At 39.6% G+C, this 288358-nt stretch overlaps 3 protein-coding genes and 1 long non-coding RNA gene across 14 annotated transcripts; 2 read left to right on the forward strand and 2 right to left on the reverse strand.

Annotated features, from left to right (window-relative positions):
• Window positions 1–6484: 6484 nt before the first annotated feature.
• RELL1 (RELT like 1) lies at window positions 6485–28692 on the reverse strand. Of its 3 annotated transcripts, none has more exons than XR_007631858.1 (8): window positions 28548–28692; window positions 19154–19393; window positions 17389–17460; window positions 16074–16131; window positions 13208–13447; window positions 12325–12512; window positions 11752–11841; window positions 6485–8953 (listed from the first exon to the last, which is right to left on the reverse strand). XR_007631858.1 is itself a non-coding variant. In XM_050338547.1 (7 exons), exons 1-6 carry the CDS (start codon window positions 28633–28635, stop codon window positions 12332–12334), a joined length of 879 nt encoding a protein of 292 aa, XP_050194504.1. In that variant the 5' UTR covers window positions 28636–28692; the 3' UTR covers window positions 6485–8953; window positions 12325–12331. The 3 variants fall into 3 exon arrangements, 1 of the variants encoding a protein (XP_050194504.1); XR_007631857.1 differs by having other exon boundaries at window positions 11752–11872; XM_050338547.1 differs by lacking the exon at window positions 11752–11841.
• Window positions 28693–55201: 26509 nt separating this feature from the next.
• Window positions 55202–73342, forward strand: PGM2 (phosphoglucomutase 2). Its single transcript, XM_050338478.1, has 14 exons — window positions 55202–55353; window positions 59881–60048; window positions 60934–61040; window positions 61388–61472; window positions 62467–62550; window positions 63362–63555; window positions 63961–64150; window positions 64840–64937; window positions 67415–67595; window positions 67714–67807; window positions 68595–68724; window positions 71262–71451; window positions 72074–72207; window positions 72941–73342. Exons 1-14 carry the CDS (start codon window positions 55282–55284, stop codon window positions 73041–73043), a joined length of 1830 nt encoding a protein of 609 aa, XP_050194435.1. The 5' UTR covers window positions 55202–55281; the 3' UTR covers window positions 73044–73342.
• A 6848-nt stretch (window positions 73343–80190) lies between these two features.
• Window positions 80191–179325, forward strand: TBC1D1 (TBC1 domain family member 1). 8 transcript variants are annotated; one of them, XM_050338236.1, is made up of 23 exons: window positions 80223–80245; window positions 80969–81131; window positions 88054–88569; window positions 126865–127398; window positions 130125–130214; window positions 132761–132865; window positions 133490–133622; window positions 135025–135116; window positions 136716–136826; window positions 139367–139495; window positions 141490–141576; window positions 143270–143559; window positions 145257–145385; window positions 147684–147803; window positions 148967–149106; window positions 159698–159883; window positions 163227–163388; window positions 164588–164746; window positions 168952–169196; window positions 169638–169797; window positions 174327–174496; window positions 177272–177442; window positions 178698–179325. In XM_050338236.1, the coding sequence occupies exons 3-23, from the start codon at window positions 88153–88155 to the stop codon at window positions 178896–178898; spliced, it is 3831 nt and encodes a 1276-aa protein (XP_050194193.1). In that variant the 5' UTR covers window positions 80223–80245; window positions 80969–81131; window positions 88054–88152; the 3' UTR covers window positions 178899–179325. The 8 variants fall into 8 exon arrangements, with proteins under 8 accessions (XP_050194194.1, XP_050194193.1, XP_050194195.1 ...); XM_050338238.1 differs by having other exon boundaries at window positions 143270–143520; XM_050338237.1 differs by lacking the exon at window positions 80969–81131 and having other exon boundaries at window positions 80191–80245.
• LOC126651862 (uncharacterized) lies at window positions 88532–110001 on the reverse strand. 2 transcript variants are annotated; one of them, XR_007631802.1, is made up of 6 exons: window positions 109884–110001; window positions 107338–107472; window positions 104983–105218; window positions 99890–100348; window positions 97574–97798; window positions 88532–91653 (listed from the first exon to the last, which is right to left on the reverse strand). It is a non-coding gene; the product is annotated as an uncharacterized LOC126651862 (long non-coding RNA). The 2 variants fall into 2 exon arrangements; XR_007631803.1 differs by lacking the exon at window positions 107338–107472 and having other exon boundaries at window positions 109884–109996.
• Window positions 179326–288358: the final 109033 nt, after the last annotated feature.

Raw genomic sequence — 288358 nt, forward strand, 5'->3', positions numbered from 1 at the left:
TCCCATTAAAAATTAAAATCCAGAAATAGAAAGTCTATTATTTTCTAAAAGATACTTCAGATTTTATTAAGTAAAACACCATTTTCTTAATCATCATTTGAAGGGTAAAACAAGAAACACTGACTTAGAAATAAAAAAAGTTAATCATGACCTTATACTGTATTTGTAGTTTCAATTTCCCAAATGTGATTTAATTTTCCAAAAGATTAATTCTTGCCAATGTATCTCATTTTTCTAAATGAGAACAGAATATCTCAAGATTTATTAAGGTCTGTGTATATGGTGTTTCACATATTTATTCAAATGCCTATATTGTACATTTTAATTACACTGAAATAATTAATCTTAGATTATTTTTCTTGAATTGCAGTATCTCTCCTTGCATGTAGATGGAAATGGAATCCATCTAAACTGCACAAGCCCATCACTTCAAAATTAAATGTATTAAAACTTCTTTAATATGCTAAATACACAAGGAAGTAAATTTACCAAACTCATTCTACATGAAAAACTAATTTATTTTTAAACAATTCTGTTGATAAAACTTCCTTTCAGACATTATGTCTATCGAGGTTTTCAAACACAGGTATCACAAAATGTTTAAGAGTAATTATTAGAAAGAGATTAATATTTTTTAAGATGAGATGCTCTTGGCAGAGACTGTTTTTTTTTTTAACTTACCATCATGAAATCAAAACAGAATCTCCTCAGCTTGTTTCCTAGCCAGGTTTTTAAGTTTCATCCATTACACACACACTGCTAGAGACATTAGTCTTAGGATCCCTTCTCCATTAACAGTTTTACTTTGCATCTCAGGGAGGTTTGTTTTTTAAGTTTTCCTTCATTTTGAACCTTTACAATTATTTGCTAAATTTCAGATCAGACAGTCCTTGAACTGAATTAGTTGAGTTCAGAATAGAAAACAGGAAATACTACCTGCACCTAGAAATGATACCACTACTGACCACTCCTGCAAACTGTGTCCCTCCTGCTTTGGCTTTTTCCATTTCAAACAATGAGCTGTTGAAATTCTGGAAGAAACTAAAAGTGCCTCTTGGATTCTGTAATAAAAGTTGAAATAGATTATAGCAATTTTATGCCTTAACATAAGCAGTGATGCCTTTTTAAGTGTTTTATTGTTAAATCCAATTTCACATTACAACTTTATTACATGCAGTTACTCCCCTACTCCCTATCTCTTCCTCCTTTAGTCAGAGAAAAGAAGTATTTCCTTGTACAACTCGATTTAGAGAACAGGATTCACTCTATGAACCAGGAAAAACATTGCTTGTCTTGATTTTGTTTTTAATCCAATTGCTGAAGTACAGATCCCAAGCATTCATCTCACAATCACTGTGATCAAAAATATGGAGGTCACATCATTCCCAGCTCTGAATCTTGACTGAAATTACTATAGATTAAACAGGATTTGTTTTTGCTTTAATTTATAATTCAACTACTGTACATTAACAACTGAAAAATCTTTTTTTAATTCTTCAGCAAAACAAATAAACATCAAGTCTTTCAGGAAATACAGCATCCCAGTATTTTGTCAGGTTGCAGACAACTTAAGTACTCAACCAACCCCACAAATAAAATTATGTCATATGAAAACAGCCAATCTAATTCATTTGCTCATTCCTTCTGTTTATTCTGAGCTAGAGATTAGTTTGATTATTATGAGGGTGCAGCAGCAGAAAGGAACAAGGCAACACCCTCAGCCATACACCTTAACTGCAAGCATGGCCAGATTTTCAACAATCTGTGATCACACGTCCTATTCCCCCTCTGTTCTTAACACTTGGAACTGTACCAAGTAATTTACCTAGACTTAAACTAAATGAAAGGAAAGTAAGTGACAAAGGCAAGATGACTACACAGTAAAATGAATGTTATGAATGAGATTAAAATTCTGTTTAAGTATTTAAGGACAAACTGTAGGGATCCGGCCAAAATGAATAACCTAGGTTGTTTCCATCTCACATTCTGAAGGTTGGTACCTAAATAAAGCTTTACTTTTCTTTGGTTCTTACTTGAGATCCTCCTCCAGAAGCAACAGATTAAATAATCTGGGAACATTCCTCAGATTAGTTTTTCCATAAAATCTTCAGAAAAAATCTATGCAAATTTCTTTTTTTCAATACAAGATGCGCTACATAAAGAGATTTTGCTGTGGCCAGAACTCATACGAGTTTCTCCAGAATCAATTCCAGCACAGATGGAATATGACAGATTTTTAATTCCACAAATTTCAGTTTGGTAGGTAAAAGTGACACAGGGGTTACTCTAAAAAGTATGCAGCATACTTTGCCAGAATAATGCCAGTCTCATTTTGGTTACCTTTTACTCATTAATCTGCTGTTTATGCACACTTGCATAAAAAACTCATCCAATTAGTATCTGCAAAAAACCAACCATATTAAAGATTCAGCATTAATCAAAATCAAGATAAATTATCAAAAGCCTTACAAAAGAATATGCATACTCCACCCTGACTGGGAATTACTTTTCCAGATTCATGCCTGAGTGTTAATTACCAGGCGATACACGCTGCTATTGTTTTGACATACGACACACAGATCCTGTTCTTCCTCATTACTTTGATTAAAAATTTGGCTCAGGGAGAAGTTTACATTGTTCCTTTTAATAACTGCAGCAGCTACTTCCAGGCCAATGCAGGGCAGGAGAGGAACCAAGCTGTTGGGTCCTGGCTAGCCACAGCTCTGCCCCTGCGCCATGAGGCACCTCAAATCTCCCAAAAATTAAGGCTTTTTCAAGTTTTTGGTTATTTTTTTTTTTTACACTGACACACTCCAACTTTTTTGAATTATCAATAAAAGCTTCATAGCTCCCTCTGCTGCCAGCAAATATATAATTCAGTTGCTCTACACAAAATCTGCTTGCATCTGACAGAAAACAATGCACTCCTGTCGCACTTTCTATGCATATATGTGTATGTGTATACACACACAGGTATGTAGCATCCTTGGAAAATAAGATTTGGGAAATATTATGGGTATTTTAATTTAAGCTTCCCCTAAGATTGCTGCTTTTATACAATAATTATTTTGACTGTAAATCAAAATATTGAAGACCAGCAATTAAATACTATTTTCATATGATAATTCAAAATAGTATCTTATTCAGCATGAAAATCAAACCACATTGCCTGGGTATTTAGCTGTGTATCTAGTGACACCCATGGAGCAATGGTTAAATTTTTCAGAACAGGTCAGAGACAAGAGTTTTTCTCAAACTGCTTCTGCCCTTACTATCACTACTATTTTTCAGTCCATCATCCCAAGTCTTTCATACTCCTGGTTGCTGCCTCCTCTCCGAAGCTGCCCCTCTGTCATCAGTGCCAGTGGGTATCAGCTAGGTTTGTTAGTTGTTTTGCTGTTGCTGTTCTGCTGCATGCTGACAGCTATGAAGAGTTTACTGAAGCCAACGCTCTCTGTTCCCCATGACCACCATTTCAAGACCACTGACACAACTGTGCCACACCAGCCCGAGTGCCTCCTGTCCGCCACTGCTGCACACCTAACAACTGCAGCCCAGAAGAAACAGGACTGGGACAACTGACTGAAAACTGGCAAGTTTAAAAACAGCTGACAAGGGACAGGGCCATCAGAGGATTTACACATATAAAACTGAGGGGTTACATCAGCAGAAAAATGCATTTGCCAATATATCCTCCCTTGTACAAGGCAGCTATGCTGCAGCTACACTTGATGCCATCGCATCTCTACAGCACTAGAGGCTGCACAGATATAATTTAAGAGGTGTTTCATTTGTGATACAACAAGGCCTACTCTGCTAAGACTTACACAGAGTCAAAGCCTGACTGCACATCCAGGAAAAGACGGTCAAGCACTACCCAAATAACTCAATCTGGACTAAGGTCTGCCCATGTCACAGGGGACTTGGTATCCTCTTACCTAACCTTACTAGCAAGTATACGTATACCACCAACTCACTCTTTTTCCCCAGTCACAAATTATTTGGAGGTTGCTTACTGTAACAGCAGAGAGTTCTCAGACCTTGCCACTATTCAGAAGCTTTTGCCATCTTCTCGCTTCCAGCACTATGGGCCTGGCATCTCTCCTACCTCCTTTTCTCTGAAAGTTAGCAGAACAGATTCCTACTTTCCTCACCAGATTGCATTAACCTGCCAGGAAGGCAGCTCTGAGGGTTACAGGGTGCCTTGCAGCTCTGTGCAGTGGTAGCTCCAGAATCAGCCAGCCCTGCCTCCGGTGGTGCAGACCGGGGAGATGAAGTATCCAGAACAAGAGGTACAATCAAATTATGGCTCAAATGAATGAATTAGCAGCACTTCAGTGCATGTCCCCTACCACTGGAGAGGAAAAATAACATTTCAAAACTTAAAATTTAAAAAAAAAAAAAAATTTCAACAAGGATACAGAAAATAAAAGAAGTGGAAATGATATCCAGCATTTGCCAGTACTTCAAGTCTAACTGCAAACTTCCCTCAAACAAAATTTCAAAATACAGGAGTTCACAAAACACTGAGAAAAAAATTAACTCTACATCCATCTTTATCTAAGCCTTACATATTGTTCATTAAAATTAGATAGCCAACGCTTAACCACTCTGTTTTCTTGTTTATTCATTAGCAGCAGTATTACACACTTAGCAGACACCCTACAGATACACACAGATACCCTAAATTAATAGACACAAACTGATTCACACCTCAGGCTACATTTGGGGCACAGGAGGGAGTACTCAACAACCACTAAACATCCAGGAAACTTAATTCCTCAGAAAAGACAGTCTCAGATTCCAACCCTGTAGGCACTTTCAGCGTTACCAAACCATATGTTCTCCTCTCATCCAGAAAGGAATAATCTCATAAAAAGGCACTTTTTAACATACATGATTTTGTACAAGCTCAATTCATTTGTAGGGGAAAAAACCCAAATAAGCAGAAAAGAAATTTATCTGACTCTCTTTTCTCCTGTTGTTTCTTAACATGCTTTTAATGCCCGTTTCCCTCTTCTGTGCCTTTCAGTTTGATTCTGCTGCACAGGCCTACAAGCAGCCTCATCTCTGTGGCAGGCTCAAAATGCTCCCCACTCTGAGTTGTACACACATACTCTTCAGGAACACTGGAGCCTGAGTTCACTTCTGCAGACACTGCATAGCTGCAAAAACTATCTGCAGACTTGAAGTACACAGAAAAACACCTGTGCTTTAGCATTCCCCCAAAACAACACCAGTTGGCTGAAGTAACGCTATCTTTCACCAAGCCACACACAACACACTTGTGAGTACAGGGACCATATATGGTACCGATTTTGTCCAAAAAACCAAACTGGGAAATAGTTCAGAAATAAAATGGCAAGGAGAAACCAGGTGCACACTCTGCTTTTCAACTGAAGTTGTTTTATAAAGAGATTCAGAAGCAAGAGAAATGATTTAATCCTTACCAAAGTCCAAAAGCACATTGCACATGGGCTCTTCAAAGTAAAATCAGATTTTATTAAACACAGAAGTAGCTCCCCGGACTGTTTTCCTACAGCAGAACAAGGGAGGATCCTGAATTTTGGAATAATGTTTTACTAAAACTATAAATCGTCTGTACTGGGGGAAAAGTAACAGAAGTATTAATCCATGTAAAAAAAACCAAAATCTAGAAAAAATTCTCTGTTTCTTTTGAGGACTTCTCTGTTTCAGTCCAGTTATAACAGAATTTCTCAAACTTTAATACAGCAATCCTTTTGTATTTCAGGATATGTATGTGTCTAATAAAAAATGTGTACTACACAGAATTGTTATCTAGGAAAAAAAGGAACGGGAAAAAAAAAATCCCTGAAAATAAAAATCAAAGCGTGTTGAATTTCCAGAGCTCAAAACAGACCCTATGTGATACAGCTAGGAACACTGAAAAGATTAAAAAACCCCAAACCTACAAACAGGATGGTACACTGATAATTACATCTCAGCTAGCCATAACAACTTGCTTCAAGCCTCCTTCACTGTTCATACAGCAAAACCCATTTTTAATGCCATTTACAGATCAGTCATCTATGAGAACATCATGTAACAAATTAAGCACAGAAAGACACAGGCTGAGAGGAAACAACCGCAAGAGCTTGCTGTCATTTGTGATTTTTCATTCCCTACCTTACAAAAAGAATTGAGAATAATGCTGCATATTTTTAAAAAACTTAATGTCAAATAAAATAAAAAGTTAATGTGTTGATACTTTTAATCTGATCAGGTACAGCTTGGATTAAAGTAGAGATTTCCTTCTTTTCCATATAAAATACAGAACTAAAGTAATACTTGTAACTGTCCTTTCTGAAGAAAATAAAACTGCTCTGAAGTACATCACACAAACACCTAACCTTCTTACTATCTCCATTAACAAAAACTTGAGATGCAAAGAGATTGCTTTGTACATTAAGACTGTGTTAAATTCCATGCAATGGATGCAGGTTTAAGGAAGTCACAAGCAAGCTTAAGAATCAATATTTTTTATTTACTGCTCGGTAGTATAAAAGTTGTATATAAACTGTTTTGTTAAAATACATTTGATATGCAAATTTAAGAAAGGCAGACTACTATGGCAATATCCATACCCCTGTAAAAAAGCAGTGTAGTGTTAAAGGCAGTGAAACAGGTACAGTCTCTAAATTCTCTCTTACTCAAGAAGCAAAGCATAAATTCAGTTCTTGAACATATCAGGTCTGATAATACCTTATTTAACTATTTTATACAGGTAAACATTTTACATATCCAACATCTTTCCATTCCCTTTATTCTACATATTTTCAATGGAATCAAAATAGAAACTACTTTTATAAGTAAAAAAATACATATTTCTGTTTAAACTTTCTTCCATCCTTTTGACAAATTTATTTGCAGTACTAACCCATCATGTATCAAAATATGGTATCAAAATAAATTGCTCTTTTTTTAAAAAAGTTTTTGGAACAGTCTGTAATTGTGTAATTCCTTTCTGAAAATTATTTGAAACTGCTTAGTTTTTCCCAATATTCCCTTTTCCCAGTAACATTTTATACTCATAGCTATCAATCTCTTGGAAACTGAAAGCTAACTACTATAATCAATACTAATTACATCTTCTAAAAAGATTAGTTCTTCACACAAATAATCAAGTGAAGCTTAACATATATGCCTGTAAGGTGAGTTTGGTGTTTATGTTGCACTTAAATACTGAAGAGATTTCATAAGCCAAGTTTAAATTAAGGGGAGCAGGGATGCTGAACACTCAGGTTCTGGTCCTAGCCAAACAGTTATTTTGGGTTCTCAAGGACAGACAATTATCTCTAAAAACATCATTAAAAAAAAAAAACAAAAAACACCACACTTATTATTTTCAGCTTTGGTGGGCAGTGATGTGGTTTTTTGGCAAATATATCATCGCTAAATAGGCCCAGTCAATATCTTGGGGATACAAGTAGAAGGAAGACCATCAGCAGCACATGCTTTCACCAAGAGTGAAAAACTTAATGTTTCCTGACAAGACACAGGAGTATCTAATACACAAGTAAGATTAATTTTGTACACTCTGACTGTTAACACTGCATAAATTGATAAAGAAACGTAATTCTGATATGAAGGAGAAACAGTTTAGAGCATTTGGAGTAAAGAGATTGAAGGTACTAATTTAAAATAAATCAATTTCAAAAACATACACTGATTTTCATTGAGTTCATAAAGCAGATTAAGTTACAGTTCTCAGAATATAGTGCAATCTCTACTAAAATGCATTACATTAGAGCTTACATTCTTAGGCACTCAGAACAAATCTTATTTTTCAGTTTCTACTATACAGAAAAGTTTGTTAAGTATTACAGAGACTTCCCTCCTCGAAACAAGTAATAGGACAAAGTAGAGATCATGGTTAGACACAAAGAATTAACATCACAATACCATGGTATTTTTAGCAGTAAGTCACACTTAAAATATGAAGGCAGTGACACTGCCTTAAGTTTTTGGTGCCAATGAAAACAGCTACCCTCAGTCCAATAAAGCCACTCTGAAGCACTTTAGTATATACTCCATAAATTTTTTAATGTCAAATAATCCATATCCTTATCTAAGGGTTGAAATATGCTGCCTTAACTTAATAAGGAACCTGTGTGTAAAAACAAAAAAAGAAAAGCAAAACTATTAGGTATTCTTCAAATACGAGTGAGTAGTTACAGTAAGATGGGAGAACAAAAGGCCTTGAGGAAAGTAACCTTCCCAAGAGCTCATCCAACTGCGTAGGAAAATATGATCTTCAGCCTATAAGTAGTAGTAAGGGGAAGGTAAGGGGTGGGGGGAAACAACAATTTAATTTAACATATGAACATATAGCTGAAGAACTCTGGTGTAAAGTACCCTTCACAGAGCTTGAGGGCTTATGTACTACAGGCACAGATGCAGAGGCTGATGTAATTATTTCCTTGTATGTTTTACTTGGCTCCTAGTAGTTAGATTAAAAGAATATTTTCATCCTTCAAAGGTTGGCTTTTATCCTCAGAAAACACTTGTCAATTCTGGGGTGGGCAGAACAGAAAAAGAAAAATCCAGATGGATCACTGGGGTGAAGCAGTTTATCCACAGGGTCATTGTATTCCTTAATATTGAGCTCACTAGAAATGCTTGTCTAAGTACAAAAAAAATTAAAGACTTCATAAGGCTTTTACCTTTCCTGTCCAAAAACTTGTGTGTATGTTTTCTTTCAAAGATGAAGCCACTTGATATGATGTTCAGACAGCTCAATAGTATTTAAGTGTCTAAATCTTACTGATTTTACTGGTCAAAACCCACTAAGTGTTCAACCTTGCATGAATGCCATCACAGAACCTGTAATGCTCCAGTGCCATAAATACATTTCCTTAAATAGTATGCATCTCTTGGGAGTTTTCAGTTTTCTCCAAAGTGCTCACAGACAAGCTTCTTCTGAAAGTTCCACCTGTAAGAGAAGAAAACAATTCTAAAAATAACCCTAAATAGCAAAATTAGTTTTAGGATGAATACACCAATTAAAAACCTAATAGATGCTCTGAAACAGAAAAAAAAAAGCCATAATCACATGAAGTGGTTGCAGTGCATTCCACGTTTAGCATGTGAAATCCTAAAGATGAGCTAAAAATTCAGCTGGTGCTCTTGAAAAGAACAGACAAACACATGGACAAACTGACAAATCACACCACAGTGCAAAGCACTAGGAATGGAAAATGTTACATAGCTTCAGTGTACCTGTACGCTGGTTTGTTTACCCAGTACTTAAAATGGATGTGCAAGAGGTCAACTCAAAAGTTTTGACTTCAGCTATCAGCTGTGTATCTACTACATCTTTTATGTGCCACTACACATATTTTAAATAAACTTTACTGATGAAATGGAGCCTGCTGAGAACATGGACCTTGGAGACACGGAGAAGACATGCTACAACTTCAAATGATGCAGCCAGCAACGCACTGGATAAGCTGAAACACTACAAAGGTCACTTCAGAACATGTCAGTTTAGGGGAAAAAAACCCTGAACTTGAGAGTAGCAGTGAACACAAGCAACCAACAATACTACATCACTCAGGGACTGCCCAACTCAGGAATTCCATCTCATACAGGAACTCTCAGTGACAGCAGTTAAAGTCAGCCACAAAGCACAAATCTACTGCCTCCATATGAGAGAACAAACCTTCTCTGGCAGCAGTTAAACACACATCGGTGTTTGTCTTCTTCCTCTGCATCGGAAGATCTGAGCCAAATTTCCCAGAACTGTAAGCTTTTAATTAGACATTTAATGACTGGAGGCACAAAAGTCTTAAATGCTGCTTATCTGTTCATCATCATCATCATGGCTAGGCTTCGCGAATGAAGATTTGAAAGGGCTCTACCCACTCTTGCTACAAGCGCGCTGATTATCTGTTCAGTTTCAGTAAATTAAGCTACAATAATTTATTAGAAATCTGAAATAAGTAAATGAAGTAAAGGTCTAACTAGTGCCTGTTTACATATGAATAGCTTTTCATGACAGTGGACAAAAACTAATCTAGAACTATGCTAGTAAACAGTATCAAAGCCTTTCAAGAAAGATGTTTATTTTTTGTAGTACACATCAAAAAGGTCTGGCTAATTTCCCAGATGATTTACAAAATAGCTCTGTTGGACTGGAGAGACCAACCATTAAAAGATTCTGTAGAGCCATTTCTCTGCTATTAGAACATTTATTTTCAGAAGGAGCAAAACTTTAATCCTAAGGGAGATTCTACAATAAAAAGCTGCCATAGATGGAGAATTTTTTTATAGCTTTACTATCATATCTCTCTAGAGAACAGCTTATTTTTAGATTAAAATAGTAATGGTTTCAATTTCTAAAACTTTTAGGCAATTACAGGAAAAAGCTTTCTTATTTAGGAGAGGAAAGAACAAATTAGAAAGAAAACAGGACTACAAAACATTTTAGAGTGACGAAAAAATGTGGGGTTTTTTTTTCCAATCAAAGTGCACTGAAATTTATTTTCACATATGCTTTCTTTTTCTCATGTTTAAAGAGAAGATAACCAGCCTGCCTTCAATTAAAAACATCATATTATGAACAATCTGATGTTACCATTAGACATCTAGAAAAGAAATAAAACTAGTCATAGGAGTAACAAAACAACTAGCTGGGCACAGAAATCCCAATGCCGTCAGTGAAGGAAGAGGTTACCTCTTACTGCATTTAGCTAATATTGATTTTTAAAAAGGGAAGAAGTAAAAAAGAAACCACACCAATATTAAAAAAAAACCCTGAGCACAAGGACATAATTCTGAATCAGAAAGTAAGAGCAAAGTTTGCCTTTCACTCACATCTGTAGATTCTTCACAGATTATACAGCAACAATGAAACAGCAGCCACTAGGCAGCTATGACTTGCCAAAATTTGTTACAGAACAAAAATCAAAACACTGGTATTGAAAAGCATTTGTCCAGTCTCGTCTTACAAATGTCCATCAATAAAGATGCAACAGCTTATTTCAACTTCTTACATTTTGAAACTTGAACTCCACCTCCTTGCAATTTGGCCTATTATTAACTTCTTAGCCAATGAGCAAACAAAACAATTTATTTCATTACCGTCCACAACTTTTAAATATTGTGAAGCATACCACATCTCCTCCTCTTTCAAAAAAACCTGGGTAGAATTTAGTGACATGACACAGCGGCCAGACAAATACACTGATTAGTTTAACAGTCAGACCTGTGCTGCCAGCAAACGTTGGAAGGAAGTATCCCCATTGCTATCAGCTCTCTACTTTAATCTCAAGATACTCAAAGGGGTTTGAGTCTTGTTGCATCTGTAAACATCCCCAATTTCCTCTTGTGCATTTCCCCCTCCTATTTGAAGTTACCAAGAGTTTGAAATGGGACTGAGCTGACACAACATACCTTTATCATTTCTCTCATCATACAGAAACTGTGTAATTTGTTCACTTTCTTTAAGTCCAATACTTTATTATGCCACCCCAAAACCTTGTTTCCTTAAGGGTCAAGTCTGAATTTTGAAGGACATTTGTGTAAAATCATCTTTCCCCTTCATATTATCAATCAGTGTGTCCTCAATTAGAAGCAAACCATATTAACTTACAGGGTTTTTTTCCCTCAACGTTCTTAACAGGTAAAAAAGCCAACATAGTCAGTGCTGCATTCCAAAACCATGCCAGACATGTTTTTGACATGCTTAATAGAGTACCTCAAGCAATTGACTGAAGTTTAATGACTCACAAGAAAACCCCAACCGCCTGGCTTAGTTAGATCCCTGTGATACAGGCAGTGTCATGTGTCTCCACTGTTATTAGTCAAAGCTCCACTGATCTATCAGAGAAGTATCCGGTAAGCAATCATCCTGAATAAGCACACAGTACGAAGCAGCAAGCATAAAGAAGCAGGCACTGTAGTTATTCCAGTGATACAACTGTCAGTAGCACTTGTTTGATTAATAAGCACATTGCTACTAAATCTGAGCCATTGTTTTTTGCCAAACATTAATATGCAAATGTTTTATTTTGCGCACTAGCGATGTCACCTCCACAAAGAAGTTTTTATTTCAACATCTACTCTAATTAAAAAATCTGAAAAAAAAAAACAAACAATGAGGTAAGAACTTGGTGGGTAAATAAGCTTTTACCAAGTTATCATTAACTGAGTTACCAAATATAAATTTTGCAGACTTTAGTGTAGAGAGTTTTGAAATTGAAAGATGAGTTCTCACATGCAACTGATACATTTTCAACTTTACTGATTACTTCACATGTTTCGTAACAGAATACTTTCAATACAGTTCCAAATGTTTGATACCTGCAGTTTACTCTGAGCTTCTCCTCTCCTGCGTTTCCTGTTTCGCAGGCGTGGCAGGTGCTTCGCTCACTTCTTGTTTCGCAGGCGTGGCAGGCATGTCACCATTGACACTCTCCACGCCAGTAACAGACATCAAGCTCTTCCGTTCTTTGGAATTTGATTTGTGCTCCACTTTTGTGACTCGGAATCTTAAGGAAACAAAAGAAAGATTGAGTTTTATTTCCCCAGGGATTAGTTAGATCATCCTCAAGACCAGGTGTATGGGAAGGAACAAATTTCCAGGTCTGAAGAACTAGACATCAGAGCAGACACCCACCTAGACCCTGCTTCACTTTAGAGCAATTTCTAGTACTCACTACTGCTGAATCACATTTTCTCAGGAAATTTTGGGTTAAATCAGAATCCACAGACTGTATACTACTTCTTAGAACAGTAATTTTCAAAGAGAACTACAACATAAGTTAGAAATCAAAAATAACAAGGAGAATGAAGTGGCTTCTATAGTTCACACTTACTTGAGAAATACCAAATTCAGAAACAGAGGAATTTTTATTATGTGTGCATTATTTATTATGTGTGCATTATTTATTATGTGTTTCTTTTTAGTCTGTATCAATTGAGCGCTAGCACTGGATTTATACCCACAGTAAATCTCCATCTTTTTACAAAGTTCTTAACAAAAAAATAACTTTTTTTTAATTAATTATTCCAGAAATATTTTAATTAATTATTCCAGAAATAATTTCAGTCTAATACTAACATGGGTATGGAAAAAAAAAATCACTGATGCTTTAAACAGAGTTGAATCAATGGATATCTGATTCAACACCGGCCACTGCAGCATTCCTAAGAAAAGTATACAACAAAATGACCTAAGGCTTACCTTCCCACAGAAAGGACTGTAACTTCTCCAATACGACTTCTTCTGTTCTCTTTAGATTTGTGAGCTGGCTTTATAAGGTGCCATCGTTTGTGACTACAACGAGTACAAACATCCTTTTCCACCACTCCTCCGACAGTATGGAAGTGATGGGCTTTGCAATTGTGCTTGAATGGAACAGCACCAGGTGACAAAGGAGTTCCTGGACTCACTGGACTCTCAGGAGAGGTAGGAGATAAAGGGCTGTAAGAAAATGTATAAAGGAAATATAATGTTATAATGTTTAGTATAAAATCCTGTTTCTTAAAAATGAAAAAAAAAAATAACCTTCAGTCATGTTTAGTGAATAGCTAGTTTTTTCAGGGATCATTTATTTGTGAGAATGTCTGGTTTAAGATTCCCCTTGGTACCATACTTTTGCAGTCAAAATCACTTCCAGAAATGAATTCATCTGCAGTCATGTAATTAAGGTAACTAACACACAAAGCAAGGAAATGAAGAGGGGAAAAAATCAGGCTAAAATAGAAGAGAACAAGTTACATGAACTTATAGTGATGAAGACATCCAATAAGCTCATTACATTCACTCCTGGAGAACTACAGAAAGTATTTCAGAACTGTACCTCAAAGAACTCCCAGAAGAAGAGGACAGTCCCATGATACTGAAAACAGGCAAAACTAAAATGTCTATGACAAAAAGAAATGAATCATTTAGTTTCAGGGGAAAAAAATAAAATTTGAGTACCTAGAAAGAAAAAAAAAACAGTACAACCACCAAAAGGCATTTGAGAATATCTAATCAAATCAATATAATTTTCTTCTAAAACTGAAAAACAGCAGAGATTGAAAACAGATGCACTTTTTTGAACTTCAGCATCAATTTTGATGCTGCCTTGCAACACATTCTCCTAAAGCAAACCAGAGCTCACGAAAGGTGAACTAACTGTAGAGTAAGGCAGCCCACCTTGTAAAAAAAACAAAACAAAAACAAAACAAAACAAACAAACAAAAAAAACCACAACAAAAAACCCCAAACACAAACAAACTCAAAAGACATACAGTAAGGTATATATCAGTAGTTACTATGAAACTGCAAAGACATACAGAGTGGGGTTATTCTGGTCCTGATGATATTCAGTGTTTTAAATAGTTCACTGGGTAATAGAATAGAAGAACAGCTAAAGTACCCACAGACTTTGGATCACCCATAGTAACTGTAGAGGACAAGACAGGAAATTAGGATGGTCAGAGGAGAGCGTGAAAGACACATGTACACAAATCTTACTAAAAATACTGGATGTACTGCAGTAAGGACAACACAATTTTCAGTGTTTTAGCAGAAAACCTTTACACAAACCCAGATTAAAAAGCATTAAAAAGCATCTCTTCATTAAAAGATAATCATGAGTTGAACATGAATCATGAAAATGTTCTTAAGAAGGACAAACTTCACAACGGAAATAATAGGAGTATAACCTGTGAACCTAAAGTTATATTACTCAGCATTAATCATGACACAGCTGATCCTACCATGCAGGTTTAGAAATGTTATTTCAAGAAAAATACTAACAAACTGAAGAGACTCCAAAGGAGAAGAGAAAGAACAAATTAAAGAAGCAAAACATGCTGCAGAAGACTGGAGTTACTTGGATGCTTATTTTCCAAATAAAAATGTTGTCAGCAGACATTTAATGGTCTTCAAATAAATAAGAAAATGCTATTAAGAAAAATAAAATCTGTTCAGTATCTGAAGCAAAGACAGGAACTAATTGCTTCAAGTGGTAGAAGTGCAGATTTTACTCAGTCATTATTATTCTATAATTAGGAAGTATTTTATAGTGCACTCAACTTAGATACACAGTGGATTTGCACTTGATTACAAAAGCTTTAGGAGTATCTGTCAAATTCTCTAAGAGCAAACAATTTTTCCCTCCCCCTTACTTTTCATATTTTAATTCACCACTGAAACTATAGTCTAAAACTCCCAAAATAACATCAAACATGCCTATGCAAAAAATTCAAACAAATATTTCTACAGCACAGTAGAAGATTAAAAATAATTCCTATACTTGAGAAGAAATCCTTTTATAAGTTCAATTTTTTTCTTCAGTAACCAAGATTCTCACCATTAGAACAGGTGATTAATGGCTGCATACTCAACTTTGCTTCTGCTAAAACTATATACTCCCACTTCTTTTATAGGTGACACAATACTACTTGAACTTCCATCTTCTCTGCCTTGAATATGAACACAGGATTACAAACGAAGAGCATTTAAAGTAGCAGTACACGTAGTTAAAGGTACTCATGTACAGATACAAGTACTTTTACACATATGATGCACGTACAAATACTTTTACACATATGATGCATCTGTAAGGCTGAACTACTTTCTCTACATACTTATCTAAATAGGAGTCAGTGAAAAAATGTAAGAGATAGGTCAGCCAATGTATATTCCCACAATTACAAAGGAAAAAGTAAACCAGAAGGAGACACAGAATAAGATGCCTATTTTAAGTTAACATCCATACAAATTAAATAAGTGCTGCCTCTGTTCTTTCAAGTCAGAATAGCTTTGGACTAAACCACTTTCTAAGTAACCACCTTGAACCAAACCAGTAATCTTTAGCTCAAAAAGTAAAACCGTATCACACACCTAGAACAGATACCCAGAAGAGCCAGTCACCAATCCAGGGCATATACTAACATTCAGGGAGTCAGACACCACAGAAAATCTAAGTACTATCCCCTTAGCTGGTAGCTCAAGCAAGCGATGTAGTCTTAAAAGTGTTTGTGAAACAAAATCCTTTGAAAGGGTATGTTTTTAGTTGCCTCCGGAAACATGCATTAAAATGACAAATAATTACCTTTCAGGTTCAAAGACACTGCTATCTGCTACCATGGCCTTTAACACATCAGCATTTGCTGCAATGAGAATAAACAGAACTCTTCAAAAGTGAACAGCTCTAACTTTAGAAAAAACATAAAGCAAGATTAAAGTTCCCCAAAGAAATTTCATCTGAGAGAAAGATGACTGCATTATGTACATCTCCAAAAAGGTGTAAGAGACAATTAGAGAAAAAAATGTTAATTCTATGGGAATTTCTTAACATAAGATACTAAAATTACAGTTCAAAGCTCCACCCCAACATAAGCCATACAACGTAGCCATCTGCACAGAATTCTCAAACAAGATCTATGAATCACCTCACATGTTTACAGCAACTTCAGATTAAGAACACCAGTTTAAGTGAGCCCTACAAAATGCAAATTAATTATCAACCAAGCAGTGTCAATTGCTCACATATTCTCAAACACACACAAATTACCTAAACCCAACCTCAAGGAAAAATACACAAGCTCAAAGCCCTAACAGTTAAAAAAAATTAAAAAATTTAAAAAAATTAAAAAACAAACAAACAAAAACACCACAAACAACAAAACCCCAAAACCCCAGACACAAACCCAAAAATACCACTATTCCAGAGGACTAGTCTTCATTCAGAACTAACTCAAAGCCAGTTCAATGCTCAGAACTCTGATTTATACAAAACTAAAAGGCTAAAGGTTCTTGTACTATAAGAACATCCAGTCTTCTAAAAGTTTCTTCTACTGGGCAAATACATTCTGAACTAATCAAGTATTCCATGGGGTGCTTAACTGTGATTTTATTTTTTCAGTCGTATCTTCCTCTTTATCCTTTACTTTGCACACACAGCACATGAAGATACCATGTCCAAAGTTCATCATCAGTGCTGGTATACCCTACTGTCTCAGTTATGCACAAACATTTCATTAGACAAGAGCTGCAGAAATCACTTCAAGACAAAAAGTTTAATGTAGTCAAAACACAGAAGTTTCCACAGGCTTTAAACACTGCCACTAAGAAAGCAACCTTGAGCTTTTACTTCACAAAGCAAAAGGCTGAAGAAAAAAAAAAATCAATCCCTCAATAAAGTATGAGGGAATGCATGAGTTTATCTTCCATAAAATGTAATTTTCAGGTAAGCGAAAAACTTCCCTATTCTGCTTGAAACTTGGCCTTGTGAAGGCAATTTCAAAGAGCTAAGCATGAACAAATCCGTTATTAGATGAAAACACATACTTCAAATTATCTGAAAAACACATGTGTTACAGAACACTATCACAAAGGCTGATAACTGCAATGTCACAATACTATACCTTCATTTTTCATGATGTAGTTAACTATTTGTCCCACAGTGTCACTATTCTCATGTATAGTTTCATTCATTTCTGTGCAAAGAAATAAATATGTTGTCAGTATCTTGACCTTCTGAATCAGAAACTGAATTATTTTAAAACAAAATATTAAAGAAGCCACAACAAAACCAAACACACCAGAAGAAACTACATTAAAAACAAAAAGACAAGATCTATTGTCACTATGGAGGAAAAGCTGAATAAGACATTTCAATCCTTATTCAGGAAAAAATATGAACACAAGTTTATGATCTGTACATCAGCTCTAACAAACTCATCTAAGAATTAAATAAACACAGTATTTTCACAAGCATGTGTCAAAATTCCTTCTCTAGCTATGAAGTAGAAGACAAACAAGAGAGCAGTATTTTTAATTGTAACATTAGGGAGAAAAAAACAAAACAAAACAGATTATTTAACTGTCTCAAGTCACTATTCTAAAATAGGTATTAATGGCTTCTACTATAACAAGGATTCAATTTAAGCTTTTCACCACATCTAAGAGGGCATAATTGATTACTTTAATGAAAAAAATCTGAAAACTTTTGGAATAGAAAGTACCCATTAACAGTACTGAAAGCTTCCCCAGAATAACTTCCAAAGGCTGAGAAAGGTCAATGTGACAACTAGAACAGTCAAGAGGCACAACTCTGCCCTTCCCTAATAATTGTTATAAGGTTTTATTTAAAAAATAAATAGGATTAAGGCAAGTTTGACAGACAAGACCCTAAATTTTTTGCTGCATAGTAAATGAGTAAATCTCTGTACCCATGCTTCATCTTAACACCTGCAACTCTGCAACGTAACTTAGAAACAGCTACTTCCCGAAACTGAGATGTAGATGATGTTCCCCTTTCACTACCCTACCGATCCCCTTGCTGTTTAACACTCAGGTGAACTGACAGACCAGACAGTTCCACTCACTCCTCACATGCCCCAGGCAGTAAATGCTTAAGAACACACCAACATATCATTACTGCACCACATGGCTCTACCCTTACCACAGAGCCATTTACATTCATTATGAGCCTACTGAAAGAAATTAATTGAGAGAAAGGAAGAGGCCCCGAGTATTTACAAGTGACTTGGCTCTTGTTTGTACTTAGCCAAATGCTATACTGGGTTACTATATGCCTTCCCAAGTGATAATGCCCTTTATTTTCCCCAAATAAGAACAGATGGGAATAAGGAACCATAAAAATGAGGGCACAAACAGACATTAGGACAAAAATAAAGGTATCTTTAAGAACAACGAAAAGAAGCAGACATTCCATAAAACAGAATGCAGATATTCAGTCCAAAGGCTTGGCTTTATAAGGAGAAGGGGAGATGACCATGATGGCACAACAGATGCAAATTAAGATTGCTAAACATAAAACTAAGATTTTTAGGCTTTAAATGGCAGCCTTTTGCTACTCCTCACATAGAACTATGTAAACTAATACTTTGTTGTAAACAGATGTAGAATGCAAAAAAAGTTATCTGATGACTCCAACTGCACTGTGGAGTTGCAAACAAATATACTGACAATTTGAGAGGACTTGCATGGGAAACTGGAACACTGCTAGTTTTGATTGGCCAAAAACCCAACTGACATGCAGTAATATTTTTCTTAATATTGCTTTGATGTCAAAATAGACAGAGAAATGACAGAAGTCTCACAATAAATTATTTCATAGCAGTTGCAATGTACAGAAATAGGAACTTGTTTATTAGACTTGATTACCTATTTTTTCATCAAGTTTTTCTTCTTCTACTTCTTCAGCCTCCGTTGTACAGCGATAACCTTTTTTCTTAAGGACATGGCAGATAAGGATCCCCAAAAGACCCATGATGAAGAAAACAGGAACCAAAGCAAAGGCAATATACTCTAGGTGTTCAGTCTTGCCATCATTGCCATCAGTTTTAGTTGTCAAAGTAGTTGTCTGTAAGTCATGGATTGACAAAACATGGGGAGCCTCTCCATCTATGTGAACAAATACACAAAGTTATCGCTATAGACTGTAAACCACTTGAAAGCATTTAGAAAAAAAATTACAAGCACATCCAAATCCCCACAGTGTCAATGCGATGTATGTTCTGTGATGATGCGGACAACACACTCTACTGGCTGAGAACTTAAACCTGCAGCAGCAGATAGTCCCTCTTCAAACAATTGCAAATGCCTAACATCCAAAAAACCCACATGATATTTCTTCAATGTAACAGTGAAGAACCAACAATATTCTAGCCTGACAGGCTTGTCATCTCAAATAGAGGGCTTGCATATCTCACAGAAGAATAACACCACCATTGTTCCTTGCTCACATCATCAAGGAAAATGTCATACCATTCCTCCAGTTCTAAGTTTATAACAAATAAGCGACAAAATATGGATCCTTCCCTAATATGTGAGTAAATACAGGATTTAGTATTGACCTTTGCAAAGAAAAAGAATCAGGTGTGAGAGAAATAACCCTAATTTTTTTCTTGACAATGGGATTTCCTAAGTCAGGGAACATTTACCCTCTACTCAACAGCATAAGGTGAGCTAATTCTTTGCTTTTCTGAGATTTGGAAACCATTTTATATTTAAACTTGAAACAGGATGTGAAAGTGAATTAATTTTGTGTGCAAAGAACTTAAGTTACAGCATAGTCACACACTAACTGTATATTCACAATTAAGCATTTTTGTATCAATTAATTCAAATTAATAGAAATCTGAATTTCACAGATATATATTCCACATTATAAAATGGGATTTTTTGAAGTACTAAAAGTATAGAATATTTACATTAGAAGGGACCTCTGCAGTTCACCAGTCCAAATGCTGCTAAAAGCAGCACTAATTAGATCAGGTTGCTCAGGTAAGCTCCATCTGAATGACGAACAGTCCATATTTCGGGGCAACCTGTACCAGCATTTGCCCACTTTTATGGTCATTTTACACAAATAAATTTAAAAAATCATGGCAGGAGGGGTTGGGACTAGATGATCTTTAAGGTCCCTTCCAACCTTTAGCGTTCTAGGATTCTATTAAAAAATACTAAAGTATAATGTTCTACATAATTATTTTTATATCATCAACCTGAAACCCTATCAGCTTACACAGCCACTGAAAACACCCATACAAATTAACACCATCACCACCCTCTGGAAGAGCAAACCATCAGAAACCACTCAGTTAGAGATTTCCAGCCTATCTAATATATAACACATGTAAATGTTTGCATGTTAAGAACTATGGTTTGAGTTTCTTTGTTTTCTACTTCTTTTTCTTCTTACATAATCTGTTTTATGATTTAGTACTACTGCTTGTAGACACAGGAAACACCAATAAGAAAACCACATCAGCTACAATCTCATCTGCAGTTAACAGGTGATGACAATCTAGACAAATCCTCAAAGAACAGGTGCATGATATGCAAGTTAAAAGGAGAACTGTGCCTATACTGGTACTTTTTTTCCTGACCAAAGAATGTTGGAAAACTCATAATTTATCAACCGAATACTCTGTAGCACAGATTAGACAGATAACTGGGTTAAGATTTACAGAGTTTTTGAACTAGGCAGGAAAATATTCTTATTTTTTTTTCATTTAAACACACATTAAATTAACACGGATACTTCAACATACCAGTTTACATACATAAGCCTATATGCCTTTTCTTTGGTTGCCTTTAGATACCTTAAAATCCAACTGTCCCATTAAAAATCAATAAGAAACAAACAACTTTGCAAGGTATTTTGCTTGTTACTAGTAAAGCATTAAATCAATAACAGTTCCATAAAAATGCAACATTTACACAAAGTCCATAAACTGCCTGATGCCATTCATTTTTTGTTTAGAGATGTAAAAATTCACCAAAGGCAAACCAAAATATCCTAGAAGAAATCAACCAGCTGGATCAAATATTTGGTACACCAAGTAATATAATGGCCAGTCTTCGCGAGCGAAGATCCGGGGAAGGTCTTTCCACCTTCCAGCCTGCGCATTGGATTTTTTAGGTGAGACACAGTGTGCGCGGAACTGAGCCCACCCTTTAATCCTAAGGTTCATCTGCCGGGGCCAAGCGAGCTTGGACGGTGGCAGCGAGGTCCTTAGGACGTAGGTGGGTTGCCTTTAAGGGCTAACGAGCCCCACCTGCCCGGGAGTGTCCCTGACCGGGAATCGAACCCGGGTCTCCGCGGCGATAGCGCGGCGCCTTTACCATTAGACCACCAGGGGCTCCACGGTACACCAAGTATATGGTGCTTATAAGGAGAGCAAGGCTTTCATTATCAAACACCACACACAGCCTGCCCTAAAAAACCTCAGCAGTTATGACATAATGCAAAGCCAAGCCTTGCCTACCTAAATGAGCAATATATTTTATGTCCCAACTCATAGCTACATCATTCATTTTATGATCCCTATTCTCCTTCCCCAGAGGCACATTATGCTTATTATCAGACTACCTCATACTCACAATTCACTGTTGCTCCTCAATGGTTTTAGTGACAAGTTAAAGCCATAGCAATCTTCCTTGACTCAAGTCAATTCATAAAGGAATTAATTTACTTCAGTGTTTTGCTCTCCTCCGGCATTTTTATACACCAGTCATTGTATACCAGTCTACATATCAAAATTACTTGAAGATGTAATCTAAATGAAAATATTTAGGAGCAATATTCAGCACATTTAAAGTGGTGTTTAAAAATGTAAATCATGAATTGCACTTATGCTACTAATTCAGATGCCACGTGTTCTTGTGGCTTAAAAATTAATATATGTTAGGTACTGAAGTTGGATATTGCCTGTCCTTACTTTATATTTTACTTCTGAGGTAAAGAATAAGACAGTCAACCTCAGACAAGACTTTTACGCTGGTTCTAGTCAGTTTTACTCTGACACAAAGGTAGCATTCTTCTACTTTAGCAACTGCTCAAGAAAATTTTACAGCACCTTTAGGAAACAGAACCTAGGAGGAGAAAGCATATTAATGAAAAGATATTTCATCCTTCATTAAATTGTAATTTTTACATGGCCTAGACATATTATTAACATCCTAGTTAAATAACATATTCCCTCCATAATAGTAAAATATTGTTTGACCACAAAAATATGCCAAGACTACAATGTCTTCAAGGCTGGGAGAAGAATGAAGCTAGAGCAGACCAGTAATACTATGAAAAAAAACCTTCCCCCTCAAGGTTTTATGAGCTCACAGAAAGAGAGCTGGAAGCACCTTAGAGAGGTCATTCCACTTCATCTTGCTGTCAAAAAGTGGGATTAACCTGCCAAGCATGGCTAAAGATCCTGTAAAGGTAACAGCTCACCCTCCACATCTATTGTCTTTTTTCAATGCAAATGGAGGATCAGAACAACTCCTCCTTTAGTATCTACTACCACAATCTCAGATTCTGCTTGCACTGAGTTGCAGAATCATTCTTCCCTTGGTTTTAACTGCATGTACTTAAAAGGACTTCACTTGGCATGATCACTTGGACCTCTCCAATATGAGCCAGTTATCTCAAAGCTTTGTGTATTTATTAATATAGATAATTCTCAAATTTTTCAAAAAGCACGAGAGATTTCTAGAAATATTTAATCTTAATCTTATCTTGCTTTAAGACCTACTCAGATTCTTGAAAAATAAATCCTTTTAATAACAAAGATCAAAACTGTTTAGATCTTATATAAGCAATATACAACACATCATTAAAATAATGCACTGTATTTTTCTTTCTCTCCTATACTAAACCTCAGCATAATCTACATCCAGCTGATTACTTCCAGCACATCCCACTTGCTTTCGTATTGTTTAATTTACAGAAAGTGGCCCATAAACAATGATGTAATCTTCTCTCTGCTCCACTGATAAAGGATCCTACTTGGTTACTCTGGATTTTGCTCATTATGTCCACGCCACTTACTTCTTATGGTACGCCTTTTAAAGAGCTTTATTTACATTTTAAGAATTTGATTTTTCTAGCAATCTACCTGCTAAAAATAAGTACGTGTTTATTAGCTATTTTCCTCTCCATAAAGTTCAAGGAGTTACAGGATCATATTCCCTGATCTCAGGCATGAAAATGAAACACAGCTATCAATCTCACAGTGTACAGAAACAAACTATTGTTGGTCTTAATTTATATTTAAAGAAATTAAATATGATAATGTACAACCTATTAAAGTACAAGACAAATGAAATGTTCAGGTATGGCACAGGATCTGCTCAAACATCTCAGGTAAGCATAGCTGAAAAACATGCCCCGTTAGCAACATCAGTTTATGCATTTCTCTCCCTCCTCACTATTAACATGCCAGTCCTCACATCTGCAGGAAAAGATGGTCCAAAATAAGGTCCAAAATAATTAGGCAGGAAATGGCTTCCATGGGTGAGTTTTGATTCTTTTTTGCCATTTTCTGATGATTTTTTTTTTTCTTTCTTACACACTTGGATCACCTCTGGTTCAAGTCACCACACAGACCTACACACTGTGAAAAGGGCATCATCACAGCACTGATGAAGCTGGCAATGCCATAGGAAGGAACAGGCAGGCAGCCTGTGATTCCAGTTCCCCTGTAAGGAAAAGGCTCCTGATAATCATACCTTGTGCTTCATCCTCTCTTGGCTCTAAAGGAAATATATTCTAAACTCCATTAAACTCTAGAATCATAGAATTAACTGGGTTGGAAGAGACCTCCAAAATCATCAAGTCCAACCCTTGATCCAACCCCACTGTGATTACTAGATCATGGCACTCAGTGCCACATCCAGCCTCATCTTAAAAACCTCCAGGGACGGTGAATCCACCACCTCTCTGGGCAGGCCATTCCAATGCCTGATCACCCTCTCTGTAAAGAACTTCTTTCTAATAGCCAACCTAAACCTCCCCTGACAGAGCTGAAGCCTGTGCCCTAGTGAGACTTCCTACTCCCAGGCCAGATATCTAAGGTGGATGGATCATAGAATGATTTGGATTGGAAAGGACCTTAAGGACTATGTAGTCCCAGCTCCCCTGCCATTAGCTGGGACAGCTTCACTAGACCAGGATGCTCAATCTGGATGTGTTCTTTGATTTACAGCATTCATTTTAAGCATCATTTAAAATAAAACTTTTTTTCATTTTAAGTTACACGCTTTTAAGTTCAGGCATAAGAATAAAAATCCTATGTTTATTTGCTCAATTTCCTAAATATACACTAAACATCTCACTCTCAGGAATTTAAGAAAACTATTTTTTAAAAACTTGAGTTTTAGTGAAATTAGTTAAATACCAGTTTATATCTCTTAGCATTTTAAGAGGGATGGATACTTTCTTAAAATAAGAAAGTTCTAAATGAGATAAAGCCTTTCATTCAGTACATTCAACTTATTCAGAAATACAATAAACCAACCTACTAGAGCTGCAATAGAAGTTTCTACTATCAAATTTCATTTTTTAGATTCTTAATTCAAGTTCTTAGCAGTGAAATCATCTAGCCAATTCATTTACCCTGATGGTAATCATGTACTTCTTTAGTAGAGGTTTTTAGTTATTTTACCATTAGTAAATTGAATAAGAACAGTTTGATGCAACTTCAAATTAATACACTTTTTACAAGTTATCTGATTTAAATAGTATTTATCTGTTGTGAATACTACAGTCAAATTGCTTTTGCAAAACCAAGCAGATGAAATAACAAATTTCAGTCACAAGTCAAAACATATCACTGTCCAAAACACACACACATAAAAATATTTAGTAAACGTTTGGGATTCTCTGCCTTACTAGTAAGGTGGTAGCTACAGAAGAGAGCAGACAAATTAGAAAAGTCAGTAAAGAACAGGTTAAAAATCACTTATTTTCTAGAAAAAAAAACTCTTAAGTGAAGAAAATCTATTGCCTACCACTTGCTTTGTCTATTGTTCAAGAAAATTGTACTTCAGGGAATATGCACAAACTGAGTAACAAAGGAAAACCACCTATCATCGGAGAAGAACATTCAACAACTTTGTGAATTCCGCTCAACTTCTAGCTTCCTTGTAGTAATCAGAACCTACAACCGTAAGTGAAATAAGCAGGAAACATGGTGACAAAAAGGAAGCCACATGATGAAAGAACATACTGACAACTAGTAACAGCACTGCCAACTGCCTTAGAGGTTAAGCAAGGTTGATTACGAATTGCTGTTAAGAACAGACTTCAAAACCTCCATTAGATATGTCAAAAGCAGTATCTCAAGAAAACGAGCAGAAGGATCATTTCCTTAGAGCACATACCAACTGCACCTACTTTGTGAACACTGATAGGCATATTCAGCAAGCCTCAGGGAGAACACACCTTCCTACCCAGCACTGTGCTCACAATCGCAAGCCAGCAAATTTTTCATAGCACCTCAGGCTGGAGCTTGCTACAAGTCCTTACATTAGAGACAAAGTCTTCGGCTCTCTGAAGTCATTGCATTAATTTTGACTGAGGGCAAATCTTGCAGTGGGTCTGGAAAGAGAGCTTTCTACTCTGAAAGGTAAGTCTCCCCCTTGGCAAGTTCTTTACTAATCCCAATTTTTTTCTGAATTACACACCCATCAACACTTCCAGTAAGTTGTCAGCAAAAAGTCTGAGGCTGTCTTCTCTGAAACCCTGGAGGTGGGGGTTCAGAGAGGAGACACCTGCTATGAAAGGACAGTTCCTATTCACAGCAAACAAACTAAAGCTAAAAGCATTACTGTATAATGCACATAACTGTCAACTATTTTAAAGCATTGCAATTTCCACACTGCCACATAGAGCTTGTTAGGAACCAAAAGGGAAGACCAAACCTAATAAATCATCTTATCGGTCACCCGGCCAATCCAAACAGTCACACCATGAAGGCATCTGGTATCATTCAGAATTCAATGAGAAAAAAAAATAAAGAGTACCTAGAGAAGTTCTGTCCTGTCCAGAAAGGGAAAAACTGAAATATTAAGGGAAGTAACAGAGATTCAGTCCATTCTTTGTGAGGCACAATATGAGGTTGATAATGGTGCAGAAACATATACAGAGGCAAAAAGCTCACGTTTGCTATTTACCAGTGCTAAAATTGCAGTGCAAATGGTGTAATTGCTTTGGTCACTATTGAGCAGCACATAGCTCCTGCTGCAAAAACACAGAGAATTGATGCTTTGCATTTCCATTTCTGCTGGAAAAATTTCAGTTTTCAAATAAAACACACTGCAAACAGCTACCATGTATATTTAACAAAACACACTTCACCAGTTTGGCTGTTAAAAAAATGAAATACAATCCTTCCTGGACACATCAGATACCTAAAACTGTTGCTAGTTTTAGATAACTAACCTAACAACCCTCACTTGTTTACAGGAGTCAAAAATCAATTTTAACCAAAACCAATATATCTCTTATGTGAAGAGATATACTACGATACAGCAGACACATTGACAGTAAGCCACTTGTCAAGCTCAGAGGAAGAACAAAATTCTTTCACAGCTTTCACATTTCTTGCTATACTTGCCAACTTTTGGCCTGCAAAAGTTCAAGCCTATTCATCTAGATATACCAGACTAAATTGCTGCTATCATTATTAAATCCTACAAAGGCACATCGCACACTAACACTCCTCCAGCATAACTGCCTTCAAGCTCAATACAGCAATCCTGAATATAAACACTTGTAGGAAGTCAGTATAAGCCTATGAATACACATCCTTCGGTTTACTAAAACAGCTGTTTACACTCTCTTCAAAATTCCAGTAGTAGGCAAACTGTATAATCCCAACATGTAGAAACATGCAGTAATATGCTTAAGTAACAACCATCAAAGGACAAAGTATTTTTTTATCTGCTTTAAAAAGAAAAAAAAAATGATAGTAATGATCAAGAAGAGAAGAAAAATCCACAACTCCTCTCCGGCTCTTACCCCTGCACACAAAACCTGAAAACCAAAAAAGAATTAGGGCATCAGGTAGCACTAACTACCAGTCAACATATTTGAAATTCAAGATGCCTAGTGGTACTTATTTCTTCCCACTCTCCAAAGAGAAGGATGGACTGGATGACAAGCCTTCCATTCCTCTTGCTTTCAGAAAACAAACAGGAGATGGCAGATACCTCAAACCTTTCTGTCCAACCAGGCCTGCACCAAGTAATATACAGATGCACAAAAAGCACAGAAAAAAGTAGGAACTAGAAACAGTTATTATCTAATTTTTTGCTAATAGGTATGGCCGTCTTAACTATTTCCACTAAGCTTAACGTTTACTCTCAAACAAGCTGGTACACTCTTACACACCGCGTAAAAATAAGCATCAAATTTTAACAGAAGTGTTTGAGAAGCACAGACAATGCACGAAACAGCACTTCAGACTACACAAGCAACAGATTCGGTTTCACTTTGACATTATTAGTACAGTTATTAGTAACAGTTGGGGTTAGACATAAACAAAAAAATGTAAATGTAATTTTAAGCTAATTTCTGGTGATCATATGTGTGCAAGGGCTCTTCAGAGTTCTCAAGGGTGACAGCCAACTTAACTTCCAAAATCCAAACACTAAGTCAAGTTTAACCTCACGAGAGGGGCTGAAGTAGAAACAATTCCTTAATGCACTTCTGCCTTAAGAGCCACCCAATTCTAGATTAAATTAAATCAACTATGGAGGAGTCGCCAGCCTCGAGTCTGTATAGCTCATTACAGTTTTTTCTATTTTTTCCCGCAACTCGTGGCTACAATTACTCAATTCCCAGGCCGGGGCTGTCACGACACTAAGCGCCTTGTGATCGCGGAGGGCACTCGCAGCCCGCCCGAGTGGGACCCGGGAGCGCCCGCCCTGAGAGCCCCGCGGACAGGCGGGAGAAACCTGAGCCGCTGCCGCCGCGGGGGCTCAGCCGCCTCCCTGCCCGCCTGCCCCGGGGCCGGGGCGGAGGGCAACGCACCCCCCGTGCCGCTCTGCCGGGGATCCCCGCCTAAGCCGCTCCGGCCCCGGCCGTGGGAGCGGGCAGGCTCCCGGCAGAAGCAGTGGGGCCAGCCGAGGCACCCGAGCGGCAGCAGAGGCTGCGCTGCCCAGCGCGGTCACAGCCCGCGGAGAGGCTCAGGGGCTGCCGGCGGGGAGAGAGGGGGTCCCGGGTTGAAGCTTCCCCCCGCGGAGAAGGACCGAGGCCGCAGCGACCCACCGAGAGCGGAGCTGCCGCCCAGCCAGGCAGCCGTGGGGCCCAGCGATGGCGCAGTCGGCGACACGCCGGCGGTCACTGCCGGAGCCATTCCCGGCGCCTCGCCCGGGTTGCTCCGCGCTGGCAGCGGCGTCCCCGCCGCCACCCGCCCCGCCCGGCCCAGCGCCGCCGGCACGCCCTGCCCGCCCTGCGCCTGCGCGGGGCAGCCGGGCCGGGCCGGGCGGGGCTGCTCCCCGGCTCTCGCCCTGCGGGAGGGGCTGGGGGGAGCGGGCTGGCCTGGGGCGGTGGTGTGTGCGGGTTAGCCTCGAACCGGCCTCGGGGAACGGCTCAGGCCTCGTTTATGTACACCAGCGGGGACTACGCCGAGATCGCCCCCCGCCCTCAGGAACAGTTTAGTATTGCAGCTCCCAGACGTGATTTCCTGAGCCCGGCCCGTGCTCAGCCCCCTCCGCCCGGCAATATCAACGCTGGGGCGCGGAGCATCGTGTCCTAAAGGAGGCAACTCCTTAACCCCCTGCTTTGCGTTTGTCATTTGCTGCAAAGCACCCGGGGTGCAGTGCCACCCTCAGGGGGGTGCCCGTGGGGAGCCTCTCACCCAGGCAGGTTTGGGGGTGTCTCCCTTGACGATAGTGGGTTTCAGCTGTGGCCGGGCAAGGCTCCTCTGTCACTGCCACCCTTGTGGCCCTGCTCACCCTGCCGGGACCTTCCTTGCTGCCAGGGCGTAGCAGGGCTCAAGGCTGAGGAGACACGGCAAAGGACAATCGCTCTGTACCAGAGCATCCCGACACCCGCGCGGGGCCGTTTTGTTATCAGAGCTGCATTGGAGCTACTTACTGTAAGGGCAGGGCAGTGCACCTGCCATGAGGGGCCACAGGCCCTGTGGAAGTTGCTGCCACCACGGCAACATTCACACCGGGACACACGAGTGTTCAGAAACACTTCTGGTGACGCAAAATGTGACCCTGCATTCACAGTCCCTTAGCGCATGGGGACATTGCGCCCACTCATCATGTTACCTCTTCCCATGCACTATGCCTCAAATTCATGCTTTGTTCCTTAAATCTTCACAGCTGAACTCCAGCTTAAATTTATACTCTGGTAAACTAGCTCCCATGCTTAGATCTTGGCCCACTTCGTATTTCAGCAACTGCAGCTGGACTTTACTGACATATCAGGAAACAAAAGTCATATCCTTGTATCAAGGCAGAGGCAATTATAGCTTAGAGTTTAAATGCTATAAGTTATTTTAATCTAAATAATTCATTTATTTGCTTTTACTCATATTAAATACGCAAGGAAAAAAAATGCCACTCATTTAAGAAACAATATTGCAATGATTATAAATGCAGGTACATTACTGAATGTTTTTTCACCTGGCACCAACGTTGTGTGCGAAAATACCCTTATCGTCCCCTGACTAGATTCCCACCTTCTTGTGGGACTAGACTGCCACCTTCTTGTTTGGGACAATCACCCCATCTGGCATATTATCCCCCCACTATCCCCCAGTCTTCTAGTAAAGAAAATATACAGAAAATTAGGTTCTCAAAAATAGTATGTCAGTACCATTTGTGCGCCTGACAAAGTGCTCTGGAAATAACCTTCTCCTCTCTCTTGATTGTCAGCTCTATTTGTGGCACAAACTGTAGCCACTATCTTTTATACAATAATTTTTTCAGACATACACATATTAAAGTATTATGATGATTCAGTATCTGAGATAAACATGTGCACAAGCAAAATGTAAAAATGCTTTTGGGCATTTGGTCTTTTATGGTTTTGGGCACAAGGGAAAAAGGCTTTTCCAGAGAAGAAGCATTTTCTGAGTTTAGTGAGAGAGCACTATTAATTGTTTAAATACTTGTTTACATTTCCATTTGTAGGATCTATTAATACTATGATCTTACAGTTGTTTTCACAATTCAAAGGTGAGTCCTGATGGGAGCAAATTCTGCAACACTTTAGTTGAGTGCTATTGGCTGATCAGCAGTGTCCAAGTAGAACAGCCAGTATAGCAGTCCTGAGAATAGATGATGTAAGCCATTAGAAACAGTTATGAATAAGTAATGAAATGTTAAAGCCCAATTTAAAAAACAAAACAAAACAGAACACATTAAACAACCTGAAGCTACTGAATAGAGTACATAAGCAGAACAAGTAGGGATCGCTGATTTTCTTTTTTTTTTTTTTCAGTTTTAATCTGTGTATCAAATCAAACTCTCAGCCTAAAGGAGTTCAGGAATTTAATGAATATAATGAATATGTTTATAATTGGAAATACCTCTTCTCAGTCAAGTAGATAACCAAGAACACATAATCTCAGATGTCTTCTTATGTGAAGACTTGGTGGTTTTGTTTATTAACAAAACTAACGAGGAATGAAACTAACTGTCCTTTCAACAGAAGAGGAAGTCAAGCAGCAGGACACAGGGTTCTTTGTGCTTATAAAAATAATTCTTGCTTCCTCTTGGTGTTCTACGGAAAGCACTGCTGCTGCTCACCTGAGCTGTCTCTGCTCTGTCTCTTAAATTTTGATTTATTCTTTTTTTGAGGATGCAGTTCTGTCAACTGCCAGCAGTGTCACAAAGGAGACAGACTCAGGGAGACAGAGAGTCCCCCTTTTCTCTTGGGTTAAGTGTATCACTGCAGTTTCCAACTCACAGGTAATGGCAAAATGCAGCAGGATTACTGAACCATATCTGCCTCCATGAAACAAACTTTCCACAGGTAGGTTGTATCTCAGAGTCTCTCTCTGACTTCAGAAAGAAAGGTTGTACTTTCTTTTTTTATTATTATTTTAGGATTAGAGAACTAATCTGGGTTTACAGCAGAGCTCACAAGCAGTGAACTGGCACAATTTCTGAGGCAGTAACTTTCTGCCGTTCTTCATCCAATGGAACAAACACCCCCGAGCATGTGGGAACTATTAAATCAGCCTTGCCACTAGAAGATCTGTGAAACCACCTGCCAGCTTTTACGGAAAATAATAAATCTCATTCAAAACACTACAACATTTCCTTAACAGTCTCAAAACTAAGTTGCAATAAGGTTTAATTGGCCCACTCTATGTCAGTTATTTCCTCAAGATGTCTATGTTCCTATTACTAGAGAATGCAATGAGTTAGGAAACATGTAAGCAGTCTTTCTATTGCAAACCAGTCCAGAAATTTTCTTGAAGTAGTCTTTGACTTTACCCACTACTAATTCTTGATTTTTCATCTCCGAAGCAAATTTCACTTTTGTCTTTCTTTATTGGAAGACTTATTCTGGATTTTCATTTTTATTGGTAAGAATGCCTGAACAGACCAGGCAACTATCTATCCCCATTTGTAAAAGTTACAGAAAGAATAAACATTGGGAGCATTAGTAGAAGACAGGAACCCATTGCTTTCACATCTTAAGTAACATAGTCTTAAATATAAAAACAAAAAAGTGACATTGGAAATCTCAAATCATCAAGCCCTTTTATATGACTTAGTGAGATACTTTATACTGAATTAGCAGAGCACTAATTCCACAATTAATTATATATGTATATATAATTATGTATGCAAAAATATCTCAGTGTAAAACTGATCAAACTTGAATACATGAAATTCATTTTGAAAATCAAATGGTACATATTCCCATATAATTTAATTGCTCAGTTTTATCACTAGAATCACGGTTAAGACATAGACCTCTTTGTTTTCTAAGGATTCTTTCTACAAGCATTCTTTGTATGTATTATCTATACTTCAAGAATTGAGATGATGAGGAAGAAGCAAAATAATTTGATGAGATAGTCTTAGGTAGTTATAAAACTCAAGTTTAATTATTGTTTGGCTTAAAGACTATTTTTTCATAAGCTCAATTGCTCATTAATAAAAAAGCTATTACAAATCTCTGTAGGACTGAAACCTTCCTAGTATTTGTATGTACAATCTGAAGACTAGAAAATCTTATGTGTTTGTTTATGGAAACTAATATATTAAAAAATAAAATAAAATTCATAGGCCCAGACAGTATAACCTATCTTGGTGTACCACTTTTGCTCTGTGGTGCTTAGCTGCCTGATAGAGTTAAACCACAACACTTGGACAGGTACCTCTAACTCAAAGCAGCTATATTCATCAAACCATTAGTCAAGAAAAAGGGGTAAGGAACATTCCCAGCAAACTATATAAAAGGTAAACTGCTAATTAATACTCTTCCCTTTGCCCAGCGTCCAAAGTAAATGCATTGCTGAAAATATTACTAATGGACAACATGACGAAAATAAATGCATTGCTAAAAGTATTGCCAGTGGACAGCCTGGTCTAGTGGAAGGTGTCCCTGCCCATGGTAGGAGGTTTGAAACTATAAGATCTTTAAAGTCCCTTCCAACCCAAACCATTCTATGATTCTTACACAGAGAAATATATCTCTAAAGCCTAACAAAGCTGTAAAGAAGACACACAGGTCTGCATTAAAGTTCTGAACTTTACACCCAAAAAGTTGCCCATTGCTACAATGTTTCAGCCCATCAGGTTGAGAAAATATCAGTAGAGCTATAAGGGTAGTATATTTCTAGAAGCAATCTCTCTCTGCTGCTTTCTCTCTTTATCTCTCTGTATCGTTGTCCCTCTAAAGCAATATTCAATTAGGTTAAAGGACTTTCTTGTAAGCAGGAGTTCAGTTTCAGTTTTATTTGTGCATGTGAAGGTCAGGGTTGTGGCTGCCACCTTTCAGGGAAATAGTTTAACCACTAGATTTTTGGTTTGTTTGTAATGGGTCCCACTGATGAGGCTAAAATTTGTTTCTATGGTCCAGAGAGAATAAAAAGTAGTTATGCTACTTGTCTGAGAAGAAGAGAGTAAGATTATTGATGCTGTCCCAAGAACAGAGCCAATACTTTACAATCATTTGCATGTGGATTGAAAAAAAACCAACTACTGGAAAAAAGAATTGGAACCTAGCACATCCCTCCAGGATGCCAGCCCTTAACATTATAGCAACTGTAGTAGGGAATAAAGAGGGAAGTGGTGCAATTAGCTTTAATTATTAAAACTGTTGTGGTTGCAACTACATCTCCTGAGATCATAGATCCTGTTGATACTCAGTAGGTGTTCCCCAGGAATGCCTGGTAGTGGGAGACTGAAGGAGAAGAATGTGGATATTCTGGATTCTGATCATGTTTAGGCATGATTTGGGATTAACTGGGTCCTAAGCATCAAACCAAATGTGCCTTCAATGTCTTGAGAGACTTTAAAGGTTATGCTGTGGCTCTTAGGAAGCTCAGGTTCTTCCTAAATTAATCAACAGCTTGGGGATTTGGTGGAATATAAGGAATTGCGTGTTACTGCATCAGTTTCTTGGAACATAAGGGGAAGAGAGGATCTTGGGCAGCTTCTGAGCTTGACAAGGGGATGACAAGAAAACAAAGAGAACAAAGGTCATCCTAGGCTGAAAGGATTTGGGAAAGAAGACTAGTGATTTTGTGGAAAACCGTATTATGAATATACAGTGTACAGGGTGGCTTGCTTGGTGTGGGGTAGAGGCAGAAACTGATGTAGCACAAAGTAGATCAAGTCCACAGAGAAGGCATGTTTGTCTTGGGTTTTATTCTGTCACAGTTGCTAAGGAATTTATCACACAATAGTCGGTAAGTAAAAATCAGTATGTAAATACTATATTAAGATTTTTATATTGTAATGCTTAAGTAAATTAAAAGTGAAACAAAGGTCTACAGTAATGAAACTAAAATCCACTGTTCCCATTCCTGATTCACAGATTATTATTAATTAATCTGATGGAGGTTGAATTTGTCACAGCTGGGCAAGTACTCATTGAGGAATTCAACGATAGTACTGGTGGGTGGAAAACTAAAGAGAGCCCGATAGTATTGTGTGAAGTCACGAAGTATGAAGGGATTGCCTTCATTAGCAGCCTTATTACAAATAGCACATTCACAATTCCACATGGCTAAAGCTACATATGTACAGAAGGAAATGTAGAAGTATTCTGTTAATATTTTGATTCAATTCTAATAATTTTGACAGCATTCATAAATGAGTGAGAAAGTAACTGGGGAAGGTCACTTTTGCATTTCAGCAACTAGGGAAGCAGGAAGGAGGCGTGGAGACCTGTGTGTAAAACTGGAACAATTTCTTTGTTCTGCAGTGACTTTGCCTGGCTGTAAAGTGGGGAAGAAAGTACTTCTGAGTGGAGACCCTCCCCACCTTCTGCCTGGGGCACACTTGCAGTGTGTGTTGCATCAGATGTTTTCCATTTCCCAAAGCTAGTAAGAAGATCAGTACAAATTAAAAAGCTTGGATATTCCAATTAACTGAATCCTATTGATTTGTTTTATCTAGCCAGTTTGAAGATACTTGTTTTCCTCGTCTTCTCAATCCTTGTTCCTGTTAAGGAAAACAGAATAATTGGAAGTTGGATTTACTTCAAGTTAAATTATTTTTAATGTTCAAAACTTCAGATAGAATTTGAAATGAGTCTCCTTATCTTCCGAGATTTGATCATCAATAACAAACTGTCTGTCCTGTAAGAAGGACAATTATATTTTAAAAGGAGAGTAACAAAGTATTTTGCAAAATATAAATATTAGTCAAGTTTCCATGTAATAATTCTGAAGTGACTACCCAAATGTAACAAAGAGATTTGCTCTTTGGTAGAAATGGACTGCTTGGCTCTTCCTATTTTCTGGCTTTTTTATAGACCTATGCTTCTTTAGAGGTCCTCTCTCTCCAGCTGTCTCCAGCACTGTATGAGAGACAGTAGTTAAATCCCTATAAGAAATGATTAGTCATGGCAAATATGTTTACCATGTACTGTTCAAAAATCGACTTTGTACAGCTTTTGCTCCCTTATGATTTCATGATATTTTTGTTTATTTGTTTGGAGGTTTTTTAGTGTATAAAGAACTAATGTTAAACCAATTGCATTTTGATTATTTTTCCATAGTGGTCTACATAAGGGTAAAAAAGGCAGCCAAATAGTAGCAACTTGTGCAGATTATGCCACATTCCATTTTCTTTTGGAACACAACAACAACAACCACCACCAAAAAAAAAAAAAGGAACAAAAGAAAACCTGCTGAAGATCTTATTTGTAACAAAAACCAGGCTAGGAGAATATAGTAACAGTAAACTACTAAGGAGATATGGCATAAATACATCTGTTTGGCCTTTTCATATCAAGATTTATGGTCCTGGCCTATCAGCAACATTTATGCTTAGCTGTACACTGCCTAGCCACTCCTGAGTATTCTCAGTTCAGAAGCTGCTTTCTAGTTCTTCATCACTCATAAGTAATATTTTCCAGAAAATTTTAGGAATTATGAACTGGGAATAAAAAGGATGTAGACCTCCAAGAGACCTCAAGCAGAGTACTTGAATGCTTCAGTTATTGTCTTTGAGGCTCACTTAGTCATAACAAGCCATGCTTTAGTTTAAGCATGCTGGCTCTGAAGTAGAATATCCCTTGAAAATAATACTGAGACTGGAACTATTAAAGTAAAATTTAAGTCACACTACTGTGGTAACAGTTCCTCCTACATTTTCATAGGATGAAGGTGAGGAAAGTGGTCTGTTAGATTGATAGAATTCTCATGTTGGTTGACCAAACTATTAGCTATCATGTTTAATCTCCTATATATGAATGAATGATTGAATGTATGAATATATGATGTGGATAAAAGCCTAGAGCTAAGTACGTAATCACTAAATTACAATTGAAAGTTATAGTATGTAGGGAACAGCCTTTATTTCTTCTGAGATTTCAGAAGCACACTCTGCTTTATGCAAATATGAGTCACCAAGTTTGTGTGTAAGGAGTTCAGTTTAAAACTCAGCAAAGAACAGATCTATTGAGATAAACCTCAAATCTGGTTAGACCTGTTTATTTCCATTGCTTTTGATATGAACTCTGTACATAAGAAAACACAAACAGACTGAAAAGCTGTAGGAAGAGGAAAATATTTGATTTGAATTCCAGTCTATTGTTTTCATAACAGTGTTTCTATTTATATGTATAATCCCTGGTAGGTCACCAATTGTTTAGAACCAGAGAATACTTAAAAGCAGCTGTACACAAATAATTGTAGAAAAAAATATAAATGGTGGAATACAGTAAGATATAAAGTGGACATGGCTGTATGGATGATGATTAAATGTAACATGCTAAGTATTATTTGGGGATTTTCTAAAATAATATGAGTATTAGGAATTTCTGAAACTTCTGATCTTGTCTTGTCTGAGCCCAACTGTGCAGTAATCGTCAGACCAAGGCAGCATCTTGCACTAACTCTTTTTCCCTGGAAGACACAGAATAGTTTATTGACAAGAACTGAAATAAGAAGGGCTAGTGAAATCCTGGCTGATTTCTGAGGTACAAAGTTTTCATCACCCTGACAAGACCTTGTCGGATAAACTACCTGGGAATGTGGATCTGAAACACAGTTGATTCAGGAGTCAACTCACTTTTGAAGCCTGAGAGGGAATCAATGGTAGCTGGAGGCAGGAGGGTCAAGTGGTTGAGAGTCTAGGAAAAAGTCAAGGGAAGGAGCAGCTTTTTAGAGCTGGTCAAAAATTATTGTCCCCTGACTGTGAGGACTTACAAGGTTTGGACAGATTCTTCTTTTTCATGTAAGGATGAAGCTGTGATCTGAACTGTGATTAAGTCAGAAGATTTTTTGTTTTAACAGCTCATGAACAGTCAGTGTTTGTGACAGCGTTAAAAAAGTAAAATAAGTATTTCTGAGAAGTCCCATTTCTGCCCCCACCCCAAAAAAAAAAAAGAATGGATTAGTATAGACTAATCTTCTATTTTGTCTGCTTTAAATTTATTAGAATTTTCAGTGGGGATAGAAAAAAGTATAATTAGAAAAAAACTAGGGCCAAAGGCCAGCAGAAGTGTTTAGAGTCACTCTGGGGAAAAGGATAAGGCTCCACAAGCAGAATGGACTCTGGTGCTGTGTTTTTTAGGGAGGATCTTGTGGCATCAAGAAAGATCCTGGTGCCTTTCACTGAATGTCACAAACCTGGTCCTGCCATGGTTAAATTCAGACCATCATAGAACTCACCTATCTTTAGTGCCATTCTTCCAAAAACTGCAGTGTTCAACTTTGGTAGAAGCTGAACTTTTAAAATAGTTTTGTTACCAGAAAGCAGTGTGGTTTGTTTTTGTGGTTTTTTTCAAAAAACAAGCAAGTTATGTTCTCAAACAGTAAGAGATAAAGGAGTTGCTCATATTCCACATTTTGTGTGAGCAGTTAACTGTCCTGGTTACTCTGCTGTATCACCTACTCTTGCTATAGGATTTGAGATAAATATATTTTACAGGATTTTGATAGGTATTTGATAATTAACATTAAAGTCATCTTGTAGATTAATTAATTTTTTTTTTGTTAGGACATGCCCATACATATCCAGTCCTAGCAAGTTAGTTTCTTTTGGCTAGGGTAATGGTGGGGGGAGGGCAGGGATGAATAGTAATTAATAGTAAATTAATTAAAATATATTATTTCAGGTGTTTCCAAACTGCTTATTAAATGCAGTCAAAGTTGTAGTGGTGTGATAAAAGAAAAAATACACTGCAAAAGGTGGGAACAGGCTTACATTTTTGCAGAGGGAGGAGACACTTCTTAATCAAAAAAAACAGTGTTAGCCTTCTTTTCAGATGTTCACAAGTTGTTTGATTTCCTTCTGAAGCTAAAATGGATTAAAATCATTGGCCTTTCTTTGCTAAAGAGAATCTTAATCAAAGGGTCATGGAGCTGAGGTTTCCTGCTCTGTTTCTCAACTGTGGATGCTGTTCTGCTTTATACAATCAGACAAATCTTCAGAGCAGCAGAAACTATAGTTAGCAGTACCTCGTGTCCTAAACACAAAGTTATAGAATAATTGTCTTTTTTTGCTGCTAACTCAATGACTATTTGAAATTTTTTTCAATACTTCAAACAGTGTCTAAGTCTCAAAACATTGCGTAGTTTGTTGATTTAACACATTCCCAGAATACGTAGTTTCAGCATTCTGGGAGAGTATAGCAAATACTGCACTACTGGGAAAGAAGATAAGAAACTCCTCTGTAGTTTATAATTCATTTTTCCTTAGTAATAATTTCAATGAATTTCAACTTTATGTTAAGTTAAATGCTTCTTATAGAGTCTTTTTGCTTTTTATTTTCAGGAAAAAAAACCATATCTATATATAGGTGTAGATATAGATATAGATACAGATAGATATAGATAGGGTATACAAACCAGTTTGTTCCTACCTGAGTATTTTCTAACGAAAATGGGGGCAGGAACAAAAATGCACAAACAGAATTACTTCATAAGCAACCTAGTCTTGCAAAGCATTATCTGAGAATAGTGCAAATAATATTATTGCATTAAGATGAGGACAAACTGATAAAAGGATATTTTTCACATGAATTACTATGTACACCAAACCCTAACCTGCAATAATCATAACCTTAATAATCATTATTCCAGGAACAGTGTGTAATGCAGCCTTCCTTGGGAAAGCTAGTTCCTGGAGTTATAGTAGAGCCTAGACAGATATATCTCTCTGTATTATCTGAATAATATATGATACATATCTCCACCATATGTATAATGTATAATATATTATAGAGAGATATTTTCACCTTGAATTATGTTAGGTAACAATCTTAGATTCTTCAATCACTTAACAGGAAATATATAAGCAGCATATGGTACATTTTTTTCTAAGTATTCATTTGACCTTTATTCAGCCTCCTAAAGTAAACACCTAAATTATTCCATAGCATCCCTCAAGAGTGTTAAGTCAACAAAAGGCCTTGTATCTCCAAATATTTGTTTCTGGTGATAGCACAGTACAAACAGTAGCCATAATCAGGATTTCCACCTGATGTTGATAAAATGTAACCTTGTCTCAGCTATTTAGGTCCTTTAGTAAAGGTAATAAGGTCTTGCTGAATATTTTCACATTCCTTCAGTCTGAAATATTTTGTCTGAAAAGATTGCAAAGGCATTTTTTTCAAATAGTGTTTGTCCCTACACCACCCTAACAACAGAGTACAAGCCAGATCAAAACAATGCTTCTATGTAAGATCAGATCCTTCATTTAATTCCCTACTGCAGGGAATTCAGACAAGAGGATTTTTTCCCATTTAAAATATGAAATACCCTTTTTAAAGCAAAAATCCAACTCAAGTAGTGGTGTAAGTTCTGTTGAGAAGAAAGTACTATCATGTAGTAACATTTAATGGAGGTTCTTCATGCTGCTTCTTTCTCAGCTCTTACTTCTGCCTTTGCCACAGATTCACATTTGTGCTTAAATGCAACTCATCTTTTTACTCTACCTGTCATGCAATTTATAACTGAAAAGCAGCAGAAGTCTAGCAGAAGAATAAACAATAGTCTGAATGACATTTTGCAGCTGGGAGACAAATTATACCAATAAATTTTTCTGATTCATGTGGAACCACTGATAGTATCAGGGCTGCAAAAAAAAACCCCAGATATGTGAGCAGAACAACAGGAAAGGAAGGAAGAGCTGATTAATCAGCACACAGTGGTCACCATTGCTAAAGATGTACGTAAACAACCCATGGGTGATAACAAAACTTGTGAGTGATTGGGTGAAATCAGAAGTTTTCTGAACCAGGATATTTTGCTTCAGCAAAGAAGGAAGAGACTGACTGCATGCTTGTCTTTTCATAAAATCACTAACAGGTTTAGATTTGTGACTTTTGAACAAGACACAAAGACCACAGCTGCTTCCAAAGGTAGGCAGCAAGTAAATAAGGCTTGGTATCTAGATCAGTTCAGCTGAGCATTGCAGAGCAAGGAGTTCTGCACCCTAAAATAGGAACACAGATCTATTTTAGTGGCTGAAAAGGTTACCAACTCCTATATAGTCACACCAGAGCTTGTGGTTTAATCAGCTGAGGAAACATTGGCTTGTGATCCTTACTTGTCACACAGACAGCTGGTTACAAGCCTTTCCAAGTATGGGTTAGAAGTGTTTTCTGGTTAATTCAGAGTGGTGAATATGGTGGGGAGAGGAATTACTTTTGCTCTGTTGTACATTCTTGACTTACTCCTCCCATGTTGTACAGGCAAGTCAAGCTTATATTGCTAGTTGTTTCTGTCTTCCAAGGACTGTAACACTTGCAGTGGATTACTAACAGAAAACCCATGTATGGTAAATCATTCTGTGGAAAACTGCCCTATTGACTTCTGGAATTTTGTCTCAGTCCTTCTCTCTTTCTTCCAAACCCTTTTTCTGTTTTCTGACTTTTGTAGATCTGTATCAGTATGCCTGGTCAAATGTCTATACCTGGAAATATTCCAAACAATGGTGGAGATGGGGTTTTTTGTTTACTATTTTGTGCTATGGTGAATACATCTTCTTTTCTTTGACAGGTAACACTTCTCCATGTGTTTAACAGTGATGCTGACGTTGTATTTGGTGCCTCAGTGCTGGCTGACCTACTGGGAGCCTCTAAGTTACCACAGCAACACAGAAGGATCCTAAATAGCTTCTAAGTCTTCCTGTAGATGTGAACTGCAAATCATGGCTCATTGATTCCCTGGGGAGCTTCTGTCAGATAAATGAGTCACTTCAATGGAATTTAGCTGGTAAACTTTAACTTCCTGTAAGTGTAGGCAACATCAAGCAAAATTTAATTTCAAGTCACTTCTGAGTCAGGGAGGAAAGAAGGCATTTTAGTTTGGAGGTCTCTCTTTTATCCACTGCTATCCTACAAGATTAATTTTCGTCACAATTCTCACAGCACTTCAAATACACAAACTTTGCTATCTTCAATATTGGTATCAGATTCACATCTGAATAAGCTTCTAAGCCAAGAGAATCAGAAATACCACATCCAATTACCTGATCTAAAGCTCTGATTAAAAATTTTGCTGTAATGAATAGGCAACAAAATGGAAGATATTTCAGGTGTCTTCAGAAGTGTAATGGCTCTCAGCTAACATAAGGTTGAACTTCGTCTTCAATGTAATTTGTTGCCTTAGTAGAACAAAGACCAATCAAAAAAAAATCTTCACTTTTATGCTAGAAAAAATGTTACCTGGTTCTTTTCTCAGTACATAAGAGCACAGAGAATAAGAAATACAATAATTTGCAATGTTATGCTAAAATTTAAAATTGTTTAGAAGTCCTGGAAGTCAAAACTCTTAATTATGACCTGAAGTACTGTAGATGAAAAATGTACATAGTGATAACTCTTTATAGTCTATTTAGATTATTACAAAATATTACCTGTGCTGCAAATTTACTGTGCTGCTTTATGTTCTTTGTCCTGTCCTGCAGCAGCTTATGAAAAATCACTGCACCTTTGTACTCACTAGTGCATAATGTAATTACTTTTTACCTCTTCAGTCTGATGGTGTGTTATCTTTATTGTCAGTAACAAGGTAGTATCTCCATATCATACTGGCAGGGTGCAGTTTGTTGTTTAAAATAATATTAAAAATGGAAAAAAGTGAGGAAGTGATAATACTAGTAATTACAAGATGTTTTTGCTAAAACTGTGCCCTGAAGAATGCTTTGGTGTAAACCTCTGCTTCTGGCAGATGTTCTCACATCCTGAGACAAAGTAAACAGAAATATGTACATCAGACCTGCTAACATTTAGACTCCTGGATGAAAGTAAGCAATATGAAGGAGAGCATTACCTGAGAACCAGGATCTCCTTTGACGTGAGATATTTCATGCAGTAACTATTTTTAAATATATTCACTTTTAAGTGTAGCAGGCAGCAAATTAAATCAGAAGATACAGATCTCTAAGGAAGGAAGAACTGGTTGGCAAGAAAAGTGATGTGTTGGTCATGCTGTAGTTAGAACAGTTGCTGTTATCCAATGTCTAGCTATTTTACTTAATTTTGAGGGGGAAGCTTTGCTCCTGTATGAATAAGCAAGGTTTTCCCTTAAATACATTTCTGTCTATTAAATGATTGACAGCTGAAGCCCACAGCTGTGTATCCAGACCAAATAGACTATGTGACAAGGCATCTCCAGGTGGCTATCTGCACAGTCTCAGACAATCTGCACCCTTGCATGCGTGGTTAGAAGTGATGTGTACATATTCAATAGCCCTGGCTGAATTTCTGCTCTTTAGACTTATAATTGGCTTGTGAGCCATGCAGATTTCCAACATCCTTAGTCAGGAATATTACAGATTTACATCTCACATGAATAACCTTCATTGCCTATTTATGTTTAACACATTCTAGCTCTTGCACTGGAAAAGAGTGTGTTGGAGGATTGGGACTCTGTGTACAAGATCTTAGGGTAGAAGGTGATAGCTCCAGAAGCAGGGACAAGTTGCTTCTCCCTCTCAAGGTCTTCTTCTTTCAATCTCCCCAAGTGGTAAAGTCCACCTAAAAGTTGGATTTTATTTAATGAAAAGCCTCTTTCCTCATGACTTCTTTTGGTGCTTTCTCAGCCTATCAAAGCACTAGATCAGCTCATAGGATGGGTGGCAACTTTCAGATCTGCACCTGGTGGCTGTGGGTTCTGCTGGCTTGCTGGGCAGTTTGCAGAGGGGATCCAACACTAGGCAAAGGTGGGAGAAAGAGGTGGGGGGACCCAAAAGCATGCCTGCACTCAGAAGCACCCACTTGTCCAGACAGAGGACGCTTATATACTGGAAGTACAGAAAGAAAAATATTTTATTTCTTTGCAGCATTTATTTCCCACTTTTGTCACAAATATTTATCAAATGTCCTGTTGAGATACCAAAGCTGATTCCTTTTTGTTAATACTTAAATCAGATAAAAAACAGGGCTCATAAAACTGTAAGATTTAACAAGAAAGTTGAGAAAGTACTTTGAAGACAGATGTATCTCTTGTCTAGCAAACCTAATTTTAAAAGACAGTGAAACACCCACACTTTTTACTGTTAGTTTACTGTGTATAAAACTTTAGAGCTGTATAAATTTGCTTCAATTTGCTGAAAACAAAACAGCAGCAGAAGTTCCTTACTTGATATAGGAAAGGGAATAAAATAGGAACATTTGTCTTCAAAAAGAAACCCCCCCCAAACCCACTTGGAGATGAGCTAAGAAAGCTGCATCTACTGCATGATTTGAAATTGGTAGCATGGGGAACTGAATGACTTGTGTCTGTGAGTGTGTTTATCTGCTTTGGTTGTAGGCCGTGAGCTGAATGCTGTGTTTAATCATTTAAACTAAAAGTTTAGTGTATTCAGTAAGTCTTCTTACTGACAGTTTATTTGGTATGTGGCTGAGCTCACATACTACTGCATCATGAAAAGAAAGATGTGAAAGATTGTCTGTGCCTGCACTGCATGCTTGCCCCCACTAATGATGACTCAAATGTATTCGCTATATACTGGATTTATTCTTCCAGTTTACTTCTTGCTTATTCATCTTTTAAGTTATAAAACAGATTATTGCTTTAAAGCAAGTCTTTAAATAGAAAGGCATCATCTCATTGACACAGAATTGCTTGAGAATTCCTAAGTGGTGTATTAAAGGTGTTTTCGCATAATTATGCTAATCAGAATGTTAATCTCAAAACAAAGGAGGACTTTGTTATAGCAAGTATTTACATCTATAAAGGAAATTGTACAGCTTCCTCTACAATAATATAGTATTACAATACACAGGCAGTATTGTCTCAGTTTAAATGAGACAGAGGTGTTTTACTGAGGATGAGTTATGAGGAAGACCCAAACTCCTCCCTCTAAGCAATTGTAAATCTGAAATTAAGAGGCTTCGACTGAGGGGAAAAAATTATGGAAAAGGGAAAAATTACAGCCCTTTATTAAAAAAGATATGTGTATTGGCAGAAACAATGAAAAAAACCAAAACAACCAAACAATATTCCTATACCCACAAATAATCCCCTTCAAAACAAACCAATAAACAAACAAATTTAAAAAAAGCTAAACAGTTCCGTTTATGCCCCTTGGTGCAATTCTAACCACAGGCAACAGGGGGTGCTGTTGAATCACCGGAGATGCAGAGCCTGCAGTGCTTTGTGCCGGTCGGCAGGGGGCACTGTGGGATCACTGGTCATTGCCACATGGGGGAACACTCTTTGGAGTATGTTGGAGAAACTGAAAATGGGTTTCCGTCCCCCACACACACACTGGGAAAGGGGAGACAGAGGAGGGAAAGAAACAACAAAAAAGTTGTCCCCAATGGGACTCACTCTATCCTGCTGGTTGAACAGTGTGGTACAGTTTTTCCCTCTCCCTTTGATGTGCACAAGAGCCGCTGCTAAGAAAGAAACAAACGGGAACGGGGAAAGGGGAAAACCTCCTGAAACAGTTCTCTCTAATGAAAATCCAAGCAGAATCCACAGCTGACAGCCAGGCTGAGAACAAAACCCACTCTGAGCTCTTACTCTGACCTTGTTCCATCTTCTGTAGCCACCTGAACTCCTCCTCCCCCACCCCCCACCCCACCCTGTTTCTCAGGAGATGAGAGAGGAAAAAAACGTAAAAAGGAACTCCTCACCCTTCCCCAAAGACAAGATTCTGAGGGCCATTAACTAGGAATGTGGCCTTACCAGCAGCTTCTTTTGTGTTTCTTAGCTGCCCATTCAACATCCCTTCCACACAGTGGGTGGGGGGAAGAGAAAAATTCCTGTTTAGTTTCTAAGAACCAGCAAAACCATAACAAGTATATACTAGTAAAGTAAAGGTAGAATACTGTAATAACAGGATTCAGAATGTAATGTTATGGCTTTATCATTCAATATAGTCCTTTCATCAGCTGGCACCTACAGAAACTTTGTTCTCTCTTTTTGTCATGGGTGCACAATACCTACGGGTCATACATCAAAGAGGGTTTCGATGGCAGATGGAGTCTGTCCACATGTCACCATATTGGGGCTCTTCCATGTTGCCTGAGTGAAGAGGCTATAGTGGCACCAAGCCATCCTGGCTTCTTTGCTGGCTACCAAGTGGCAGTAAATGCCTCCTCAAGTAGAGATGTCTTGGGTCATCTAGTACTAATGAAAGCTTTAAATTTGTACCCACAACTATGAACTATATATAACTGTTCATTTTATGTTTCCTACTTTGGTGATTCTGTCTCTTCCCTACAAGAGCCTTCTCACTTAAAAAAAAAAAAATCTTTCCTCTTTTTTCAGAGTGATGCATCTTCTAAACAGAAAGTTAACACTGCTTCAGACCCAGACAGATATTCTAAAGAAAAGTGTGATTTTTAACATAACAAGGAGTGGGAAGATAGTCCTTCATGACTGATAATATTGCTCCCTTTGCAGAGCTTGTACTGAAGAGTTTATGCAGTGCTAATTTTGTACCATGTCATCTGTGTCATATTTTCCTAAGGATTTTCAAACAAACTTCAGGTTTCCCAAGAATTTTACTCAGGCTTCTTTTTCTGTTAACTATCTGAAAGAATCTTTTTGTATATGAAGTGTTTTCCTTCCTCAAGAGTAAAGCTTTTTTTAAGGTTTGGTTACCATATGATCCTAAGCACTACACTATGAACTATCAAGTCCTGATATAGATCTAATTACATGGTGGACATACATCCCTGGACAAGGCAGAAAGGTCTCTTACTGGTTACCAGGTGATTGTGCTGAGAGGGGCAAATATTATGAATTGTTTATAGCTTATTTACATTACTGTTGGTGGTGTTATGAAGCTGCTGTTAATATCGTAAGGCAGAAACTATGCTTTACATCAAAAATGTTCAAACCTTTTCAGTGCGTTTTGATTCTAGAAGGTGGAGTAAAATTGCAAGGCATTACAATACTACTTCTTCTGATCATGTATCATTGCAATTTTGTCATGAGAAGCAAGCATCCTATGACTAGCCTATCACCTACAAAGTATGAACAAGCAGGAAGTAACTTTGAGTCTGAGTATTTGGCAAATAAACCGAGAATAAAAATAAGCCTAATTATGCTAATCAGAAAGCCAATCGCAAAGCAATTTCCAAAGGACTGAAGGCATCGAGCCAAATACCTAGTGAGATATTTTCATTTACTGAGCAAGCACGTGACACCAGAAAAATCTATTAATACAGAATGGTTACAGAAGCAAATTGTTCTTAGAGGTGGCAACATTAATTCCTTTCAACAATTTGGTCAGGAAACGTAGAAGGCAAAGTAAACCCCCTAGGCCCATAGTGAAGTTTCACAGTCTTTGCTAAAGTGTATTACTATGACAATGTACTTAAGTTTTCTATATATTGACAATAGCACTTTGGAAAGTAAAATTTATTTGAATACAACTTAAAGTTTTATGCAAAATGATATATGGAAAAGATGGTAGTTTTCTAAATGCATGATGCTCCTTTTATGTTAGTATTTCTTTTCATTCCTTGATACAGGAACATTCCGGAAACAGAAATATTGTAGCAGTTTAAGGAAGAGTACAGATATTTTTTATTCAATAAAATTTGTTTTCTATTGCCCAATCCTAAAGACAAGAGGAGGAAACTCCTGCCTCAAAATACAGGAAGACTGGCACTAAATTATTAAACAATTTCTATCTGGCAGAAACGTGGGGAATTTATTTTTATCAGGCACGACCCTGGGACTCAATTCTAGCTCAACTATTACAGCAACAGATGAGCGCTGTTATTCCTGCTATGACCGCGAGAGGGCAGCCTGCTCCTATCAAATCATGGCATGAAGCCTGACCGCATAAAAGCTTTGGAAGAACCCAGTTAATTGTTTTTAATTATTCGGCTATATTTTAATTAAGACTTTGGGAAGTTTAAAAATGCAGTTGTTTAAAAAGCGTACTGTAGTCCAATATCCAAGTTGTTTGGGGCCATTTTAAGACCTACTATACAAATTTCTCAGTGTAGCCTTTCATTTAGTTCTTGTATGGTTTCAGTAGGATATGCTTTATCTTCTCTTCCAAGAGTAAATAATCTGCATTAGTAAGATTATACCTCTTTTAAATCAATGCCTTAATTGCATGGGGGTTTTTTATTTATCCAGCAAAAACAAGGTAGGGTATCTAGTGTTACCTTCTTAGAGCAGCTTTCTAACATAAATGTGCAGCTACTAACTTCCCATATTTTACATACTATTTCCTCCATCAGTGGGACATCAAATATTCTTTTGCATGTTAGCTCAGTTTTGCTGGCTGTAAAACAAATATTTCAACTTTAGTGGTGTAAACTGTGGAGTGTAGCTGTACATTATAAAAGCATACTGTGCCAGTTTTTTTAAAGCAACTGCCTTTCCCTTTGATATTGCCATCATGCCTCTCAGCCATGCATTTACAAGCCTGAGCATTCAATGGGAACTGCTGCAGGTTCAGCACTTTTGAGAAGCAGCTTATTTAGAAGTCTAAAGTTGGATTTAGAAGCTTAACATTTTTGAGAAACTTGTCTATAATCCTCATAACTTATTTTTGTTAAGACAAATATCTATCCAGTATATTTATGCTGTGACCAGTTTAGATTTTTTTTTACTTCTACTTTGGATAACTAATCCTGGTTAAGGAAAGATTTCCTTAACTTAAGGCAAGAGAACCATCAGAATCCCTCTCAACCCCATTTCTGTAACAGACAGCACTGTTATTCAAATCTAAGTGGTAGGCTTGATAACTCTACCTAGGTATCCAGGAAATTACCCAAGGAGGAAAGAAAGTTTAATTATACTTACAACTGAACCGAAAGACATACATAAAAATAATGTACGCCACTCACTTCTTTGATAAAGGAATCAGGCCAAAATAATCTGTGCATATTACTCTTTAATTCTGTGAAACCAAAGCATCAAATGCTTCTTTTTTTGTCACAGCATAATTTGAATCATTTGCATAAAGGGTGAGTTCAAGACGATGTATTTATTAGTCAGACTAATTTTATTTTTCACTTTGGCTGGCTTTCCTGGTCTTTAAATGTGATGCAACACCTAAGAGAAGGGCAGCAATCCAAAATATACTTGAAAAGAACTGGCATTAGCTCTAACTTTGTCCTATCTGTTGAGCAAACACAAGTTAATTCATCCTTGAACCTAGAAACTGGCTGCTGTCTAGAACAAGACAGAAAAAGCACGTTTCAGTAGTTCTGCTGCCACAGGGTCTGACATCTGCCTGCCTACCAGAGGTCAAGAGTTTATGCCAAACAGTGGAAATTAGAAGAGACTTTCAGCTGTGAACAAGAAGCCTACAAGAAACAATGGAGAAAAAATTTCCAAGAGGAAATGTAAAATATCCTGACACATCCTTTGGTTAGCTGGTAGATGACAGAAGTGGAGAACAAATACTAAAATTCAAGCCAGCAATACAATATCCACTACATCCTTCCTTTTCTTCCCCTGCTTGGCCCTCCCCCTCACATCAGATTACAAGAACAGTGCTTTGTTTAAGACAACATCCTCTTCTGAGGGCTGCATGTGCTTTTCAAAATGGGCAATGTGCACCACAGTTTTCCATCCGATCTCTGCTGTAGAATCCAAGCTGTCCTCTCTCCTGCCCCCTACTAGTATTTCAAGCTAGTGATGAAAGTGGAAACTAATAAAATACTTTAAATTTTCAGACTGCTCAAAGTAGTGGAGCTAAGAGAAGTATGCACTTTAAGCTCTGAGAACCTACTGTTATCAGTAATACCCTGTAATCCTTAGTCCTATTTTTTTAAATTTCTGTAGTACCACAAATAGTATTTGTTATGTCCCAGTTGGCTGCAAACAGAGAACGGTCATGAACTAAAAGCACGGGAGAACTGGGCAAAAGAGTTAAAATGTAATATCTGAATATATAACAGGATAATATCACTGGTTGTGGCACTCACTTTCTGTTAGTATTTCACAAATTTTCTCTACAGCTTTATCACAGTAATGTGGAAGTCAGCAATGACAAGGTTATGTTCCTTGCCAGAACATACAACATCTCATGTATCACAGAATCACAGAATGATTGAGGTTGGAGGAGACCTATGGAGGTCATTTAGTCCAACCTCCTTGCTCAAGAACCACTTGTCCAGAACCGTCCAGATGGTTTTTATGTATTTCCAAGGATGAAGACTCCACAACCTCCCTAAGTAACCTGTGCCAGTGCTCAGTCACCCTTACAGTGAAAAAGTATTTCCTAATGTTCACCTGAAAGCTCCTGTGTTTCAGTTTATGCCTGTTTCTTCTTGTCCTGTCAGTGAGCACCAGTGAAAAGAGGCTAGCTCCTTTGCATCCCCCCCTTCAGGTATTTATATACATTAGTAAAATCCCCCTGTACAACTTATAGTTTTATATAACAGGATTTTAAAAAAATCCTTATTGATAACAGTTAACTGGAAATCTCTCCTGTTGTTTCCTCATGTGCAAAATAATATGCTCTATCGAAAGGTTCCCCCCAGAAATATCTTTTTACAATGCAACATAGCTAAGGCCAAGTAGTCTATGATTTCAACAGCTTCAGAATTTTATTAGCTCTTTGGCAGATCACATCAGCTTACAACAGCTTCCTTAATAAATATGCCTTTTGTTCTGTCACACAGCAAATTCATCTAGTATCCAAAGATCCATAAGTAATATTTAATTACTTATGCTAACAATTAGTGCTAAACTTATATGATGCATTGAAAATGCAATGCATTGCTCATATATCTAACTATCTGTTGCTGTCTGTATTTCAGGTGTTAACTGAAACATGAATCTTACAAATTGGTATATGGGCACTAACAAAAAAGGAAAAATATATCTTCATTAAACCATTAAACCATTAACTGCTTGTGTCCTCTCTTAGGTTTGCAGGGCCCTCATTCCTATGGCAGGCTGGCTGCACGTGACAGCCAGTGCAAAGCCTTGCTCACACCTCCTTAAGCACCCACCAGAAGAAGAAAAAACATTGGCCAGTTTCCTTTTTCTTCCTTCTATTTTCCTCCTTGGATTTCCTTGCAGTGATGACACTCTTCAGTGTTAAAGCTGGGACAAAGGTATGTCTTACCAAGTGCACCAAATAGCTTTCCTTGCACCTTACAGCCCAATGACAACCAAAAGATACATAACAGATATATTAGATAAACCTCTGTCATCAGCCAGAAAAGTAGCACCAAATATATAATTTTTCAAATTGCCATGTTTATTGACAATTACAGATACCACATGCTGTTTTGACTTGGGAATGGTCTTGTTTGTGACCTTAAACTGAGTTGAAATTTAAACTTATTTAAATTTCTTTCAGGATTTCTCCTCTGTTGTAGTTATTTTGCTCTTAGAGAGCAATCTGTAATAGTGACATCTGCTGTATCAGCACAAGACCAGTGAGGTTAAAAGTATCCAGAAGGTTGAAAACTGTAGTCTTCTGTCTGACAAATATGACTGTCTTAACAGTCTATTTTGCTAAAAGAGAAAACACTATACCCAACATAGCAGTTGCTCCATGAAATACAATTTGAACAGTATGACATGGTCCGAAGATATCCTGTGTTGTGGCTGACTCACAGCCATGAGTAATTTTTGAGCTTTACAGTAATTTTGTTGTTGTTATTGTTTTTTCTATTTCAGAGAGCAGGCCTGTTCATGGACTGCCATGCTTTGAGAAGAATTGATACAATATTTAACCACCATGGACAGGCAAAAATCAGTTCTCTCAAAGCTGAACCAAGCCCTTAAAAAAACCCCCATAATAAAAAATTCAAAACTTGACTGAAGATATTGATGAGCACCATGGATGATACACTCATTGCTCTTCCCATCTGCAAGTTAAATAAAGAAATTCAGTACTGTGGTGTTACAGCTAAAGCTAACACAGTTAACAACCAAACACCATTTAGTTCATACATGGTGTAAAAAGCCCAAGCAGCTGCAGCCACACTGAGCCTGAGTTACAACACTCGTTATTCATCTGAAACTCTTTGCACCAGTAAGTGTAGGCAGAGAGAGATGTTTTAGGTACCCCACAAAGTACCCCACTCCAAAATGCTAGCATTAATTTGAATTTAGTAGTGGTTCCACACACTTTGAAGAAGATTCATTTAAAATTAGACACAGTGTTTGAAAATCCCAGAAAGAGTATAAAGTCAGCAAATTTACTTGGTTTATTTGTTGGTTTCTTTAATATTTATTTTGTCAACTTCAGCTGGGCTTGGTAACAGCTGGGAAAAAAAAAAGAAAAAAAAAGGAAATAAAAAGGAAAAAACCCTCCATCCTTTATGTCTCAGTTTTACCTAATTTTTGGGGTGTAATCAACCAAATACAACTTTTGTCCAACTCAGCATTTAGGGCTTCACATGAAATACTGTTGGTTTTCAAATTCTTTCTTGGAAATTCACTTTCTGAAAGAATCACTGGGAGGAATCTAATTGTTATATTATCTGGTATTTTGAAGTAATTTTTACTGTATTGTTTTTAGGAAAAACTATGTTAATCACAGGAGCAATTGCAGGCAGCAGTTGGCTATTCTTCCTTTTTCAGCCTCTTCTAGTGTCATTAGATCGTGAAGTTTTTAGGACTGTGATACTTTGCAAGTTGCATGGTTCTGGCCACTCTGTTCGGAGCAGTCCCAGAAGGTATTACACAAGACTTTGAAAGAGTTTTTCAGTGACACAGCTGAGCCTACACTGTAATGTATCCTGATGACCATTTTCCTCCATCCTAAAGAAAATCTGCTTGATTTATAGTAAACCTCAGGTGCTCAGGAGAAAGAGGATATGTTCCATGAACCTGTCACCGCTCCTTCAGTTGAGTCAATGGTAATACTTGTCACGGTGCTTTGCAAAGTCAGTGTCCTAGTGGCTGTATCATTCTTCACATATGCAAATATAAGTTTCTTCCCATGGATAGTTATTTCTCTCCGGCTTTTGAGAAGCATGGCATAAGTTCAGTGACATTTCCACAAAGACAGATTCAGGACTTGGCACTACTGGAAAGTTACTCTGCTCCTCCTGTGTGCCCCCTTCACAGTGACCTTGCATTACTCAGCAGCCTCAATACACCTGAGATACACGCTCTGTGGCCACACCACACCCAAGGATCTTCCCCCACCTTGGCCTGTACTGCAGAGTTAAACAGGGAAATCCCATTCCCTACTTACAGCTCTCCCTGCAGTTATGCATCACCTGGTCTAGCTCAGCTTCAGACAGAGGCTGATAAAATGTAGGGAAAAGCTTCCAAACGCATTGTCCCTGAAGCTCCAGAGCAATCATGCTGCAGTTTCCCTTAGTACTTTGGGAAGCTGATGCCAGATATCTTGTTAGGCAAGAAAGAGATTTCAGTGTTCTCTGAACTACATGTCTGCCAAAAAAAAAAATCGCAAGAAATCAACCTGGCAGAAAAGGCTTATCATGGTATCCTCAGGGGATTCCCGTTAAAACCCAAGCTAAGTTATAGGAACTGTTTAGACAGAGCAACAGCTTGGCAGCTCAGGCTTCTCTCAAGAATACTATGCTATAAGCTATAATAATTATTCAATCAAAGCCACATTAACTTGTTCTCTCATTCTGGCAGAAGGGACACAATCCATTTTCCTAAGTGAAATTCAGTTACTCTTTTTTTTTTGTTCAATTTTGCAGCTGAGGGCAGATTTGTGTGTAGCCAGAGAGGTGCAGAGGCCAGAGGAGCTGGGCTGAATGACCATTACCAAAGAGAAAGGGAAGACAATTCCAAAAGCAGCCAAACAACATAATTCCTGTCTGATTTCCTTGCTCTTTGGTTCTACTGATGTTTCCTCTCAGAGTTTTTCCAGAATGGTGTCTTAACAGTTATTTTACTGATCAGTAATGAACATCAGAAGGATATACATTAACATCCTTGCAAGTGATGCGTAGCATTTCTCTTGTTCACATGCACACTGGCAATGTCCTAATGAGCTTTGAAAGGTTTCAGTGTGTCTGTACAAGTCATTACATCTGTGAAGATTTATTATAGAATCCTAGAATAGTTTGAGTCATAAGGGACTTTAAAGATCGTCTAGTTCCAACCCAATGCCATGGGCAGGGTCACCTGCCACTAAACCAGGTTGCTTAAAGCCCCATCCATCCTGGCCCTTCTTTGGGCAACCTGTTCCAGTGCCTCATCACTCTCACAGTACAGAATTTCTTCCTAATACCTAATCTAAACCTACCCTCCTTAGTTTAAAGCCATCACTCCTTGTCTTATCACTACACACACTTGCGAAAAGTACCTCTCTGGCTTTCTTGTAAAGCCCCCTTTAGGTACTGGAAGCCTGCTTTAAAGTCTTCACAGAGCCTTCTCTTCTCCAGGCCGAACAACCCCAACTCTTTCAGCCTTTCCTCATAGGAAAGGTGCCTCCTTCTAGTCATCTTTGTGACCCTCCTCTGGACTCACTCCAGAAGGTCCATTTCCTTCTTAAGTTGGGGACCCCAGAGCTGGATGCAGTACTCCAAATCAGATCTCACCAGAGCAAAGTAGAGGGAGAAAGTCACTTCCTTCAAGATGAAAATTTACCCAAGGTACAATTTAATATTCATTCTAATTAGTCATACATGTCATGTGGTTTAATGTATAAATTGTAACACTTAAAAATAAGACATTTCAGCTGATAACAATGAGCAGCTTCAACTTGAAAGAGTGTAATATAGAGAAAATTTCTTCACAAGTAAACAAAAAGAATTCTACAACATGAATGACATATTCACAACACTGAACAAGCTGTTTTCAGGAATGGGATTTTTAGCCCCCAAAAGTGAGAATAGAGTTTGCCAGCTTCTCACAGCACTGAATAGGACTCATCCAGGATTCATCTGGGTAAGCTCTATGAAGGCCCCGTAATGGGAGGCCAGGCTGCTGAGTGCTCACCCAGAATAAGCAGAAGTAGAGCATTGTAACCGTGACTTTCATAAAGAGCTTCCTATGGTTGACTGATTGGCAATGAAAAGAAAAACAGAAGTCATATCAAGTTATGAAGTTTGAGACAAACACTAAAGAAATGCATGTAGGAGCCCCCCTTGCAATGCTGCTTGGCTTGTGCAGAATTCCAGCTTGTTCTAGAATGTATGGGACAGCACAGCAGAGGAGGGAAGCTGAAACCTGAACTCCAGGCCGTTTTCCTTTTTGCCTCCAAGTGAATATAATTTGTTCATATGTTTATTATGGGGAGGATGTTGTTAAGATGTCAAACCAGACATGGCTAAAACTTTTTTTGGTTTCTTTGTTTTGTCCTTTCCACACTATCACATTGCAGACAGTAAAGATTAAATAAAGATACCACATACACATCTAATGCTTAAAGCTAAAGTAGATTACTCTATATTTGTATTTTGCTTATAATCTTTATCCCAAATTAAGAGTTCTCCGAGGTCATCCCTCATTTATACTGACTTTAAAAAGGAATCTTAGTAGCTTCAGTCCAATGCCCCTGAATAGTGACAGTTAACAACAGCATTATTTTCTTTAGTCAGCCACTCCGAGGAGGAGGAGGCGGCTGGACTGTTCACCGCAGCATTCCCGCTGTTATTTGGGATGTTTCCCGCTCCGCCCCGCGCGGTGCGAGGCCGGGGAGAGGGGCCGCTCCGCTGCTGCTCGGGGCTCCCCCCGGTGGCGGGGCCCTCGCCGCGCCCCGGAGAAAGGCAGAGACGCGGCTTATCAGATAAATCATTAAATCCCCCGCTCTAACCCGCGGCCCCGCGGGGCAGAGCGGGGGCGGGGCGGTCCGGGCCAGCCCCGGCGCTGCCCCTGACCCTGACCCTGCGGGGCCCGGGCAGGCGGGCGGGGCGGAGGTGGGGCGGCCCGGCACGGCCCCGGCGGGCGGAGCGGAGCGGGCGCTCCGGAAGAGGGAAGGAGCGGAGCGGCGGCTCGGGCGGTGTTGGGATCGGGATCGGGATCGGGATGGCAGCGCGAGGGTCTGCTGGGGATGCCGCGCTCCGCCGCGCGGCCGAGCAGTGGTTGCTCTGGGATAAGGTAAAGCACGACGGGCGCTTACCTCCCGCGCGGGGGCGGCGATGGGGGCTCAGGCTGGAAAAGGGTCGGGAGGCACTCCGGGTGACTCTCGGCTGGTGCACTGTGCCGGTGCTGTGTGCGGTCAAGGCACTTGTTGGCTCCTTTCGCTCTGCCCTCAGAGCTCTCTGACCGAGGGGTGCTCTCCCTCCACAGCTCCCGCCCCGCAGCGAGGGCCGCGGCGGGGCCGGCGCCGGTCGGGATGCGGGGCCGGCCCCGCGGCTCCGTCACCTGCCGCAGCAACCCCGCATCCATTTGGAGACCTTCTCAGCTGTTTTTCGGTATCGTCCCTCTGATTGACTGTCAGCTGTAATTGAATGTCTTTTTCGAAAGGGCCTGTGTTGATCCGAACCGCTTCTATTGCAGGGGCAGCTGATAGACTTAAATTATAAAAGGCCAACAGACATTGCAGTGTTGTCTGTCTCTGTGTTAAAAACCTCCTGGTACGTCCAAATTTTTTGTCAGTTAAAAAGATTGATCCCAGAAGACACGTGGGCTCGCTTCAAAAGCACTAGGAAATGCAGAATTTGTTCATCCTCTTTTTTTCAGGTGTTACCCAGTGCTTAGTGACTCTGACTGTTAATGAAATAACTCCTGATTCTTCAATATTGTCTGGTTTCATGTTTTTTCTCCCTTTTTTCTGGTATTGCTTGGGAATACTTTAGCATGCATTATTTCCCTTCTGTTAAGACTTATCTTTGTCTTCCGTTTTGGTCTTGACAGCACTATATGCAAAAGTAAAATACTTTCTACTTTCCACATAGCTAAAGGAATGTCTTACCATAGTGGTGGTCTGGAAATGCTCATGTAGTTGCTTGCTGCTGCAGTTCCCACTCAGATGCAGGCCTCTATTGGCCTGTTTAGTTTGCATCTTTTATGGCCCTATTCATAAACTTTGTTATTTTGGCTGTATTGGAACACACTGGCCATTGCCCCACTTCAGTCACTTAAGCAATTGCCTTGGATTCCACACTGTACAATGCTCCAGAGCTACTCTGTGAAGTTCACGTACCTGTTTGGCAAGGCATCTTCTGCTTATTTCAAGATTATCAGTGAAAACGTATAATAATTCTTTATTTAGTATTCTTTATAGGTTCTAAAGGACATCATTAGAAGTACCTCAGGCTTGTTGTGATTCCTCATTAAAGATCATTCGACTGTTTAACTGCTCAGTTAACTAGCTCCAGTTTTACTGATGATAATGCTGTGCCAAACTAGTCCTCCTTTCAGAATGGCTAATGTATCATGTCAAATGACAATAAGCTTCTGTGTCTTTTTTTCCCCCTAATTTAATTTGATTTTGAGAAAATAGTTGGTTTCAAAGGCCTATTTGCATAACTTCCCTGACTAACACTAGGTATATTTCTAACTTCTGTGTAATAATTTAATTTCCAACTGGTTATTCTGAGTATTTTGTTAAGCCCTCTGGAAATCTAAATGCAGTGTCCATTATAGCATCTTTACTTTTGAAAGGTTAGCCCTTTGTTAACACTTGCATCTTTGACTCAGTAATAATTGACCCATGTACAATACCTAATGCTGATTGCTCAGAAATGATGAGGTATTTTAATTTCTCAGGGACTTGTTACACGTTTGTATTGAGCAACAGAAGAATCAGGTATAACCCGTGTCCATTTACTCTGATATAAAAAAAAGACTCCTTTTTGACATGCAGAGATAGGTTAATATTTAATAATGATAAGCAACATGTTTCTTACAAAATAATAGTTTGCAAGAGTGTGCCCTTATGGCTGATGGCAGTCCTGCTGACCTAAGAGGAAGTTTCTACCTAGATGATAATTACTGTGCTTGTTACCAGGCTGTTTTCATTACTGTATTCATTACAGTAGTAGCATATTGTTCATTTTTTCTATTACCAATCATAAAATTATGAATAGAAGGTAGTTTCTGGTTTTAGTAAATATAAAATCTGTTTAGTCAGAAGTTTTCCCTCTACTCTACCACCTAGTGGGGACTCCTGTACTGATGATACCTCTTTGGGCTTTCCTGTATTGTAGATTAAAGTAAATAACTCGAGTGTTACTAGGTGATGTTCAAGCTAATTGCACTAGTGGATATTAACTGGGTATTAAATCACCTCCTACTGTATCACAGAAATTGGTATTCCTATACTCACATCTGGTGTAATCTCAGAGTAGAAAAAGTGTAATCAGAACCAATAAGAAAGGAGAAACCCAACACTTTATCCTTCAGATACAATTTGATCCTTCTTTAGTAGAGATGCTGTGAAGAGTTTGTTTAAGCAGAAGAAAAAGTCAAAACTAAGTTTATTTTTTTACTTAGCTGTATATGCTGGCATCATAACATTCACCACAAAAAAAAAAGGCATATTCTTAGGAGGATATAGCCATGAACAATCATAACAGTAACTCTGGAAAAATCCTTCTGCTATATTGAATAGACTTGGGCCGGGTTTTTACCGTGACTTGGTGGAGGGTGGAGGCAGGGATGGGGAAACAACCTACAGAACTAAATTAATGCAATCAAGTTTTCTGTAGCAAATGATATGGACTGAAACTCTTAAGACTCAGGCAGGCACCTGGACATGTACAATCATTTACCAGACTTAAAAAACTGGAGGACCCACTAGTGTCACAGTAGATACCAAACCTGTGAAATTCCTCTAATAACAACAAGCAAACCCCTCCTTGGCTGTGAGGGCTGCAGGATGTCCTTCTGTATTGGCATTGCAACTTTTAGTCTGTCAAACATCTATACAAATGTGTGCAGTATCTACTTAGAGATGCCCATTTCAATGCCAAGAGATGACTCGTGTGCACAAAGCTCATGCAGGGGAATAAAAAGGTGACTACGCAGTGTACAAAGCCTGGTGCAAACTGTGTCATTCAGCCTTACCTATGAGACACAGGCCTGATGTTGCAGCAAAAAGTTGAGGTCAACTTGTAAACAGCCTACACTCAGAATGGTTATGCTGCCCTATATAATAACATAGAATTATATTTCCTCTTATAGATTATAATTACTCAGTAATAATAATTATGTTGAGTCTTCTACAAGGAGGTTGTCACTTAAAACATTCTTGGACTGGTAAATTGGTAATTCTTATACTGGAAATCAGTAATTCTGGGCTACCTAATTGCTTATTACACTCAAGAAACTGGATTTTTTTTTCATTATAATTCTTTAGCTTATTCTACATTAAGTAGTTTGCTCATTAGCACCAAAGGCTCTTTAGCTTTTTAAGTATTTATTTAAACTATGTTGTTTGTCCTGTAGCAGGGGTGCACAGGTCAGTGATTAGAACATCTTGACTCTGGTCTCAGTTTGATGTGAAGAATGCTTACACCTTTATATGCAAGCTCACTCACATGGCTACTACTGTGTGTGTTCTGCAGTATTTTCTGAAGCTGCAGAAAACAGAAGTTTCTGCATTTAGATTTCTTTTTCTTTTTGCCTAGGATAAGATGCCTTCCCTTGCTGTAAGTGTACCTATGTCATCCAGGAAATTGTAAAGTCTGTGACTTTTATGAGACCGTTTGATTGCCTAGAAATCAAAGCTTGTGTTCCTTTGGAAATGATAGTCTTTGTATTCCAGTGTAAAGTGTGTGTACTCATGCAGTGAGTGACCTGCCTCCTCTCCAGATAACCCTTTTGCCAGGAGTGTGCCACTGTCGTCTTGGCTCATCAGTTCTCAAGAAATCAAATACTGAACTTCACAAATCTCATGTTACTAAGATTGAGAAGTTGGAGCATACAGGACTTTACTAATTCCCTAAGTCTGAAAACAAAGAGAGTTGGTAGCAGAATAGATTATGTAGAAGCAATATACCAAGAAAAGCAGTGAAAGTTAGAAACTGCTCACTGTTCACAAGCTGTCTGACAAAGCCCTTTTGTTGCCACTGTGGAGTAATTTTGTTTATGAGCTTGGCTGTAGTTGCTAGGCTTTCATCCCAAGCATTACCTGCAAATATGTTGGAAATTTTCATCTTTATCTTCTGACCAGTCTGCATAGGTTTGCTGCTGCCCCTGGTGTTAGCCAGTCTTGGGACAAGATTATGATTTTATTTTTTTAAACTCTACATAGAGTGCTATGGAAGTAACAAATATTTCATAATAATCAGCTTAACCTACTTTCTTAAATGTTTAGAAGAGTTCTTGTGTTGTGATGACAAAAATTTTCAGAACTGTAAAAGTGCACTTTTTTTGTTTGTTTTGTTTTTAAAAACAGAAAACATTAAAACAGACATTTTGGAAATCTTTTAACATCCCAAAATGATATATATGTCAAGGCAGCATGTTCACTAAAGGAGATAAATCTAAAATAAGTAATAGTTGAGGTTGTACTGATTTAAAATTAAGAAGATGTAGCAGGAGTTCTGGTATTCTTGAGGTGGTGTACCATGTTTTGATACTGAAATAACCCCAATACAGAGACTGGGACAGAAAGCCAGTTCTGTTAAGACAGAAAAACAAAACCTTTTTTAGAATATATGAATTTTGTATCTACAGAATCCAAAAACTTACGCGATCGTGAAGCAATTGCTTGCAGAAGGAAATGCTGGAGAACTGCAGAAATACTTTGGCTCACGAATGGAGTTTGGCACAGCAGGGCTCAGAGCTGCCATGGGAGCAGGGATTTCCCACATGAACGACTTGACTATTATCCAGACAACCCAGGTATTGTGTTCAGCACTTTATCTCACTTACCTGGTTGTATATATGAATGGAAGAGCTCTCATTAATAGCAAGCAAAACCAGTATTCTACAAATTGTTTAGAGTTTCTTACTCTAAATACAAGTATTTATTTGTACAAGTTTTTTACTGTTCTTCCAGTTTTCAGAAGTAATTTAGTTGAAAATTATTAGGTGAATGCTGCTTTCTGAAAACGAGCAGAGAGACGCTATAAAACCATTTAAAGTTATTTTCCATATTTAATTTGCAATTTAATTTATACATGGCTGTAGTTAAGCTCAGGTGTAACAGTACTGATGTAACAACTACAAAAAACCCCAAAGGTAACCAAAATTTAGTGAAGCTTTCTGTGTGTTGGACATAAATTTACATAAAGGCAGTGAAGCTGTATATATGTACATAGATCCTAAAGTAGATCTACTTGGGAAGAGCTTAAAAAACCTAAAATGACTGCAGCCTGGCGTGATGGTGTATCATGTCCTAAACAGGTGTCATTATTAAGGGTGAGATTTGGTTAAAAAATGGAAACATTGGCCCATTGTTCTCTTCTTCATGTGAGACTTAAGACAGATAAATCACTTTTCAAAATTTTGCAATTCAGACTAATCATGTTGTCTGTTCCTTTTTGGAGCTAGTTCTGATATTTTGAAAAGTACTTTAATGCTGTCTAGGTTTGCAATATTGATTTGAAGGTTTCTGATATTTCTTGGTGTTTATTGGTCCTGGACAAGCTAAATCCCAGAGCAGTTCAGTGAGATGCTGCGTGCACTCACCTTTCTAAGACATCAGCATCTTAACAATCATCTTAATGCAATGATAAATTAAATATGAAGATTGGGTTAATGAGGTGGATTTGATGTTGTGTTCAGGGATTTTGCAGATACCTTGAGAAGAATTTCAGTGACCTGAAAAAGAGAGGAGTTGTGATTGGGTTTGATGCTCGTGCTCATCTTTCCAGCGGAGGTAGTAGCAAAAGGTACTTTTCAGGTTTTAAGTACTTTGTAGATGCCTTATGTGATCCATTATGGTTTTGTATCTACTCCAACTGTATTTTCTTTCTGTAGAGTGAATTAAGGTATTTACAGTATTCTGGTAATGCCGAAGCAGTCCTTAGAGTTGTGCTTTGTCTATTGAGAATAGTGAGGGAACACATTTAAATTGGATCTATATAATAATTGAGATATAATGTGATGTGTAGTTTTGTTTGTTGTTGAGTTTTGGAATTTTTAATTGAGTGGGGGTGGGAGGAAAACCTGTGAATTCTAGGTCACTAATTGGTGAGAAAATGAATATATTCCCTAGGCATCTTTTCTTCCTATTTAGGTTTGCAAGACTTGCTGCCAATACCTTCATCAGTCAAGGAGTTCCAGTTTATCTGTTCTCTGATATAATACCAACTCCCTTTGTGGTAGGTTTTTCTATTGTATCTTCTTATATACTGTATCCTTTTTATATACACACAAATTTTGTCAGATAGTTTGCATTACTTACATTAAGAATAACCAGATAAACCACTTTTTACTTTTTAAGCTCTTCCTGCAGTCAGTCTTGTGCTTATTTAGCTATGTTTAGTTTACAACATCCATAGCAAGAAAAGGGAGAATGTGGAATGTCAATGACAGTGGGATGCATTTCTATTCATTCCTGCTTTCAGGCAGACTTGTCTTGTAGGAGGCATCTCATTCTAGACTGCTATTCTAGTCTGAAGTCTGAAACATACACACAAATTTAGTTTTGTGATCGTTGTAGTTTTAGGGTTAAATTCTTCATAGTGCAGTTTAAAGCGATGGTGCAAGAACTGCAGTTGATTGCATTTCACTATTAAATAAAGAGCCAGGAGTAAATATACATTGAACTTGTGGTCACAAATAATGCTTTATTTTTAATTTGCTCCATCTGTTTTGGGCTAATTTGTAAAAGCTCTCTCCAAAAATTCTCTTCTGAACAATGATGGAGTTAATTGCTCCACAGACTGCTCTCAGAAGACAGTATGGATGAGACCGCTTGAGTTGTAGTTCTCTGCCCCCCATGGACTTCTGTCATTACCCCAATACACTTGGCACCCCGTAAGGCTTTGGGCACCTCAGGTCATTCTACAGTAGGCAACACATGCATTTGGCTTCCTTCTATAAATACACTGCTCTGGAGATTCACAAAGCATCTGAAACAAAACTAAGAACATATAAATGGAAAAATGCACAAGAAAAAGCAAGGACTAAAGTTGTGCCACATGGGGTTAGTGGAGCAAGTACTACCTAGCTTCTGCTTTAGGAAGTCAGTGTGTAGGAATCACATCCTGGTTTTCTTTTCCTTCAACAGTATGGAAGTATTATGTATTCATGAGAATAAATAATATATAATATGTTGCACATTCCACTCCAGATATCTTTCTCTTTTTACAGCCATATACAGTAACTCATCTGAAGCTTTGTGCTGGAATTATGGTTACAGCTTCCCATAATCCAAAACAAGACAATGGTTACAAGGTATCCCTATGTGATCTGCTTTCTGGCTCTTTTCAAACCTTTTTTTTCCATGTAGATGTTAGAGTTCTAATGCTATTGTATATAGTTCCTATCATGGTATAGATGAAATTAATTGCTAGTCTGATCTCTTCTAAGTGTAAGTATTTAAAGCTAGTGGCATATTATACTAATACCATAATTAAAATCTTTGCTCTAGAAACCAGGAAGTAACACCATTGCATACTTTGGAACACTTTAAAATATTGTCGTCTTTTCAAAAGCATTAATTATTTCTCTAGTTTATGAATTTAAAAGATCTCCTTAGTTTTACAAACCCAGAAAATTCAAAATATATAAAGCCTAATGAGTTGCTTGTGCAAAACATTTTAAAGAAATTCCATTAATTTTTTGTAGCATATTTTTCTTTTGCTAAATGATACAGTTATTGGTGTAAGCTTTTTCTGTGAAAGAAATCTGCTTTCCACCGGAAAAAAATATTTGAATTACCTGTCCACCAATCATTCCATGGTTGGGCTAGTCATATACAAACTGTTTCCAAAACACAAAAATGGAATTTTTCTCAATAAATGACTGGCTCTTGGTTTGGATTTCATTATGGATCTTGATATCTTTAGATAAAATAAACCAGCTATTTTTTATAGAACAAAAATGGGACGGGAGAAGAAACACTGAAAATATGAACAGGAGAATACTCTGGGTGTACCTAAGCCTAATTTACTCTACTCAATGTATTGCACCTTAACCAACAAAAAAAGTAACAAAACTATCTTATGATATTAATGATCAAATACTCATCCTATTTTTTATTTAGGTTTACTGGGAGAATGGTGCTCAGATCATTTCCCCTCATGACAAGGGAATTTCTCAGGCTATTGAGGAGAACCAAGAGCCATGGCCTCAGGCTTGGGATGACAAACTGATTGACAGCAGCCCGCTACTTCATGATCCTTATGCCATGGTCAATAAGGAGTATTTCAAAGACATACAGAAACAGTGCTTTTACAGGTGACTGGTGTTAATTCCTTTAAGAATACCAGGTATTCCATGTAGTATGTCAGCAGGGCAGTTTAAACTGGTGGAAATGAGGGGGGCCATGATCCTGCCATAACCCAGTTCTGCCTGTGCCTTCTCCTCATGTTTTGTGGTAGCACTGGCAGCTGTGGTGCTGTAGCAAGCCAGTGCCATCTGCTGGCCTGGCAGAAGTCTAACCCAGCAAAGTGAGTGAAAAGAACCAAAGTCAGAATTACTAGAGAGCTGGGGCAATGAGAGAAATTGCGCTGCTTTTTCAAAGTTGGAATTAAGTGTCTCCTGTGATATAGAATATTGAGTAGTATCTGTTCCTGAACATAGTCCATTTTGTGCTGAACATTCTTCCATATCCAAGTTTACTGTTAACCTGTTTTATTTCAGGAATATAAACAAGGAAACAAACCTGAAGTTTGTTCATACTTCTGTGCATGGTGTGGGTCATAAATTTGTGCAGTTGGCCTTCAAGGCATTTGACCTTAGCCCTCCTTTTGCTGTTCCGGAGCAGAAGGATCCTGATCCAGACTTTCCTACAGTGAAGTATCCAAATCCTGAAGAAGGCAAAGGTGTTCTGGTAAATAGATTTTTTTCTTTTTTATAAGTATTTGCAATGTCTTTCAATAGCTTTCCTTTTTGCCTGAAGTCACAGCTATAGATATTGTTTGAAGGTTCTATTTTGTTTCTGTTTTCATAGCCTTACATTTAGTGAAGAGTTATCTGGTATCCTTTCATTGATACAACTATTTGAACCAGTCAGGTAGTAATTAACCATAACTTTCGACTGCTTTGTTCTGTACTCTAACAGAATGGGCAGCAGCTGCACATAGAACAAAGTGATAATTAATTTTAAAAAGAATGAAATAGTAAACAAATCTTCTCAGTTGGTTTTGAAAGTTTGTACAATTTAAATCTGAAATACAAGGACTAATTTCTGACACAACACCAGGAGGGGGCAGAAGAAGTCCTGGCAGGTGGTTAGAATTCCTGCTACTATTTCTGCTGCACTTTGTTATTGAAGGATCCCATTGAATCTGAGTAGCTTTTAGTTGAAGCTACAGAATTGGAATCATACAGGTAAAGTTAAATGTCTGGATTGTGTTCTACTGCTGCAAGGCTAGAAGTTTTTAGGTTTTTTGAGAGACATAATGATTTTGGATGTTTGAGATTAAATAAATTGGGAAAGTTATTTAAAACCTGTAACAAAAATGAAAATATTATTTGGGAATATTAATGCTCATCTGGTCTTGCTTGCCACTTTTCCAGACATTGTCTTTTGCTTTGGCTGAAAAAGATGGGGCAAGAATCATTTTAGCAAATGATCCTGATGCTGATCGACTTGCAGTGGCAGAGAAACAAGACAGGTATGGTAATAAAGAAATGCAAGCCATTCACATTTTTTACTTAAAGGCTAGGCTCATTTGGAGAATTCTTGCTACCTGTATTGCAAAGGAAGAATAGTGACAATAGTCATTTCTGGACTGAAAAAAACAGAAATGTGAGAAGACCATATGAAGCAGAGCACAGTGGGGGCGGGACATGAAATAATGATTAGTACTAGACACTGTGCAGAAGCCTGAATAAATTACTTGACACTTGCTATACTTAAGGCATGCACAGAAGTATGTGAATTGTTGTGATTGTACTGTATCTTTTTAAAGGTAGGTTTTCAGTTAGAACTTTTTCACATAAGACTGATGAACATTCTTTCATACTACGTTTATTAAATAATAATTTGGACATTCAGGAGAATCCTTATAGTTCCCTGATAATCTCTGTTCTTTAGTATGAGTTCCTTCTTTCTCAAGTACTGTTAAACCAGACACTTCACTAATCATTAGATGATTTGTGCCTCTATTGCTCAGTTCCCCATTTCTATGCGTAATATTACGTACCTGAATTTCACCTTAAGGTTTGTCACTGTTTAGCACTTCTCAGTGTAGTTATTTGTACTCTACTCTTCAAGAACCAACTACACCTGGATTATTTATCTGTGTATATCCTGTCAAGAATGGGTTCACAAAAGGTAAACTTCCTTAATCAGAGGCTTATAATGAATTTTTCATATTCATGGAATGTAATCTGTAGTTCTGACTCAATATGGCCATCCCCTTATTTCATGCCCTCCTGTACTTTTACAATGGTTTGCAGCTCTGTATTGTGGTTATATTTGATGAATGAGAACAAGCTGAAGTTCTGCACTTGGTATAATTTTTACAAATAGTGGTGTTTCTCCTGTATCTAACTTGATAAAGCAAAAACTAATCTGAGCAGTTAGAAACCATAAATCTTTAATAAAAGTAAGCTTCAAGGCTTCCAGCTCAGAGAGGAGCAGAAGAAAAATCTTTGGCTAGGCCAGAAGCAGAAATAGTATATATAAATTCCCTGTGCATAAGAGCCAGAAGAGGGATATAAAATTATGGCAACAGTCTTTGGTACCCAAGGGATGAGATGGGCACCTGCTAGATGTCCTCAGTGATTGTGGATGATGCAAGCAGTTGAATCTGTATCAGTTAGACAAATTCCAAAAACTCGTTAAAAGGAAGCAGTGCAAGTAGCTGTTTTGCTTACCAGATGTCTTTCTGTTTGTAGCAGCTTCAAAGATGGCAATGTCTTCTTTGGGGTTTTGAGGTACTTTTAAACTTATTAACCTCACACCATGAACTAAGGAGGCTTCTCTGTCTTTAGAAGAAGAAGGAGCTGGTTGGCACTTTCTGCAGTATCTTGGGCAGCATTAGCTGGAATATCCTTATTTCAATTGTTTTGGTCTGTGCCAGCCTCAGTTGGCAATTCAGCATTGAGGAAAAAGCATAAAATGCTTCAGTTTGTGCTAGTTATGATGGGTTAAAGCAAGAATGCAAAATCTCTCCTGATTTTTGTCTAAAGACTTGGAGCTATCAGAATACTGAAGAGAGGGGTGTTAGTTTATCATGTTTATCCCCAGTGAGAGCATGGTGCTCTCATTCTCCTACCTATGTGCTTGTTGTTTAGTCTTAGTTGTCTCCTAACTTTCAGTCCTGCATCCTCTCAGACTCCTACTGTAGCTGTTCATACACTAATCAAATATTAATATAGGCTTCTACAGTATCTGTACTTCTTCTTTGACAGAAACTCCTGCTAGAGCACACTCTCTCAGCACTCTTACACTAAGTTGCCGCTGTGCATTGCTTTGTGCATGTTGGCATCAATAAATGCAGGAGACTGAGTCTGCTTCTCTTTCACAACAGGTACTGTTTCTGTAGGTCTTGATTTTGTCTGTTTGGTAGTGTCTTTGTCCCCTTTTATGACTGAGAATTTTTGGATAATTTTCGCATTTTTCTTTCCCTTTTTTCTTGAGGCTTTTTTTATGTTCTAGCAACACATCCATATTAATCTTTTTTTACCCATTTGAGTTGTTTTTTTTTCCCAATCTTCTCAATGACTAATTAATGTATTTGGGATTAAATAAAAAGTATTTGTCATGGGGTCAACTAAAATTCTGACTTACTTGAGAATTGTAATTTTGTATCTTTGTGCTTGTCTTAGTCACTGATCTATAATTTTTCTGCTGAATATTTTTGTTTTACTTATAATATGCTGGAAATATCAGTGTTTCATCTTTGGATAAGCTCTAAAGTTTGTACATATGATGGAGGAGGAAGGCAACCATTTCAGAATGTTTGGGGGGAGGGAGGAATTTTTTTGCTTGTTCACAATGAACATACAATATCTTATTACTGTTACTTGGAATTCAGAGGCAGTGGGTTATTCGTTAATATTGATGTGTAGAAGAACCATTTTTTTTCCCCTCCAGTATTATTCTTTGAAATCATGTACTTTTTATTATTTTTTTCCTCTCTAGTGGTGAATGGAAAGTGTTTTCTGGAAATGAGCTGGGAGCTCTTTTAGGCTGGTGGATCTTCACGTGCTGGAAAAATAACAACAGGGATACTCGTGCCATTAAAGATGTCTACATGTTATCCAGTACTGTTTCTTCCAAAATTCTGAGAGCAATTGCATTAAAGGAAGGTTTTCACTTTGAGGTAAGCAACATATTACATATTATTTCATGTTCTTTAATTTGCTTTCTTACACAGTGTCACATCTTTTTAAAGCATTGCTTTTCTTTTTAATGCCTTCTATTTCTGGACACTGTTACAGGAAACACTGACAGGTTTCAAGTGGATGGGCAACCGTGCCAAACAGCTCATGGACCAGGGAAAAGCTGTTCTTTTTGCCTTTGAAGAGGCTATAGGTAAGAAACAGAATATTATGTTTTCATGTCCTGCAAAATGATGAAAGTAGAACTACTACTGCTGGTTTTAATCTGTTATATCTCTGCTTAGCACAAAGTTTCATGTGAGCTAGGTGTATGTATCTTCAGTCACATGACTATGTAGACTTGGACTGCAAATTCTGCATAAGCTATTTAAAAAAGAAACAAATGCATTTTTCAGACTTGAAGTTGTTTGTTTACCTGACAGTTTTAAGCTAAGTTTAAATGCGAATAAAGTAAAAATTCCCTTAAATTATATTTGTAAACTGGAAAGCCATGAATGAAAGCCATGAACAAAAGCTATGAATTTGTGAGCAGGAAATTGTAAAACTATTTCTTAAGTATCTCAATACCTGAAAACCAGAGAAAATGTGACTAATTTTGCAGATAATTATCAGTGTTACCTTATGGTGCCATGTAAGGTAATCACATTTGAGACAAAGTACTTGCATTGTTCCTGCAGTGTAGCATTTCTCTTTCAGGAGACCTCCACAAGTACTTGGGAGCATCTGGCACTGATATGGTGCAAACATCTGTCTTGAAATGCAATTATATACCTTGCTTGTCAAAATTAACACTGATTAGAAGATAAAATTTTTCTATTTTTGGTTTAACTCTAAAATGTCTGTACTCTGGTAATGTGCATTTGTCCTTTAAAAAAATGTTGGTTTGATTAACCATGTCACACTCCCCTCGTTTTATCTTATTTCATTTTAAATTTGTGTCAAAATATGTCAAAACATTATCTATAATGTTCTTTGTTTAGGGTATATGTGCTGCCCTGCTGTTCTGGACAAAGATGGTGTCAGTGCTGCCGTTATAACTGCAGAGATGGCTAGCTTTTTGGCCACCAGGAATTTGTCTTTGACTCAGCAGCTGAAAGCCGTCTATGATGAGTGAGTTCAATTATAATTGTTTAATCTTTAGACTTCTCCATTTCACATGCTGGAGTTCATAGGGACTCAGTAGCACCCTCTAGTATATGAAGACTTAAAATGTGGGTTATTGTACTATTAACACAATTCTAATAGTGCTAATAGTAGTCTTCCAGAAAATACTCCTGCCTCATGGGCATGAATATGTTTATTACTTTGTTTTGTGTCATTTTAAGGTATTTTAAAAATAATAATACTCCCTTACTAATTCCTTATTAGTTAGTGAGATTTTAGGCTTGTTTTTATTTGCTTGTCTGAAACTTTTTTCCATTTTGGGATATTCTGTGTCTTTTTACAGCAGATTGGGCAGGTTTTTGGCCAGCAGTATTGCTGTGTTGTAGAGATCATAGCACTTCTTGCTGCTTAAATGAGCCAGATGCACAAAAATGTTGATGGCAGAATAGATCTAAGTAGCTCTGATATATTTATGCTACTCATAGAAGCCAGCTTGCTTTTGTCCTTGCAGGGCTACTTGTGACTAAATTAATTCTAGTTGGCTCCAAAGTTAGGCTTTTTGTGATATTATTCTGTCTTTTTTTGATGGATAGCTTATGTTGTTGGGGTTTGCTTCTGATTACTGAGATTTGAGCTGATTATTTAGAAATGCTGTGACTGGCCATAACTCTTGGCTATTTACAGCTAGGTATCCTCTCTGAGAGCCTTTAATATGAGGCACTGCTTTTCTTTTGTTCTTATTTAATGTGTTTAAAGAAATCAATAGCAAAGATGGCTACTGGCTTTCATAGGGCACGGAGTGGATTTTGAGATTTTGGGTTGTTTTTATAAAGAAGGGAGCAGCACAGACTATCTGATACTGTCCACCTCTTCATGTCTCTCAGACACTAACAAATGAGCGGTGGGACCTGCGAAGAGACTGGTGGAAAACTCCAGCTTTGCTGCCACTCGTTCTACCAATCCTTAGAGTTCTCATTTGCATGCAGCACCAGCCATGCTTGTTTGATCCACTCTTTAAAAAGCAGTCAAGTGGCAATGACTTGCTTACTCTGCATAAATAAATTGTGGGGTTTATCAGCTATTGTCCATAGCAGAAGTTTAGGTGGGTTTAAGAAACGGTAATATAAAAGCATGGAAGAGGAATTCATGCCTAGAGCTGCAAATATAGTATCTGACAGGAGATTTCCCTTTATTACTAGTAGATGGAAGCTCATGTTCAAAGAATTATCCTTTTCCGGCTTGGGCTTTTTAATTATATTTTTTAATATACTAATTCAGTAAACACCTGCTTCAGGTTGCCCTTGGAATATTTAACTGGGTGGAATTGAGCTGTGCCACAGTGGTGCTGTGTACGTAGCCACTGAAGAGGACTCTAAAAGTCAGAACTTCTTCAGCATAGAAGCAGTCTGTAAGATGTCACTGCACATAGTCACTCTTTGTGGAATAGCTGCAGATAAGGGAAGGACACAAATCTGCACTGTTAAATCAATGCTTGATAACTAGAACTGGAAGGAAGATTCTTGTTTTGTTTGGGGGATCATTTTCTGTGTGATCTTTGTGGCTAGTATGGAGTTGGCAGTTTTCTACTTCTTACTACTTTATTCATTGTCAGATTTGCTTTGTCAGTTGTTGTTGAAGCAGAAGAAACTCTACTCTGCATTTTGAAAATATAGAATGGGGATCTGTTCTCAAAGAAGTAAATGCAGATCAGGAAAAGGACACAGTCCTAGTAGGCTTATCACTTTTTTCAGTTACAGGATAGGTTTTGTCAGTTCCCTTGCTGAATTCTCAAGACTGATTTAACTACTATTAACCTTCAAAATATCCATTTAGGTATAAACATGACCCTATTTAAGGAATCTTTCAGGTCTCTAGAGTGAACATCCGAGTACTAACGAACGATTCTGCCCTTCAGATTTTCACTGGCATCAAGGTTCTTTATCAAGTCTTGACCTGTAGCAAGAGCTCACTTAAACAACCAGTCCAGGCTTGTATGTTTTTCAACAACATGCTGTTTTGAAAAGTCAGTTGTAGCAGGCCATTTGTCTGTGATGCAGATTCTGCATCACTTGACCTGGCATCAAACGGGTAAGGTAAAGAGGCAGCGTTCAGAACAGTTCGGTTTAATTAGAAACACTTTATTGAAGTGTGATTAGAAAAAACAGCCTAAAATTTATTTTACTCAGGAAAAGTCAGCTGAAATCCAGTCAGAGAAGCTATTTAGATATAATCTCTTCCTATGGTTGTTAGAACTCTTCAAGGCACTAATTGTATCTTTTTTTTATTCTGATTTTGCAGTGAACTTTCTCAGTTTTAATCATTAAAAGGAAAAGGCATCTGCACAGAAGTTTCTTTAAAGTATGTAAAATAGGACAGATAAGCTGTTGAGGCCTTAAAACTGTAAAGGGGTGAACTGATGCTACAGTTGGGTGACCATAAGTATAGAGTCTTGCATAAATTTATGGAAGGTTGTATAATGAGTTTGGTGCACAACTGCCAGAACAACATTGCTTCTTTAATTCACGAATATTGTGTCTTCACAGATATGGCTTCCATATTACCAAAGCTTCATATTTCATCTGCCATGATCCTAAAGTTATTCAACAACTTTTTGACAACCTTAGAAACTTCGATGGAAAAAACACCTACCCAAAATCTTGCGGTAGATTTAAAGTTTCTGGAATAAGGGATCTAACTACTGGGTATGACAGCAGCCAGCCAGATCAAAAGGCTGTAAGTATCTTTCTAAATTATATATAAATCATATGTGTATGTATATACACATAGATAAAAAATTCTACAGAGAAACACTCTAAACATTTTGTTACATACTGAGTCATAAAATAACTTAGAATGGGGATGATTGTTTTGCCTTGGTGAGAGGAAATGAAGTGGGGGTGGTGTTGGGGTTTTTTGTTTGGTTTTGTGGTGGTTTTTCTCTCCAAGATGACAGCCTGTAAAGGGTGGTAGGAGGATCTTGCTGTCTTGCTACAGCAATTTTGCTTTATCATATTGTGAGTGTACGTTAAACTGTCTAGTGAGATGTGGCTTTGAATTGCTTAGTTTTCCACAACCTCTGTTTCTTTTCCTCCTGGTAAATGCCATCACAGAATAATTTCTATTCACAGTGAAAATGCTGACTAGACTTGAAATGAGCTACCTAGCAGAGGTATATTGCTACCATATTCTAGGCTGAGGACAAGGCTGTTGTTATGGTCTCAAGACTACAATGATGAAGAAAACAGAACTAAACTTAACTTGAGTGATCTTTCTGTTATATGATGTGACATTAAGTCATGGGTTTATAAATAGTCTTTTTCCAAGCTTCTAAAATAAATATTCTTAATATTTCTAGGTACTTCCAACTAGTAAAAGTAGCCAAATGATAACATTCACTTTTGCTAATGGAGGAGTGGCCACAATGAGAACCAGTGGGACAGAACCTAAGATCAAATACTATTCTGAACTTTGTGCACCTCCTGGAAACAGGTAAGGTCACTTACAACAGTAAATATGGTGTAATAGAGGCTGTGTGGATTTTTGGTATTGTTTTAGTGAAACAGGGGCTCTCCACAATCAAATGCTATTACTAAAGTAATTATTTTAGTGAATTTGTTTGCATAAAGCTTCAACGCTGCAAAAATTTTTGATGCATTCGTGTTGTCACTGAAATTCCTTTGAACCCACTTTCGCATTCAGTAAAAATAGTATCGCCCTCTTTTCACACACATGGTTGCCTTAAAATTAGATAACCATATATAAAGTGTTCTAATATATTTCAAACCCTTTTATGTTTAGTAATTACAGCCTTGACTGATAGTCTTGGAATCATGTAGTTCTTAAAGATAAGTAATTATTAACTTACATAATGAAAATAATACTTTCTCATAGAAGAAAATTCATCTAAAATACTGTTACAAGTCTAAAGTTTACACTTCTAATCATATACATTTAGCAATAGAAGATCTTCTGAACTCCAATTGGCTGTTCTACTTTAGACTGTATTGCGGGTTTGTTCTCCATGGTGTTCACACACATCAGTTGGAAGCGAACATCAGTGTATTACCATAAGAGATCAAGTCTGTATACTTTTAGCATTAACAGAAAATATTTGTCTAAAACAGTGCAACAGATACAAAAATTCCTCAGACTGAAAATGTGCTTTTTAGCTTCTCCACTTGTGACACTGTTTTCCATGTTGGTGTGTTTGTTTTTTTCCCAGTGATGTTGAGCAGCTGAAGAAAGAATTAGATGAACTGGTCAACGCTCTTGAAAAACACTTCTTTGAACCAGAAAAAAATAAACTTCAACGAAAGACTGAGTAAAATAGCCAAGTTTAGTACCTTAATTGGTTATCGCGGCATCAGAAGTGCATTATTTAAGACTTTAAGGATTTTTAGGACCAAACAGCTGAGAATTCAGACTAAAAAGAATTCTGCTTTTATTAAGAGTTATTTTGGGTACTTTTGGATCTAGTATCTTATTTTGGAAGGAAAGTACCTTTACTCTTAAAGGACCAAAAACACCCAATCAGTTGAACTAAAAGATTTATGAACTAGAAGTTGACTGAAAATGTATTTCAATCAAAACTTGTTTTAATTAAATATTATAAGTAATATTGTAATTTCTGAAACACAGCCTGTTTTGTGGGGACTTTAATTTCTTGTGTGTGTATATAATCTGATAACACACTGCACCTCTGTGCAGGTTTAGATTTGCAAAGCAAGTTCTTTTGTTAACAGGAAGTCCTGAAAGCCTGTGGTGAGACTTTGAAAAACTTGGGGCAGATGTTTCAGAGGCAGTGATCCTTCTTGGGGATTTTGGCCCAAATAAACAAGAAACTCACAACAAATTTGCTGAATAAATATTTGCTGTGGACCATATACCATATCCGGGGCTAGATATACTAAGTGTACTAAACTACCTTTTAATGCCATAAACGTATTAAGATTGTATATCTACATACAGCACCCTTCTGTTGCCTCTGAACTAAGCATAGTGATTTCAATGCATACCCCAGTTTTGGAGCCTGGCATACTGTTTGCCACCATGACTTGGTGCATAATTCTGCATGTCTAGTTTAGAGCAGAAGTTTCCATTTTATTGCATGCTTTCATCTGCACTTGCAGAGCCTAAAAGGGTTATTTGGAGGTTACCAGGGGGGTTCTGCATTTTCAGTACTTGTTTTGGGTATCAGTGTAACATTTACATACTTTTTATACATGGAAAACTTCTAAGCTTTGTTATCCTCCCAGAAGTCAAGTTCTCTATCCTTGTTATTTTCCATACAACTTGAGGATTCCAGCAGTTGTGCAGCTGGGTACAGCGAGGCAACCTTTTGGAAAGCTGAAGAAATATCTCAGCATCGTGGTGGGAGGGATGCATGTGCCATTCATATTCAACAATCACCTGTTTCACCCTGTGTGCAGGTGCAATTGGTTCTTCAAGGAGTAAGCAATTTTTATCTGGTGGCCATGGGCTTTTTGGCTTCTGGGTAGTCAGTTACTGCAACCTGGTACCAGTCTGTCACTACCTGCCTGGCACCTATGCTACTGAATATCCATGCCTGTCTTTATCACAATAGCAGGTTGGGAGGAGGAGGGGAAGACACAGGCACATGGTCCCCAGAACAGAGTAAGGGGCCTTATTTCAAGGTACTGGCTACATGAGAAGTGGAAGGGTGGATGTTGAGCCTATACCTGAATTTCACTCTTAGTAGAGTTGAAAATGGTATTTGTAATTTAACTCACAGGCCACCCTTGCAAAACATAGTTTCCTGCCCTGCACTGCAGCTTGAGATTCAAAGTAAATGGCTCTTCACAAGCTCCCAACCCAGACTGCTTGCTGCCTAATTGAATTATGTTGGTCAGTGCTTGTTAAGACTACCTTATTTGTGGTATCCAGCCTCTATGGGATCACTGTGGATGAAAGGTCTTGCATTTCTTTTGTTACAAAACACGATGAAGGATGCTTTACTGGATTCACAGGGAAGGTCTGAAGACAGAGGATTATGGCTCCTTAATTTTTTTATGCATTTGTCTTAACATCTCTACAGACCAGAAAGGCATATTTATTTTACATCTGCCTCTACATGCCAGACCTGGATTTGGATTTTGCTAATGTTTCCCCACCCTAGGGAAGCCATCTGTGTTCAGTCTTGGTCAGTCTGTCAAGGTGCTTTCCTCTGAAGGGGTGCAAGGAGTACTGGATGGCCTGGTCTATCCCTCAGGTTCCTCTGACAGGCTAGGTTTCTGCTGAGCTGTTGCTGTTATTTGTAGATCAACTACATGCATTAATTCCTACTTCTGTCCTGCCTGGAGATCTGCTAGGGTTGTAATCTCTCTGAGGAGGAGGCAGTTCCTGATTGTTCTGGGTTGAATGGGTGGCTGTCTGGCTGATTCTGGTAACATTTTCCCAGCAGGGCTATGATGATGATGATGATGCTCCTGTTGTCACTGTCTTCTCTATTCTCCTTATTTAGACCTCTTAGAGGTAACCTCTTCATCTCTCTCTCATCTTCCACCTAAATGATCTCCTAAACTGGTTATCTCTACCAGATACTGGTACAGCAAAACTGTAATTTATTGTCTTTGGGCTGAGAACCCATTTTTTTAAGTTATACCATATTCACCTGCTCCTATGGATCAGGTGAATATGGTATAAGGCAAGATAGAAAGACCTTCATAACCATCCCAGAACAATCTATGAGAGATTGTGTGCTGGACACTGATTGAATGCATTTGGAGAACTCTGTAGTGTCTTAGAAGTCTGGCAGCGGGACCTGCAAGGGGGTGATGTATGCTGAGACATCCTTAAGATGGCTTTAGAGCATCCTCAGAAACAGTACAGATGTGGTCAGGACGACAATACAATCTTTATCATTCTGTCTTCAGAGGGTCAAGGAATTTACTTGCTCCACTCCCTGCTTTGTTCCAAACAGAAGTTCACAACTTCAGACCACAAGGGGAGGAGGGACAAAAAAACCCCAACCCACAGTGGTTTATCAAACTGCTTGAAGAATTACAACAACCTACAGAATTACCAAATGAAACTTGTTGTTACTAGAGTCTTTACTAGCATTGTCTTGCATCAGAGAAAGAGGATCTAGAACTGAAATAAAGAATCAAAACAAAGGCGGTAAGAGCCTAGCAAAGAGAGAAGTCAGTATTGCAAGTCAGAATAAGTGGTCTAATTCCTTCACCAAGCTGTTGTGTAAGATAAAAAAGCCCAGTTAGAAATTTTTAGTCCTTTTAGTTAGAAATTTTTAATCTGTGAATAAGCAGCCTTGAACTGGGAGCAAAGGCACTAGTATTTTATTCAGAAATGGGAATTGCCCTGACTGGAATAAAGATGCTCATACTGACTGAACTCAAATATAAGGAAATACCCAGCAACTCCTAGAGAAAGATGCATGACTAAGTTACCAAAAGCACATAAAATGAGTCTGTTTTTTAATAACAGATGAAGACACAGAATTTTACTGACAGTTGTAAACATTTGATCCTATAGAGGATTGTGCCTATGGGGCTAGGGGGCAAGACTGAGAAGAATTAGCAGAGTACTCAAAACTCTGCCAAAAACCCCCAAAAATATACTAATGCTTTAAGAGTAGACTGACAGACTTCACTTGAAGGTTATGGATTTGTCTACTAGTCCAAGTTTAATCCTTGAATTTTATTTTATTCGGTAAATTTTATGACGCAGTTTGGGTGGAAGGAAATAAATACATTTCACCTTCCTCAGTCCACAGCATATTATGAAAAAGTATTGTATAATACTCAAGTATTGAGTTGCAGAAGGATTTATTTGATAATTTTGCTTTATATACAACAAATCATACAAGGATAACTGGAATTCACTATAAAAGATTTATTACATAAGCAATTATTTTCATACTGTACAAGTATGTGCCTAAATTTGTTAATTCACCTACAAAGTTTCTGTAAATAAAGTTTCCTACTCATTATTGCATTTCAAAGTTCCAGTGGTTGTGGGTTTTATTTTGACACATGACCAACAAGCAAATTCTATATCCTTGATTAAGAGTCTCTGTGAATAGCAACATTAAAATGATATTAAATTAACATTTGTTAACCACCAGCTTGAGTGTTTACAACGTAGTTTGGGGACATTTAGGATTCTGTGGCTGAAGACATCGGGATGCCATACATAAATCTAAAAATTATTGTAAATGAAAATAATCACCAATGAAACTGTTCTCTGCCCACAGGTATAAAACTAATCAAAGATAATTAAGCTGAATTGCTTTCCTTCCCAGTACTTATTTGCACTATATAAGACACATTCATCAAGGATAGTATTTCTGCTCAACTTCCAAGTGGAAGCCAACATTACTCTTTCATATAGCAAATGCCTGGTAACTGAAATGAGGACACACACTACCAGAACACTGTGCACAATGAGATGAGCCTATTAAACTCTCCAATTTTATCTTAACACCCACCTAAAGAAACTGTAATATAGATGATGACATAGCAACAGCAGTTTCCAAACAAAAGGAAGAGCTTAAAATACTCACACAATCATGGGTAAGTCATTTTCAAATGTATTTATGGGAATGAAGGGGAGATGGGATTAATCATGAAATCTGAAATGCTAAAAAATACAGAGACAGCAGCAGGCAGGATCTGTAATAGTAGCTCAACTCTTTCTTGACTCTTTACTCATTATCAGTGTTAATAGAAAGCCTCTTGTCTACAAAGATAATCACTAATTAATGTAACTGGCATGCATTCCTACAGCATACACAGTAGGTAAACATGCTTTAATAACAGTTATGCAAATTTTGTTTATGAAATATGAGAGACTATATATAAATAGCATGTGGAGATGCAATGTCATTGCATAAGAATTCAGAACTTCCTCCAGAGCTCACTTAAGCCAAGGCACTGCAAAACAATTAGTAGCATGCCCATAATAAGGTACTAAACAGATTTACGTGAAAGAAGTCACAATAAAAAAGACTTAGACTGTTTTATATAACAGCAATAGAAATTCATCATTTTGGGTTATCCAGAGGGAAAAGCACAGAGGCTTATAATGCAACTGAAGCACAATGTAAGTGCCTGCATTCAAATTCACAATCCAAAAATGTTACTGCTCAGCTGCTGCCCAACTGTGGAGCAACTTGAACTCTGAAAGCATCTTGGGTGGAAACTTAAAACTTCCTGTTTGCCTCGTGGTACTTCAAAGGGTGAATCCACTGTCACAGCAGCCCCAAGCTCTGCCCTCACTTGTGGCCAGCACATTCAGCCTAAATTTGTACTGATGTACAATCCTACCCTAACTGGGATCAAGTGAGTAGATGCCTCTGCTCCTTGGTCTACAAAAAAGGTTCCATTGCCTACATGTTCTCATAGTATGCCTCATACAAGCCTGTATATTCAGGTTCTATACAAAAGGCAGTGGAGGGGTTTTCTTTGCATTTCTTCAGAATGTGACTGGGCAAACAAAATGGTTAAGCTAGTGTTCTCTTACATCTAATTTTTGCAGGATATGGAAAGCACATTTTCCTCCTCTGTCTGAAGAAATTAATATGATAGTAGTATGTTTTAGTTAATAGGCTAACTGTAAAGAAAATCTAACCTGTGAAGAAAAGAGATCTACTGCTTCAGAAAATCGAAAACTGTTAGGAAGCCTGGTGTGCAAGACTTTCACTTGAATATGGGGATAGCAGTCCCTGGAACACAAAGAAGTGTTTAATTTTTAGGGACTGGAATGTACAACCCCTATTCTGGTTCTTTTCTTATTCCACAAATGATTATTTTCCCCCTGTGTAAGTAACAGTTTCATCACAAAGCAGAGAGAGAAGAAATGCTGTCCAGTGTAACCTGAAAGGTGATGATTAGGTATCAAAAGGAGAAGAAAGAAAGGATTTGTAATTGTAATGCTCTAGTGTTGACTTCTGTTTTGTTCAAGGATTTTCCTAGCAGCAAGAAATAGTCTTGTAGGATCCACATCTGTTTCATTACCATTTTCTGAAAGGCAACAGGGAAGCAGTAAAAAATTTCTTCCTAAGATCATTGGTTGGTACTTTGGCAATGCATGAGCCTCAGCTGAAGTGCTGGAGCTGTCTGGGTGGGAATTACAGTTCCCCTTCTGCTAGAATACGGTTACCAGAGCATGCAATGCTCAGGCAGCAGACTTAAAATGAGCAATTGGGCACACTTGTCTCAGGCACTGAGATTGGTAGGTGGTAAAATAAGCTGAGGTGTCCTCAGCTGTGATGGTTTAAAAACTAAGACAGACATTGTTTGCAACGAGATGGCACTCCTCTTCCCAAGGAATGTAAAGAACATCACTGAAAAACAAGAGGCACTTGTACCTATTCCCATGTCTGAAGAAGCAGCAGCAAACCGTGAACTGAGTACAGATAGGGGACAAGTGCTCTGAGGGAACTGCTGCTTGCATGCTTCAATTCACAGATCAGCAATACTCTGAAAGTACTCCTAGCAGCCAAAGGCTGTGGAGATACAACGTGTATCTACACTTTGCAAGTAGGGGGATTTGCTTACATACCAAAATCTGAATTGTTTTTCATAATCTGGGGCAACACTGTGCTTGCATTTAACACCTTGACTGTTCCCATCACTGAGCAGATTTCCTTTAGAAAGCTCTGATTCTACAAATGTGTACAGGCTTAAAAGTAAGTAAAGCAGTGGTCTTACTGCCAAGAAGACTTGAAATTAACTGAGTGCAAAAGTGGTTTGCAGAAGGGCAATATAGGGTGCCTTAATCATGTGCACTTGCAGAGGAGTATAACTGGGTCTCCAGATCCACTCATTCCTTATCCTCTCTGGCAACTGAAAGACCGACTAATGCCAACTCTTAGAGTGATTTTATACATTTGTAAGTGTGGCTTCTTGTGCATGGAAGGTGTGAACGTGACTCAGCGAAGGTGAGTCCGCAGAAGGCTGCCCCGCGGCCAGGGCTAGGCCCCCCCCCGAGCTGGGACTTGGCCACTCCAGAGTCCAGGAGCCAGGGAAGTGCCAGTTTTGCGAGCAAACTTTACTCTCAACTTCAGCGGTCCGCTCGGGCTCACTGTGACACGTTTTCCGCGGGAGATCCAGAGGCTGTGCCAGACACACGGGGCAGCGTCGCCGAAATGCTCCTCGAGGTGGACGACACGGAGCGGGAGAGAGGGCCCCAGCTGCCCATGGTGGTGACACGGGCGCCCGACTGTCGCCGGCTGCCCGTCGGCTCTGGCGGACGCCTGTCCCTCTCCGCCCCCCAGCCCGGGCCGGGACCCGCCGCCTGTTGCTATTTTCGCCCGCGCTGGCGGGGCGAGGACGGAGGCGGGGAGCGGCACGCTGGGTGTGCAGCCCGGGTCCCCCCCGCTCCGCCCGGGCCGCGGGCAGGTCGGGGCAGGGCGGGGCGGGCAGCGGGAGGGGGCGGCTCGCCCGGCCCGTTACCGGCTCTGCCCGCCGCCCCTCGCGGGAGGTGCCCGGCGGGGGAGCCGCTTCTGCCGGCCGACGGCACTTCCCTGCAGCCAGCACATCCTGCGGCGGTAAGCGGGTCCCGGTCAGTTCCAGCTCCCGCTCCAGCCCCAAGCTTGGCAGGGGCGGCAGTGGGGGCCGGCACGGGGGAGCGGCGCTGGCGAGGCCGAGATGCGTTTTGGGAGGGTGGGAGGAAGGAGGAAGAGCGGCTCTTGGCGTTGAGGAAGTGAAAGAGTTGAGGCGAGAAGTGAGGCACTCGCTGGCGGGGCAGCCCCTGTTGCACCCGCGCCGCGAGGTGGGAGAAGCCGCCGGGAGGGTCCGACCGGGGCCCCGCTCTGTGCCTGCGGCGGGGAAGGACGGGCTCCAGCCCTCCCGGGGCTCGGAAGGACGGGCTGCAGCCCTCCCGGGGCTCGGAAGGACGGGCTGCAGCCCTCCCGGGGCTCGGAAGGACGGGCTCCAGCCCTCCCGGCTCCCGGGGCTCGGAAGGACGGGCTGCAGCCCTCCCGGCTCCCGCGGCGGGGTCGCGCCGTCGGTCGAAGCCGCAGCACTTGCTCTGGGGACAGCATTGTTGCGGGACGGGGTGGGGACAGGCGCGCCGGTGCCGCCCTTCTCTCTTGTCGGGGGTCCCTGGAGAGCTGGCTCCTCGTCAGAATAACCAAAAGACCTGCTTGAATTTAATCCCCTAATGTGCCACGGTCTGCCTGTCAGTTCTCTCTCTCTCCTGCCTGCTCCTTCCTCATCCATCAATGCAAATTCGGTGGGTGTAGCTCCTCCCAGACCCCTCTCCTTCTCAGGGCAGCAAAGCGGCTCTTCCCTTGGGTGAAACAGACGTTTCCTACCGCAGCATAGCCGAGTGTAACCTTCGATCCCTCCACAACGGCGCAGTGCTTTTATGGCCCTTTAAATTCCGAAGTAAGTCAGCAAGGGAAAGATCGCTTGAAACCGCGTTCACGAGAGGTATGAAACGAATGTGGTTATTTATAGCGCAGTTTGAAAAGATTGAGACCTTTGTGTGCTGTGCTGTATTTGGCAGAGAGGCTAACATGGCAGGTCTGCTGTAGGAACCTTCAGTAGTGCAGATGGTGGGATTTGTGCCTGTGGTAAGCCCAGAGATTGAATTGAACATCGTGGGTCAAAAATTAATAAAATATACATCTTCTGAATAGCAAACACCTCTGAGCTGATGACTATACTTTTAACACTTTTAAGTACTGAAATAGAAATTCATCACAGAATTTGTTGTTTTATAGGAATGCTAAAAATCGTAGGTGATACGCAAAAGTAGAAATGCTTACAGGTGAGAAAAGCGATAGGCTGGAAGGAATGTGAAACACATTCAGTGATAGGTGGATGACTTGACACTTTTTTCATTTTAATTTGGTTAACTGAAAAGTTGGACGCAGGCATTTTGGCTGTGGATATGTAATTGATTAAAAAAGAATGGCATTCATAATGTAATGTACCTAGCAAGCATTCTTTTACAAAGATTTTATTTTTTTCAGTTCATTATAGTAGTAGAACAGCCCAGTATTTTGTTCAGGTCTGTATGAGGCTGACTCAGAAGACCTCAATCATCAGCATATTAATTTCCATGGACTATCAGGGAAATAGCAACAGGCATTAAGGGCAGGAACAATCAGCTATTTTCTTCATTTGATAGTTGATTATAAATGTGTATGTTTATAATCAAGAACATACTACCATTTTGTTGCAAGTTTTTTTATTAATAGTCTTTTTAACCTGTTTGATTAGTGATATAAGTATTGCTAAATATTTTAGTTGTGGTTATTACTGGAAAACTAGTACCAGAGTATATGGTGGTTATTCAGCGCCCCATCTAAAGCTTTTGACAGCATTTAAAAGAATCTTTTAGAAGTCAGCATTTGATGAAAAAAGAAAAGGAAATTAAAAGTAATTTCTGAGGCAGATTGACTTCTGGACTTGCACATGCTGATGCCCACAGCACGCCATAGCTCCAGAGGGAAACAGCAGATAATCAGTAGATGTGAGATAAGAACATCCTTGCAACAAGAGGGGTGCGTCCTGCTTCTAAGTGTCAGTTTAATTAAAACTATTTGAAAACTGAGAGTAATCTGTAGTAAGATATCTCAACAATCTTATTTAACTGTAGAAAACAGGATAAAAATGTTGCAAGAACACACACAGACACAAAAAAATAAAAAAAATAAAAAAAAAAAAAAAAGAAAAGCTTGCAATGAGCTGCCCCATCCAGTGATCTAATGGATACTGTATTGTGATAACAGAGAAGAAAATAATTTTATGCATATTGATGGAAACATAAAAGGACTTCTCAGCAGTGACTGTGTAATGACATACCTAATACATATTCTCATTTGTGTTTTTCTATATATCCTGCCAGGTCAATAGAGAAATCTGTCAGCATGAGCAAAGATAATGTAAATCTCGGTTAAGGATCAGGCAGAGAGGGAAAGAAGTGGTATTTAGTCCTGGTTTGTGTTCCAGAACTCTGGCCATAGGCCAGGGCTCCTCATAATCCTTAAGTAGTATGATATTTCTGCTAAAATAATCAGAGGTGAAATGCAGTCACTACCAGTGCCTCTGGTTCCATTTGTTGTCTGGATTCAGTGCTAATGCTGTGCAGAGAAGAGCCAAACAAATTTGTGCTCTTTAAGACCAGCTGTTTTTCACAAGACCTTGCTGTAGGGCTGGGATTTTTGCTTGGCTTCTTGAAGGGGAGAAAACTTAGAGGAAAAAAACCTGCTGTCCTGTCAGCAGCCTGATGTGGAGTAACTGCACAGTTGCCTCTTAGAAAAACTGCAAAGGTTGAGTAAGCTGGCATCCTTCTGTTCAACAACTCTCAGCTCTCCTCGTTTAATTATTGCTGTGTGAAAGCTCTGACTGCTTCCTTGCTTGACGCATCTTCTAAACTTGTCTGCTCTGCTGTGAGTCCCAGCACTCCAGCTGCTACCAAACCAGGGAAGGAGCTGGAGGAGAGTGAAGGGTTGCTTAAGTCTATAGTTACTGACGTTTTGAACAAGAGTTTAAAACCCTTGGCTGCATGCCTGTATTGAATTTAGTCCAGTTAAGAAGAAAGAACAAAAGAAGGATAACTTTTTACCACTGTCATAGTTTCTGCTTTTTTCCTTTTTTCTCTTTCTTGTGTGTGTGTGTGTGTGTGTGTGTGTGTGTGTGTGTGTGTGTCTTGTTTTGGTTTAGAACAGTCTCTCTCCCTTCTTACCTTTTTTACTGTATTAGTTTGAGTCTATCCTAAATCTGTCTGCTGTTCCCTCTGCTGCCCAAACCTGATGCTTAGTGCCCCACATTCCTAGGTTAATAACACAATAATCCCATAAGATTCTCCTCTGAACCTCAAAGCTTACCTGGCCCTATTGAACTGACTGGCACACAGAGCCTATACCTTGTCTTCATGTCCTTTGCTCTCTTGAGAGAAGAGGAGTTTTGAGGAATGATGTCCTGCATGACACTCAGCTGCTTAGACATGTACCTTCATGCAGGGAGAACCTAGGGTCAAGAATGACAGAAGTAATAATTTTTGTGACTGTCCCTTTCATGCTGTCCTGCCATCACCCTGACTTCTTTCTGAAGGTATCCCTTTTAGCTTCTGGTGACATAACACAGAGAACAAGATCTTAATATCTTTTTTTAAAAAACACAGTATCAGATTTTGCTAGAACAGGACCATCAGCATAGTGTTGGGCACTTTCTAAGCCTGCTTCCCACTTGTGAGAAGTGGCTGGGTTGATTAAATGAAAGAGAAGTTAAGGACAGGGCATATGTATGTTCCCATGTGTATCTTCCACATTAGTGAGTCAGTCTGGTATCCCCTAGTATAGAAGGCAGAGTTAGATATATTAATGTGGTTTGTGGAAATATCCTATGTGTTACAATTTGACTGGCTGTTCTTATGCTGATGGAGCAAATACAGCTAAATCAAAGCACGTCAAACAGTGGCAACATCAAGATCTAGTTTAAAGTCTATGAGCCTTTCTTAGACAGCAGCAAAGCTGTCAGCTGAGGGTGACACTTGAGCTCTTCTCAGCTGTGAGTGCAAGGGCAACCAAGATCCTTCAAAAGATGCCAGTGGAGAGGAGAAAGAGGAACTGTCCTAGTTACGTCTGTGAGCACTGGGTGAATAACCAGAGACGCCCAGCCAGCACGAAGCAAAACCTGGCAGTCCTCTCTCAGCCCAGGGTAATGAAGCTAAATGGTACCTAGAGCTGTCAGAGGAAGATCAAAGGTGAGGTGGAAGGAAACAAGTGGACAGCTTTATTTTTATACCTTTTCTGTTCCCTCTTGGGTTAAAGGTGAAATAAGCATTTGCTTTGAAGAAGCTGTTTGTAAGTTAATCAGACGTTTGGGAGGAAGAGGAAGCCTGTTCGATCCTACTGTACTAACATGTATGGTAAACTCCTACAGCACCTGCAGAGCCAAATTTCAGAGGGGATGAACTGAGTGGTGGCAACCAGAGATGGGTGAAGGTGCCATAATTCCAAGCGGTGGAGTCAGGCCAGACATAGATGGGCTCAGAGCACAGTTACTCTTTGGCTGTAATGTGTGCTTAATTTATGGCTGGGAATAGGCCCGTTGAGTAGAACAAAACTAATTTTTAGGTCTGAAATAAGCATGTACAGAAATACTTCATGGTCTTGAAGTAAAACCTAGTCCTCAGTGTAAACTTGAAGGACATTAACACCAGCAGCATGAAATTGGCATACTTTCTGGTGGGATTTGCTTAAAATAAGTGACAGGAGGAGGAAACAAAGAAAGAACAGCTGAGAAAGGGAGATGAAAACATGCAGAACAGTAACATACAGAACGATACAGGTTAGATAAGGAGACCTTCTGATGCTGCTAAATTTGTGCCCTGAGAAACTGCACTTTCAACCCCTTCAAGCATTAGGAAAAAACCCAATAGCATTCTGACTTCTACTTAACTGTTTTGATTTAGTATTAACTGATTTTCTTTAGAAATAACACATGCAGGCACCGGAGTGTGTTGTTGACTTTGCAAGGTATTTATTTTTTAAAAAAGAGATGAATGCCAAGAAGCTGTGCATTTATATGAAATACATTCCAGCAGTACAGTGTTTGTTTAAGTATGACAGAGTATCAACATTGGTTTTTTATATACTGTTTAGTCCTTAGAGTTAGCATGCAAAATAATGTATTATACTGTGATGTTTATTTCTATTTGAGCCTACAGTGCCTTGTAGTCTGAGGTAAAAGAGCATGGTGGATGGTGGTAATCAAATCATCTCTTCCTTGAAAAGTTGATTAAAATGAGTGTGACTGTTGTATTTTTACATGCCTTTTAATTGATTGCATTTTTTAAAAAGTTCTGAGAAAACACAAATAAGAACTATGGCTACAAAAAGTATGTGGCTAATAGGTCATTATCTGTGTGGTAGCTCAGTTCTCCTCTTTTCGGCTAAGACTCGAGTTTTCTTAGGCTTTCTCCTAAGAAAGAGAAAGCTAAGAACTTGATTTTTACTTGTTTTGAAATACCTGTCATTGTACTTATGAATTAATCCAATCTTCCCTGCAGTTATTTTTTGTTGCTACTGTTAAGGGGAAAACGTTTGTAATAGTTTGTCAAAGAAGAAGAGATCATTTTGATTCCTGGCAGACACAAACCTATAATGATAATTGCATTTAGCAGTCTGTTGATGAGGTGTCAAAATGCTTCCTGAAGATTCTATCCCATAGAGAATCATAGAATCATTGATTTTGGAAAAGACCTCCAAGATCATCCAGTCCAACGTTTGACTTAACACCACTATGTCAACTAAACTATAGCACTGAGGGCCATGTCCAGTCGTCTCTTGAATGCTTCCAGGGATGGTGACTCCACTACTTCTGTGGGCAGCCTATTCCAATCTTCAACCACCCTTTCAATGAAGAAATTCTTTCTAATGTCCAACCTGGCATATCTTGAGGCTGTTTCCTTTTGCATTGTAATGCATTGATATTAATCTAAAAGATGTTTGCTTGTCTTGCTTGTTTGTGAAACAAACAAACAAACAAATTAAAACCCAGTTGTAATATAACTGAATTTAGGCATGCAAATTCTGGATTTTCATGGTCCTTTTTCCCACACCTCCCACATACAAACACACACACAGAGCTTTATGAAAGGGCTTTTAAAAAAATTGTTCTACACATCTAGAATGCTGCTTATGGATTTCATTGAATAGTGTCTTTAAAACATGCACTCATGCACTGTTAGTTTCTCTTGCTAAAATTTGGTGTCATTGGAACTGGTATTGTTGCCACAGTGTTCATTTGTCAAAAGATGCAAAAATTTCAAAAAAGTAAATGTACCCAAAAATGGTTTCTGCAGTTCTCTAGTTTTTACAGTTTGCCAGTTACCGCAGGAACATTTGTCCCCACTCAGACACTTACAAACTGGTTGCATTTTAAATTTTTTTTTAGAAGTTTTGGGTTTTTTTTAAATCCTTAAGTTTCCTTTCATTTTCAACAAGGTGAAAGACTGTTAGAAACTTAGTTTGAGAATATTATTACAAAGACAAATGAAGGACAAAGTTTAATGAAAACTTATGCGGAAAAATACTGCTATATACAAATATATATATTTGTAAATAAGCAAAGATAAGAAATACTATTGCCACAGTGAACAGATGCCACTTATTAAATACTTGTTCAAATGTAATTAAAATGTTTTGTAAGGAGTTCTTGGTACTGTTCATGTTGGTTTTAATAGGTCTTCTCATGGCAAACTCTCATAAGACTGAGGGTAAACTAGTGTCCTGGTATTTAAACACACACAGGCCTGTCAGGTTCTTGTCAGTCTTACACAGTATAATGTAACAGCTGAAACAGGCTCAGTTAATGAGTTAAAACAGGATAGTATAACAAATGCCAGTCCTTGTGTTTTTGTAGACTGTATTTTGCAAAGTGATATTTATAAATAAATGTAATGATTGGATTTGGTTACTAAAACTACTAATACATAATAACAGTAGTGGTGGTAGATGCTGGGTATAACAGGGTTACAACAGGGATGTGTCTAACAGGGTTCTATTTGATATTTTAAGGAATGGAAATGATACAACGTCAGTGTATCAAACATTTAAGTATTCCTGTCTGGCTGCCCAGCATTAAAATGCAATCATGAACTGTGATCATTGTCTGGTTTTTCATGGGGTGCTGTAAGGATTGGTGCTTATGACTGCTATCTCACAGGTTTATCAGTGATCAGTCAGTTGACTGCTGGGAGCTTTCTCAGATGATAATGATTTCTGGAGTGTTATTTATTGAAAAAGTCTGGTTGGTTACAACCAACCTTACTTGGCAAACTGTACCCAAGGAAATAACTCCATGTTAGTAGCCAAATTCAAAGACATCCACATATGAACAAGAAAGTTGTCAAGTTACCTCCTTTTTTTCTTTTTTCCTTTTTTTTTTTCAAATGTGAAGGTGTCTTAGCAAGCATTGACTTCAACTGTCATGAAGGTCAGAATAGCTCAGCTGAGTTCCTTCTGAGATAATAATAGGATTGAAATAGGCTGGTGTGATCCACATATGCCTGCCCACGAAACAGACACAGGGTAGAAAGAATGTGCATTTTTAAGTTTAGTTAGTCATTGGATGTTTAGCCAGGGTCATAAAACAGCTTTTAAATCAGGACTAACTTTTTTCCAAGCAATGAAAAAATTGCAATCACGTTTGTTGGACATGAAATAGTAAGGCCCACTGCAGAGAGGGGGAACTCACTAGATAGGTCAATGTAGATGGTAAGTTTGTCTCTTCTGACCAGCATGTTCCTTCTGATGTTAAGCTGTTAATTATTTGTGTTACTGACAGTTTGTTTTCAATAGGGTTCCAGCACCTACATAACTATTTCTTTTCTTTTCAGAACTCTTCTGTCCTTTAATCAAAGGAACCGTCCAGATAATGTCATTCCATGGAACTGAAACATTGGTGAATTAGTTCAGGTTTCCTAAGGAGTGGTAAAATGGAGCCAATAACATTCAAAGTTAAAAAGTGTCAAACACCTAGTGATTTCTCAGCCAGTTTCAGTCTCCAGCTCGTTGGTTCTCTCCCAGTGCATTCCCTAACCACCATGTCAATGCTGCCGTGGATTGTGGCAGAGATCCGGATGCTCAGTGCAAAGTCTTCCAAAGAAGAACCTGGTGTCACCCAAGTCCGACTTCACGTTTCACCAACGAGTTTGCGATGTGAACCAGACACAGGGGAAATCCAGCAGTGGGATCCTTTGATTTGTTCAAGTTTGTTTGAATACAAGCCACAGCATGTCCACAAACTGATTCACAATAGCCATGATCCAAGCTACTTTGCTTGTCTGATAAAGGATGAAGCAGCAAAACAGCAAAGTATCTGCTATGTATTTAAAGCCGATGATCAGACAAAAGTAAGTAAAGAAAAAATCCAAACTGAAGCAAGCATTCCTGGAGTTGCTTTTGTGGTGTTTGAATCCTATCACTACATTATAAGACCTTAAGGTTGTACTTACAATTAGAGTCTGGATCTCACTTACCAACAATGTCACTTTACCTAATGTTAATGGTTCAGTTGAATTTGAACTGCTCAATATGTGAAGTGAAAGATATGTACATTTCCTACAGGATTGGGGCCTAAATTTCATCCAGCTTAAAAGATACTTTAGTTTGGGATATGGACTGAAATCTTGGCACTCAAGTCAGTGAGAGTTTTTCTGTTGATGTCATTAGGGCTAGAATTTCACTCTTGAGTCACTGTGAACTTTATCTAATCCTGCACTCAGACCTCTCAAATTTCTGTTTCCCTGAGTTGAGACCTATGTGACTGGGAAACAGAGATACCTCCTTTCTCAGAAAGAGAAGGGAGTAGGGTGGAACCTCCGTGTGTGGCGTATCTCCAACCACAGGACACTGTGGAAACCTCTTCCTGGTTCTGTAGTCCACAAAGCCTGGCAGATGGCATTGGACAACAGGAGAAAGGCACAGTCTCTGTGACTTTGTGACATGCAGGCTTGCTGCTGCGTGGTGTGAGACAGGAGATGGGTGTGCATGTCTCGCACTGGGTGAGATTTGGCTGTCTGCATTTCATAAGAACCAATTGTGTCCTTGATGAAAAGGTGGAAGCATTAAAATTGTCAATCCCTTCTGTTAGTAATGTGGCACAATAACACCTGTGAATGAGTAAAATGACAAGGATTTGACACAAGTCTGTTGTGATACACGGAGACAAAATGGTGATGTATCCTTCGCCTCTTGAGTGTTGACTCTAGTTACAATGCTGGAAAACAGCATGTTTGCTTGAGTCATAGGAGATGTCCTACTAAAACACCCTGAAGGTATTATGTGAATATACACCACACATGGGATTTATGCCAACCTGCCCAACAGCAAAACACTATACAGTTCCAAATCCATGGTCTCAAGCTTAGAGCTCAAAACATATGGAAACAGCTTTAGTTAAATCCCCCCAGATAAAACAGCAGTTCCAGTAAATTAGAAGGCAAATACATCGTAAATCACAAACATTCAAGTGAGAAATCCTGTCAAGTTAAATGTAGAATACCAAGTGTATGTATGTAGGAACAGAAATAAGGAATAGATGTTTCAAAACTTGGCAATGAATTGCAGCTGGTATTCAAGTAGCATTTTGCAGTTGCTTGTGCACTTATTTTCACTTCTGATTTTTCAGGATTATGGTGAGTACACTGCATGATCATTTCCAGTACATTTTCTTCTGCATTTTCTTTTGCAACAAAGGATTCGAGTACTTTTTCTTCATGTTTGATCAAATTCCTGGACACGTTTGAATTGAATGAGAACAAAATAAGTCTCTAGTTGAATTTGCAGCTGTCTCTACATGTTTTTGGAGACAACAGTCAGAATTTTTGGATGCCTGTTTTAGCTTCACACAACTATCTGTCCTTTCAAAAACTACCCTCCACCTGGTCTCTTAACTTGCCTTGATTACAAGGGTTGTCTTGACTTTTTTGCAGGCTAGGTAGACATCTAATCAGCATTTGTGGACCTATGTTTTAACTAAAGGATAATGGAAATGCCAAGTGTTCTTACCTTCTAAAGTGAAGCCCTACTTCCTTTGCTTAAATTCAATGTCATTTCCATGTTTTAAGTAAGTCCCTTATGCTTTATAGGGTGCTGTTACTCTGCCCTGAATACTGTCATATAATGCCTTTTAGCTAATTGATGTTTGTGTATTTATCAGGAGGAGTGAAATGTTACCTGTTTTGCAGGAACCCAACTTGAAAGCATGGGAGTGTACTATATACTTTATTACAAATTGAAAGAGCTGTTTGTTAAAAGCCAGTGAGTTGGCATGAAGAATTTAGCATTATGTTACTGCAGCTTATGTTCAACTTTAGAAGAAACAAATTTTTAGAATTGGGCTTTTGCAGCCTGTGTGACTCCTGTGTTGATGCTCTTGTTTCTGAGGACTCTTTTTTTACTATTTGCTTCAGCTCTGTAAAAGAGACACAGCAGTACAGATAGGTTTAGTCTCAGAATTTGCATGTTCATGACAACTCTTTACCCACCAATGTTAGACATCTGGATTATCGTGAAAATTGCACTTCATCTATTTTTATTTGAAGAAAACCCAACAAACATCTGAATACCAATTACAATAACATTGTAAATTGGAAGAGCCACAATTCTTTGTATCTGCATATACAAATCTGTAGCAGGGCTATACTGGGCAAAGAGATCTCAGAGTAAGTAAGGTCTGACTAAGTATTTGAAGCAGAAGGTACTTTGTGACTTTGCAAATAAGTTCTGAGTATATCCTCCTCTTAGAATAAGTAGAATAAAAGAGGGCAGAAGTATGTTTGCGGGAGAAATAGAGCTGGAAGGTTAGTATGTTAAGCCAGAAGTAGATGAGTAGAAGACTAAATAGTGCAGGCCTTTGAAAAGGAGGACAAGCAGCTTGATTGTCATGCAGACAGAGGAATAGCACTGGAGGTGGTAGAAAGTACAGAAAGCCAGAAATGGTTGGGCTTTTAGCATCAGCATTGCAGGTAGACTGCAGCCCATTAACGGTAGTTGGACTCCTTTATAGGTACAAATTGAGCAAGAACATGCATCTGGTTCGTGAGGGGTTATTTTACTGTTTAACTGAAAGAATTTTGTTCATGGGAGATGATTTTTTTTCTGGGTAATACTTAGCTCAGTTCTAGAGTTGATGGAGGTGTGGGAATGCATGCAGTTCTTTTCTTGAATTGCTGATTTCATTGCTGCTGCATTAACAACATATCCAGTTTAGAGAAGAAATCAGTAGACAGGTAATTAATAACAAGTGATGTCAGGATTCTTTGCAAGGAATTCTTTGTTCTGCTCCTCTTTAGCAGTGAAAGAAAAGGCAGTGCTCCGTTATGGGTTTCTCTCTGTAGAATCTTCTGTAATTATTTCCATTGTATTGTCATGGCAATGTATGGCACACTTTCCTTGATGTGCAGCAGTAAGTAAGGAAGGATGAGATGACATTACTGGAAAACAAGCATGTGAAAATAGAGATCATTCAACTCAGTGCTAAAAGGGTGGGTTTACCCTGCCTAGGGAAAGCTTTTCTATGGATTAGGATCTCCTTTCTAAGCAGATTTGTCAGACATGGGATCTGGAGCCTTCCTTCCTTCTTCATGTGTAACCTCAGTAAGTTTCTATTAGGTACAGATAGTGGTATTTCTAATCCCTTCTCCCTCATTCTTTGAAGGTTCTGATGGGGCCTCATGATTGAGTAATTTCTGTCTGAGGGTTGGGCTGAAGTATTAATGCATATTCTTTGCAGGTGCTTAGAAATGGAGCAGGATTCAATTATATTGCCTGAGGAAGCTTCTGAAGGCTACTCATAGGTCATGGGGCTTATATATACCATGATGAGTAATGGTGGTGGAAGCTGAGGAAAAATTAACTCTCCACTGAATGTGCTTGCAGGATAGTACCTTCACCATAGGAATGCAGCCTCGTGGAACACCTTGGCAAGAGTGTTTGGGTACTGCAGGAGTGTGATGACTTAAATGAAAACATACATGCTACCAGCCTCCATATTCCCCAGTGCCCTCGGATCTGACATTTGTGATGCTATTGACATCACTGTTGTTATTGACAACTATATACTTCAAAAATTACTGGCATTTTAGTCTTACTTGGGAAGTGGTAGTTCTAAACTGGATCTGTAGGTGAGGTGTGCCATTTCGTTCCTGAGCTCATTCTCCCCAGACACAGCACTGCTTTCCTTCTGTAGGGTGCCTTGCTTTAGCATATGGTTCACTCCAAGAAATGAAAAAGATAAATAATGAGAAGTGAATGGCATACTGTCACATGGTATCCCCCTCCAGCAGATGAAAAGTAGCCAAGACATTACAGAGGAAGAGTAATTTCTGTTCTTATTTTCAGTTTGGCAGAGTAATTCCAGACGTCATTATGTTAGTTTTTCTTTGGTGTATGGAATGATTTGTTTTACTTAGGTATGTTTTTTTTTACTTGATGTATGTTTTGGCTGGTAAACAGAGCACTGGTCACTAGTTTATCTGATTAATGCCCTGAGCTAGTTTAGATTTAAGCTAAGGTTGTACTGTCCTTTATTATAATTTTATATTTATTGTAAATAAAGAATAACAGTCCTAAATTTAATGGGTTTACAGAAGTCTGAGGCAAAGAGGACATTCAGTACCTCAGCCTTTTCCATGTCCTGTGCTCCATTCAGCAGCAGGCCCACATTTTCCCTAGTCTGTATTTTGTCACCTACATAGCTATAAAAACCTTTTTTGTTGCCTTTGACATCCCTTACTAGATTCAATGCCAGGTAGACTTTGGCTTTCCTAACCCTGTCTTTGTGTGCTCAGACAGTGTCTTCATCTCAGGTTACCTGTCTCTACTTCCACCTTCTGCATTCTCCCTTTTTGTGTTTGAGTTTTGTTAAGAGCTGCTTGTTCATCCACATGGGCATTTTTTTCTTGGTCATTTGGATGGACTGCTCTTGAGCTTGAATGAGGTGATCTTTGAATAACAACTGATTTTCTTGGATCCCCTTGCCTCCAGGGCCTTATTTGGTGGTGCTGTTTCAAGTTCATCCCTGAAGAGGCCAAAATATGATCTTCTCAAGCCCAGGGTTGCGATCTTGCTTTTTGCCCTGCTTCTCAGGATCCTGAACTCTACCATCTCCTGGTCACTGCAGCCAAGGCTGTGCTTGACCCTGACAAGCTCTTCCATGTTGATAGGTATGAGGCCCAGCAGAGCACCTCATTGATCACCTCCTCTGTAATTTGGGTCAGCTGGTTGTTATTGAGGCTCCCTGAGAACTTGCTGGATTGACTATGCCCTGCTGTGTTTTTCCTCCAGCAGATATTTCAGTGGTTGAATTCCCCCATCAGAATCAGGGTCTGCTAATGGGAGGCTACTTTGAGCTGTCTGTAGAGTGCCTCATCCACCTGTTCTTTGTGGTCAGGGGGTAAAATAAACTCCTGTATGCATAGTAGAAGTTAGCAGACAGCGCTGTCACTTTTTTTTCTCAGAAGGCTTGAAATTTTCCCCTTTTTTATTCTGCGATATGAACTGGAGGTTTAAGGGATTTGAGGGAAAGCCTAGAAACTTGAGCTGCTGTCTTGTAAAGGAAAAATATTTCCTTGACATTATCAATTACCAATGCAAAACTAGAATATGAAGAAATGTAAAAAGTTCAGTTCAGATTTTTAAAGGGTTACATTTCATTGGGTGTTGTTGCTTGTGTGGGCTTTGTTTTTTTTTCTGCCAAGAGACTGTACACAAGTTGTCATAACAGCCTGTAATGTATACTTGTGTTTACCAAAGCAGTTAATGCTATAATGGCAAAACACTAGGTAGAACTGTTGTTTTCTGCTCAGAGAAAAAAGGCATTAAAAAAGGATCATAGCTGCACAAGATATGCACAAGTCTGTGTGGTGCTTCTGAGTCTTCTCTGTGTAGTCATCAGTCAGGGACAGCGTTTGGCCCAGGCAGCTGCAGGAATGTGAGCATGAGAACTGCAGTGCCCTGTGGTTGCAGCAGACTGGGACACCTGCTCGAGACCTGAGCCTGCTGATTGACTTTGCTTGTGCTAAATCTACCCCACAGCAGACACAGATAAACCCCATCTCTTTACACTGAGGCACTTTCTGAAATGTAGCACTTGCCCTGTTGTTGAGCTGTTTGGTTACAGCAGCGATGGTTTTTTTGCCCACCAATTGCTTTAACAGTTACTATGCTTTTAAACAACCTTCACCTACTTTCATGAGTTAAAATAGCTTATGCACTTAAGTAGATCATGCTGTATTACCTGGAATGCAGCACTCTGTTACATGTTGTTTATGATCTGATTATGTGCTGAAGAAGCTGGTTTCAGATAATCAACACTTAGCTCTCTGTGAGGCTGCACAGAGCTGATCTTGTGAGTGAACTTCACATTATTTATCTATAAAAGGAATGGCAGAGGCCCAGTGAACTCCAAAGCAGTTGTTGTGAGGCTTAGCTTCATGACTGACGATTCTTACACAACTAGTTTTTACTTTAGACTCTAAGATATGGCCTCACTAAGTATCTCCTTTTTAATACCACCATTTCCCTTTCTTAAAAGAAGTCAGGGAAGATAATTTTAAATATAGAGGTGACCTTTTTCTACTGTATTTTACTACTTGATGAGTCTAGGGAGATTAAAACATAGTTCTTCTTTTGCAAAAGCATAAAACATTGAAACAAAATTAAGTAATTGGGCTAATGTCAGTGCAACTGAGAGCTTAATTTGGTGTTTTCTGCCTCCTGTTCTTGTGCACCTTTGGTTTTTTTGATTGAATCTATGTAATTGTAAACTGCTAACACTGCTTTTTGTTTTAGGAACCTCCTGTCTCTCAAATGCTAACTGAAGAAATTAATGTAAAAATGGAAAGAAAAAAATCCAATAGAACAAATGAAAAACCAAATACATATTTGTGCACATACACAGGTTTACAAAGTAGGTCAAAGTTTAGCTGTGTAAATATTAATAGACTGTCCCATATAATGCAAACAACCAGCTGTGCTTTGGATACTCTCGCAATTAATCAAGCTTTATGGGCATCTTGAGCCTTGAGCATGTGTGATGACACCAGCTCTATCCTGGGATCTCTTCAAAGGATTTATGTATGTGAGATCTTTTTCTCAGGGTACTGTAGTGACCCTATCCCTAGCAGCATTATTCCAAGGATTTATGGGGCTCTTGCCAAACCCTAGAGTGACTTTGTGACATCCTGCATCACCTAAGTGCTCCTGTGTTCACCCTCCTTTTTTAAGAAATATTGTGTGATTTCCATCAACTGTGTGGGTGATTTCCACATGAAGTAATTTCTGTAATACCAGTGCTGTTTCATGACTTAAAGTCATAGATCATGTCTGATCAAGGAAGATAAAATTAATCATAGGGCTTATAAAAAAAGTTACCTAATCCCACTCTTACAGCAGCAACATAAAAATTATATTTTCTTTTCTTTCTATGACTTCAGCAGTATAATAATCTTTATCAGATGATGTTATTTGTTTTCAGCTTAAATAATACTGAAAGTAGCTGTGTGTTACTTGTGATGTCACGTGCCCTTTATTTTAGGGTCAGAGTTCATGGCAAGGTTATTTATTGTTCCTTTTCTTTTTCTGCTGGGGACTGTTAGAGAAATACAAAACAGTGGAACTTAGGCTAAAACATAATTAGTGGATTTGTGTTGACTTCTCATCTGACTACTAACCATTACTTTTGTCTCACAAGGTCTGATGCTTGTGGCCTATGATGTCCAGCACAGATAACTGGAGCTGCGAATATCTAAGTATCTTCCAAAGTTGTGGTAGAGTTTTCTTCAAAAACCTACTGATCACATAGAGAAGAGCTTCTTTACGTATCTCCAAAGAGAAGCTCATTCTTAACATCTTAGCCTAGTCTGAGGCAGCTTTTGGTGGCCTTGTACTCTCTGCTTGCTGATTTGCACATTCACACCTTTTCCCCTATCCTTTACGCTGGTATCATTCAGTGAGATGTTTCAGATCACTTTAAACATTCCCAAGGAATTTATCAGAAAAGTGATAAAGTTTCAATGAAATCAGCATCCTAACACTATCTCGGTTTCATGTGCACCTTCGTGAGAGTCAGGGGGAAGCAAGGCCATGCCATCTAGAAGAGAGGGAAGGCTGGGCCTTGAATCCCTGGTTCATTCAGTCTTAAACTACAGTGGGGTTTTAGTTCAAGTTTAATATCTGATGATATATGAGGAGATCTAGTAGCTGTCCTCTGTCAAAAGAGGCAGTTCTGTTATTGTTTTCTCTTGTGATCCATCCCTTAGTGTATATGTGTTTTCCCTTGTGCTGGCATTGATGTTTGTCTAGCTCTGTGTTGAACTGCCTTAGAGCCTAAGGTAAATTAATTTCATTCTGCTCCAAAACCAACTTGATGCACCTTGATAGATCACCTTAAATTTTTAAATGTTTTAAATGTTTTGTCAAATTTCAAGCTGACGTGAATTTTGAAACTAAAGTGAACATAAAGTAATTTGGGGCAAATTTTTCCTGGTGTTTTCATGGATAGCGGAAGTAGAGCGCACCAGGAATATTTCAAAGGAATTGGGCTGTGCAGCAGGAAACCTGATGTTCTTTCTTTATATAATGACATAGATCTCAAAAGTAGGACTATGAGGATGGAGGAGCACAGGGAGACTTTCAGGCTTCCTTGACTTCTGTACACAGAACCACCTAGACAAAGAGTCATCAACTTTGAAATCTGTCCTGCTAGAATTATGCGAGAAGAAATTAAGGGTGCAGTAGCCTTGCTCTGAAAAGACATAAATAGAATGGAAACAATCTGTGTGCTAGTAAATATCTTCTTACGGTCTTGTGTCTGCTGCTGTTATGATCATGGGAATGGAAGGCTTTTAGTGCATTTCTGTTATTTGCACCTAATTATCATAAAATTGCTAGTGAGCCTGCCCCTGAGGGGTTGGATGTGTTGTGAAATGCTGTCATGTGACAATTTCTCAGTTTTTGTGGCTTCAACCTCACTATGGCACTAACTTTCTGGTACTCATCCTGTGCTTTATTTATTTCATTTTTGCAGCTGGAATAATTTCTTTCTGCTCTGCTGAGCAATACCCTCACCAAGAAATAAGGTAACCTTCTGTAACCAGCTTCTTAAACTGTTGCAGAGTTTGGAGGTGCTGTGTTCTTCAAATTTGATTGAAAAACTCAAAGGTAACTTATTGTGAAAGATGAATGTGAAAATTTGAGAACTTGGTGAATCCACACAGTTCTCAAAGTACAGTGTGGGCCTTCAACTGAGAGAATATGTTTATCCATACATTACCCAAGCACTAATATTATATTCCTCAGCTTCACAAGTTGTAACAAATACAGAATAGGTAACAGCAAAGTTATTCAGCTCACCTTACTGTAGTGTAGTAAAGGCTGGATGTGGCACTGAGTGCCGTGATCTAGTAATCACCGTGGGGCTGGATCAAGGGTTGGACCTGATGATCTCGGAGGTCTCTTCCAACCCAGTTAATTCTATGATTCTGAAATCTGACCTCTGCAAACATGTTGGGTCCCCTCATCGCCTTCCAGCCTGGTCAGTCCTACAACTTCAAACAAAGGCACAGCCAGCAGAGAGTCCTGGGTAAATAAAACAAAAAAACAAAGCAAAACAAAAGAATTGTGCCCGTGGAAAAATTTCGAGTGAGAAACAGGATGAGTGCAGAAACCCAGTTGCATATATGGAATTAAGAGTTCAGAAAATACTATTTTATTTATAGCAACATTAAATATAAGCTGAATGCACAATACTATAAAGAAAAATAATTAATGATAAAGGAACTCCAATGTATTTTTGGGAGCCACTGCTGTGGCTTGCTGAAGTTAATTTAAGACTAGAGGACATTTGGAAATTTGAATGCCTTACTGATCTCCAAAGACAAGTTAGAAAGTCTAATCTAGATTCAATATATTATTTATTTTTGTTTAATTAATTAACGCTCCTAAGTAATATGAAGTATGCACGGTTGTGATTTTTTAAATTAATTTTGTGGATACACGGTGCAATGATAATTGTATGCAATTTAAAGCCTGAAAGCACATATTAGAGAGGAAAACAAAGAAACCAAACCCAAAACCCTGCTTTGAAAAAGAACAGTTTTTATTAAAAAATCAGTCTTACCTAATAAAGTGCTAGCATCTGTGGCTCACAGTACAATAGCATGCTGAGGACAGTGTAATTAAGTTAGTGAATGTGGGAAGATAGCTTTTGTCAAATACAATAATAAACAAAGGTTGTATGTATCACATAGTTTAGTACAATCTCTGCAGACAGACTCAAGAACAGTTCTGGCACAAATCAGGTTGTAGGACTGGGTCCTACATCAGCCATCTTTCCTCAAGACTCATAAAACCAAAACCTTTCTGTTTTCTGTGCTTTGCAAGTTTATTTTGAAAGCTTGGGCTCACTTGGAACTACTTAAACATGGACATTCTTGTTCAGGCAGTTGTATTTTCTGCTTTTCAGATTCTAAAATGGCCCTAAAGGACAAATGCAAGCCATCCATGTTAAAATCTGAAGATGCCAATTCAAAAATTATGATACTGAGAAAATCACGTTCCTGAAATAGCTCCTTATTTTTCCATGCAGTCAGCTTTTCATTTAAAACTTTGCCTGCCCTGGGCTGACATTTATGCTGTGCCCCCAAGGTCATCAGATGGGGGCTCTTTGACTGTAGTGGAGCAGAAAACCAAAGCAGAAGAGGTATATATAACCACTGTATTTACTTTAGCAGCACAATCTCCTATCCTGTTATATGTCAAAGTGAATAATGATAGAAAATCACTGTCGTAAAATCAGTGCTTTCCCTTGCCTGGTGCAGGCACAGTTGTTCTGTATTTCTGTTTTTTTTACCCTCTCTGTGGACATCAAGTTATGGGAAGGGCTGTGGGAAATATTTTCCTAAAGAATTATTTGTGTGACTGGACAAATACAGGCTTAAATGGATATGTGTGTCTGCCCTAAAGGTTGGTCATCAAGGATCTGATACAAGGATTGAGTGGATAATGCCAGTTTATACTTGGTTTGTCCTTTGGTATGAAATTGCTAGTTGATGTGGACTTCTTTCTTTCCCACCCTCCCCCCACTTTTCCCAGAGTGACAGTAATTGAGATCTATTGCTGGTCATAAAAACAGCCTCACTGCTGGTAATTACTTATGTATTGGGTTAAGTTTGATCCTTCTGCATAACTGATTGAATGCTTTTCATTTGCAAGCTTCTTGTTTCAACCTTTAAAAGAATCTCACAACACTAACTTCACACATGCAAAATGTGCTTAAAAAATGGTATTCTTTGTAATCCTGACGTAATTGTGGCTTGTTGAGTTGCTTTGTTGCTTATATGCTGTGCTAATAATCATAATGTAAAGAACTTGCACAGAAAGAGAGACTAAAAGTTAAATTTTATAACTCTTAATTTGATATTTCTGGAGGCCACATTCAGCACGAAGGTGTAAAATAGAGCTTGCAGCTAATATCTGCTAGTATATTTTACATCTAAATCTGTGGCTAACTGAAATGGAGACTGTTTCTTTGAGAGCCTAGAAAGCAAATTGTACATAAATCTTATTTCTGAGTCTTTGAAGCTGAAAATGTATATGCCCTTTAAATTACAGAATATGCTGAGTTGAAAGGGACCCACAAGGATCCCTTTGATCAGCTAGGTGGGTTACCTTGTCATAAGAGGAAATCAGGCTGGATAAGCAGGACTTTCCTCTCATGAAGCCGTGCTGGCTGTGACCAATGACTGTGTTGTCCTTCAGGTGTTTTTCAATACTTCACAGAATAATCTTCTCTATAACTTTACCAGATACTGAAGTGAGACTGACAGGCCTATAGTTTCCTGGGTCCTCCTTCTTGCCCTTCTGGAAAATCAGAACAACACTTGTCAGCTTCCAGTCAGCTGGGACTTCTCCAGATTCCCAAGACCACTCAAAAATCATCAAGACAGGTTTTGCATTGGCATCATCCAACTCTTTGAGAATTCTGGAATGAATCCCATCAGGCCCCATAGATTGCAGAGATCCAGCTGGAGCAGCAGATCCCACACAATTCAGGGTTTACTGAGAGTTGATAATTCTGGGAGTCATGGTCCTCCAGCTCAGGGCACTGAGAACCCCTTGGTCCATCATCTGTGTTGAAGACAGAGACAAAGAAAGTGTTCAGCACCTCTGCCTTATCTCTGTCCCCATTTGTGAGGTGACCATCCTCATCCTATAGTGGGCCAATGATATTTCTATACTTCTGTTGCCATTAATATATATATGAAAAAAACTCTTTTTATTGTCTCCCACATTTCTGGCCAACTTCAACTCAAGCTGAATTTTCTCCCTACAGCAGCAAGAAGAATCTCTGTATTCTTCCTGTGCTGTAGATACTGTAGATACTTCTTGGTTAGCACCTAAAATACCTAATACATTATTCTGCTTGTTTTTATCCTCAGATTTTTTTCAATGACACTTACGTTGTTCACATAGGGAAAATTAGTTTCCAATACCTGTAATGCATTCATTTAGAAAGCTTTTCAATAAAACAGAACCACTTTTAAAACCAGACAACAAACAAAATTAGAATACATTAACACTCAAGATTGTTAACATAGTTGATTAAAAATGCAAATAGAAGTATGACATATGTCTATGAAGCAATAGTGAACTAAAGTCTGGAGAAGAACAAAGTACCACTCATGACTTTTGATTCTCTGCAAACTGTGAAAACCTAATGTGCATCTCCAAGTACTAATAGCTTTGGTCCCTACAGAGTTCTCTAATTGAAGCTGAGTTCAGGCAACATTTCTAGTTGTGTTGTGGTGTTAGGGCCACCTTAGTTTTACCTGCAGTCCAGCAGCAATGAGATACTGTAATTTTCCTGATATAAGTGCATATTTCAAAATGACATAATAATGGGCAGTGATATGCTGGAATGAGGCACTCTGATTCCCCAAGCAGAACTTGGGATTTAGGAGAGGAAACAGTTGTTTCTGCAGAGTTCTCTGCAGTATTTCTGCTTCTGTGGAACACTGCGCAGTAACATTCCTGCCAATAACATTTTCGTACTTAGTCAGACCCTTAGGAAGTTTTTCTAATTGCAGGAGGCAAACTTCATTGTTCTTAAAAGGGATTAGTCCCCAGAGTGCCTAACTCCTTTTGTCCCCCCCTTCCCTTCACAAGTTTGCAGATTCACAGGGGTTTAAGATGAGGTGTTTAAGTGCCACTTAGTGGCTGTCCAGAGCAAATGTAAGGTACTGTAAACAGTTTCCATCTCTCCACAGCTCTCCCTCAGCAGGAGAATTCCTCACCGTATCATGGAGATACTGAAGGGTTAATCTAAAACTGGTTTAAATCAATTAAAAGATCCTGGTGGACTTTCCATAAGAATTTCAGTTCTGTCCTTCCTATTTTACTTTTTTTTCCAAACTGTCCTATTGAAGTTCTGTTTGGGTTCTTCTAGTGGCTTTGGGATTTGGGGGGGGGAGGGGGAATTTGGATTTTTTCCAATATTTTTGTAATAAGTGCCTGTAAAAGTATTGAACAAGTTGGTATTTTGCTATGCAGTACAAGAAGCACCAGTAAGTAAAGTCTGTAGAAGTGTTTCTGGAGTTTATTCTTAGGTATTGAAATTTGCAAAACAAGACATGCTTAAGTGGGGTTAGCGTTTGACATCAGTCCACGTTCTGGGATGTTTCGGTTCCCCTCAGTAGAGTATCTGACAGATGCGAAAACGTGAGTTTTCTCAGTCATGTTGTGAGCTTGCCATATACGTGTATGTGGGTAAGGACAAAAGTTTCTCTTTAGAAACTTGTGGGGCTTACAGATATTGTTTACATGTATGTTACTAACTCCATGCTGAACTAGATACATCCAGGGGTAACAAACCTCAGAGTGCATGCATTGCATGAATGCAGGCTTCCTCTTTATTGGGAGGACGTTGTCAGTGGATATTCTGCAGGGAGTTTGTGTACTGCAGAAGGCATGCTTCAAGTTTTCCTTTAAAATCAAATTGTTTTTTTTATCTTCTATTTCAGTTTTTGTGTTTAATAGACTGTCCGTGTGCCAGCTGGGATTGGAAGAGTCAGAAAAGTTCCCAGGAATCTCAAACAAACAAAACACAGATTTCTGATTACATTTCTTATCAAAGTTACAGAACACAGACTATCAAGGTCTTGGGATAAATCCCTTCACACAGGTTGAGACTATGCACTTCCAACAAGCCATAGAAAAACTACATATGTGACAAATTTTCCTTAGCCAGATAACCCTCAGTGACCTAACTTTTACACATATACACTTGCACAGGCATGTCAGCCTGTTGTGGAAGTCTTGATGCCAGCTTGAGACATCAGCTGAATTAGACTTCCATTGTCATTGTCTTAACTGGAGTTGTGAGAGAAGTCAAAGCATATGTATGGGGATGACTTTGTGAATCTACAATGAGAGAATGTAATAGTTGATTGTTATTTTTTTAAGCTCTTGCTGTTTGGCTGTATATTACAGAAAAAAAATGGGAAAATTAATTAAAGCTGGCCTACATTCTACTCATTAATTATAACTGAAACCAATGCGACACTTGAGAATTTAATACATCCTGGATTAAAAATCCTGTTTAAATTTAATATCTTTATCAATGGTCTGGATGAGGGGATAGAGTCTACCATTAGCAAATTTGCAGATAACACCAAGCTGGGGGGAGTGTTGATCTGCTGGAAGGCAGGAGGGCTCTGCAGAGGGACCTGGACAGGCTGGACAGATGGGCTGATTCCAACAGGATGGGTTTCAACAAGGCCAAGTGCCGGGTCTTGCACTTTGGCCACAACAACCCCTGCAGCGCTCCAGGCTGGGCTCAGAGTGGCTGGAGAGCAGCCAGGCAGAAAGGGACCTGGGGGTGCTGATCGACAGGAAGCTGAACATGAGCCAGCAGTGTGCCCAGGTGGCCAAGAAGGCCAATGGCATCCTGGCCTGGATCAGGAACAGTGTGGCCAGCAGGAGCAGGGAAGTGATCATCCTCTGGCACTGGTGAGGCTGCACCTTGAGTATTGTGTTCCATTCTGGGCCCCCTCATTTGAGGAAGACATCTGAGGTGCTGGAGCATGTCCAGAGAAAGGCAACAGAGCTGGTGAATGGTCTAGAGCACAAGTCCTGTGAGAGCGGCTGAGGGAGCTGGGATTGTTTATAGACCAGAAAAAAGGGATTCAGAGGAGACCTTGTCACTCTCTACAACTGCGAGGTTGTGGCAAGGTGGAGGCTGGTCTCTTCTCCCAGGTAACAAGTGACAGGATGAGAGGAAATGGCCTCAATTGCACCGGGGGAGGTTTAGATTGGATAGTGGAAAAAAATTCTTCACTGAAAGGGTTGTCAGGCATTGGAAGAGGCTGTCTAGGGAACTGGTGAAATCACCATCCCTGGAAGCATTCAAAAAATATGTGCATATGACACTTGGGGACATGGTTTGGTGGTGAATGTGGCAGTTGGACTTGATGATCGGAGAGGTTTTCTTCAACTAGCTGATTCTGTGATTCTAAAAGACCTACTCAGCTGACTTCTAAGGCTCACGTGTTCTTCAGGGTCCTTGTGCTTGTGAACTCATTTAAATATGTGAGCTCGGACTCACAAGTTGCAGCAGTATCTGAACTTGCCAGATCAGTTCAGTAAGAGTTCACATGTCCAGCCTGTCCATCCAGCTGTGTGCAGGTTTCTACTGGAATGCCAGAGTTCCGTCTTGGTAACAAGAATACCCTGGAGGGAGGAAATGACAGAACTGACCCCATGACTATTTTGTTGTAACTTTATTTTTGTATTTATGTATTTCAGTAGCTTACCTCATGTCAAATAGTATTTTGGGCTTTATTCCTGAAAATATGCATGCATTTCCAAATTTTACCTAGTCCATGAGTCTTACATGAAATGACGCAGCTATCTAGCATTCTTTGTGATAAGACATGGTTAACAGAACCTGTGGTGAGGGACTGCATTTGTTCTGCGTGGATCTGTGTTTGTGGATAGCTGACTCAGCATGTGAGGGCTTCCATTGTTCTGGCAGAGGAGCGGAAGCACAGTCAGCACATGTGGCTGAAATGTGCACTGGTGACTTACAGGAGTATATCCTGAGCCCTTTGAAGCAATGCAGCTTTATCAAAACCACAAAAGAGCCATAAGGAGAAATCCTGCTGCTGTATTGTAAAAGCCTCGTGTTGTGTGTTATATTTCACAGATGTTTTTCAGTGTGTTTTTAGGAGTCGAAACAGAATTGGCTTAAAACAACTAAATGTGGAATGTTGTTTGTAATGAAACCTGGAGCTGCAAACTTCTGAATGGAAAGCCAAGTGAATCGTGGGGAAAGTGCTTTTTTCAGATTGGTAGAGGTAGTGTTTGAATCTTGGTTTTAAAGATGGTTTATTGCCCTTTTGTGGCTTTTGTTGTAATTGAAAGACTGTATGACTTAGTCAAAAATATAGAAAATCACAAGAGCAAAAGAGCCCTCATCATTGGCAAAGATGTGCTCAATGGGTTAATAAGCCCTGAGAAGAAATGGAAAGGGAGACATAAGAAACAGTAAATTAAAAGTGTGTGCAAGAGAACATTGCTGATAAAGCTTTCTGCTTTCAAGACAGTTGAGAAAAAATGTAATCAGCAGAACAACACAGATAAAAATCCCAGATAATGTAATAAAAAGGCAGATTTATATGCACCATACAAAGTTACTGTACATGCAAATTATTATATTAGTAGGTTCTAGTGGTATTCTGAATTTCACATTACACAGAAAATACCTAGGGAAGGACTGTGCTGCAGCTTGCAATCGAATGGAAGGCTGGTGATGAGAAGTGATGGTCAAGGTCCGGGTGGGCAGTGCAGAGTGCACTTCTTAATCGACTGCGAGGGGCTGCTGCAGTTCTCAGCAGGCTGCTGCAGTTTTCCTGCTGGGGTTTTGTCCGAGAGCACCAGAGCAGGGAGTCTTATGATATGAGGGCAACGTTACGTAAATTGAAATTTCTTCAGCTTGATTCTGGAAAAGAACAGGATAGTATGGTATTTGTTTCCTCTTTTTGTTATCTATGTTTAAAATGCATATGGATATAGTACCAACTTGGCTGTGATTTTAGTGGGGGCAGGATTGGATCCTTCTCAAATGAATAGCTTTTACACACAGATGCTCCTCGTATGTGAATTGCAATGTAGTTCCATTGACAGTAGGTAAGTTCTGGACCCTACACTTGCTGAGAGATAAACCTGGATAGTTTTTATTTTTAAGGTTTTTCCAGCAAAACCAAGAATATATTGGGTTGGGGATGGAATGGTTAACAAAGTTTTATTTCAGCTATTGAGGTTTTTTCAGTTTACTAAAATGGGTGTTCCTTTACAGTATGTGAACCACATAAAAGTCCATTAGAATCTGTGTACTGTCTATGGAGATAGTGGCTGAATTAAATTATGAGAAATCAATGCTGTTAGAAATAGATTTATTAAGTTATTAAGTAAATTGTGGAGAACTGAGAAGACTGGCTACTTTTCTTGGCTCTCCATACTGTGGAACTCAATATACTTTCCTAGTCTCCTACTATTGCAACTGAAGTACACAAAAGAATATGCTTAGGGCAGTGGGACTATTTTTGTGTTTATAGTTAAATATGTGAACAAAGAGCTAGGCTATAACTCTGTAACATTAAGCATACAAGATTGCTTATTTTATATTACTCATTACTAGAGTGTTCTAAAGGTCCAAAGTGAGTATGGACATCTTAACTAATGTGAAGTCCTGTTTAACGGAAATAGGTAATCATAGTATACATGTCTCCCATAGCACATGGGGAATTGATAAATTTATAATTATGTTTTGATTTTAACCAGTCAAATGTGAGTGTCATGTTCTGCTCATACTCTGGTTTTCCTCAACATTTCCTAGACTTTTTTTACTACATAACTTTTCTATTATTGGAAGTAGAAGTGTATTTAATTTTTTTCCCCAATGTGAGGTAGTGCTTCTCCACAAAGGAAATAAGACCTGTATTGAAATGAAGTGTCTTTCTTCCCATCTAACTTGAGTTAATCATATAAGCTTCAAGTATAACCTTTAATTAATTGCATTTTGAAAATGATTCTTAAACTTTAAGAAGTTGGGGTTTTTTTCCTCCTGAGACCTGTCAGTGCTTGCCATAAGGAAACAATGGGAGGCTGGCGGAAAACAGTGCAAAGTCCTTCCAGGGCCAGGTATCTACTGGCAGGGGACATTAATGGCTGTTTGATTCTCATATCTTTTGCATTCCAGTGTCAGGGGATTTTTAAAATAAGCAGTCTTGCATCATTAATATTTTATAGTTTATCCAGTTGTGTCAGGGTGTGTGTGCAGGTGTGTGTCATCCCAGCGTCTGCTGCTCTCTCCCCAGAGCTGCCTCAGCAGTCTGGAAAGCTCAGCTAAGTTATCCCTCAGGTGGGTGACACTGAGAAGACCAAAAACTGCTGCCCTGCAGGGAGGAAAAACAGGAGGCTTCCAGCTGCTTCAGCTACAGTCAAGACCTAGCTGATGATCTCAAGGGTTCAAACTTTGTGTTTGTCACTGCACACTGGGAGCATCCCCATTAGTTCTGAGCTTTGTGATCTGCTTCTGCAGTCTTCTAGTTTGCTCTGCCTGTGCTCCACTCTTCCTGCTCTGGTTTCACAGCTGCCAGAAAACCCTCATCACAAAACAGAATAAATGCATGGAACCTCTGATGTCTCTGTGTGGCAATTCCCCACTATGCTCTGAGTTTCCCTCATTGCTCATTTGCCACGTTGTCCTTGTGGGTTTTTTGCATCCAACTATTCAGATCAAAGTGATCTCTTCACAAGTCTGCCTGGACTTATCTGCAAATTCAGGCTGTGGTTTTTTGCTCATTTATAGAGATCTGATCATTTGATCACAATTAGACCACTCAGCAGTGCACATTTGATCTTAGTCAAATGCAAACATAGGATTATGCTTGAGTGGAATTAGTCAGAACCCATAGTAAAGTTTCTGGCATCTTTAGGCTTCATTTTCCTGCCTGTGGGAAGACAAAAAATACAGAATCCAGCATAAAGCTTTCCAATCCAAAGTGTGCTCATCAATGTTTTTGGAATGCATCATGTTTGTTGGTCAGGTACCGTACATCTAGAAGTGTCCTCTTTTCAGCTTCTCTTTCTGTAGCCTCCTTGAAGGTAGAGCTGCTTTCCTCTGGGTCTAGATTCTCTGTAATGCTCAGCCTCACACAAAGAGAGGTCCTTTTCAGGATGATAGTGAAGACCTTGTTGTGTACAGAGAGGAAAGAGATAAATGAAACTTTTTACTATGAACGTGGACGGAGGGGATAATTCATGAGAAGAGTAACTGCCAAAATGTGTTTAAATATAATTCAGAGGGAAAAGCTTTAAATGGGAATGGGATTTGCTTTGAAACCATCACCAGAGTTAACACAAAAGCAATAGGAGAGGTCAGGTTTCAAGTAATACAGTTGTGGCTATACCTTTAATGCAAATTCTTCTGAGACACCATTCAGTGGTGACATACTATGAAGACTCACAAAAATACAGCCATTAAATATAAAGAAAGCTGAAATCAGAGGAGAGTGAGTCAGAAATATTCCTCTTTTGAGTTAAAACTACACCCTCCTTTCTTCTTAATATTTCCTTCTGTCTCATATCTTTTCTTATCTCCAAATAAAAGATTTTTTTTAATGGAGAGATCTTTGTTGGAGGAAAAATAATTGGGGTATTTGTGTATGTGTAAATTTATTAGGATATCTGTAAAGTGGAAAGGTCAACTTTCTGATGATGTAAGCTTTAAGTTGTGGCTTTGAAGTATTTTACTTGCTACTATTTAAAAACAGCCACAGATATCGTGCTAATACTTTCCATGATAACATGGAACAGTTCATAGGAATGAGGGTTTTGTTTTGATTTTTAAAAGATCGTACACTTAGATAAGATGGTATCAAGGGCTACTTATTCTTTATGCAGTACAGATGTTATTCCCTGTCCTTGAATTTTTCCATTTACTCAGAATGGATCTCTAGTATTTTCGGAGAGATAGTTATCTACACAAGCCAAACTTAAAATACTTCCCCTCAGAGAAAGGGGAAGAAATAATTATTGAGAAATAATATTGTTCACACTCAGTGTTAGGAAAATGCAACTCTAATGCTGCCACCAAATAGTGGATATTCTGTATAACAATAAGCAGCACATAATGAGGAGCATTCTGTCTTGCTCTTGCCCTCAGTTGCTTTATGAAATAAAAGCAGACCAAGTTCTGTACTTCACATTTTAATAATTCCAGTGTTCTTGTAAGATTCTGAGTTTAAAGTCCTGAGAACAGATGTCATTTATTCATGTATGTGCTCTGAACATCATGAACAGTAGCAGCAGTGATGATTTCTCCCTCTATCATGCCAATAAGCCTTTAGAGACCACTACCATGATGGGTGTTGGTCATATTTATTGGGCTTATGTCTAAGAACATCTGTGCAATCAAAATGTCCATGGCCACTATCATAATGACAGAGAAAGCCATTGGCAATCCTTGTGAATTGTCTCTACTTTTATCTGTAGAACTATAAGAAAATTAAAGTCTATTCTCCTTTTATGAAAACCTGAAATGTATTTGTTACAGTTTTAATTTCAGAAACTGTAGCTTAGGTACCATCTGAGAAGAACTGCTTTTTTGTTGCCCCCTCAGCTCTCTACAGCTCTTTACAGACACAGAGCCAGCACTAGGACACTCACCAGTGCAGCATTAGGAGGTGATAGAGCCAGCCCTCTGGCAGCTCACTGTCTTGTTTGCTTTGTATGAACTAAACCCAGGATCATGCAGTCTGTGGCAGTGGCCAAATCTGCCCCTTTTTTGCCTCAGTGAGCTGCAAGATTGGTTCTCCTTCTCCCCATCCCATGTGCGTGGAGTTGCTCTTTTCCTCCTGTTTTCCTTTAATAACATAGACTAGTGGAGCAGTGTCAGCTCTAAACCCAGAGATGATTCCCCTGGCTGTAAGTGTGCAAGTATATCCAGGGCAGTCTCCCAACAGAGTAGCTGTCTTGATGAGTGTCTTTGGGCAAAGAAAAGAGCTGAATTTGGCACTTAAACATCTAACGTTGAGTGGTCTAATTTTACTGGAAGAACTGCAGAACAGATTCTATGCTTTTCTGTAACGATTTTGCAAATCTAGTTCTTCATGTTGTTTCTGTGAGAGGGTGGAAAATAAAGGGCTTTTTGTTTTGGGCCCAGTGGATTATTTCCTGTGAAATCCAAGCCTTTTTTTCTTTCCTAGTTCTGTGCCCTTCCTCCAAACTGAAGAAAATTAGTTGTTTCAGGCAGCCCTATAGCCACTGAGTAGGGGAGTGTGTTCACAGGCAGCTCAGCCGGAGCAACGACGGGAACGAGTACCTTTCCTGGCTGGGTGGCAAGGAACATCTCTTGACCTGCCGGAAACATGCGTCTGCCATATGGGTGTTTTAATTCTCCTCTACGGCAGTCTGATTTCTGGAAGTAGAGTTGCTAGTGTGTGATGTCAAATGCCATTAGCTAACACGAATGGCGAGCCTGACTGGAGGAGTAACATTTCACAGAGGTTTCAGATGATTTTTTTTTTTTTTTTTTTGCGCGCGATCCTTTAATGTTAGGCATGACTTGCATGCCAGGATGTTCCCAGAAAGTGTTACTTACGAATCCTGTCGTCAGCGCCGAATTACGTGGACGGGCATCGCGGCGCGGCCGCGGGCGATTGTCTGCGTTCCCGGGCGCGCTGCCGGAGGGCGAGCCCGCTCCCTTCCCGAGCCCTCTCGCTTCCCGAGCCCTCTCACTTCCCGCCCGGCGGGAATGGGCTCTCGGGCGGGGGCGGAGCGCGGTGGGGGCGGGACGCGGCCCCGGCCCTTCCCTTCCTTTCCATTCCCTTCCCGCCCCGCGGCTCAGCCGGCGCCGCCACGGGCATCGTCCCCGGCGCGGCGAGCTCGCAGTCCCGCCGGCTGGGGCTCGGCCGTGGCCGCGGGGGAAGCTCTGGGAGGCCGGGCGGGCTGGCTCCCCTCCCGGCGCATGAGGAGCGGCCGGAGCCGGGGATCGCCGGAGCCCGTAGGATGTCACCATTGTTCAGCTGGGTGGCCAAGGTAGGCGGCGCGACGCCCGCAGCCCTCCGCTCTCGGGAAGTAAAGTCCAGCCTTAGAGTTTGCCGATGTGTAATTTCAAGGCAAGTCAGTGATCTCTGGGAAGGGAGCAGAGCCCTGCTGTATTGCTCAGGCAGGGAAAAGGAGGAGCACTCAAAGTGAACAGCTAAGTCAGGCTGCTATCAGTCGTGGCTTGGGTTGAGGGGTTTAAAGCGAAGCTGCGGGTCTGCAAAAGGGGAGAGCTGTAATTAAAACTTCACAGAAGGCCTGTTGAAGTCTAGCGCTACTTGTGTACTCTGGAGAATGTGCAACAGCACTCCCATTGTTTGTTTTGGACTTTTTTCCTGGTTTTTGTCATACTCTGAATTTATGAAGAAGAGTAAGTAAGCTTTTAGTGGGAGACTTAATTGTATGACCACGCGTGTGTCGTGCCGGTTTCTGTGTATCTGGGGCTTCAGTAAGGTTTTCCAATGTAACTGTGAAACTATGTATGGATGCAAAGCAGTAGAGATGGTTGAAGAAATCTAGAATATAGTTTTGAGCTGATGTTTAAAAAAAATTTCCAAAGTAACAGTCATTCTAAATTTTAAATGAGTTGTAAATTATATTCTGTCTTGAGGCACAATTGAAAGCGTAGAGGAAGACAAGTGCGTGAAACAGCTTGTTGACAGGCAAGAATTGGGGAAAAATACTTAATCATAACAATACTAGACAAACCACATAAGTCCTGGTTCTCCCATTTTGTCAGGTGTAAATGGTCCCTTGCTTAGTTATTTCTACATCCCTGTTCCTGACTATTTACCAGGTGAAATACCTACCCTGGGAAGATAGTAAGAGGGAGTGCTTTATATGTGACTGTATTGCCTGTCTTCAGATTCTCAAATAGAAAGACTTACTCTATTCTGCCTTGAAAGGCGTCTGCTTAGACACACCCTGAAAAATTGAACTGTATCCTTTCCTCTTTCCACTTGTCTTTTTTTTTCTCTGTAGAGCTGTCAGGTGGAACACTTGTTAAAGTAGTTGCTTCTCTTGTCGTCACTCTGGCTCTGTCTTGTGCATGACATAAGGCCTGATTTGACACATTATCTGAGGGAACGATACCAGCTGATTTCCCTGCTGACTCTTATAAATGTGCCAGTCTCCTATACAGGTGGCTGCTGTCAAAAGATGAGTGATGCCATTGAGTACATACTTCAAGGATGCTACCAAGGGATGGCCTGTTTCCCCCCCTCATTGTTCTCTTTTCAAGTGGACAAAGCAACTGGTCAGAGAGGAGTTAGTCTTGGAGGAGGTCAGAACTTGTAGCACATGGAGTTGGCTGCATTTTTAGGGAAACAGAAGCTGCTGAAGAAACATACTTCTGACTGCTTTCTGGTCTTTCAGATCTAATTATTTCAATGCTCGTTCCTCACCAGTGTTTAGTTTTATTCTTTTAATGGCTGTTAGTTGTCAGCACTAATTTGGGAGGGAAAGCAAAAGCAGTGTGTTTAGAAATATAAAATGAGGTTTGTTAACAGAGAAAGCTTTCCTGGCTGCCAAAATCTGATCAGTAAAAATGTAAGAACTACTGCTGTGGGCTTTCAACACAAATGTAAGCCTTTCCACTTTTAATAAGATGGTGGCCCATTCTAAAATGGGGAATGACTGTGGGTTGAGGGGGGGGGGAGGGAATCTGGCACCCTAGAAACAAAGCTGCCTCCTTGCATCTATTACTTAAAAATGAGTAACCCCTTAAGTAATATGGGTGTTTAGTCTCACCATGCAAGTCCCCAGGCCTGCAGATAGTTACATGTGAAGTAATTGACTCCCATATGCTATAAAATTGGTCCCTAGTGTTTGTATAAACATTACCTTTTAATATGTCTTTATTACAGGTTTTTACAGGCAGTTTTCCCCAGCTTGTCTCCTACCTACACAGAGGCTCCTTGGAGATGAGTTTTGCAGGGTCATGTTCTGGACTGGAGGACAAAGCCCCGCTTGAGTATTACATGGGTTGGTGTTGCCCCCACTGGCCATATGGATGCTGGCTAAACCACTGAATGATGACTGTAGATAATGAATTCTGAAGTACCAACTTGTTTTAGTCGCCTAAAATTATTTAAATAAAAAAGAATAGTTATACCTGTTTTTCCTGCACAGTGTGATACAAAGTCAGACAACTGACTTAAGGGAAATCTTTGATTAAGCAGCTAAAAACATAGTTTCTTGAAAATGTAAACTAAGTTTACACTGTTGTGAGTAAAAATAGAGTCACACTGGTAGATACACAAAGACTATGTATATTCAGTTTAGATCACTGAAGGAACTGTTACTAAAAGTAAAGTAATCATTGTGCAGTTGAAATATATCAAAGCCTTCAGTCTCCAAAAAAAAAAAAGTTAGACATGTAGATTTTTAGATCCATGGTGATCTTGCACAACATTAATTCATTAGTAGGAGATAATAATACAATGATAAATGTTAAGAGTAATGTTATTTCTGTTTCTCTCATATTTAACACAGCTTTAGTTTAAAAAAAGGATTAGTATTAGCTGTTTACAAGTTATTTAATTTTATAATGCAAGTTACTATTCAGTAGCAACTTAACAGAAACCACAATTAAAGAATTGATTGCTAAAGAAATAGAAACAGTTCTTAGTGTAATAAATTGTATAAACAGAGAATTTGAGTAAATGTGTCCTCAGATTTTCACCTAGTTATGCAACTTATGCACAACATGTCTTTCTAGTTACTGAAAAAGAGTACAATATATAATTTAATAGCTGTGTTTAGCTTCAGCTCATTTTGTCTAAAGGATTATAAACCAACAAGGAACCAGTAAAGAAAATAACTAAGGTAAAATGCAAAGCAAGGTTACATTGTTTAAATCAAGAGTTCTTCTATAATGATTCTGCTGGTAGGGATCAATCCACCCAGGCCAGCTACCTCCAATCTTCAGGACAGCATGTGGGAAGGGTATGCTCCCAGTTCCCTCCTGAGGGGAACTGAGAGCAACAGAGTTTGTCACTGCAGCCTGAGGAACCTTCAAGAATGTGCCATCAGCACTGGCAGAAAAGGGTGGGTTTGCAGTGTAGCTGTCCACAGCTGGCTTGGCTAATCTTGGACCTTGGGTAGAAGTTGATCATTTGGATTTCTTCTATAAAAATCAGATTTGTATTTACAAATAAATACAATTTGTTTGCATTGAATATACAAACAGGACATTGTGAGTATACTATAGTATATTCACAGGAGTTGCTCTGAAATTCACAAGAGCAAAACAAGAAGCAAATTTTTGTTTGGTTTGGTTTTTTTCTTGGATGGCTGAGTCAAAATGGCCTAGTAGCTTTCCTCAGTTTCGGAAGCTCTCAGGCCATCAGCAGAGAAAGTTTGTATGCTATTCAGTGCAGCAAGGCTTGATTACTTGGCTTGTATCTTGAAACATCACTGAAGAAGCAATTATAATAATATCGGAAATATCACTTAAGTTTCTTTTAATCCAAATTTAGCTTTACATCCTATATTAGAATTGATCTTGCTGATGTTTTACCGTTATTCCTACTATTTTCTATATAACAGAGTGTCTAGTAGACCTCTGCAGAAGCATGAATGAGAGTAAATATATACTTCTTAGTTTAGGTCAGAAGCTACAAATGAAATTAATTTGCCTTCTGCAAGAGAATGAAAGGGAACGAGAAACTGAAAATCGAGAAGGTCAAGAAATCGCCTCCTGCTTTCCTTTTTAAGAGTGTTATGAATGGATGATCTTGCCTTTTTTTGCTGGTCAGTTTTAGGGAATATCACGTTCATTTATGAGTTTTGCTCCAACTAAACTGATGTGCCACTTTGCTTTGTTGTCCAGAGCTTCCAGCAAAGACCTTTGAACATATTTAGTCCCTCAGTGAATAACTTACATTTTAGCCAAATAAATCAAGGTTTGGTCTCTTAAGGAACCCTCATAACCAGGCATTTTAACGCTGTCTAAAGCCAAAAACCTTAGATCTTTGTTAAACCTCTTTTACGTTTAAGCCCATCTTACTTCTAAGATGATGAATTATTTGGGTAGGTGAATAAATGGTGGTATCCTATGAGGTACGACCATAGTTTGTGTTCGTACATTTACCCCACTAACCCTTTTGTAAAGAGATTTGGATACTTGGATACTGTATCAAGAATCAAGGAGTTAATAGAGAACTAATGCCAGCGAAGAATTGGGGGACCACTGGGGAGGGAAGGCTCAAATGCTGCAGTTTCATCTGCGGAAGAATCTCCCTGAAGCCATTGGCGCTGTGGGTAGGGCTGGAGGGACAGACCCTCGCTTGTCTCCCAGGCTGGATGCCAGCAGAGCAGCCAAGACAAAGTGCAGATTTCTGCCAGAGCTGGGTTTTGGTGCCCAAGTTTGCACAATGCCCCTGTCAGAAAACACTGCGCTGCTGCTCAGTGTGATTCTCCAGGTCAGTTTATGTTGGGGTAAAATGTTGTTACCAATTGACAGCTTTCAGATAAATGCAGATTATCACAAAATGCTGAGCATTTTAAATGCACTGTTTTCTGTATGCCAGTCACTCACCGCCTTCCCCTGCAGGGGCCTGGCGATGACTGAGGAATATGCACTCAGCATCTGAAATGAAGTCAGTCCTGTGGTGAAACCCCTCTGTTACTCAGCAGTTAAGTTCCCTTTGGAGCTGTTTGCTTTTATTCTTCATCCTTCCATTTCTTTTTCTGTGTGCCAGGCCTGAAATGCACCTGCTCTGCTTACATGTTCCCAGTTTGGTGGGAGAGGTCTAGCTCACACGGCTTCTTTGTGACTGGGCAGGTGTAGTAGGGCAGTGTCCTCTGTATTTGTAAGGTACATTAGAGATGCTTTAAAGCTCCACTCTGAGGAGTAGAGCTTTCCACGGTGAAATTCCGGGCCATATAGATTGCAATTTACCAAGGTTATACTCTTGAATCATTTATGCCTTTCTGAATTAATTTCTCATGAGTATCTTCTTTCAGGTTCATGTCGACCTTCAGAGTTAACAAGCCAAGCCCAATAAAGTAGCTGAGCTTGTTCTTTTGTACAGGTTCTGCCCTCTGCAATTCAAAACAGAACTTTTAGCCTCTAGTCAAAAAACTATTTGCTTTCCTTTGCTGAAAAGTTGTCTGGAAATTGGTGCTTGCTGTCTTCATGTGGTTAACGTGTTTTGGCCCAACCAGTAGGAAAAACATTAGTAAATCCTGCAGGTTCAGGGAAAACTCCAGGTCCTATCAGAGATGGACGGTACAACTAAGGGTTTGTTTGGATTTTTTGCCATTATATACATATGTCTGCAGCACCAGAGTTTAACTTTGTTTGCTTTACATTTGATGATCTAAAATACTGTTTCACATCATAGCCTGCTTTTTTGAATGGCTACTGTAATAAACCAGTCTTTTACGTGCACTAGAGGTGTTTCTCAGTACACAAAGGCAGCAGTTTGGCTGTGGGTTCCCTAAGTAGAAATATCTTTAGGGAAAAGTCAAGCAAAGCACCTCTTTCTTCAGAGATCGGCTTACAGAAGTGCAAAAAAATTTGTAATTTCCGTTGTCCTGAATATAGAAGCTGCAGCATTTCTGAGAAACCTCTGCTTTAAGGGGATGTTGAAACTTTTTTACTGTGCAATCTAATAAATGCTATAAATACTTTAAAATAAAATGGTTCAAAAGACTTGTCAAAGTTGAAGGAACTCAGGTTGTGTATGGTGTATAAAGGTTGACTAATGATTTAACAAGTAAATCCTCAAGAGAAACACTGTTAATTGAGTTATAACTTGGCTGTATTTATTTATTTTTTTTTACATTAAGAAGCCTTTACAGCTCAGCTGTTCAAGCTGAAATGCTTATGGATGGCAATGACTGAGATTAAAAAAATCTCAGCCTCCAGTTTGTTAGTATTTTACTTATCAGTAAAGATATACAAACTATGTCAAGAGATACTTACTAATTTGTGTGGGGAGGTAAGGTAGTACAGCTGAGAAGAGCAGCTGGAATTCAGAGCAGAAGCTCAGGCAGGGAATGACATTAGCTAATGTGAATTGGTTTTATTACTGTGTTAACTGTACTGAGTTGTATCTGAGTTGTTGTCAATTATTCTTTTTAACCAAGTTACAATAACAAATGCTGATGTGAATTAATGCATAAATATTAAATTTTAATAGGAGAGTTTCAATGTAAAACCTTTCTGAAAAGCACTGTTTGCTTACTGAGAAGCAAAAGTGAGGTTTGGGTACCTTTACCCTGTTTCAGTGGACTAGACCATAACAACAGGGTATAACACCTCTTTTCTCTTGTGCCTCCAAGTTCTCAAAAGGCCAGGCCAGTATTCCCAGATCAGCTGGCCAGGTGTCTGGAAGCTGCAGTTATTAGCCTAGATGAAATCCCCTGTAGAAATCCACATTACTAAGTGGCATACAGCAACAGGTTGTTCAAGGGAAACTGCTGGTGCTGAGAGCAGGTTGTGTACCTCACTCCAGGAAGCAATTTTTACTTTGAACTGGCCTTTTTTTTTTTTTTTTTTTTACAGTTTTTACTTTGAACTACTAAAATTAGGATTTGCTGCCATGAACCAAATGCCTGTTTGCAGTGACATGCATCACAAAATGAAGGTTTAGTTCTATTTAAATGGATGACAGTTGTGGTGCTTTGAGACAGCTCCACAATGCAGTCCGTTGCACGTGAAGTGGATTGGGAGAATCCACTCTCAAACACATTTCTGGTCCAAAATAAAATAATGAAGTAGTCACACCTATATTGTACTTGAGAATCCAGTTGGAAAAGCTGGACAAACAGCATATACACAGCTTTAGAGGGAATGGCCCTGAAGCAAGGAATGGCGGCCAATCAGAGAATTTTTTTTTATTGGCCTGTTAACCTTTTGGCTACTGCTTAGTGAGAAGTTCAGGCCTGAGGAGGTCATCTGGAATTTCTGTGACCTAGACTTCTGTCTGTCACCAACTGAAGCTCTGTGAAGAGAGAGTAAAAGTGTTGAGCAGTGTGCATGTAAGCACATGTGTTGATGGTCGCATTTAAAAAAAAAAAAAATCATTCATGGCTGAAGTATTCTTCCCAGTTTGAAAGTTGCTGGCTTTAGACATGTGAATGTTTATACCTTTACATCACCATCACTATAATCAAAAACATTAATTTTTTTCGAGGGAGAACCTTGAATATGCAGCAACCAAACAGGATTTTCAGGTACAGATATTCTGTGACATTGCAGGTTTGAGGAGAAGAGACTCCTTGTGCATAGTTCACACAGGCACACTCCCAGCTACTGAAAATGGCAAAGCTGAGCTAAACTGAACAGCTGCTTTGTTTTTTCAGTCAAACATTTTGGGGGGGTTGTATGTTTATTTCAAGGAGCACTGTAGCCCAGTATCTAACTTAACAGTTGCCTCTCTACATTTACTGGACCATTGGTCTGCTGCATTATAGTACCAATGAGGTGAGCCCACTGAAGCCGTTGTCATGGAAATTTGGATGGTTAGCACTAAATGTTTTGTGTCTTTGGAACTTTTTATAGCTTCCAATCTCCTCAAATGCAAGTCATGGAAAAGGAGATTTGTGGAAGTGCTTTGGAGTTTTAGACCATTATGTACAAGAGGCCTGTCTTTAAAACTGGTGCTACTTACCCAGAAGCTACTGAACCAAAAATATGTGCTGGAATTTCAAATTTTGGCTAAGTCCCACTGGAATATTACCTGTAGAATTTATCATTCTGTGGAAGCAACATTTCTGCTTGACATACAGTCATCAAAGGACTTCTGTAGACTTGAGAAGTGTGGTTTTTTAGATGTGAACACAGTTCATGCAGCTGATGCTATTTTGTTTGTGAAGTGTGGAATCATACAAAAAATATTTATTGTAGGTTGTTGTAATTCAGTCAGCATTTTTTCCCTGGTATTTCTAGGGATTCAGTAATGCTTCCACAAATGTTTATAAAAACAACCAAAAAGGCCCAATCCCTTATATATTAGGCGTGGCTGGAATAACGGCAGTCCATACTGCTGGCATAATGTGGGGGGGAAGAAGTTGACATTAAAAGGAGTCTTTCCTAGAAGTATTTTTTCTTCCCTTCTTACTGCTTTCCTTCCGCTACTCTGTTAGTGTTCCACATAGAGCATCATTCTGGTATGCCCCTCCAGCTTCTCATGGAGACCCTGTAGGCCTGTTCATCTGCGTTTTAGAAATGTTGAATAATCACCACTCCCATTTGGGTTTTGTTGGTAAGTGTTTAAATATAGAATACTTCAGAAATATTGTGAAGGTCAGAATTCAGTCATTCTGGAAGTGGTGTGACAATGTGAACTGTCCAGCTTGGCTGCAATTCAACCTTTGGTAGTTGTCAGACTGATTTATCCTTTTCTAAAGAAACACGGCCTTAATTTGTGGAGAAAAGTGGAAGAACAAAAACTAATAATGAAAAATTTACTCTTGGAAGAGACTGGGTAGGCTTAAAATAGCAATTTCATAACCCAGAAAAGAGAACAGATTCAAAATTTATGTGTTTGTATTGTTATAAGTAGCAGCAGAATAAAATACGGTGTTACTTGCCTTTCAGTTATAAAAGACAATGAAACCACAACAAATTTCCCCACCACCACCAAAAAAAACCCAAAACCAAAAACAACCAACCAAAAAAAAAACCTGAAAATAACTCTTGTCCTGAAAGCTTTCAACCACCATTGCTGTACTTTTTCCATTTGTAACTATCTAAGAGTAGGCTTCCTTCTGTTTCCCACCCCATAGCCTCCAGCACAGTCCCAAGCCTGTCTCAATCCTCTGAAGGATGCATTCTGCACCCCTCCCAGAAAAAAGGATTTAATCTCTGTTGATAATGAATGAGCACATATATTTCTAGCTATTAGTTTGCAATAGATATTGCCTCTTTGTTGAGTAGTCACCTTGTAAAATGTGAACCAGGAGCCCTATAGGTAGGTATGACCACCAACTACATCTATGTCTTGAAGTGCTGTTTTGTGAAATTGTGTGAAAGGAAAGCTTTGAAACAAAATATGGAGAAGATAACACTATAAAGGTGTTAATACATTATTTGAAATATCTTTTGACTTACTCCACAGTTGTTGCTTACTAGTTTGTGGTACTGAACAAAGGAGCTGATAAACCAGTACAAGATGAAAAGAAATGGTTTTTACTGTAAGGACAGAAAGGGGCTGGAGAAATACAAATTAGTGAACACCATATAATAAGCCCACCAGGTATAGGGCAGAATATACTAATATTCTTCTCAGAAGCAGATTTTGTAGGAATACCCCTTCAGAGCCAAGTCAAGTGCTCTTGCATTTGGAGGTATACTAAAAGCCTGTGGAGACTTCCTGTCAACTGCAGTTTGGTTTTGGATTGTACATTTTTGTGGGAAGAGGTCCAAAAGTAAGCAGCAATCTGGGACATGGCAGTTTATTTTTGGAGAGTAGCCAGGTTTTGTTGTATTTCAGGCTTTAAGTAAGGTATGTCTTGAGAGCATGTGAGAGAAACCCTCCAAGGGTATCTGCAACGTGTTGCATCTCTCTTGGGGAGGAAGCACCACCACATAATAGAGCAGTCCAACTTCACTGGAACACCGAGTACAATTATGTTCTATTTCTGAGCTTGTTTACAGTACTCTATAAACAGATCCTGCAAATATTGGTTTGGGGTGGGTTTTTTTCTCCAAAGGGAAGAAAACCTTTTTGTACCTCTTTAAATTGCATGGAGTGTACTCCAATTCACATGACTTTGCAAAAGGTGTACCCTTTTCCATCAACCTGGGGAGTCATGAGGAAGGTTCTTGAGCTGAAATTTGACTGTAATATTAAAAGGAATGTGATACTATGAAAGTGGCATACAGTACTCATGACATCAGTCTACAGTACTTAGCAGTCTTCTGGAGTCAGCGTGGGAAGTCTAGTCCCCTTTACAGCTTTTTACAGTAATATATAAGCTGTAAGAGTATGTGTTGGCTACATGGAGCTCCACTCTTGGTGCTTACTGTGTCAGAGTCATCACAGAGGACTCTAGTGGCACCCACCAACCATAGTCCAAGTCAAAAAAAGCTACATTTAAACAGATGACTCTCTTCTGCCCCACACAGAATATCCTTTGAATTTTAGTGCACTCAGATTCATACTGTTACCAGCTTCTTCATGCATCCCTGCAAAATTCGAGTCTTAGCCTCACTTATCTCTTTCTCTGTATAATGCCCATTCACACCTTACTAAGTAAACCACACCCACAGGTAGATACATGTGTGATTGTTTTTCCTTTCATAGGCCTGTGGTGAAATTCAGTCATGGAGCTCTCCCTTATCAGGGCTGAAACAACACCTCTGTCTTGTTTTTGTAGATCTGGTTTCACAGTCCTTTCTAAGCAAAGCACCTGCACTGTGGTTGGTCCTGCTGGCTGCTACCGTGGCTACCCCTCCCAGCCCTCTGGTTTGAACTCTGACTTTGTTCTTCTTTTCAAAAGACGTTCGTGAGATCAGTTAAATGAGACACCCAATGCATTTTATGTGCTATAGAGAGAAATGAGCTAGACCAACTGGAAGATGAAGCTGCCAAGAATGGCAAAGTACACAGTTGTTTTATGAGCAGTGAGGATACTGCAGCAAAAATTCGGATTATATGTGTTGAGGAGGGAAGTCATGAAAGGTGAACTGTCTCTCTGTGCACCTGCCAATCTTGAGTACTTAGGGAGCTGTTGTTAAGAATGTCATTTTGGTTCTACCCGTAGTGCATTTGTTATGCACAGAAAAACTGACAGGAGCTTATAAAGATGGTCAGCAGCCAGGGACTGGAAAAACTATACATTTCCTCTTTCTCTGAATTAAATCTGTGTTTGAAAGTGGCTTTGTGGGAGGAATAAAAGCCAACAAATAGCAAAGGAAGAAAGCTAATAATTAAAGTATTCCATAGAACTGTTGATTAAGGGTGTATTCCATGGAACTGTTCATTAGGGGTTTATTGCATAGAACTGTTGATTAAGAGTCAAGGGGTGAAAATTTTTAAAGCGAGAATTGAAGTTAATGAGTGGGGAAAGTGCTCAAGGTGTAGGAGGCTGTAGAGCAGTGTCAAAGCAAGATAATGGAAGAAAAAAAAATCTCTGAAGACACTTGAGATAAGCCTGAATATAAAAGTCCTTTCACTGAAATAAAAATTACCTGCAAAAGTTCATAACTCCTTTCTACCTTGAATTTCTGCTAATGCCAGGGAATAAGGAAATTCTGTCTTGGAATTCCTACTTAAAACTTTCCTGGATGTGACCTCCAGTGCCTCATCTAAGTTTGAAGGTGGATCTAACTTGAAAGTTTGCCTTGCTTTATGTAGGAGACTGCACCATCAGAGGACACTTCTAAATTAAATTATTCTGTGATTCTGAAAGGAGAAATTGTGCAGTATCTCAATTTAAAGGAAGAATAATCCCAGTAAAATATATTAATTAAAATGCCTTAGATTTAAAAATTCTAAACTTTAGATTTATTGAGTGGAGATAAGTGTCCAAGAAATCAGTTGACCACTGGTGTGTGTTTAAGGATTGATAAGGACAGGAAGTGCTGATCTGTGCTGATTACTGCACAGCTGTTTTGTTAGAAGTGTGCTAAAAACAGACCAACTGCTTTCTATTACATATCAAGCTACTGAAGTCAAAGATTTTATGCAGGTTTTTTAAAAGTGCAAATAAATACTTTGCTGTATCATCTTTTACATATGTTGTATATGTTTAAAAAAATATTTTCCTTTCTGCTGTTCTACTGCTTTTACAAAGTATCTCGTGATTGTAAATACCTTATGGGTAACAAAAATATTTCTATCTGTCCTGATACAATTAGATAGCTTCTCCCAAGATTATGTAGCTGTGTACTCTATTTTTTCTGTAGCAGTGCTCTTTAGTAAAATAGAGAAGGAAAGGTATTAACAGCAAAAAGTATGTTAGACTTCTTGACATACTTTATTGAACCTGCTGTGGTTAGAAAAAAGGCAAGTAAAAACACTTAAAAATCATTCAGATGTCCTCTCACAATTGAATAAGCTGGCAAAATTCAATCAAAACATTACTTGTTGCAAGAGCTTTGTGAAAAAATTTTAAGGCTTTGCTATAGCCACCATGGTGTGAGACCTTCTGAGGTTCAGCCTAAGATCTGACCCTAATGTTTTTCAGTCTCCAGCAATTTATGGAGTCTGTTGTGTAAGACCAGTTCCTGACAGCACAGGTCTGTCTTATATTAAACAAAACCACCTACGCCCTTGAAATAGTTAAGCCTGTGCTTGAGCCCTTCACTGACCTGAAGCCTTATGAAGAGACTGATAGGTACAAACTGGCAGATTTATACTGTAGGTATAAACACTGCATAACGTCTAAAATAATAAATTATCCAACTTTTTTCTTTTTTTCACCTAGTCCTGCCAGCTGATGTGTTAACAGTTCTTTTCCTGTGGCACGCTTTGCTTTCTGACCTACCGTGTATAAAAGAAATGGGAAATCTTTTTTGAGCGTAGTCTTATTTACCAAAGGGCAGCTGTTGCATTCAACTGTTACTGGGTTTTTTTCTTTAAAATAGTTTCTAACTCTTTCTCAAATCTGACAGGCTAAAGGTGTTGACATGCTTGTATGTAAACTAACAGGGTGACTTGTTGCATGCAACTGCAGTTTCTGCCCCTTGTTCTGCAGATGCAGCAAACCTCTGCATGCTTAAAAAATAATTGCCATCTGTCACGATTTGGTGCATGGCATAGAAGCTGTAGCCATGTGCCTCTCATAACTGAATAACGTGCACTAGAAAGTTCTAGGTGTTCATTTGTATTTTGCTTGAATGCCCAAGAGTGAAGTCACCGGAGTACTCAGCATTTCAGTTCCCTGCTTTGTCTCAGAAAAATAAACATTCTTATTATAGCAGAAATACCATGGGTATACTTTAAAATAAATTAAAAAAATCGCAACAGTCCAGTGTTAGTTTTAATGGTTACAGATACACAATCTTTTACTGTATTTAATTCAGACACTCTTAAGTGGAAAAAACTTTGCCTAGTTACAGTTCAGCTATGTCTTCTGTTAAGCAAACTTGTTTGGCCTGGAGTGAGTGATAAGAAGGTAACTTTCTGTGTTTGGTAAAGTTTCATCGTATCTTACACTGTTGTTCTATACTTAGTTTTGTGGGTTTAGGGAAATAATTTTAGGTCAGCAGCAGTGGTTTTTCTGATTACAGAAATAATCTTTATCCACTAATTACATATTTATATTGAGAAACAAGTCAGAAAACACTTAAGAATAGAACTGTGAAGGAAAAAAGAGGTTTTACATCAGGAAGAAATCATATGTGTGCAACAGTCTTCCCCCACTGTCTTAGCAAGTCTAGATTAGTGGGCACAATTACCTGTAGGTGTGTATAGGAGTGGTTGGTATCTAAAGGTGACCTTGGGAGCTCATCTATTTCAGCCCCCTGCTCAGGACTACATCCAGCCAGAGTCTGCAAGGATTAAAACTCTGCAACCTCTCTGAGCAACCTGTGCAAGCTTGTGGCCACCCTTATGATAAAAAATGATCTTTTTCTTATGTTCAGAAAGAACCCACAACCTTTAAAAGACTCCAAGCAAGATTAACTTAATTCAGGAGCAGCTTCATCCCTGCTGCTTTTTGGTACAAATTGGAGAGCCATAAAACCTTATTCTGTTTACATCTTAATTAATTCCTGGAGGTTTGCAAGAGATGTGGTTACTAATCACCCAGTGGCATGCAGCTTAATCTGGAAACATTCCATCTGTGGTTAATAAACATTTACCAAGATAGAGCCTACATCTTTATTTTAATAATTGGAAATAATCATATTTATTTTTAACTAGTGTTTACTTTGTGTTTATATACTCAGCACCCAGGTCTCTTTGCTGAGGGAGTCAGTGTCAGAGGGTACACAGGGGCAAGTGGATTGTTCATTTCTCAATACTTGCACAAAAGGCTTGGAATGGCACAGGTAGATAAAAAGAGCACAAATCTTGATCAGAACAAGAACAGTTCCAGGGAAATATATATCTTGGTTTTCTTCTCATTCATCGGGGATCTTGTCCTTACCAACGAAAATAAATAAATGTTTAACTTAAGTAAGGGTCACAGAAAAGTGAGGTAGTGATTTGCTGCTTCTGATGCTGCTGCATCAGTTGCCTAATCAGAAGTATATAAAATCATATTAGCAGACTGTGAAATTCTTTTAGATTTGTAAGTGGGAACAGAAGAGTCAGTGTTTTTCAGTAAATCTAGCACGGAAGCCAGCTGTTACTTATCAATGACATGATTCAAGCCTTAGCATGTGTGAAAATAAATAAATAAGTACTCCCCTTGATTTTCCATCAACAGGCGTGCTGAGTCTCCTTAGACATAAAGTTTATTAATGCCTTGTCAGGGCTTTAGCTCAGCTGTAACACTTGCATTGCCTGCATTGCTGGAAACTGCTTGTAGTCATCAGCAGGCGTGATGTGGGGCGAGCTTAACCCTAGTTGAGATAGTGGCACTCTTTGTCTGAGTGAGAGCTGATGTTCCTGACCTCAACAAAGTAAGCATGGTCCAAAAAATACCTCAGTCCTTTTCTGTCACTTCTGCAGCCTCAGCAAACCAGAGGTAGGGTTGCATATTTCTGTGGGTATCCTGGGTAACTCAAAAGTAAAATTGCCTATGGCTGGTGAGTCCAGACACTCCCACAAGAGTAAAATGTGTTTATTGAAAGTGCTAAAGCAGTTGCAGCTTGAAATATGGGTATAATAAAATTGTTTGTTTTACTGTCATCCTAAAAAACAGTAAAAATTGATTCTTTGAAGGAGTATTAGGAAAATAAAACTGAGGTAAGCCTTGAGCTCATTGTAGAGCAAATTCATATTGTTTGAGGTACTAAAGATTTGTTATACCCTTATGTTCTTCTTGTATATGATTAAGAAATTAAGCACAAAGCTCAAGGCTTTCTGACTGGTTTGTGACATATCAGAGAATGGACTTATGAATTGCTAACCCTAGTTTTCTTACCCTTCTTCCCCATTGTCTTTGCTGAATGATTCGCTGATGACTCATGCCTTGCGTTCAAGGGTGAAGTAATGCTTCCTGAGTCCTCTTATTTATTTAGTAATCTGTTCCTTATTTCCATGTTGTTTTAAACCCACTAACTGTATGTGTGCATGTCTGTCTATCTATCTACCTATCCTTCCATTTCTATCTGTGTTTCCTTGTCCATAAAAAGAATCTTATTGAGGTCTTTATGAGCGAACATTGAGAATATAACCATTTGGTTTTCACTGTTCAAATTCTTTTTCTCTAAGTCCTTTTCTGTTTCCTGAGTTGGTTTATGTACATTATGATTAAGCAATAGATAACCATAAAAATATCTGAAAAAAACAGAGGTCATGTCTCTGAAATATTCTTTAGGTTTAGAGATGCCTTTTCTCATAGGGGAGATGATTCTTCTGGGCTGCTATTTTAGTCTGCTGCTCCCAGACTTCTTTCTGTACTATCTGCAACCAAATACGTGTAAGTAAAGCAAGTTTCAGTTGATGCTTGACAGATGAGATTTGTTTTGTCAGGAAATTAGCACACTTCACACGGATTTTTCTCAAAGTGATTTTGGTAAATAAAAAAGCTGGCAGAATTATCAGTTGTAATCATAGATGGTGGCCCCACACTTCTGTTGCAGAGGCTGCAAAAGAACCTTAATCTACTAGGTCAGTCAAAGCAGTGTGATGTAAGCAAGCATGAGCCCCGCAGCAGCTTAGCAGATAGCATATGCATATTACTGCCTTTAACCATATCAGCAACTGTGACCATTTAGTGTCACTAAAAATGTGTCAGATGGCAGTTTGGGTTCTAATTACAACATCTGTTGGTCTGTAGCAGACTGCCTCTCCTACATATGCCCTGTAGGTCATACTGTATGTGGAAGTAATATTATTTTGAAGTGTCATCTAGGATAGTAGGATAAAAAATAGCATCTGAAATAAGGAATAGGTTTCTTTAAAAAAATACAGGCATCTGCAGTTTAAAAAAACAAACAAACACCAAACTGCCATAATAATGCAATATGCTGTTATGAAAGGGAAAGCAAATTTACAGGAGACTCATTAATCTGGATGACAAGTGTTTGAGTAACACAAATATAACTGACATTAACTGTCTTTACCAATTAATTAGTCCATGGTTTCTGGTATGCTTTCTAAAGCATTCTTATGTTTCATTTTTGAAGTTGGAATTTGTCATGTTACACTGGTTGCTTCAGGGGCAAAAGTTTTACTGGAAACACAGAGGATGAAGCTCTTTTGACAAAGTGTTGATGATGGTGAACTCCCGGCAGGGAGACAAATGAGCAGTTCCTCTTGTCACTGTTTAACTGCTATAATGTGTCTGTCGAACAAATACAAGATCACTTCAACTGATCTTTTCTTTTTGAAAACAAAATCAAATCACAAATTACAAAATTACAAATTACAAAAGAAAAATCACAACAGGGAACACCTCTTAATTTTGCAACTTTTTTGTCATAGAGCACCAGATGCTAATGTTGTGTATTTTTTCTCCTCCTGTAGGTGCCTGAGATTATAAGCTCTATTCGACAAGCTGGGAAAATTGCTCGCCAAGAAGAGTTTCAGAATAATCTCTCAGATATTGAAGACCCTTTTGCCAAAAAGTTTGAAGTGCTGTTCTGTGGACGGGTGACAGTAGCACATAAAAATGCACCTCCAGCACTCATAGATGAATGCATAGAGAAATTTAATCGTGCAAGCTCTACAAAAAATTCAGATTTCAACTCATCATCCCAACAACATGAAACTGCCAATAACTTCGGAGGCTTCTCTTTCAGTAGCAAATTTCGGTCTGTCTTCCAGCCCTTGGTCAGTGAAGAGGAGGAGAAGAGACCAATTAGGAAATCTTTTTCTCAGCCTGGGCTTCGTTCCTTTGCTTTTAAGAAGGATTTCCAAGAGGGAAGCCATAGAAGTAACAGCTTTGTCAGGTCTTTTGAAGAAGATGCAATTTCACTGAACCTAAAAAGTCAGCTTATCTATGGACACAGTGTTGTGCAGCCAACTGACATCGCAGAAAACCGGACGATGTTGTTTACGGTAAAGCAAGATTTGAGGCTCCTGGTGGCATTTTCACAGTTTGGAGTTTGGAGTGGCAAGCACCAAAGCAGATGTTCGGACAGATGGCAGTTACTTCTTTGATAATTTAATTACAATTACCAAAGCTTAACTTAAACTTGCCTATGTCTCTGGAGAGCATTACCTGTTAGTGCAAATTGGTTTACATGTTCAAAATAAGTTTATATTAAATAGTTTAAAACTGCACTACCTGAAACATTTGGCTTCTAAAGTTAGCTTTTAGAAAGCTATGGCAAGTTAGTAGGTAGTTTTACAATTGCAGAATGGTACATAGTTACAACAAGTAGTAACAGCAGAAATAAATTTCCAGATGAATGAGTTATATGTAACTAGAGCAGAAGGACCAAACCATGACTGAGAGCTCGTAAACCTTATGTCCCATATAAGCAGTGTAATTCATGAAAGTGCTCCTGCTGCCAATGTCTGTGTAATGATAAATAGTGTAAAAACTTGCTATGCTACTGCACACGTGCCTCCACTCCTGCCCTGCTTTGGTGTGGCTAGCAGTGCCCTTGCCTAGGTAGGTGAGCAGCAAAAGTATTTTCCAAGATCTGAGAAGCAAGTAAGGAATGTGTTACTTGCTTGTCTCCTAATCCTCATGATAGATAAGCTGTATTTTATATATATATATATGCATATGTATCTTGTGTCTTATAAGCACAATGCAAACCTGGAGCTAATACTGCAATGGCTGACTATTCTGAGGTCATCTTGGATCTGTCAGCTACTGTTGAGGCTGGGCATTTTTAAGGACAGTAACAGAGTGAGTGTGTGCAACTAAAACAAGTTTTTTGCAGGGGGCTTTTATGTCTCTTAAAAATAACACAAAGAAAGTGTTGTAGTTAGTTATACCTGATTTGAAGCTTCTGTTTGGCTGTGGCAGGCTGGCATCAGACAGAGAAGTGGAAGAAGATGGAGAGAAATTTTCTTCCCCAATAAAAAGAAATCCATGTTTGCCTTCTTCCCCTGACATGTATTTCACACAGAAAATATAGATACCATTTGTAATAATGCCTAATTTTAAAACAAATCATGAGTCCATTATTAGTTTATGGCACATATTTTAGAGAGATTATAGATGAACTGCCTAGATCCAGATCCTCTTACTCCAGTGAGTGCATTTTCAGTTTATATTAAATAAATGCCACAGTTCTGAAAGACACGTGCACCTTCATCCTGAACATGAAATGTGCTGACAGGCACATTTACCACTTGTGGGGCTCTGCTGATCTGACTTTGTGTCTTGGGTTGCTTTTTGCCTGAGAAAATATTGTTTAGTATGCACAGCTGTATTCTTTTGCTATTCAGCCACTCTAAATTCAGCTCAATATCAGGAAGTGAAGTAACTGTACTTTGTGCCTTCAGCATCCACAAGAGAGGAGCTCGTGACAGGGCTGAGTTTGTTGTTTAGCTGTCCCCTGTGTTCAGCAGGTTCTGAGTAGGGGCAGCATGCACAGGTTTTCAGCTTTGCTCATCCCTTTTTGTGTGGCTACATAAGAAACAGGAGCCCCTGGTGGTCTAGTGGTAAAGGCGCGGCGCTATCACCGCCGAGACCCGGGTTCGATTCCCGGTCAGGGCCACTCCCGGGCAGATGGAGCTCGTTAGCCCTTAAAGGCAACCCACCTACGTCCTGAGGACCTCGCTGCCACCGTCCAAGCTCGCTTGGCCCCGGCAGATGAACCTTAGGATTAAAGGGTGGGCTCAGTTCCGCGCACACTGTGTCTCACCTAAAAAATCCAATGCGCAGGCTGGAAGGTGTAAAGACCTTCCCCGGATCTTCGCTCACGAAGATTGGCCATTATTAATTAACATAAGAAACACTTACTAGTAACTTTATATCCAGAAGAATAAGAATTGTTGGTATGTTCTTAGTTAAAGTTCTTGGATTTTCCCCAGGATTGCAGCAAGGGTTGGTTGGTGGATGAGGTGTGAAAAATACTCTTCCCTAAAATCTGATATTAGACTTGTCTTTAACGGGCTCTGTGTTGTGCTAGAAAATAGGAGGATTTGATTTTTTTCTGTTACAGTCGTACAAAGATTTTGCCAGAAGTTGAAAAATTGAAAACAGTAGTTTCACTCTTAAAATGCTCTTCGCCCATCAAAAGTTAGCATCAGCTTTTTGGGTCATTTGCTGTACAAATGACCTACAGATCAAATTAGCTTTGAAAATATACTTCAGTAAAGTCATATATATATTTTGAGTTTAAGGCTTTAAATTAAATGTTATGTGTCTTAAATAAGTAAATAAATAAAACCCTAAAAATAATTAGCTTGAATATAGGGAGAGGCACCCACTTGGATTTAAACTTTAGGATAATTTCATGAAGTAGCTTTTGTGAAAGTGGTACATGTCAAGACTGCAGAAAATAAGAAAAAGGGAGTGTGAGTGTATTTCTCTCAGTGCAAAGTAGGTTACTTGTGGTATTACATTGTTCTCATCTGTTTAAACACCATTGTCAGTCTCTTGTCTTAACTGTGAAACTAAACCTCAGAGCAGTAGTGTGCAGAGCTCTCAGTGCCAAATCAATGTTGATTCAGTATTGTCTCTGGTAATAACACACTAATAGGTCTAAATATACAGGTAGGAAAAAAATTGAGATTTTTGTTCAGGAAAGATTTTTATAGTGAGACAAAAGGAATTGTAATGTTACTTGTTATCATCTTGCTATTCATTTTGCTCTTTTTAGATTGGCCAGTCTGAAGTTTACCTTATCAGTCCTGACACAAAAAAAGTCGCAATTGAAAAAAGCTTTAAAGAAATATCCTTTTGTTCTCAGGTAAGGTTGCAGTGTATTCTTTCTCTCCTTCTTTTTTTTCTTTTTGTTTTTGTTTAAATATTCTCTACTTGTGAATGCTCATGTACTCCTCTCTCCTAGCATTCCAAATGGATTCTCTCAACAGCAGTTTCAGTAATAGCTATTGAAAAGTTTCCAGTTAATCAGTAATATTTTAAAACTACCATTCTTCTTTCATGCTTTGCACACTGTGATTTCTGAGATAAAGACTCACTTCTTGGTAAAGTGGATGAATAATATGAAGTAGAAGGAACACACAGGTCACATCTGATTTGAGATTGCAGTGGGAGTGATTCACAGTTGTGCAAATCTGCGGTTCTCTGAGCCATGTTTTTCAAGAAGCGAGAATGAAAGCAGAAAAGCTATATGTAAGAGTTATCTGAAAAATACTTCAAAAAGACGTCTTTTTCAAGAGTGTAAGTTGCATGTATATAAAAGAGGGCAATCCTCTGCCATGCAGAGGTAGTATGTGTGATGCACTGAGAGTGAGCAGGTTTCAAACCTCTTCATTCACTATCAATCTCTGTTCCTTGTGCCACGGAGTTTGCTTCCCCATCCTTTTGCCTCTGACTTTTTTGGATTTTTCTTAGTCTTTTTTCCATAAATTACTTTGTTTTTTAATTTGATGGTGATAGATTTCAACACTTAAGATTCAGGTACCTATTCTGAAAATTTCAGAGTAAACATAAGCTGTTTGCATGCTGTCAGATCAAGAGCTTTTAAGATAAGTCCTTGATCACAGAAAAATCTTCATCACCATCTTTCTTTGAGCCATCTCCTTAGGCAGGAGCTAGTTAGGTAGACTTGGTGGCTTGCCCTGAAGGGCTGCAGATGATTGTGCTACTCAGAGTAGCAGGAGTGAGATTCTGATTGAATTCTCCCCTGTTGTCTGAAGAAAGTGCTCCTGGTCAAATGATACGTCAGTTGGGCAAATATTGATATTGGGGTACAGAACGTTTCTTCCCCAACTATGCGCATTCCAGAACACTTGAGGGAACAATCTTATCTTGATCATACAAGAACTTTAATAGTCTTTTCTTGAAGGCACTGGAGTTAAAATACAAGGAAGATAAGAATCAGTACTTAATTTCCAGAATGCCCAATCCATCACTGAGATATTACAATGGCAGAAAGAAGTATGTGGTCCTGGGGCAGTATCTGAAACAGCACAGACCATTTGCCAGCAGTGTTGCAGACAGGGCCATGATCTCTGGGCTTCTTATACCACAGCAGTTGGGTTTTCAGGAGAAGAAAATGGGCTTTCAGAAGAAGAAACCTGGGCAGGAAGGTTAGGGTGAGAACTTGATGCATTCTGTCCTTTGTTCAGCTGGCATGATCTGAACATTTGATGTTACCATTTTGAATGATAAGACAATATTGTCCAGATTGTGTAAGGGTATCTGATGCTACAATGTTTTCTTTTTTTGGAACACATGGCCATTCTGTTTTACAGAAATATTTACTTTTTACACTTTTTAATGCTTTTTAAAATGTTTTCTTCACGATAACAATGCAAAGAGAATATTCAGTGATTCTTGCTGTATTAATAAGGAAAAGAAGAAAAAAAAAAAGAAGTCCTACTTGGCATCTTCAGATTACTTAATTCACTGAAATTCCTGATTTACTGAAATTCATCATAATGATTTTTGATATAATACTTTATTGCCTCTCTTTACCATACTTTAATATTGTACCGTGACAACTAGAAGCTATTAAAATAGTGCTGAGTGTAACTGACTTTCTGTAAATAGGCTCTAGTGCTGTGCACGTGTGCACTCATCGTCATAAGCTGCCTTGTCATTTGTTCTTTTTTAGCTAAGAATGATGAGCTGAGGAGACATGTAGTGAGATCATCAGCCAGTTCTACTCACCTGAAACTCTTTTCATAATAGAAAGAAAAGAATCCCAGGAGTTAAAACAACTTTCTGATTTTACCAGGATGTGCCGTTTATCTACTGTTGCAAGCTTGATTTTGCATGCATTTTAAGAGAAATAAATGCTTCTATGAGTGATCTTTAAGCAATATATTTAAACATTTTATGTAGCCAAGCTTTTCTTTAGATAAAAAATAATAAATGTGTTTATCCTTTTTTCACTATTTCTTTGATTTGCTCTTAAAAATGTAAAGACCAATTGTTGACCGATTAAGCAAAACAGAAGAAAAACAAAGCAATCTTTTTTGCCTGGCTGTTTCCAATATTGAGTAAAATACATTTTGAGTAGATTTTACTCATCTTTGAGTCTATTATACTTCATTCATTAAAAAAAAATAAATCAAAAAAAGAAAAAAAAAGCCAAACTCAAATCAAACAATGTCTAACTTAATTGAAATTGAAAAGATTCATGAAGTGATAGGTTCTATAACAGGGGAATTTTAATGGCCAGATGACTTTAAAGTAGTTGTAATAGAGATAATTGACCTATATGTAATGCTATTGGGCCTCTCGTTCTTTTCTTACTGAAAGAAATACAGGTACAAAACATTGCAAGTAAGTGCGACTGCTTCATTGCTGTTGTTTCTTTGCTAGGGAATTAGACATGTGGATCATTTTGGGTTCATCTGCAGAGAGTCTTCAGAAAATGGAGGCTTCCACTTTGTTTGCTATGTGTTTCAGTGTACAGATGAAGCACTGGTAAGTGAAAAAAGAGCAAATAGAATATTGGGCCCTGAAGGTCTTTTGTTGCTCCATGCTCTGTATTTTTGTGAGTGTCTTCAAATCCTATTCTACTCAGAAATGTAATTATTTCCATAATGTATCCAACATAGCAGTCTGTAAAAGAACTTTTTATTTGTTTTGAGGGCAGAAGTTAAAATCTCTTTTCAAATGGTATAATTCTTCCATTTATTACGCAAGCAAAGTTAGACCATTTACCATTTTTTTGAAGGATGTTTTTTCACAGTGCACCTGTTCTGAAAATCAGAACTGCACAACTGTGCTCTAAGCCAGGCCACTGCATTACAACTGCAGTAAGCTATTTTGTCATGGGCAAGAAAAGATTTTGAGATAGAGGCAGTATCTTCTATTAGACTGCAGTAATAAAGTTGGATGGGCTGGAAGAGATAGGACTTCCTGATAAGTTTTGTCTCACTTGTAAGAGTTTGTAGCCAGAAACTGTGTGGGAACAGCTTGTCTTCTTAATTGTAAGCACATTCCCAAACAAGAGGCAGTATCATTCTCAAAGACTGTTTGTGTTAAGTAAAACAGAAGCTCAGTGGAAGAGTGAAATTTTGTTGTTTTGCATGCCATTCTTTTCAGGTTGATGAAATCATGATGACACTGAAACAGGCTTTCACCGTCGCAGCTGTGCAACAAACTTCCAAGGCACAGCCCCAGCTCTGTGAAAGCTGTCCTATGCAAAGCTTGCATAAACTCTGTGAAAAGATAGAAGGTGAGGTTTAAAAAGCTTTCTGTTTGAAATATCTTTTCTGATTATTTCATTGGGTGACAGTCTTACATGTGAAACTCTAAGGAAATTAATATTAAAAAGAACTTGGGACTTGGGATGGACATTTGAAAGGTAGTCATTTTATTTAGAGGAGTGAAGTGTCAGGTTTTCTGTAAGGTAATAAGAATTTTCTAACAAAAGTTAAGCTCCTTTCTAGTGTTTTAGTTCAATTTTTGGAAAACTAATTAAGAGTCTAAATGTTAGTTACTTGCAGCTCATTAGGCTCTATTAGCCCTATAAATGCAGAAGATTGTAGATAAAGAACCTCTGAAGGATAGATGCTGCAATAGCTATGACCTGCTTAGATACTGGCATTATGTTACCACTAAACGTGAACTGAACAATATGCTTTTAACACATGTGTTTGTGGTGTTGGTCTATACACCTTCATGAAAATTAGAATTGTAGTTGCTGCCCAGAACACAAGTTCATGCCATAAAAAAACCTCTTTGCATTTCAGCAGATTTCACAGTTAGATTTTGTTCATTTAAGCAGTGTCTGGGGTAAGTAAAGGGCAACAGCAGCTTGTCAGATCACATGACAGTAGCTTGTTGAACTAAAACCTATGTAGTATTAATTTGATGAAACTGGAGAACTTCCAAAACTACTTTCACTCTATTTTGGTTTTCAACTAGCTATGATTTTTTGAAAGTTTCTCAAAGGTAAAGATTCTTAATGTCTACAATCATGCCATCTGGTTAATCATATGGTCTGATTCTGGGGAGGTATGCCATGATCAGAAACTGAAGTACGCAGTACTGTTAGTGGTTTGCTGGTTTTTCACAGAAAATAGAGGAAAGGAATTTAATCCAGGATGAGAGCAGAAAATGTAATCTGAATGAAAGTGGAGTCTGCTTTAGACTGTCAGTAAATATTTTCAGCAAGAGGCAAAGCAAGAACTTCACTGACATGCAATTAATTTACTCTTTTTCAGTAGAGTCCAAGTCATACAAATCGGAGAAAATAGAAGGGAATTATATTCATACCGTAAACAAAATCCAAGCAACACTGCATAAAACACCAACAAAGCAGTCTGCTAAAATGCAGTATATTGTGGGTTTATTTTATCTTGTGTGATAATGGAATCTTCAGCTAAGAGTATAATCCTGGTCTGTGCTCAGTAAATCTCCTCATTGCAGAGTTCATGTCCCTCATTTTAAAGGCATGACTTCAGCAGTAGCTTTAAATGAACCTAGAATTCCTTCTAATGCCCTGTTATGAAATCATTCAATGGGTCAGCTCAAATAACTGACAAGCTTTGGCTTAAATTGTAGGCATATTTATGTGATTGATTAATTCTGACAAAATTGACCTTGTAATTTGTTCTTTTTTTTCCTCTTGGTAGGGTTGCACCCTTCTAAGACTAAACTAGAACTACAAAAGCATCTAACAACACTAAATAACCAGGAACAGGCCTCTGTTTTTGAAGAGGTTCAGGTAAGCTCTTTGTTTCCTAGAAGATTTTAAAGCAATTGATGTTTTTACTAACATCAGTGTGAAACACAAAAGCTATTTTCATTTTTTGTGAATTATTTATTATATAATTGTGTTAATCACCTTGAGCTTTAATGTCAATATCATTGTTTTTCTAGAGCTGTTAAAAAATTGGTTTTTGATTAAAATTACTTTTTTACTCATTTTTCTTCCACTAATACTACTTACTTTCCATGAAGATGTTGCCTTCTCACTGAGTAAAACTGCACACATTTTTTTGTGGGTGAAGGCTTGTACTGTGAGGACATTTATACTATTACTTTCACAAAAATAAATTATGGTAATGTTCCAAGATCAGAAAATATCTTGCCTAAAATTTATCCTAGATCTTAATACTTGTCAAACTAACTAAAAAAGTTAAACTTTCTATCTTCTTAATTAAATCTATTTTAGGACAAAAGAAAGCATAGCTGGATTTAAGACAGATGATGTGTATTGTAGGAAACATCACTGGGATTGCCACTCTACTGAATATTAGGAAATTTCAAACTATTTACAATAATGTTTCCTTCCTCTCCTGAGTCATTTCAGTCTCTTTGTTTGTTTCCATGTGGCAGTTTATCACTCAGTACCAAATTTGGAAGTTACTCTGTGGGGCTGATTCCATGAGCTGAGTAATTTCTTAGTATCCAGCAGCTGGCAGCACTGTTGCCTTTTAGTGTTGTGCACACAATCTAAAGCCTCTGGTAGTATCAGGAAACTGTTAATTGCTTCTGGTCTGCAAACGATTAACTTGGTAAAACCAAAGGGTAAAGTACATCTCTCCTGCCCATCTCTTTCAGCTCACTTTTTCAGCTGGACTGACTGAAACTGTAGTTGTTGTATTCCTACAGATCCATGTATTGTAACCACAATTTGCATTTTTACATAACTGGTGGTTTTTTTAATCTAATGTGCTAACGTGCTTGGCGTTAGCTAATTCATACTGTATCCTCTGCTTTGCATCAATAGGCTTAAAACAGCATATGCATTTCAAAAGTTAGGTTTCTGGGACTAAATTCTTTAATAAATTGTTTTAAAAAGACTTTCACAATAACTCGGACCTAAGTAGAATGCAGTAGAGACAAATATGTTCACCCTGTGTGCTAATTTTGAAAATACCTATGTTATTTCCCCTAAATTAAATGTCTAATGAGAAGGATTCCTAGGAGAAGGGTTGTGCATCGTAGCTCTAGGACACTACTTCACTTGTGCCACAAACTCAGAACTACAGCGTTTTGGTTTTTCTTCATATCAAAAGCAAATTGGCAAACATATTTTTTTTAAGCCTTTATTTGCTTGTGGCAATTTGATACCTTTACAGTTGTCCTTTGTTTTTCATATTAATTCTGTCATGTATGAAGTGAGGTGAGATGTTTCTCTGGCTGTGTTGGTGCTTTGCCTGGGACACTGGTGTCCTCTGGTGGACTGGAGTAGTAGCATTAACCAGACTAAACATGTTACATTGACAATAGATGGACAGTGACAAAATGAAAAGAATAAATATTTGCTAACTATTGTACAAATGTGTAATTACTGTGCTTGTGGTGTTTTCAATTAAAGAAATTAAGACCAAGAAATGATCAAAAAGAGAATGAGTTGGTTATCTCTATTTTGAGAAACATGTATGAAGAAAAACAGAAGGACCATGTTCATGTTGGAGAAGCAAAACAGGTAAGTAAACATTTGGTTTTAGTTCATACAAGAGGCAGCCAGAAAAAAAAAAACTTTCCATATCTTTCCAAAGATAAATTTCCATCACTGGCGTTTTGAAACTTGAAAATGTTAAGCAGTGGTGAACACTGAATTTCCTTGTGATTCATAGACTATTGTCATGCACCAAAAAAAAAATATCTCAGATTTTAAGGTCCCTGGTACAGTTTGATTTCAAGCCTAGGAAACAGAGATGCAGTCAAGGTAGTTTACTAATTTGTTTTTCTTCTCACTGCAATGAAAATTCAGTGCATGTTAGAGAATATATAAGGAATTCGATTACTCTCAGCTGATCTGTGGCATTTGCCATCCCATTGACACTGTAAGTCAGTATACTGACAACACATTGGATGTGATCCTTAATAAATGCCTATGACATTTACTCAAGAGCTGGGAACTATTTCTTGTGTGCAAACGACCCTTTGATGGCCTCAAGGAGGAGGAGCTGAGGAGGATCACTGCAGGAACTGCAGCACAGGCTCTCGTCCATTTCCAAAAAGCTGAGCTACCTTCTAAACAGCATCAGGTCCCATAAGCACTGCTTAAAGCAATTTATAGAGCACAGTTAAGATTTTCCAAAAGAGATTAGTGATTTTGGATGCCTTGGTTTGTGACTAATTAACTTGAAACACCTCAAGGGGGTCTGTATTTAAAAAAGGATAGACCCTCATTCTCTGGAAACCTTCAGTTCCAATTATTTGATCCTTTTAAAAATCTTGGCTGCCCCTTTGTTGCTGGCTGGTAATTCCATTGTGATGACCACTATTGGTCATTGGTGATATAAAATAGCAAATAATGTGTGGAGAGTAATTAGACCCATGAAGAAATTAGGGAAGTAGCAGCAAATCTGCATTTGCTATTTGTTCACTTAGTTAATCTCTTTTCCTTTTATGACTTTCCAGCTAATTATTGACCTCCCTGAGTAAACAGGAAGAAAACTTCGCATGTTTTGTTCTCTGATTTATTGTCTTGGGTATCTCACCAGAAACAGACTTTTAAGAAAAAATATTGCAGAGAAAGAAGCATTGTCTGAAGCCCTCTATCATCATACCTAAAATATTTTTGTGTAGTCTAATGCCAAATATTACCAAATAGTTGTCAGTCACAAACAGCTTGGAAATAGGAATATACAAAGCAAGATAGATTAGTGTGTCTTCAGTGTGATTTGAAAATTCTTAAGGCCAGCCTCAGTCTGTTCGCTTAGTTCATGGAACCAAAATTAGTTAATCTGACACTTGCAAAGATACCAGTGCTTTAAGAACAGAGTTGACTTGCCATCAGTCCATCATTTGTCTCAGTATAACATTTTATATTTACTCTGATAATTAATCTCCAGAGCTATGTAATAGATACCTTTGAATGCCTACTCTGGCAGTGTTATTTGTCTCAGCAATCATCAACCCATGACACTCTGGTATCCCTGTTCCCTTCTTTTCTGCATAGGTGTTCACTTCCATTCTTTTCATAATCGCTGCTTTTTTTTTTTTTTTTTTTTGTTAGATATCTAAATCGGGGGAGGGAAAAAATTAAATATGATAGTCATACATGGATCTTATTTAACAAAAACGTTTCACAATAAGTGTCTTTTCATAAGAACATAATTCTAAGCGGCATCTAATTTACCCTTTGAGGATAAGATGAGGGAAGGTAAAAAGAAAATGCCGAAGCCTGTACCTTTGTCATACTGGAAATAGCATAGTTTATAATTATATGTAGGCAGAGCTATTTGGTGATGGTGATAATATACTATTCAGCTGCCCAAGTAATAGTAATTGCATAGATCAAACTTTCAGATCTCTGAAATTAGGGATAAATACAGAGGCAGCCTGAAGGTGAACCCCAAAAAATATAATTGAAAACCAAGCTCTGATTTTTCTACTGCAGGTGTTGGGTTTGGATGGTAATATTTGCATCATAGTATCATTTTTCTATTTCCTACATTTGTCTTCACCAGCACTAAAAATTGACTGAAATATTTATTTAAGAAGTAAAACTCTTGATTGTCAGCTTTAAGGTGGAAAAGTTTCTACTGGTGAAATCTATAGAACTTGATTGTTACACGTCTTCCTGGCCCTGAGAAAGCCCCATTTTAATATAATGGAGATGGTTGAGAGCTCCAGTTAATTATAAGCTTCATCAATTTTGATTAATTTCTTAGATGAAGAAAAGGGAATCCATCAGAAATCTCTAATCTGTTACACTTAAACATTCAGAATTTGTATGATTGTACATTGGCATTAAAGAAAAACTGTCAACAGAGCCATAAATTCCTGTCAAAATGCCAGTTCTTCTGAGGCATGCTAGTACACTCAACACATTTTCCTTTAAGAGATTTCCTGGTCTAATGTTAAGGTAGTTTGTTAAACTTCAGTATAAGTATCAGTAGAGAAAAAGGCATGAAAAGCCAAGGACACCAGGAGAAAGTATTGATTCAGAAGTCTTCAACTTGTTCACTAAGATTCTGCTCCATGCTGTTGAGCATTTTGCGTTTCTGTTTGCAGACTTCACAACCTCCTGCTGAGAATGCTGTAAATGAGGTGTCCAGCAGTGCTCCAAGATTCAGATTAGATATGTTAAAGAACAAAGCAAAAAGGTCTCTGACAGAATCATTTGAAAGTATTTTATCACGTGTAAGTATCTTCATGTTTATTGTCTTTGAACATAAAGTCATTGCTTTATTTATTTGAATGATAGAAAAAGTCATATTTGTTATTCTGCCAGGCTATAGGCCAGAAGTTATTAAAGGCACAGTGACAAAGATATTTGAGTGTACATTTTAGAAGAAGACAGAACAAAGCAGGGCTTTGATAGAGAGAATACCAAATCCTGGATGAAGTGAACTGATTCCTAGATAAGAAATAGTGTATATATGTATTTCAAAAAATTAATATAAAGTTGAGCATGAGGACTTTTTAAAAAAAGAGATGATTGTTTTATTTCTCTTTTGGATGTAGGAAATTTAAAAAGTAATTATAATTGTAAGCATTCCTAATGAGATAGTATTTATTAATGACACAGGACTGATGAATAATGGGGCATCTGAACTTTTAAATGCCATAGATTATTTGAAGGCAAGGAATGTAAAGAACTTCAGACGGCACTAAGAATATAAAGGCATTTATGCAATATTACCTCAGCTAACATTCTCTGTAAACAGTGTATGGAAATACTGATCAGTGGGAAAAACTTACGCACCTGTGTGATAGTGGTTCCTAAGAAATCATGTTGGGAAAATAGTGGGTAAATGAAAATCTGTTTATCATAAACAGCTGAAATTATCTGCTGAAAGTATACAGCAGCAGTTATGAAATTAAATCAGATGTCAAGTTTAAGCACTATTTAAACCTACAGAGTGTCTTCTCATTCAAATATTTTTTGTTTTGCATCTAATGGGAAAAGTCTGAGGAAATAAACTTGGAAAGACTTCTGCCTGACAAAGGATTTAAAAAATCAATCCTTCTCCCTTAAAAAGAAAAGAGTTGTAACAGAATGCCAAACAACAAATATTCAGGAACAGAAATTGGATATTCTCATTTGTGATCAGCAAAAAGTTACATGGAAGCAATATCTAGTCTATTTATTGGCTCACAGACATGCAACTTGTAGTGACAAAATGAGGTTTTCAAAGCTGATTTCAGACATCATATCTAACCTGTTCCCATAAAACAAATAATGGCAGAAGCACGGTCTCCCTGTCATAATTATGCATATAGAAAGGATTTTTAGTTTAATATCTCTCCTCATTAATTTCCAGACAGCATTTCCAGAAATCACCCCCATAACACACTTCTGCATGTGTGTTTGGGATATGAGACATAATGTTGGTGTTGTTACATTAACTGTTCTAATTTTTGCCAATTTGTCTTGACTGGCATAAGCTTGTCTTCACATAAGCACAGCTGTATATTGGTTGCATTTTCACTGTCATTGCTGTTTTTGATGGAAATTCTTGATTTTGATCAGATTTGAAACCAGAAGTTGTGACTGAACTTCAAAGAGAGAATAGTCACTGTTGTGAATAATGATAACACTTTATGTTTTACCTGGAATAACAGTTCAAAGAGAACATAAGCCATAACATCAGAACATTAAAAAGTGATACCATTTAAGATGAGGAAGATAGATGTTCCGTAGTTGTGTTAGCATACAAGAATCCATCAGTAGGTTTCTTGATATTTTTCTTGGTTACATAAAAACAGTCTAATTATGCAAAGATATTTTTGAACAGATGATACAGAAATATTTATGCTTTCTGACTTGCAGGCACTGAAATGATAACACCAGACATTGTTTTGCTGTGTATTAAATTTGTATGGGTTTAGTCCTTTGTAATAGATGTCCTTTTCATTTCTCTGTATCTTTGTAAGAAGTACCTAATACAGAAGGAAAAGCACATAATTGCCGATGAGAATTCCTTAATTCTGCAGGATCCTTTAAGTTGTCAGAGGCTGTCCTGAATGAAGCTTCTATTTCCCATAAGGACAGAGGATATTCTTAGGCATTTTTGGAAATTAAATTTGATACTGTCTTTGAAAATTACAGATTCTGACTATGCTACACAAATCTCTTTTTCATATGCCCCATATATCATAGTCTTAACTGCTGGTGTGCTTTATCTCTACAGGGCAGTAAAGCCAGAGGTCCATTGGACAGTTCTGGTTCTGTGGATTTGGACAGCTCCATGTCCAATACCTTAAGCAGCACAAATAAAGTGAGTAAAGCCTGGGAGAATTGTACATATTTAGAAACTTCAGATAATAGTCTAAATAATAGACTATAATATTAGCTGTTCTGAAACAATTGATCAGATGTGAAATGCTCATATAACTGTTCTGTTCTAATATCTTGCTCTTTTTTTGATTGATTTTTGGCAGTAGACAAGTTACCTGATTGTGTGTGAAAAGAAAGAAACCTCAGAACAGCCAAACAGTATGATAAAACAATATCACAGAGTAGGGAGGATAGGTATGTCCTTTTCTTCCTATCTGTAAGAATTCTGCTGCTGCTTGCTAATCCAAAGAATGTGTCTTTATTCCTGTTCTGAGTCCCTTTGAGAGTGACAGGGCTGCATTCACTGCAGGCAGCTTCTTGGATCAGCCACTGCCTTTCCATTCTTTTCTCTCTTTTTTTTTTTTCCCAGCCTGAAGCAATATTCAAGTTTTTTAGAATTTGCAAGTTGATTATTCAAATAATTTTTCATGTATGTAATGTTAGAATGTGTGCAAGTCCTCTGAGGGACAACTTGAACAAATTATCGGTTTACTCTGGTAATAAAGATTCAGGCTAAGAATAGTAGTCACATGGCAATGCAATGGTGATGTGTAAGATGCTGTTATCTGTAGAGTTTCAGTAGAGATTTCCATAATTTTTGGCAAGATGGGACTCATAGTAAATCTGTTTCTGTTCTCCAAAAGTTTCAAGTTGCCTTCAGGCTTTTCATTCTGTCCCCCATGCTATAAACAAGAGAAGTACAATTGAGTTTCCATTTGAATTAGAAATGCCTTGTAGTGTATATAATGTACACTTTGTTTGAATAAGTGAGTGTGTGTATGTGAAATAAAATATTATATACATCATCTGGATACTGCAACAATATGCAGCAAAACAAATACTGTAATTACCGTGCTGGCCATACTAATCTGGCTGGTTTTAGCCCTGAAACTACATATGATGAATGCAGGATTGCATTCATAAGAAACATAAATAAGAATTGGAGTAATTTCCCCCTTTGTGTGGTTAGAAAGCTTTTAGTCTGTATAAAACAATACAAACAAACAGCATAGAAGAAGCCAGTCTTCTTATCTGGAGGCAGCATAGAACTCTGCACACCTGATATACAGCTGTTGGTTCACCTGTAATGCCTGACCACCTCCAGACTCCTGACTTCATGTAATCAAGAGTCTGTTCTTTCTGCTTACATTTTTGAAAGAATGGCTGAGTGCCAGAAACACACAAGGTGGGGAATGAAGAAAATGCATGGTTTGGGACTGAAAGAGGCATCTAGTCCTAGGATTAAGTTCTTTGTGTGAATCTTCAGCTAGACAAGAGGAACTGTTAGATGGCATACTAAATATCCAGTACTCTGCAATACCACCCTTTTTACTGTTAGCCAAACCCTGATCCTTTTGTTTTGACCCCATTTCTTCTGAGCTGTAATGAACATACTATAAAATACAATTACTCTCAAAATTACTTTTTCTCTGGAAAATAAAGACTCTTCTTTGTTGACATAAATGATGAATGACAAAGACATAAAACATCAAGCATTTTTCTCTGAGTTATCTTGATAAAAATGTGCATGTTTGGAGCAGGTCTCTGTGGGATGTGAATAATGACATGCTAATGCAACGTCAAAGCTGGATTCTAAACCCACATATTGATAACCTTATTTCTTGCTCTGCTAGGAACCACCGTTGTGTGAAAAGGAGAAAGACAGACTTCCTACACTTCCTACAGGAAGCACTGTCAAGACCAGTGGATCAGTGGGTGATCTCTTCAGCGTCACAGAGGATTCTCCTGTTGATCAGTCTGATACGTTACCTCAGCAAAGCTTTCGGAGGCGAGCAAACACACTAAGCCATTTGCCAACAGAAAGCCAGGAGTCTCTGGTACCTGTTGAAACATCACCATCTGTTCCTCAGAGGAAACTTATGAGGTATCACTCAGTGAGCACAGAGACTCCTCACAAAAGAAAGTAAGACTTATTAAAAGCAGGCTATGATTTCATTTGTTGAGGGCATACTTGGGGATGATGATTGCATACCAGGTATGTCCTCTTAATGGATAAGAAATGTATTGCAGTGGTGTGTCACTCCTTGGAGGTTTGTAGGTATTCTGTTTAAAAAGACTTTTAGCCATGTTTTCTCCACAGAGAAGACATGAGATGTATAGTTCCACAGTATATGTCACAAAACTACTTGTAAGCACAATAGGATTGCTCCTAAGGGGTTTGGTTATATTTGTACAAGCATTAATTTTTGGCTTCTTGATCTGTGAGCAGTATAAATAAGTACTACTTCTTGTGGTCTATTTAGAGAGAAAAATCCGGTAGCCTTTGTGATCCTGAAAACCATACTTGTTGGTGAATTCATATGTGACTTTGAAATAGCACACAAAACTGTCGTAAATTGCCTAGTCATTGGTAGAGGTGAGGCTCCTGTCTAGCTTTTTAATGAGCATATCTAGATTTAACTCACAAAAACAAGCTATTGCTTGCCTTAAGGCTAACATTTTTCAGGCTATCCTCCTTCAGTGGATGCCTCTGCATCTCTAGTCCACTCCTAACTTCATGCTGGTTTTCTCCCCCCCTCCTATCTAGCTTTTTCCAATTACTATGGAAACATTTCTGTCCGTAGGCTTCTGTTTTACTGCCCACACTACTCATTTACACAAGTTAGTAGGAAATCTGTTTGTGCTCCACCTCATTTTTTCCTGCAGGAGGCAGGGCAGCAAACGAACATGCCTGAAATGGGTGATGACAGTGAAAAAAGGAGAATTATAGTCTTTGAAAGAAAACATAAACTGCCTTGCCTCTTTGTCCCTTTTTTGAACCTTTCTAATTTTAAAGTACTAGAATGTTTTTCTAGTGCAGTTTAGGACTTGCTGTTTGTCTGTTACCTTCACAAGAGCTGCTCTGATGCTTGTAGCTGCTTGTTCAATGAGTAATTACCTTATTATAGGAATGCAGCTAGAAATTAAGTATATTTTTCATTTCCTTGGTTATTTTTATTTGGGTTTGGTCATGTGATTTTTAGTACAAGCTGAGTGTGCCTGCTTCCTCACATAACTCAAATCCAAAAGAAGTCACTGTTGCTTCCATTTCATAGCAAATGTACAGAAACAGAGAAAATGGAAAACTTGCAAGTATACTTAAAGTTCTCAAAAATCACTGGAATTACAGATTTTTAAAAATCTTGACTGTTTTATGAGTGTTTTTGAACAGCTTACCTCAATTCATAAATTATTTTCGAAGTAGAAATAAATTCAGTTCTTCCGGTAGCATTTCACTTCTTATCCATTGGAACTCTTGATCATATGCCTGACTTCATCATAGAAATCAAGGGGAAGCACATATAAGAAAAAATAAATGGAACCGTTAGTGCCAGGTTTTTCTTCATTTTAATTTAGTGATATGCTGAAATGAAGCCTGTAAATGTGTATTTGGTATTTTGCTTGTTTGTGTTTTGAAGTTACTGCATTAACTGTGAAAAACATAGGAAATGTCTCATTTATATACGCCAGGTATTTTTCAAAGATTAGAGAAGGAATTTCACTTCTTTTTTCTCCTTTCTTTCCCTTCTTACTCTTTTATTCTTTGTGCTACCTCAACTCCATCACTCTGGTTGGAATACTGCTATATGGTTTGAACGAATTTGTCGACGAATCTAAAAGTTCTTCTGGTCAACTTGCACGTTCTCCTCCTCTAGCTCGTCTTAATTCCTCAGCCTCTTCACCCAACTTTTTTAAATATCTAAGGCATAATTCAAGTGGAGAACAAAGTGGGCATTTTGCACAAAAAAGGTGAGCTAGCACCTACAAATAGTTTGGGGTAGGGTTTCTTTTACCATAAGTATGAAATTCTGTAGCATAAATAATTAAGATAATTTATTATAGACCAAAGGTTGGTAGATTTTTATGGGAGAAGGAACCCTTTGAGTGCTCCACTACTGAATATAGTAGCTAATTACATAATTTGTTGTTTTAATCAATAAAATTCTTTCAGATGCTGGCTCACTCTCTAGAGCCAGTTGCTCCAAAGCAATTTGTTGTTATGCAGCAGACAGCAGCACTCCTTAAATTGTGTGAGGGATACGTTGCCAAGAGCCTGAGCTCACTCTGTCCTTCCTGAATCATTCGGTTCTGTTCTGCTTTGTTCATGGTAACACGTATTAATATTATTTTGTGCCTGACTCTAAAGGCAAGTTGACCAAGTTAACTGAATGGGGCAAGAAGTAGCAGGACTATGGAGAGCCAATACAAAAAAAAACCCCACGAACAATCCCCACCACCACCCCCACTCCTCATAAAACAAAAACCCAAGACCAAAAAAAACCTCAACCCATCAGCTTACATATTTGTCTTGGTTACTTTCAGCACTGTCAAATTCTACTTTTCTGTGCCTCCTTTTGTAGAATTAAAATACATATAAAGAACGTTGAGAAAAGGACATTTAACTCTTTGTTTCCCTGAGAATCTGAAATTACATAGCTGCCTAAAAATCTTGAACTGTGAAACCCCTTCTTAACCCCTTGAGCTAAAACTGCTTATTACAGCTCAAAAGGCTAATGAAACCAGATGTCCTTGGAAGTCCTGCCAACAGTCACTGGCCATTGGCAAGCAATTTTTATTGCTGTTGCTGTTTATTGTTCATTTTTGTTCTCTTGGGTGAAAGTTTCTTGTTTCTCCAAGGTGCTGATTTTTCTGAACCTGGGAAAATAGTCAACTGAGAACCCTGTTTCACCAGTTTCTTCAGTTATATTTGCTGAGTACTAACTAGCATCCCTTAATTTAACTTTAACTCAGAAGTATGATATAACTCAGGGCAGAATATGGCCCTGATACACTCTTCAATTTAGTAAGACTTAACTTTAATTCTGAACGTTAACTTCTCAAAAGTAAATTTTTCCAAGTAGATTTGTTAATGATTCTGTACACACAGATGCAACTTCTCCTTCCCCTTCCCTGTCATTTAAGGATATACCTTATTGAATATCTAAGCAATGAGACTGGAAATGGAAATTGATAGGGATATCAAATGGGTTAATGAGTTTAAATCAATACAGTCAAGCTTCCCAAGTTGATTGTATTCTGGAAGCGGAATTACCATGTAATTGTGATGGATTTACACTGGGATTGTAAGTGAACCCTGTTTGCAGGGCACACCATGCTACAGCCTTATCTTTATCTCTGTACCAGCTACTGAAGAACCTGCTTCACTTCATACTAGTGATTATCCCAGAGTATCCCCCCCATTCCATTCACATCTTCAGGAAACAGAGCTGAAGGCCATCCAGATATATCATTATGCTTTATTAGAAGCAATTATTTCTTAAAATTACTATTTCAGGAGTAAATTCTCCTGTTTTGTGTACACTTCTGAGGAAAGGTCTTCTAGTATCATCAGCCAAGTAGTTTTCTATGTTTTCTCTCTATGCAAAACCTTTTCATTATCTGAGTTGTTCTTACTTCCTTCTATTAATCTTCTCCTGAGTATGTTTGGGACTGGTTATGTTAAAAGACCAGAAAACTGTTGATGAAATTTGATCAGTACTCCTGTCTGTTGCATAAATAGAGCCACAAGCCTGAATGATTAGTCAGAAGGCTCAGCTTTTAAATGAAAAGTTCCAAGCTTGTCTGAATAAAACCCTGTTAATGCTTTACAAAGTGGTTTTTTCCGAAATCTTATTTTTCATTTGCCAGTACAAAGATTGTCACTGTCAGCTTTTCCTAACCTTTTCCCCCAAACTTAGTCAGTCATGGAAACTGATATTTAAGTAAATGTCCAATGATAAAGTTGGCATTGCTTCTTAATAGATTAAAGAAATTTATTTGAAACATGCACTAAAATCTTGGGATATAGCAAATAATAATAACTTTACTGGAAGTACATTTATATATATTGGAACACTTTAGTTTTCCCAAACAAATATGTATTTCAAAGTAGCACTTTGTTAGCAGTTTCAGTTTTGACTTTGGCTGGTATTCAGGCCTTCAGGATTTAGCTGTTTTTCATTTGAAACTTAGAAATGTGTATCATTTTTATTCTGTGGATTTATACTTCTTTGTTCTAAACTATACTTTTCCCAACTGCACTCTCAGCATCTCCTACCGTACTGCCTTAAGGAAAAAGCTTCATTCTTCCTCTTCTGTGCCAAATTTCTTAAAATTTCTGGCTCCTGTAGATGAAAATAACACCTCTGACTTTAGGAGCACAACAAGGTAGGGTTCTTTCTTAAAGCCTGGAGGTAAAACTGTATTTTCAAAGGTTTCTTTGCCTGAAATATTTCAAATGCTTCTTGCACTTGCAAAACATGATTTGTGCAACAGTTCATGTATGTGTATTCTGCATATAATTGCTGTCAAAAGGGTGAAGCTATCCCAGACTGCTCTCCCAGTAAGATAGCAGAACTTAGGCATTTTTGATGTTGCAGTGGTCACACAACTTCCATCTGTGTACTCCTGTGATTAGTCCTGACAAATGACAGTTTTCAGTTAAGGGAATATACATGATTCATCCTGAGCAGTGTTAGTGTCCTCAAATTGGGACGAGAAGATAACCTGTAAAATGCTCCTGCCTGTTGCTGCCAGAGGTACTTGAATTTCATTTACCCCTTTCAGCTTCAACAAAGACGTGCAAGCGTTTAGCCAATAGCTGGAATAAAGCAGTGAATAGTTTCGAGTTGTAACAGGTGAAGTTGTTAGGAGGATAGGAAAACAGTGTTGCTCTTCACTATTTCATTTAATATTCTGAATAAAAACCTCTCTATGGAGTGTGTGGATTACATCAAAGGAGTAATACCTAAGGTTCCAGGACACTGTTACCAAGTTTGTTGCTTATTTCAGAGGTAGACTTGTGAACAAAAAGGTTAAGTTTTGTTCTAAATCCGTGTTGGGAAGGAATATATTGCATACTTGGTTCGCAGAAGGTTAGAAGTTTAATTGGTGTTTATAAAGCCCCTTGATGTGTGCTGATAAAATGCATCAGCAAGTCTGTATGTCTCTCTGAAACTGGCTAGTTTTTGTGGATGGCATGTAAATAGCATAATAGTAAAGCTACATTATTGTGTATGTGTCTTTAATGTGTTGTGATTAATACACTGCTGCAAAGAAAACTGAAAATGAATTAAAACTGGGGAAAGCAGATTGCACAGAGCTGCCAGCCGCTATTTGTGAACCTCAGTGATGTTTGCAGTGTTGTACAAGCCCGCTGCCACAAAGCAAGCTTCACCTACCTAACACTAAGAGCTTGCCACAGCCTGTGCACAGCACTCTGCACTGCTTTGCTGGTGGTTCATGTTACTGTATTCACTGCAGACTGTGTCGCTGCTACTAGCAGATTCAGGTAACCTATTCACCAGCTCTCCTATGTTCTGCAATTTTAGCGACTACGAATCCAAGCACAGCCAGCAGGCTGCTGATGGAGACAGCCCTGTAAGGACTCGACGGCATTCATGGAGGCAGCAGATATTCCTGCGAGTGGCAACCCCCCAGAAGGCATGTGACTCTCCCAGCCGATATGATGGTAAAGTCTGTGTTTATTTGCTTCCATGAACTGATTACTGTATGTAGTCTGTGAAACATGAATCATTTTGTCTACTGAGTGGGCATATTTTGTCCGGTGTTGTGTTGGAACCATCGCAGTTTCCCACCTGCCTTTTGGTCGTGCCAAGCTCATCAGCTGTTGAATTTTTACTTCTCAGCTTCATATGTAACATTGTTCCTATTGTGTCATATTAACTAGCCAGAGAAAAAATTGGTTTTATGTGTACTATTTTAATGAGTTCTGGGGAAAAAAATGTATCATCGAGTATTGCTGTGAAGAAAAGATGATGCTTCTATTTCATCTTTCCATGTTGCAGCATAGAAGTATGTAATAGATAAATCCAGGCCTAGCAGAAAGAATTAGATTTCTTTTATGACCTCAGCTGAGTTCTGTATACCAGACTGAATTTGTCCTCATGTGTGCTGCTCCAGTCTGTGACATTTGCCACTTGAGTTATAGTTTCCTGAAATCCTTTAGAGATGAAGAACCACAGACCAGAGGAAAATCACAGCACATTAGCATGCAGGGGCATCATTTTATGCATCCTACTTTATGTAAGACAAATAGTACAGCACATGTGAGGCCAAGAATGCCTGACAAAAACTTGTAGGTAATGGTCTCTGGCTCAGTAAAGTTTGAATTTCATAGCATGAGCTCTGCAAGCTCTAACTTCAGACTGATCTCTAAGGCCTTTGTATAAGAAATAAGAAAAAGTGTTAGTAAACAGGAAAGAACAGTACATGATAGTAAATGCAATAAAAAGTAACTATCCTAATGTCACTAAAATGTTTTTCTTGCATCTTTAAGTGAAGCCTTGATTAGCTGGACGTGGCACATAACAGAATTGTTTCTGTCATTAATGCACTGCTTGCAACATAGTTTGACTGACAGTGAGGTAAGCTGTATATGGACACAGGTGCCTCTCAAATTTAGTGTACTTCAGAGTGAGGTGATCTCAAGATCATGTTGTGTAAACTCACAGGTGAAATGCTCTCATATACTTAAAGACATGTGAAGGGCCTGTTCAACCTCAGCTGTTTTGTAAAACTACTGTTTCTACAGGTTTTATGCATCTCTTTGTGACTGGAAATAGTCTTACTTGTTTTTGAAAGCCACAAAACCTTCCCATATTAAATGGGGGGGAAAAAAACCACCTAAATTGCCTATCCAAGCATTTCCTCTGAGACATAATAGCTGCAAGATAAAATCTTAAAAACCTACAGCTGGGTAAGCAGAATAGTTGGAGAAACAAGTGTGACCAAAATGGAAAACAGGATGTGCTATTATTAGGAGGAGCAATTTTAAAATATTTGGTCTCCACTCATTTTCTTTTTCTGTATTTGTTTCAGTGCACATAATCAGTTTATGAACAGAAGGAGAAAACTAAGTGTTAGGGTTTGGGCTTTTAAAAATTATTTATGCTGAATACTGGGGTTTTCCATTTGGAGCTTTCTGCATCTCCTGGAGCATTTCTGGTAGTAATGGATACTCGCTCATTATCCAATCTTTGCAGCCTTTAAGAGAGCTATTCTTACATTGGGCTCACCAGCACAGTTAACTAAGTAGCATTTCTAGTTCCAGAGTAAATGTAACTACCTATCATTCATCATCTCGCTTTTCTTTCATATTGCCTTTTTTGTTTTAAGTCCTTCTTGCTCTTTTTATACTGATTTCCTTTAATTTGTATGAACAGCTGATGTATCACCAAAAGATCAAGTTCAGCCAAATCGGACAGAGGGCAAAGAAGATTTTAAAGATACAATAGTTTGTCATGTTCTGCAGAAGTAAGCATGAAGAGAGGGAAATAAGAACATCTATGATCATCATCCTTTTATAGACTCTGACTCTACTGACCAGATTTCCATTCGAGTGCAGTAGCCAACACCCCACTCGGGAGTACTGTGCAGGAGAGCAGTAAGGAAAAAAACTAAAGAGTGGTTTAAAAGATAGTAAGTTAGCCAAAAGACCCAGATCTCTGTGAGTCAGAGATGATAGTTTTTCAGGTTTAGCCTAGGCTGCTTTACTAAATGTAAATTTAGTACAAATTACTTTGTACTAAATGTAAAATCCACCAGTATGCCTGAACTATGCATTGCTTTGACCACATGTGGGCAGGCACTGTCAACAAAATGAAACTGCTCTGTGGTTGTAACTTTGGTTTGTAATGAGTAAATATGCATGTGTAAGCTGTCACAAGATATAGAGACAACTTTAAGCTTTATACTCACAGGAAAACTTAGACTCTGACATTTGTGATTGTATTTGTATAGGCAGGTGAGGTGAGCTGAATCTCAAGATCGTGTTCATTGCTGCTCTCTGTGTAGTTAACACAGCAGGATATGAAGGTGTGTTTACTAAAAGTTTAAAGAAAAAAGGAAAAGAAGACCCACCACTAGTACATAGCTTTTGCAGAAATTTTGAGCTTACTCTTTCCAGGTTCTGGACTTGTGCAATTTCTAATGTCCTGAATTTCCATATGAAGCTTGAACAGCCTAAACAGCACTTTGAATCCCACTGTCTTGCACTTCTGGATCCTTTACTTCTTTAGACAGTGCTCATAAATAGTTGAAGTTACACTTCATTTCCTGTAGCTCAGCTGGAGAAAAATGGTTGCTGGCTGTGTTTTGGGGCTTGCATCATGTATTACCAGACAGGGAGCACTGTTTGTTTTGCAGACACCATTACTTAAAATGAAGGAGAGTGTTACTATACATGAAGGAGGGTGTTAATTTTTTACTAGTTCAGGAGTAAATAAAAAACAGTCCTAAATCAGAATTAAAGAAAAATATTGCAAATAGATACATACATTGGAAAATCATTTTTTCTTGCCAGTTGAGATTCTTGCCTTGCCTGATGACTGGACTAATGCAGGCATGCTCAACAAGGTGAGTACTCTGAGGCAACAGAAAGCCTCGTACAGAGACAGTTACTTTTGGTTGTTATAGGAACAATGTCCTTCATACAGGCCCTTCTCTGGCCACCTCCTGCTTGTTGGTGCTGCCACTGTCCCCTCCCCCTGCTGTTTTTCCCTGCTTCTGTACATCACTTCACAATGAAGCACATCAGAGAACTATTATGCAATTTGCTGCCTGGCAGGACAGCCAGGAGATCTCTGGTGAGGCTGATCTCCAGTTTGAAGATCTAAAAAGGAGTGTCCGCATAGGTGAAATGATCTGTAGAGACTTTTAATGCTTTACTGCTGATAGCTGGGGGATGGAGTGCTAAATTAGGCTAGTTCTAATGTGGCAAGCTACAGTTCAAATTATCCAACCTCATCTGCTGTTAGCTACTTGCCATGGAATGGCAGTGATGCTGCAAGGGGTGTGGAGCACCAGGGGGCAGCGTTTCTCTCACTGCCACCTTGAGACACAGTGTCTTGTCCTCAGATATTTTTCTTTTTTATGTATTTGTGGGAGTGTAATGAGTGTTGAGTCCTGCAAAGTGGAAAGATGGAAAAACGGGAGCAGAGGTCACTCATAGAATGAATCACATTTTGATCTGTTCCAATACTGTATTTCTTTTGAAATAAGGTTTTCATTATTCTTTTTTGGTTGTTTGGTTGTTTGTTTTTTGGTTTTTTTTAATAAAGCTCTGTCTCTCCTACTTACTGTCTGCAGTTATTTGATTTTTACCTTTATACCTCTCTACCTTACTTTCAGGCAGATGTTCCTACTTCTGTAGAATCATTCTAAGAAGAGCCACATTCTTTGGCTATGCAAATGGTCTAGGACTCTTTAGTTTTCTGATCACTGATAAAAAGGTGAATCTAACAACTCAGTAATCATTTTAAATCAGCTGAAGTATGGACACAGTCAAATCCCACAATTTTCAATTGTATCGGTTTTCTAGCCCCACTCAGAGTATTACACGAGCACTAGAGCAGGAAGGGACAGGTGTCCGAAAGGTAAGGGTGGGTGCTCCTACCCTACTTAGGAGCAGGACACACTTAAATCAGTGTAGACTGATTATGAAACTTCACCTTGCACTGCAGGACAGCAAGATATTCATGTACATTTATTCAGCATCTACAAATCTCTGTGCAGTGGATGATTTTCACTACAGTTTTCACATACTGACTGTTCAAAATTTGTCATAGTAAGAGAACTGTTTTGCAGATTGTCAGAAACTCCCAGCAGAGTCAAGTGCTAGATTTAAAGGGGGTGTGAATAGTATTTGAAGTACATGGTGGGAAAGTGATGGTGTTTGTCAGCGCTTTCTTGCTGAGGGAGATGTGTTGGAAGCAGACAGCAAGATTTTGGTAGCAGCTGTGTCAATTTTAGATTGGAGAATGGGTGATTTGTTTTGAAGGGGGCAGTGAGCAATCGAGTTGCATGTTGAACAGTGAAAGAAATTGCAATTTACAGGAATGAGATGCCTAGTATTACTTAGCAGTAGTTAGACAATAAATTCAGGTGGAAAAAAAAGGAACTTTAGCCAAAAGAACTACATAGTATTTTACAGCTTTACTTGCAGAAAAAAGAATTCTTTTAGAAAGTGCAATTATCTCTGTACAGAAAAATGAACTTGATTCATTAATTAAAGCTAATTTGGTTTTGGTCTCTGACAGAGGTATCCAGTTTCAGCACTCCTAAGTGCTGGAGAAAAGTTTGAAGAACTGTTATTCTTGAAACCAGCTGTAGTTAGCACCTACCTATCTGTTTATGTGCTTTGGGGTAAGGGTTATATCTCTGGATTATTTAAGCAAAAAATTTTTTAATCATTTTGTAGTAGTATTGCAAGTACTGTAAATTGTTACTTTAGCATTCTGTGCTAATTTATGGGGTGTAAATTATTTGTAGTGTATTTACCAATACTGTTTTAATGGTGCTCTTGGTAACAAAATTATTATTAACTAATTACTAGGGTTTTTTATCCAGTAATAAATCCAGTTGGTTAGAATTGATTACTCAGTTCTGTTCCTTTCAGAGCAAATATATGCTCATAATCTTGATTTGCAGAATAGGAGCTTGGCTGTAACCAGTAAGTACATGTTTAATATTTGATGGCTTCTGTGCCCATGGAGATACCAGGGCATTCATTTCTCAGGGCTTGATAATGTTAGTAAATGGGATTAATTTGGAGATAGTGTTTTTCTTTTTTTTTAAGAAGTTCTTGGATTAAAAAAATAAAAAAAAAAAATCTTTCAGATCTGATTTTAAACAACAGTATTGAAATACACAGTTTTTCAAGAATTCCTCATTCAACCGTTGCTTTAAGGTGTACGTCAGACTAGGAGAACTTGTTGCTTCTTGTGATTCTGTATTTATAGCTTTGTGGTAACAGAAGGCTTCTGGTAATGCTATTGCATTTGATTATGAAGTTAAATACTCCAGACATCTCTGTAAAATAATAGGACTATTATATCCTTGTTTTTAGAAGTTTGCAGTTTCTCTTTAATTCTGTACTACATATGAAAGAAGGTATTGCTCTACCTGAATGGAAGATCTGAAGAGAACTAAGGATGTTGTTGATGTATTTTCTTTTGGCAGTTGAATCTTACATGACTGGGAAGGTTCTCTTGTTTGATGGCCAAGCTGAATTTTGTAAGTTTTGAAATGCAACACAGAAAAATAATGTAATGCAGTAAATAAAATGCTTAATGGATTCTTCTGTCCACATTCGTACCAAATCTTGCCTGGCTTTTTAACTGTGGAGAGCAGGTGTGACTGGTAAACACAGTGTGTAGAGGGCCATGTGCAAAAGCAACTCCATAGGGAGGATGGGAGTAATGCATTACTGTTGAGAATCCTCCCTATTAGCCCTTCCTTTCTACTTGAAGTGTTGCAGTTTCTAGTCAAAGATGAATCTTATCACCTAGTTTTTGGTAGTGGAGGTTGGTTAGGTTAGATGCTTCTGAAAGAATGTTTTTAAAATACAGGCTTTTAGGTGGGTTTGTCACTTCTATTGTTTTTTTACTCTGTGTGGTTTCTCTTAATGGGTTTCCTTTTTTCTTTCTTGTTTTTGAAAAGCCTCGTTTAATATTGAGGTTGACTGAATAAGAATAAAAAAAATATTTGATAAATTATTTTTCCCTAGTCATTTACAAATGAAATTTCTGTGTTCATATCCCTACCAGTCAGATATTATCTGTTTTAATTACTACTGCAGTCGTTCACCAGCTTTTCACGTACAAACTCTTTAGTGTGGTCCCTGGTAGTAATATATCATGACACTTTGTTCATAATCTTTTGTACTTTGCTTTATATGTATCTTTGTACATAAGAGTTTTGTGTAATGCATCTGTTGATCCTTTTGGAGTGTTGGGATACTCTGCACCTTAGGATTGAAGCACTGCCATGTGAAGCCAGCAGCTTCATAAATAAATGGATGGATCTAAACAAATTCCACCTCAGTCCATTGTTCCTATTGGCCTTGTTGTTTTCATGGGTAGTATAAGTGGTGAAAGCATAAGAGGAGTGCTTTTGAGTGTGCTCTGAGGCATCATGAGGTACGTATGGATGCTCTGGTATATTTCCACCTGGTTCATGAGCAGTGTCATCTGCAGTTTGTTACCTTGCAGAAGTTCTCACAAGTCCAGGAAAGCTGATGACTTTCCCAAATGAAGTGCACTGTTTCTCAAGGAATACTTCATTTGGACCCATACACTTGTAGGATTGCATTGTGCAGAAGAGTAGTTCTGAAGGGTAGTCCAAATATGAACCTCAAATAGAAAATAACCTGCATATTTATAAAATGTATTAATAGTTATTGAGACAACTTGCTAAATCCTGAACCTTAATAAATAGAAGTGCAGTTACCTTGTAGGAGTACGTGTACAATGGTAGAATTTTATAGGGAAGCTGCAGGAAAGGAAGGGAAGGGGTACAGGTCAAACATGGAATAGGAGTCAACAAAAGGTTGGCAAGTGAACAGGGAAGCAGTCTTTCAGTGTGTGCTGAAGTGTTCAGATCCTGTTTAAGTGCACTTATTAATCTCATAAAAGTTCTGAAGGCTGCACGTTGCTTGGGTTTTAACTCATGGCTGTTTGGTTCAGTGGAATGTGAGCTCCTAGTTACGTTCAGTTGAACTGCTCTACTTGCTTTCTCTGCTGTCCTCCAGGTTGGGTTGTGCATAACAAAGCAATACTCGTTTTCTTGTTACAGTGTTTCTACTCTTGTCTCTTCTGGATCTGGAAGATGGGTGTATTCATGGACATGGGTTAGTGTTGACTTGCGGAATGTCTGGGTTTGTTAATTTGCTTTGAGGGATTACCTTCACATTCCACCGTCCCCCCTTCTTGACCAGCCAAACAGCTGATGCAACTCTCCAGACTTCCGACAGGCCACCTGAGCAGTTAAACAGGTTCATTCTGCATTCTGTAAATCCTGCCTCATGCCAGCACACAGATGGGAGGGAAGGCAGGGTTTGAACGTGTTGCATTTTATCAGAATAGACTTTAGACTTTCTGATAAATGTCCACAAGTGATAAGAAGAAAAAGAAAAGATAGAAAAGGAACTGCCATCTGGAAGGCAAAATCAAGCATAGTACTCTTCACAGAGGAATTAGAGGTAGCGTTGATAATGATAATTGTTAAGCTTATAGAATTTTAACCTTTCTATTTTCTTTTATAGCCTTAATTATTATTTCTTTTAATGAATACTGATCTTATCAGGTTAGTCAGTAACAGACGAGAAATTTTCAGCCTGAATGGAAGCAGGACCATTCCTGAAGCAGGACCTGCTTCAGTAATTAATGCTATACAGCAGTTCAGGTGTTGCCACAGATTGATCAATGGAGGACTATAAGTGAGTAACATCTCTGATAAACTTGTTAATTTGGTATTTTAAAACCATTCCATAAAATTTGTACTGAGGAGGTGGGATGTGTACATTGAAGGCTGGAAGATTCTAGGTGTATTTAATCCATTCGCTTGCATGTGTTTTACCAGCCTGGGTTTTTTTTTTAATTTTGGGGAGTTTTTTGCAAGTAGGTTGTCATAAACTGTATCAGTACACAGTCTATTATTTTCTAACATATGTGCATATATACATCCAAAAAACCAGAAGACACATCTGAATCTAAAAGAGATCCATAAACCACTGAGAGAATATGTAGGATGAGAAGAGATTTGTTTTCCCCAAGATACAAATGCATTCTATATTTCATGCTATAAGAAGTAACATGAATTTAAGACATAAGTAGACCACAGATAGTGTTACAGTAGATAAGGGTTTTCCTATCTGGATCACTTTTACCTTTTGCATTGATGTTTGGGGACCATTTTTGTTGATTCCTCTTTCTTATGGTGTCATTATTTTGTGCAGCCTCAGAGGAAATGAAAAGTTCCCTTGAAGATTGTCTTTTTATTTCTTTAAGTTTACTATTTTATTCAAGGAAATTAAGGGATTTCCACCAGCATTATCCTTTAGAACATTTTCTTTAAATCTTACGTAATATGCACTAAGGAAAATTGGATCAAAGCTGCTATATGTAGAAATTCTTCATAAAAATGTACAGAACATTGCTGACAGTATAGCATGTGCATAAAAAATAACATCAAAATCAGAAGTCAAATAAAATTAATTTTCCTTTCATTGTCAATACAAGTTGAGAATTATTGAGTGTGTGTACCTTCTCTACTTGCTGACATTTACCTAAATCTCTGTTATAATTGGAGGTTCTTACCCCAGAGAAGTCTTTCCACTTACTGTAAAGAAAAAAAACTTAATGTTTTGGAGTTTCTCTTAAGGAATATAATACAGTTGCCTTTTTATATTATATTTTCCATAACCAGCTGTATTTCTGAGTGCACCTGTCAGTTTTTCCTACTTTCTTTGCAACAAATGGTGATGGCAATTAACGTGTCAAATGTTTGACCTTTGCCTAATTCTCATTCCCATGATGTTTGTTGTTCTTTGAAGCGCTATAGATACAAGAAGTATGAGTATCCACACTTATATCCAGAGTGTAAGTTTGTAAAGGTTTAAACGGTTCTGCTAGCTGAAATTGTTACATTTATTTTTATATGTTTATTTTAGCCTGTGACTTTAACTGTGGTGATAAGCAAATAAATGTTGTATTAGGAAACAACTGGTATGTGGACCCACCCTACTTCTCTCTGACTCTGAGAGGAAAAGATTGACAGTGGCAAAACTTAGAAATGCAGAAGCCAACAGCTGTGAACATTTCCATTCTTAGTCATCTGAGCTAAGTTGTGGGAGTGCCTTCAAATAAACAAGAAAAGAATAGCTGCATATGAACAGTGTGAGACAATATATAGTGGCATTCTGAGCAGAACTCGAAGAGGTGAAAACCTTCCTATTTTGTTAGTTTTGAAGGGATGAGATGATGTGTGTGCGTTTAATTCAAAATTTTTTTCACTGTGCTAGGCAGTGATAAAGAAATGGACCACTGAGCTACAAACAGAATAATTGCTTCAGGAATTCCCCTTCTTCAGGGGCTGTTTGAAATAGCATGCACAGATGTACTTGTCCTTGGCTGGAGAGTCTGGGGATTGTTTTTTGTTGTACTAACTTTAAAGCATTTTCTTGCATGTATAGCTCAGGGTTCCATTTCACAGCCATTCTGTTTGAGTGAAGAAGTGCTGTTGTGATGGCCTTCCATTTGCAACTTGGTAGGAAGAGATTGGTTGTTTTGACCATTCATTTTAAAGTTGGTAAATTGAGTAATTTTTCTTCTAGATACAGGTTATATCAAAGACTATTGCTGAGCCTTCAGAGAAGCTGTATAAAACAACAAAATTAAGTGATACTACAGAAGATATTAAGAAAATGTGTAACAACTTATGCTTTTTACATTCGTTACCTGACTTAAAACAATATTGTTTACCCTTTCCCTAAAAAAATTGATTTTTCAATTTGCCTGAGATTTATTTAATGTTCACTTTCTTTTGTAGTGTTTTCAGTCTTTTTAGAATTACCTAGCATGCTTGACAAAAAGATACATTTTGGGGTAGACTGGCTGAAGGCAAAGGAAAAAGTGCAGAAGGTTATGATATGGTTAAAAACATGAAGTTTTTTAAAGACAAACATGTCTTAAATGTCTGTGTCCCTTTCCACCTATTTACTTTAAGAACTGGTAATCATCCCGTTGTATGGCCTTAGGGGGTGGTGTGTTTGTGCAACTAAGGGTGTGTGTTTTCTTTGTTAAACACACTTTAGAGATTATTCTTCAAATTCTGCTGGTGCTAGATCTGATTTTATCTGCTATTTGAGTCCTGCCAGGTTTCAGCTATAGGTTATGTTTTTGTAATTTCTCAAACTTGCATTTTTTTTGGTTCTCTGTGTGTAAAGCTGTAATTAGCAAGCTGTGGTCTTGGTGTGTGGTACAATGTTTTTATCAGATTATAGAAAAAATTGTTCTAGGCTTTGGCCAATATGATTCTTATTCAGAAGCAGCTTGTAAACCTGCTTGAAACTTGTCATTTGGGAAACCTTGCTTGCTACTGCTACCTCTATATATATGTGTGTGTGTGTGTGTATATGAGTTTGTGTATATATGTAGGTGTTTTTGTGTGTGTGTATATATATATACAGTCTTTCAAACTGTGTCCCTTCATTCACCTGTTCATGACATCTAAGTAGTTCACAACAGCTTCTCTTTTTAAAGATTACTGTGAACTGGGAGAACTTCCACCCAGATCTCCATTGGAACCAGTGTGTGAGGATGGCCCCTTTGGGCCAGTGAAAGAAGAAAGGAAACGGACACCCCATGAGCTACGTGAGCTGTGGAAGAAAGCAATTATCCAGCAGATACTGCTCCTCAGAATGGAGAAGGAAAACCAGAAGTTACAAGGTTGGTGAAGTTCTTGATTACACCCTACTGCAATAGAAGTTCACCTTTTGGTTTGCTCTGTGGTCTTGAGAGTGGACTGCACCAAGTCTTAGTGAAACATTTTAAGAACATGCAGGTTAATCATGTTAATTCATGTTCAGATCAGCAACATCTCCCTCAGCACTCATTAATGTAGATGAAAATTGACACTTATTTTTTTATCACTTCACCATATTATTTGTTTACTTGATATTAAGTAATACTCTTATTTTTACCATGCTGAGCTTTTTTAGGCTAGTGTCTAGAAGCTCTCACAAGGAATTCAGCATGATCTCTTGTCATGAACTGCATTATTTTCTACATTCACGTCCATAGGTCCTTGTCTAAGTATTGGTCATTGCAGTGTTGAGTTTAGCCAGTCTTGAGGCTGGATGGAAGTTCTTAAGGAGCTGTTTGTGGATATGAAACTATGGGTGACTACAGTAGTACCCAGATTGTGCAGGCAAGGTTTGTATAGAGTAGTAATGACTTAGATCAGTCCGAAGGGTGATGAGAAGGCACTTGGGAAACTGTAATTTGCAGTTGTTCTTAACCACCATTTTTCTGTGGATGAATTAGCTGCAACAAATCTGTTTTGGTGGCAATTTTTACACATAAAGAGCAACTGCATGCAGAATCACAAGTGATTGCCCTTGAGAGCTTCTCCTTTGAAGATATGCATCATGAGGACAGAACTGTTTATCTGGCTGATTTTAGATGTCAGGAAGGGAGAAGTATCTGGACTCTCAAAAGGGAGGTACCTGACATGAAAATGGCAATTCTTCTGTGATTTTGCGTAAACTTGTGGAAGGGTTGTCTTCCAAGAAGAACTGTGTAGAGAGAGGGCCCAGCTGTGTGAAAAGGTCAGTAAACCAAACGTGAAATTCTTCTTTAAACTTGGGCTGAGACTCCTGACTGGAAAGAGAAGACACCTCTTGTACACTGGATATGGCCTGCCAAATCACTTAGCCTGTCTGTAGGCTATTTGCTCCCAGCAGTATAGCTCTCTTAGTTCAACCCTGGTATGTGAAGAACACCTGACACCTGAGTTTCCTAAGAAACTGAGTTTCCTAAGAACCCCACAAGTGTTCCCAGCAAGTGTACTGGTTAATCTGGTAAAATAAAATATGGCAATCAATACCAAAGTTACGGTGTTCTTGGCTCAGAGGCCAAGACCATCCAGAGAAGAGGTACCGAGAGCAATGATTTATACAATCGCTTCAGCTTAGAATAGTTCTGCTGTAAATGAGCTTCTGTAACTTTTTTATGGCATTTAGAAATAAATTTGCTCTGTTTTGTGTATCTATACTCCTGATTTTTTAAAAATTTCTCTTGTATCCCAATTATCTGAATCTAGAGCCTGCAATCAAGTTTTTGGCGACTTCAGGTCATTTATATCCATACAAATTTTAACAGGTTTAACTGGATGCTCCAATTTTGTCTACCCAAAAGAAAAATTGCAAAACCATCACGGATATATAAAGACGAATATGTCTAAAAAGCTAGTTAATGAATGACTGAGGCAGGTGTTGGCAGGGCTGAAGACCCAGGCTGTGCTGTATGCACTATGGAGTAAGGAAGTTGTCCTAAGTAGCTGCTGCATGAAGATCTCAGATGGTGAGAAATACTAGAAAACAACAGATGACTGTGCTGTAGCGAGCATGGCATCTTTGCCGATAGGGCTGATGTGTGATATTGGGAATTGGGTAGTGTCATAATCTAAATAAAGTTGTTGATAAAGGCATATTCTCACCTCAGTCCTCACATGTCGCTCCCACTGAAACATTTTTGCACATAGCATAAGACTGAATAAAGCAGAAAAGTCTGAAAAGACTGAAAAGTTGCCAAGCACCAGAAAACACTTGTTTGCAAAAAATGGAACATTGAAAGATTTCTTTGTTTTCATATAAGCTGAAATTTAAATACCGTTTGTAATTATCTTCATACAATACCACCTGGGTTTTAAGTTTTTTAAATATTCTCATTTTTAAATGTGTTGTATTTGACCTGACAAAAATGTGAAGATGTTGACAAATAGCTTAGATAGACAGAATTGCTTTCAATGTGGGCACACAGCAATGGCAAAACTGTGAGTGCTTGTATCTTCATGGACTGTGAGGTCCAGATCTTGCGAGCGCTTAGGTAACCTCATAACTCACATGAATGACCTCACTAAATGAAGTCATTTGCATGCAAAAGCAACTACAGGATGAGGACATACACTTCCCAAATATAAACAGTTCTTTTTCAGCTTTTAAAACCTAGAAGCTTGTTTAGCCAGTGGAAATACAGGACAAGATAACCCTTGGTAACTCTCAAGATTCAACAGTCTAAAAAACCTCAACTGCAGATACAGATCTTAGAACAAGTTGAGTTTAGTGTGTTGATAGTGTCATTATGGGCAGTGTAAATTTCAGGTGATCTTTAACTATTCAGTAAATTTATATAAAGGAATTGAATATACATACAGTAGAGAGTTAAATTAACAAAAGACAATATAATATCATTTTGATATACACTGTCTCAAGACTGAAATGCATAGGAGCATGATTTTGTGAGTTCGTACTGTGAAATCATCAGAAGTAGCGGCAGGGTTATGATGTATGGCAGAATGTCCTCAAAATAAAAGCACCTTGTCAGCATTACAGTAATGCATCATCACAACAAAGAAGTAAATTAATCAAAAAACCATGGTCACTTCATGATACGCTATTTCATAAACATAGTTTGAAATCAGGTATTTTGTAGGAGAAATACTTCTTAATTTTTGTTTAATACTGTAGAACCTTTTCAGACTTTTATGTCTTTTGAACTTTTGTTCTACCCATTTTTGCAAGTAGAGAGCTGCTCTTGTCTTGGAACTGCGTGCATTGAGTCCTCAGCCACGTTATAGCCTAGTTAAAAAATTGAAATACCTACTTTGTTAAATTCTTCATAAATTTCCCACAGTTTATATCACTCCTTAATGCTCTCTTTGTAGCTTCATCTTGGTTTCCTTATAAAATTTTCTTTCAGCATTTCATCCTTTTTGGAATAGATGACTGACATATTTCCATCTCATCTGACCTACACTTTTTTTTCTCCCTATTTTTTCAGTTTTATGACCTGCACAAATTCATCCACTGTCACAAAAGATGCTTTTTATTTAGTTTACATGAGTACCATTAATAAGCCATTTTTTCCAGGTACATTATAGTACTAAAATGCCCCCACAGAAACAAAACTTAAAAGCTTTACCATATTCATGGGAAGCTGTAAGTTAAACTAATCCATTTTACACGTAGTAAATAATATTGACTGCTACATTCATGATATCATTTCCTAGCGTCAGAAAACAATTTGCAGAACAGACGTCTGAAACTTGACTACGAAGAAATCACACCATGCTTAAAAGAAGTAACTTTGATTTGGGAAAAAATGTTGAGTACACCTGGAAGGTCAAAGATTAAATTTGATGTGGAAAAAATACACTCTGCTGTTGGGCAAGGTAAGCATAGTTTGTTATTCTGAGTTGTTGAAATGCATGTAAACTGTATTAGAAAAGAAATAGGGTGACTGCTTGACCACTCCTTACAATCAGGTTCTGACTAGAGCTGCTCCTCGGGCTGCTGCCTAAACAAGTCACAATGTTCAGGACCATCATGGTTGTGCAAATGCAAATACCAGTCCCTTTCAGGAGCAGCTGCAGTTGTATTACCGGAAAAAATTCATATTTTAATAACATCTGTCCTTACAGGAGAGTTGTACAGTACCTCAGTCTATTACAATTGTTGCAATCTGATTTAATAAATAAAAAGTTACAATTAAAGAAAAAAAAGCCTGGATAATGCCAAAGAAATTACTGTGTAAATAACTGAGGAAGCCGTCTGCACTGTTATCTGGGAATTCTCTGTTCCAACCTGGGTACCATGTCTGCATACAAACAGTATACATGGGTATCTCTGCAGAAATGCCTTTTCTCTGAGTTTAACAACACATTTTACCTGGAAATACCACTTACAGTCTTCCTCACAACTGCAGGGCTGAGCAACCAGCCCCTCTCTCCACTGCATCAAAAGTAGTATAACCTAAGGATATTTTTTAAATGTTCTAAGAAGTTGGGTTATTGCTTAATGTTATTTGTACCATGATTAGTCCCAAAGGATGCTGTTGAGTGCTGTATGTAGCCGATGGTGAAGATGGCTACTCTAAGGAGCTTTTTATAGTGTTGTAGGCTCTAGATCACATCTCATTTGTACCTGTTTGTACTTCTGGTATGTGTGCATCCTACCTTCCTAAAACTTACTCCTAATAACAGAGTCAGTGCTACATTAGTGAAAAGTAATAGTTAGTTCTATTGCAATGCTTTATTGTGTACTTTACATGGAAAAATGGGAGATAAACTATAACTTTTCAGATACAAGTATTGCAATTCTCGATGCCTCTTCTAGTACTTCTCAGACTTAGGCAGCTCACCGTGTTTCTGGCTTAAATCTCTCCTGTTAAGGTGCTGGTGTCTTTTAGTGGTTGAGGAAGTGCAAGCACTGTAGTTTGATCTGGTTCTGTGGCTCACTGGAGGTAGCAGATAGGGATCTGCTTGCCTGTCTAGCAGATACAGATCTTCAGTTCCTCGATCCTGTTAGCTCAACTATAGCTGAACCCTCAGTAGGAGTAAAATTTACTGGTTTAATTGCTTTCTTCCCACAGGAGTACCACGTCACCATCGTGGGGAGATATGGAAGTTTCTAGCAGAGCAATACCATCTTAAACATCAGTTTCCGAGTAAACAACAACCAAAGGACACACCATATAAAGAACTCCTAAAACAACTAACTTCCCAACAGCATGCAATACTTATTGATCTAGGTAAGTTACAGTATGATCTGAAATTAAAACAAGAGGTTTATGGTCTCTGGAAGATAATTAAATAAAATAAGGTTACACAAAAAAAGCCTTTCACCATTTAATAACAGACTGTTGGTAAGAACTGCTTTTCATCTGGTGTAAGTGAGAAACCAGGAGATGATGTTTGTCCAAGAGGATCCCACCTCTTGTGTGTGAGATAATCCCACGCTGAAATCAGCGTTCATTATGCTCTTCCCTAATAAAAGCAAAAAATAAAGAATGTCTTCCAGAGCATGTTAGAACTGTTTGCGTTTTGGGTCTAAGAAGTTGTGGGGGACAATTTAAAAAGTCCGTAATTACTAAGTTTGGTTAAATGAACTTGACATGAAAAACTCCATCAAGGGAAGTCATGCAATGCAAGTAGCCAAATGTCGTGTGATAGAATGATAAAAATTTATGGGAAAAGCTGTACTTGGCCTAATCTGAATGATTAATACCTATTGCATTATTTTCTTTTACATTTCTTCTGTAAAGCAGTAGTGCAGAGTCATGAGGGACACCTCATGATTCTGCCTTTTATAACCACTCAAAAAGTATTTGAGCATTTTTCATTGTAAATGACTCTACCTCCTTTCTTGCCTGTTGAGGGATCACCTATACCCAGAGCTGTCTGGGAGTATTCATTTGTTAAAAGCTCCATGTGCAGACTGTTTTCAGTGGGTACTGAAGTGTTAGAAGATTTGTCAGGTGTAGATGGTGACCTAAGATTTATACAGTAAAGAGAGTATTTTCTCCTTTTTTGCAATACTTGGTAAAGTGAGTCCAAATATCAAGGCAGTGCATAGAAGACAGGAATGTGATGGAACAGGTGTGTGTCTGCAGAAACTGACATGAGCTGAGGTGGAAGAGGTGGAGGTCAATGCCACCTTCACTCTCCCCGGCTTTACAGGCTTGCCAGGTTTCAACTTGTTGTTGGGAAAGTAACACTCCAAAAGGACCCTTCATACCACCTGGGAATAGGCAGTTGTACATAGGTAAATTGTTCCCTTCAGACTTTTCATACCAGTTCTAGGAAATCCCCTGGATTGAACAGTGCCAGGTGCAGTCTTTTGTTTTTGAGAGAGGCGTTTACATGCAACCAGAGATCATTTGCTAGCAAGTACCCATTGGTGTCCAGCATACCAGGTGTTGATAGCCCTGCCAGTGAATGTTGTGATTCTGTTGCACTGACATGGTTCAGTATAAGAGGTGAACAGTTCTGTGCTGGTCTTGAATATGTTGAGCAGAGGGGAGAGGGGTGGATGACTCCTGGACAGTAGGGAGCACAGTCAGTCTGAGCTTGGTTGTCTCATACAGCAGACTGTGGCTTACTGGCTCAGCAAGCTATTCATATTTTCTGCCTGGTTCTGCACACAGATACGCTCCTAAATTAGCCACGTGCTCTTCTTGTAGAAACAAATGGCTGCCTGCGTTGGCAAATTGGTAACTTCATGGTGGTTTTCATGCAAGGTGTTTTTGCCAAGGTGCTGTTTGCCAGCTCGTTTATTAAGGGAGGGATTGGGCCTTGTCATTACAGCAAGATGAAGTTAAGAAGCTGAAGACTTCCTAGTGATTCACATTGAAATAGAGCTGTTCTGCATGGTAACAGACAGCATAACTACATAGGCAGCTAGAAGGAATTTGCATGTTCTGACTTGTGTTCCTTCAGGCTGTCTCTTAAACCTTTAAGAATCCTTCTGAAAGCATGGACTTCTACCTTGAAATAAAAACCTATATTCAACATATGGTTGTAATGTTTGAAAACCTTTCCCAAATTAGGCTAAAGAGGTCTTGCTAACACAGTAGGAGCCAAAGCTGTAATAGTAGCACTCACACTTAGTGGAACTGATGTATCTTCAGCTATAAATAGTGCTTCCTGAGAATGAGGCCAGCACTGTGGACCTGGATGCAGAGGTAAGGTACAGCAGCTGCTTTCCTGGCCCAGTTTACATGTCATGGTACTATTTCGTTACATGGACTAGGAGAAAAGCCACAATTCTCTGAAGACTTTTATATGTATTTATTTTGTGAGTCCACCTGCACAACCACTGCAGTCACTGGGAATTTCAGGTCTAGATACTATCAGTATAGGAAACCATCTATCATTGGGTATTTGCTGAACACAGTAGAAAATTGTATTTTGTTTTATTACATTTTGAAAAATAAAGTAGTAGGTAGAGTCTCTTTTCATCAAAGATAGAGGTCTTTGCTCCAAAATAAAAGCTAAAATCCTTATTAAGTTAGCACCAGGGCACTCAGAAACAAATCAGTTCTTCTTCTCCTCCGTTTACTGGTTTTTAGAACTTCTTCGCATTTTTATTTTTGCTCAGCATTTCACTTTTCTTCATGACTTACATGAAAGGAGCCTTGCTGTATGAGTGAGGCAGTGCAGGTCTGCCTTTTGACTGTCTTGTCAAAATAATAAGCTACTTCTCATTTGAAAGCCAGAAATATTCTGGAACATTCAACTCTGACACCTTGGTCAGGGAGACGTACTGAGAACTGAATGCCATGTGCCATGTGACAGGTCAGAGCAGCTACCGGATGGCAGAAGGACTCTGCCCTGGGCTTTGTCTTCTTGAAACAGGAGCTCTGATATTATCTGGCAGCACAGCAACATTCCAGGAGCTAAGGGGTGGGGTGATATTTAACAAGTGGGCAAACAAAAATCAAGCTCCATTTAGTGCTAGAACAAAAGAGGTATTCAAATTTCTTCTCTGTTGAGCTATTTCACAGAGGAAGTCTGATAGGTGGAGAATTTTTTCCTGAAAGTGAAACATTTCCATTTGGAAAGTGTTTGGAAAAAAAAGTCTTTAAAGGTGAAGTCCTTAATGTCTTTGTTCACAGAATCATGGAGTTGTTGAGATTGGAAGGGAGCTCTTGCTCAAAGCAAGGTTTGCTCAGGCTGCCCAGGTTCATGTTTGCTCAGACTTTGAATATGTGCATAGATGGAGATTCCACAACCTCTTTGGTAGCCTGTGCCACTGTCTGGCCACTCTTACAATAAGAAAAAAGGTTTTTTAAATGATAGGTGGAATTTCCTGTATTTCAATTTGTGCCCATTGCATCTTGTTCTGTCAGTAAGCACTACTGGGAAGAGCTGATTCCTTCTTCATTTCCTTCCACTGGGTATTTGTGCACACTGGTAACATCCCCCTGAGCCTTTTCTTCTTCAGGCTGAACAGTCCCGGTTCTCTCAACCTTTCTTCTCGAGAGAGATACTCCAGTTCCTTCATCTTCTTTGTGGCCTTTTGCTGGACTCTCTCCAGTATAGCCATATCTCTTGTCCTGAAAAGCCCGGAAATGGGCACAGCATTCCAGATGTGGTCTCACCACATGCTGAGTAGAGGGGAAGGATCACCTGCCTCCAACTGCAGGCAACACTCCTAATGCACCCCAGGATACCATTAGCCTCCTTTGCTGCAGCAGGGATTGCTGACTCACGTTCAGCTTGGCGACCAGCAGGGCCCTCAGGCCCTTTTCTACAAAGCTGCTTTCCAGATGGGCAGCCTCCAGGAAATACTGGTGCATGGAGTTGTTCCTCCCCAGGGGCAGGGCTTTTGCACTTACCTTTGATGAACTTTCTAAAGTTCCAGTCAGCTCATGTCTCCAGCCTGCTGCCCTCTGAATGGCAGCAGTTTATCTGTCACTCCTCCCAGTTTTGTATGATCTGCAAACTTGCTGAGGGTGTGCTCTGCCCCATTGTCCAGGTGTCCCTCTGTCCCTAGAGATAGCTCAGATATTCTAAGTCTGTGCCTGGATTCTAAAAGTTTTTTAAAAGCCAACACTGTTTAATCAAGAAAGTAGAACTGGGTGACTCATCAAGCCACTGAATTGAGTCTCCCACTATTACAGGCAAGCAGCCTTTAACAGAGGCTGGTATTAAGCCCTTTAACAAACTGATCAGGGCCAGTCTTAAGAACCAGGTATTCAGCTGTTCCAAACAACAGATTGTCACCATCCCCCTGACAGTTTCAAAAGTAATTTTGCAATGACTGTAACAAAACAGTGGTAGAGTATGAGAGTCAATTGTTTCGTATTGTTAACTTTCTTACAGCCTTCCTGGCTGTTCTAAAGATTCTACGTTTCTGAAGGACTATTTAATTTGATAACATGGCAAGGTTTTGGGGGGGGGGGGTTGTTGTTTATTTTTTAGTTTAAATCACTAACTTCAGCTATTTTCACAGGGCGCACATTTCCAACACATCCGTACTTCTCAGCACAGCTGGGAGCTGGGCAGCTGTCACTCTACAATATTTTGAAGGCCTATTCACTTCTGGACCAGGAAGTAGGATATTGCCAGGGTCTCAGTTTTGTAGCAGGAGTTCTACTACTTCATATGAGTGAAGAAGATGCTTTTAAAATGCTAAAGTTTCTCATGTTCGATATGGGCCTGAGAAAACAATATCGTCCTGACATGACAATTTTACAGGTATGATTTCATTTTTTTTTTTGAGTAGAGGATGCAAATGTTAAATCATAATAATGCAATATAGATAGCATTGTCAAAACCTGAACTTGAACTGACTTCTCAAAAATAGGGAAGGATAATCTGGGAAAACAATACATCGTCTTAAATGCACAACTTTCAGATCAAAAGATTTCATGGGAAACTATGGAAACTATAAGTAGAAAGAATTCTGTTGTGTTGTATGAGCTTCAAATGACCCTGAAAATGAGCCTGTCATTGGCTCACAGGTGACCCATCCTGTGTCTTTTAGGTAGCTTCTGAGTATTGCTTGTCTTCACACAATTCTGTCCAAACATCAATTGTCAAATATCTTTGTCTGTTTTTAATAAGTATGAAACATGGACTTTGCTACTACGAGCATTAAAACACGCTTATGTTGTCTCTTGTTCTTATTCCGTTCAGATCCAGATGTACCAACTGTCTCGACTTCTTCATGACTACCACCGAGACCTCTATAGCCACCTAGAGGAACATGAGATTGGCCCCAGCCTCTATGCTGCTCCCTGGTTCCTCACCATGTTTGCCTCCCAGTTTCCCCTTGGATTTGTATCCAGAGTGTTCGGTAATTCTTCATAAAACTTCTATCTGTTCTTTTTGAAGTCTTATATTTGGAATATTTGTTATCAGGAATAGTGTTATTATCCCACCTGTTTCAGACACCCAGGAGACACATTTTGCTTACTGTGAACAGAAGAAAGACAACAGAGCTCATCCTATGGAGTGTGCAGTATTTCAGTGAAAGTGGAAGAGAGAGAAGGAAAGCAAAGAACAGTCCCTGTCTTGTCTTTTCATTCTCACTGTTAACTTTTCCCACCCTGTAACCACCTGTAGAGAGGATGGAAAATTTGATACCATGAAGGCAGAAATTTTGTTATGACAATGGCACTTCAACACCAACAATTAGTTACTTTCAAGCTAAAAGGAGATGTGACAAAGGCATCATCTGAGAAATTAATCTGTTTACTCTGTTATCATTGTGTTCAACAGTGTCAGCAGAGAATTTTTTTTAGGGTTATGTTGTAAAACACACATAGAGAAATCACTTGCAGTTTAATGGATTTACTCTGCAGAAATGTAAGACTTTTAAACTAGTATTTCTTGTCCTTTTTAGTTTGTCTCACTTTCCAAAAATGTTTAGGAGTGTATGGGGTTTAGACTCTAAAGTCACTTCTGTTACCTATTTTTAGAATCTACAGAAGTTCTCTTTTTTAATTAAATTCCAATTAAGAATTTACTTTGATGCTACCTTATGGGTGTATATTTCATAGATTGTTTGGTGTTTGAGCAGATGCTTTATTTCCTTTTCAGTTGTTTGGTTTTCAGCATCAATATGTGGTACTGGAGTGTCCATGATGAGCAGGGTAGATCAGAGCTTTCTTTCCGATTCCTCTTGTCTGATGAGAAGCTGTTTTCATTTTCCTTAGTCTCATTTTAGAGATGCAATGAAGAAATTATTTATTAGGGTATTAATATTGACACTTTCCTGACTTTAAAAGCACATAGTCTTATCTATCACAAATGATTAATATAGAGCCCAAGAAGAACCAACAAGACTCCTGTCTTGTTTCTGTTTAAGGGCATGCTAAAAGTAGTGCTAGAAAAATTCACAGTGAAAAGGCTGGTGTGTGTATATATCTAAGCAGAACTATATGTCCTATGATTAGCATCTGAACTCCAGGGAAAACTGCAGTTGGTTTTTTTTTTCTGGAAGAGTTCAAAGCAGGCTAATGTACATCAGCAAGTATCTAGCTGACAGTAATAATCTGTAGGAATCAAATGAAGTGCTGTACGTGAGTGTCATACACTGAGTTTATAATCAGTTTATCTCTCGATTGTTCTTAATTGTTCACAGTATTGTACATGGTAAGAAGAGTCTTTGAATTGGACAATTGACTGCAGTGAGGTTATAAATGTGCCTTGTGTATCTAGTATATTTGGATTTCTGCCTTAATACACGGATTAGTACTTTATCTGTCATTGGAGGATTGTAGGGCTTTAGAAAACAAAAAGTTTGCATTAGAATAGAAGAATAGATACATGATCTTCACACATCTGATTTTAGATCAAGGAGAGTAAAGCATGTGTGACAGAAACTGTTGCCTCTTAAAAACCTCAGATGTTTTTTAGAGAGAAATTTCAGCATGACCAACACTTGCAATTTTTAGTGTTTCAGAGTGTTTAGTAATTTCCTTAAGACAGTGATTACTAGAGCTATGTAGGTTGAGAACACTGGATACTCTCTTACATTAGAAAATAAAATTTCATCCTCACCCATATTAAAGACTCTGAAATATAATTTTAAACCTAAAAAAGACTAAAGCTGTCACTTTGCTAGTGACTGTCATTAGCAGTATGGCAAGTTAGGATCCAGTCATTTCTGACCTATGTGTTTGTACACTTTTGCAGAAACGTACGTGTTCATTCCTCACTTATTAGACCCTTGGGATGAAAGAATGTTGATGCTGAAGTAACTGATGTATCAGTTACTAAGACTGTGAGATTGCACTGCCACTTTCTCTGAACCCTTGGTATCTGAAGCTACCCCACTGCTATTTAATAATACAGTTGTTACAGACCAGGAGCCCCTGGTGGTCTAGTGGTAAGGGCGCAGCGCTGTCACTGCCGAGACCCGGGTTCGATTCCCGGTCAGGGCCACTCCCTGGGCCAGATGGAGCTCGTCCTAAGGACCTCGCTGCCACCGTCCAAGCTCGCTTGGCCCCGGCAGATGAACCTTAGGATTAAAGGGTGGGCTCAGTTCCGCGCACACTGTGTCTCACCTAAAAAATCCAATGCGCAGGCTGGAAGGTGGAAAGACCTTCCCCGGATCTTCGCTCGCGAAGACTGGCCATTATTATTATTGTTACAGACCACTTCCTTTAGATTTCCATAGAATGTGCTTTTTGCAGGCATTTTACAGGCAATATGTAAAAGTGGGTTAGACTGTTCTATGAGTCAAATAGCAAAACTCCTTTTAACTTTTTAATTATCTGCTCAAACTTTCAACATTTCTCCTGAGCAGGATTTGATGAAAATACAGTGTTAAGAAATGTGTTCTTTAGTACCCTTGCTTACTTACTAATAAAGGAGACTTGATAGAATAGCATTTATTTTATTTTGAGTTTGTAGATAAAACTTAATTTTTTTTTTTTATTCCCGTAGGCTGCCAGTCATGCTGACATTAATTTGGATACCTTCACTGTATTGTTGTTGGCAGGGAGCCCACTTAACAGGAAGTGGGGGGAGTGGATAACAAACAGGTCTTTGTTAAGTACTTGCTGTTTTAAATGAGAGAAGGATTTCAGCCCTATATTACCAGCTCAGCTCATACAGGCATTAATTAACAACTTCTAGGTCACCTTGAGTTAATCTGCATATCATTATGGGGCAGGTGCTGAATCATAAATACACATTATTTTCAGCTCTGCTTTTTTTCATTTTGTGTTTCCTAGCTGTTCTTCAGCTTTCCCTGTCCTAATATAGAGCTTTCCCTATGAACCATTTTCCGGTCGTTTTGAGTTTCAGTAGAGAATTGAGGCAGATGCCTGCTCTGTTTCTACTTTTTAATCATTCCTGCCTTTGGAGTTCACATTCAAGTCAGCACAGAGTTGAAAAATGTTACACTATTTTTAGGACAAACAGCGCCAAAGTGCAAGATTTATGTTTAGTTATTACTTGTGCTTTTCTTTCTTGGAGAGGAAGAGAGAGAGTGAAATGAGTTATGGTTTCAACATTACAAGCAGAAGAGTGCAATGGGGGGAATTTCATTGTGCTACAAATTTGGAAAGAGTTTGCATTTACGAAGAAAGGCAGTTAGCCAGTGTTTTCATAGGTTCTTCACTACATCAGAGATACCTGTAGTTTTGCTAGTTGTTTCCCTTACTGTGTGGTGGGTTTTTTTCTCTTTCTTTATTCCTTTTTTTTTTTTTTTTAAAGCCATACTATTTTTTGGTGTCACTGTGCTACTTTGTATGTGATTGTGACTTCATTGACAGCTTCAAATACAAAACAGGGAAATTAAAAAAGAGAAGCTCATTTCAAAATAAGTACATATTTAGGAAATATGATAAAAACCCAAAGTATCTTCTCTTCCTTTATCGCCTCCATCAGTATTATTTCATATGTTAGATGCTTCTGCCTATAGCAAGTCCCTCAATAAAACCAGGAGCAGATTCTGAGTTACAGTAGCAGGAAAGTCAAATGCAGAGCAATGCTGTTTATACAGATTGGTTTTGTGAAGATTGGTTTCTTGTCTGATGCTTTCATTGCAGACTTCTATTTCTTTACTCTCTAAATACATAGGCACTTTGTAATAGGACAAGAAAAGAAAGGATGTTGCATTGAAAGGTCACTTTATACTGTGGTTTCAGTGTGCTTGAATGTATGCCAGGTGCTGTCATTGCAGGGCCACCTGCAATATTTACACTTAAGCTGTATTACTAAGATTTCAGGGTACTTATTAGTGTAGTCATTAGAATATTAACAGAAGTGGTTGAGACACATCCTAAAAATAAACACATGCATATGAAACTTGATGCTGCTGGAAAGTGTGCATTTAGCCTCACGTGATCAGTGTTGTATTAGCTGAGGTTTTGCAGCTCTCTCCACCAGATGAGAAAAGAACAGATTTTCAGGTCTTCAGCTGTGTCTTCAGGTTTAGGGTTTGCCTTCTTGTATTAGGATTTTTAAAGGGCACTGGGATTAGTTTTCTATTCAAATTTGTATTCCCGTGAACATCAAAAAAGCCCACGAAACTATTACGTGCACAAAATGGGGCAACACTGACAAACTCAACTACCTGGTTTATTGTATACTTAGCTTAAATTTGAACTGGATTTTTTTTTTTTTTTTTTTTGGTGAAAACTCAGTGAACAAATTAGTAAGTGATTGTGATAGTCAAGTGTGCTATTCACAGTAATAATCTTGATCCTATAAAACTTCTAAAGCCATAGCCAAAAGCACGTGTCTGGCACAGTATATCTAACCTCCAGCTTGCTCCTATGAGAAGTAGTTGTCCTTGGACATTTTATTGTTTTAATATTCTTGTCAAAAGATGCGACTGCTTGATAGAACCTTTTTTCTTTGTTTTCACAGATATGCTCTTTCTTCAAGGATCAGAGGCTATATTTAAAGTGGCTCTGAGCCTTTTGGGAAGTCACAAGCCCTTGATTCTGCAGCACGAGAACCTAGAAACTATTGTTGATTTTATTAAAAGCACTCTCCCCAACTTGGGTTTGGTACAGATGGAAAAGACCATTAGTCAGGTATGAAATATTCTGAACATACGAGAGGTATGCAAAGGAATGCTCTTTTCCTTGACAGAAAACTCAAACTGTGTGCTACTTCTAACTGAGAATTCTGTTATTGTAGCTCTGAAGATGCTGAAAACTTTTGGTAGCAGATGACTTGTATAGTAGCTTAGTATTCATATAGCTACATGTTGGTTATGGTCACTTTATGAAGCCTTTAATGAAAATTTGTTTAATTTTTTTTTCACCAAAGAATCTTACCCTCCAAGTCTCATTTCAGAAGCAAAAATTGACTTCAAGAGCCTCTTAAGTGTTGACCTTATTTAATGAAATTAGAAACCTCCCTCTATTGACTCTGTCTATACTGGCTTTTGTGGTGCTGGTTCAGTATGTAAAAACAGCACCTTTGTAATTCTGCCAGGAGCACAGGGGGCAGTGCAGGCTCTTGCAATGAGCAGTGACTCTAGATAGAAAAAACTGGGAATCCTTGATAATTTGTTTTTTAACAGCAGACTAGGAAAATGATGCAATATTGCTAAGCTAGCAGGATACTCCAAATGATAACTGTGGAATTTGAAAAAAATCACAAATTATTGCAGTTAAGGCTTGCTTGTTTAAAAACCTGAAGTGTTGTCACACTTGACATCTAAACCACAGCAGGCAAATCGAAGATGGGCATTAGCCTGTTTTTCTGAAGGCCTTCTGTGGTCCAGAGCACAGGGGCTGTACTGTGCAGAACTGTGTTGTGCCCACAACTCAGTGAGGGCTGCAGGAGATGAAAGCCTGTGGCTTTACAAAGAAAGCAGGCAGCAGCACAGCACATTGCTGCAGGCTTGTGAGGGGCTCCCTACTGGGCCTGGGCAGAAAAGCTTCTAGGGACACATGCTCACATTAGGATCAAAAAAATTGGTTCTGGTCCTTAATATCAAAGGAAGGAGGGGAGAAGTAGAAAGCCTGTGCAAGGGGAAGGAAAGCAGGCAATTTCCAGTGGCCTCAGGGGATTGCTTGTATGTTACCTGCCAGGCTGAAAAGACTTGCAGTGCTTGGGTGACCTGCAGAAAACTGTGCTTTGAGCAGCAAGGAGGGATGTTCTGTTTAGGCAGCTCTGACTGCTCTAAATTTGAAGTGGATAGGTAGAAGTGAGTTGAAGGGAGAGCAGTTCCCGTACTTTGATTAGGGCTGACTTTGAAGAGAGCAGCTGTTTGACCAGGCCTCCAGCCCATAAACAGCTCCTGGACTAATCCCTATGCTCCTCACACCTTCTGTAGCATGGCCTTTGGTTTACATGCCTCAACATCCCTTCAGTTAGCTAGTTTTCAAGTCAAACCTCTGTTTTGCCTCATGTTTCCCCCCTTTCAGATTTGATACTATGGTTATGACAGCAGGGATTTCCCTCCTTCCTCAGGAGGCTAGAAGTGGCAGAGGTCATGAGAGGAGCTAGCATTCTGCCCTGCTGAATTGCATCGCTCATTTTATTGAAATTTCAACAGAGTGTCTTCTCCAGAGATGCTTGGATGTACAGAAAATGAAAGTTCCATATGTGTAATCAAACTGAAAATTTGAGTTTATTCTACAGCTCTTCATCTATTCTACAGAAGGCTGAAATACATCTATACTTAAAAACTCAATATATATGTTTCTGTTGTAATACAGCTGCGAGATAGGGGTTTTTTAGCACATGTACCCTGTGACTGAAACATTTCATAAACTGATGTTTTCTTTAACCAGCAGTTAAAGTTTTGTAGACAGTGCAGATAAATAAAATAGGAAATTGTTCTTGTTATTTCAACAGGTATTTAAGATAGGATTTGACATTTGACTCATTTCCAAAAGGAATAAAGTACAAGAAGTTTAAGAATAAAGAATAACCCATAACTTCTCTACTTGGGCTATTTTTCAGATGCACCTTTAAATCAACTTTTATTTCTTCTATGTTCTGTGATTGGCACACTTTTCCATTTAATGTACCATCTTCTTCACTGCTTTTAGAGGAGATAAATACTTCAGGGACATTGGAGTCATATGAATTTGCCATGAATTATTTCAAGGCAAATGCTTGCCAAAACCTAGGAAAAGGAAAGTACCATAGTAGGGTATTGTATATTTTTCCCTTGGGTCACTCTGTGCACTTCAATTTATTTATCTGCTTTTAAAATAAAAGGTTTTCTTAATATTCATGGATAAGACTAAGCATTCATTTCAGTGATTCACAGTTAACAGTAATAGAAATCTACTTGGACATTATGTAATGTTTCCGTTAAGTGTATTAGTGTAAGGATAGATTATTTATTTCTTTCAGTCTGTAAAGGCACTGTAGAATTATAAATAAAGACAGCAAAATTTACTGGGTTTTATTTAAAGCTGTTATTCTGCTTAGCCTTACACTTTTACATGGGCACATGGTTTTGGGCCACCCGTTTTCCAAAGTGACAGCTAATTTCAAGTATGTGTAGGAAGGTTTATGCCAACCTGAGATGCATTAAATTTGAAAAGGGGAATACCCTAGTAAGTCTACACTTCTTGAAAGCTTTAGTGTAAGTAATTTCGCTGAAGTCAGGCAGCAAATCAGTAGCAAAGCTTTTAAGTAGATATAATGCCAATGTATTGCACCCTACTGCCACAGTCTTGCCATTTCCAGAGCAGGAAACGTGAATGCCAAAAAGTAAGTCCTGTTATTTGTATGCAGTCATTAGATATTTAAGTCTAGATCTAGACCCATAGATTTTAAAGCATTGAAAGAGCTATGGTTTTGATCTGCACAGCACCTAATAATATTTTTATATACAACAGGTGTTTGAAATGGATATTGCCAAACAGTTGCAAGCTTATGAAGTTGAATATCATGTGCTTCAGGATGAGCTTATAGATTCATCTTTAAATGACAATCAGAGACTGGATAAATTAGAAAAGGCGAACAGTAGCTTGCGCAAACAAAACTTTGATCTGCTGGAAGAATTGCAGGTACAATTTTTATTTCATATTTAATTAACATTATAATGTATACAGCTTTTCAGAAGAGACTGTTGTACACCACAGTGTTTGGTCTAGTGACTTCAAAGTGTAGCTATTTTCAAGTTTTATTTATTTTAGCCCTTAAAGTTTAAATGCAGAAGAAATTCTGAGAGGGGGGTGGATAGAGCTTATGCTTATAGTTAGTGAAAACTCAATTCATTGCACTGTCCCTTCTCTTGTAATTAAAATCATAGCTGTAGAAGATAACTAAAAAGACACCAAGTGCTTTTTCAACTTCATTTTTATATTTTCAGTCACTGCTTTATTATACAGCATGGATAGTAGTCTATGAGAAATGGGAAAACTAATTCCAGTGTCACAGTTTAGAGATACATTAGAGATAGGATACATTTTCTGTAGAGACATACTTTTTATTACAATTACAGTGCATTGCCAGATAATGGTGGGTCATGGTTTGTCAATGTTTTTCCTGCAAAGGCTGAACTTTTTAACCCACCATAATTACATAAAGGGCAGTGAGCTCATCAGAAAGGCAAATACTTCCCTGAAAGCCAAGCCCGTCCAGTACTCGTCTCCAACTGTTATCCAATGCTGAAACTTCCGAAGTACCTCAGCTACAGATCTCACATGATGAGTTTGAATGATCTAATACTTTGTTTCCCCATGAAATAGAATGCCAATATGTGCAGCCTTTTGGAGGAGAATTTTTGGAATTTTTCAATACGAGTTTTCCATGTGCATATTGCTCTAAATCACCTCCTTCCCCTTTGCCTCTAAATCTGTCATTCATTGGACTCAATGTTGAGATGAAATAAGGATGCAGCTAACAGGCTGAGTTGTCTTCTTTGCATAACAAATGTGACTGGCCAAAAATGTCTCCCAACTTACCCACACAGAAGCTTATCTTAACCTGTGGTTCTTTGGTATAAAATTCGCAGACTTGGTGGCTTTATAATTTCATTACTTTACATTATATTCTGAGTTTAATTGTGAATGAACCAAAGCAATCAAGTTGAGACAGGGAAGTTTCTTGTTATAGACAAAATCATAGTTGTACTCTGGAGTATATAATAACATTCATACTTGCATTTAACTGTGCAATGTTTTGTAATTTCCTAAGTATTTTATATGTATTCATGTATCTCAAAAAAAATTCAAAGATGATTTCAGTGATTATTGAATTTACTTTTTTTTCCCCCTTCCTGTCCTTCCTCCCCCTCCTTCTATCTTTTTACTTTGAAAGGTGGCTAATGGGAAAATCCAAAACCTTGAAGCTACAGTGGAGGTCTTATTGACCAATGAAGGCAAACTGAAGCAGTCCATTCTCGCTCTTGAGCAGGAGAGAGCAGCTTTGCTGAAAGCAGTGGAAGAGATGCAAAAAAAGATTGGTGATACAGATGGGAAGCCTCTACTTACTAGACAAAAACATATGGATGCTGACTGACATGCACAGTTGGAACGGAGCAGAGAAGCTGAGCAAGAAACAAAGGGAAGAACAGAGTCTTTTTGTCATGATCCAAGGGGCTTTGACATTGTCATGTTCATTGTACATGCCTTACTGTAGCAAAGCAGGATACAGGCATGGTGGCTTCCCGTATCAGAGAGGCTTGTTTCTTGGGGAGAAGACTTTTCTTCTTAGTATGCAGAAATACTATGAAGAGTAAGATGCCACCTAATAAATAATAAGCAGGAGAAACTTAATAGTTTACAGGCATACACAATACACTGTAAATAGGCTATGGATTCTTCAGTAAGTGCTTCTAAACCTAAGTGCTTTGGGTTTGTCACATTTTTTGTTTTTGTCTGGATCACCACTGTGTTAAGTAGCACATCCTTCAGAAGGTCCTTTGAAGAAATATGGCAGTGTAAAACCTTTGAATGGATGACTGCCCCACTGAAGCTATGCAGTGGAAACATTTACAGAGAGTTTTGTGATTGGACTTGAGATTTTTGACAGTGTAATTCCCCTACATCTTGACTGGGTTCTGTTAATTATGTTTATGCTTCAGAAAACTGCTTCCTTACGCTTGAAGGTGTCAATTCATTGGACTCCACGGAGCTGGACTTTTATCATATGTAACTATGCATAATTGGGGGGTTGCCATCTGTTTTTATAAGTATGTTGGTTTAGTATATTTTTTGTTTAACAGCCATTAATTTAGTGTATTATTGGTTGGCATTATCTGGTAAACCTACTGTATATAATAACTGCATTATTCTTAACAAAATATATTGTCATTGATTTGGTGAAGCCTGTGACTCTTGTAGCATCATCTGAGGATTTATATTCATACTCTTCAAGTTTCATCTTATTTATTTCTGATCTGCTGTGTGATGTAAGACACATTTTTGCTGGGAAACTAATGCCCATTGTCATTTTCCCTTTATTTGGTACTCTGTGCCCACCCATCCTCGGAGAAATGCTCTTTAAGACTTTTTTCTGAAGAAGTGGAGGCATTTCAAGAGCTGCATGCTGTGCCAGATACGCTTAAAATGTTTTATAAAGGGTATTGCAGTTCTGATTGGGACTCCATTCTTTTTTGCAATGCATCTTTCAAGTAAGATTACATACATAAAAAAACAATTCTCACTTTCCTTAATACAATGAAAGTAGTTTGCAAGCCAGTTAAAGCACCACTGTGCAATAATATCTATGAATACCAAGTTGTTTAGGTTTGCTTCAGAATTAAGAATAGTGCCAAGTTTTCTTCAGTCCCCAAGCACAGTTTAATAGGCATCGATGTTTTGTTATGGTGAAGATTGACCCAGGACATGATTTTTGTATGTTTGGTTTCTTGCAAATCCACTTTGTATTCACTTAGTATTGAAATTCCACATAAATCAGTTATTATTAATCCACTTAACCCTTGAGCTTGTTTTATTATTTGGAAATCCATAGTGAAGCTCATGCTTCATGTTTAAAATCTTGTCATAATAGACCTCATACTGTTAGAGCACTCAGTAATGTTGCATTTTTACAGCATAGTGTCATAATTCATACACTGACTTCTTAACAAGAGCAATAAAAAAATAATAATCCATGCCTACATCTATGTTTGTACATTTTTTGACATTTAAAAACAAAAGCACAGTTGGTGGGGTGACAGTTCAAAATTGTGTAAGATGAAACTTTCCCTGAAAGAAAATCATCTACAGTGATTGTTAATTTAATAGGTACTGATGGAAAATTCATTTGTACCCATAGAAAATTCAACACCCTGGTACAGGGAAACAGTTGCTTCTATATAGTCACAAAAGCATAAAGTTGTTTGTTATCTATTTACCACATTTGTGCATTCTGAGAACAGAGACTCTAGTTCGCATCTAAGTGCACTTCCTTCTGGTATTCCACAAATTCTCAATAAAAGGCTTTGGACTAGATTTTGGAGGAAACTAATATCACTTACCTAGTTCCCAACTTTAGAAAATGTTGGGACTTTTTCCTCCAGAAGTATGATTAGGGCCTGGAGCTAGTCCCAGATACGTGACACTCTGACTATACTATAGCTAAGCATCCTTAAGAGTGTGTGAAATTAGATCTCCTGTTGTCTGAGTACCGGGAACTGTCATCACATACCATCTTCTGTTTGAGCAGTAATTTTGGATTCAGAGAATATTTAAAAAAAAAAAAAAGTTTCCAAATCATCCACTGGATCCCTCAGCAGAAATCGTAAATGAACCACTCCTGGAAGATTGAAATTGAAGTAATCAACATTTTCTCCATATCACTTCTCCAGATAAAAATCCCCAGCAGTGATGCTTAGTCTTTGAAGAAAAGAAACAACAGTGAAGGAAGGAAGGAGTTCACTGGTATGTGCAACCTAGGCTTCCAAAGATGCATGGCAAAGGCAGCAAGGGGTGCAATGTGAGCGTGCTAGTGAATGACCTGGATGCAAATAGTCCAGAGAAAGGTGTTAGCCTGAAATGTGGAAAGAACTAATGTTGGCATGTGTAACAAGAAAAAGGCAGCTCCTCTGAAACCATAGCAGTGAACAGCATTACATAGCTGGAGAACATAAGGTGGTGTGCTGTGGTCACCTGCTTCTGGTTTGGTTTCATTCGAACTAGTTAGTGCAAATGGTAGCTTGTGATAGGCACCTGGGACTCCCTGTGCTTCTGGCTCTTGGATATACTACTGTATTTTGCCCTGTTGTCTATTTCCAGGCACAGTTACTTAATACAGAATCTGAGAATGATGATACAGTGCCTATCGTGGGAAGGTCAGAGCACTTTCATAAAGGCACAAATTCCCTTGTTTAGAGTGAGAATTGAGTCACAAAGAAGTGTAATGACTTGCACCAAATATTTCAGTTTGCTGAAGTCCAGATCTTCTAAGTCATGTCAAACTGTCTTACTGGTTGCCGAATAGATGGCTCCAGAAGTCCTGTAACGTGTACTTAGTATGTCAGACAATGCTCTGCTGATACAATATGAAAGGGGAAATGCAGCCTCTGGAACCTTGTCCTTTACTCACAGCTATTCCTCCCTCCCGACCAAAATGCTCTCAGTCCTACTAAAACATGTTGTGTCCTTACCAGGTACCTCCTCTGCAGGTACCTTGTACCCACCACTTCTTGCTTGATATGCCAGAGTAGAAGCACTGCTTGCACTGAGTAGCACAGGCTGCAGTATAGCATCACAATGTTCTTGGGATTTTTTTTTCAAAAATGTAATAATCTGGTAAGAGTTGTTATTACTTAGGGCTAAGTCACAAAACTGCAGCTAGTAGGACTCTGAACGAAGGACAGTAATCTATGAACAGCAAAGAAGACAACATAGCTGGTGCCTTTTCTCCTTTGGGATCTTAGTCCACCATTCAGCAGAGCAAGGAGCTGAATCCAATTTTTTTTACTTCAGGTTGACCACAGTAGGTGCTGCAATTCCACTGTAATAAAACAGCTTGGTATGTCAACAGGGCTGAGTTATACTGCTTCTTACCCAAGTCAGGTGGGATAGTGTCAGTGCCCTAAATGCATTCCCCTCCCTCCTGGAGATTTGGCCGCTTAATTAGCTAATGCAGACAACTAGTTTTGAGGCACTTCAGGCCTCCAGTAGCTTTGGGCCTCAGTGCCTGCTGGCCTTGCAGCCGCTCACTAAAAAGCTGAAAGAAGCCAGGTGCTTCTCAAGCTGCCACCATCTTTTCAGAGATGCATTTAACCTGAGTCTGTTGTGCCTGGTCCTGGCCTGAGCCATGCTGCAGCCACACTTGCATCTGGCGATGTACCCTTGTTGATCTTAACCTGTGGGCACGGCTTCTGGCTGGAGCTCAGCCTTGACTGGTGACTTGAACTGTTGACCTGCCTTGCTTGTCTTTTTTGGGTATTGTGGGACATGCCCCTTGTCAGTAAGTTGGCCCCTTGTTGCTCCCCGACACCCAACCCCATAGCACAGCTCAGGTTACGTGTCTACACTGCTGCTGATTGTGGTGCTGGGCTGGTCAGAGCTTGTTTAGGTGTCTCTGCATGACACTGCTCTTCCCTGAACAGGCAACTGGTTCTCTTAGAGCCTGCTTAGGGACCTCCAAAACAATGGTTGCTCTGTGGAACACGGCCCTTAACTAGTCTCCCGTCTATTTCAAAATACTGTGTTGATGTTTTTTTTCCATTTCAAACAGTGCACCACATTTGCAAACAAAATTTTGGTGTTGATGACACCAAAAAAGTGCCTGAAATTAAAAGAATACATTTTGACTACAGCCGGATTACTGCTGTCATTGCTCGAGGCCCCTTAGATTGTTGCACAGTATTTATATGGTGTCACACCCTGTGATGTGAAGTAATTTTTCTTCAACAGAGCTTTACAAGAACAGGTGTGTGGGAGGAAGAAGAACGCTGGCAGCCAGGCCAACCATCAGGAGTGCAACCCAGGCATTGCCTTTGGAAGGCACATGTGTGGCTTACACCCACTAAGTTTTGCATAACCTAAATTAGGGTGGATCACTGGGTACTCATTTGCTCCTGCAGCTGCGAGAGTGTTCCTTTCATCTAGACAAACCTGAGGCTGCAAGAATTCAGTGCCTCAAAGTAGGCCTTTTCAGCATAACCTAAAGCAATTCACTAAGTGCTTCATTATGTACAAGACTTTAGTATAAATGGATTTTTCCTTCTGTCTAATTGTATCATATATTTCCATGATCTTAAAAAAGCATTGGGGCTATAGATGCTGAGAGATGATGAAACTCCTCTTGGAGAGAGAACAGAGATGATTCAAACTTGTTCAGAAGCTTGTATAGCTCCCTGTCCCTGATTTTTCCTATGTACCATTTCTCTTTTCATTAGGAATAAAATGACTGACAAAGATGTTCTGACAACAGACGTTGGTCCTAGGCTCAACCAGATGCCTACTTCTTTCTGTCACTGTCTAGCACTCTTCCGTAATACCGTTCCTTTTGTTAACATTTCACACTAGACTGCTTGTCTACAAAGGAGATAGAAATACATTTTTCATTTTCTAGCTAAAAGCAGAATGTGCTAATTACCTTTTGTATCTGTCTGTTCCTCTGTTACCAGTGAGACAGTGAGTTTCCATTATTTGCAAGTCAGTCAGACTAAGATGGTCAGCAGGAAAAAAAGTCTTCTTGCTACAATTTGGTTCTCCTACTTCTCTTGAAGTAGTGGGGGGTGGAGGGAAAGGCAGTGGCCAGAGGTTGTCTCTTTAACTAACATTAAGAAATTTTAAGTTCTGTTTTCTCACATTTTTCATAAGCTGTTACAAGATGAGTGAATACTAATAACACTCCTGCATATAGTCTTTTTTTCATGTTTCCAATATCTGATGCTTTAGATGTTGTGAGGTCTGTAGATAGTGAAATATCTTGCAATGTAAAAAATTTGGAATTGCCAAGGCAACAGTTGACTTAAAGAGCATTTCTTCCATGTGGTAGTTAAGATGAGCTGAGTAGCTTGAAGAGTCAGCCACTAACTGGGACTTTGAGCTCATGAAGCTCATGAAGCTTGATGGGATTAGTGGCATATGTGCATCTTCCCAGCTTGCAGTTTTCTCTTAAGGCATATTACAAAAAATCTCACTGCAAAACAAACAAAACCTGAAATATAGTCTTTGTTTAGTATTTAATGTCCTGATACACCAATTGTGTCTAGTATTTTTTGGTAAGAAATCTCAAATAGTGGTTTCAGTGGTTAGAAACTGAGGTAACAGACAGATACAGAGGAGCCGAGAACCTTGCAATTGGCCAAATATCAATATAATTAGTACATAAGTAAGGAATAATTCTAGATTCTTTGAAGTGCATTCTATACAGTAAGCTTGTCAAGCAAGTTGTTAATAGACATGCTCATTTTGAGAGAAGGAAAAACCAAGATGCTTATTAAAAATGGGAAGAGGTGGACTGTTAAGAAGATAATATGTAGGGCCAGATAGGATAAAGCCATGACATTTTCAAGGTCTGCAGTAGGATATCTGACATACCATAAAGAGCTGCGAGTGCAAACATCCATCAAACTGAGAGGCAACACAAATCTGAGCATAGTGAAATAATCTGGATAAGCCTCAGAAAACCTTCAGGGTTTTTTGTGGTTCCCGATGGAGTTCATAAAGGCAGGGTTTAGTGCAAGCAAGGTTTCTCTAAAGAAGAAAATATGGTGTTTTTTTCAAACAGTGCAGAAAGTTAAATAAGACCTGATTACATAACATAGTCATCTGGTCAGAAAAGGTTGCTTCTGGCTAGGGTGGAAAATAAATCAAGACTTTTTAAATACAAAAATATCCCCCAAGAGCTTCTGGCATATTTCTGGGATGCACTGGCATCTTCATCATGCTAATGTTCCAACAGTACCTAAAAACCTCAATCAAATTACAGTTCAAATAGCCACTTCCAGTCACAGATACTTGCAATATGTAACCTGGCTGGAACTGAAATGAAGGCAGTCCTTGATGCTATTCTATTATTATAAGGCCCCTGCTGGGAACATTTTTTGGTGATACCTGCCACCTTAACTTACCTTTAACAAGAGAAAGTTATTTGCTCACAAAATCTGGATTTTATTGTTTGACTGTCAAGTTTGTGACCTTAACTTTGTTATTTGGTGTTAAACTGCTAAACTACATCAACAGAGTAGAATGCATTGCAAGACAGATCATATGTAGGTGGTTTACCCTACCTGTACAGAAATTATAGCTGCAGAAACTGCAGGTGGCTCACTCAGCTCCTGCAGGATTTAATGGGATAGTGTGATGGAGTCATATAACTACTGACTTTAATGTTACTGCAGGCTAGTTTAGTTGCTGGCTGGTGTGAAAGGTGCCATAGCAAACCATTATCCATACTCTCATAGCTGCCAAGTTCCATATGGGTTAGGAAGAATAAGTCAGTGTTAGCCTAAATCAGGCACCCATAAAGAGTTTCTTCTATCCTCAGAACATCTTTAGGCATCCAAAATTATTAACATTTGTTTAAAACAAACAAACAAAGGCAACATTTCAGATTGTCTCATAATTAGTTCCAGCATCTCAATTCCAGAAAGGAGTACTATTTTAACTGGGCCGGATGTTTACAAGACATTACTAAACAGTACAGATTAAGGCAACAGTTGCTTAAAATCATGGACAAATGAAGGAATATATATTTGGACATTTGAGGGGATCTGTGCTAATTATTATTTGCTGAGTGTCGCAAGTACAGTAAATTCTTGTTTCCCCTTTTTAAAAACTTCATACCTCAACAAAAGATAAAAACTTCCATTGTCAGCTTTTGCTTAAAAAAGAAGCAGGAAGTTCCATGATTAAAGGAACATGAGTGTATGTGAGAGAAGGAGGAAATGAGAGTTTCAGAAGCAAAGAGCTGACAGCAGGGATTTACGGAAACCTTTTGTGTGACCTCCAGAGAGATCCCAGTGAAAAACATGCAACAGCTCACTGCTGTGGCCTGCAAATTTCAGGAATTTTTAGTCCCTGTAGTGACTAAAAATTCTCTCAGAGAGAAGGTTATAGCGTAGTTTCCCTTGAAAGCCTCCTCCCACCAGCTGCTCTATCTTGCAATATAAAGATGGGACATGCATGCAACACAGACAGAAGCCAAAACATCTGCAAACTCTGTTGTCTGTTATTTAACCACTATTCCTGATGAGCCAACCAGTCAAGAGGAAAAACTTACATCACTGGGGACTAAGGTACTTTCTTCAGCTGTGAGGTCCACAAGAGTGACATGCTCTATACGAACTCCAGTCCTGCACATTTTGGTGTAGTGTATCTTCTGGAAAACAAGCAGCATATGATCCAGCAGGTGTCAAGAGATGATGACTCTTCCACTTTCCATGACAGTGTTATCTGGTAGAGGTCAAACAAAAATGAAACACTGAAGACCTGAGAGAGTCAACAGATTTCTGGGTTTTTTGTTGTTCAGGTAGATCCACCTTGGGAATAGAGTTCTTAATGGATTTCATATTTTCTCCCACAAACTATCAGGTTTCTGTCCAGAAGTTGTAGGTACTGCCAGCCCTCTCACCTATACTAAGGGAACCAAGGGCATGGGCAGTCCAGAAGCTTTTTGTCAGTATGTTGCTTTTTCAGTCACTGACTGAAGGATGTATGTTGGGCCATGTAGCATTCCCGATAAGTGGTTTCAAATTCAGATCCTCCCTTCAGTTCCACATCTTTGGCTATTTCTTGAGGCATGTATCCACAATTCCCTAGAGGCAGATATAAAAAAGCTGTCTATGATCTGAGACATACTGAACCTTCCAAATGGGCTAGCTCATTTGCCCAGAACCCACACTTTATCTCTCTGCTTCTTAGCCAAGTTTATTAGTTTGGGCTCAGTGCAGTCCCAAACTCAGGTAGCTGTGTGATTCCCAGTTTGGAGTTAGCTTGTGCCCAGCAAACTTGGACTATAGAAAGAGTTCACTCATGTCAGCCTACACCATTCCATGCTGATATACTTTTAAATGTTTTCAGGTCAACTTCAAAACTTCTCTTCCCTAAAGAGCAATAAGTATGCAGGCAGTGAGAAGCATTTTTCCAGCCCCTGACTATTTATGTTGAATGCTTCTGTACCAGTTTCCATTTTTTCATAATTGCTGGAAGACAAAAAACCCCTTCTATAACTGCATCTCTTTCCCCCTATGGAAGTTTGCAAAATTCACTGAAGTTTCTGGTCTGGAATTATGTACATCATGACCACCCAGCTCCCCCTGTTTCCAGTCCCTACTGCTGCATAGGTGGGCAAGGCACTGCACTGAGACTGGATAGTGGTTGAATTTTTTAAAGGCAGGAGCAACATTTAAAAGCAAGGAACTCAGAAGCTGTCAACTCTGCTAATTTACCAAGGCCCTGGACATTCAGATACTAACATTCTTGCTGAATACCAAACTGGCCTAATCTGGAAACAAAAAAGCAGTTATGAGTCTCACTGGAGGTTAGATGGAATTCTGAAAAGATGTACTGCATATTCCACAAAGAAAAGGCCAAGCTCATTCCCTTGCCTTAATTCATTTGACCATTTTTCCTATTTTCTGCCTGTAATAGAAGAGATTTTTCCTGCTCTCTCCAACCATCCTTTGAAAAGGATTGTAAAACTTCAGACAACTAGCCTGGCTATGTAGCCATTGCTGTTACTGGAGGAGATTTAAAAAGTAAACAGTTGTCATACACAGATCCATCACAAAAATCAGGCTGATTATCATATAGGTTTACCCTGGGCAAATGGTAACAATCTTCTAATTACAGATTTTAAGGACTTTCTGTCTCTCAAATCTAGCATGTTCTGTCTATGTAAGGGAAGAAACACCAACACTGTGAAGTATTACCCTACTGCATCTTACTAAGAAAGGAAGAAATTTGATTCTAAAAAAGAAAACTTTTGGCAGATACTTTTTACTTTCTTTTTAATGGCTGGTATTAAAGGACCCAAATTTATCCCCGGAGGGAATTAAATCATCGATTTCAACTGGAACAGGATGGATCCCACCTCAGATAACAAAATGCCTTTAGGGGGAGGGGCTCCTTTGTTGTTGCTGGGTTATTTTTTAATGTGTTTGTTACCCCTGGAGTTTAAGACCCGAGCCTGTAATTTGCAAAGCAAAGCAGCCACTGTGACCCCAAGCAAAAGAGGTGCTGGAACACTGTTACCCAGTATTGTGCAACTGCTGTGCTGTGCTGCGCAGAACACTTCCGTCTCCTCCAGACATCAACTTCCACGAGATGTAGTCTTTCTAAATGATACCAGCAGTTGTACAGAACAACTGGGAGAGTAGAGGAGCTGAACCAAGTTCTCAGTATGGCTTTTCTCACGTGTGCATGTTGCTCTAGGCAGACATCTTGTACAAGTGCAAACGTGGCCCTCATCATGGGTAGGTTTAAAAGCACTGATTGACCTTGATTTTTCTATCAAACTTTCTACTTTGACATTTGAGCACTGTATATAAAGTTAGTGTCCCCAGAGGATGGTGTGTTTTCCTAACAGATAACTTTTGCCTAAATCAGAGGGGTTTAGGCTACAGGGGACTGACAAGCTAGCCAACTCCAGAAAGAACTGCAAACTAGTTTAAGCTACAATGCTGAAGTAAATGTGGCAATCAGGAAAAAAGCATGGCAGGTCAGGACAACACAGATGAGATCAGACAGATTTAAGAGGGTTGCTATCTGTCCTGCACACTTCTAATGCTTTGCTTCACTGTGGAGACCCCACTGAATGCTGGATGTTGTACCAAAGGCTGTGCAGGGGAAACAATGGTGAGACATGGTAGAGGAACCTGACAAGCTGAGCATCAGAGAGAAAATGTAGAAAGGGAAGGGTGGAGGTGCAGAAAGCAAAACCCTGTAACCAGCAGTCCTGTCCACTGCTGCTGGCTAACTGATTGTCAGCTTCTGTCCTGCACATGTCAAAGTGCTGCACAGTGTTTGGCACCAGAGACATTAAACCTCCTACAAGCAAGGGGATGGACAAAGGAAAGACAGCTGGTGGGGCCTAATGAAGTTTCTAGGAAAAGCCACGTGGCTGAGTCTGCCTCAAGGTTTCCATTTACACCAACCTGAAAGATAAGAGTTTGGGTTTGGTTTGTATTGATTAAATTCAGGTTCTAATTTTACATAACTTAGAGAGAGAGAGTAATTGCATTTTGTTGTCTTTTCCAGATAGAGATTTAGCTGCTTTATCAGAGTCAATATCGAAGATTCCTTTGGAAAATCTTAGGGAATTAAAACTAATCTAGAGATTCTTGTATTTATTTCCTGCATTTACCATGGTTTTAATATTACTAATCTACAGTATGACTCAAAGACTCTTTTACTCCTTTGTTAAGGAATTCAGCTAACTTCAGCATTTTCAAAATGAACATTTAATTGACTTCCTAATTCTGTATTTGTGCAACAGAGTCACACAGTGTGTATTTCTGCATTAAGGAATTCACATCAGTGCTGGATCATGTTCTCCACTAGATGGTAATGTTGTTTCAGATGGTTTGTGTTGAAAGGAGCTTCTCTGCCAACAACTCCAAAAGAAAGTGAAAGCCATGAGATTTGTCCAAGAAATTTCCTTTGGATTATTTGGAGAAGAAAATACTTTCCATTTATTAGAAGCTCATTTTTGGTTTGAAAAGGCTTTGATGAAAACTTTGTATGTAGTGTAATTACTAGGATCATGGAAGTCTTAGTTGATGAAACAAGTTTGAAAAAGTCTGGAAACAACAAATTAATTAACAGAGAATGCAGAAGACAAGCAGAGTGATCTCTGCTTTATGCTATCTGATACCCATCGTTGTTGCTGAGTGACTCAAAATCCTTCAGTTGTTTTTAGCCACGGTTTTGCTGGGAAATAGAAAAGTACTCTTCTCCTCCTCCTTTTATGGCAAAGGAGACAGAGAAGCAAAAACTGTTTGGACAATGGTACTAGAAAACCTCACTAGCCTCCTAGGGACATGGGGCAAACCAGCAGCTCCTCTTCACCTGCTTCCCTTGGCTCAGCTGGGCCAGGCTGGCATATTCATCTAAAGCCCAGACCATGATGTACATGCAGTGGAGGCTGTGGGCAGGCCCTGCAGCCCGCCACAGCCAGGCTCACAGGTCCCCACGGCTCTCTGCACTGCTGGTGGTGCTGCTACAGGAGAGATAGAGGCTGGCAGTGCCTGGTAGCTTCTAGTAAAGTGAGTCCACTGCAGTAAAAAACAGATCAGGAAACAGGTACATTACTATTCACAGTGAATGTGGGCTGCAGCTGAGACCAAAGGGCAGCCCTTGTCACACTAACACAATTTAATTTATTTGCGTTCAGCAAAACCACAACCACTGTGAAACAAAAAGGCACCAGCTTGTCCCACAAGGAGAAACACAGTTCCTGTGTGTCCTGCAATCAAAGAGCTGCAAGCTTGCTCCCAGGCACTATCTCAGGCCAGTGCAGCTCTGGAAAATGTTTTAATACAGTTTCCACCTTAGAAAGCTAAGATTTCTAGCTTCTGTGTTAGGTTTTGTCATGAAATTCAGTGGAATCCTTAACATTGAATTTTACCACAGTGTGCTGACAGATCTAAACGGATATATTATAAATACTAACTTAAAAATAGCTCAATCTGTTTCTTATAGGTGATCCAGCAATGCTACAAATCAAAAGCAAATTTATGCTGTTTGCAAACAATAACATGCTCTTCCCTAACACTGGCAGAGAACATCATCATTTAACTTAGGTCAAGTAAGAGAGTCCTTGTCAACACTGGATCCTCTGATCACATGCAACTCAATTACTTATACTTCAAAGTTCATCCATGCTAGTTTTATTTTTAGTAATAAAGTGAAGTTTAAAAAAAGACACTTCACCTTTCACTTGGAACAAGACAGTAAGAAAGATACCACTGGGGAAAATTCAACAGAGGTTCATTTTTAAGTAAAAATTCCTGATTTTGATAGCTCTGCAATATGATCCCATTATTTGTTGTTAAAGGATTATTCCAGCCTTGGCTACGGAGATGGTTATGGTTATACTATTTCCAGTTATGAAAAGGCACCATTTGGATTGAGAGAGGAAAAGGTAATGCTTCAGCTTCAAGTTTGGGTTAGTATTCCTTACTTTTTGCCATGGAAATATGGATAACTACTGGTTTTGCTCATAATCAGAGAAACGGGTTTATCCCACTCTCAAAAGACATGAGATGAATCTCACACTCAGAGAAGTCTTTGCAGGCACTTCTAAGGGCACTGTCCCATTGCCAATTGCTGTGCCCCTGTCTTATCTAGAGAGGCAAAATTTACAATGAGAGCTGATAGTTTTAATCAGAGCTAATGCATCTGATGTCCTTTGGGCTCAGATTGTATTCATCTGTCCAGACAAGAAGCTGCAACATTGGAACTGAACTGAAGTTAGACATCCCATGCACACCACTGTTTACCCTGAATGCCTTTTTTTTTTTGGCCCACCCACAAAAGCCACCTTCTCGTGGCTGTATTTATTGTAGCAACCACACAAGTCAGAAGGACCTTAATTTAACAAGGCAAAGGTGGTGTTAATCTAAAGATACTAAACAGTGCTGTCTCCACCAAAACTGCCATGGTTTCTGCTGGAGCATTATTTCAGAAAGGAGTGAGTGCAGAACTGAAGGCTAAGAACAGCTTTGCCTGAGAAGGAATACATCCTGGTTATCCAGTCAGGGCCCCATCCCAGGATATATTTTGATTTTGTCACAATCTTCTGTCACAAAAGAGCTACTCTGAAATTTTACAAGATAATTTAAAATTCATATTATATTGTTATGACCTTTACAACACTCTTGAGCCTCTAGCTACATGGAGAGGTAGTTACTTAATGTTACAGATCATCCGGACACAGAGAGAGAGCAGCTTGTCTTTGCAGAACAAGCCCTTAGAAAAACCTTTGGGCAACCCATCTTCTACACACAATACAAATTTCTGTCCACACTTGGTGACAGCTCAGTAACCCACAAGGCCTATTCAACATTACACAATGCATGTGCCTGACTGTTGGCAGAGCAACCTAAATATGCTTTTTCCAGAGAAAATGTACTATAGATCCGGAAAGCCTCTTTTTACTTCCTTTTCTTTCTAATTTGCACCTGCTGTTGTACCTTTTTCTGAGGCATCAGAACATCTTGAAGTCAGACTCCCACAAATGAGGATGATACTTGAACCTCGCATTTTTCTTCTGAGCCAGGATTGAAGGGCAGAACCTCTTTCACATCCCTGACACATGGCACAGCTGCTGGGTCACTGCTCAGTTTCTAGACATATGCAGAGAAAAAGATCTGAAAATGCAGATTTTTTTTTTTTTTTTAGGTTGAAATGTATGGGATGTTTGTGTCATATTACACTCTTACTATGGTCATAACATTTCAATATTACAAAATTAATTTAATACTGGCTGTTGTAATTTGACAAACAAAAAAATCTTATCTAGAAAAAAATTTTAATTTTCCACTTATCTCAAATTAAAATCCAGCAATTTTGCATATCTCTGTTAGCAAAGAGCTAGTTAGAAAACATTATTCCATTTCTCTGGTCTTCTCTAGAGCTTTTCATCTGCAGATTTTTCAAGGGCTTTAAATAAGAGTCCCATTTTTTCTGTCTCTTTATAAGCACAGCAGTGGAAACATAATGAGTTTAAGTGTTTCTGTTTGGGCTCTTCCTGCTCTGCAAAACTAGAGGTCTGATTGCCACCCAAGCCCTTAAGAAGTACTTTTCACTTTTAGCTATGTATTAGATGTCTAAACTATATGCTCTAAAGAAGCACGATTAAACATGTATCCTAACCTTTAGAAAGCTGTTCTTCCAAGAGTGAGCACTAAAATTAAATTGCCACAGATCTATATTGTTGCTAGTTCTACACTGCAGTCGTTCCTATTTTTAGTGAAAAGTGATTAACTTCCTCTGTTCAAATTAATGTATTTCTATAAAAAAACACCCAGGGACACTGAGACTAATGCTTTTTCCCATGCAACAGGAGAAATATACGCAGCACTGGTGAGCAGTGAGAGGCAGGGCAGGGCACCCCTGGACAGCAAACCCCCTTTGCCTGGTGTGGAGCTGCCGTGACTGGCCAGGGATGTGTGAGCAGGGCAGAGCCAGGGTGAGGGGCCACAGAAGCCCAGCTTTGTCATGCAGTGCCTGTCAAAAATCCCTACTTTTGTCTTTGATGTGAGCAGGGCTAGCAGACATGGAGGAGAGTAACTCTTAAGGCCAGAGAGGGCCTTGGGAAAAGCATCAACATATGAGAGCCACTGGGCACAACTGGGACCTGACTGAAATTGATTTAAACAGTCTGCTCTCCTAGATTATTCTCCTGTGTCACTGCCTGTTCATCCTGGAGGGACACTACCCCAGAGCACAGCACGCACAGACTGAATGGGTGAGAGGATACACCCCGTCCATAACCTTCTGTGCAGAGCTCTAGAAAAAACAAATGGCTAGAGCTGAGATGACTCTGCTGAGAACAAGTGTGGTGAGATCCTGTGCTGCCTCTCTACAAGTGATCGTGCAGAGCCCAGGGAGAGGATGGCAGAAACAAAATTTCTTGGGTCATTCATGGAACTGGAAAAGGAACCATGGCCTAATATAACCTCATGGCTTGGCTTCCCACAGGCTAACCACCTGTTTCTGGAGGACTTCGCAACTGAAGCAGAGCTTTCTGCTCCTGCTCTGCATTTCTACCCATACACAAACCAGCACAGAGGTGTCTGCTTGCACTCCCATCACTGGTGTGTGGGACAGATAGTTAGATGCACCCCAAGTCTCCCTGGGTCACTGGAGCAGCATGGCTGGCCAGCTGCAACACATTTCTACAACAGATGCTAAAAAGCTGCTCCCTCAGTTCCTACCCTCAGTGTCTCTTTGCTTCACCTGTTTTGAGCCTCTTCAGCAAGGTGGCCCCTCTGCAGCAGGTAAAAGAGATGAAGCTGAGCTGAATACCTCACCTGTAGCACCTGTGTGCTTTGGAAGTGCAAGCAGAACTGAGGGAAGAAAGCTTGTACTGACGAAAGGAGGGCTAACGAAGCAGGACAGCACTACTGAAATTGGTATAGGCTGTTGTGGCAAACCTCCTGCAGAAGATCTGGAAGGGGCTAAACTATATATGTGACTTTTTGATGTCATTAGATGACAGTAGGGCTATGAGTAAATACTAATACTGATTAGGAAAATAAATGTGTAAATTTGATGTCCAGAGATTTTTAAGGAAATATGTGCTGATGATTGAACAGGTACTCTTTCTATGATCTTTTTGAACCTAATATCCAAATAGACAGGAAGTATTAGAGCAAAACCAGGATTTCCTCCTAGTAAATTCAGTTTCCTTCTTTTAGCCTAATTACATTGTACTAAGTGATGTCATCTTTTTTTTTTTTTTTTTAAGTTACTGAGAATTTAAAGAAAGAAACGGAAGAAAATCAAAAAGAGATGAGGAAAAGCAAGAGCATGTGTAATTGCATTGCCTTTGTGGTATGAAAAAGTGCAGCCAGAAGTGGCTCATGGATAGAGTTGTACCAGTGCCTGGGCTGTCCTTCTGTGCTCACTTAGAGCAGCTGGTGCACAGTGAGTTTGGATTACTTTCCATGCATACTTGTTTGTATGTACTAATGAAAATCAAGCCTAAAATATTGCTTTTCTTCAGCTATGTCTCCTTAATTTAGACACTGCCAACAATCTGATCCCACTGTGGATTTCACCTTGCTCTAATTTTCACCTTTTTTTTTTTTCCTCCCTAGAGCTTCCTGTTTATCCAAAGTTTCATTTATTGATGGTCTGTCCCTAATATTTTAGTTGAAGACTCAGCGAAGTTTTTTATTATCAAGATTCTGAAAATTAGGTAGAGTATTTTTTCCCCATCTGCTGTCCCCTTTACATTTAGAGCAGTGACTAACACAAATTTTAAAATTACGCTTCTGGAGGGTTTTTTCGTAGATATGCTGGCTTGTGCAGTGTGCCACTGGGAGAGGGGCTAAGGGAACAGGGGCTTATCCTTCAGGGAGAGATCACCGCACAGGACACCTCAAGCCAGATCCAGAAGGCGAGGTAGGGCAGGCTAAAATTTTGGAAGGTTTGCGCTGTGAATTGGACCACTGTGACCCACCAGCAGGTGTGGCTGGAGTTTATGGGAGCAGCGTCTTTTCTATTGGGAGCACCAGCAGAATACAAATGAGGGAAAATTGGCAGGAAGGGTATGCTGGGGGCAAAGCCAAGAAATCACATCCGCCCGGAGCTGCACGTTGTGGGCCAAGTGTCAGAAACTGTCCCGGAGGGTCAGGCAGCCCCAGCAGCTCCGCATTGCTTCATGAGATTGGCAGTCACTTGGCAACAGCCCGCACCCCTCCGCGTCCTCTCCCGCGGCCGGGGCTGCGGCTGCGGCACAGAGGCGGCTCTGAAGGCAGGGAGACTGCGGGTCATCCCGGGCTGCGGCTGGAGCTGAAATCCCGCTGGAAAGGTCACCGTGTAGCTTCCTGAACACGTCACAGAAGCTGGGCTGGCAAAGGACGCATGCACAGCAGCAGCAGACCTTGAACCCTTGTGCAAATTTACCAGGGGATATGGAAAAGCAAACACAGAGGAGCCCAGAGCCAGCCGCGGTGATTAAAGCTAACTCTGTATTGCAGTTTTTAAATAGAGCTGGTCATGAATTTTGCAGCCAAATGCCTTTCATCAGATATTGCCTGCTCTGATCAGGCTTGAGACTTTTTCACTGATATGTGTATGTATTGAACAAACCTTTTTCCTTTTTTCTTTTCTTGAAAAGTTATGAATGAAGTCACTGGCAAATAAAAATGAGTGAATATTAGGATAACTAGGTTGAGATGACATGGAGGAATTTGTGTTCTTATCAATGTATGGTAAGAACTTTGTGAAGAATTTTGATTACCCTGGAGATACCATTTTTTTTGGTGTTTTGATAGTTCCAGTCTTCATAAACCCAGAGATGAGAAGTTAAGCAAAAATTTCTTTAAGATTTTTTACTTCTCTGTTTTCAATATCCAGAATAATTTTCCCTTCTTTTTAGCTTAAATTAACAGTTACTTTTACTTAGATGAGTTTACACTTTTTGAAAGGCTAGGCAGTAAAAGTTTCTTTATGATGCCATTAATTACTAAATGTGTGCATTATTTATTTTACACATTACAATAGTTTATTTGGCTGATGCCAATACCCATTTGTTGGCTGATGCCCATCTCTGAAAATGAGTTTCTAAATGTCAATAATTCCAAATCTGTCCGGTTCCAATAGCCTGCCTGATGAAAGATTGTATTTTGGTTAGATGGATAGTTTATTCCTGGACTGATAAGTGCTAGGCATGGTGCAAAGTTCTTGACATGAAAGCTATGTGTGTGATCTATATAGTTTCTTTTGATGGTTTGCTTAGCTCACCCCAACATTACTAGAGAACTTTGTGCCAATATGGAATACAAAATATTTCTCCCGCTTCTCCTCTGAGAGAAATTAATTCTGTAAATTGCTAGGAAGGAAGCTTGGTCACTCTACATTGCCTTCTATTTTCTGCATGTCTCACAAAGCATGTGTGAAGATACAGATCCTTGAGTCTGGTCCCCTCTTGTGTCTGTTTCTCTCCTTCATATAACTTCAAGTCCACCTTGTGGTTCCTGCTTTTTTCTCACAGTAAAATTTATGTAAAGGCAGTGGGGAATCCAGTGGAAAGGTAAAGGGGGAACAAGTGACTGAGAACAAAAGTTTTGGCTGCTGTAGGACAAAGTGAGAAACAGGAGTGATCTGCAGTCAGTGAGAGGAGAGAAGGGAGGAGAGCTGAGCAAGGTCACTATTGTGACAGGGTAAGAAAAGGTTGAAATGTGTCTTTGTTGCAAAAATTGCTTTGGACATCAGCAGCCATCAGCAGAGTAGTAGTACAGAGAAAAAATAAAAATGCTCTTACTGGTTTTTAATGGCATATATTACAGTTGCCATATATTCCAACCAGATAATGGTTAAGTAGCCAGTGTATCATCAATGCACAGTCAAGTGTCACCCTCGTGAGAACACATGTAAACCTCCTGTTTAATAGAGCTCCATTTCCCAGTGCAATTCACAGAGACTTATCTAAAGGTATACTGGCCAAGTCTCCTGTTAATATTACTTATCTAGGAGACACTTAGGGCCTCTGAAATTATTCATAACTCAGAGTGCTGTTTGATGTCTTTCCAAGCCAGACGAATCTTCTTTAGCACAAACCTTTACATTCTCCCCTTTTTCTCTGTTCTCTGTAGACTCCATTCCATGGCTTGCCTGCTAGCTCTGATTTTTGATTTCCTCAGACAGTGGCTAATCCATTTCCACTTTCTTTAATAGTAGCTTTGATGTGTCTCTCTCGTACTATACTGTGCTCTCATTTGTCATCCATGCAACCATCCATTACTGTCTAAAATGTGGAGGGATAGCAATGTTTAGAAGTATTCTCACCAGTTCCTTTGTGATCCCCAGTGTCTCTGACCTGTTCAGTAAAATTTCCTTTACATTTGTGTTTAAAATTGAAGTTTATTTCTCCATTAATCTTAATTTCCACACCACTTTGAAACAGTAAAAGCTACTGCATCCCCTCCAGTCTCAGTACTGTTATCTCCTTTTATGTCATAGGACCAAACTCACAAAAGTTTTCAGCCTGAATGACTACTTCTGAAGTCTGTGTGTTTTGCTACATTATTCAATATCCTTTTTATCTCCACTGCCTTTATCAGCTTCCTGCTTTGTAAGTTTGTGTGTTTTAGCTTCCTCTTGTTGTCAGTCTTTGCAGTCACACACCATCCCGTCTGGTCAATGATTCATATATCACTTGTGAAATCTAGGTCTTCCAGGATTTTGACTGATGTTCACCATATCCCTGCCAGTGGTATTCCTCAGTGAATGGAAGAAGTAGCAAGAGTGTTCAAAAACCTGCTTCTCTCACAGTAGTCTCTGCTTTGAATTACTGTAAAAGGTGCTTTCTCAATTGCAGCACAAGAAAAATTCTGGGCTATTAACAAACCTTCAAACTGTCCAACTCTCCACAGAACAAATGTATTCTCAGGGATTATAAAATGTATGTGTTTATTTGAATGCCACAGGATGCTCTGTACAGTAGATGATGACCCTAACACAACTTTACTATCCTGTTACTATTTCCGACATAATTTCAAAATTAGGAATCCATTGATTGTCTCAGAACCTCCAGAATGTTCTTGACAAGAACATTCATGATATAAAGATAAGCTTTCTCCTTCAGGGATTTAATCAAGATATCTCCTTCTACTCATGTGCAACATCTTCTGTTTTCTCCGAATTTTGCCAAAAAGTTTGTTTGTGGCAGCAGTTGGATGTCCTGTATTTAAAAGCTCAGCTATGACTCGTCTGTTCCATTTTCATTATGCAGGGCTGGAATGGCTTCCTAAAATTCATCATGTTTGTAAAACCCACATTAGGAGAAAGGCAAGAAAATAAGGAGATTTACATATTGGTAGACAGAGCTGTTGATTTTTATTTTAATTCCAGATTATTTTTTTTAACATGTAAATGTTTAACGTGATCTTATGAGAAAATTTTGGCCCTCAAAGCCCCTTATCCTGCCAAAGCTTCTTGTCATGCAGATGTGACTGTTCTTGTCTTCAGCTGAAAGGGACGGAAGATGGGCACGCTCAGCAGCCGGTAGGAACAAGCTCTCAATTATTAGAGTAACTGAATGTCTCACAGCGCTCCTTGCCAGGCAGCCACTACCAGCTGCTGTAATGACAGCTTCTGGGACAATGCTGGTTGGCACAGATCATATACCTTGCTGAAATTTCTTTGTAATACTGCGTAAAAGGACGCCTCCTCATGTTCCAGTGTCATACACTTATGCTAACTTCCTTACCTCCCATCCATCTGCCAATGCACCTCCCCACTGTCATTTTTTTTTTTTTTGCCCCTTAGTCTTATGGCAATTTCATGTGAAACTGCACTGAGTATTTTCCACGGACAGGATGGGCATGCAGGTTCTTCCAGGGACCATCAGCAGAGTTAATTTATGCCAGTAACTTAAGTGACTGCTCTTGTTTAACCAGAATGGTTTTTAAGTGTATGGTTTTGGCCCATCAAGTGCTCCTCTCAAGACTGTGTTTCACACCTAGTCACAGTCTGAAGCCGCATGAGAAAGCCTGGCTGAGAGAGCCACTGCGTTTACTTCCCTGAGCTATCTCTCAGTGTGGGTAAGATCAGCCAGATCTTCTTTGCACAAATATCTGGGCAACCATTCCTCAGAAAAATAGGCTTAGCTTTACAGAGATGACCACAAGGGACCATTGCATATGAAAATCAGATTTCACATGAGGCATTGCTACAGTGTTCATCTCAAACTAAGCTTGCTTTGCAGAGAGACTTCCAGCCTGGGATGTCTGCAGCCAGACCACAGCTCCTCCCTCTCGGTTGTGTAAGGAGAAGGGAGGACATATGCACTGCATGTAGGATATGGCATCACGCCAAGGAAGGGGTGAGGATTCAAATCAGGTGTGGGAGCAGAGGAGGCAGCCAGAGAGGCTTCCCGGGGCATGAGAAAGATGAGGGGAGGAGGGACAGGAGAGAATGGCCTGCCTGGAGATAAATGCAGGGTAGAGCTGGAGTATATCCTTATCCCAACAACCATTTCCATCCTAAACAACCCAAGCTAGCTCTAGTGAAGAGATAAGACTTGGGGGTTTATCTGTGCACTGTGAGAAAACACATGTAAATGCACTGCTGGATGCAACTCTCCTCTCAATATTTTTATTTAAAGGAAATGGATTGGCTGGCTGCAGAGAAAATGGGAATGCTCACAGGAAGAAGGCTCTGGTCACTGTGTATGTTTAGTTAGGAAATATATAAAAATGGGTGTCAATTATTAGTAAAAATGGACTTCCCTCATATGAAGTAAGACAAATGAATCTTCACCTAATTTTTTTAAGTGGTCAGGTCCTGAGCTTCTCCTGAGGCATTTCTCCCTTGGGAATCTCACAGGAAGAGTCTCCTCCCATCAAGGCAGTGTGGCCAGGTTGTTAGCACCTTGTAGGAGGTCACCTTCCTCCAGTACCAAGCTGGGCAGATTCCTGGCTGGTTTGTTCCACAGTTTCGTGTTTGTATTGGGGCGAAGCAAGACCTGCTAAAGCTGAGGGCTGGCGCTGATCCCTGTGTTGCCATCTCACTCCAGTGTCAGCACCTGATGGATGTGTACATGCTGAGGTGTCCTGTTTTTCCACCTACAAGGACGGGTGAGTGAGTCTAAAAACACCAAGCAGCGACCTAAGACTGCATCTGCTGACGTCAGTGGGGATTTTCATGTTGACCTAGGGAGCAGATTTACTGAAAATGTCACGTTTGTGTGTACTTTGCTGCCTTGCGTGAAATGGAGAGCATGCCTGTCACAGAGCTGCCCAGCAGCCTTCTGCCAGCTTACCTCAGCCCCGTGCCACCAGGAGGCCAGAGGAATGGTAAGCTTTGCTTATGGATGAACCAGGTGGGACACAGGGTGCGGTGGGAAGCTGGGATCATTTTGACCTGATGAACCAGATCATCTGGATGCATTTCAGCAGGACATATCCATGCAGGTTTGCTGCTCAATCCTGAGATGAGTGCCTGTAGCCATGCTCCAGTTTATCATTCGGTTTCTGACCTGGGTCAGATGCCTTCAGTGAATTAATCCCGCTCAAGCACACCCCTGCCTGATTTATTTGAATGTTGGACTGAGTGAGCTCGGTCAAGGAAGGTAGTGTTACAGCGTCATCATGTTTTCATTTGGTGGATCTGATTTGCTTTATTCACATGCCTTTTTCTGCCATTGTAATTACGTTGTTTGTTTTGGAGGGGGTTGCTTTCTCAATCTTTCTCAGTGCCCAGAAAATGGCACAGCTTTTATTTCTGTTACGATTGTTTCAGAACTGAACTTAAAGCACAGGATCAGATTCTTGTTTTATCCAGGAAACCTTTCTAGTGAACTGAAGTCACAGTCCTGGTCTTAAGGAGTGGCAAAGAAAACAGGATCAAGCTCAAGTTTCCATTTCTCCACGTATTTGAAGAGTCAAATCCTATTTCTGCAGAAATGAATGGCTAAACTTCCCGTAGCCTTCCATATGGCATCGAATGAAAGTATCAGTCAAATATATATAATTTGATGGCAAAAGTCAGCAGCCAGTCAGTGTTCTCAGTAAGTGTCCCTACACCTTTGAGAAACTCGACCCAGCCTGCCTTTTGTGCCAGCCTGGAGATTGAAGGCTTCAGGAACATCCTCTGCAGCTGTACATCAGCAGTAATCCCTAGGAGCATGTTTTCCTTTGTTCAAACTTTTAGTTTTCTATCAGAGTACATACCTTCTTAGAGATTGGCTTTCTTCTGTGCTAGATGCTGTATAAACAGTGCTTGATCTTGTGTGATCCAGCAACAGATTGACAGCAATGCTAAGACTGTCTGATATTTCCTGTTGTAAGTAAGTAAAGTGATATGTTTCTTCTTGGGGTGTTTATCATGTTTCTTCTTTCATACTCTCTGACCTGTCATGGAATGTCTTTTTATTACAGAGCAGGAAAATAGCTCATTTTTTTTCACAGGTGGTAAGGTCAAAAGGGACCATGTTGACACTTTCTGCAAAATACAGAACATAGAACTTCTCCCAGTGATTTCTATATGAAGTCCAGTAATCTCAAGAGGAAATGGTTTTAGAGAGACATTCAGTCTTTAAATAAAGATTTCAGGTGGTGGAGAATCCATCAGAGTCTGCAATAAGGTCCTTCAGTTTTTAATCAACTTCACAATTACAATTTTGTACCTCATTTCCAATAGCAATTTTTGTAGCTTTGGTCTTACATCACTAGATTTTACTTCTAGAGTCAGTAGTTACTACTGTGCAAAACATTCTCTCCCATAGAGATGGGATTGCCCATATTATCTTTGAAAATTTCATATAACTTATCTCTTCATGCTTAATATACTTCAAAAGGATGTCATGATTCTTTTCGGAGTCCTTTTCAACATCCCTTAAATAGCAAACTACTGGCTTTTGCCACTTGGCAAACATAAATAAGATTATTTGAGGCTTCTCCAGTTATCCTCTTTAGAGATTTTTCATATCAGATGCTTTCTTAAGGCAGCTAATTCCTATATGTGGAAGCTTAAATAAATAGTTCTGGCTATTTATAGCTATGTTAAGTTCTCCATTTATTTTCATCTTGGTCTTGTGTGTAAGCCTGCCATTTCTAAGCAATGAGCGCCCTGGGAATTCCTGTGACTGTGCACTGAGAGAGGAATGCTAGTAGCTCTTCCGCTACCTTCCAGATTTTGTATGGGCACAAAGAAAGAGTTAATGACACCACTAGGAATAAAGAAGAGGAGAAAAGTAAAAAACAATCAAACAAAACAAAAAACAGCAACAACCCAAAAACCAAAGCAAAAGCAAAACAAAACAAAAGCCCTAAAGAAACAAAAAAATCGTTCAGCTGAAGAGCAATGTTTATTTTTAAATTCTTATCCTGACTTAACTGATTTATATAATAAACCATTGGGATGCAAGCCATGAGCTGACACATGTCAACTCAGAAAAAAACTTGGTAAAGTGCTTTCTTATAGACAGAGATGTCAGTTCAGCTGCTTCTGTACAGTTGCCTAGTATTGCCTGAGAATATTATAGGGTACCAGCCTCATCTCCAGGTATAGATTTCTCATATATACATATCTCATGAGAGGTTTCCCGTTTGTCATATTTGTCAGCTGCATCTGGGTGTCTCCTGTGCTCTGGGACCTCTTAAATAGACCTGCCAATCTCACATGCCCAGATGTGGACAAGGAGGCAAGCCATGCATTTGTCTGCTATTGAATGAAAATGATGCACAGGTCACAAGTTACTATCTTGTTGGGTTTAACACGGACAGCACATATGAAAAAAAGCTGCAAGAGGTGATGAATTGATTGATAAATGTTAATTTATAAAATCATATACCTGAAATAACTTATGTGGCAGTGGACAGGGCATGAAGTGAGAAGCTCTTTCACATGGAGAATGGATTCAGATGGCTTTGTGAGTACTGTCTAATCCATGAGCATTTTGTGAGGGGAAAAAAAAGAGAAAAAAATGAGAGGTTCTTGACCACTAATCATATGTCCATTCTTGGCATTTCAATTATAGTCACATTTTCACAGAACAGGTAAGGTTGGAATGGACCACAGCAGGTTATCTGGTCCAAACGCCCTGTTCAAGCAGGGCCATCCTAGAACACATTGCACAAGATTGTGTCCAGACGGTTTTTGAATATCTCCACTGGGGGAGACTCCACAACCTCTCAGAACTGTGCACTGGTCTTGTTGAACTTCATGAGGTTTACATGGGCCCACCTCTCGAGCCTGTCCAGGTGCCTCTTGATGGCATCCCTTCCCTCCAGCACATCAACCACACCACAGAGCTTGGTGTCATTAGCAAACTTGCTGAGGGTGCACTCAACCTGTGTCACCAACAAAGATGTTAAACATCTCTGGGGTGCATTTAAGCAGTTCTCTCAGTCTCAAACCATGCTTTTTCAGTGGTTTTGGATCAACCACCAGAATTTATATCTGTCTGCAGACCTCTGTGCAGAGGCACTTGCAAAGTTGCTACTAATGTCTTAGTAATGTTAATTATTTGAAAAGAAGGAGATTTCCTTGGACTGTTGTTGTGGTGTCTTTCTTTCCAAAGCTGTAGGAAGCTAACCAGTTTTAGGGAAGACAGGAAAGAAAACAGCTTGTTGACACTCACTGAGCAAGTGGTAGGCTGGCAGGTCTGCTGCTGAGGCCAATCTCAGCAGCAATGAGCCTGAGACTCTGCATTTACCTCCAGGAGACCCAGACCACAGGTGAAAGAAACTCAAAACCATTTGTCTCTTTTATGTTTTTGTCATATAATCTCTTACAGAGATTGTTATGGCTTAGCCAAGGACAAAGTGGCCCTTCAGAAAATGATCCTGGTCACTCAGCTGCTGCCTGTGGTGTTTAGGCAAGCCTACTCAAGCACAGGAAGTATACTCAGGCAACAAGAGGTGTCCACGAATGGAGAGCTCCAGAGTTCTGAGTCTGGCTCTAACACCAACTGAATTTCTGAAGCGCTCAAATTTCAATCAGGAATAGCAATAGCAGAGCCCATAAGGACAGTATAAACAAACAGGGCTAGTTTGCCAAGGGCTTCAAGCCTACTTGTATAAATTACATCATTGGTTTAGACAGAGAGCTGGAACCTGCCAATATCTTGATATCTGATTAACATCAAAGTAAGATAGGAGGAGGTATCTGCAGTTTCTGCTGTATCTGAAACAGCCACTCCTATGCCAGAGGCTTCGAATTTTTAATTTGCTGCCCTATCAGTACCCAGAAGGGTGGGACTGGGAAAGGTTTTCCTTAGATCATCAGGAGATATGGCTGAGCTTGTTCGTGGAGGAACCCTGCAAGGCAGGCGTAAAGAAGTGGATGATTACTTTGTAAGTCGAATGTGTGATATATCACCACTTCTGGTGATAAAAGAAAAGCTTTCAGAAATATGTGTAGAATAAATGGTGGGAATGAAACAAAACAGTCTTTACAAAAGTGGACCCAAGCCTGGCAGGGAGGAGGCCCATAGCTCCTACCCACCGAGCTAACATTGCTCAGTTGCATCTTTCTACACCTGACTATTCACCTCCACTAACATCCACCAACTGACCCCTTTCTCTCTTGGAGGCACAGTCAAGCTAACTCATGATCTTCCTAGTCTGAACCTCATCAAATACTCTTCCTTCCCTTCAATTCAGGCCATACTTGAATTGCACTAAGAAGAAAGATTAGGTTTATTTGATGTTATGAAAAAATTCTGCATTTCCATAAGTCAATAAGGATTTTGTCTACACACTTATTTGATTTAGGCTGAGATTCATAGCACCAATAGCTGGCATTTATTCATTACTGGTTTTCTTACAGGAAGTCTGAAATAGGAAAATTTAAGAAGGTCATTAGGGACAGAAAGGTCATTATGGACAAGAAGCGAATAGGGTTGATGTTTTACTTTAAAAAAAAAGAATGAGAAATAGAATAATTTCACTTCCTGCAATATTACAAATAGTAATCCAGAACATGGTAATTTCAATTATGGGGATACATTACAAGAAAATCTTCCACAAATCAAGACAACAAGAAATTAATTTGAGATCAAATAGTGCTTACATCACTTTGCCACTAGAGGGTAAAGTATAGACCAATTTATAGACTGCATATCAGGAAAATTTTCATTTTACTTTGTAAACAAGATGGGTTACAGCCTTGCCTGAATGACTTCTTTTCCAAAGAGTTACATAATTTTCAGGGTAGAATTTTATTTAGAAATGAAAGATGGAGAGATCATAGCATCTGAAGCCCTTCCATGGTTAATTTCTCTTACTGATTGGAAGTTAATTTCACAGAACCACAGAATGGGTAAGGTTGGAAGGGTCCACAGTGGGTCATCTGGTGCAACCTGTCTGCTCAAGCAGGGCCATCTTAGAGCACATTGCACAGGATTGCATCCAGATGGTTCTTGAATATCTCCAGTGGGGGAAATTCCACGACCTCCTTGGGTGACCTGTTCCAGTGCTTGGTCACTGCACAGTAAAGAAGTTCTTCATGTTCAGATAGAACTTCCTGTACATCAGTTTCTGCCCATGGCCTCTTATTCTATTGCTGGGCACCACCAAGAAGAGCCTGGCTCCATCCTCTTGACACCCATCCTTTAAAACTTTCTAGACTGTATTTGTTCCACTACAACTCACAGCCTTTGAACTTTATCTTACTTTTACTGCATTGAACTCACTTTCCTTTTTGAAGTACAGAGTACTCTCCCTGGGACAGTGAGAAGGTCACAGTGGCCTAGTGTCAGCTGGATATGCAGGGCTGCAGGATGCCTCTGCTCTTTTAAGGGGAATGTTTAAATGAAACACCACTATCCCTGCTGATTATTTCCATCTGAGTAGATTGACACTGAGTAAATTCCTTTAAAACATGTACTTCTAAGATAAGAACATACATACAGCTGCTTTCAGTGATCCTGGATATACAGCACCTTTCACTGGCAGGTTTTTCCCAGCTCACCAAGGGCCCCAGGGAGTCAGTACCCCACTCTCTTCCTCGTTCACCTCCCCAGCCTTGATTTCCCCCAAGTGGCTGGGCTCCAGCCTTCACCCAGACATGCTTCAGCCTCTGGGAACCCCAATGCTCCCTGTGTCAGCAGGGAACTGCTCTGTGGCAGGAATAAGTGTAGCGTCATCAGAAATATGGCTTCTTAATTGGTTGGCAAGCTTGTTGGATGAAGTTGAATTAGAAAGATATGCCAGATATCTTGCCCAGGCTCTTATTTCTCCATCTTGCTCAATTAAAATAATGTTAGACCAACAATATTTGATTCTGGCAGTACTCACACTTAAGAGCGTAGTGCGCAATAAAGATGCATAGAGAAAATTGATTAAAAAGTTAAAATTATTTATTTTAAAGTCATGACTATTCAGTAGAACCTGTTTTTGAGAGTGCTATTCATGCAGCTAATTTTGGGATGTTTAAGGAGTTTATCTTATTTATTTGAAAATGAAGCCCATTAATTCTGACTTCCTTTACATTATGGCACCTGTGCTGGTTTTGGCTGGGGTAGGGTTAATTTTCTTCACAGTAGCTGGTATGGGGCTGTGTTTTGGATTTATGCTGAGAAGTACTGATAACACAGGGATGCTTTAGTTATTGCTGAGCAGTGCTTACACAGAGTCAAGGCCTTTTCAGTTTTTCACCCTACCTTACCAGCCACTAGGCTGAGGGTACACAAAAAGTTGGGAGGGGACACAGCCGACCCCAACTGACCAAAGGGATATTCCAGACCATATGACATAGTGCTCAGCAATAAACTAGGGAGAAGGTTGGTGGGGGGACTGCTCTTTGAGAACTGGCTGGGCATTGGTTAGTTGGTTGGTGGTAAGGAGTTGTTTCAACTTTTATCACTTGTCTTTCTTGGGCTTTATTTTCTCTCTCTTTGTTATCTCCCCCTCCACCCCAATTTATTAGTATTAGTATTATTGTTGTTGTACTACTGTTATTTTATTATTTGAATTAGTAGACTGTTTCTATCTCAACCCACAAGTTTTCTCACTTTTACCCTTCTGATTTCCTCCGCAGTCTGATCAGAGACGGGGAGGAAGGTGTGACTGTGTGGTGCTTAGTTTCCAGCTGGGGTTAAACCACGATAGTATCACACCTTGGATTTTTCTTGGTGAGAAAAGCCACTGTTAAAAACAGCCCTGAAGAGCAAAGCCCTTGTTGTGTATTGAAGGCCACTGAAGCTGGCCCTGCTTTGAGCTGAGGTTGGACAAGATGATCTCCAGATGCCTTCTGACCTTAACAACTGCATAAGAAAGACTGCTACCTGAAGTGAGATGGACAGCCTTACTACCTGCGAGCAGAGGATTTTAGGGCTGTGGTAACCATGTACCTCGGTAATGTGGTCACATCATCTCTAGAGACAGGCCATCACTTTTGCAGTGAGTTTTTGTAGCCTTAGGACTGCGCCTTGTTAGAGTTGCTCTCTCCTTCAGCTGCCTGCAGCTTTGTTTTACTTTGTTTGGCCATAGCAGCAATTTTTCTAACTATCCAGGTATCTACATCTAACTTATTTCTGTTAATCATTGCACTGTATAATCTCAGTTTTATATTGGTAGCAATAATAAGCAGCTATTTTCTGTAGAATAAAATAATAAAACTCTAATAAAACAACTGAGAGAAATACAGATCTGATACAATATCAGAGGCCCTGTGAGAAGAAGAAACACAGTGTGTGGCATAGCAAAAGATGTATATGGGATGTTAAATTATAGAGCTGCACTAAACTGGGTTTAGGGAAAACAGAACAAAGAAACAGTATCTCACCTATGTAGAAGGCATCACATACATTAAATTCTGATGTAATGTGACAGTGTAGACCGAAGAAGAAAAATAAATTTCTATAAGTATGTTAACAAACATAAAAGTGGATCATAGAGGGAGGAAGAAGAAAACAATGACATTGATACAATCTTCTTCCCAAAGACAGACTTCAGAGGCTGATGAATGACTCTGTTACCCTCTTCAGCATTCCAAAGCGGTTGACTTCAGGACTCAAAGGTGCAGTGCTAGGGTGACCATTACCCTGAGAAAAAGGATATCTACTAAGAACAGCATGTGTTACAATTTTAATTGTATTATTATAAGTGAGACTTCTCCAAAAGCGTTATTATTCTTGTTCAGTAGTAATTAAATCTAGACTAATAACAATTCAAGAATTAGATTGATACATTTTCTATTATACTAAAAAATTTTGGATTTATTTATATAACGTGTACTTCCTCTGTGCCTGTAAACAATGCTTTGAGTGTAACACACTCATCTGTTCAGTTCAACTCATTAACTCCTTAAGGCCTTTAAAGGCATTCCTGAATTGGTGAAGATTTCCTTACTGCATGGTGTCAGTAAAATGACTTAAAAGCTTCAAAATCCTAAAATAAAATTTAAATACACCTATTAGATGCTGTGCTTGTTTCTCTGATGGCAATTAATTGCTTGGCAGCAATGCAGAGGATGTGTAATCCATGCCCCCTCACTTAATGTCTAATGTCCTTTTCACTGGATAATAATACACCTGTCCCAAACCAGACCTAATGTTTTATCTAGGCCTTCTGCATCTCCCTCAGTTGTGTAGGATATCCTTCCTAGTCCCCCTCTCTGTATTCCCTGCACCCCGGCACCTGAGACTTTACCTCATCATGGCTTTCTCTTGTCAGTGAACGTGATTTGGCAACATAGCACCAAAAAGATTATTTCTTCCATTATGAAGCCACTTGACAGCACAAAACAAGCTCTGAAGCAATACAGAGTCCTTCTTCAGGGACTGTGTAAAATCCCTGTTTGTAGTTAGCTCCCACTTACTGTCATAGCATCACTCGACTCAGGGTGCCACCCAGAAGGAGGCTCTTCTGGCAGTATTAGACTGAGGCTTTCATCCTGTATTTAATTTGATGTTATTCTGTAACACTTCTACATATCCAGAACTCTGATCATGGCATTCACAGTGATGTGCCAACAAGACCCCTCCACTGAGAAGTCTGGGATATTAAGAGGATGTAACAACGACACCTGTAATATCTGCCACATATGGGAATAAATGCATAATGAAAACTGCTTTCACTTTATGATGGACAGCATGAGGGGACTCTTGGTGGCTCCAGTGAGGTTTGATATCACATTAATATAAGGAGATTAAACAATGATAAAAGGCCATTAAGGCTGGAAGATCAAAGCCCAAACCTCTGCTTAGGAGAGAAGTTAGCAAAAGGCCTAAAAGGTCTAATAAGTTAGCAAAAGGCCTAAATGTCTTTGATTTGGCCCCTTTCACATACATTCTGTGATAACACTTTCACTACCTGACCATATGCTACTTTTTGAAGAGGCTTTCTACTCCATTCAAAGCAAAGCTGATTTTCTTCAACAGTGGTATTGCACGATATTAGTGGGGGAAAGGACGGCAGGACGTGTGGGAGGACATCATCTGACATACAGGCAAGGGCTTTCAGGTGTGAAAGCAAATTAGGTGAGATTTTGAAATCCAAATATCTCCAGAAACAGAAAGAATGAAGGTTATTCTTTTATAGTACATGTTCATATATAAAATAAGATTAAGGACATGAGTTTTAAGCCAATAAGATTCAAGAAAGGTGAATTTCTAAACTGGCAGACAAGCAATCATTTTGCTAGATTCAAATTCATGTAAGCATGTAGCTGTTGCTGGAACTCAGCATTCACTCTCCCTCTTGACTATAGAGAAATAAATGAATCCAAATCTTGTTCTGGACTTCACTGATGCCTTTTGTCCCAAGTTTGTTTTAGTAAATTAAGGGATCTGGAAAAAAACCCAAACTTTTTTGCACCAAAGCCATAAAAAAGGTTACTAGCTGAAAGGAGAATCCAGGCATAGACAAACTGAGATACCTCAAGTTATCTTACCTCCAGTTGTGAAATTCCTAGATAACCAGTCCAGTTATTTATGATTGAGTATTATGAAGTTCTTTATGTAATGATAGAGAAGCATTATATACAGCAACCACTTGTTATGGTTATTTGCTTTCTGGAATTTTGTTTCAGGGGGAGATTGACCCAATTAGAAGCAAAACAAGGCAACCTGTTGCATTTGATTTATAAATGCTCAGTTTGCAGGTAGGGGAGAGTTGGGGGCTGTCATCTGTAGCTTCATTACCCAGCAGCGTGAAGCAGCTAGATTTCATGAATTAAAAGAAAAAGCCTAGTTTTCAAAACAGCCTTTTCAATTTTTTTTTTTTTTTTTTGGCTAAAATGTAAGAAGTTGAGAAAGCCTGTATGCAACTGCACAAGGGCTGCATGAGTAGAACTGATTATGTGTCCCTGGAGAGGCCAAGAAAACAGGAAAGGGAGCCAGCCAAGAGGCGTATTTAAGAGAAGGTTCTCAAACTTCCCTATTACCTTCAGAATTGTTTCCAAACTCTAAATCTAAGAAAGAAAAACCTGGACTTGGCAAAATAAATAATCTGCACTGTACAATACATGGTGTCTCAGGATGATTTGTGACATTTAGTAATACCGTATGTCATGAACAGCACTGAGGGAATAATCCACAGAAATACAACTGCTTGAAAATTGCTTCAAAGACCATCTCTCAGTGAAGAATTAAATAAAAATTTTGCCCATTTTAAAACCGCTGTTTTCCATTCACAGAAGTTCTATTGTAAATTCAAAATCTCAAAAATATTCTTACTAGTTATTATATGGAAGGAATAATTTTGATATTTTTTGCAATTTGTTATTTTAATTTTACGATCGTTGTGTCCAGGAGAAATCAATCCCATGATACCATTCTTTATCAGTATTAAACTTGGAGTTGTCTTGCTGTCACAAATACAGAAGAAAAGCAAGTTCAGTATTTTACTTCCTCCAAATGGCTATATACAGATAGTTCTTACAATTAATTTCTCACAGATAACCTGATTATACCCAGTTTAAACTTGATGTAGAAGAAAGCATTTACATTAGCAAGAAAGTTCAGATGTATTTACATTTTTCTGCCCAGAGCTAATCATGTGTGTGGCACATTATCCATAAACAGTAACAGGGAAAAATGGCTTTTATCACATATTCTCCACTGTTTGTAATTTTTTTAAGAGACCTAGTGGAAAAAAGACTTTTCTCTGTATGGGAAATTTTCTTTGTCAAATACTTCTAAAAATAATTTTTTTAACCATATCAGTAGATTTACACTATCTAGCAAAAGTAAAATTAGTATTTATTGACTACAAATCTGTTGCTGTATCATATATGCTTTTATTGGTGACACTTGCCAGGAGAAAATGTTCTCTGTGATTCCTGAGCCATGGTCAGCTTTTTAAGTAACTGCAGTTAATGTTATACCATGAAAGGTGATGTAATTAAAAGCATTTATAGACTATGGTTAAAGGAGAAATGGAGTTTTACAATGCTATTTTTCTCACTGGAATGAAAGAGGAAGTCAGAAATTTGCTTCCAATTAAGATTTTATATCTTCATAATAAGCTTGAGCTACAGCATGTTTCAGCCAAGTTTGAGGGACTGTTACTGTGTGGGAAGGACAATGTCCATGGTGAACTGATACTTTCTGGTTCTCTTGATGCCATCATTTACTTCCTACCACGGGTTACATGCATTCTGCTGCTATGCTCTATTTATACCATCATGTATGCAATATGATTAACATGTCAGCAGTGCAATTGCAACAAGCCCTGGTAATTCTTGCCTTCCCACTTTTGAATTCATTATGGATAAAGAGTATATACACTCCAGCATTATCTCGGAGCTAAATTTTCATGAATTTTCATCATACCTCTCAGCAGTGCTACCCCTGTTACAGACCAAACAGTGTCTTCTGCATGTGTATATTTCCTGCAGACTGTAGTAGAAAATATGCAGGAGAAAAAATGGCCTAGAGCCCAGACAAGGAATCCTGTGAGTTTGTGTTTGTGCAAAAGAGATGCCTGGTCTACCACGGGAGCTCTTAAACATTACCTAAATATAAAACGGTGCAGCAAGTGAAAGGTGCAGCATATGAAGTCAGAATAAGATTTATTTGAAAAGAATAATTTGATTTTCTGTTACATGTTTTCCCATTCTGACTCAGATTACATCTTTATTAGCACAGTTAAGGGAAAACATGTAATCCCATCTTCAGCTCACCACATCACGATTGCACACATTTGCATTGACTTAAACTTGGATTCTTCTCTCCCCAGGCCACTTTCTTTCTAGTGTGCCTCAAGGGCCAGCACTCATACTTCCCTGCTGGTACATGGATGCTTTCCAAGGCACACATCTGAATGCAGTAAAGGTATCCTTCTCTGCTATATCAGCCCCACCACCCCTTGTCTGCTGATGAAGACATTTCAAGGATAGTATGAATGCTAAGCAGTCAGCCTTTCAGGAAACTGCATTCACTTCCATTGCTTCCAGTGCAGATGCGTTGAGAAATTAATGCTTAACATGATGTTAGAGTGGTAGTAGACCACGGTCCACATACTGCCCTGGCTCAATGGAATAATGAATGGTCCCACGGTTGGAGATGTGTATGTGCTTATGTGTATATGGCAGAATAACATTTTGCACACAGAAGAAGGATTTTCCCAACCTTACTTTAAGCAGCCTCCCTTCTCTGACTATAAAATTTGCCAGTGTATTTGAAGAAAAGTAAATCTTCTCTCCAGGGTGTACCCCACGAAGTTTCTGACATGAATCCTGCCATGGTGTGTCCAGAGAAGCAGCACCTTGGGGAAGCTCTGAGGAGGGGAGCTTTAGGACATCTACTTTTAGGAAAAACCTTTAGAACCTACTTCTGATGATACCCCTGTGATTTTTACCTTGGAATTAAAGGCTGTGCAAAAGCTATACACTTCAATTTTGAAATAAAATATTGCCCAAAGAATTTAAGGACTCCTTATCCCTGGAGATGTTCAAGACCAAGTTCAATGGGGTTCTGAGTAAACCAGTCTAGTGGAAGGTTCCCTGCCCATGGCAAAGGGATTGGAACTAGATGATTTTTTAGGCCCCTTGCAACCCAAACCATTCTATGATTCTATGAAATACCAGTTCCTCTTGTGTTCTTCTGGTAAGATCTGAGAGGAGTCCAGGAAAGTGGAGGGTTTCCTCTTAGCACATTGTGTGCCAGGCAATATGTCAGAAGGCTATTATGGCTGTATCACTAGGGCTGATGAAGAAAGACTTCTTCACCATCACTGTGATACAGAGTTCCCAGGAAAAACAGGAAGTATGCTTTGTTAAAGATTAATTTGCTTTATGGTGGCTCTTTACCATTGGGATGAAAAGAGAGACACAGGAGAGCCTTTGCTCTTTGCTCTTGAACTAATAAATAGTAATAATAGCTTCTGAGCGAGCCATGCCCAAGTCTTTTCCACTTGTGTCCCCACATCGTCTCAGCATAACTTTTACCCTCTGGAATTTTCCTGCCTCTCCCGTTTCAGGGCCCCTCCTCCCAGCGCTGGCTGCCACCTCCCTCCCAGGCAGCCCCGGGCTCAGGCAGAGGTGCCTTTGCAAGGCTTTGCTCCCACTCACTGCTCCCTCCTCCTGCCGGGGGCAGGAACTTACCTGGGGACAGAAATTCCTGTCCTGTGAGGCATATGCATGCTAAGGTGCCAGGAGGGTGGGGAAGCCACTCTCAGCACCTTAAGGGGTAAAGCACCACTGTGCCTACCCTCCACCCTCACTCAGACCTGCTCACACAGAGAACCTCTCCTCTAGAGCCACTGAAGTGGCTCTTGGCCCATTCCTAAAGGAACTTCATGCTGACCCCTGAAGACAGTGGTGGTACTTCCTCCACAATTCCCCCTCTCTAGACCACTTTTGAGAAATTTCCCTTTGTTACATGAGGAAGGGCTGATGTGTGAGGGGCTGATGTATGGATGTATAGTCAGGACTGTATAAGTTTATGTATTTGCAAAGTTTTTTATTCCTTAAACCATCTAAAGGAGGTTAAAACCTTATAACTGAGGTTTAAAAGGGACAGAACTTTATACATAAGACTACTTTAAAAAATCCTAATATGTATGAAATGAATGAGCATTTTCCCCCTCAGAGTATCTTGATTCCTATCTGAAAGTCTATGTTAAAAGTATTCTACAAACATTTTCTCACAATGGTTTCAGCTTTAATGTAGAGTTTATGTTCCAGTAAAATAAACACCTGAGCAAGGTAAACATGCATGACCTGACTGTAAGAAAACGGGGGGGGGGGGAAGGGGAAGTGGTATTTTTCTCTCGTGTGATGTTTTTCCTCCAGGGTATATTTTTTTTCCCAAGTACCTAATCAAAAAGGCTTCTTAATACTTTGGTGTTAAGTTATGGCTCCCCATCAGAGGATTATTAGACAGAAGACAAGGGTGTTTCCTTCCCCTCCTAACTGTTTCACGCTTTTTTTTCCAGGCAAATCATAACTTGGCTGGCTTCATGATTTGACTGTCAAAAGGAAGTGTTTGCAAGGTTCATAGTGGCCACAGCTTAGTGGGGTGGGTTGTTGTGGTGGCCTCGCTACTGCAACTTAATCTGCCCAGCACTGTGAAAGCTGGGGGAATGCCACAGCCTTGCCATCAGCTTGTTAGAGGAATATGCCAGTCCATGTCATCCCACCTTCCAGCTAACCTAGAAATACTGTGTCCAGTCTTGTTTTATGCAAGCCCACAATACATCCAGCTCTGCAACATCCAGCACTCAGTGGGAGTATTAATTTAGCTCTCAGAAGTGAGGAATACTTGTGCTCTCAAGCCAGTGATACTCAGGCACGTCTCCAGAAATATATTATTCTTCTTAAGAAGGATATTCTCTAAAATCAGGCTTTAAGATTAGCAAAGTGATAGCAGTATAGCCCAAATGAACGATTAAAATTTGGCAGACTACTTTTCACTTCCTATTTAGAACCATAAAAACTATGTCAGAATTTTTTTGATTAACATTCACTATCCACAGTGATCAAAGGACTATGTCTAAAAAAATTAGCATTTTAGAACAAGGTCTTTGATAGTCAGCAATAAAACTCTCACACTTAGCCTGAAATCATTCCCATCTGCATTCTTTACTGGCTTATAATTTATGAGTCTCATTAATGAAATCAAACAGATAGCACACCTAAAGCTTCATCGTAACACAAAATAGAGACTCCAGATAATGAGAGTAGCAGCTATAATTTTACTTCTCTGTCCCTCTTTAATTAGTATGGTTTGTATTTGAAGAGGGAAAAAGTCAAAGACTTTTCAAAATATATTGTTTTAGTATCACCTTATTTCACAATATATTGTTTTAATCCCAACCCTATGTTTGCAGGTGGCTTCTGAGCAAACTAGGTTTGGGCTCTCCCTCCAGTGGCAGTCTACCGATTAATGGCTTCATTATGTGGCTCACGTCCAGGAAAAAAAATGTACTTCATCCAGAGTTTGCCTGCTAGAGCTTTTTCCCTATGATATCAACAGAAATATAAGAGTATGACTTGTAGAGTGGATACTTTTCCAACATGGACAGTGCCCCTTGAGGGAATATCACTATTGACAGTCAGTATATTGCAGAAATCAGGGAGCACAAAGGGTAAGGAAACATTACTGTAGTAAGAGTTGACTTGGGCTAATTTCCAACATGGAGACTATGCAGTATAGAACATCCTTTTATAAATATGACCTTTATAACTCATTGCATTAACCCACTAATACCACAAGGAATGTTTTATTTGGGTTTATGCAGTTTTTAAAAAGACTGGTAAGGATATATCCATCATTTATTACTTCTGATGGAAAACTGTATTTCAACGAATTATTCTTTTAATAGAAAATATCTAAAAAAAATTGTGGGTGGGTATTCCACATGGGGGAAAAAAAAAAAAAGTGAGAATGATAACGTTTGCCGCTGTCCACATCTCTACATCTCTTCTGTGATGCTGGCTGCCCAGGTGTAAACACACCTCACTGCATCTGCAGGGATTGTGCTGAAAGAGCCACCTCAATGAGCAACCAGCTTGGCCATCACTTGCTGCAGCAGCGTGCCTACTTCCCATCAGCCATGAAAAATCAGCAGGAACTGAGCGCTGAGCTCATGAGACACCATGCCAAGAGGAGGTGACTGGCTATCTCTTGCCTTATTTGTCCTTGCAGCTACAACAAATCTTCCTCTGTGACCATGAGAAGAGTGTGTGCTGCTTCACAGGTGGCTCACCAAAACCTGGGGCTGCTCCTTCACCGGGGTCCATCAGAACACATTTGCAGTTCATGGGAAGTGGTGGCCCCTTCAACAATGCTTGAAGATGCTCACTGGAAGAGAGGAGTCTCTGCATTCCCAGGATCAAGGTATTGCCCACCCTCAAGCATTTTTTCAGACATTTCAAAACAGGAAAGGCCAGCATTTCATCAGTTAATGATGTCATGTTCTCCTCAGGGCTCAAAGTAACTGGTTTACAAAGAATAGGAGAACTAAAGATAGTGATAACTGAGCTTGCACTTACAGTGAGCAGCATTTGCCTGGGATATGACAACAGGTGACCACCCTCATGTGTCTAATAGGGACCACTTTCCTATCTAATCAATAATTAGCTGGCCAATATGATTAGAAGGTCTGGCATTAGAACCTAATAGCACTGTTCCCTCTTACTGGACTTTGGAGCAGGGAGACGAAAAGCAAAACAACTGTGAATGCCTCATTGTTGTCAACTATGTAAACCTGGCTTAATACTTGAGGAGGTTGTGCTGCATAGGTGTATCAGAAATGTGTTCTGTTCATTCACTGCACAACTGAAAGACTGCAATAGCACCTGTCGGAGACTCCAGTGTCCCACAGCAGAAGTCACAAAGAAAGAGATGTGCCCACAGCCTCAGTCATCTATGAGAAATAGATAGAAAAATCTTTTAAAAACTGACATTGAAGTCAAGATTAAAAAATACTGTGGCAAACTAAGAAAAACACGATTTTAGAAGTTTAATTTTTACAAAGCAGCTTATAGGAAGTGTTAAAGCTGACAGTCAGTCAATGATTTGCAAGAACTTGATAGCATCAGACTAGACTGTCTTACAACCTGTCCATTCTTGTATTGGCAGAAGTGGCCATATTTTTCTTCAAATCTTAATAAATGATAATGTGGAAAGCAACATTTAAAATAGACTTTAAGCAATATTTAAACAAATCTAATGTGTGACAAATTTCTCATGAGTAGAAAGAAAACAAAATATTCCCACAATCAGCTGATGCAATAGTGATTTGCAGTAGCTGAAACTGAAGGTGCAACAGTAATTGTTTTTAGATTTAGATTAACTTCAAAGGACTTCTGCAGGCATTCTGCGGGTTGTCTGCAACACATTGACATCCTGAAGTTTTAAGATAAATTAATGACAACTTACCTGCATGTCAGCTGCCTACAGTAGTACACATAATATGGAAAAAGAGCAAAATGTGACTAGGAAAACAGATACAAATCTGGTTTTGTGGAATTGCACCTGTTTCAGGTACATCTTGTCCATGAGTGATACCACACAGGGGTTTGTCTTATGCACTGAAATGTTTACAAGTTAGATATCTGCCCTGTGCAGTTTCACAGAAACGCTATGACTAGTGAGAACTTATTGCAGTGTTACAGACAAGCATGAACCTTCTTGGCAGCAGCTGTGTTGTCACTTCTGCTAAGGAACTATTCATTGCCTTTGTACTTAATAAGACAATATGTTGAGCAATACAGTATTATTATATGATACCAGATGTGGCCTGGCAGAGTTGTCCCTTGAACTGTGAAAGTGGCCTGCAGCATAAAGAGAAGTTTTGTGTATTGTAGTTCATGATAAACATCCCTGAATATTTCTTGAAACAGCACTAGAAGCTCTGAAAGCATTAACATTTTAGGGTTTGACTTGCAGTTCTAGAGTAAGAGGGAAAATTATATCTGAGCAACTATTTTGGATGCTTTGTGAAAAGTTTAAGCAGGGCAGACTTTCCATTAAATTGTAGGTAAAAATGTGCATTGGCAATGAGAAAGCTGAGAATTTCTTCACCACTAAGGAAGTATTAACTTCTGCAAAGTGTGTATCACTAGTCCTCAGAAACCTGTTTCAAAGAAGAATTCAAGTTTAATTGCAATAATTTGTTATTAGTCACAACATTCCACACAGAATTCCCAAAATTAGATACGTAGGTGAATCATCAAGGGCAAACTGTACCATTTTAACTCAAACCTTTAAAGCTTCTTGTCAAAACCATCATTATCTTAGCATCTGACTGTGCTGTGGGTGATGATATCACAGCAAGTAGAAAGTCACAATAATTTAGAAGCTTATTGATCCACTTTTCCAAGTGTATAAAATCAGGCTATTGAAGATGCTGTGCAAATAGCACTTACCCACACGTTGTAAGGCAGGAGCAGTGTAATTCCACTGGTCTGCAGTACAAAAGAGCAAATTTGATGAATTTTATAGTAATGAGTGATCATTTGGTCCATGTGTTCAGTAGCCTAACCCTTCAAACCCTTCTTTTTTCTTGGCTGAGGGTGTGCACCCTCACCAGTACTATCTGTGCTGCTCTGAGCTGCCAGCCCTGATAAGCGTCTTGTCCCTCTGGCAGCAGCTGCTAATGCAAGTCTGACTGAAGAGCAGCATATACAGTGACTGACAAGAAACTGTGAGAGTGCATCATCATCTGCTGGTTAAACCTGCTACAGTCAAGAGCTATATGGGGATGATATGTATTAACCAAGTATTTATTAACTCAAGCACGGGATCTCTTCCAGCCTTTGTAGAAAATTCTTCTGATGAAAAAGAAAAGCCTTTTATGTCTCCAGTTCACCAAATAACCTTCTCATTCAAAGCATCAGCACAGCTCTCCTAAACTCCTGCATTATTTTCCATGCTTAAAGAGCACGTGTTGACTGGCAGCAGCTGAGACGTACTAAAAGCTGTCCAAGGAACATGAAAAGTGGCATCAGACTGTGTGAGCCTGCAATAATCCACTAATCTTTTTGAACACATGCTTTTGTTTAGGCAGACTTTAGTTATTAGATTTGACACATATTTCACATATTACAAAACTGATCATTATTGTGTAGCTGGCTAATCCTCAGTTTGAGGAAGGATTGATTTTTAAACTCATATAGAAAGGCTGTCAACATAAGCACTGAAGCTCTATGTTTCTAAGCATATGATATACTTTGTTTTAACAACATTACCAGAGACTTTATGCAAATGATAGGTAGATTTACATAAAGGGGAAAATGTGTATACTGTGAGCACAAAACTGCTTCACGACCAATGATCAAAGTAGAAATGGGTTCGGTTCTCTGTGAAACATTCACTCATGTGATTGGATTTAGATGACAGATCTGTTTAATCAGGCATTTATCATTTCTGTAAAGACAAAGGTAGAATCATAGAATCATTTAGATTGAAAAAGACCCTAAAGATCACCAAATCCAACCATTAGCCCAGCACTGCCAAGTCCACCTAAGCACCATGTCTACACAATGTAATAGTCAGGAATAAAACTGCAGGAGAAATATCACTTTAGATCTATTTTGATGCTTTTAAACCTATGCAATAAAATGAAAAAATGTTAAAATCAGAACTAAGGATGCATTTTAATGTAAGCATTCATTGAACAGCCTACTTTTGCACAACTGTGCAGTATTTTCCATAAAATATTTTTCACTAACGTAAAAAAACAATGTCTACCGGACATTTTTATTAGCTTGAGTGCAATACTGCTTGAACATAGCTAGACTGCTTTTAGAAATGAGTTGGTTCATACACAGCCAGTGCAAAAATCATTGATTTTTGAAAGAGCTTTGTGGATTGTACCCTTGCATATTTTTTCCATATTTGCACTGGCGTGGTTTTTATTACAGTCTGTGCCCATTAATATGATATTCAGCTGCTTATTCCAGAAGATTGTCATCAGTGTATTATATATTAATCAGAATTATTAATCAGTAACTTGTCATCAAGTACCTACCAGCCTTTGTACATGAAAAAATGCAAATCATTTTATTCCCTGCAGATGGGAGATGGATTGTAAGGGTAGTAAAATCTGAGCAAGTAACAGAAATGAAAACCTGGGCTAGTGTTTTTTCTTTTATTCAAGCAAAATTGGTCAGTGTTTTATACTGACTGCAGGGGAGAGGTGAGAGAATGTGAAAGTTGCTTGATGACAAAAAGCAGCAATCTCTCTTCATCTAAATACTGCTTGGATGAGAGCTAGCACAAGTTTCTTGCAAATTGACTATCTTCAAACTAACTTAATCTTGCCCCTTTAGTCCCAGTCTTGTCTGAGAATTAAGATGCCAATAATATCAAATACACTCTTACAGGGGCTTGCTCGCTGGAAGCCGTATTGATCTGTATCCCCTGCAAAGTGGGGTCCTGGACTGGATACCAGAAATAGAGCCACAGAGTTAAGGATGCCAGGCCCTGGTCAGGCAGTCCAACAGGAGCAGCTGTGCAGAGGCACCAATGCACTTTTGCTGCCTCCTCAGGCAGGAGGGAAACAGTCTCTTCCCAACACTTCTGTGACTGATACGGATTGTCTGAAAACCTGGAACTGCCAATTGAATTGAATTGAATGTCCATTCTAGTTAGAAGAATGTCCACAAGAATGATTAGTTTGGGTTTTGTTGTTTTACTGCAGTCTAGTAGTGCTATGCAGAGCACCCTACAGGCACAAATTACAGTTCTCACTCTGGTCACAAAACATTGCAATTGAAATTTCTAAATATATCGGGCAGGAATCCAGTGTTAGATCCACCTTTCTTTAGAAAGAGACTCTCTCTACCAAAGTGCCCTACCCCAATTTGCTGTGAGCTAAGCTCTCCCCACCCTGAATAACAGCACTAATTAAGAAAGTTTTGGGCTAATTACCTTTCATACTGCCGCTTAGGTTGACCTAATTTGTGCTTGGCAGGATCTGTAAGGAAAGTTAGTCAGTGAAGAATAAGACACTGTGTTGCAGTAAACAACTCAATGCAGGCAATATCTGGGCAAAAAGACATTTGAAGCTCTTCAAAAGTAAAAACATAAAATGGTGTTTCTTTGTTGTTAATTTTATAAGTACTTTCCAGGGCAAAATTAAATCGTGTATTTGCTGTAGCACAAATATTGCCTGAGATGTGTGCAGAAAACTGGTGACTCATTTCCTGTTTGATGCACTGTTGCTTCACAGCTTTCCCCCAGCAAAAGGAATGATGTTGCCCAAACAACTACAAAGCACATCTGGGCACTGAGTTCCACTCAATCTTTAGGTCCCCTCTGGGCTGTGGAGGGCTGTGCACAGTGGCATGTGCTGGGTGCTGGGTGCTGGTGCAGGCACAGTGCCCAGGGAGGGGAGTGGCAGGAGCTGGGCAAGGATCAGTACTCCACCTAGGTTGCCTTTTCCTGCAAACTTGCACAAGGGGGATGGCATGAACTTGATGATACAGATGACTTCAGGAAGCCCACTTTCTCTTTCATGCTGCAGACAATAAATGGTTAGACGGAAGAGGGAGCCTTAAGCTCCCTTCTTGGCTTGCCTATCATGTGGATTCCCATTGCAGTCTAACACACTGAACTTCAGCAGTTCTTACCCCCACTGCTGCTGAAGCTGAGCCAGGAACGTCACAATTGCAAAAGCAAGGGCATAAGTCTGAACAAGAGTCATGACATGTGTCTGCACTATGCCACCTGAAGTAATAAAAGCGTGCTCGGAGTAGTTCACTGCTGGCTTTGCTGAAGCGCTGCTGGAAGGTCAGTGGCAAATACATAGTCACAGAGTCATCAGCTTCAGCCTCCTTCTGGAAGTGGAACTACCACCAGTGCTGGTTGATCAGGTCAGCTGTGAGTTTGGTCAAGTCCTGTAAGCATCCAAGGACTGAGACTCCACTGCCATCACAGACAACCTCTTCCAGTGCTGCACAACTCACCTAATGAAAACATTTTTTTTAATATCCAGCCTGAACCTCCAGTTTGTGGCTATAGCTGCATGTTATATCATTTGAAAACCCTGAGAGAAGTTCAGTTTTCTCACCTTCTTCTGACATGTCAAATCCTCACTAAAGTCAACATATATACTCCATCTAGCCCTCTCCTCCCGTTAGTATACACAGTCATTTCATCACAGACTGCAGTCAGGTTTGTCAAGGATTTACCCTTGTTTTATCTTTTCTTCTGTATGTGATTGAAAATTATCTCCAAAATTCATGTTCCATGACCTTTCCAGGGCTGAGGTGAGCCTCACTTGTCTACAGTTCCTCTTCCCTGGTCCTCCTTCTTGCTTTGACTAAAGACAGATGTAACATTAGCCTTTTTCTGGTAGGAATAAGAGCTCCCACTCCCCATTTCACTATGATTTTCATCTCAGCAGTTGTTTAGTAACTTTTCTAAAAGCCTCTCATGAACTGTATTTTATATATGCTCTACAGACTTCTACCACTTCAAAACCATTCCTGACTGTTCAAGATACCAGTGTTCCCTTATAGAGCATGCCATCCATGTCCTTTATTTCCTTCATTTCGACACAGCTGCCTGGCTGGAACATGAGTCAAGAGCCATTGAAAGGAGATATAGTTATGCAGACAGAAAATTAACACAGAATGATGACAATCGCTGTCTATCTTCACTGAATACAGGTTAAAATTTTCAGTCTGTAAGATATGTTTCAAAAGTTGGTTATTTGTTCTTATTACTTTACTGTAACTCTCTGTACTCCTTTACTGTAGGATGTAGGAGTCCTCTATTTTTTTTTTCTTTTGAGAGGAATATTGACTGCTAAGAGCTTTCAGGAACCAGCTTGCCATAATATAATTTTCAGTTCTCTTTTGGGTACTAGTGACAGAGTTTTATGACAGAAGTATTTTCTAAATTACAGAAATTAACTTGATGGCTATTATGCTTTACTCCAGCTAAATTCTTTCTCCCAAAATATAGAATTTACTTAATACAATTTTGTTAATGTTTTGGGCATGATGAATGCATATATACATTATATAGTTCAGTGTAAAAAATCAGGAAAGACTCCTTTTATGACTTTACCTTGCCATTCATATATCATATAATAATGATTATAAGTAACTGTTAGAATATAGAAATTTACCTCACAGAAGGCTTTTTTATATATAATAGTGTTTCCTTTGTCTCTTAAGTCCCAAATGTGGCTTAAATTTTCTATTTGCTGTACATCTGATGTCAATCTTAGTCCAATGGTTGCTTTCTTCCTATCTTCCCTCTATTCCTTCTGATACCTGAAATCCGTATCTGAAATTACAATATTAATAAATGAAATTGCAGAAACCAACAAGGGCAATTAATTATATTTACCTAGGTTGTTTTAGTAAATAGATTTCCCTCTGACAATTCAACCATTTAATCAGTTAATGGAATTAAATTAATTGCATGTGAAAATCTACCCTGTGCTTTGTATATGACCTTGAATTTTGGTATGTGTATAATACCAGTTATCAAAAATTAACTGCCAGCTTTCCAGTGTTCATCCTTCAGGGCTAGTTTAGTCAAATTTGTAGTGTTCTCCTCTCTGGGCTCCCAGTCAGTTGTCTTGCCCTACACATGCTCTTTTTTCAAGGCACAAAGCATAAGATGTTGCCAGAGGCAAAGCTGCTTGTGAAACACAGTATGAGGAGTAGTCTGCCAAATATTCCTGCAGTGCTGTAGAAGTTACACATGCAGTATATGTTGTATGGACATGGGTGAATTAGGTATGTGGTACTTACTGGAACTGAAATGTTCTCCTGGTTGTTATGCCTGTTCAGCATCTCTACTGCATATACAGACAACAGCTTGTGCTCTGATCTAATTGTTACAGCTCACTAGAAGTAAAACCAGCAATTTACAAGAAAAAAGATGAAGCCAGAGGAGTTTAACAGTGAATAAGAATTTCTGACAGTCAGTATGGGATGTGTGTGAGAGAGAAAGAAACCATGAGCAAGTCAGAGCATCTCAAAGCCTGAATGTATTAGCCCAACTTTTCAAATGCATAGCTTATCAACTGCACCCATGTATCAACTCTACTCTTTCTGTAATTCTGTCAGCTGTAATAAAAGGAGAAATTAAATATTTAGCTGTCCTCAGTCACCGTGTGCAGATAGTTAGCTTTCTGCCCTGATGGCTTCTTGCAGGGTTCACCATTTTCCTTTTTCTTTTCCCTAAAGGAATAATACCCTATTGTTATTCTGCCCCCAGAAACTCTCAAGATGATGTCAGGTGAGTGCACAACATTCCCCATGCCAGAAGTCTTCCTTCCCTGCAACATGTAGGGTTCATTGTCAAATCACAGACAATTACTTTACCTGATACTTATAAACACAGGAATTCTTTACCTTCAAAACTACCTACTCAGCACTATCCTCTGCTGACTTTGCTCTCCTTTCAGCCTGCCTGGAAGGAATGAATGGGGTGGAAAGGAGACAAGAACCTCAGTTTCAAGCCGTTGCTCTAAGGGTTGAGCTGGGAAGCTTTCCAGGAGCTCACCTTTCACCTTACTCCATCTGGAGCCCTGAACTCTGGAAGAACACCTCTGAGAGCCCAGCACCAAGGCAGGCAGGTGGCCAGAGAAAAGGTACTTCAGAGCCTTTGTGTTTCCTTAGCAGCAGTGGAAGGAGTAGACCCCCCAGGAAATCCATGGAGCAGTAGCCAGGGTACAGCTAGCAGCTTGCAGAACATGCTCCACAACCCATTTTACGCAGCCACTCTTACAGCACTGTGACAGATCCATCACCTATGTCACCAGTCAGCCCCACAAGAGCAGAAAGGCATAAGTCCCCCAAAAAAGTGAATACCCATTATTTTTCTATCACCTACAACAAGGCCAGCTGATTTGTATTTATTACAGCTTAGCTAAAACAAATTTACAGGTAATTCATATGCTGTGTTTTAGATAGCAGATGGTATGGTATCATGTATGGTATGAAGTCAGTGGATCTATTTGCAGAGTGGTATATTGCTTAAATTAAAGGCAGAAGGGCAGGGAAAGAGGCCATGCAAAATCTGACTCATTTACCTAATCAGCTTATGGTTGGAAAGATATTTATTTACTGATATTTGGCCACAATCAGTAAGAGAAGCAACAAGAACAAGTGATGACAAGACTATTGTATTCTCAGGGAAGGTTAAGATTTGATGTTGATACTTTGACACACAGGAACAAGCAAATTTGTTTTCAACAGCTTTTCCTACAGGTGATTAGATGGGGTGAGACAGGTTTGTTACTAGCAATGCATTTATCTCTCTTTTCAAAAACAGTACACAGCATCTATGAAACATAACTGATCAGATACACCCTGTAGGAGATACATCCTTCCTACTCTTGTAAGCCAGCAAAATCTGCATTTTCAATCTTGGACCAATCACGTGAACAACCCTGGATGCTCAGAGCCAGCATCTCACCACATGTAAAACAAAGTAGCTCTTCTCAAGGCAGTAGTGGAGTAGTGCCAGCTGTACTGTGTCAGATCAGATCTACAAACCTCCGTGCAAGTGTCTGTCTGCCTATAGGAGCAATCTGAAGTTACCCTCTTACAGAAGTAGGCCTTCAAAACGTCTAGAAAACATATTGTACAGGAAGTTTTCCCTTGTCAGGAATTATGAATCCATAGATTTTTACACCAAGAGCACTTCCTCAATTAAGTGCAATATATTGCACTTGAATGTGGGTTTGCTTACCTGGATCTTAGATATCTACACTAATATCTGCAGTTACTCTTCTATGTATTACAATGTCTTATAAGCAATTACAAATAGAAGAACCATGAAACATAGACTACGTTGTCTGTAAAACAACCTTTCGTTCAAAAAATTGCCTTATAGACACTGTAAGCATTTCTAAACACAAAATAATATTATTTTATTTAAATTGTTTTAGGAATATTGTTCATATATCTTTTTCAGAGGTTGGCCTTAATTTCTTTGCTGCCTCTGGCCTACTGCAGATTGTCAAGGACTGGCACTTCCCAAAGCACTGCCATTACAAGAAAACGTAGCTGCCTCTTCCTCCAGGTTCAATCGTGTATCTGATATTTGTAAAGGTCTACGATGGAAGGAGGAAGGGATGGAAACTGGATTATTTTATTTTCACTACTCTGATATATCAGGCATTTTATCAGTCCTCCTTGCTGAAGTTTAACTATGTACTTAAAGTTTGAAAGTATGTATTATGTAACAAACCACCATGGTTTATTAGGACATATATCATTTGCCTGGAAGACTATAAAGACTAGAACATTAATCCTGCTAGGCATTGATGCAACTTGTGAGAAGTTGATGGCTGTGGATGGACACAAAACCTCAGTTCTCCCAGTGTGCAGGAAACCTCCTTTTGCTAAGGCTCCTGTCTTGGAATGCATGGTCCAGGCCTTCCTGGTTCTGCTTCCCTGCTGAGGATCTGTCCCCACTGGACAGTGATGAAATCTAATGCAGTGTAGTCAGACATTCCTCATAAATCTCAGAGATTTATACTCACAAGGGATACAAAAACAAGTTACCCGTCATAAAGAGACGTAATTCTGGTAGCTTTTGCACAGTGAACTGAGATTTCTTCTGAACAGTAGCGACTAAATGGCAGTAAAATAATGACTGATAGAGATGTATTGCCTTTTTACAGCCAGGAAGCTGATAACAGTCATTAAAATAGTTCCCAAGAAGTAAACCTCAGTCAGTAAGGAAAAACATTCAATAAGATGTTATAAAATCAATTATTTTGTTGGTTTAAAGATTTACTATCATTTGAAAGAAATAGTTTCACAAAGTCAGTGGCAGATTTATAGTTAGAATCATAGAATAATATCATAGAGCCGTTTGGATTGGAAGGAACCTTAAGATCATGTAATTCCAATCCCCCAGTCATGGGGATCAGGGCACCTTCCATTAGAGCAGGTTGCTCAGAGGCCCATCCAACCTGACCTTGAACACTTCCAGGGATGTGGCACCCAAAGCTTCTCTGGGCAACCAGTTCCAGTGCCTCTTCACCCTCATAGTGAAGAATTTCTTCCTAATATGTAATCTAAGCCTACTGTCTTTCAGTTTAAAGCCATTCCCCCTTGTCCTATCACTGCATGCACTAGTAAAATGTCCCTTTGTAGGCCCTCTCTCAGTATTGGAAGGGTGCTATAAGGTCTCCCTGGAGCCTTCTCTTCTCCAGGCTGAACAACCCCAACTCTCAGCCTTTCCTCATAGGGGAGGTGTCTCATCCTTCTCATCATCTTCTTGGCCCTCCCCTGGACTTGCTCCAACAGGCCCATGTCTTTCTTCTGTTTCCAGACCTGAACACAGTACTCCAGGTGGGTTCTCATGAGAGTGGAGTAGAGGGGCAGAATCAACTTCCTCAACCTGCCGGTCACATTTCTTTCAATGCAGCCAAGGGAAACAATTAGAAAGTACTCTGCATAAATACTGTGATTGTACTGGATATATCAGACACCTTAACGAGGACTATGATGACAAAGGCAGAAGACAGCTTAGCTTCTCACAGAAAATCTTAGAAACACACATCTCTTAACAAAAGCATGTTTGTGAATGAAGGCATTTTGCATATTTACATAACCCACACGTGAGAGAGGGAATGCACAATAAGAACATCATTCCAGGGCTGCACAGGGAGCAAATCTCATTCCATTGCTTCTTTTGGGACTGGCCCAATATTGGTACACCTCCCAGTTGAGCGTCCAAAAGCAGGAGAAGCATTTCCTGTGTTGGGGCTTGGAGAGCTGGTAAAGGACAAAATGCACATCATCATCATCTGTGTGAGCATCTTTATGAAAAAGCTAGAATATGACCAGAGATAAGTAGGGTAAGTGAACACCATTAGACCTGGTTAGAGCATATGATCCATGATTACTATTTCCAGAACACTTTGATGTCCTTATAGAGAGATTACATGAAGTTCAAAATTACTTTATTTTGATACTAATTTACTTAATAAGTAAGATTTTCAAAAGCATTTAAATAGTGAAGGAGTTCCAGAGACCACTAACTTACATAGGTAGCTTTGTAAATTTCCCCTCAAGATAATAAATGTACGTCTCACTACTTGTTAAAAAGCCTTTCTTCTCCAGTGGCACGGTATTACTTGCACACGTTCTGTAGTCATGTTTTTGCTTTGCAGCTAACTGAAAGTGTAGCCTCAGTGTCTCTTTTTGTATGTTGTGCAAGAGCAGATCTGGAATTTGCATTTTTTAGATTACCAGACAATAAAAAACTCTGAGATTGCACAGATATGCACCACCCTTCATTAGAAGCAGTGATATTCTCCCCCACCCCGTCCTGCCCAACCAAGACAATATTGCACATACGCCTCCAGACAATGAGACTACCACACCTTTTGCCTCTAATTAAAATTATTAAGTTGAGAAGGAAAGAAATGCATTTCAGTCTGTGCTTGTTGGCCAAATGTCTTGATAAAACTGAACATGTTCTGCTGCTGCCCACCATCTGTCCTTATAAATACATTGTAAAAACACTGAACAGGAAAACAGATTTGTCATCACCTACTTCCATAATTTTATACGATGCTCTCAGGTTTTTCTTTATACAGATTCTTTATGTGGATTCTATAGAATCCACAGAACAGGATAAATTCTTCTCCTATTAAAACAATTTTGCGTTTATCATATTTCAGCAGAAAAGATTCAAACCTAATGCATGTAGAAAGCTATGTGGAGCAATGAGGGTGTCTAATAAGAACAGTGTTTTAGTGGGGCAGTCTTGCCTTTCCTATCTCAGGCCATTCCTCATATCTTCTCAGTCCTTTCACTGCTAGATAAGCCCTCATGGAAGCACTGTGACTCCCTGTCTTTGACAAAGAGTTTACTTTTCATAGCTCTGCAGCCTTTGAGGCATCAAAACAGTGTGCACCTTCTCATCTTTGCTGCTGAGAATTCAGACACCTGCAAGAAAATATGCCTTTTCCATCAGTGAGGTAAAGAAACCTACCCAGGTTTAACCATAGCATCCAGTCCTACAATGATTTCCAGTATATTGCCCCTGCTAAAATGAAGAAATCCCAGCTGATGCAACACAGCAGCCCAGGTGCTGACGAATATGGGTTGACAAGAAGACCGATGCTGTTTCTTATGCAGACTCTCCATTGAATTTTGTGTACAGTCGCCATCCCCGGGCTTCCAGTGAGCTGTTCTAAGTACTGTGCCTAGGTGTGTTCCTCATAGCTTCACCTCAGGTACAATTTTAAAGTCAATGGTATTTGTAAGACAAAGGAAAATGGACTTTGCCTGAGGCCGGGCTGCTCTCTAAAGACTGTTGTTCTTCATTGCTTGAAAAACATGACTATCTCCAACTGCTGCAGGATGAAAGAGCTCTCTTTTCATTGATATTTGCAATTACTTCTCATTTTTTTCAATTAACTACTTTCTTATCACAGAAGCTCCTCCCAACAGACAAGTGGGAATTAGCCCAGGTATTTATAAAATTCAGCTTCACAATAGGGGTGAATAAGTGGTATCAGGTACAAACATTATCCCATCACAAGAACATGAGAACTGCCTCAAATAGGTACAGGTACTAAATTCCTCAGGGCTTGAGTTCAGGCAGTACAGAGGCCACTGTTCTTAGGCAAATTTTGGTGAGATAAAGGCTGAGTGTGAAGATTTCTGGAATCCTATGACTGTTTAAGGAAAAGCTGGTCAGCTGATATTAAATCAGTTGGGGGTTGTTGGCTAATCCCATGGCATTCCAGGTCATGTGAGGCCAGGGCTGCTTGGTAAGGAGAAGTAGTACCTCCTCGTCAGGCCAGTGCAAAGCTCTGCCTGCTGCCAGAAGGGACAAGAACAATAGGACAGAAAAGTCTCTAATACCAAAGGCAAGAAGGGTGTGATTGTTTTGAAGTAGAGAAATAGAAGGAGGTCACAAAGAACAGCAGCAGCAAAATTTGAAATTATAACAGACATATCTAAAAGGCTTGTAGCATAAAGTATGCACAAAAAAGGACTTTTTTTCAGTCTTCTATGAGTTAAATTCCATTTGCAAATTCTCCCTAGAAATTCCTTAGGAGTAGGCTTTCCTCTGCAATTTCTGGTCCCATCCATTTCAGGTTAGACTGGAAATATTGAGAAAGAAGCTTCTGACTCACAAACAGCCCAGGCTCTCTCAGGCTATTGACTCCCTCATATTTAAATCCACAAACTTCTCAGGAAGTACAGATATATGAGTCTGAGGATGTTATCTTGTAAGACAGAGCATTATACTGGCTTCAAAAGTCAGAAGCAAAACTTTGCATCCTTACCAAGCCTGTTTCTATGCCAGCTAAGGTGAGATCAATGAGGAAAGGTGAGGATGAAAATAGGCATTTGATTGTAACTGGGATTTTTTTCTGGTTTCTCTCCACATGTTGAAGTTTTGGGGTTTCTTTCCCCCCCCCTTCCTTGTTTTCAGTTACATTTAAATTACATAGTAAAGTGAATATTTTGAGCTATCCAAAGCTTTCTGACAGCAGTAGGAAAGAATTACACTGACTGCTAATATGTACTGGTGAATCCTTGGGTTAATATGACATTTTTGGAAATGTAAGTGCATGAGATGTTCCAAATACTACTTAATATACTGCAGTTATTTCACACTATATCTTGTTATTGCAGCATATGGCCATCTCAGATGTTGTCAAAAGTTCAGAGTTTAGCCCTAAAAATCTCAATAAGTAGACAGAAAACTTTGTTTCAAAATTCAGTGTAAAACCCCAACCCTCACCTTCTCAAATCTCTGAAGATCTGGAGTTTTCCTAGATTTGCATCCTAGAACCACAAAGCAAGAAATTGAAAAGCAGAAAAAGAACATATAGAAAGTGGCTGATACTTGTTCTCCCTTCACCTGCATGAAACAAGTAGTTTCTGACACTAATTTCCAATCTAGAGAGTTCATAAATCTTTTGTACATATACACATGCTAACATGCATATAAATATATAAATATATGTATGCAGATATGTATATGTGTCTGCATATATATATATATCAATACATAACACATGGAATCAAATAAAATATAAACAGTACTTCTGGGGCCCCATGCACTACACATCATTGTCAATGGCATCTGGAAAATACCTCAGAGATACTGGTGCCTTCTAGCACAACTGTAAGTTTCTAACAGAACTCTAAACCACTTGGATAGGCATGATGAGAACAAGAATAATTCTGATCCATGTTTATTTTTAGAGCCATCAATTGTCTGTTGTGTTCATAGAAATTTTAATAAAAGTGGCCTTTAAAAAACCATAGTTTTGTAAAAACATCCTATAATCAGATGAGACCAGATGAGACATTTTTTCTGTTTTGGATTTGTTAGGAATGTTAGGAAGCTGTTCTTTCCTCAGTGTCCATTATGACTATGGCAGAAAGAAAACTAGCGTTAAAAGACTCTTTTTCTTCATGGGGTAAGTTTTTTCCTTTTTTTTTTAGTTTTGTTTTGTTTTGTTTTGTTTTGTTGTTGTTGATGTTGCTTGGTTGGTTTTTTTTTTTTGGGGGGGAGTTTGTTCCCACTTTTCTTTCTCCCTCTTCTCACCCTGCTTTGCTGTTCTGCAATCTCTTAAAAGTTCCACATCTTTGGAACCATTAGTAAGGGGATAGGAGGAGTTCTGAGTAATGACAGAGTAACATCTATTTATTTCATTTTCCTTTCTGCCACTTCTATTTTTACAAACCTGAAAAGGTTTAGAAAAGTTACAAAAGAATGAAAGAAAAATGTACATGTTTGCCTGTCGTGAGAAGGAAGAAAATTGTAACCTGCCTGCAATTATCTTTTCGTACTTACTGGGAAAAGAAGAAATTACAAGAGAAAAACTAATACTTTGAGTGTGCAAGATTTTTCACAAATTGAAAACAAATTAATACCCTAAATGGTTCCTTTTTGGTTCTTACAAAACAATTTTAAAACCACCTTTCATCCATTTCTAACTGGAGCGGTGGTTACAGCTTCCACATGAGCAATAATGCAACTCTTTCCTGAACTTCTGCATCATTTCTTTTAGCTTTTCATCCTTCTTGCCCCTGAACACCCAGCATTTTACTTCTTTTTCAAATGAGCACCAGGAACCACGTGACTAATTAGTGATGATGGCTGAGTTTCGGACAACATTGCTGGTTTCTACTCCCAGCTTTCTGCCCCGGCTTTCTCTTGGCAGTTATTCCTCTTGTTCCAGGAGTAGCTCAGCAGCACATGAAGCTCCTTCACCACTCACATTTGGAGGAAACCAGGATCCATTTCCATTTCCCCCACTACACCTACCTCTAACTTACAGCACCTAAGGAACTGCTCCTGAGCAGCCACAGCTCCTCAGCAGTGGAGGCAAAAGCCACTGAGAGAAAAGCAGGGTTGATTTTCTGGCTAAATTCAAGGGAACAGGCTAGGTACATTAGCACATGCCACATGTCACATTAGGGAAATCTGAGAAGTAATGTGCTCAATGAAAACAAAATAGAGTTTGGCAGCAATCTAAATATTTGGGGCTGAGGGAGGGGCGAAGAGAAGGAGCTACAGAGCCAGTAAGAGTATTTAGACCATCATTCAGATCTAGGAAAAAATGTGCTTAAGGGATATACAAAATTAACCCTTGATAATATATTCCAAATTTCCTACTGTTTTCAAGAAAGTCCAGGCAAAGGAACAGATATTAGTGCTTTAACAGGCATCCCAGCCCTTTGGTTCAAGGTATAGTGTTTTTGAAATGGCAAGGGTCAGTACACGAAGAAGGCATCTGAGGATATTTCACCACAACTTTTAACACAAAGTACTTGAAACTGATCCTCTCTCTTGAAGATCTTGTCTACAAAAGTCCTGTAGCAAAGCATAAAACAAAGCCATAGTCCCCTGGCTTTGTGACTTAAAATGTGAAGTGAAAGAAGCTGGTCTTCTAGATTTAAGAATTAAATCCTGTCTTTACATATAGGCCCAAAAGAGTTGTACAAATGCAGAAGAAGGGAACATTCTTTGGAGATATGGCTATTTTCCTAACCAGATGTGTCATCAGCAACCTAGATGCTACCCTTAGAAAGAATGTGGCCTTACAACATGTTACTCTGTACATCCAGTTCCTTTTTTAAGAGTCTTTGTTTTCTCAAAGTGATCTTTGAATTGTATTCGGCACCTGACTTATTTCCTGAGAAAACAACTGTGTGTTGGTACAGGAAGCTGCACAGGTGACAGTTTAATTTAGAAAAGAATAACTTGTGCAAATACCACATTAAAAATTGATTCTCTGAAACAAAGCAGGCAGTTTGCTCTTGTTGCCAAATAGGTGTTTGCCTATCCTATATTTTATTCTTATTTTCCTGTCCTAGGGAGTTCTCCAGGTCAGAAAGTGAATGTGAACAGCCAATCTCGTGGAGCTACAAGGAATGTTTGGCAACAGGCTTTAGGCTTTTTGTTCACCAGCACAGAGTTTAATCGGGCAGGGACAAGGAGGGGGGACAGTAGGTTCTGGTGTCAGGTGTTGTACTGGAGCAGCAGTCTCTAACAGTAGAACTGATGTCTCCAGGGAACCACATAAGCCCAAGCAACAGCTCCAAGCACCACTAAGGCTTATTTAACATTACATATGCATTCAGCATGGTATGTCAGGTAAGAGCATTGGTAATTGAGTGTTATATTAATATGGGATTGGGTTTCCTTAAGGAGTTATAAAATTCTGGCTCAAGAAGAAAAAGGCAGTGTTAGAGACTGCATCTTCTAGTGCTGAATCATCTCAGACAGAAAGTCTGGAGAAAAGACTGCTGTCAAGTGCTTGTATATATTCTAAGTTATACCTGGTCATGCAAAGGCTGTAAGTATAGAGAAGGTGCTGGATACCACAAGATGCCAGCCAATGCTACATGCCCTCTAATCTGGTCTTTAATCCACTGTTCAGAAATCCTGCAGAAAAAACTATTAAAGCAAACATTAGCAAGTTAACCCATGTAAGAGAGAAGAAGAAAAAAATAGGCAGAAGTACTTAACATTATTAATGGATTTGCTGTCCTGAAGACTGTATTGTATTGCTTTCATCACTAGTTTATAACCCCCAGCCATGTGTATGTAAGGTATATTTTTTTGGCATGGTAAGAAATTACTGCAGAAATACAGTGCTTGTAATCTCTGTTCCTTTGTGATTTTCACTTTGGTTTTGATATCATACTAAATACATCTTGTTCTTCAAAGTATCAGAAATTGGCAATAAAAATCATTTAGGACTGAGCACTGGCAGACCCACCTGGCAGAGCAACTGGCTTTTAACCTTGCAGTGAAGGGGAGGAGAGAATGTGGTTGAGCACTCTGCAGTAGGCAAAAGCTCTGCTGAGACATGGAACAGCTCGAAAGCTCCATGGTAGCAGAGATGTGAGATATGCCAGCTTCTGTTTGGGTGTCCATGGCACATGTCTGGTAGGACAAAGTCCACTATCATGTTAGGCTCCCACTCGCAAATTCTTCCTCTCATGAGCAGCTCCACTATCTCTGCTGCTACTTTCACCAAGCCCCAGTTCCCCCATTTAACAGAGGCACATTCCCTGAGATTTGCTTCTGGCTTCCAGCCTATTTTAAGGGATAAAGCTTAGGAGACAAGAAGGAAAAGCCCAGACAGTCAACTTTCCACTATTCATGTCACAGGGATATATAATCCTGAATTACTTTAAATGGGAAGTTTAATGGAAAAGGACTAAAGCATTTTAATGGAAAGGGATTTTTAGCTCAAACATAGCACTGTGTAAATGCATAAGCTGACAGGTTCAAAGGCACCCAAACCTACTGCAGGTCTCCCCAGCGCAATAGCAGAAGGCTGAGGAACCCTTACTGTGGCTACTCCCAAGCAGTACAGTCAGCTCTTGATAGCTGCCCATGTATAACACCACTTTTGTGTCCACAAAGAGCAGACAGGAGTTTATCGGGACTCATTAGTTCAGGCTCAGTCAAGACCTTTCTGGACCAGTTCAAACCCTACACCAGCCAGCTGAAGCACTTCTGAAACTCCTGGGAAAAAAAACCAAACACAGTCAATTTACTAAATGAACAGGTAACCCATTGAGAGGCACTGGAGCTGACTGACTGAATTTACACATTTGATGAGGAATCTCTGCGTGAATCATAGACAGACAATGTCCAGCACATCTTTTGTGTCTTTACTTAATAAGAAGAACTCCTTTTCCACACTGCAGCTTGTGAGTTTCTTCTGTAATCTTTATAGAGGGAATTACACACACAGCTGGTGTACAGCTGCTACCTACAAAGGACCCATATCTCAGTGCAAACAAAGCACAAAAGAAATGGTTTAGCTTTATAAAGTGACAACATGATAAACAGATTCTCTTTTCCTGTACATTCATTCCTGGGTATCTGCTTATATTTGGAAATGTTTTTATGGTGTTGAGGATGATTTTTATTTGTTCCACAGCATCTGCTTCTTTCAATACAAAATAATAACTGGCCACACTGAATGATTCTTTACTCAGGCAATGTTGCAAATTTAAACAGGATTGGGGAAAATGCAAGGGAACAGAGACCATAGGTGAAAATTTAGTGGCATATGGCATTTTGACAGTGCCAAATCCAGCACAGACTTACAGGGTTGTCCTGTGAAACCAACAGCTGGATGCTATGCTAGCTGCAGGGAGGGTTAGGCACTTCTGAATGGCAATGCTGAGCAGGGAGATATGCCAGTGCAAAAACCTGCCAAGGAGGCACCTAATTCCTGCCATCAGCTACTTAAGGTGGGGCAGTGCCAAACTTCAGAGGTGCACAGTGGAAGGACAATGGCAATCATCACAGAGTTGCAGCAAAGGAAATTCTGTCCGGATACAAGGACAAAAATGTTCACAGTTGGGCTAATCCTACACTGGAAGAGATTGCCCAGTGAGGTTGTGAAGTCTCAATTCTTGCAGATATTCAAAGCTCAGCTTTGCATGGCCCTGAGAAACTTGCTGTACGTGACCACAGTTTGAGGAAGCGGTTGGACTGGATGACACCCAGCAGTCTCTTCTGACCTACATTATCCTGTGCTTCTGTGAACCTCTGTCCAGAGTCTGGGATGCTCATGGAGAAATGCAGTTAGGAATATTGTTTATCTGCAACCCCTCTCCAACAAGATCTCCCAAAGAAAAGCCCTGTAACCATCAAACAGGAAAAACCAAGGATTGCAGTTTCTTTTAAAACTCGTGACAGTGACAATGCCAGTACTGTATGATATCCTGCTCTCTAAAGTACTTGCCCAAGAAATGCCATAGTGACCCGAGTGGATCCAAACAAGCACATGGCAACCACCAAGAAATGATTCTGAAGAAAGGCTCAGAGACACAAAGGAGCCTAGGCCTATGATGAAAGGTTAATGTCTCCTTCTAAGAACAGCAATCTTTTCATCTGGTTCTGGACTGTCTTTTGCACGGGCTCAGATGGAGAAACAGACATGGAGGTGGGGATATGCCAAGCTTTATTCCCTTCCCAGCTCTGCTGTAGCCCCCAGGCTGCTGTCAAACTGTCCCCCGGTTGCTCCCTTCCTGGCCCTTTGACTCGTGTATAATTTATTCTGCTAAGATCCAGCTTCAACAACAAGCTCCAAGCTTCTTCCCCTCCCACAGATGGCCTGCTTATTAGCCTGCTCTCTTGGCAAACATACACTTGAGCTTCTCCAGACTGTGGAAGACCTAGTACTGAGGCTTCCCTAACTACCGGCAAACACCCTAACCATCGCATGCCACTAACTAAAAAAACCCCACATGGTAGTGCCATCCCCATTGCCTTCTCCATCATAACCAAGGTCTGTTTTCCAAGAGCTTGGCCCTTGCCAAGCTCTGCAGGCAGCCAAATGCCATCCGTGGGCGTTAGGTGTGCTCTGGGAACAGGCAGTGGGATGGGCCCCGAGGGAGTGGGGCTGAGAGCTGCCAGCTTCCTGTATCCCGCCCTTCCCAGCACCCAGACACAGAGCCATGTGGGCTGTGGTGCTTCTGGCCAAGCAGCGAAACAGAGCTGGAGGTGCCCAGGGCATGTCAGGACCTCCCTTTTGAGTACAAACAGCCCTGAACTTTGGGAGCAGCTGCACAGAGTCTTCCTGAAATGTTGCTTTAGAGACAGGTGGCCACCTGACGTGCTGTTCTCAACCTCAGGCCCTGTGACACAGCCAGTTTACACAGCTAAAGCTGCTTTGGACTTTCACGCCCACATCCACTGCTCTGCTTGGAACACATTTTGGCCATCGTACCTCCATCTCAAACACTTTGTAATCTATTTTTTCTCTCTCCTACTAAACTGCCTCATCTACTGCCCTTTCTGCCCTGCCATGGTGCCCTTCTGTCCAGGTTGTCCATGCACTTTTTTCAGTGTGCATTTTCTCTCCATACAGGTCCCCTGCAGACCTCCCTGAGCATGGCAGAACTGGTATTTCCCAGACACTCTCTCGTTGTGTGACCAGAGGCAATCCTGGCACTCCAGTTGCTAAAGTAGCCCACAAGATGGACAGACTGCTTCAGAGGGACCCCAAGGAGCTGATAGATCCCTCAAACTATAGAAATAACTTCAGGTCTAGACTGAGAAAAAAGCCAAGCCTCCACCAGAGTCTGACTACAGACTTTCTCTACCAGCTCATCCTTTGCCTTCTGCTGTACACAACATGTGCTATCATTTCTTTTTTACTGTTTCCAGACTTGTTGCAGTAGAGCACTACTGCAATCCCATCACAAAAGTAGCATGGACCAAAAGTGCGACCAAAGTTGTTTGTGACCATATTTAAGAATTAAAATGATTATTGTTTTTGTTCTTCAGAGATGAAAATAATGCCTTTCAAATTCTTCTCCTGTCAAGAGTGTACTAAGATATCTATTTGCAGATTAAACCTTGTGCTTTTCCACTTTGAGAAGGCACATGTGGCACTGGTCTTTCAATATCCCCATCCGAGTTTCTTTTGTGGAACTCACATATCTTTCCATCCTTGACACCCGGATTACAGCAAAGCAGGGAATGAGTCAGAATCTTAGTCTAGGAAATTAGCTAATCCCCTTGTCACAGAGCATGATGTGTGCCTACTTCTTCAATTACTTTGTCTGTCACTCTTCTTGACAAAACTGATATTGCTTTGGAAATATTTTGGCATTAAAAAAATGAAATTTCAGAAAACAAATTTATTTAAATGAAAATCACACCCAGACTCCTACTTCACAGTTGCCTATTTGGGGTCCCATTTTTAAAAATATCTTTAATCTCCATGTGCTTCTCCTGTTATTTTTCAGTGATGAGCTCTTCATAGTACGAAACGTACCGTGAATAGTACTCTTCTACTATTGAAGGCCAGGAGATTACAATCCACCGTACTCTACCCTCTAAGACTCCAACTAGAAGTTATAAGGCCAGATTAAAAACTGAGCTTTCCTCTTTTGAAATGGCACATTATCTATTAATGAGAAGTGGCACATTTCAAAGAAACTGCAGGATGAAACACAAGGGCTGGAACACTCCAGACAATGGCAGGAACAATATCACACGGATACTGGAGAGGGTGACATGGGGACATCCAGATAGGGTTACGCAGAGACAACACAGCACTAGCAAGACTGGCATGTGGCCAGAGATACCAGGCCTACTTATCCCACTAAAGAGCAAGCATGCTTTTCTCTTCAGTGCTCAGTGATCTGGTTGGATTTACCATCTTGGGCTTAACACCAACGATGCCAGCCATGAGTGTACCTGCTCTGCAGTCCTCGCACCGGGAAAGCAACAGAGGGATCTAAGGGGACTCTGCAAGTAGTCAGCTGGAATCCAGCGTGGTTCCTTAAAGGCTTTGTTATTACCAGAGCGAAAAAGAAGAAGTTGGGAAAGACTGGGAGAGTGGGGGAATAGGAAGGAAGGAGGAACAGGACTGCCCTATTTAAAGCTGGTGAGCTCAGTTTAGGTATGCTGCTTAATTTTGTCCTCTGAGCCTGCAGAGAACCCTCTGCCAGATCGGAAATGGCTCTGCAAGCAGTGGAGCTGTGCGTGTGTGATATTCCTCCTAAACCAGTAAGACCAGCTGGCTCTCCTGTCTAGTAGAATAATGCCCCAAAACATCAGCAGGTAATTGAATGTTAACCACCCTGGTAATTTATAAGGCACAGTTGCTGTTATAACCATCTAGTAGAGAAGCATCAGGGTCAACTACCAATGGGATACTTTTAAAAACCTCAACAAACACCAAAATCTCAAGTGCTTTCCTATTAACCTGGGAAGCTACATTATGTTTTATGTGTGCTTATGATGGGCACTATTTTCCACTTATTGGACTTCCTATGGCTGTCATACAGCACACAGACACACTGGTGTAGCACGTGTGTTGGTACTTGTATCTGGCCTTGATCACTAGCAGATCAGTGGGAGACTTCCCTCCAGGCTTCACAAGGGATCTGGCCCTCTCTTTTCCTTGTGCACAAACACTGGTATCTCCATCCCTCCAGTGCCAGGCCTTGGGGCTTAGCCTTGAAAAGTATCCCTGAGGCTGCAGATGGCTGCACAGCCCACTCCACAAGCATAACTGGAGAAATGCCCATGTGCAAGCTTTGTCTCAGCTTTAACTCTTATAGGTGGTAAAGCATTTTCCTGCCTCAAAACAACTCCACTCAAGTGGCCTGAACAACACAGGGATCTGGAGAAATTAAAATTATCTTCTCAAAGTACAATTGGCCTGTCCCTCTTCTCATATCGATCCTTAAACGGCATACTAAGCAGGAGAGTGGGCAAGCCAATGTAGAGAATCCCACAGAAGAGACACCACTGAAATCTACCTCATGCACTACTGAAATACTTACAACTTCTTAGAACAAATGCTAAATGGCAGACTAAGATGGAAGAACATATTTTTTTACTGTAACATGCTTAGCAAATTCCATTGGAAAAGTGTACACTGTGAATTCCAGTTATATATCACCACTATGGCTCTGCTGTGCCTACCACTAACTGTCAAAATACACTAATAACCTCCCTTTAATTCTGACGTATTTTCCATCAAATCAACTGGAAGTTTTTACATTCCTTTGATTCTGTCTGGAAAAAAACCCCAAACCAAACCAAACCAAACCAAACCAAACCAAACCAAACCAAACCAAACCTAAAAAAAAATCCCCAGAAAAAAAAAAAACCCACACACAAAAAACCTAAAACCACATAGCTGTTATAGCTACTTAATAAGTAGCTACTGCATACAATTTTATAACTATATTTTTATAGCTATACAGTAATAACTAGATACTTATACAGTACAGTTAACTACAAAGTTAAATAGCATAAGTTATAGCTTATTTTAGCATGAAAAAGAATATTAAGATTTTACTGGGTTGATTTAATATTTGCCAATGAATTTGCTAGAATGATTTACATGCATTGCATGTCTGCTCTTTCAGCTGTGCTCAGAAATCAAGTGCAGCCTGAAAAACTTTGGCTGAATAACACAAAGGTTAACACTGATGGGACTGAACCAATCTGCGAATCTTCTGGCCTGTCCTGAACAGGAAGCAAAGAGCCAAAGGTTTTTTTGCTAATCTCATAACTGTTTCAACACTGAGGTCCATTTTTTCATGCTGAAGAGATCTCCAGAGCACACACAGTTCAGCCTCTCCACTGGGGCAGAATCCATCCATGTGTGACAGATGTTGGTCTAATTAGTTCTCACAAACCTCCAGTGAAGCAGATTTAAAACACAGCCTGCCTGGTGCCTAGCCACTAGATTTTTTTTTTTCATATATAATTTAAATCTTCTTTTCTGCAAATTAGAGTCTTGTTTTACACACATCCCAGTGGGCATGTTAAACACATAGTTACTCGCTGATTTCTTTAAAACAACCTTTAAGCAATACCAATGTTTTTCCACTTCACAACATCCTGTGCTGATTTATACTAGCTGAGCAGCCGGCCTTCAGTTTTAAAAGACCTGTTCTGCCAGCACCAGGCACTTCAAGGGACTGATGACAGCAAATCAAGATTTATGTTTTTATGTTAAATTGTTTTGTGATTCTAATGTGCTTATTTTGATAGTGACAATGAGCCATTGTGAGCTTACAGCTCTGCTGGTGCCTTGTATAAACCAACTGGTTGAGGATGGATTGTGCCCTCCAACAACAGACAGCAAGATGGGTTTTGCACTTCAGAAAAACTACCAGATCATTCTTGCATCATGTTCTCAGCTTTTCTCCCTCTAACACAGTTAAATTCACCTTAAAAACAAGGGAGGAAGAAAGAGAATTAGAATTTTTTTTCACACAACAGGATTTTTAATTCCAGCCAACATGTCAGCTGAGAGTTTTTGCTTTCAGTAATGGTCTACTCTGTTTCTTTCAGAGGCCTGATGCATTTATTTCATGGTCAATGGTCAATCTGTAGGAAATTCTTGCAGCCATTCCTGATTTGGCATGGAAAGGGACTTCTGTAATCTATGAGACAGTGAAAAAAACCAAACCAAAACATACTCTTATCAGCTTAGAAATCAATGGAAATCAATGCTCCTAGGAATTCTGTTCACAGAAAATACAACCAGAATCAAGTCATAATGTCGTCTTAACAGCTGAAGATTTATCTTGAACTTGTTACCTGAAATAATTAAGGACTGGATGGCCTAGATAAATGAGTGAAATTGTGTGACCCAAGTTAGCCTCCACCACATCTCCTGGATGTTGGCATAATTTGGCTCATAAGGGATGCAATGATAATGTCTCTGGACCTTATAGGGAGGGTAAAGATGAGAAAAACTATGGGGAGAGTGGGAATGCAAATTAATATTTGAAAATAGGAGAAAATATCATCAGAAAGAGATCCTTTTAATATACTACAAATTTCAAAAGACAAAACAAAATGTACTAGTCTCTTTTGGCCTGGCATGGCTTGTTCTGAAAAGAATAAGCTCACTGCCTTTCTAGGCATTGGTACATGGAACTGTTTTTGAGGCAATGACAACAAAGGTAGAAGCACAAGGAATTATTTGTAAGACAGGAGTTTTATAAACTTTAACAGGGAGCTTGCCATTGGTTGAAGCGTGGGAGATGATAGCATGAAGGTGACTGACAAAGAAGCTGACAAGGGAAGAGTACAAAGAAGTAAGGTCTAAGAAGCTGGTCCCTGGGTTGGTGCTAACATAGGAGGGTTAAATGGAGGGGATTTTTCTTGGACTGCCTGGGCAGATCATTTGTCCTAGGAATCAAAGAGCGAGCAGAATAACCAATATATAACATAGGTTTACTTCCTAAGTCATCCTGGCTAGGTTTCGCGAACGAAGATTTGAAAGGGCTCTACCCACGCTTGCTACAAGCACGCTGATGGCTGAAAAGGCCAATGCAAGATAGACAAGTCTGGTTGCAGAAGGCACAGCAGAAAGACTCCCCAGGTGATATCAGACGAGACGCGATTCTTTCTGCGTTGTCTTTTCTCCTCGAGAGTGATCCTGCGTGTGTTCTCAAAAGCAGCAGCAGCGTTATAGATGGTGTGTCTCCAGGCCTCCCGATTGGAGGCCAGGGTAGACCAATGGTGATGATCAATATGGCCAAGGCTGAGGGATTGTTTCAGGCAGTCCTTGTATCTCCTCTTCGGGGCTCCTCTGTAAGTATTGTAAGGAAAAAGGCAGGTTTTGCTTAGGGATAAACCAAAACAACACACAGAAGAGAGATTTGAAAGCAGACAACTGCTACTTTTCTTTCCTTTGCATTAGATATGCCAGCAGGAGACTGGAGACTGTCTCCAAAATCAGGGTGAATTTGCATGAACATTCACTGATTCTTGTGGACATACTGTTCTTCAGACTATAGTCAGGGTTTTAGCCAGCACTCAGGGTGTTGGTGCAACACAGAAGTTCAAAGAGAGTTGACGAGGTAGATCAAGGACAAAGAAAGCTTTGAGGGAATTAATGGTCTGGGAATAATGGAAGAACCAAATAATGAAGCAAAAGATAAGGCCAGTGTTGGAGGAGACTAAAACAAGAGGAAGATAAATGTGCTTGATAAATATCAGGTTGGTAAACAGGGATTTTGTTAAAAGTGTTGAGCTAGGGTGGAAGGCCATATCAGGAGGGGGGGGGGGAGCAGCGGGAAACTTAATTAATGAGATGGGATCTCTGGATGAAAATATAAGTCACTGAGAGGAAGGCGAGGAGGAGAGTCAGATGGCAAGGCAGAGGATTGCTAAGTCTGGGTGGTATCAAGTGTGATGTTCATCGCAGCAACATACAGTAGGAACAAAAGTCAGAGGGAAAATATGAAACAAAATGACAAAAGGGGCGGCAAGAGTGCAGCTACAGGAGGGAACCATCGCTTTTCATTCAGCTTCCCTCCTGAGTAGAAGAATTTATAACTGAAATTTATCCTTTGTGTTTCATGTAATTGTGGCTCAATTTGTGATATTTCTTCACAAACAACTTTGGTAAATACACCCTAACACTACTCTGTGCTGTATTTGCTGAGGTCCTTCACAACATGGAGTGGTAAAAGCCAGCTAATTGCCGTGCAGGCAGGGTGGAGTCACCAAGCAGTGTTGTTATTGAGTGGCAACTCAGTGTGGAGCTGCTGAAAATTACTCATGTTTTAGTAGCGTAACTATGCTACTTTTCCTGATACTAAATGCTCTCTGACATGCCAGATTTACTGTGGACTATAAACAAAAGTTTGTGGCCAATTTCTGAACTGGCACAGAAAATAAAAATTTAAAAATGCAAGTTCATAAATTTTGTCATTATAACTGTGTAAATTACATTCCTGATCCCATCAGGTGCTCCCTCTCATAGAGCCAGGCTCCCAGTTTCCATGTCTCCTGCCACAGAGCCCCATGACTCTCCCAGGCTCCAGTTCCCTGCGGTCAGCCAGGATTATCTCATGGTCCTGACTCATTCTCAGTTCTCCTGCCTCCACCAGCATAGTGGTGTCCATCAGCAAACAGCCTTGCTAAGGCAGAGCCTGATTACTCAAAACAGGCAAGGCAGAGAAAAAGGCTCCACAACAAAAGAGCTATCTATAGTTTGACTCTCTGCCTCCCACTAAGGCTGACTGATGGCTGGTCCTCTGGACTCCAGAACCTCTCCCCACTTTGTCCTGTGCCCAGTGGCAGCTCCAGACAGCTGGCTGCTCTCTCTTGGGAACAAATTCTTGACTGTTTGCTGATCTCTGGATTTGTAAGTATCTAAACCAGCAAAGAAGAACCTAGAGCTTTTCACTGAGCAAACTGTAGGATGCTCGAATGGAGCAGCTTTTCAGTGACTGCCAAGATATTGTTGTCTGCAAAGTCGCTGTACAGACTGACATGGTTTGGTCTTCTGATAGTCCCACCTAATTAGAGCAATGCTGGCTAGTCAGGAAGCAACTCCTACCCTTCTAAAAGTCAAACAAATTAGCTTAATTTCCAAGGGTACATTTAAATTGCAGAGAACATAATGCAGAGATCCCCAAGCTAGCAATGAGCTGATTTGGCAAGTCACACAGCACAGCGAAGTACTGTGTGGATATGCCAAGTGGGACTGCAAGGCAGAATAATCATGTTCAGCTGGCACAGCACTCAGGGCTACACTATGTCTGGTTCAGTGCAGGCCTGCATGGAACCTCTGTGCTGTGTTTCCCAGCATTTCAAGCTGCGGGAGTAAAGAGTACTGCAGGAGCTTAGATGTCTTTGTGCACACCCTAAATTGCTGATCAGATTCTTAGATTATTACATGGCAACTCCACTCTATCCCAACCTCTGTCTTTTATTCACTGAGAAAAACTCATGCAGTTATGATCTATTTTACCTTCATTTTGTTACACTTCTCATGTGAGACACTTGCAATCTCTTAACCTCTACTTTCATGCATTGATTTTTTTAAGACTAACCTTGAGAAGGTCATATAACACTAGCCCTCAGATGTCTGCAAGGATCCTGACCCCTTCCTTGCCTCCAGTGTATCTGAAAGCCTTTTTAAGAAACAGTTACCAAAAAAAGAAATATTTTACTCTGATAAAATTATAATCTGATATTAGATATGAATAATTAACAGTTTTAGCATCAACCTAGATTAGTCACCCCAAAATTCAAGAAACCATTCCTTCTAGCAGGTCTTAGCAGGCCAAGTAACAGGAAACATGAGAAAATTTGCCATCTTGCAAAGTTTTTGTAGCACTGACTGTGTTCTTGAAAAGCAGCCAGCAATCCATCCCATCCACTTGTAAATGTTCTGCAGCTATTCTCTTAATAACTCGAGGATGATGGATGAGTGTAAGGCTGGGCAGCTTTGTTTGATAGCCTAGGGGAGAGAGAGGAAGGGAGAGAAACAAGTATCAGCAAATGGATTGTGCAACAGACAAATAAAAAGAATTACACAATACACTATATTTTAAATAACCCTTCTGGAATGTTGTCATTTTCACCAATTGATGTTACTCAGAATAATTCACCAGCTAATGCTGCTAATAATTTTATTTAAAGAGAGATAAATGAGTCCAAATCATTGCCCCTGATAGTACTTAAAAGAGTGTCAACGATGAAGAGCACTATTTACAATACATTGCATTTTCTAAAAAGAGTCCCTTCATTTCTGACTCCTATTGCCTTCAGAGCTTGAGCAGCAACTCAGGAGAATGGGCTCAAACATGAGGTGGAGGGGAGTCTTGAGACCTTTCCACAACTCAGAGTCATTTTGGAGTTACTTTTGTTAATTGTTTAATTCTGTGATTTTTCAAACCCCTAAGAGACACAGAGCAAAAAGTTTTGTGCCCCAAATTTTCACAACAGGTAAGTGAGAAACACAGACAGTACTGTCAGTAGACTTAAATTTGATAGAGATGGGGACTGCCCCTCTGCTTGGTAAATACTGACATTGTCAAGATTGTGAAAGTTCATTCAAATCTGTTATGAATTCTTCTACTAAATATTAATGAATTACCTTCTACTTGAAGACAAAGATGTGACAGAATTTCCTTCAACTCTTGTAACTTCTAATCTGTCCTTCTTTCCATTCCCTCTCCTTGAACTGAAGCATCTTCCTCATTCTATGATCACCAGAGCAAAACATGCAAATAATGAAACAACTCTAGTATGGATTGTGGTTTTTTTAATGGAAGCATGCATTTTGTAATTAGGAATGTGTGGAATTATAGGAACCATAATGATTTCAGGTCTGTTACATCTATGCAAACCAGCAGAAGTTACGGACAAAGAATATGGTCATGTATAATACAGCACAGACCACTGGTTTCGTCAAGTAAACCTCCAGTGGGAAGGTCAGCACCTATAAGTCCTTTTGATGTTTGGGCTGGGCTCAGTGTTTCACATAATTAATACACTTTTTTCAAACCCAGCAAACATTGTATTCATGTGTTCATGAAGAAGCAGCCCAATAGCATATGCAAAGGGTACTAGAGCACACACTTATTAAAATCATCACCAAAATGCCTATTGACCTCAGCTCTGACATCAGGAGTCTCTGTGTGTATGAGAACAGATGTCTGAAGTTCACTTGCAGTAAAAGTTTCTAATAAATGGAGGAAAATATTTGTTGAAGAGTTTGTAGCCCCTTTGTAGCACAGTACGAATGCACTATTGGCTTAAGTCAGTCTGTAATCTGGTAACAGCTCTGACTATCAGTAACTTCTGACTGACAATATTCGCACAGAGCAGCTTGTACAGGGAGCATTTGCCAGACTCTCCCTATGGGAAAACTCCACCTGACACCTTCCATGACTGGGGTTTGGGGAGGTGATCTTCTTCACCCCACATGTCATGATGCCAAAGTCCAGATGTTACAGAAGATTGTAGAAGAACGCGGGTGGCTATGAATTAACCTGACCTGTCCCCTACTCTCTGCCCTGGTCATTCATGGCATTTCAAGCATAGTTGAGCCTTTTTATCTTTGAGGTCCTTCATGGCCACTACAAAAGACCACAGAAAGTTGCAAAGTGAAGACTATGATCAGCCTCAGTGCTCTCAGACACAGTCCTCTGAGATACAGAAATCACTGTGGTAAGGAAAAAGTATTTTGGCCTGTTGTTAGAACTTTTTTAGAGCTCTGAATCTGTGGAATGAACTTTCCCATAAGCCAAAGACCACCACAAACCACAGAACTTCATTCCATCTGCATTTGACCTTGTATTTCTAACAATAATAAAAAGAAATGTGCGGGCTGGTATCCCAGCAAAAGAGACTGCTATGGAAGGCCCACCCCCAGCGGGGTGGCTGTTGGGCACATCACGGCATGTACACCCACCACTGCTGCAAAGTACACTGTGGAGGCTGAGTGGAAGATCAGGGTGAATGTGCGAACAGAGGCCAATGAGTATATGCAAATATCCTTTAACTCTACAAACTTTTGAAAGAGAAAAGTGCTGCCCCTTCTAGAGACTTCCAGCTAGAGCGTTACCTCTGTTGTTCACCTTCTTCAGCTATCCGTGAGAAAAATCAGTGTTGTCTGAGGAAGGACTGAAAAAGTTATCTTCACATTCGTCCTGCTTGAAGCTCAGCTTTTATAACAGTGACAGATCAAAACAATTTATATTAGAGTACATTGATCATACAAAAATGAAAACTGGTTTTACTCTTGTTTTTCCCATCTGTGAAGCTCAGGAGTAGAGGGCAAGACTCACAGATACTTTTTAGGGTATGGAAGCTGAAAGGATTAGACAAAATGTTGTTAGACAACTTAAGTAAGTGGCCTAATACATACCCAACTACCTTCTGCTAAATACTCAATTAAAGGCTCTATGAATTTGAGTCTAGAAGGCAGGGGTTCCTCAGTCCAATACTGTGTTTAATTCATCCCTCATTACCATAAGATTGAATAATATAGCAACAAGTAATCCAGTAATTACAGCTTTCCTTTTCAGATCTAGTGGAATTCATTGATGCAGTTGATAGCAAAACAGTCCTGAGATTTTTCAAAAGCAAATCAACTTGGCTTTATGTCTTCATTTGTAAATGCATTTACTCATATAAACAAGTTAATGCTAATTTCTGAAAAACATCACGTGAATCGTATTTTGTAAGATCCTTAAAGAGCTTTGACTACCTCAGCATTAAACACAGAGAATCCTATTTGGGCAATAATAATGTCACCTCTTTCTTTCTAAGGAAGCCTGTTTGACTTGACAAAACATGTATTGTCCAATGCATGACAGGCATAGATGACTTGGGAGATAACACAGTATAAGCAGTCATAAGGTCTCAAACTCTGGTAACTACCAGAAATTCCCATACAACTTTTATTTTTATGCTATATTTCTTGTGAATTTGTTCTTTCGATATATGAATAGTTAATAGAAGTAGTTTAATGACAAAATCATAAGAATAACCTCACACTTGTAAACTCTCAAGGTGTTTGCTTGTACATCATATCCCTCCAACCAGTTTTCTTTGACAACTGTAGCTAGTCTAAGACAGTTGTTGTGCATATGAGAATATAGTGACTATTGTTGATCTTGTTGGAGACGTTTAACATTATCAAACACAAGTAATAATAATAATAATAATAATAATAATAATTAATATCTACCTGTCAGATCTGACTTATTCAGTGAAGAACCAAAATCAAAGTTATAACTCTTGTGGGAGTCTGCCAAAACTGAGGGAAAAGCTAGAAATACACTCTTCTGTAATCAGGTCAACTTACCTCATAGCACTTGTAAAGGCATGAATCACATTACGTTCCCTTGGCATTTTTGTGATTGCCAACTTTTTATATGCAAACGTTGTAAAGAGCTTTGAAAACAATTAGGATGAATTCACAGCTCCCAGTAAGACTGGATATACCCCATGGGGCTGGTCTGGCAAACCCCCCATGTCAGTCCTGAGGGGTCACCTGGCTGTGTCCTGAGGGTGTGTTAGGGCAAGCCCTGTGGATCACCATCTCCCTCAGTTCCTGGTTTACTGAACGAAACCCACAAAACAGTCAGAAAGTGAGATGCAGCAGATCACTGTGGAGCTGCACCACACACAAACCTGCAAGGGCACCTGTACACACCACCAGAGTGTATCACAGAGTCCATCCTGATCTGCTTGAGGCCGCCCATGTGCTTTTATGGGCCTGTACTTCACCAATGCTGAGACAAGCATGCATGAATTATTCAAAGATATCTGTAAAATTGGGTTTGAAAACTGTAAAATAATGATTTGGTGACAGGCTAGTCATATCTCCCATGGTTTTATTACCTCAAATGAAGCTGAAGAATCAGAAAATGTTTTGCTTTAGATTTTCATTGAACCAACAACAAAGAAATCCATTCTTTCTGATGATTCATTTGTGAGCAGCCAGGTCTGCAGGAAGCACTTCTACCATGTCCCTGGGCTACAAAAGGGCAGACACCAGCCAAAGGGGCAACACTTGGGCATTGCCCCGATACGGTCAACAGAGCTGCCATCTGGCACTGGCACTTGGATCAGACTGGGTGCATTTCTCATTTGAGGCCCAATTCTGACACCACCGAGTTAAAAAGAGTTTGTGGTGGGGCATGTTCAGACTTCCAACGCATTGGGAATAATGCTAATGATATTATACGTTTTGTCTGCATTAAGGTCTGGTGCTTAGAAAACAAACATCTTGGCTTTGCCTCAGTGTTTATCTCAATAAATACCTCAGCTTTGTCTCAACAATTATCTTTCCACAGCAGACCATTATCCAGTAGCAACATATAATTCCATTAACAGTACTGTTTAAAATATATCCTCTTTGTGCTGCAGAGAAAGGAGTTCTGTGTGGGAAATTTCAAAGGCCTGGTGTATTTTTGGAATTAAAACAGAAATTAAGTCTCTTGGGCTATTTCTTATCCACTTAGTTTTTGTTTTTCTATTTCTTGTTTTGCACAATACAAGCTCTCTCTCGCTTGTGGGGAGATTGCAATTGGAGAAATCTGGAAGGCTCCCAGGGAAAGCATGTTTTAGGGCAGTCCTGTGCCATGGGCTACTGCAGGTGACAATAACTGATAAAGGTCCAACATATTACCTGAATCTGCTTCAAACTGATGATAGGGCTTTAGAAACAGGTAGGCATTGTACTTCTTTGTATCTTCTAAGGAAAAGGTGTGAGAAGCTCCTGTGGGTAAATGTTAATATATTAACATGGTGTTGACATTTAAATCTTATTACATGCAAGTCAGTAAGACACCTAGAAGTTAGAAGGCTATTTAAAGAAAAAATTATCTCAGTAATTTCAGAGCTGGTGTAGGAGTGCTGTGGGAGTAGACACTGCCATGACTACAGTGCTCTGTGCAAATGGCCCAGGCAGCAGCATCTGGGAGGTAACAGCTCTCTATTATGCATCAGTCTTTTTGTCTGCATTCTGTACTGAGCCAAATACACAGTTAGGACTTAGCAAATATGCATTAAATGGGAGAGGATCTGTTCTCATATGCATCAGTACAAGTCCAGAAAAAGCTCTATTAAGGTTGCAGAAGTAAATGAGATCAGAATCTGGCTTATTGTGTTCATAACCAGTTAAATTTTGGCAAAGATCTGAAATAGTAGGACCTCTCTGAGGGAAAAGGTTGATTGAAGGAAGGGATTAAAAGAGGCTGAAGAGGAATGGATGGTGGAAAAACTGAAGAAGTAGAGCCCTAGTGTGGATGGAAACAATACACGAGGACTGCAGCCAAAATCACTATGGCTAGATCCAGTAAAGGATACTGGTATATATAGAAAGAAAAACAGGAGGGATGCTCAAACTATTTGAGGCACTTGCAACCAAGCCTGATGTTTCCCAAACTCATGTGGCACCTCACTATTAAACCTCAGCATTCCTGGGCTTCTGTGCAGCCCACACTCACCACCATCTAACACATACTGAGCTATCAGTACCTACTTCATGCCCACAGCTGAGTGGAATCCCCAGACTAGGAAACCCAGAACCAAGGTCTCACAAAGGGCTCAGTCTAGTCAATGCACTCTGACTACACCTCAGCACTGAATTTCATGCAGAACATCACAGACAGGGTCCTGTGAATTGTGGGGAAGTCTAATATCCTAAAATAACCAGCAGTTCTCTTTTATCAGCTTTGGGGACTAATAGTGGTGGCACAACCCACAGGTGCAGACAGCATCCCCTAAAGCAAAGAGCTATCTCCACCCTCATCTGTCACTGGGCACCAAACAAGGCTCCTGCACTGCTGCAGCGTGGGTCTGGGGAGATGGGTGGAGGTTGCTCTGCAGTTTACATTACAGCAGGAGGAGGAGGCTTCTTGTGGTTATTTAGAAAGGTTCCCTACAGGAACAGCTCTAGTGATACTCCCCATCTCTTCCAGGAGCAAGGAGATAGATGACAATGTCTCCTGGGCTGACATTAGCTTACAGGTCACTGGTGCAGGTAGGCACACCAGGTGGGACAGAAGGGTCCTTGTTTCTATTCCTATTACGTATTTTATCTGATGTGAAGTACTTGCATAGCTCAGTGAGCAGGGACAGACCCAAAGTCACATGAAATGATGGAGCAGTCAATAATTAAGAAATCACATCCCTGAGTAGGAGCAATGTGACAAACTGCACCCAAGGAACAAATTTTTTATATGAGCTTCAGTACAGCCAAAAGTAAAGAGATTCATTAGAGGATAAATCTTTCAGGTCGTCCTCACAGGTTAGTGGAGTCCTCAGAAACAGTGAGTATGCAGGAAGGCCAGGGCAGATAACCCAACAGGAGAAAATGTTTGCTTCAACTAAAGGGCTAGAGGAATTTTGTGAATCTGGGAACTCTAGATGCTATGGACAAAGTCTGTAACTGGTCTCAGTTTAAAAGTGTCCTGGCCTCACCTGTACAAGTCAAGAGTAGAGGTTTCAGAAGAGAGCTCACTGAATGACTGAGGACTGGAAAATGTCTTACAGCAAGAGTTTCCAAAAGCTGGAGCTCTTCAGTAGAGCAAAGGGAAAGGCTCATACAGGTGTGCTTTATGAGTACCTGTATTTGAAGCAAAGTTTTGGAAGTGGGCTCTCACACACATCTGTCTAGACAATCTGCCTTAGAAATAAGGCATGTGGTTTCAGCAGAGAGAAGCAATTACCTGCTTGAACAATTTATATGGAGCCGAGGGTAGATTCTTCATCACTGGGCATAATTTAATTAAAATTGGCTAGTTTACTCAAAGAAAATCAATAGTTCAAACAGGAACAAGGAAGCCTTTTGATCCACGTTATGCAGAAGGACATGTGAGGTGATTTGTTCTGGATATCAGTCAATGAAAAGTGGGTCATCCTGAACTCTGTTCCCCCTTCACTCTCCATCCCTCAGCAGCAGGTCTGTGAGCAGCAACAGCAAAGTGAAGCATCTCCAGCATTGCCTTCCTCCACCAGGAGGAAAGAATCCAGGAGAAATACAGGACCAGCAGGGGTGGGAGAGAGAGATAGGCAAGAAGACTTCATTGCAAGAACTGAGCTTGGAAATTCAGGAATTAATATAATGTTTTTCTTGGGTTGCATAACTAATTGTTGAGCAAGAGAAAAGTGCAGATGTGGGTTGGTAGGATCTAGAATAAATTAATTAGAAATTAAGACTGAGGGCCAGCTGGAAATTTCCTACTCTCAGGAGGCCAGAGAGAGTTCTTACAGAAGAGGGTATCACTCTCTGTCCATCTAAAAGAACTGCCTTTCTCTCTTATGCATGCAAGAAAAAAAAAAAAAAAAAAGAAACACAGCCTTTTTTATTAAATACTGCATGATGTTAAGGCCATTCCTATGATTGGGGGAATGCAGAGTTTTCTTCACTTCTGGAGTTTAGAGTCCTGTGTAAGATCCAAACCCTATGTGGCAGGCAGTGGTCCCCTCTGACCAGCCTTCTGAGTGTGTTGTCTCATGCCTTTGTGAATGCATCCACCCTGGATGCTGCAGTGACCTCTCTTGGCAAGCTATGTGTGTGTGTGTCAAATTGCAAGCATGTCTTTCTTCTCAAGCTACTGTTTGCCTGATGTATGCCAGAAGAAGCAAAAGCAAAATGAGCTCAAAAGCAGTGCTAATTGCCTGGAATTTGGTCAGAATATTACCTATTCCTTACAAATAAAAAAAAATCCTCTATTTTCATAGTGTTAACACAGCACTAGCATAACAGTTCAGCCAACAAAATTTGTCTAAGAGCCAGTCCAGATTAAACATAAAATATTTTATCGCTGAGTACTCAAACATCCTGTTTCTTTAAAGAATAGCACGCAAATTAGAGTCATCTTCAGTGCATTAGCCTCCCTTGACGACGATATTACAAATCCCAGCACAAAATTAAGATACAAGCCTACGATGCTTACACAAGTTGTGAAAGTTCATGCCTGCATTTGCTCACTTCCCTGACATCTCTGTTGTTCATCCTGGGCAGAAGATGCATTTCAGCCATTTGAACTTGCACTCCAGGCTTTATCGAAGTATTCCTCTCACTGTCCCCACCCTGACCCAGAGGAAGACCCAGAGAAAGACCCAGAGAAAGGTGGGGACTGTCTTTTGGACACTCCACAAGTCACCAGTAGTGATGCAACATGCCGCTCCACCTTTATGTGGCTGAACAGGCAGATAAGGAACATAGCCCGTCTGCATAAAGAAAAGCTTTCCAATGGGAAGGACAAGGATGCATTGGAACAGGTTGCCTGCAGCAACTGGTGGAGTCTCCATCGAGACTGGCATCTGTCAGGAGTGATACAAGCACAGTTCCTTTTGCCTTCCAACACTGTTTTTCTCAATCTACGGTGAAATTCTGTGCCTGACAAACTGTCATGAACCTGTTCTCTGCAACCTGGGAAACTGAGGAGGCACACTTTGACAACTGGCATGGAGGAAGGAGATTACAAGTCACACTAATCACCTTAGAAGAAAATTTATCTACTATTGTCCAGCTTCAAGAGTCATTGGTATTGACTGGCACATGAATCTTCAACTCCCAAAATGAGCAACAGTTTCCAGAGTTTTACGACTCGCATTATTTTTAGCCGATTACACAGTCCTCATGATTGATCTGCCTGGAGTGGCTCTGCTGCAAGCCTCGAGGAGGGGAGAGGAAGGGTTTCATGGAGACACACATTTCCATGGGTGATAAGCTTGCGTCTGTTTTGAACTGTAAAATGGTAGCTCGTTGTGAAATCCTCTTGGAGCATACCTTTTGAATGCCAAACAAGCCCAACATCAGCAGCACATAAAGAAATATTTGAAAGGCTCTGGAGGGAAGCCAAGAGGACGTGGCTAATGTTTCACCTAACCTCACCCCCTCGCTGGCTGGCTCTGCCCCGGCAGCCCTGCCTGTGTGACGTGAGCCCCCGAGCCCCGGCAGGCAGCTGCTCCTTGACTGCCTGCACTGTCTGCCCGGCTGGCAGCAGGACAAGGGAAACAAAGAGGCTAAAAACATGAAGTAGTGAGAGATTAGGAGCGGCGTGGCTGGGAGGGCAGCACGCCCTCCCTTAGGGCAGAGACGGAGCTGGAGTCTGGGCCTCTCCTGGCGGGCACCCACCCACACAGAGCCACCGGGCTGGGCCTCACCTCTCCCTCCAGGAGGGGTCCAACACTGAGGAGACGCAAAATGAGGGTCTGTCACAACAGGCTGGCATTAATGGGGGAGCAGTGTGGGAAAAACTTGTCAGGCTGTGCCTCTCCTTTGGAAAAATCCACTTTGACTCCCCAGCCTCCAGTCCTTTGTCCTTTACACACACAGTTATTTGCCTCCTCTTTCACGCCTGTAAATACCTTTCCTATAGCACAGAACAGCTTATTTTTCAATAATCTGTGTTAAAAGTAGCTATCCAGAGGCCTGCCCCAGTAGTCCTGCTCTGAAACTCCTGCTTTGAGTTTTTTCCTGTTATGTCCTTACTTTATAAAGTCAGTACCCACCCGGATACAAATATCTGCAGAATGCCTGCTATAGTTTTGTTGCTATCACTTGCTGGCAGGTCAAGTTGAAAATGGAGCTGACAAGCAGGATATGCCAAGAGAAATGTTCTATATGCAGGAATTTGGACTTAGTGGACATGGACAGTGTTAATTATTGATTGATCTTATTTGCCTCTGTTCAAGTGAGGTTTTTAGAATTGACCTTTTACCTGCCTTAAAATATAAACAATGGTTAATAGGTTAGTAGAGCCACAGAGTTTTTCAGGGGATTTAGAAAAAGCTCTCTTCATGCTAACATCAACCCAAATGACAAAAGTATTCCAGATCTTAAATGAAAACAAGCAAGCCATAATTTTTTACTAGGTCCTGACCAAAAACTTGGAGTTTAAGCCATAAGCAGGAGCATAGCAGCAAATCAGTTGCTGAAAGGCAGCAAAACAGAAGTACAGACCAGAGACTGGTAGGGGACTCAAAGCAAATGTGATTATTCTTGCAAACAATGTATGAACTGACAGAAAGGAAAATATCTAAAAATGGATGCACAGTTTGGCCAAAATCACGTACAGAATTTACATCACCTTAGTTTTTGAAGTTTTGTCATTTTTTATTTGTTTACTAGATTTCTTTTTGATCCAGTCTGGTTTTCATTTTGAGGCAAAAGTGATGAAATACTACAAGTAAGGAAGTTCTTGTGGTTTTTCAGGGACATCCAGAAGCAGAGTAATGGAAAACCAACAATAGGCAGGAAAGACTGCAAAGCATGTGAAAGCTTTCCTACACAAACTCTGCTGAGTTCTGCAGATTGATGGTATATCATGACATACAGACTCCTTCCTGGGATTGTGCAGCTGCATATAGACCTCATGTAGGCACAGGGAGATGTGATAAACTGCTAGAGAGTACCAAAGCTGGATTGCCTTTGGAGGCATAGTGATCCATTGCTTTCCAGTCCCCCTCACTGTGCTCCTTCTGAGGTCTTCAGTCTATGTGCACCATCAGCCATAGGACTCGCCTTGTGTTCAGCCAGAAGGGCTGGAAACGTGTTTCCTTGTTCTCTTCCCTGCTTGAGCACCCATATCATGTCAGAAACTTCCTGGACTGAACATAGGTCAGAGGTTGTATTAGTATTGTGCAAGTTTGAGCCAGTCTCTCAAACACTGTAGAACTAATGTTTTTTTTTAAATTCCTCTTGTCAATAAAAAAATTTAGTGCCAGAGGAAGTTCATTGCTCTAGGTGGTGTTTTACTTAAGCTGTTTCTTTCTGTGTAGTCACAGGTACTTCTATAGCAAAAATATGCACATGCAAGTCTATCAGCCTGTCTAGTGATCATATGTTAAGTTTGTTCTACAGGCTTTTGAACACAGTCTAAACTCTTCTCATCCAACAGCTCTGCATAGGCAAAAAGGAAACAGAATGAGCTCTAACCCTTGGACTGGCTCTGCCCATCAGGCCTGCTCAATACAGCAGTCATCAGCATCAGAAAAGGAGAAAAAATATTCAGGAACTCACATCTGTCCCATCTGCCAGCAGGTACAGCACATGCAGGACATCAGGAAAAGACAGTACGCAGAGACTGGCTTATACCCCAAGATTAGAGTTCTACATTTTTTTCCCCATGTGATTTGTGGGTTTGTTTTGAGTAATGAATGAAAACTACTTTCCCCCTGCCCCCACCCACACACCCAAGGTGCAGCTGAACCATCTGTTTCATTGAGCATGCATACTCTTGCCTTTGATGCACATACATCTGCCACTGCTCAGGTATGGCAGTGCTTTGTGACCTATAATGCATAAACAGAGATGCAGGAAAAGCTCCTGCCTCTACTTCACAAGAGCACTGATTTGGCCAAGGACCTAAATCTCAGACAGAACTCAAACTATAAAGCAATGGCTAAAAGTTTAACCATCTCTTTTTTCTATCATTAATATTCATTAAGTAGGTACTGACCAGATCTTCAGCTGGCTAATGTCACCTTACCATTAAAGCTTTGAGGAGATGTTAGCCATTTGCTCTATCTCTGGGCTTAACCCTGGCCTTCAAATGTCACATGGATCCATTTCTGGAGTTGTGCAGAGTCTTTAATGACCCTCCATCCTTGCTTGTTTCCTTACAAGCAGCAGAGGACATAGGGGTAGGTGTCCACCACAGGAAGGATGTGCATGGGATGAGTGCTGGCTGGGGTGGAGGCAGGGGACAGAGGGATGACACGGAGGGCTCAGCAGATCCCGTGGGGACACCTGGGGAACTCCCTTGTCCCACCACCTACACAGCACTACTAAGTACAGGACATGCTTCTGGATCACACTGAAACTCCCCAGAACTCCCTTTCCACTGACATATGCAAGAAAGCCTCTCATATAAATAAAACAATGGCACAGGATAAATCCTACTTTCCTTTTTACTCAAATAAATCCAAGACAACACTGTTAGTTTCAGGAGGGGAGCTTACATTTCTGCATCTTTTCACTTTCAGAAGAAAATTCTCTGCCTAAGTAGGGAACAGGGAATACCAGATGTGGCTGGAGCTATGTGATTAATCAGTAGCTGATGTGCAATACTATGAGAGGAAAATCTGTGGAGGGAATGAAAAGTGAACAACCATTTGGGAAGGGGGGAAATAAAATATTATATTTTATTTCATTCCATTAATAGTTTGAAAAATAAATGTAACTAAATGCAACCTCGATGACTTCCTTTAAAAAGGCACAAAATATTAATTTTGAAAAGAAAGAGTTATTTTAACAATTTTAAAAATAATTCTTAAATCTGTTCACTGAATTCAGTACAACTTTCTCAATATTTTCAGTCAAGACTGCATTTTGGTCTTAGTACATAAATCTGAAAAAAACCACATTAATCTGGAAAAAAAATCCAATTTTGTTTGGGACTTAAAAAGCAGAAATGCCTTGCTTCTGTGGATAGCCTCACATTTTATACTCCTTTATTGTTCTTACATCAAAAGACTAAGAGATTTAAATTTATTCCCCTTTTGTAGACCTTCCATGTCCTAATTTACCTTCCAGATTACAAATTAAACCTCCAATCACCTATGAGTTATTTCAGATTATTTCTCAAAGTCGTGGCAATGAAATTATTGGCAATTTTTTAATCAATGGAACTGAATATGTTTTGCATTTTAATCAGTCATTTGGTTCTTAGACTACTTGTTCAACTCAAGTACTCAGCAAGTATTTTTAAGGGAAACAATTTTTTCATAAAGATTCAACACTCTGTTCCATCTGCTGTGGATGGAAAAACTCAAGGATGCAATTTCTGAGACCACCAAAAAGTCATGGAGAAAAAAACCAGGAAAACATTTTGTGGATTTAATGGTCTGCCAGAAGTATAAGGATAGAACTTTAAAAAAAAAAAAAAGTTTATGTATTTAGTTCATTTTTTAGTTTTTTGGTACACATAGGGATTTGTTTCAACTTTCTTTTCTTTCAAGTTAATGTATTAAAAATGTTCTGCACAGGCTACAAATGAACAGCTGGTTAAAAGACATATTTAGTTACCTTCAGTAGAGTTGTCATCTTTCCTATCATCTGGTACCATGCAACACTGGGCATTTTACTCTATTGAAGAATTTCCTGTCTTTATCAAGTCAAACTCCAGGCACATTTTGCAGCAGAGAAGAATTAAAGAGGGAGGACCCTGTGCAAAGGAACCACAGCTTATCAGTGTAAACCCTAAAATAAATTAAAACAGTTTTTTTCTGAGGCATTTCAGCTATCAGAGGGGCTTCCATACCATTTGTCATGCTATGTTCCTAATTAATCATTGCATGAACGTGCCTCTGCACTTGGTCAAATGAATGGTTCTGGATAGGTGTGTTCTCATGCTCTCTCTGCTCCCCAAGCTTTCAAGCCTTTCACAGGAAGTTTAGACAGGAGGACAAAGTGCAGGACACCAGGATGACAATGCTTATGACAGTCTGGGGTCTACATGATTCTGTTCTTCAAAAGGGTGGATATTTCTTCTTATTATATCCACTTGTTTGCACTACAGTGTGACAGAGAAGGAGAAAACCCAGGCAGAGAGGGAAACACGAGACCGAGGTGACTGCAAAGTAATCACAAGTAGCCAAAAAACCACAGGTGACAGCTGCATCCCATTCTTCTCCAGGGAAAGGAGGAAGTATGAAGAGTGACCCTGCCCTTGTGGAAATTTTGACCTTTCTGTAACCTTACAGGTGCTAGAGGAAATCCAAATGAGTAGAAACCCTTCCAGCCTCAGTCCTAGTCACATTAAATTAAAAGCTGGTTGGTTGTTTGGCCAGTAGAGATTTTATTTAGGAGAGCAAGATATACACTGAAGATGGAAATGAATAGGACAAGAGCTACAAGTTGCACCAACTGTGAATTATATTATTTTGCAATGAATCCACAGGAAACTCTTAAAGGCCTTGAACCCAAAGTACACATCCCTGCTCTTTAGTTGAGAAGTGCCCATTCACTGGTGCAGAAATGAAACACTGGGTGTCTGGGCAGTCACCCCCAAAAAGAGATGCTTTGCCTTGCAATGTGCAGACAGAAATGAAGCACTAAGTGTGCCTGCAGTTCTCTCATCTGCAGGTTGCTTCAAATCACACTTCAAAATGGATTCAGATCCACAGTTTCTTCTGTGGATAAGCACCCAAGTGCCATAAACTCTATGCACTTTGATATGTGCATTTGTCTCTGTGGCCTGATCTGGATGATTTACTGTATGAAAAGTCAGCTGTACTATAACCCAATGGCATTAATGGTATGGTGAGCCACTGTAACTTTTCTATTGATTTTGTCTCATTCTGTATCTGCAGCTATAAAACTAATCTGCTCTGCCTTGTGTGTGTCCTGATGGCTGCAGTGCTGGCTGATATCTCGAGCGCAGACCTGGAGGCCAGGATGAACAGGCACATCAGAAGCATCCTGGACAAGTGATACAGATGTGGGAAGTGTAGCTAATAGTCACATGATGGGAATAAAATGTTAAAATCATGTTTAATTCTGTTTCTACATATAGCAGTGTGTGGGGACAATGGGTCCCTTATTCTAAGGTTGAGAATATACATATATTTATCACCTGCAGAAATGAGCTAGGACAGAGGGGGGTGGGGAGGGGGCAGAGGTTGGGCAGGAGCATTGCCAGAGTTGCAGTTCTGGTCCCTGCCATTTGGGATGCCTTCACCTCATGTCAATGCAAGAGTGCATCCCTGTCCTTCCACCAACACTGGTACCCTTACACGAGCTGGGTGCAAAGGTGTGCCTCCCCAAACTTCAGTGAGACCAAGCATCAGCTTGAGCAGTAAATTTCTCAAGTCCCAAAATCATGGGCATCTCACTGCCAAAGCTATTCCCAGGAACCCAGTAGTTCATACAACTTTTAATATAAGCATCCCTCTGTAAAATTGAATTGAGCAAAGAACATAATTTTCTCTCATTTGTGACTTATAAAAGATCATGTAAGTTTGGAAAGTCTATTTTAAGTTCTGGCAAATTAAGAATACAATCAACCAACAAAAGTCAGTTGGGAGGCTTTGTTATGACTAAATGCTTTTGGCTAATGAAAATATTTCAGCTTCAGTCCTGACATTTTGAATATTTTAGGTACCATTAAAAGAAATACTGAAGTAAAATAATGATGAACCAAAGATACTGAAAAAAAATCAAAGTGACAATTTAGTTTTTAACAAACTACTTTATTAAACACTTCTATGTTACACAAAATATGTGCAAAATTTCCATGGTTTTGTGAACTGACTCAGGGTTACTACAGAAGCTCTCTCCATCGTTCAGCCAGTGAGAGTTGAAACTGCACAGAATGAAACAGGATGACAATGATGAACACCTTCATCAAATAAATTGAATAGGAATCACCCCACTTGAAGAAGGCAAGCATCATTTGAGTTAAGGGGCATGCTAGCAAAAAGTAGAAGAAATCATTCCCCACACAGTTCCAACTTTCTATCTTTTCCAGTGGTGTTTTCCCAGATCAATATTATTAGCACATTATAATGAAATTATTTTTTAAATAGGCTTATATCATATGAATTTTTTCAGAAATTGTTTAATATGGCTTTGGTTTCACTTAGTTTGATTCAGTTTCTGTGGGATGGATTTTTTTTTAGGTGAGCATTTTATGATGAATAAATCTAATCTTAATTTTCTATTGTCCCACTGGGCTTGATTCCCTACTGTGCTCTGCATAACCTTATTTTAGAGATCATACCACTGAGAAGTTTGCATTTAGAGATGGTAGGTTTTGAGCATATAAAATGAAAAATGAGTCCAGGAACATGTGGTTATTATATGTATACATTGAGAAGATGATATGAAAATGTTTTAGAAAATCTGATATACCAAGACCAGCTACTGCTTTCTCCCACTGGCCTCACATTAGTACATCTGAAAAGTAGACACTAAGAATATAGAAAACTTACTTAAATCAGTGAGCAGAGGTATGTGTGGCTCTCACAGACCTGCGTGCAGGTGTACATGGGCCAGAATGCCACTTGATAAGAGTCAAGGAGGAAAGATTTGGCAATGTTCTAGCACATTATAATGGCATAGTGCCTCTGGAAGGTGTCAGAGTTGCTGCTTGTCAAATATCCCTCATTGCTTTTGTCCTTGCTGTTGCGGACATGTAAGTATGCATCAGCTAGATAGTAAAACCACACCTTCAAATTTCATACTAGAAACATATTATTTATTTCTCATTTTTCATGATTCTGTTTTTGGGCTTGGACATTTTCTGTGAATGTGATTCTTGTCTGAAAGTTTTCTCAATAGAAAACAAAGCAACTTATAAAGGATTGAACATCCTAGCCCTTAGATAAACAAAAATGCTTCTGATAAAGAAGCAGCATTGTGAAGCCTGCTTCTTAATTCTCTCTCTCTGCTCACATCAAGAATAACAAATGGGAGGACTAGGTCAGAAAAGAATGCTAATCTGCCAAAAAATACTAGTTTCTCGTAAGTACCACTTCAACAGGCTCTACATATGACAACACAAATATAGGTAAAAGGGAAAGATAAGGATTTCCTCAAACATTATTTGGCTCTTAGGAGGGTGGAAAAGGAGATAAAAAACATTTTACCAACATCAGGGAGGGAGAGGCACTGAGCAGCCAATTCCTGGTATCCAACACTTGTAGAGAGGAATAGACAAGAGTCCTTTCCCATCAGCCTGGTAGAGCAGGGGAGTTTTCTGCTGTATTACCTGAAAGGAGAGAATATGCTTGGCATAAAGGTTTGGCAGATGGAACTGGCCTGGTTTGTTCAGACACTGAGGTGGCAATCACAGGATGAAGAAAAGTATCATGTCTGGAAGTAAATGAATGCCTGTAACGGAGAGTAGCCATAAAGGAAGAGACAGATTATTGGAAGGTAGGAGCGTGAGAGCAAAGGAAACCTGGAAGGTGTTGGAGAGGGTGAGAGAGAAGAGCACCTGGGAGATGTATCTTGGAAGCTGGAGAAAAACACAGTGAATAGGTGAAATAATGGAAATGGGAGTATGGAAAGAGTAATGCTAGTCTGTCAATCATATTCCATTCAAAGCCTGGTTAAATAAGCATTTACTTATACCAGATAGTGGTAGATGGCTGCAGCCAACATTCCGATAACCCCCAAAGCATTTTCTATCTATAGAAGTGCACAATGAAGTCTATTTAATATGGCCTTCATTTCAAATTGAGCAGACAAATTTAATAGACTGCAGCCTTTTGTGTAAGGACAAAGGCAGGGAACTGTGTAAAGCTGAATAATAAGAAATACTCAGGAGTCTGCTTCTGGTGGGTACTTAAGGCACTGTTTTACAATCATGAACTTTGGAGGAAATGCTGTACTTAAAAAAAAAAAAAAAAAAAAAAAGAGCAGGAGGTGTTTTTCCCATATAGCCTATTACTTCCTGCAATTCATGAGAACTCTTTCCTTGTGGATAAAGGTCATCTTTCATTTATGTACTGTATCTGTTTAGTTTGCTGAAAAGAGTATCCTTAAAACATATTAAAAATATGAAAGGAAATGTAAAATTAGGGGTAAAAGAGTGTGTGGCAGGCCTTCTATAAATAATGACTATTAACAAGAGTGGGCCATTGAAACTGCTTCATACAGAAATATCCTCATGGCACTACAGATCACAGACTGAAAAAAATGGCATTTACTGACTATTGTTACCACACAGAAACTTTAAAACCACCAGCCAGTGCTTCTCACTGTTGTTTTGAATGGGGGAAAAAAAAAAAAAAAAAAAAGTGAGGATGTTAAGAAAGATATTAAATTTTGCAGAATAATGCTGTAACAGAGATACAACCAAAAGGAGAACCAGCAGGCTAGAAAACAATGGAGCAAAGATATTAATTTAAATTACTGGATGCATTCAGGAGCGAGTGTTAGAGTAGGTTTGCATATGTCCCCATCACTGTTCTGTACAGAACTACTTCCACCTAAAGAGACCCAAGATCCCAAATGACCCAAGCAGGTCCCAGCAGATGACAAGGTGGTGTCACTGTAAGCTAAATGCATAAGACACAAGCAAACAAGGGGAGAGGGCATGAGCTGAGATCTAAAATATGCTCATCTCATGCTCGGCACAGGGGATTTGATGGGTCTGCCTGGAGTGAACAGCAGTGAGAAGTCTGCATTGGCCAGCAGTGGGATACCCACCTGAAGCAGCAGCAGCCAGTTGCAGAACCACAGCCGGCCTTTGAGCGGCCATGGGCAGCACTACTTTTCTTCTGACTGAAAATGAATGATGGTGTTTTCACTTCAATGATACCTCTTTAGCAAACTTCCACCCCCCCTCCCCATACTTGCTCTGTGAAGGAAAGATGTGATTGCAAGCAGTGGTTAATGGAATTCATAAGCCCTTCCACATGCAACTGAGGGACCTGGAGGAGCAGGAAGGACTGTGAAGGAGAGCAGATGCTGTGGGTGGTCAGGATTGTGCAGAACAGGATTCCTGGGGATGGAGGGAGGGAGGGAGGGAGAGAGCACGAGTGGGCAGTGGGTGACCAGCTCTCCAGCACCCACAACAGCAAAGCCGTGGCAGTGCACAGAGTGGATGTGCAAAGGTGAGAGTGCCCAAGTAAAGCAAGTTAGGGAAAAGGCTAGACCAGGAACACCTTCAATATCAATATTAATGTCAAGCCTATATGTTTCAGAAAGTTCTGTGAACATGAGATTTCTTCCGTTGCAGTGGTGGGGAGGGGACTGCTGGGACATCAGTGCAAAGTATTCATCCCTTCCTATAGCCAAAAGTGCTTAAGACCGGGCAGCTGAAAGGGATCTGTGCGGCAGAAGGATACCGGGGTGTGTCAGCAATGCGAGCAGGAGGACAATGCAGAGCTGCAACTCCCTTCCGCTCCTGCCCCCTCTGCCAGACATCCGGATTCCAGGCACAAAAGGGCAAAGTAATTTTTTTTTTTCCCCTTGAATAGCTTTTTGGGACTCTGGGAGCCTGCCCTTGAGACTGCCAAAGCCCTGCTGCCGCCCAGACAAGCTGCTAGCGCGAGGTTCAATTAATCATGCTCTTGGTGGTAACTGCAGTAGCTCTGGAACCAGTCATCATAGTAAAATATCTTGAGCCTGTTTCCATTTTCCCCCGTCTGTTATTTCTGTAGCATAGTTGATGGGGTTTGTTACTTGCAGGTAAAGGAGCCATGGCTCTGCTGTGAGGGGGATGTATTTCTAGTGTAATGGTGCATGACAAACTGTTACATGCTGCATTTTTACTCCTGTTGCTTTTTCTTAAGGCTTTTCTGACAAAAGTTTTGTTTAAAAAAAAAAAGAGCAAGTTGATTTTTAATTTTTTTCCCAGTGGAATTTAAACAATAAAAAATCCCCAACACTCAGAGTTTACTGTTCAAGAGATTCTCAAAAAAGCAAACATGAAGCACTGCTCTATGGCAAATGCATATGTTTGGTATTTTCACCTTCCTGGAGACTGGACATGGTATGCAACATCTTTGCATTTCAAAACAATATCATTGTTATTATTATTATATTAAATATTATTCATATTATTGATATATTGCTTTATTAAATATTATTAATCAAAGTCTTGCAGAGAACATCAGGTCCTGACCTGGTAGCAGGGGTGTAAAACCATGAAGCAGTATCATGCAGATTTTTTTTCTTTACTTAATGAAGCATTGGGATAATAAAAAATTATATTTGCTGCATTTTTAAATAACCATTCAGCATTTCTCTTACTTTTGTTTCATTTGAGTAAGTTTTATGAGTTGCTGTTGTGATGTGAATTTTTTCTTGCTGATATTGCATATTATTGTCGTTGGGGTGCTGCATTCCATAAGGAAAAAGCTTTTTGAAAGTGGGTTTTGACTGGCTAGTTGACAAGTACTTGGAGATGGTAAACAGGTACCTAGACTGCCATAGCCCAGGGTTTCCTAGGAGCTCTCTGTAAGGTGATGATCAACCTACCTTTTCCTTGGCTGTACAACCCTGGCTGGAGGAAGCTGCAGCATCCTCAGGAGGTGTATGTATGCCTCCTGTGCCTTGGCAAAGTGGGCACCTTGCAGAGATGCCAAGGAGCCCATTTAGTCCCCTGATGTGAGAAAAGGCAGTTTTCACACAGTTTTCCAACATGGTACCAAAAAAAAAAATAACATTTTTGATTAACCATGACTTCACAGTTACTAGCAACAGAGAGCTCTAACATAACCAGAGAAGGCATGGAAGGAAACCTAAAAAATAATAAATAAAAACCTTTAAAAAAACCCTTCCATGAACTGAGACTAGATAAATTCCACTTAAATTGTTACGTGTTGGATGCAGGTGGAGTTAAGAAATCTGTTGGAAGGAAACATTTTCTTAAGGGCAAGATATTATTTTTCATTGCCATTTGTACTGGGCTGTGGCCTGAATCCAAGTCACGGACCATTTCTCAGAAGGGAATTAGAAGGTAGAGCCAGTAACTAAGTGCCAGATTAATTCTCCCAGCTCTGTAAGTGTGCCACCAGCTATAGCTGGGTGAAAGCTGCCAGCACACTGTGAGGATCTTAGAGCATCCAAGCCAGGGCAGATTCCAAGCCCATGGGAATCAAATACAATAAAATAGTGTTTGTTACTAAACATGACTTATAATTAGACTTTCCTCAATCAGCCAGTGAGGACCAGATCTGCAGTGAGAGGACAGTGGTCAATGCAGCTCTGTGCCCTCTGAAATGGCTTCAGTTTTCAACAGTAAAACAGGTTGTCCTCAGGACAACTGGCCTCTGGAGCTGGTAAACAGAGACAGGAAGCCGAACAGCCCCCCTGTAATCACAGAGGAAACAGCGACCTGCTGAGCCACTTGGATCCTCACAAGTCCAAGGGACCAGATGGGATCCACCCAAGGGTGATGAGGGAGCTGGCGGAAGAGCTTGCCAAGCTGCTCTCCATCATTTACCAGCAGTCCTGGCTCTCTGGGGAGGTCCCAGACAATTGGAAGTTGGCAAATGTCACGCCAATCCACAAAAAGGGCTGCAAGGAGGACCCAGGAAACTACAGGCCTGTCAGCCTGACCTCAGTGCCTGGCAAGGTTATGGAGCAGATCATCCTGAGTGCAATCACACAACACCTACAGGATGGACAAGGGATCAGAGCCAGGCAGCACGGGTTTAGGAAGGGTCAGTCCTGTCTGACCAACCTGATCTCCTTTTACGATCAGGTGACTCACCTGGTGGATGAGGGGAAGGCTGTGGTTGTGTCTATCTGGACTTCAGCAAAGCCTTTGACACCATCTCCCACAGCATTCTCCTGGAAAAGCTGGCAACTCACGGCTTGGACAGGGGCACTCTGTGCTGGGTTAAGAACTGGCTGGAGGGCCGGGCCCAGAGAATAGTGGTGAACGGGGCTGCATCCAGCTGGTGGCCGGTCACCAGTGGTGTCCCCCAGGGATCAGTGCTGGGCCCAGTTCTGTGTAATATCTTTACTGATTATCTGGATGAGGGGATTGAGTCCACCATTAGCAATTTGCAGATGACACTAAGCTGGGCAGGGGAGTGTTGATCTGCTGGAAGGCAGGAGGGCTCTTCAGAGGGACCTGGACAAGCTGGAGAGTTGGGTTGATTCCAGCAGGATGAGTTTCAACAAGGCCAAGTGCCGGGTCCTGCACTTTGGCCACAACAACCCCTGCAGCGCTACAGGCTGGGCACAGAGTGGCTGGAGAGCAGCCAGGCAGAAAGGGACCTGGGGGTGCTGATCGACAGGAGGCTGAACATGAGCCAGCAGTGTGCCCAGGCGGCCAAGAAGGCCAGTGGCATCCTGGCCTGCATCAAGAATGGTGTGTCCAGCAGGACCAGGGCAATGATCCTTCCCCTGTACTCAGTGCTGGTGAGGCCACACCTGGAGTGCTGTGTCCAGTTCTGGGCCCCTCAGTTCAGGAAGGATATCGAGGTGCTGGAGCAGGTCCAGAGAAAAGCAATAGGGCTGGTGAAGGGACCTGAGCACAAGTCCTGTGAGGAGAGACTGAGGGAGCTGAGGTTGTTCATCCTGGAGAAGAGAAGGCTCAGGGGTGACCTCATCACTCTCTACAACTCCCTGAGAGGAGGTTGTAGCCAGGTGGGCATTGGTCTCTTCTCCCAGACAACCAGCAGCAGGACAAGAGGGCACGATCTTAAGCTCTGACAGGGGAGGTTTAGGTTGGATATTAGGAAGAAATTTTTTACATAGAGAGTAATCTGACATCGGAATGGGCTGCCCACGGAAGTGGTGGATTCACCATCCCTGGAGGTTTTTAAGATGAGACTGGATGTGGCACTTAGTGCCATGGTCTAGTAACCATGGTTGTAGGATCAAAGGTTGGACTTGATGATCTTGGAGGTGTTTTCCAACCTGGTTGATTCTATGATTCTATGATTTTGACCCTGCCATTTTCAAAGGATGCTTGAAGACCAGTAAGACCAAGAAATCCAGTAGAAATAAAGAGAAAAACAAGTCTCCCAAACTCCAAACTCAGGACAGTTTCTGCAATTGTCCATTTATGCTTTTATGTTTATAGACCCACATCAGAAAAAACTCTGAGGTCCCTAATTCTGATTTTAGGTTTCTACATCAAACCTATTAAGAACTTGGAGGTAAGACTCAAAGGAATACTAAGTTTACTGATGACACCAAACTGGGAGGAATTGTCCACTCTCTCAAGGGCAGAGAGGCCCTTGACAGATCAGAGAGATAGGCAATCACCAACCATGTGAAGTTTAACAAGGGCAAGTGCTGGATTCTGCACCTGGGACCAGGAAATTCTGGTTGTGTGTATAAAGTAGGGAACAAGAGGCTGGAGAGCAGCACTGCAAGTTGAATATGAGTCAGCAGTGCTCTGGCAGCCAGGAGGGCCAACCGTGTCCAGGGGGGCACCAGGCAAAGCATTGCCAGCCGGCTGAGGGAGGTGATTTTTCTGCTCTACTCTGCACTAGGGTGGCCTCACCTTGAATACTGTGTGCAGTTTTGGGCACCACAATATAAGAAAGATATTAAGCTATTAGAGGATGTCCAAAGGAGGGCTATGAAGATGATGAAAGATCTTGAGAGGAAACCGTATAAGAAGCGGCTGAGGTCATTTGGCTTGTTCAACCTGGAGAAGAGAAGGCTGAGGGGAGATGTCATTGCAGTCTTTGACATCCTCATAAGGGGAAGCAGAGGGGTAGGTACCAATGTCTTCACTCTCATGACCAGTGACAGGACTCAAGGAAACAGCATGAAGCTGAGTCAGGGGAGAAAAGGAGATCTGAAATCTGGCTGCTCCCTTAATGCTTTATTTTGCATTTCCTATCTTCACACATGTCCAATTCCCAAATGGTCAAAGGGGTCACACAAAGGAAACTGAGTACTAAAATAAGTTTCCTGTCTAACATAGCTCTGCACCTTGTGACAGCGTATTCCACAGGCAGATTAGTCACAGCAGAAGGGACAATGTCTTGTTAAATGTTTTAAAAGCATATCATCTTCCAAGCTTCTCAGTGGGAAACTGTGCCTAAAACTTTAATATTATTCCTTGTTTTGCCATCATTCGCTGTTGATTTTTGTCTGCAAAACCTTTCAGAAAATCTCATGGGGCATGGATGTCTGTAAGTTATTTTTAAATACAAGATATGCCTGGGTTGATCCTAACTGAGGAGTTTTCCAGCAGTGGCTTAGACAGACAGAGCCAGGAGCTACTGGGAGAGGGCAGCAAATGGGCAGGTAGCCTCAAGGTACAGTTATCCTAGGGAATTGCAAAGAAAGATGGGGGGTCCTCCTTAGGGAGATGGATTTTCACTCCCTTTGATCCATGTGCAACTGCTGGGGAGCAAAGAAATAAATAATGCACCCAGTGGAAGACTCATCTTCTGAGATACCCTAATCAGCTGTGGCCACGTGTGCTCCATGTCCTGGGAGCTGCTGACATGTGCAGCCCTTCAGGCTGTGGGGCATGCCTTGAATAGAGCAGAAATGAGCTAACAGGCAGACCCCCAGGACCAATCCACACACCCCTGTACTCCATCCCCCGTATACTGTCACGGTGTACCCTATCTCTGCCAATGCTTTCCATCTGCATCTTTATCTCCAGTCAACTCTCTTACCAAAATTCCCTTCCTAAAACCAAATAGTCAGTGTTCCCTGGTATGTGAATACCCTTTCTGAAGGCATGGAAAAGTTCTGCTGCCACTGTCACTTGCAGCATACTGCCTCTCTCTTCAGTCCAGAATCCCATTCAAAAGGGGTTTCTTGTTCATCTCATTCCACAAGTTTTCTTGTTACTTTTCCTTGCAGACTTTCTGTTGCCTTAGCTAGGACCCTTTCTCTCCTGGCCATCTCTGATGCGGGTTAAGAGAAAAAAAAACACATACTTTTTCCTCATCTAAACAGCAAACACAAGAAAAATCCCTGTAATTACCCTGCTTTACACAGGACTATTCAGTGTTGTAACTGGTAAGCTTAAATTTATTCTTATTTTCAATTATAACTTGATATTCTGCCTAGTCATCATATTTGGAAGCCAGTTAACAACCATTGGATAGGAGAATACACAACCTATTTCAACAAAAAAACCTATTAACTTTACTGCTCTGGCATAAATGGCTAACACTTGGGGAGTAAACAACCTGCTGTAGTTACTAAAATTAATTTCTTTTTTTGTTCTTTTCTCTCTTGGTTCCTTTCACCACATTTATGTCCTTCTACATATTCTTCTTAATTCCCCTTCTCCTATTTTTAATTTTTGTTCTGTATTCATTTTTCTGGAGCTTAAAAAAAAATCAGGAGCTTGCAAGTAGTTTTCCTTTATAAAGGTCACACAGTCATTTGCATTGTACTGCTGCTTTAAAATGAGACAACTTCTGTTCATCTGACACCAGCAGCAGAAAGTAACAGATAAGAACAGGCACAATTGGAGCCTGGGCACTCTCCCAGGCGAGCTGTGCACACCAATCCTTGGCCACCAGATGCGATCTCTCCTGCCTAGGACATTTTACACCATTTAATGCAGGGTTTTGTGATAACTTGAAGTTTCCCAAAAGACCAGGCTATGGAGCCTAATCCACAGTTTATTTTTATTTTACTCATCTTTCTAGGCAGTCTTTTCTTGTCCCTGACCAGTGCAATGATATCACCTGCATCCTCTAAGGTTGTCATTTCAGCTGCCTGGGCTGTGTTTTCCATGCCGAGTTTCCACTTAAAACTCTGCTCATGACCTTCAAGGGTTCCATAAAATTTCATGAGAAGCAGGTCAGTGATTTAAGCTCTCACTCACAGAAATTACATTCTTAAATCTATTTAGCATGATGCAATTCCTTTAAACTCTCCACAGATTCAAAGACAGTAAGAACCCTGTTTTTACAAGGATAAGACATACTGGATAGATCAAGGAATCTGTTCATCAATCATGAGTAATGAGGTGAATATTAACAGCAGAGGCTTCAGGGACATTTTATGTTTGAATGCTGGTAAAAGAGTAACTTCTCTCTCTTTCTGGACTAATGAATATTTAATTCAAAATGGAACTTCTCCTACTGGAGAGACTTAATAGCTCAGTACAGTGAATACTCACCTGGGATACAGATATCATGGGGTTTCATTCCTTCCCTGGACAAGAAAAAATGTTTGAATGTGGTAAAGTCAGAAGTTCATTCTGGACCTTTTCTGTCCCAAAAGAGGACTCCAAACACTAGCATAGCATTTATGAGGCCTCATGACCTATGCAGAACAAGCAAAACAAAAATTCCCAGACCATTCTGTATTCAATTAGTCTTTGGTGGTTAGAAGATGAGTGGAATTGCAGAGAGAGGATATAAAGTTATACAAAATGATTGTTTTACAAACTCATATTTTTACTGTTACAGCTACAAACATTTTAATTAAAAATGCTGGCAATTCTTGCCAACTCCCAGCTATGACTGCAGTCAGGCATTAGCAACAGCTGGAGCCAGTAAGCATTTCACAGACCATTTTCAGATGCTCTGTGCCTCACCTGCATGTCACATGAAAGTGTGGCAGCCTACCTGGCCATCAGAGATTGCTATCCTTGTGCATTTCCCCAAAAAGGTTTGAAAGGTGCAAATCTCATTCTGCATCAGACCAAAACCAAACTTAAAAAAAAATAAAAAATGCAGACAAAGAGTAATGTTCTCTACTGTACAACGGCAGCTGAAATACCATCTCCTATAAAGCAATCCTGAATTTCACTGCATGGGGTCCAAAAGAATTGATAAGTGGAAACATAAAATGGACAGAGAAAGCTATAAAAGAAATTACCGAACAAAGCAGAGCCATAAGGAATCAATTGCTATTACTCTTTCCATAATTGTGATCACAATAACAAGCAACAATGAAGAACTGGAGCCATTTAATAAATTAGCAACATTTGTGAAGTCCAGTTTTACTGACACACTTAGTTTCCTTGTATCTGTTCTATACTAATGTCAAAAATGGAAAAAATAGAAAGCTTAATAATTCTGAATACAGAGCTGAAGTCTCTTCCCTCCATCTTGAAAGATTAAAAATAGGATAGACTGATCTCTGCTCTGTTCAGCTGTGCAGTGTTCAGGGTTAAGTACCTGTGTGCAAATGCCTGTGCAATCAAAACTGCAGTCCTTGCCCTGCTAAACCTATCAAGAGCTCCACTTCCTACAAATGACTGCAGACAGGGTCTGGAAGAGCACAAGCACTTGTGCTTCACCATACACTGTTTCTGTGCATTTGAGCTATTCCATGTTTAAAGAGCTTTAGTCAACAGGTCCAGACCAGTAGAATAGCTTTTAGCTGCCCAGTTTCATGTGAGAAATAATCAATAGCAAATTCTTAATGTGAAAAGTCTGCGATCAGGTTTTGAGTTAAATGGCTCTCTTCTGAGATGCCTCAAAATACTGCTAATTAAAACAATGGTAGAAATCCAGAGTATTTCACAAGTGATCTGGAAGCAGAGAAAAAAACCTAAAGTGACTACTGTGCTTATATGATTTCAAACACATCTTTAAAAATAATTTAAGAATCTCACTGTAGCATAAAAACCTAAGATCTGCAGCTTTGGGACTTGTGGCAGAAAAGGGATAAACCCCCTCTGCAAAAACAATATCCAGCAAAAATCCACATTTGCAAACTGACATACAGGCAGTTGCACAAGGGAGCTGAGGTTCACATCTCCCAGCACATTTTTGTTCAGCTGAGGCTTTCTCACAGAAATAAGCTCCACTGCAACTGGCTTTGAAGTCCTGTGCACACCTGCATAGATTATAAAGAAGGGAAGGCAGGTCCCTCCACACCCAAACTGTAAATTAACAATGCAACATGTCAAGTTAAGATATGCCCTCAGGCACCTTGTTTTAAAGTCAGACCAAGGGCTGACAATCTCCTGATACACTTAACCCTTTCCCTGGAATTCACACCCAGTTTTCAGTCGTCTGAAAGAAGAAACAAATTTATAGGAGTGACTCTGTGTGGGTTTTTAAATGTATCAGTTCAAACATGGGCCATCTGCTCTAATCCAAAACAGGAACTGAATTTTTTCTGCACAAAACAGAAGAAAGTTACCATTGTACTGATATCAGTTTTGCAGAGTGCTTTGTACAGCAATAGCTTTGGCCTGTGAGTATGTCTCAGGTTGAAGAGAGTCAGGCTTTGCCTTTCCATTTCACTTGTTACTCTTGGAAGAACCCCCTGCTATGGGTAGGTCATGGCACTTACTGTCTTTTTTTCTACAAAACCCTTCAGGAAATTCTGCTCTTCCACCAGACAAATATGCCACCAGTAACTACTTTGAAAAGGATTTTTAACGGGACTTTTAATGGAGTCAAGAACAAGTATAGCCACCCAACCTGCAAGACTTCCTAGCCTTACTGTACTCTCTTTCCTTACTTCCTTCACTTTGTCATGGTGGCTCACTAATCATACTCATCATGTCCTATCACTTTGGACCAAATGGCAGGTGACAACTAATTCCTGTCCCATCTGTAATGTTAGCTTTCTCCTGACTTAAACTTCTCTTGACACTATCTCATCTCACAGATCCTACAGTTGTGGGGAACAAGAATGTGAGACTAAAGGACCCTGCTGACCCAGCTTTGATGTAATTTCTGCAGGGGAGAGCCCAGTGCCTGCTATAACTCCGTGCTTCAGCACTGTGTTTATTTGACATGCATGCAGAGTGGAGGCACTGAGGGGCCTGCTGGGACTGGGCAAGCAGCTCATCTCAATTCGCTTTAGCCAACAGCACAAAGCCAAGCACACACCTGCTGACAGAAAGGCACAGGCCACCACTGGCTTGGTGCAGCCATCTCCATGTCTTCTAACTGCTCTTCCAGGGAAATCACACAGCCCACTCTGGTCTGTGGTGCTCCCTGGTGGCATCCCCCCACCCTCTACCTGGAAGGTGAGAGACTGGAGGCCTTTAGGAGGCCAAGCTGGAGGCTGCCATTTTATAACATGGACTTGGTGGTCCAAGCAAACATTGTCTCAGAGGTGGTAACAGTGAAGAGTAGAGGTGAGCCAGCGCGGGACCAGACTGCAGTGTGTCCCCTAGTCAAGCACCAGAAGTCAGTGATGATTTCTGTACCCAGGTGCTAGTTCTTACAGCAAGACCTGGCATACTCCTGACCAACGATAACAAAGAACATCCAATTATCCAGCTGGAAAATTGTGCTCATCTGCCTCCTGTCAAGGATGTACAATTCAACTGCCAGATGCTAGAAGACTTTTTGTTTGATTTAAGTCCAGGTAAAAGCCAAGAGCTGCAGCCTAGGTGGCAAAATATGCTTTTCAAATCTTAACTGAAATTTTCACATTTGGATATTCTGACTGTTTGGGGTTTGGGGAAAAAAATAAATAAAAGAATGGACTTTACTTGTCTCCCCTTTTCTGTCTCACATACATCTCCTTCCTTACTACAAGCCTATGAGCAAGAGATCCAACCACATTTTCCAGAAAGTAGAAACTATCTATTAAAATTAAAAAGGCTGATTTTCAGAGGAGTCTTATTTCAGTTGAAAACAAATGTAGCTCTAATAAATATTGCTTCTTCATGTGTCTGTTTTAGGTGGCTTATGCTAAATATCTAACTCCAAGCACTTTGGTGCATATTCTTATCTGCATCAAAAGGAACAAAATATCCTAGGAGACAAGCAAAAAAGGATCTAAAAAACCATTAGGAATGGGAATCACCAGAGAGTATTGAAGAATGTAAAGAGAAAAAAGAGACAGGAATAGGACCCAGCTTCTTCAGATGAAAGCTGAACTGTGTCTTCCATTCAAAGATAACCAGATAACAAGAGCAAACCATCAGACTGCCCAATGAGTGTACTAAACAGAATAAGGAAAAGACAGAGCTGATTAATAGCAGGGATGTAAAGAAGGACCACTGCAATGCAATGGTAGTGTCTGCATTGCTTATATGAGAATCTTGAATTCCCAGCTGCTTCTCCACTCAAGGAACTCTGAAGTCATGTGTAGATGTTTTGTTTTATTTGCTTGTTTTCCTCTTACAATTATGCAGCCAAGTCTACAGGAGTCATCAATGTTGTAAGACATTCTGTTGTACTCCAAAATGCTATCACTGTTGGGGAGCAGATTATGTAGGAAAATGTGATCAGAGTCATTTCAAAAAAGGAGACAAGTGGGCAGCCCCCTGCATCAAGCTGGGACTCACCTCATGTCCAAGGTGATATTCCAGGCCCCTGTCTCCTGTCTCCTATTAAAAAAATTAAATTCCGTTTCAATTCATAAAATGTACATAAAGAACCCAAAGGAGGACACACAACACAAACACCCCACTGTCCCTGGGGAAGTCACAAAAAACAAGAGACTAACAAGGCTCCACGCCCAGGGTGTGAGATCAAAGGGATAAGGGCCCAGATAGGGAACATTTGGTATCTAGATGAAAAGCCAGCAAGCCAATGACTTGTTGCCTAATAAATTTCTACAGACTAGGACAACAAGGCACCCCAAAAGCTTCCTCTGAGATGCCAGGATGAGGAATGGGATTCCAAATGGTTCTAGTGTATTAAAGCTATCAGTTGTCTTTCATGGGATGCTAAGTGGGTTTTTAGGGTTTTTAATGAGCACTCCTTCAACACAAAAACAGATTAAGAAGGATGTGCACATACATTCAAAATAAAATTTAAAATATACGGATGGATAGACGTGTGTATGTATGAAGAGCAGAACAGAAATAAAGGAATCAGCAGTGCCCAAATGCTCTTCCTAATAAAAAAATTACATTTAGAAAACATGCCAAATAATGCCAGCACCTGACCTTAAACCGCTTGTTTTCCCCCCTTTCTGCTCTTTTGCTCTTCACCTTTTATCTCAAGAGCCCTCTATCATCAGCATCTCAAAAATCCACACCTCTCAATTCCCTCAATGAGAAAATTTAATGTATTAGACATAATAAGCACAACATTGAAATGACTGACCTGACCGCCCTGATATTGATTTTCTCGTGCTAGTAACATAGAGAGTGCAACAAACACATAAAAATGGATTACTTTCATTTCAAAAGAAAGGGCAACTTGATCTAATCTCAGAAGTGACTGAAAATAGCACTAGGGAGTGTCTCACTTTTTCTAATTCACTGAATTCACACCATTTTAGCTTAGCTGGGAGAAAAATAAAGACTCTCTGAAAGTATTAGGGAATTTGAACTTTTGGGAGGAGCAGCAATCAGTTCTCCCCTGAGCTAATCTTAAAGGGCAGAGTACCTGTAGTCTCAGTAGAGGGGTATTTCATTAATTCTGTGAAATATTGACACATAAACTGAGCCAAGTGTAATTACTTGCCCTTGAAGGCCATTGCAAGTAAGGGCTTGGAGTTCCTGCTGCCAAGAGTTCACGCTCCCTTCAAGTATGTCATGAATCTAATTGACCTGGTATCTCAGAGGTACAAAAGCAATCCATTTTTATAGAACTATGGCTCAGAGGAGGAGATGCTACCCTGACTATGACAGGGCCACTGAACTCCTAAACCTCCTTATTTCCACTTTCACTCAACCAGATTTCCACCACTTCTCACACTTCCAGATATAAACTCTCCAGTGTTTTAAAACCTTTTCCTATTACACAGACATTTAGAAACCAAGTGGCAGATGCCCTCCTTGTCCTACAAACATCTCTATACTGTGCTTTAGTCACTGGTCAAATCTCATTCAGCTGCCTCCAGGAAACTAATTTCTATCCCCACTCCCACATTCAGTGGCTTAGCAGTGGGTACCCACATCCTTTCCTTCACATTTGAACAGAATTATCTTCCTAATCATCTTGTTCGTGAGCCTGTCTGACTTTGTAGCCAGGGGTTGCTGTAGAGAGCACATAAAGAGTTAATATTGTAGGGTTTGGTACTGTTCATTAGTACTGCAGAGGTGCCTGGGTGCCCTGGCAAAGGTCAGGACTTACTGGGTCAAGGACTGTACAAACAGTAAGGGACAGTGCCTGCCTGCAAAGCCTGCAATCTAAACACACAGCACAAACGAAGGCAGAGTTCCCGTTTCCCTTTGATGCGTGGGAGGGGTTGCCTCCTCCCTCTAACAAACACCTCCCCTTCCATCCTGTGCTGATGATGAGGTGCTGCTCCCTGGGCATCTCCTGCAAGAATCTCCATCTCCTTTGGCAAGGAGAAATCCCACACGCCTTGGGGATCTCCCACAATACACTCATGAGTTTCTTGCTGCACATCTTCCATACTTATTAAGGGCTGAGCCCTGCCCATGTCACAGCCACACAGCCCCTGTCAAATCATTGCAGCCCATGTACACTTAGGTACCCCTGTACACACACACGGACACACAGGCATGGAACTCTGCCAGACCAAACGTACCCAGGAAGACCCAGGACTGCCCACTGTGCCCTTGGGCAGCAAAACTTCCTCACACACTGCACCCCAGCCTGAAACTGCATCTGCACCCGGGTTCCCTGGGAGCTGCTTCCCAAGAGCATCCATGGGGGCTTTTCCTCTCATTGCAATATGATCTGATTCACACTCAGTGTTATGTGACACGACGCACACCTTTGAATTCACCCATGTTATATTTAACCCTGGAAACAGTCCAGTTCCTCAAGCCCACGGGTGATATGAGGAGGTGAGCTTCCCTCTGTTGGTTGTGGTGATGGCATGGGATCACCACCTAAGCTTGGCCTCACAAATTACTCTCTCTTCAAGATAGGATCAATTATCCATGTCTAACAGCATCCCACCTAACTTTGGTCACTGCTATCCTGGCAGACAGCCTGTAAATGAGTCCAGTAAATTCAAGAAAAAAAAAGTAGGAATAGATGTGAAGTGACTGAGGGAGAAAACCAGAAGAGCATTTACCTCTGGGTGCTGGGCGATACTCCTGAGTCCCAAGAGCAGGCTCATATCGGTTGCTCTGAAGAAAAGAGAATGCAAACATTAAATTGCCAAATAATTAAGGTTAGCCAAGCATAACTTTAGAATTTCTTTTCAGAGGATAAAACCATGATTGTTGGCAAGTTGAGTTGCCCTTAAGGATAGAAAATTACATTCATTTAACAGTCAGACTTCCATAACACTTTTTCTGGGATTTCCCATATGGAAATATGTGTGAATCAGCTCTGTAGACTACATGTTAAACACCCAAAATTTCAGGAAGCCTCCAGACTGACTGCACATACTTTGCACAAGAGATTTGTGGATATTCAATAGATCTAAAAGCTCAGGAGCCTGTTTGGCTCAGAATGTATGCTCAGCTCAGTTGAATAACATGAATGAGCATGGCAAATCCAGAATCCTGGACACTTCAGACTTACCATACTATAGATTTACACAAGAAGAACAACACTGTCTAAGATCAGCAGAACGTTCAGGCTGGCTGTGCACATATGGGGTAGCTAATCCGTGCATGCACCGTAGAAACAGTGCAGATTTCCAGATTTATGTCAGCTCAGGCAAGGATCTATCACACAGTCACTGAGCAGGGCTGCCCACTGGCTGAAAACCCTGGCTCTACCTAGCAGCATGTTTGCAAGGAAAACAGGGCATCCTCAGGGGCACTCAGATCTGTGGGGCCTCTGTGTTAACCCCATGATAACAACACAGGCTTGATTATGTCCACTTCGCCTCTGACAGATGCTTTCTTCTTCAGACAGCCCATGCCTGGTGTCAGGATGCAGAAGTTGTGCTTGTTTATACTAGCCCAGATGAGGAGCCCATGCAATGCTAATTATATGCTAGAGGTACCTGTTAAGCCATTTTATAGACAGTTCTGTGCCTTTGTAATTTAAAGGGACAAGTGCAGTGAGTTACATGTAAATGAGGTCCGGCTTAGTGTCACTGCATCTATAAAGGACACAAGAGAGGCAAAATAAACCAGGGAGCCCTTTTCTTCTCTGCATTTCTGCAAAGGAGGCAGGCAAAGCAGAGGCTGGTGTTGCCTGCTGATGGGGAAGCAGTGGTTTTCTAGCACAGCCAGAGGCACTGCATGCCCTAAAGGAGAGCATACGGTCAGGAACAGGGTGTAGCAGGTGCCTCTCCTTGCCAAACCCCAGCTGGCAGTTTGGGATTGGCACTGAAGGAAACGCCTGCAGCAGCCCTGGAGGGAGGGAAAGGCTGCATCCAAGCTCTCCCCTCCCAAATCCCCAGGGCCAGCTTCCTGCCCAGCGACAGCACTTGCCACTCAGAGGATAAACCCAAAAAGAAATGCGCTTGGAGGGAAAAACAAGAAAAGGAGGAAAATGGCTAGGGAAGTAAAGCTGGGAAGTAAAGTACCTATAGCCAAGTTCCCAGAGCTATGCAGTTTCCTAGGAGGTATCACATGTGATACTACAATATCAAACCATGAACAAATCAAGTTGTATTATTTTACCTACTGCAGTGCAACTTCAGTTATGATGTTTAATAAAGACAAAAGCCTGGCAGGATTCTTAAAAGGACTTGAACCTATCTTGAACAGTGAGGGATCCCAAATTGCCTTATTTTACATTCCCCTCATCTCACAAGAAAATTCGTCAATGATGGAGACAATAAAGGATTTTTACAAGAGGCTGGTATTCTTGTTGTCCTTTCTTCCAAATTCTCCCATCTTTCTACGTTCATCTTAGTCATTCCTGAAAACTGAAACCAGAAACTGAACCTGAAATTATGTTACTTCTCTAATAGTTTGGACACTGATCTAGGGGGGGTAGAGGGGCAACAAGACTCAACAGAGGCCTGAGATTCTTGAACTCTGCTGACTTTCAGGAAGGTATTCTTGACTTGGTCATCTCTTAGCAAAGCTTTGCTTCCACAGACATCACCTTGCCACAGCTGGCAAGGTGTGCTGAGGATGGTTCCTACAGTGGAGTAGATGCCTGCTGGAGCAAATTATTGGTTGCCCCATCAGACCATCATTCCTGATCATCATGAAAAAGTCATCTAGGGGAAAAGTAAAATTTCAGCTTCCAAGTTGATCTATCTATAAACCTGAATGAATCTGTGCAAAAGATGTTTCACAAACCAGATATGGCTATCCAAGGGCCCACACTTCTCCCAGTGCTTTGCTGGATGAGCAAGTCCTAAGTTAAGCACCACAGAGTGTGGCTCACCCACTGCAAAAGTCACCCTTCCCTTCCCTCCCTGCTTTCCTTCAGGCCAGAGATACCACCAGGGATTAGATCATCCCTTGGTGTCAGGCTTCATGCTCAGTTGCCAACCATGGGTGGGTGTGTTATTAGTCAGATTTACATGTCTAAAACATCATTTGTGCAACCACCCCAGGGCACGGCTGTGAATGTGTACAGAACGCAAATATGAAAGAGAAGTTCAATAAGCAGAAAAAGCAGTCCCTGAGTTGAAGTACCCTTAAAAGTAGGTCACCTCTTCTTGCAGCAAGTTAGCTAATATGATTTCTCATGGGATTTACTACAGGGGACGTGTTTTGTTATTGAGTGCTTCCTTCAGTTGTATTCATGTTGCTTTGGTAGATGCAGTACATGCTCAGTATTTGTCTCTAGAAAGAAAAAATGAAGTTGAAGAGTCCCACACAAGAGGCACATCTCCAGAGCACCCACAACTGGCATTAAATCAAAGGCACTTCATAGGCCATGACCATACAGAAGTTATTCATCTACCTAACTAGGCGCTTGCAGGCTGCCACTCTGTCTTGTGGTCAGAGCACCTCTCTCTGTGGCACTGGGACGCTGCTGTCCCAACAGAGTAGTAAAATCACAAGGAGCTCCAGACAGATGGTAAAATATTAACTCAACCTCAGAGAAATGTAACAGATTACAAGCAGTTGAAATGGTATTAAAGCAAACTGTAAACCTATTTTAAACTTTTTTTTTTTGACAAAAAAAATTAATCTATTTTAAAGGGTTCACACTTTTCATTACCAAGGCAAAATGAATGGCCACACTCAAATGTTGTTGGGGAAACCACAGGGCTAGTGAAAAGCAATTGCAAGTCATATCAATACCACACTATCAGAAATGCAGGACTAAAACAGTTGAGTTGAAAGGGTGTCCACAATCTATCCTCCTGATGGGCTGGCTCTAGATCCGTTGTCAAGGGAGGAGCTGTGAGGAGGAATAAAGAGCCAGGGCTACAGCTCTCAATGGGAGAAAGGAAAATGTGAAATTTGGAAAAAAGTACAGAATCAAGAAATTTTCAGAAGGCTTTTGGGATGTAGGGCTGGAAATGTCACTTCAGATCTCTGGCTGTTTTGCTGCACCCATTTGCACACTTTTGCTTTTCCTCAAGCTCTGCCTGCTCTATGGCCTGGGTCACTGCAAGGGACAGGAGTTATCCAGTGGCTCACACACTGCCTGTGCAACCACACCATCAGGTCTTGTGATCCTACAGCTGGTGCAGCCCAGCTTACCTGATTACATCTCTTTTGTTCACATTAAGTGTTCATTGTGAAACTCTCAAAACAGGAAAAACTAGATAACAGGGGAAGAGCTCCTCTGTGGAGATTGCCACAGATGATGCCTGTTTTCATGGTTCAAGACATCAGTATGACATCCAAAATGATCAAAAATTTTCCTGAGATGTCCTAAGTATGCCATTATTTTTCACAGCTAAGCTCTACAAGGAATAATAAAAACAGAATTTATTTCAATTTGCATTCAGAAAATGTTCTCAAAAAATCCAAAGCAGGACAGAGAGCACACACACCTCCCCACCTCTGGGAAATCACAAGTAGCAAAAGCCAGATTCTTAAAAACTGTTTTGGAATAAATCAATTGTAGAAGAAAAAAAAGATTTTAAACAATTCACAGGAGTGGCTGGCACACCTGCTAAATTATTCAGATTAAATCAACAACCCCACAGAAAAATTCTTGTTAAAATTCCTCCAGTTGCTACTAGAAAAATAAACAGACTTAGCCCGCTCTTCATGCTTTTTTTAACAACTCTAATCACAACCTGGGGCCATACCCTGAGGTTGTTTCTGCTCTAGAAATCAGCCATTAGCCCTCAACACAGCAGCACAGTTCCAGCCCTGAGTCCTCTCATTACTTCATCCATTCGGATATTCTCCTCTCCTTCCTCGCTGGGTTGCGTTTGCAGGTGTAGAGGAGAGGGGGTGGAAACTTGCCTTCCCGCCTGCAGGGAGAGAATATTAATCCCTTCCTGTTCCGTGGAAATGTGGGAGCTGCCTGCCATGCTGCAAGCCAAATCTAAGTTTACTTTTAAAGAGTACTGTCTTGATTTTTGGTACTCCAGGTTTAGGAAAGGCTTTGATCTGATCATGTCTCATGCTGTGTTCCTTAACAACCTCAAATTACGAAGCTGTGATCCAGAAAGATCACAGCAGTTGGTATCACCATGTGGAACAATCTGGTTCAAAATGTTCTCAGACCTACATTGGTGCACATCTGTAAGACTGATTAATTAATTAATTAGACCAAATCAAAACTTTCTGCTAGCAAATATATGGTTTTGATTAAATTAAAAAAACCTACTAAAAATAAAGCCATAACCTTTTCATTTTGCTAATATTTTAAAAACCTAAATGTAGTACTAAAGACAGAATTATTAGCCTAACAGTTTTCCTATAAAATACACTGACTTCTTTTATTCCCCTTGTATCTCTTGGATTAAAAGAAAAAAACTATTCGGTTCTAAAAGTCCCTTTATAGACTCACTATATGGCTCATATGCTACAGTTTTATCTCTGTTTCAGCAGTAAAAATCCTAGATTTACACAGCTAAATTAATGATAATGCATAATTTTGGATTCTGATTATCTACAGATGATTTTCAATTCAAAATTTTAATTTGCCTCACCAATTCAATGCAATAACTTATTAAGCCTGTATACAGGCTGTGACTTGCAAACTTACACATAGCAGATGATGAACTTTTTATTAAATCAGTAAGAATGGACAGTATGTGATAGAGACTTTTGATATTATTTGTATTAAATGTCATTCCTGGTAGGAGAGAGTATTTTTATATAAGTAGAATATTTTTTGTTTCTATGTAAAGTACTAATGCAAAACATAACAAAGTAACAAAGCTATGCCAGCAGAAGGGACATGGTTGAAACACATTTCTAATTCCTTGAAGAGTCATGTTTTATTGTTATTTAAGAGGACATAGTGGTGGAATTAGAACTGTTTTGAACCACACCTAGCAACAGTTCAAGCAATGAACTTATTGAGCAAAAACTTTACTTACAGTCAGTGGACAATTTTTCTAAATTTTTAATAAGAAAAGGTTTTAAAGTAAAATGTAGCAAAGTTTGCTATTTAGATAGCTGAAGTTTGCTGCTTTTTATCCTTAGTTACGGCACTGACCTCAGGCAGCCCCAGAAAATGTCAATGGAGAATTGCAGCCAACAAACTACTAAAGCTCCATCCTGTCCTGTGAATGTCCCATTGATTTCAGTGGTGTGGGACCCATCTGAAAAGCTTTGCTGAAAAATGGTCATGTGCAATTCCACTCTAGGATTCCTCTTTTAATTATGCCATTCTCAAAAACTGTCAGTGCCAGCAGCAGTGTACACTGGCCTAGGGTTTGTCTCAAGTTTCTTTTTAACAGCAAGACTAAGGAAAGCCTTCTGCTCTGTTTCATGTGCTTTCCATGCAGAAAGTTCAGCCTGTAACATACCTTCCTCTGTGGGAGCCTAATGCTTTAAAAATTATAAACTGCTGCATACCTCCACCTAACAAAAGATCTGCCATTGGCTTTAATAGGAATCAGACTGGCACTTCATTGATGCAGTGCAGATGACTTTTACTACCTTTCCAGGACAGAAGAGAGCTCTATCAGCATATATGGGCCATTACTGTCATTTATGTATGAAGAGGCAAGTGGGTCTGTTGCGAAGAATCCTTTGATGATTTATGATCCAGATGTATTCAGAAATATAATTTCCTTAACAAGGACCAAGCCACCTGTTTGATTTTTCTCCTACCAATGACAAGTGTCCCATGAAGTTCATCATACTCCAGTAATGCTTCTCAAATTGTGGATTGTGACTCCTTTGAAGACCTGAAAGCATTCAAAAGAGGCCATGTAACACTAACAAAAGCAGAGTTAGTCAGCTCAGTCCTTCCAGGCAAAGAGCTGTGTTTACTGGCTACCAGTGTTCACACCAGCCCAGGAAATATGTTCTTATTCCCATTGCTTATAATTGGCCCTTCAGCACATGGGCATGATTGTTTATACTTGCAAACAGTAATTACCAGCAACTCTCATTATCCCATCCTAAAGGGACTGACCTACTGTCAATTCAGGAGGTTGTACAAAAGGTGAATAAACCAGGGAAGGTTGCATTTTCAGAAATCCTTGATGGATCTATTCTGCTGAAAGCAGAATAGACAGCAAAAAGCTTCCTAATTTTTAAAGAGGTAAACAATCGGTGGGCTTGAAACTGTGGAATATATAAAGAAGAGGCAGGGCATTCAGCTGGCCTCCACACCCACAGAAAAATTTACTTTCAGGAGACAAGTGCAGTGTATGAATTAGGAAGGTGTCAAACTAATAGAAAAGGAGTGAGTGAAAAGGGAGACTCAAAGAACAATCATTAAAATCTAGATGTTGAGAAAAAAATTAGTCATGAGCCCAAAGAATGCAAAAAGAAGAAAAATATAATTGCCTAATCATCAGCACTAATAGCTGGATAACAGATGAGAGGGATTGGAGTTACACAACAAGCAATGTGACAGTCTTACAGAGCCCGGCATGATGAGTATGTTAAAGCGAATTGGTAGGATCTGTGTAGGCACAGGGAACAGAGAGGATGGCCTTGCACGTCATGTAAGGTACATCATTACAAGTGTGCAGCTCAGAAATCACTTACAGCTAAAATGTTTGGCAAAGATCTGCCCATTCAGTTTGTCTGTGCAGCCCAGCCACTACAGGCTCTTTGCAACCAAGCTGCTCTCTTTGCAGATCTACAACTAATCTCCAAGTTGCTGGCACTAGGGAAGAAAATTATTTTGAAAGCTTATGAATTAATACTGTCACTTATGAAGTTCAAGATGAGTGAATAGGTAGTCTATTTTGCAGACTATCAAACCAAATCAGCTAGCTAGATGAGTAGGTCCATAATAAGTTACCAGAGTTAAAAAAATGCACTATCACTCACGTCTTTTATCTGGATGAAGCATGCTGGATGTCTCTGTGGCCACCAAGCAAATGCAAAAGTATAGGTAATCGTTTCCTAATTTAAAGATTAATTGCCTCTGATATAAAGTAGATCTATACTAGAGCTGGGTTAAAGATAGTTTGTGCCAGTATATAACACAAGGGATTATATGCCATGAGTTACATGTAAAGACTGTGAAGTTCAAACCACTCATCTATTCAGCTTGGGATTTAAAAGGACAAATGTGTGAACGATTCAATGAAATTCTTGAGAAACTCTGTAGATGTTCAATAAGCCACAGTTCCAAAATACCAAGGGCAACCATCCCTTAGGAAGGGAACATGAGGGCAGGTATTACATTAAATGCTATGAAGCAAAAAGGAAGCTGCTAATAATTACTAACCAGAAAATAGAGACTAACAGAGAAATAAAAGTACAATGACCAAAAAATAGTTATGAAGAAGAAAAACCTCCTATAATGAATAGATTAATAGATTCTACAGTGTCTCTATAACATATTGTGAGATGAGAATGAAAAAATTTTCAGTAGCAGTAGACAAAGGGCAGAAATGTTAACTAAGTGTATTCTGTGCTGGGAAACATCCCAGTTGGTATATAGTCATATGAGGTAATGATGGAAGGTGAAGCCTTGAAGTTCTATCAGTCCCCCCGTTTGGCAGAACAACAGTGACAAACTTTCATTCATATCTCAAAATATTTTTAATTAATTCAAAGATTCAAAGATTATGATGATCTGTTGTGATCATCTCTCCTGCCCTCCTACATATCACAGTCCACAGGATTTGCATTAATCCCATCTTAAACTATGAGGAATACACCTACTTGTAAGACTAAAACAATGAAACTCAGAGGTTCCTTCTTGTCAAAGCTTGTTTTGATTCAACTTCTGGCCATCTGAGTCTCCCACCTACCTGCATCGTTCACGGACTACAGCCAGGTCCCTCCTTTACCTTCTCCCCAGTAAAATATGAACATTATGGGGCACATTCTGCCATTTCGCAGAACTTTGATTGCACACCAGCTAACAGGGTAGCATTCTTCCTGTCCTGTGAATACCCAGACTGGACACTGAACATCAGCAATTGTTAAAACAGTGCTAAGCACAAAACTAACAGCAGTGCATGCATGAGAAAACTAAATGCAGGTGCATTTGCTCACACTGTGTCATGGTTAGTTCCACAGCACAATTTGGGAATACCAGCCCTCTGCCAGCCAGTGCCTGAGTGTGGTTTTAGGGGTAGCACAGGACAAGTTGCTCAAGCAAGCAGTATGAGTGAGGACACTTTGTTCAGGGGAGTCCAGCTGTATGGACTATGCTATTCCAGTTGTTCACACTGACAGAGAACTGAATCTGACCCACTTTACTGATTAGCATAGATATAGACTATAAGCTTGTCTAACCAATTTCCTCATATTTTTAACTTCAAGGGTTACAGAAGTTCAGAGAGTTTTTCAGAGACCCACACCGCCTCATGCTCAGACAGTTATTCACCCTGTTTACCATGTCCCTCTGAACATCAAGATTCCCAGCCCAGATTTGTCCCAGCCATCTGTATGACCAAAGATTTTTGTTCTCACTCCAATGACTTTATATTCAACTACGTTAAAACAATCAAAGGTCACTTGAATTATAGTACTACCCCTTTGACATTTGCTAGTTTCTTCAGCATTAATGTCCTTTGCAAATTTCATTTGCACTAGTTCTGTGCATATTTCAAAAAAGTACTGAACATCACAGATAGGAGAATAAGAACTTTGGTATAACAAATCTGTTTAACGAAGAGGAACTTTCATACTAACTTTCATACTAAATCACATTCCACCTGTGGACACAATGCAAACTCAACTGGACAAGCCCCTGAGCAACTTGAAGCTGCTTGAACTTTGAGCAAGGGGCTGGACTATATGACCTGCAAAGGTGCCTTCCAATCCAAATGATTCTGTGATGATCCTCTGTTTGCATTACAAGACCTATCAGCCGGCCATCTTCTCAATCAACATAACACACGCCAGCTTAATGTTATATTGCTTGTCTTTCTTAATTACTGTCTTATGTGATGTTGGGTCAAATTTGATTTGTTTCCATCGTCCTTATCAAACTTGCCATCTCATTAAAAAAGGGGGTAAATTAGATTTACAGCTGCAATTTCACATCTAGTAATGGTGACTGGCATTAATTATATATTTTTCTTTTATTTTTTCTTTAATTTAGTCTTAATCAGCTTGTCATTCTGATCATGATTCACAATAGGCCTTATGGTATCTACCAAAAATTGTTCTGGATTCCCAGCTCTTCCGGAGTTTCAGGAATCACTGAACACGTGAAGAATTAGACACTCGTGAGAACGACTGGTAACTCGCCTGAACGTAGTTATCCGGCTGGCTTGTTTTTAATGTCCAACTTCTCCTACAGTTCCTGGCAGGTCAGAATTGTTTCCCCGCAGTCTGAATGCCGCTCCTGACGCGCTCCAAGGGGAGGTGTCCATCGAACCCCGCTGTCCCCTCGGTGCCAGGGGCAGTGGCAGCAGGAGCAGCCGGGGCGCTCCCTCCTCACCCGCCGGGCCGGCCGGGCGGGGCGGCCTCCGGCCGGGGCTGGCGGGACCCACCCGCGGCGGGGGCACCGCCCGTGCCCTGCCCGCCCCCTCCCTGTCCCCGGGGAACGGCCCGGCCCGGCCCGGCGGCCCCGCGGAGCCCTCAGTGCCCGGCCCGCCCTTCCCCGCCTCCGCCTCCCCCGGCGGCCGCAGCCGGGCCCGGCCCCGCTCGGCCTGGGCTCCCCCGCCCGCGGCGGCGAGCGCAGCGTGGCTTCCTTTTCCCAAGAGCTTCAGCGGGGAAAACTGGGTAACGTGGGGGACTTCTTCCTCTTCCTATGGCTGAAACCCTTGTTAATGGATTGCACGCCATGCAGAACGGCCGCGACCTGGTGTTAAGGTGCATGTCAAATAGTCCCGTTTGTCATGCATAGCCCAAATCTTATCTGTTTTTGCTGGCCAATAAAACGCAAATAAATTCCAGGAATTCTCACTTTTTTTTTCCCTGCCTACTCTGGTTTTGAGTCAAGAAGATACTGGCTTTTGCTCACTCAGTACACTTCCACAGACTTTGTCAGCACCTTTGGCACATCCAGAGCCAAACGCCAATGCCCTTCTTGCCACTTACACCATCTGACAGTATAGGCAATGGACTAACATTCCCAAAACATCACAAATTGACAAACTGACTACTGAAAAAGGACAACTGGTATTTCTG

Source organism: Myiozetetes cayanensis, unplaced genomic scaffold, assembly GCF_022539395.1.
Source record: "Myiozetetes cayanensis isolate MyiCay16 unplaced genomic scaffold, myiCay2020 scf7, whole genome shotgun sequence".
NCBI lineage: Eukaryota > Metazoa > Chordata > Aves > Passeriformes > Tyrannidae > Myiozetetes > Myiozetetes cayanensis.

Bases quoted from the DNA above. Each gene is read 5' to 3' on its own strand.
- TBC1D1 (XM_050338237.1), top strand. From the start codon at position 88,153: ATGGAGCCAATAACATTCAAAGTTAAAAAGTGTCAAACACCTAGTGAT. The intron at 130,215-132,760 runs GTAAGGTTGCAG...TTTCTTTGCTAG, and splicing joins AAATATCCTTTTGTTCTCAG to GGAATTAGACATGTGGATCA. The intron at 169,798-174,326 runs GTAATTCTTCAT...TTGTTTTCACAG, and splicing joins ATTTGTATCCAGAGTGTTCG to ATATGCTCTTTCTTCAAGGA.
- PGM2 (XM_050338478.1), top strand. From the start codon at position 55,282: ATGGCAGCGCGAGGGTCTGCTGGGGATGCCGCGCTCCGCCGCGCGGCC. The intron at 60,049-60,933 runs GTATTGTGTTCA...TGTTGTGTTCAG, and splicing joins CTATTATCCAGACAACCCAG to GGATTTTGCAGATACCTTGA. The intron at 68,725-71,261 runs GTGAGTTCAATT...GTGTCTTCACAG, and splicing joins CTGAAAGCCGTCTATGATGA to ATATGGCTTCCATATTACCA.
- RELL1 (XM_050338547.1), bottom strand. From the start codon at position 28,635: ATGGCTCCGGCAGTGACCGCCGGCGTGTCGCCGACTGCGCCATCGCTG. The intron at 16,132-17,388 runs GTATAGTATTGT...TTCTCATTGCAG, and splicing joins CTACATCATGAAAAATGAAG to CAAATGCTGATGTGTTAAAG. The intron at 13,448-16,073 runs GTAATTATTTGT...ATTTTCTTACAG, and splicing joins AGTGTCTTTGAACCTGAAAG to CCCTTTATCTCCTACCTCTC.